Here is a 288358-nt window from a genome sequence, read left to right on the forward strand (position 1 = left end):
TTCCTCTGAATATGCCACCCAATAATACGCCCCTCTGGCATAGTGATTATTTCGAATTAAAGGTACTTGACAAACAGCCAGTGCGAAAAGGACACTGTGACCCTCCTTTGTCCCCCTGGAAGCAGAAAATAAATTTCCCATGTGAAAGGCACCCTCCCTGTACCGGGAGGGTAGAAGGCATCCTTGTCACCAGAGACAGGGAATTTAGGGCCAAGAGAGCTGTGTAAACAAACCTTGTTACTTTTTCACCAATTTATTACCCCAAGCCCCTTTGTCTTGTCAATGCTTCACAAATGTATTGTTTGCCTAAAAGGTATAAAAGCTTCCTGTATTGGTCACTTCTTTGAGTCTCATGTTTTTATGGGGCTCCCATATGCAGGAAATTAGTTTTTTTCCTGTTACTCTCTTATGTCAATTTAATTATTAGAACCAGCCAAAGAACATAAAAGAGAAGACGGGAACATTTTTCTGCCCCCACACCTTCAAAAGGTCATCACCATTTTCTAAGGCTAGCAATCCCGCCCCCTTTCCAAGTGCTGACCCCATTGATCGGAGGACTCAGTGCTTAAAAGATAAAAACATCTCAATCTAGATGTCATCGGAACTTCAAACATAGACATAGCTAAACTCAGACGTGGCTTGTCTCCAACAGACACACAGGAGGTCCCACCAGCTCGCCAGGCTCACGGAAGCTCAGACAAATGTGCCACGGGGGTGCAGGTGGGCACTGATGCTGATGTTCAACGCCCAGGCGAAAGATGGAGTAGATCAGGTAAGCTGGGTCAGGGGGTCAGAGGTAAGGCTCATTCACACTTCCAGATTTTCCACAAAATCAAGGAAACAAGGCAATGCTTACTTAGGAAATTTGAAACAAAGAAAAAAGTCTGATCAGGCAGAATGGACAACCTCACTAACCAAAGAAAGAACACTGCTCTTGGTTTGGGCACTGTGAGATTTTGGGGTTCACAAGGTGTCTGTTTACCTGGTTCAATACCTTTTTTTTAAAGTTTAAACCCAGGGAGGAACTCCCCTGGTAGTACAGGGGTTAAGACTCCGTGCTCCCAATGCAGGGGGCCCGGGTTTGATCCCTGGTCAGGGAACTAGATCCCACATGCATGCCGCAACTAAGAGTTTGCATGCCCCAACTAAGGAGCTCCGTGCTGCAACTAAGACCTGGCGCAACCAAATAAACAAATATTAAAAACAAACAAACAGGGAATTCCCTGCCAGTCCAGTGGTTAGGACGCCACACTTTCACTGAGGGCGCGGGTTCAATCCCTGGTCGGGGAACTAAGACTCCCCACAAGCCATGTGTCACGGCCAAAAATAAAAAATAAAAAAATAAAGTTTAAACCCAAATTTTATCCCCACCCTTGCCACTGTCCACACCATCAATCTCAGCAGTGGCGTAAAGTGTCATCTTTGCTAAAGAGACTGTCCATTTCCCCCAAAGTCTTCTTTCTTGTAAAGATTTCTCATAACAAAGATTTCTTGGCCTTAAGAACCTCAGGCTACACTTCAAGGAAACTTATTACAAAAGCCAGGAGCCAAGGTCAGCTGTGTCACTGACTAGAAACCCAGAGGCAGGGCACTGATTTGTCAGCTCCACTTCTTCATCTGGAAAGGCAGAGGAGAGCTTGTTCCTCGAGGTCAATAAAAGCAATGCCAACACCATGACAATGACCAGAGGCCCACAGCCCAACCCCACTTCAGTTTTTAAAAACATCCTCAGGGTCACTTACCTTCCCCACCCAAACATGGGGCTTGCAAGCTTTACTTTGCCTGCTAACAGAATCTTCATCCCAAGAAGCAAAAATAAAATAATAAAAGGGTACACAGCATAGCCATGGGACTTTGGTAGCAAGTGCAGGAAAACAGGACTGGTCAGCAATGAGAAGTTTAAGAATTCCACAAAGACAAAGCCTCTTTTTGGTCTAACCCCAGATCTACTACTAATTAGCTATAATGACTACCAGGTGATGGGCCTCAGGCTCCTCATCTATAAAATATTCACAGCCCTGCTCCTGACCCTGCTGTGAAATTCTGCACAGAGACTTAAGAGTCCCCTTTCGAATTTATGAATCCAGAGCTCGTGGCAGCCTTTCAGCACTCTCCTTCCTTCTTCCTCCAAAAAAAAAAAAAAAGAAAAGAAAAAAGACATGATGGCAAGAAGCCATTACTCCCCTATCTCCCCAGCACTCACACCACTCACACAAGAACCCACTCACTGTGCTTATGGCAGGCGGCCAGCTTGGCGGGGCCAGACACATGGAGCCAGAGTAACCAGAAGTACCCTTCAGCCCACCTTTGCAGCCACAACCTATAATACTCTCCTTACTCAAGTATGAATTTCCTTACTCAAGTTTGAATCTCAGCCTTCTTCATGTCTCTTCATCAACCAGCTCATCCCTTCCAAAGTTAGTTCCGGGGAAATGCTGATGCTCTCTCCTCAGCCCCTCTGGGCATGCCCCAAAGAAAGCTTGCCACCTAGAATTGGTTAGTCAGTCACCAAATCAAGTTAAGGGATTATGACTAGCTTTCTTAAAAATCAGAAAATAGGATAGAAAATATCACTGTGTCTCTCCCTGTAGAGAGAATAAATATCCTGTGAAGCTCTTCTTGCGGTTTTGTACTTATAGATGTATGTGGGTGGGTGTGCTTCTCTACTGTGGATCTTGATCAGGAAAAGACTGAAAAGATCACAGGCCTGAAGCAGAGGGATCTGACCCTAGGGACGATTGCCACACACACCCATCCCACCTCCATGCCCTGTGGAGGATGCAAGGGCCAGCACAGGGTACTTAGAACTCAAGCATCCATCCTGCAATTCTACAAAACAGAGTTGACTACAAAACAGTTGAAACAAACTTCTGACTCTCCTACAAGGTAGTACTTCCTATAAAGCACAAAACAGTGTGAACTACAAAAGACCAAGCCATCCGGGTAACAGCCTTTCTTCAGAAAGGCGTCTTCCACCTTGGAGGCTCAGCACCAGACAGGGGGCAGAACCTGGGTGCTGGGAACAAAAGGCCCTTGGCTCCCTGCTTTCTTCCCGAGTATGGACTGATTGGACCACAAGCAACTGGGCTGGGGACTAGAGACCTCAGAGGCCCCCATTCTCTCTCCTCTTTAAATTTTTTTTTTTCAAATTGCACATCTCCCTAAGTATTTTCCCTGGGAAGCACCAAAGCTTGCAGCCTCACAGAAACGCCCCCAGCTGGGAGCGGGCCTGCAGAAAGGCACAATTTCATCCGGCTCGGGCTCCTAGTGGGCGCGCGGCGAGGGGGTGGACTGCGCCTCCCAGGCTCCGGGCTCCGAGTCCGCGTTTGCAAACGCTCAGAAGCAGAAGCCTGGGCTTCTGGGGACTCTGCTTCTGAGCCCCGGGCCCCTACTGCAATCCCCTCCTCCCACTCGTTTAGCCGAGGAGGGTGGGTCGTGAAGCCCCTTTCGGGCAAGCCCAGCTCAGGATCCAGCAGGCTGGGGGAGAGGCCTGCCTGGAGCTGGAATCGCCAACCTCCTCCGGCCGGGAAGTGGCCAGCACTCTCCCAAGTTCCCCACAAATCCCGCCCTGCGCCCAGGCGCCTGCCAGCCCGAGGCGTGCCCCGGGGGCGCGTTCCCTGGTCTTTTCATTCGCGGCCCCGGGGTCCCCGGAAGGAGGTGGGAGGTGGGCCCGGGAGCCTCATCTTCGGTGCCCGGGTGGGGACGAAGCAGGCCGCACGCCGCCGCAGTCCTGTCGCAGCGCGCGCCCCGTCCCGCTTCGCCTGGAAGGCCGTAGCCGCCCCCCGCGTCCGACCCCGCGCAACAGGCCCGAGTATGCACCTGGATGTGCGCGAGGGCAGCCCGCCCGACCGCAGCCTCGGGGGTAGCCGGCCCCAGCGCGGGTCCGCCTCCTTCCGGAAAGAGGCGCGGGGCCCGGAAGGCGGAGGCGCCCACCGCGCTTCCCGCGCCGCTACGCACCTGGTTGCCCGCGGGTCCCACATGGCCGGCGCCGCCGCCTCGGGAGCCGCTTCCCGGGGGACAGACGCGGCGGGGGGGGTCCCCGGGGGGGGGGGTCCCCTGCTCGCAGTGGCTCGGACCCCGGGCCCTGACGAGCGGGGTGTGGGTGCGGGGACCCCGGCGCCCGGCTGTGTGCAGCCGCAGACCTATTCCAAGTTCCCACGTAGTTGCGACGGCCCGAAAACTGTCACGTGCACGTCGCCGCTGTGTGGGAGGGGGTCTTTGTCACCGTGTGTTAAAAAGAGGCGTTTCGATGTATCCCATCTTGCGGGCGAGCGCTCCAGTGGGGTGGCTCTCGGCCGCCTTTGGAAAACGAGTGCTTCGAGCCGATCACCACGAGGGACCGGGCGAGCATACAGCCCCCCTCCAACAGGTTTCGGTCACCGTGACTTCTCGCCCTAGCTGGGTCGCCGCGATTGTCGGGGGTACTGAGGAAATGGTCAGCCCACGGCCTTGGCCCGCCTCTGCCCCTGGCCTCCCGTCCCCGACAACAAAGAAACTAGCGGGACAAGCCCGGGGTCGATGCCCCTCGTGCCCAGCAGCTCCCACTTCCTGTTTGCCTCCGTTGAGTGTTTCCTTGCATATGGAGTACTTACTGTGCGTTCGGCCCTCCATTGTAGGGGTCCTGGGGATTCGGGTGGGAAGAGGCCGGCGAGGCCGCCGACTTCTAGACCCTCACTGGCTTTTTCATGGCGCCGGCAGAGGAGTGAACCTCTCACCGCAGGCGGGAGTAGCAAGGAAGGGCAGTGACGACCTAAGGAGTTGGGGGGCAGTTAGGACGACCTCAGGCTGTCATTGCCCCTTCGGTTGTTGGCGCAAAAAGCTGCACAGCCTCCTTACCCACCGCCCCTGCTTGGTCCTCAACTTCTCCGGGACGGGGATCACTTTCCTCCACGCCGGGGATCTGGCCCAATCAGAGAGCAGAGTCCGCCGCCCTCTCTTGGGCCGGGCTTTGGCCGACACTGCCTCCTGGTGGTTTTCCCACCCATCTGGGGGACCACCACACCAGACGGGCCCCATGGAGCTTGAGAGAGAGGAACAGTAGTTTCCAATGAGGCAGGGAGGACTTGGTGACCCGTGGACACACCAAACGCACACAGCCTGCGTACTTCTCTGTGCTGCTTCCTCTGACTTTAAGAACTAGACTATCAGTCTAGCCAGTGTTCTCCGTGCTTCTGGAACTCACCTCCTCCCACTTCTTCTATGTATTAATCTCCCCATATACCACACTGCATCACTTCCAGTTCAAAAGCTTTCAGTGGCACCTCCATTGCCCTCTAGTAGCTGGGCATTTGAGACCCTTCACAATTTTACCCTATCCTTTCAGTCTTATCCTCCTCATACACACACTCTACCCCAATGGTTCCCAAACTTGACTGCACACAGGAATCACCTGAGGGTCTTTGAAAAAATACTGATGTCGGGGAATTCTCTGGTGGTCCAGTGATTAGGACTCCATGCTTTCACTGCTGAGGGCCCAGGTGGGGGAACTAAGATCCTGCAAGTCCCCCGGCATGGCCAAAAAAAAAAAGAAAAAAAATACTGATGTCTGGCCCCTACTCCTACTTAGTCTGATTTAATTGGTATGCGGTATGATATGGGCCTCAGGATTTTTAAAGGCTCCCCTGGTGATTATAACATGAAATAAATTTGGGAAACACTATTACTCTCCAAATCATTGGAGCTATTTGGCATTTCCCTGGCATCACTGGTCCTTTCACTTTTAAGAAAGTTGACATATCCTTTCTTCAATGTTTTTGCCAACATCTCCCAGTTCTGTATTTAGGAAAGGCCCAAGCCACCTCTTCCAGCATGTCTCTCTCTCTCGTGTTTTTTTTTTTTTTTTTTTTAACCAACTGAAAGGAGTCTCTTTTTCCAGAAGGCCTAGTCAGGTGCCAGGAGATTGGTGAGTGCAGAGGGTTTAAAAGGTGCCTCTAAACTTTGATGCTTTAGCCAGTTTCCATAAACATCTCAGAGTCATACTTCTTCCTCTGTATCTTTTATCATAGTCTTCAAAACAGTCACATCAACTTAAAACAGTTCTCAAAAGTCATCTTTTTTAAAAAAATTGTTTCTTCTCTCTCTGATATTTTTTATCTGCTATTTTTATCAAAATTACTCATTCTCACAGTTGAAAGAGAATTCCCCCCTCCCATATGATCTATTCCCAGGGGCAACCACTTTTACCTCTGTTAGCTGATTGTTTTGATGGCTGTGTTTGTGTCTGTAAATAACATTCTACTTCTTATTGGGTTTTTTTTTTTCCAGTTTTATGCATCATCGGGTTATTTATGTTTTTTTAGATTGTGCTTGTCTGAAAACCTTCACCCTCAATATAGTTTGGCTGGGTATAAAATTCTAGGTTGGAAATCATTTTTCTTCAGGACTTTGAAGCTATTACTCCAGTGACCACTAGCTTCCACTTCTGCTGTTGCAAATTCTGAAAACATCCAATTACTCATCTTATGTGACCTCTTTTTTTTTTTTTAATTTTAAGAAATCTAAAAAAATCTTCTTTTTCTCCCCAATGTTTTGAAGTTCTACAATGATATTCTGTGATGCAAGCCTATTCATCCATCCACTGTATACTGAGTGAGTTCTTTCAGTCTTGAAACTCAAGCTCTTTGGTTCTTGGAAGTTATCTTAAATAATTTTGTTATTTCTTCTCCTCCATTTTCCCTATTCTTTCTTTTAGGAATTCCTATTATTCAAATATTGGACTTCCAGGACTGATCTCTATGATGTAGTCCCCTGATTTTCAAATCACTTCTCTCCTATTTTCCATCTTTATGGGGTTTTGGTTTTTTGGTTTTTTGCTCTAATTTCTGAGAGCTTTCCTCAACTTTATCTTCTGATCCTTCTTAATGAAGTTTTTGGTTTTTTATTTTTTTAAATTTCTGATTCCACACTTTGATTTTTCCAAGAGCTCTTTCTTATTCTGTAAGCATTCCTTCATTGGAGTACCCTGTTCTCTTTTCCATGGTTACATAACTTTTCTAATTTCCCTGCAGATATAGTAGTTTTTGTTTTCTCTACATAGGCTCTGTTTTCCAGGTTCCTTTTTCTGTTTCTGTTTTTTGTTTTGTTTTCCTTGTTATGGATTTTCCTCAGATGGTTATCCGCTCAGGATTAAGAATGAGGGAACCAGATGTACATTAATAGAGAATGATTGAATAAACCATGATATATTCACACCATAGAGAACTGTGCACTGAGTCATGAGGAGGATCACTAGGATAAAACACTATGGGCTAGTGGGCAGAAAATACTATTAAGTGGGAAAAAGTGTTTATAGTATGCTACCTTTAGAGTAATAACAAGAAGTGGATATTTTTATGCATTTGCTTATATTTTCTGAAACAATGGAAGGAAAACCAAAAACTAAGACAAGTGGTTACTTATAAGGAGGAACAGAGTAGAGGGGAAAGATAGGGAAGCTAGGCTTCTTTAAATACACCTTGTTTTATAGTTTTGACTTTGAAACCATGGGAACCTTTAATATAATTGAAAAATTAAATCTAATTTCTGAAGAGTAGTTCCTAAAATTGAAACCATACTGAGACAAATGAACTTAACTGTATATCAAGTGGGTAGCACAACCAAACAAAAATTATTTCACGTGACTTTAAAACACAGTTTTGTTTACCAAAGGGATATACCCTAAGGGAAAGAAAGAACAGAGAAATCTTGAATTTCATAGTCTTATTGTTACTAAGTAATATTGGTATGTTTTACAAACATTCTTAAAAACATGTATTTAGAGATATTACTTGGAAATATTTTTATTACTCAGTAATGTGTATAAGTTAGAATAAGCAAATAATCAATTATAGTAAATTCATTCAGAATCAAGATTTTCAGTGTAAGAGAAAAGAAATATAAAATCAAAGAAGTTAGGGAAAATTCTACAATCTGAAAACTAAGTTGGAAATATCAGTATGAACTTGTAGTTTATTGTCTGGCTCTGTACATTCTCTTCATCCTTGATGTGATGCATTATTGCTGGGTTTAATAACAGCATACATCCCTGACACCCAGGAGGTGATCCCTAAACACCATTCCTTTCTATCTATACAAGGAGCCAGGACTCTTTAAAGAAAATCATTAATTCCATGTTGGGGGCAGAAATGTACAGGTTGATCCTGGGATACTTTGTTGTTCTAGAAAGCAAAGAAGCTATCACAGGGAATGAAAATGAAGAAAGTCTATGTGAATTATAGGATACCATCAGACAAAACAACATGTTATTGGAGTCCTCAAAGGAGAGGAAAGGGAGAAAGGAGCAGAAAGCTTATTTAAATAAATAATGGCTGAGAACTTCCCAAATCTAGGGAGAGATTTGGACATCCAAGTTTATGAAGCTCATAGGTCCCCAAACAGATTCAGCCCAAAGAGATCTTCTCCAAGACACATTGCAATATAACTTTCTAAAATCAAAGACAAAGAGAGAATTTTTAAAGCAGCAAGAGAAAAAAAAGAATCTCACATACAAAGGAACCCTCAACAGGCTATCAGCAGAAATTTTGCAGTCCATGAGAGAGTGGGGTGATACATAAAAGTGCTGAAAGAAAAAACTGCCAACCAAGAACACTTTACCCAGCAAAGCTGCCTGTCCTTTAGCAACAAAGGAAAGATAAACCCTTTGCCAGGCACACAAAAGCCAAGGGCATTCATTGCCAATAGACAATTCAGAAATGCTGAAAGGTATTCCTAAAGCTGAAATGAAAGGATGCTACTTAGGAATATGAGCATATAAAATAAAAGTAAGTATATAATCAAATTCAGAATACTTTAATACTGTAACATAGTGGTGTGTTAATCATTTAATTCTAGTATAAAGGTTAAAGAACGAAAGTATTAAAAATAACTACAGGGGACTTCGCTGGTGGTCCAGTGGTTAAGACTCTACACTTCCACTGCAGGGGGCGCAGGTTCAATCCCTGGTTGGGGAACTAAGATCCTGCGTGCCGCGCAGCACGGCCAAAATAAATAAATAAATAACTACAGTTGACCCTTGAACAATGCAGGTGTTAGGGGCACTGACCCTCCGCATAGTCGAAAATCCATGTATAACTTATAGTTGGCCCTCATATCCGAGGTTCCTGCATATCCGAGGTTCTGCCTCCACGTATTCAACCAACTGCAGATAGTGTAGTAGTATTTACTATTGAAAAAAGCCACGAACAAATGACCAATGGGTACGTGAAAAGGTGCTCAACGTCAGTAATCATCAGGGAAATGCAAATCAAAACTACAGTAAGATATCACCCCTCACCTGTTAGAATAGCTATCGTCAGAAAGACAAGAGATAACAAGTGTTGACAAGGATGTGGAGAAAAGGGAACCCTTGTGCAATGTTGGTGAGAATGTAAGCTGGTGCAGCCACCTTGGAAAACAGTATGGAGTTTCCTCAAAAAACTTAAAAAGAGAACTGTATGATCCAGCAATTTCACTTCTGGATATTTATCCAAAGGGAATGAAATCAGTCCGTTGTGGAGATATCTGTACTCTCATTTTCATTGCAGCATTATTCACAATAGCCAAGATAGGGAATGGATATAGAAAATGAGATAGATAGATACATACATACGTGGATAGAGTATAATGGAATAGTATTCAGCCATGAGAAAGAAGGAAATCTTACCATTTGCAAAAAACACGGATGAACCTAGAGGACATTATGCTAGGTGAAATAAGCTTCACAGAAAAAGACAAATACTGTATGATCTTAGTTATATGTGGAATCAAAAGTAAAAAAAGCCAATCCCATAGAAACAGAGAGTAGAATGGTGGTTACCAGGGGCTAGAGATGGGGGAAATGGTGAGATGCTGGTCAAGGGATATAAGCCTCAGTAAGATGAATAAGTTCTGGCGATACAATGTATAGCATGATGACTATAACTAACTATACTATACTGAACACTTGAGGAAATTCCCTTGTGGTCCAGTGGTTAGGACTCTGAGCTTTTGCCGCCAAGGGCGCGGGTTCAATCCCTGTTCAGGGAACTAAGATTCCGTAAGCCATGCAGTGTGGCCAAAAAAGAAAAGAAAAGAAAAGAAAGAAAACCCACAATGACCACTTGAAATTTGCTAACAGAATAGATCTTAAACATTTTCACCACACACACACACACACACACACACACACACACACACACACACACGGTGACTACATAAGGTGATGGATGTGTTCATTGTGGTAATCATTTCACAAAGTATGTGTATATTAAATCATCATGTTGTACACTTTAAATATAAACAATTTTATCTGTCAATTGTACCTCAATAGAGTTGGAGGGAAAAAAAATAGTATTAATTTAAAAGAGCAGGAAAGTCACCTGGCAAGAGCATCCATGGGTCTCTCTCCTCCAAGTCTGTGCCTTGTCCCTTACTACCGTGTTTTCAGGGCCAGAGTCTTGACCCACATATCTTTCTGCTTTTCACATGTGGTTGGTTGGTTGGTTGGTTGGTTGGTTGAAAGAATACAAGCTCTTCTCTCTTGAAAGTGTCCAAGAACTCATTTCAAATTGATTGATGATCTGGGGAATTAGGCAGGACAGAATCATCACTGTCAAAAACATCATGAACACGAATGACAATTGAGTCACTAGTGGCCACAATGGCCACTATACCAAATGAAGATACAGACCCAATCCACATAGCTAACCAAGAAAGAAAGACAAATATTTAGATAAAGTAGCAGGAACACAGAGTACATAAATAAACGTCAGCTGACTTTTTAAGGGAGGAGCTTATATAATGAGGAAGAACAATTTATTTTCACTCAACATTTATGTAGCACTATTTTTTTAAGTCTTTATGATAACGTAAGTTGTTCTCAAGAGAGTCCCCTAAGAAGCATATTAATTAACTCCACTTTACAAGAAGGGAAATTAAAGAAATGAAAGGTTAACTGGTTTGTTGTACAACCAGTTGGTCAAAGGGCTGAGACTCTAGTCTCTAGAACACAGATGAACTCAGAATGGACTTGGCTGTGCTTCTTGGACCCTGAGTTCAGTCCACCCTGGATTCTGGTGCTGAAGCATGATGTCATTGGAGACCATTGGGGTTAACACCCATTCATTACACATTACTTATGTCTAGAGATAGACAGGTCTACACAATAGGAAAAACCACTCCAAACCAAGTTTCATTTCAACTTCAGTAGAGCTGAATCTTAGCGTACTGAGAGTACCAATTAAGTCTCATATATGACACTAATTTATCTTGATAACACAGGAGGAGGGGCAGTGTGGACTATGTACAGTCCAACCTCAAAACACACAGATATCTATGTCCTCATGCATATATGTACACCCACACTGAGAACTGCACATTCTCAGAAATATGTACACAGAGTAAACCAAAGCACATGCTCTTTCAAATCCATGCAGCTACACACACACACACATACGCACACACACACACAATACTCTGTCTTGGTTTCCCCACTCTGAGCATAGCTGTTCACATCTGAACCCACCAATGCTCCATTCAGATCCCTGCCCACAGCAGGAGCTGCTCCTCTCAGCCTCTGAGCCAGCCCTGTAGAGGCAGGTATATATGCAGTAGACTTCATTCTCACAGTCCTGACCACTGACTACATCCACCTGAACGGACCAATCCTGAAGTCTCCTATCCCCTTAGAACAGTGGTTCTCAACCAGGGATGAGTTTTCTCCCAGGAGACATTTTTACTTATCATAACTCATTGAGAGGGGGAAGGGATGCAGCTAAACATCCTACAATGCATAGGTCAGTCCCCCACGACAAAGAATTACACAGCCCAAAATGTCAATAGTGCCAAGACTGGGAAACCTTGCCTTTGAAGAAGCAGGGGACAACTGTCCTGCCCTCAGCAACTTGCTAATAAACCAGTTGGGGCTGCTTCCTCTGGGACAACTGGCCATGGTTTGTACAACAAGATCCCAACCCTGGACACAGTTACTTGGACAAGGGTGGGCAGGCACCTATCCCAATGGCAGCCATGGCCATCTGGCCAGTTCCCACTGAGCCCAACTTGTGAGAAAGCTGTTCCGACAGGGACCACAGCGATTTTCCATACCAGACCATTTCTCAGTAATGTAAACTGGAGGCTAGAGTGGACGGCGGGGCAACTGGTAGTGCGCAAGAGATGAAAACTACTGAGAGAGAGCAGCAATACGGGCCAGATAGATCAGCCACACTTATCATCACTAATAAAACTGAGCACCCCTGCCAGATCCAGTTGGCAAGCCGAGGCAACCAGGGAGCTCCCCACACGTGGTTTGCCCTGACCTCTTGATCTCCAGACAGGCATGAGGAAATAATGTTGTTTTCAGGGGCTATTTTTGCAGCCTGATATGGCCTTGCTGCCCTCTTCCATCTGGTAAACTCCCAAAGTCTCTGGATGACTCATCTCCATCCTCGCTTCCCATGGAAGCCTAAGCTGACCATCCATCAGCCCCACCTCCCCGTCTTCAGCACTTCCTGCTCACTGCTGCTTATTCTCTCTTACAGCCCTTACCACATTGTTTTATAACAGTTTACTTGTTATTTACCCCTGGACAGCACATACCTTGAACCCTAGGATTTTATCTTGTTGGTTCTGTGCTGCTAGCTCCCTGGCACTTAGTGACACAATGCTTGTGGAATGAATGAGTAAACAATACACGTCAGTAATGAGCCCCTCGTCTCAAAGCTGCTGACTATAGTTCCAAGTTGGTATTTGTGACAACGAGTGTCTCATCTTAAGAGCTTAGGAGTGGAGCAAACAAAAAAAGTTCAGCAGGATTTTGCCAAGAAATTTGCAATTCAATGTGGAAACTGATTCTCATATGGCAGAGGGAGGAGCAAAAGAAGAACAATCCAGAAATGAAACTGAGGGCTCAAAGGACAGCCCTGGTGGGCTGTGACGGTGAGGATGGCAGGGGGAAATGTTAAGACAGCAGGTGAAAGGCAGTGACTGTGTAAAGGGGGACTGTGGGGTGAGGGTTGTGTAGGGACAACGGAGGTGGCGTCATGAGAAGAAGAAAGGTCTTGCAGCACCCCGATCACGGCCACCACACTTGGGAAGGGGTTTGTTTCCTCCCCTGGTAGGAGCACCCTTGCTGCTTTGGAAATGCGCCACCGTGAGGCCGGAGCAAGCAACTACACCTGGGCAGTGGACTCGGGATTTACCTCCATCAAGCGAAAACAGCTCTGGCCCCGCACGCTTAGGGATGCAACTTCAGTGGCATCTAAATGTCATACACAGACTTCTCTTTACAGCAGCTGAGGTCAAGCAAGAGGAAGACCACACGCCACTCATCTCACAATCCATCATGCCCTCCGCTGTAGGGACAGTGGTTTATTTATCTTTGCTTTACCACAGGGCCTTACGCTCAGTGGGTGTTTTGTTTTGTTTTGTTTTAAATCTCTGCTTAGTGCATTTATATGAAGATGATGTCTTATAGCAAGTTTGTTTAAAGCTCCAAAAACAAGTGAAATAAGCCAGGCACCAAAGGACAAAGGTTGTATGATTCCACTTGTGTGAGGTACCTAGAACACTCAAATTCATAAAGACAAGGTAGAATAGTGGTTACCAGGGGCCGAGGGGAAAGGGGGAGGGGCAGTTGTTGTTTAATGGGTATAGAGTTTCTGTTTGGAAGATTGAAAAAGTTCTGAAATGAGATAGTGGTGATTGTGAATGTACTTTATGCCACTGAGCTGTACATTTTAAAATGGCTAAAGTGCAAATTTTACATTATGTGTATTTTACCACAATTTAAAAAATGAAAGAGGGGAATTCCCTGGCAGTGCAGTGGTTGAGACTCAGTGCTTTCACTGCAATGGGCCCGGGTTTGATCCCTGGTTGGAGAAGTAGGATCCCACAAGCCGTATGGCATGGCCGAAAGAAAAAAGAAAGGAAGAAAGAAAGAAAGCTGGTCTCGCTTTAGTAACATCATACAGAACAGAATTTAGGGGCTTCCCTAGTGGAGCAGTGGTTGAGAATCTGCCTGCCAGTACAGGGGACATGAGTTCGAGCCCTTGTCCAGGAAGATCCCACATGCAGCGGAGCAACTAAGCCCATGTGCCACAACTACTGAGCCTGCACTCTATAGCCCGCGAGCCACAACTACTGAGCCTGCGCACCTAGAACCCGTGCTCCGCAAAAAGAGAAGCCACTGCAATGAGAAGCCCGTGCACCGCAATGAAGAGTAGCCCCTGCTCACTGCAACTAGAGAAAACCCGGGTGCAGCAATGAAGACCCAATGCAGCCAAAACAAAAAACAAAAAACCAGAATTTAGGTCAAAAAGCATTAGAGACAGCCACTTCATGCTGACAAAATGTTCAAGTCATCAGGATGAATGAACAATTCTAAATGTGTACGTACCAAAAAACTACCTCCATATGTCTAAAGCAAAAGTTGTCAGACTTTTTCTTCAAAGAGAAATTTGCAACACTGGTGGGAGATTTTAACAATGCTATACTAGTAACCCATAAAAAATTCTTCTACAAATCTCCAAGACAAGGATATTTTATAGCAGCATATTCACAGTAGCAAAAACTGGAAATAACGTAAATATGCATCAGCAGTAGAGGGCTAAATACATTGTATTAGATTCATCTGATGGAATACAGCAATGAAAATGAATGAGCTGCAGCCTCATGCAACAACATGAATTTCAAAATATAATATTGAGCAAATGAGGTCAGATATAATATATACTATATTCTTCTATTTATATGAAGCTTAAAATAAGCAAAACTAGACTGTGTTTTGGGATGCATACTTAAATGATAACTTTTTTTTTTTTTTTTTTTTTTTTGCCACACGTCTTCTGGGCTCTTAGTTCCCCGACCAGGAATTGAACCTGGGCCCAAGGCAGTGAAAGCACTGGGTCCTAACCACTGAACTGCTAGGGAGTTCCCGATAACATTATTTTTTGAAAGAAAGCAAGTTATGTACACAGAACTCAGAATTATGGATCTCTCTAGGAGGGAAAGGCAGCATTGTGATCAGGAAGGGGAGTATAATCTGGGGGGTGAGAATGTTGGTATAGACTTCTAGGGTATTGGCAAAATTTTATTTTATGGCCTGAATGGTGGTTATATGGGTATTTACTTTATAACGATTCATTAAGATAGGGGCTTCCCTGGTGGCGCAGTGGTTAAGAATCCTCCTGCCAATGCAGGGGACATGGGTTTTAGCCCTGGTCCAGGAAGATCCCACATGCCGCAGAGCAACTGAGCCTGTGAGCCACAACTACTGAGCCTGCACTCTACAGCCCATGCACCACAACTATTGAAGCCCGCACACCTAGAGCCCGTGCTCCGCAACAAGAGAAGCCACCCCAATGAGAAGCCCACACACTGCAACGAAGAGTAGCCCCCACTCACCGCAACTAGAGAAAGCCTGCACGCAGTAATGAAGACCCAATGCAGGCAAAATAAAATAAATAAATGTATAAAAAAATTCATTAAGATATACATTTTTCAGAACAACAGTCAGCTCTACCCACCACCAGTCGCTCCCATCAAACCTCTTAGATAGCCTCATCCATGAGAGCGCACACAGCAGAAGTAAGAAGAACTACAATCCTGCAGCCTGTGGGGAAAAAACCACATTCACAGAAAGATAGACAAGATGAAAAGGCAGAGGGCTATGTACCAGATGAAGGAACAAGATAAAACCCCAGAAAAACAACTAAATGAAGTGGAGATAGGCAACATTCCAGAAAAATAATTCAGAATAATGATAGTAAAGATGATCCAGGACCTTGGAAAAACAATGGAGGCAAAGATCGAGAAGATGCAAGAAATGTTTAACAAAGACCTAGAAGAATTAAAGAACAAACAAACAGAGATGAACAATACAATAACTGAAATGAAAACTACACTAGAAGGAATCAATAGCAGAATAACTGAGGCAGAAGAACGGATAAGTGACCTGGAAGACAGAATAGTGGAATTCACTGCTGTGGAACAGAATAAAGAAAAAAGAATGAAAAGAAATGAAGACAGCCTAGGAGACCTCTGGGAGAACATTAAATGCAACAACATTCACATTATAGGGGTCCCAGAAGGAGAAGAGAGAGAGAAAGGACAAGAGAAAATATTTGAAGAGATTATAGTCAAAAACTTCCCTAACATGGGAAAGGAAATAGCCACTCAAGTCCAGGAAGCGCAGAGAGTCCCATACAGGATAAACCCAAGGAGAAACACACCGAGACACATAGTAATCAAATTGGCAAGAATTAAAGACAAAGAAAAATTATTGAAAGTAGCAAGAGAAAAATGACAAATAACATACAAGGGAACTCCCATAAGGTTAACAGCTGATCTCTCAGCAGAAACTCTACAAGCCAGAAGGGAGTGGCACGATATACTTAAAGTGATGAAAGGGAAGAGCCTACAACCAAGATTACTCTACCTGGCAAGGATCTCATTCAGTTCGATGGAGAAATCAAAAGCTTTACAGACAAGGAAAAGCTAAGAGAATTCAGCACCACCAAACCAGCTCTACAACAAATGCTGAAGGAACTTCTCTAAGTGGGAAACACAAGAGAAGAAAAGAACCTACAAAAACAAACCCAAAACAATGAAGCAAATGGTAATAGGAACATATATATTGATAATTACCTTAAACGTGAATGGATTAAAAGCTCCAACCAAAAGACACAGGCTTGCTGAATGGAAACAAAAACAAGACCCATATATATGCTGTCTACAAGAGACCCACTTCAGACCTAGGGACACATATAGACTGAAAGTGAGGAATGGAAAAAGATATTCCATGCAAATGGAAATCAAAAGAAAGCTGGAATAGCTATACTCATATCAGATAAAATAGACTTTAAAATAAAGAATTTTACAAGAGACAAGGAAGGACACTACATAATGATCAAGGGATCAATCCAAGAAGAAGATATAACAATTATAAATATATATGCACCCAACATAGGAGCACCTCAATACATAAGGCAACTGCTAACAATGATAAAAGAGGAAATCGACAGTAACACAATAATAGTGGGGGACTTTAACACCTCACTTACACCAATGGACAGATCATCCAAACAGAAAATTAATAAGGAAACACAAGCTTTAAGTGACACAATAGACCAGATAGATTTAATTGATATATATAGGACATTCCATCCAAAAAATGCAGATTACACTTTCTTCTCAAGTGTGCACGGAACATTCTCCGGATAGATCACATCTTGGGTCACAGATCAAGCCTCAGTAAATTTAAGAAAATTGAAATCATATCAAGCATCTTTTCTGAGCACAATGCTATGAGATTAGAAATCAATTACAGGGAAAAAAAAGTAAAAAACACAAACACATGGAGGCTAAACAATACGTTACTAAATAACCAAGAGATCACTGAAGAAATCAAAGAGGAAATCAAAAAATACCTAGAGACAAATGATAATGAAAACGCGACGATCCAAAACCTATGGGATGCAGCAAAAGCAGTTCTAAGAGGGAAGTTTATAGCTACACAAGCCTACCTCAAGAAACAAGAAAAATCTCAAGTAAACAATCTAACCTTACACCTAAAGGAACTAGAGAAAGAAGAACAAACAAAACCCAAAGTTAGCAGAAGGAAAGAAATCATAAAGATCAGAGCAGACATAAATGAAATAGAAACAAAGAAAACAATTGCAAAGATCAATAAAACTAAAAGCTGGTTCTTTGAGAAGATAAACAAAATTGACAAACCATTAGCCAGACTCATCAAGAAAAAGAGGGAGAGGACTTAAATCAATAAAGTTAGAAATGGAAAAGGAGAAGTTACAACAGACACCGCAGAAATACAAAGCATCCTAAGAGACTACTACAAGCAACTCTATGCCAATAAAATGGACAACCTGGAAGAAATGGACAAATTCTTAGAAAGGTATAACCTTCCCAGACTGAAGCAGGAAGAAACAGAAAATATGAACAGACCAATCACAAGTAATGAAATTGAAACTGTGATTAAAAATCTTCCAACAAACCAAAGCCCAGGACCAGATGGCTTCACAGGCGGATTCTATCAAACATTTAGAGAAGAGCTAACACCGATCCTTCTCAAACTCTTCCAAAATATAGCAGAGGGAGGAACACTCTCACACTCATTCTACAAGGCCACCATCACCCTGATACCAAAACCAGAAAAAGATGTCACAAAGGAAGAAAATTACAGGCCAATATCACTGACGAACATAGATGCAGAAATCCTCAACAAAATACTAGCAAACAGAATCCAACAGCACAGTAAAAGGATCATACACCATGATCAAGTGGGGTTTATCCCAGGAATGCAAGGATTCTTCAATATACACAAATAAATCAATGTGATACACCATACTAACAAAGTGAAGGAGAAAAACCATATGATCATCTCAATAGATGCAGAAAAAGCTTTCGACAAAATTCAACACCCATTTATGATAAAAACTCTCCAGAAAGTAGGCATAGAGGGAACTTACCTCAACATGATAAAGGCTACATATGACAAAACCACAGCCAACATCATTCTCAATGGTGAAAAACTGAAACCGTTTCCACTAAGATTAGGAACAGGATAAGGTTGCCCACTCTCACCACTATTATTCAACATAGTTTTGGAAGTTTTAGCCACAGCAATCAGAAAAGAAAAAGAAATAAAAGGAATCCAAACTGGAAAGGAAGAAGTATAGCTGTCACTGTTTGCAGATGACATGATACTATACATAGAGAATCCTAAAGATGCTACCAGAAAACTACTAGAGCTAATCAATGAATTTGGTAAAGTAGCAGGATACAAAATTAATGCACAGAAATCACTTGCATTCCGATACACTAATGATGCAAATCTGAAAGGGAAATTAAGGAAACACTCCCATTTACCATTGCAACAAAAAGAATAAAATACCTAGGAATAAACCTACCTAAGGAGACAAAAGACCTGTATGCAGAAAACTATAAGACACTGATGAAAGAAATTAAAGATGATACAAACAGATGGAGAGATATGCCATATTCTTGGATTGGAAGAATGAACATTGTGAAAATGACTCTACTACCCAAAGCTATCTACAGATTCAATGCAATCCCTATCAAACTACCAATGGCATTTTTTCACAGAACTAGAACAAAAAATTGCACAACTTGTATGGAAACACAAAAGACCCCGAATAGCCAAAGCAATCTTGAGAAAGAAAAATGGAGCTGGAGGAATCAGGCTCCTGGACTTCAGACTATACTACAAAGCTACATTAATCAAGACAGTATGGTACTGGCACAAAAAAAGACATATAGATCAATGGAACAAGATAGAAAGCCCAGAGATAAACCCACACACATATGGTCACCTAATTTTTGATAAAGGAGGCAAGAACATACAATGGAGAAAAGGCAGCCTCTTCAATAAGTGGTGCTGGGAAAACTGGACAGCTACATGTTAAAAGAGTGAAATTAGAACACTCCCTAACACCATACACAAAAATAAACTCAAAATGGATTAAAGAGCTAAATGTAAGGCCAGAAACTATAAAACCCTTAGAAGAAAACATAGGCAGAACACTATGACATAAATCACAGCAAAATCCTTTTTGCCCCACCTCCTAGAGAAATGGAAGTAAAAACAAGAATAAACAAATGGGACCTCATGAAACTTAAAAGCTTTTGCACAGCAAAGGAAACCATAAACAAGACGAAAAGACAACCCTCAGAATGGGAGAAAATATTTACAAATGAAGCAACTGACAAAGGATTAATCTCCAAAATTTACAAGTAGCTCATGCAGCTCAATATCAAAAAAACAAACAAACCAATCCAAAAATGCACAGAAGACCTAAATAGACAGTTCTCCAAAGAAGATATACAGATTGCTAACAAACACATGAAAGAATGCTCAACATCACTAATCATTAGAGAAATGCAAATCAAAACTACAATGAGGTATCACCTCACACCAGTCAGAATGGCCATAATCAAAAAATCTACACACAATAAATGCTGGAGAGGTTGTGGAGAAAAGGGAACCCTCTTGCACTGTTGGTGGGAACGTAAACTGATATAGCCACTATGGAGAACAGTATGTAGGTTCCTTAAAAAACTAAAAAGAGAACTACCATATGACGCAGCAATCCCACTACTGGGCATATACCCTGAGAAAACCATAATTCAAAAAGTGTCATGTACCACAATGTTCATTGCAGCTCTATTTACAATAGCCAGGATATGGAAGTAACCTAAATGTCCATCAACAGATGAATAGGTAAAGAAGATGTGGCACATATATACAATGGAATATTACTCAGCCATAGAAAGAAACGAAATTGAGTTATTTGTAGTGAGGTGGATGGAGCTATAGACTGTCATACAGAGTGAAGTAAGTCAGAAAGAGAAAAATAAATATTGTATGCTAACACATATACATGGAATCTCAAAAAAAAAAAAGGTTCTGAAGAACCTAGGGGCAGGACAGGAATAATCATGCAAATGTAGAGAATGGGCTTGAGGATATGGGGAGGGGGAAGGGTAAGCTGGGACAAAGTGAGAGAGTGGCATGGACATATATACACTACCAAATGTAAAATAGCTAGCTAGTGGGAAGCAGCCGCATAGCACAGGGAGATCAGCTTGGTGCTTTGTGACCACCTAGAGGGGTGGGATAGGGAAGGTGGGAGGGAGATGCAAGAGGGAGGAGAATGGAGATATATGTATATGTATAGCTGATTCACTTTGTAATACAGCAGAAACTAACACACCATTGTAAAGCAATTATACTCCAATAAAGATGTTTAAAAAAAAAGTAATTTTTAGAAACAAATGGGAACATGTGAATATGGACTAGGCATTAGTTTTTGTCGAAGAATTATTATTAGGTGTGACAGTAGCATTGTAATTATAGAAGAAAATGTTCTTGTTTTTTTAAAGATGAAATAAAAACTTCAGGGCTAAAAGAGGTATTGTGGCATGTCAAAGTATCCATACCAGTCAAATAATTCAGGGCAATGAAAGGCATAATATAGGTCTTAAAATTTTATTTTATATTGATAATAGGTTTGAGGTACAATGAGGATAGGTTAGTTAGTAAACAAAGTGTAAAAATATTCATCTCAAGGATGAGGGAAAAATACATTAACAGAAAAAATGAATAAGAAAATAGGAAGAATGAATTAAAGAAAATAAAAGCAGAAATCAATGAATTAGAAAATAATGGTACTGATATATTAACACGGAAACAAATTCTTTGAAAAGGGAAAAAAAAAAATTCTGCAATGAGGCTAATTAAGAAAAAGAAAGCTCAAACATTGGGAATGAGAGAGAGAGAGTATAACCAGGGATACCAAGGAGATAAAATAAAAATGCTATGAACAACTTGATAAATTTGGAAACCTTCATTTAATGGAAAATTTCCTGGGAAAATTCCAAAAATTGGAATTAATTCAATATACAAGAGACATAAGAGGAAATGCAAAAACTGTCGGAGAACTCCCTAAAGTGGCTGCAGTCTCATTCTTTTCAGATAACTTTTTTCAAACCCTCCAGAAACAGGTAATATATACAGTATTTAAACTGTTTCAGAATACACATCAAAATATGAAAATTTTATATTTTTATTATATACCTCATGTAGCAATATCTCAAAGAATTCTAGATTCCTAAAGGCTTTCTGTGTAAGCCCTGTTGAAACCACACCTCAGATGGGAGTCGAACCCACAATCTTCCAACTGAAACCACACACCTGGTCTCAGGATTTAATGAAGCTCAGGTTCTTTGTGTCTTGCTGCAGAAGGAAATCAGCGAGAGGCAAAGTGATAGGTAAGAAGTAGATTAATAATAAATGGGGGGCTTCCCTGGTGGTGCAGTGGTTAAGAGTCCGCCTGCTAATGCAGGGGACACGGGTTCGAGCCCTTGTCCGGGAAGATCCCACATGCCGTGGAGTGACTAAGCCCGTGCGCCACAACTACTGAGCCTGCGCTCTAGAGCCTGTGAGCCACAACTACTGAGCCCATGTGCCACAACTACTGAAGCCTGTGCGCCTATAGCCCATGCTCTGCAACAAGAGAAGCCACTGCAATGCACACCACAACGAAGAGTGGCCCCCGCTTGCCGCAACTAGAGAAAGCCTGCACGCAGCAATGCAACCAACGCAACCAAAAATAAATAAATAAAATAAATCAATTTATTAAAAGAAAAGGGATCTAATTAAATTTAAAAGCTGTCGCATTGCAAAGGAAGCCATAAACAAGATGAAAAGACAACCCTCCGAATGGGAGAAAATACTTGCAAATGAAGCAGCTGACAAAGGATTAATCTCCAAAATATACAAGCAGCTCGTGCAGCTCAATATCAAAAAAAAACAAACAACCCAATCAAAAAATGGGCAGAAGATCTAAATAGACATTTCTCCAAAGAAGGCATACAGATGGCCAGTAAACACATGAAAAGATGCTCAACATCACTAATTATTAGAGAAATGCAAATCAAAACCACAATGAGGTATCACCTCATACCAGTCAGAATGGCCATCATCAAAAAATTTACAAATGGGACTTCCCTGGTGGCTCAGTGGTTAAGAATCCACCTGCCAACAGGGGACACGGGTTCGAGCCCTTGTCCGGGAAGATCCCACACGCCGCCGAGCAATTAATCCCGTGTGCCACAACTACTGAGCTTGCACTCTAGAGCCCACGATCCACAACTACTGAGCCTGTGAGCCACAACTACTGAAGACTGCACGCTTAGAGTCCGTGCTCTGCAACAAGAGAAGCCACTGCAATGAGAAGCCCGCGCACCGCAATGAAGAGCAGCCCCCACTTGCCACAACTAGAGAAAGCCCACGCGCAGCAGCAAAGACCCAACGCAGCCAAAAAATAATAAATAAATAAAAATAAATAATAAGAAAAATCTACAAACAATAAGTGCTGGAGAGGGTGTGGAGAAAAGGTGACCCTTTTGCACTGTTGGTGGGAATGTAAATTGATACAGCCACTATGGAGAACAGTATGGAGGTTCCTTAAAAGACTGAAAATAGAACTACCATATGACCCAGCAATCCCACTACTGGGCATGTATCCTGAGAAGAACATAATTCAAAAAGATACATGTACCCCAATGTTCATTGCAGCACTATTTACCATAGCCAGGACTTGGAAGCAACCTAAATGTCCACCGACAGATGAATAGATAAAGAAGATGTGGTACATATATACAATGGAATATTACTCAGCCGTACAAGGGACGAAGTAGGGTTATTTGTAGTGATGTGGATGAACCTAGAGTCTGTCATACAGAGTGAAGTCAGAAAGAGAAAAACAAATGGTACTGATGAACCTATTTGCAGGGCATGAAAAGAGACACAGACATAGAGAACTGACTTGTGGACATGGGGGACGGGGAAAGGGAGGGTGGGACAAACTGAGAGAGTAGCACTGACATAAATACACTGCCAGTGTAAAATAGTTAGTGGGAAGTTGCTGTATAGCACAGGGAACTCAGCTCGGTGCTTTGTGATGACCTAGAAGGGTAGGATCGGGGGGTGGGAGGGAGGCTCAAGAGGGAGGGGATGTATGTATACATATAGCTGATTCACTTTGTTTTACAGCAGAAACTAACCCAACATTGTCAAGCAATTATACTCCAATAAAGAAAAAAGTGATAGTACATCTTAGCAAGATCAGACCCCCATTTAGATAGACATTGAGGTTGCTGGCCTCAAAACCATGCTCAAGTTGTACAAGCTTGATAATATTAAATATTTAGCAGGGTCTATATTTATGTGCCTAACGGTGAGTCTGGGATTTTATCACCTGTGTATATAATAAAGTGTCTATTTTTAAAAAACATCCTTTGTAAAGAGGTTGCAGGAAAATGGGGTGCGAGAGGATGGTCATGACCCAGGTCTCAGGTGAGTTCCTGGGACGGGCCACCAAGTGGGGCTTTGCGTAGTAAAGTGAAAGCAGGTTTATTGAGATACTCCATAGAGTGTAGGTCGTCTCAGAAGGCGAGAGCGGCCCCAGAATATGGGATAGTTTGTTTTTAGGGGCTGGGTAATTTCATAGGCTAATGAGTGGGAGAATTATTCCAACTAGCTTGGGGAAGGGGCAGGGATTTCCAGGAATTGGGCCACCATCCACTTTTGAGCCTTTTATGGGAGGCTCGGAACTGTCATGGTGCCTGTGGGTGTGTTCTTTAGCATATGCTAATATGCTGCAATGAGCGCATAATGAGGCTCAAGGTCTACTGGAAGTTGAATTTTTGACCATCTTGGACCTAGTTGGTTTTAACCAGTTTTGTTGTATCCTCAACGGCTCTGTCATTCTTTTAAAGGCTGTGCCCTGCTCCCCACCAAAGCCCTCCGGAAACTGGTAATATGTACAGTATTTAAACTGTTTCAGAATGAAGCTGAATTCAGCCTCTGGCCCCCGACACTGAATTAAATCTCAGAGACAGAGTTTGGGGTGAAGTAGAAAAGAATAGCTTTATTGCTTTGCCAGGCAAAGGGGGCCACAGAGGGCTAATGTCCTCAAAACTCTGTGTCCCAACCTAGAGGGGTAGTGAGAAGTTTTATAGTAATCGTTCAAAGAGGGGATGATCAGCTTGTGGACAGTCTTCTGATTGGTTGGTGGTGAGGTAAGTGGGAGTCAGCATCATCAACCTTCTGGTTCCAACTAGCCTGGGGTCTACATGCTTGTGGGTGGCATACTGTCCTTAACTTCTCCCACCTGGTGGGCGGTTCAGTATCTGCTAAACAGCTCAAAGATATTGTTATGTGTATCCCTTGAGGGGGAACCGGTTCTGCTGCGTAATTCAGAATAAACTTAGCCCCCAATCTGGGACCCAATTTCTTTACCTGTAAAGGAGTTGGGATAAATGAGCTTTCTATGGATTCTTTAACATTCAGTTCTATAAATTCTGACTCAGAAGGATCAATGAGAACTCTGATAACAGGAGACAATAAATCCATCGGAATGGTTTTGAATATCAATGGTTGCTTAACCACCAGAGATGTGATAGACAACTTTTGGTGTGTCTGCCCAGCCCAAACTCTTTTGTAGAGTCTTCCTCTTCAACCCACGCCAACCGCAGGACTGGAGTGTATGTTATGGACCCCTTTTAAGAAAAATATCTTTCCAGTCATAACAGTGTTCTCCCATTAAAAATATATATATGAGCAGTGGAGGCTGGTGTTCAGAGAGAAGAATGAAGCAGACGTGCAGAGGGAACACACAAGATCCATGAGGGTAGGAAATTTATTTGGCTTCAAAATCTGAATCTCCAGTGTCCAGACCAGTGCCTGGCTCTAGCGGGCCTTCATTAAATAATTGCTGAATGACCACTGAATTCAATTCCCCCACATGGCTTCTGTAAAATACTTCTGTATTTCTCTAAGCATTCCCTTCTTTCCCTTTAAGCTAGTGCTTGTTGGTTCTCACAATCAGAAATCCCTATCAAATACGTTATGGGACCGTTCCCTTCACAACCATCACTCTGGCCTCAGGGAAGACATCAAAGACTGAACTGCCACAAGTTAATGCCCGGAAATGTGGAACTGGCATATGAGACTGGGTTAGTTGGTCAATGGCCCTGGAGTGGGGTAGTGATGGAGAGCCACGGAGGTGTACGAAGCTGGCTGGCAAATGGAGGGAAGTTGACAGTGGTGGTTCTGAGAGACATCCTCCCCCTTAAATTGGAGTAAAATTTCCTTCCCATTAGTCAAAACCAAATGGCAAACTTTTGCAGGTGAGGAAATATTTTGATTGTGGTGAGTTTCATGCATTTATGTCAAAACAAATCAAATTTTATACTTTAAATATGTGCAGTTTATTGTTACTTCATTGTATCGATACATCAGTAAAGTTATAAAAAATGTGGTAAGTGCTTAAGTCGAATTCTTTCAGTTATTTTATAATAACCAATAATGTACCAATAATTTAAGGAGGCCTTTGTTATGACTGCTATTTTGGACTGTGCTTAATATCAGCACTTATTTATTCCAATGCCTTCTCACCCCTGTTCACCCCTCTCAGCCCCCACCTACCCCTCATGGAAGTGAACATGTAATAGTAAATTGTAATAATGTAACCAAGTTGGTGAACTCTAATTCATAATCTGTGGAACTAAAATGCAAGAACTTACACATTTCTTGAATTTATCAACAGGGTTTTACATTTTAATCTTACTTCTCTAAATCCCTTCCAGGAGTTAAATATTATTGTAAATTATGTTATACTAATTATTTTAATCATAGGGTGTATTTGCCTCTTATTCCCTACAGAACTAGTAATTGACTTAACGTAAATCAGTGTCATGGCTTGTTAAAATTATCTATGTAGAGTACAACCACTTTAAGGACAGGGTCAAGCCATTTATCTTCAATCCCCAACTTACCAGCAGTGTCTAGTACACAGCAGAGCAAGTTGGGGGAAGGGAAGGGATAAAGGTTATGATATAAGATGGGGTAGGAAGAAAAAGGGTGTGTGTGGGTAGAGATCTTGCAGACCATGATAGACCTTGGATCTTATTCTAATTGTGATAGTAAGCCACTGGAGGATTCTGAACAGAGGACTAGCATGCTGATTTATATTTTAAAATTAAGCATCAGTTTAGTTGCTGTGCGAATAATTATGAGGGAAGTATGGAAGCAGGGTATATACCAAGGAGAATACCAAGAAAAATGGGTGCTCACGTTCACTGAAAGACAGACACAAAAATGTTCATAGCAACTTTATTCATAATAACCACAAACTGGAAACAACTAAAATTTCCATCAACAGTAGAATGGATTCATAAATTGTGGTGTAAGTCATACAATGGTATACTACACAGAAGTAAAAAACGAATTGCTGCTACACGCAACATGGATGACTCACAGACACAATGTTGAACAAGAGTACATATAATTATTACATTTACATGAAGCTTTAAAACAGACAAAAGTAATCCATGGTGATAAAGGTCAGAATAGCGGTTATTTGTGTGTGTGGGGAGCACAGGGCACTGATCGGGGTACGAGAAATGTTCAATATCTTGATTTGGGTGATGGGTCCACTGAGGTGTACATGAAATATTTGCATTTTACTGAATGTAATTTCACCTCAATTAAAAAGAAAAAATATTTTCAAAGAAATTTTATAAATAGGGAGATATAACTATATGTGTAGTCGGTAGTTTTGTCTTCCAAGTATTTCGGGTTCTCTTCCAAGGCACGAGGAAGGATTACACTCCTCCTTGAACTCTGGAGTGGCCATGTGATTTCCTTTGGCCAGTGAAAGTGCTTTAAGGGCCGGCCTATAAGTGATTTGTCAGACTTTTTCATTTCCCAAAATGAGCAGCCACACCATACATGAGATCTGCTTGGTCAGCCTGAGTCCTAGAATGAGGACCACTTAGAGCAGGGATCAGTGAACGTTTTCTGTAAAGGGTCACACAGTAAATATTTTAGCCTTTGTGGGCCAGACACTTTCTTCCACAACCACGCGACTCTGCCACCGTAGAGCAAAAGCAGCCAGACAATACATAAACAAACGGGCAAGGCTATTTTCCAATAAAACTTTATTTACAGTAACAGGCAGCAGGACAGATTTTGCCCATGGCCATAGTTCTTCAATTCCTGACTTAGAGCAAAGCCCCTAGCCAAACTACAAGAGAAAAGCTGGGATTTTGGGGTTACCGCACAGCAACCTAGGCCATTCTGATACAGAAACTGGTTCTGTTTTTGAAAAACCTAGCATACTGAACATTGGCTTAGTTGGCAGGCATTCAGGAAATTGCTAGTGGAAGATGGAAGAAATAACTTATGCAGGGGCGATGCATGTTAATGGAGTGATGAAACTGTCCGGAGAGAACCTGGAAGGCAGAGAATCTATACTTTACTCAAGGAAAAAAAAAAAAAAAAAGACAAGAAAACAAAATATGTTATGGTTGCTGTTGGCCCCATTTGACAAAATAGACAGGAAAGAGATGAACTCAGAAAAGAATTAATCAGTTTGCAAGCAAAAAAGCAAGGGAATAAAGAGAGTTCACAAACTCAAGTACTTACTGGGTAGGAAGAAGCTACTTCTCAATTACAAAGAGATAAAAGCGAGAAATCCTATACGCCAAAGGTTGACTAAAACCCACTTTTGCAGCAAGGATCAAATCACTGGATGACTATCACACCTACTGTTAAAACCTCTGAATTAGTTAATGGGCCTCAGATTAAAAGTCCAACTAAGAGTGTAACACTGGTTAATCCCTTAAACTGGAAAAAAATGGCTCAGGGAAAAAGAGACTAAGGGTATGGCTCTCCCACAAAGCCTGAAAGCCCAAGTTACCCAGAAAGTAAGTTCAGAGAGGCATGCGAACAAGAAAGCAAAGAAACGTAGCAAATCTAAGAAGTACATATTGACCAGATGTCACTTTCGGATTACCTTCCTTGGGGAGGTGATGAGGACATTCTGCAGGTAGGAAAGCAAGTGAACTGAATATCTAGTGACCAGAAGGGCTGACTGAGTCATTCTTCTAACATTTTGTTAAATTTACTTACTTTAAAATCCCAGAAGAGCCAGAAATTATCTGTAAAGGAAAAGAGCAAGTAAATAAGATGCCATTTTCTCCTAGGGTTGATGCTTACAGAAGGAAAATGGATATTAACTCTTAAGCAGCATTATCTTTTTCCAATACTGAATGCAACTTTTTAATTACTGAGGTATTGTTTTAGTCCACTAAATAGTTGTCCAATCTTTCTCATCCAGGTTCCTTTGCAAGCCTCCCTTTAGGAATTTAAAAAAAAAAAAATTAAGACTTCTACATCAAGGAGGTAAAGACAATATTACATGGTGGATTTATGTGAGTATACTCAGCTTTACTACTTGCGTTTACTAGGGCAAACTGCAATCTAAGTTTGTTTCCTCAACAACATTCACATAGTAAATATTTGAGCCACATGCCAAGCACTGAACTATATTCTAGGAATACAATTCCCTAGTCACAAAGAACTTAGTTTCATTTCTTGATTTGTAATATGTGGATAACAATTACCCAGCAAGCAGGTACAGCAGGACCACTGTGAAGGTCAAAGGAGACTATGAAAGGGCTGCAAAGATCGTAAAGCACTATACAAGTATTTATTCATCCAAACATTTATTGAAATGTCAGGCATTGTGCTAAGCACTAGATACAGCAGTGTGCAGGCATATATATGGTCCCAGCCCTTGTGAAGCTTACAGTCTAGCACTGATCAATAAGAAGAAACAACAAAGTGTGCTAAGTATATGGCTGGTGAAGAACAGGGTATTTAGGGAGTGCACAGTAGGGGAACCTAGTCTAGAGGGTATTGATGAAGGCTTCCTAGAGGAAGTGGCATATAAACTGAAACTTGAACAGCCGTATCCTAAGAGCACTGGTGAAAGCAGAGGAGTGATATGACCAGATACGTCTTTTGGAAAAATCTGGCTGCATTGTGAAAGGGATCACAACCAGAGAAATGGAGCCTGAGAAGGCCCGTGCTATAATATAGGTAGGTTGATGGCCTTGATCAGGATAGCATTGTAGAATCAAGGAAAGTTTAGGCAACAGGCTTAACAGAAAGGTGTGTGTGAGTGGATGTGATGAAGAGGGAAAAGTCATGGCTAACTGGTTTTGGGGCTCGGGTCAGGGCAACTGAATGGTTGGCAGTGGTGGTGCCATTTACTGAGAGAGGGACCAGGAAAGGACGAGCAGGTTTGGGGGGCAAGGTCAAGGACATGTTGTGGTGCCTATGAGACAGCAAAGTGGACTTAAGTTAGCAATTAGATATAGGAATCAGGAAAGGTCTAGAAAGGAGATATGAATTTGGGAGTCATTTGCATAAAGTTGGTAAGTGAAGCCATGAAAGAAAAAAGAGATCAGCTACGGAGATGATGTAGAATAAGACAGCTTAAAACCAAATTTAAAAATCCCAAGGACACAGATGTTTAAGGGAAAGAGGTACCTGCAAAGAAGACTGAGAAAGCATACTTGGAGATGGTATCTCCCTGAAGCCAAACTAAACAAGTATTTAATGAAGCGTGGCCAGTGGGGTAAAGAGGGTAGGAATATTGACAAGGACTTAGTAAGCTTGGTAGAGCAGTCTGAGCAGCAATACGGGACAGTGGAAACACAGACAAATCTTTTAAGAAAACTAGTAGGAATGGGAGATATGGGGACACAGAGTTTTTTAAAAATAGTACTTATTTTAACTATATTCACTGATACAACAGGACTAGTTAACAACTATTTTATAAAAAGAAATTTTTAAAGACTGCCATGCAGTTACAGAATTACTTAGTACAGAAAACAGTAAAATACACACTTTTTTTTTTCTGTTTTACAAAGACTAGTTTATGGCAATTCTCTATTGTTCAGGGTGAATTTAAAATTCTTAGCTTATGCCTCCCCCACATTCACTGACTATATAACTAATCTTATTATTACCTTAAGCAAAATATATAGTGGAACTTCACAAAATGTACAAGAGTTCAATATTTAAGGAACTGGGGTTAGAAAGCAGAAGCAGCTTTCAGGTCTTCCAATTATCCTTTCAATAAAGCACCTGCATGAAAGAGAATACACCAAACTATTGGGAAACTACCGGTAGATTTTTGTTGTTGTTGTTTGGTTTTTCACTATGTTGTTTTTCCAGATATTTAAGTTTACTTCCTGTTAACCCAAATCTTAACTTGACCCTTCTTGCTAAGTATCTTAGTAATACATTACACGTTCTTTTCTGCCCTATACCAATTATGTATAATAGAACAGAGCCCTTTAATCTGGTTCAATACCAATTACTGAGTTATAAATGCTATTGTGAGCTACCAGAACCTAGCAAGGCCTTGACTGCATCTTACCAGCCAAACTTGGAATGTTGGAATTAGTGTCCCTTATCAAGTATTATCAGTCTTCCCAACTTGCCCTTCTAATTCTGCTTCTACCGGTAATTTGCCCTGTCCCTCGAAATATAAGAGAATCTACACAGGGGGTCTACTGGCACTTTGGGAGGAATAAGTCTTCATTGTGCTGTGCTGTCCTATGCACTGTGGGGGATGGGGTGTCGTTCATGCTGACATGCCAGCAGAACTTCCCTCAATAAGTGTGACAATTAAAACAGTCCCCTTTATGTCTCCCAACATCCTCTGGAAAGAGGGCATACCGTCTCTGGTTGAGAACCACTGGCAGAATTTTGGTTCTTGGGCTCTTTATGGCATCTATTTTGATAGCTCAGGCTTCAGTTCCTTCTAAATTCTTGTTTGTATTCTGGTTCCTTGAATTTGCTGAATTAGTGGCCACAGAAAAATGCATTACAATAGTTAAGACAGGACTTGAACACAAGTTTTCAAATTGTACTTGAGAGGATCTCTAAGTTGGGTCCTCTTCTTAAATCATTTCACATATTTGGCTTTACTGTAAGATTTCCTTTTCATGGTTAACGTAAGTTTGAAAATTACTGTTTTGGCACAAAGCAGATGTCTCACTTAGAAATACGGAAGTGCTACAATCTGTAAATAAAGCTGCTTCTTGAGAGTTAAATATTTCCACTTGTGCACTGTCTTAAATACACAATGTGTGGGATAGTGTCAAATTTATAATAAATCCATTTCCAGCAACAAACAACATTTGATATTATATCACTTTAAAATAAAGGGTTTCCTCTAAGCAGGATTTCTTTATAAAGCTGCAACACTCATGCAGATAGGACAAATTAGCTAAAATATCTCACACCTCCTGATCCTGGGATGCAAACATCTTTTCTTCCTCATCCTTTTTTGACAGGGCCAAACTGTCTAGAGTAGAAAAAAGAATTACTAGCGGGCAACCCCTAAGAGTCTATACTTACCGTAGTCCTTTAGTAGGCAAGCTCATAAAACAGCACCCAATTGTGAAAAATTCAGGGGAAACTTCCAAAAATTGGTTAGTCTGATCTCCAGACTGCAGGAAGCCTCCTAAACTAGCAATTAAAAAAAAATTCTTGCTCCTCTGACTAAAATTTTACGTGCTTATTTTCTGTATTAGTAATATCATTATCGCTAGGGCGGGTGGGAGGGAGGTGAGAGGGAGGAAATATGTCAATATTTACTTCAGACTCAGAAATATGTCTAAAAAAATAGTCTCAAACATTCTGACAGTTTGACAAAATACCTCCACTGTATGTACGTTCCTCCTTTTCAGAAACTTCTGCACTTGCTATGTGAGTTTCTGCAAATTGGCTCAAACATATATTTAAGCAGTTGATAATTTAAGACTATATGCATCAGAATTTTAACACTTTGTTAAAATAAGAGCTAAAGTTTCTTCGAAACACCTTAAAAACAGACTTCTAATTCAACTCACATTATTAGTACTAAATGTCTTTAAAAACAGTTGTATCATAAAAGCAAAAGATAATGACTTTGCCATCAAATTAAGTTTTAAAAAAAGGTGTCTGCATGTTTCAGTCCCATGCTGCCTCTTGATATGGAAAAAAAAATATGTCTGAAGAATTTGAATTGTGATCAATTTGGATGAATAATGTGGTGCTTTCCCACAATCCAAATTAGTAAACTTGAAAATCAAACAGATGTTTGCTTTTAGAATTGGACTCTTGTTGAGTGTTTCAATGTTGTACTACAAAAGTTTATGGATTTGATTCATTTCTTCGTCTCACAAGATCATCCCAATGCGGCTCTATTTCAGTGGTGGCAATCCGAAACAGGGCATGGAGGTGTTCGTCTGTCAATGGCTGGCTTAAAGTGTGTTGGTTCCGAGTCAAATATGAAAAAGCCTTTTCACAGATTTTGCTACTATCAAACAAGGATGCCACCTTACAGGCAACCCCTTTGATAATCGGGTAAGATTCAGCAGACAATCCGGCATAGAACTGCCCTAAGTCTTTGGTTCTGTATTCGTTCCAAAGGTTAGTATTTGCCTGAAGTTTTGTTAGCTCCACCCTTACTGAAATAGGTGCATATTCAGGTTTAAAGCTAAATGGATTTGCAAAAAGTTCTAAGTCCTTTTTAATGAACTTGAGGTCCTTGAAATGTCTCTCAAACTCTTTTTGTAGGCGACAGATCACCACTCGATACCTATCAGGATCGAGTATTTTTTCGTCTTCTTGAAGATGCCCTTTAAGCTCATCAACAACTTGGCTCAAGGCGGCAAAGTGTGTTAGATTTTTTTCCTCAATATGTCTCTGAAGTAAATTCAGCTTCACTTCAAACGCACAAATATGGTCAAAGGCAGCAGCAGCAAAGACTTTACTCACTCTCAATAGTTCGCTGAGTTCTCGAAGGTGGTCCATAATATCCACCAAGAAGCCAAAGTCACAAAGCCATTCGTGGTCTGTGAAATGGACCGTTGTTGCCCCTATCGAAACCAAGAATGTTTTTATCTCTTTTCTTAAGGAAAATATTAGTTTTAAGGTCTTCCCTTTTCTAAGCCAATTGTTCAGACAGCGTCCATTAACCCTTTCACCGTGCTCTGATTCAGATTCAGTTAGTAAAGCCTGAAATTCCGGCCGCCTAACGCCTCTGGTCTTAATTAAAACTATCCATTCAGATATGGCATTTACGATTTGATTAACATCTACATCGTAGGAGCTCAACAGTTCCAAGTGAAGAAATCCTGAATAATGGATCACATTCCAACAGTTGGGGCTTACAGCCTTTTCTCTCATGTATGACACCAGTCCTGAGTTCTCACCAATCATCCTCAGAGTGTGGGTCGTGGTCAGTCCAACCATCCGCTGCAGGCTAAGCCCTGCCGTCTGTAGGGCCTCAAGGATTGCCGCCATGAGGGCACCAACACTGAAGTGATGAGTCAGGTTGATTATGGTCAGAAGCTCTTCTTGCACCTCCAAATCGTGGCCTACGCCGCGGACAAAGACCAGGAGGTAGTTCTCATAGGCCACAAAAGCCTGGTCATCCAAGGCAAGGGAATAGGCTTTAAAGTCCTTGGCTCGGTTAAAAAGCTGACTGCGTAGATTTTGGTTAATGTCTAGGACCCTCTGCCGCGTGATCTCCGGAGATAAATCAATGCCATCCAGAACGCTTACGTGATCGGGCAGCACATCTCTCAGCATCACCTCCATGCACCGGTGCACAAAGTCCCCCTCGCCCCAGCCGCAACCCTTCAAGGCCAAGAGGCGGGCGAGCCCGAGACCTGCACGAGCAGCTCTCTCCTCCGGAGTGAGCGCGGCGGCCTCGGGCAAGTCGCCCTGACGCAGACGCTCCACCAGGGCCGCGCGCTCGCCCTCCGCCACATACCGCTCGTAATAGTCGTGCTCGGCCTCGTAGTGGTGCCTGACGTCGGGTTCGCCGGTGGCTACGACCAGGCGGCGACACACCAGGCACAGGGCGCCCTCGCCCTCCGGAGCCTCCACCACTAGGTACCGCTGTGTCCACTCGGCCCGGAACCCCCGAGACTCGTCGATTTCCATTTTGCTCCTCTTGGGCGTCATCCACATTTCACGGGAGGCCACTGGAGCTGGGCAGACCTCCGGGAGGCCGCAAGGAGAGGGGAGGAGCAGGAGCGAGCCGCAAGCGCCTCCTCCACTCTGCGCCAGATCACCCCAGCTGGGGACACCAACCTGCGGCTCCGACACCTCTGTTCCTATTGGCTGGAGATTTCGTATTCCTCTGCCCCAGACATGAGCCAATAGGAAGAGTGGACAGCGGTTTTTAGTGCGCAGGCGCACATCCTTCTAGCTGCAAAGTGGACTGAAGGCGCTTTAGGGCGGGACTAAGAGAACCGGAACTCACGTATTTGACTGGCATTCACGCTGCCCAATCAATAGCTCACTATCCCGGAAGCGGCGCTGCCGCTAGAGGGTGGGGCAGGACGGCGTCAGCAGAGTTGATGGAAAGATGTGGGCACGAAGCTCTAAGGGGATTGGCTGAAGGCACTTGCAGTTAGCTTCTCTCCGTGACTCGGGCTCCTCTGGCGCCAAAATGTCGCTGGTAGCGGGGGTTATCCGGCGGCTGGACGAGACAGTGGTGAACCGCATCGCGGCAGGGGAAGTTATCCAGCGCCCGGCTAATGCCATCAAGGAGATGATAGAGAACTGGTACGAAGGGAGTCAAGGCTTCCTTAGAGGCTACGACTTAACGGGCCGATGCTCAGGATAGGGCGGACACGCCTCCCTGCCCGGAGCCAAGGCGTGTGCGGCGCAGGGCCGCGGCGGCGGAGGCCGGGGGTCTTGCCTTCGCCCCTCACGGGTCCTCGAGCGTCCTCGCGAGACTTTAGGGTTGTTGCGGGGCAAGGAGAGGGTTACACAATATTTTCATGTTGTCATTAAGAGAAGTCCTTTAAAAATTATATATGCGGAAGGTGCAAATTTTTAAATGTATAAAAATTTTATAATTTAAAAGGAAAAAAACTTCCTTCATCCTTCAGAGGTTACTATGTGTTATCAGTTTCTTGCTTATTCCGGAAGTCATCCATCTACATTCAGAAGTACGATTCATTTTGAGTTTTATTCTAAATAAATTGCTGAGATTTTAGGAGAGTTCGATGGACTTGGGGTTTAACTTGTGATTTCCCTATTGCCAAGTGATTGACCCCACTTAGGATTTTCCTGCCCTTTACTTTTTGCGGGGTCACTCTGAAGATATCTGATTTTATGGATTCTGAAGTTTAGAACTGTCACACAAACCTTGTGGAAGGAGGAGATTAAAAACGTGGAAAGAAAGTTGGGTGTAAACTGTAAACTTTAAAAAGGACAGAGGCTTATAGTGTACCTAAACGTTATGTCAGATCCTTTGTGTTAAAATGCATTGATGTTAATAAAATCTATACGTTAAAAGGAAAAAAATGTCCCAGCGAAGATTGGTAGGTTTGTAAAGGGATTGTTGTGAAAACACAAACAACCATCGTGGGTAATGGGACTGAAAGAACAGTGGGTCTGAAAGGACCACTGAGAGAAAGGAAGAGAATTAGAAGGTAGACAAAAGAAGGAGCAGGGAGACTGGGGATGGTTTCTCCTTTTGACTTTAAATTCACAAAGGCTGGCTTTTGTTTCTGCAGTGTTAGAATTAACTGACAGAACGATTTAGGCCTGTTACTGTACTGTGCCAGAAGACTACGGCAACACTACACATGTTAGATCAGTGGATTAGAATTCTCTAAGCAGAGATTTTGTATGGAGTCCAGTTATGCTCTTTTTAATACGTAAGTCAAGACGGTTAAGTACAACTTCAATTTAGGGGCTCCTGAGAAAGATCTTTAATATTTAAGTAACTTAATATCTTATTTCTGAATAAAGAATTTTCTGTGTGAGGAGGAGGAAACTTTTCTTTCTCATGCAGCCTCAGTCTGGATTTATTTTCTGTAGCTCTGTAGGTGCTCTATGCTTGTAGGTTACTCTTTGAAGGAATAAAAAGATGTATTGACTTCTTAAAGAGCTTTCTGCACTGCCATTTTTTCTTTCCCCCAACATAAATATATTTGCATAAAGAAAATAGTAGAGAAAAACATTTAGAATTTTTTTAATGACATTTTATAAGGGTCATTTAGGAGCGTGAGGCTGAATAAAGTTTGAGTAACAGATGGTAGAATTAGTTGAAAAGTAGGTAAGAAAGAGGCATGTACTAAAAGGTCCCACTTCTAACTTCCCTTTCTTTTTTTCCTAGAGGAACAGAAAAGTTGCTGAATGTCCTATTGGAAATGATGGTTCCTCACTCCGTCCCTCTCTTCCTTCCCTCTCTCTCACACAGCATGTAAACTGATAACAATGTAGTCACAGAGCCTGTGAGACAAAGGAAAACACACTGAGTCTTATATTTGTCTGGAATTTGTTCTTATCCCCTGACTCGTATTAAAATATGTGCATTAGAGTAGTTGCAGACTAATAAATTATTATTTTTTTGTTTGATTTGCCAGTTTAGATGCAAAATCCACAAGTATTCAAGTGGTTATTAAAGAGGGAGGCCTGAAGTTGATTCAGATCCAAGACAATGGCACCGGCATCAGGGTAAGGAAAACCTCAGAGCGGCAGGATGTTTGTGTGCTTCGTGTGCTACATCTGCAGGAAGTGGTGGGACTTCTCCCTGTTCTGGAAACTTTAGGCTTTTATGGATGGGATTGTTTGAAAAATAAATATTTATTGAGTACCTACTCCATGCTGGGTACTGTTCAGGAGAATAAGGAGGTCAAGGAGCGAGTCATGAAACTTTAAAGGTTGAGTGTCCTGAGCAAAGAGAACAATACACACAAAAACCACGAAATGGAAGCTTGCATGACACGCTTAAGGACTAGCAAGGGGGTTGGTATGTCTAGAATGGGTGGTGGAGGGAGTGGAAGCCTAAAAGGAAATGAGGTCTGAAGGATAACCAGGCTGAGCATGTAGGACCTTGTAGGATGTTGTAAAATATTTGGCTTTTACTCTGGATGAGGTGGGATATTCTTTAGAGGGTTTTGAGCAAAGAGGTGACATGCTTTGGCAAGTTTTATAAGAACTCTTTTGTCTGCAATGCAGAAAATAGACTGTAGCAGGACAGGATAGAAGGACCGGACAGGACCAGTTTGGTTGTGACAGAGATGTAAGAAGCAGTGAGATTCTGGGTTGATGATGAGGACCAAAGCTCTCAGAATTTGCTTGTCCAGGGAGTAAGAAAAAGAGGAGTCAAGAATGACTTCAAGGTTTTGGCCTGTGCAAATAGAAAAAAAAGAGTTGCCATTTACTCTTGAGAAGGCTATGGAACAAGCAGGTTTGGGGGAAGATCAGAAATTCATTTTGGGGTATGTTCAACTTAAGATGCCTGTTAGTTGGATACATGTATGAGTCTGGAGATAAAAATTTGGTGTATTCCATTTTGATGGTATTAAAAGCCATGAGACTCACATAAAGAGAAGCTCAACATGACTGGTAACTAGGGAACTACAAATAAAAATTGCAGTGAGATACCACTTGACATTCACTAGGATGGCTGTTATAATTAATTAAGTAATTAATAAAAACCAAATATTTCAACTACAATAAAAATTAAAAATATTGACAAGGATGTTGAGAAATTGGAACTCTTGTATGTTGCTGGTGGGAATATAAAATAGTACAGCCATTGTGGAAAATGGTATGGTGGTTCCTTAAAACAATTAAACAATTGCCATATGACCCAGCAATTCCACTTCTGGGTATATACCCAAAAGAGTTGAAAGCAGGGCCTTGAAGAGATTTGCACACTCATGTTCATAGCAACATATTCATGATAACCAAAAGGTGGAGGCAACCCAAGTATCAACAGATGAATGGATAAACAAAATGTGATACATACAATGAAATGTTATTCAGCCTTACAAAGGAGTGAGATTTTGACAAGTGCTACTACGTGGATGAACCTTGAAGACAGTATGCTAAGTGAAATTAGCCAGTCACAAAAGGACAAATACTATATGATTCCACTTGTATGAGGTACCTAGGGTAGCTAAATGCATAGAATCAGAAAGTAGAATGGTGGTTTCCAGGGGGTTGGGGGCCTGCGCCACATGGCCTGCGGGATCATCTTAGTTCCCCGACCAGGGATTGAACCCTTGCCCCCTGCAATGGAAGCATGAAACCCTAACCACTGGACCACCAGGGAAGTCCTGAGAGGTTTTGTTTAATGGGTACAGTTTGTGGAGATGAAAGAGTTCTGGACATGGATGTTGGTGATGGTTGCACAACAATGTGAATGTATTTCATGCCACAGAACTGTACACTTAAAGAGGGTTAAAATGGTAAATCTTGTCATGTATATTTTACTACAATTAAATGTACCTATAGATTTTTAATAAAGAAGTTTTCTAATACAGTAATGATTTTTGTAAAATCTGTGAGCCTGGGTGATATCATCAAGACAGTGAGTGTAGACAGAGCAGAGGTCCAGGGATGGAACTGTGAATTATCCACTCTCAGGGGAGATGAGACAGAAGCAGCAAATGAGGCTGAGGAATGAGGCGAGAGAGGAAGAAGGAGCAGCAGGACCGAGTGGAGTTCTGGACGTCCAGAGAGGAGGCTCCTGCTGATTTAGAACTCTTCTCCCAAGAGGAATGTCTTCCTGGATTCAATCAAGAAGAGGGAAATTAAAAAAGATTTGGAAAAATGAGTAACATAATTATTCACTGATTTTTTTGCACCTTCTAGAAAGAAGATCTGGAGATTGTGTGTGAGAGGTTCACCACAAGTAAACTGCAGTCCTTTGAGGATTTAGCTCATATTTCTACCTATGGCTTTCGGGGTGAGGTAAGCTGAGGATTGAAGAAATGTGTAAAACATCCTCCTGTGATGATATTTCTGCCATTTGTCAGCATATGTTTCTCAGCAGGTCAATAAGACATGATACTTTTTACTTGTTAAAATATATGCGAATCTAAACAAACTTAGATTCAATTTTCCAAAACTGAGAATTGTTCATAAATACTTTTTAAAAATAATTAATTAATTATTTTATTTTATTTAATTATTTTTTAACATCTTTATTGGAGTATAACTGCCTTACAATGGTGTGTTAATTTCTGCTTTATAACAGAGTGAATCAGCTATACATATACATTTATCCCCATATCTTGTCCCTCTTGCATCTCCCTCCCTCCCACCCTCCCTATCCATAAATACTTAATACACCATAAACTGTATCTACAGAGACCCCCCAGGTCTCTTGATGGAAGAAGATAGCACTATCTACCAAGGTTTCTTGTCCAAAATCAAATGTGAATCTTACCAATACTTAGATCCAAGTACCCATATACAGAAAAATACAAGGAGCAAGGGAGCATGGTAAATGGTACTGAGACTGGAAATCACATGATAAAAGACTTGTTTCCTGTAAAGTAAACTGTATGGGGGAAAAAAGGTAAAGAAAGGAGGAAGAAGCATAGATTAGAAGGGATTTAAGAGGCATGTGAACCAGCTCCAATGTATTGATCTTACTTGGATCCTGATTTGCACAAACTAAAATCTTTTTGAGACAGATATTTGAACACAGATTGGTTATTTGATGGTATTAAGGAGAAATTACTGTTAATTTTCTTGGTATAAAAATAGTTTCATCGGTTTTTTTTTTTTGAGTCCTTTTAAGTTATATTCTGAAATAGCTGTGAATGAAATTATATGATGTATCATAGGGATATATTAAATAGAAAATGGATAAAAATAGTATCATATTTTTATGACAATACTCTGGATATAAAGATATTATTCAATATATGTAGGGCAACATAAATTGTAATGGCTACATACTGTTCTTTTTTTTAATAAACTTATTTATTTTTGGCTGCATTGGGTCTTTGTTGCGGCGAGTGGGGGCTGCTCTTCGTTGCAGTGCGCAGGCTTCTCATTGCAGTGGCTTCTCTTGTTGTGGAGCATGGGCTGTAGACGCATGGGCTTCAGTAGTTGTGGCACGTGGGCTCAGTAGTTGTGGCTTACAGGCTCTAGAGCACAGGCTCAGTAGTTGTGGTACACGGGCTTAGTTGCTCCACGGCATGTGGAATCTTCCTGGACCAGGGATCGAACCCGTGTCCCCTGCATTGGCAGGCGGATTCTTAACCACTGCGCCACCAGGGAAGTCCCTGTTCTATTACTTGTACATACTGCAGTCTATTTATATAATTTCCTGTTGAACATTTATGCTCTTTGTCATTTTTTTCGTGTTTAATGCTCTGGTGAATATTCATGTACATACAATGTGTTTTGTTCAGTTATTTCCTTAGGATAAATTTATAGAAATAGCATTCGTGAGTAAAAATATGTATCCTTTTCAAGTAGTTTGTATTAGTTTCTTATTGCTGCCCCCCAAAATGACCACAACCTTCGTGGTTTAAAGCAACACAAATTTGTAATCTTACAGTTCTGGAGGTTAGGGGAAATAGGTGTCACTGGGACCCACTGTGCTAAAATCCGGGTGTTGGCAGGGCTGTATTCCTTTCCGCACGTTCTGAGGTACCAGAGAAACTGTTTGGAGTAGTTATTTGGGGGAAATGAGAGCCAGTGTCGGGGAGGGGAATGGGGCAAATTACTTTTCGTTTTAGGCCTTTCTGTAGTTTTTGGATTTTTTATCATGTGAATGTAGTTTACTTTTATTTGACTTATCTGTTTATTTTATTCTCTTTTATTTTTTGGCCTCTCTGAGCGCCTTGCGGGATCTTAGTTCCCCAACCGGGATCAAACCTGGGTCCCGGCAGTGAAAGCGTCTGAGTCCTAACCACTGGACCACCAGGGAATTCCCTATTTGATTTTTTTAAATTAAAAGGCAGCTGTGACCCAGTCACTGCAATTTAGATCAAATCCGGGTAGTCTCAAGCACCCTCTGGCTCACAGTGAGCCCCAGGTTGTTCCAGGTAGGGGCAACATCAGACTGTGTACCCTGAGGCCCCCTTGACTTTAAGTAGGCCTCAGGTCAACCCTAGCAAAGCAGTTTCATTCTGGCTTTGCAACTTCCTGAGTCAGTTCCTAAGCTCATGGCCTCCTGGAGCCTTAGCCCAGCTGTAGGGTATCTTTGGGGTTGTAATTAAATAGGGAAGATTTATTGAAGGATTGCTGTGTGCCATCCATGGTTCTCAGCCCTTTGTGTGTATTAACCCTTTCACTCTTAACAACTCCATAGAGTAGGTTCTATTATTATTATTACCATGTTTTACATATATACGAGGAAACTGACAGACTTTAAGAAACATGACCAGGGCACACAGCTAGGAAGTGGCAGAATGGGGAATTGAGCCCTGGCAGTTTGACTCCAGAGTCTGTGTTCCTGTCCTCTTGCTCCGGTGCCGGTACAAAGGCCCCTGAAGAAGCAGGACCATCTGCCAGTGGCCCTTTCTTTTCCTGGTGTTGGGTAGCATTGTAGTTTTTGATGTATTTAATGTCCTTCCTTACCACAGGTTGCAAAATCATTTACATTTTTAATGATGAAAATTAGCTCAATTACATACACCAGGGAAATCCAGCTAGGACCTGGTAATCTCTGAGCCTGAGCCATGGTCCTTGTTAATGAACTGAGTCTGCCACAGCTGTATTCACTGTCTCCTGAGATGCTGTCACACAGACCCCATCACAGTGCCTGGGTTGCATTTTTTTATGCTATGGTGTCCTTGGGAAAGGAGATACAGATTCCAAAGGGCTAGCAAACCAATCCTGATTTTAAGGGGGAAAAAATGGTCTTTTGTTTTCTTTTAATTTGTTTAGTCTTAATTTCATAATTAAAAAAATATTTATTTATTTATTTGGCTGGGCTGGGTATTAGTTGCGTTGCCCGGTGTGAGATCTCAGTTGCAGCATGTGGAATCTAGTTCCCTGACCAGGGGTCGAACCCGGGCCCCTTGCATTGGGAGCACGGAGTCTTAACCACTGGACCACCAGGGAAGTCCCTGCATAATTTTAAATTTATATTTCGTTTTTTTTTAACTTTATTTATTTTTGGCTATGTTGGGTCCTCGTTGCTGAGCGCAGGCTTTCTCTAGTTGCAGCAAGCGGAGGCTGCTCTTCGTTGTGGTGCTTCGGCTTCCCGTTGCGGGGGCTTCTCTTGTTGCAGAGCACGGGGTCCAGGCATGCGGGCTTCAGTAGTTGTGGCTCACGGGCTCAGTAGTTGTGGCGCACGGGTTTAGTTGCTTGGCGGCACGTGGAATCCTGCCTGACCAGGGCTCGAAACCATGTCCCCTGCACTGGCAGGCGGATTCTTAACCACCACGCTACCAGGGAAGTCCCTAAATTTATATTTCTAAACATAAAATTGCTTATAGAAAACAGTTTTGAATAATAGTATACAGCACTATCTATTTGCAGTGTTTCCATTATCCATTTCTGAAGGCAGGCTTTAAACTTGTTAGAAGACAAATCATTGAGACTATTAAATACACCTATAACTCTACACCTGAACACAGTTGCTATTAAGGTTAACGTTAATGCTTGGGGGTGGGGAATTCCCTGGTAGTCCGGTGGTTAGGACTCAGTGCTCTCACTGCCGAGGGCCCAGGTTCAATCCCTGGTTGGGGAATTAAAATCCTACTAGCTGTGCGGTGTGGCCAAAAAAAAAAAAAAAAAAAAAAATGCTTGGGTGTGTTTCCTTTTGGACTTATATATATATATTTTTCCCTTGTTCTAGTAATTATGCTACAGATTCAACTCAATAGCTTTCTTTTTTTTTTTAAAAAAAAGCATCATCAAAGCGAGTGAGCAGAGTGTTCATTGTTGCCATTTGTTAATACAAAACAGAAGAGGCAATTGAGATAACTTCTCCATTAATGATGAGATGGGGTGACCCAGCAGTGGGTTTTTCTTTCATTTCATTTCCTTTTTTTACTTAGGCTTTGGCCAGCATAAGCCATGTGGCTCACGTCAGCATTACAACCAAAACAGCTGACGGGAAGTGTGCATACAGGTATAGTGCTGTCCTCTGCTATGTGTATAAATTCATCCTGAAATGTGCTTTTTGTCTGCATCTCAAAGTAATCCTATCTGAACACCAGTGTTATCTTTTTTGGCCTAGATCTTGGGTAACTTTTCTTTCCTGCCTTTGGATTAGTTGATAATCCACAGGGATCATCATAGGTAATAATCTTACTTTATGGACTCGTGAAAGCTACGAGTTAACAGATTACAAGTGCCTAGCAAGGTGTCTGTTACACAGAGGAATTCTGAGTCCGTGGGAGCTGTGATGTCATTCTGCCCCTTTGCCCTTTGGCAGGATGTCCCTTTGGCCTGATTATGGGGCCATGGCTGGGGTGCTGAAGGATCCTGGTTCCTTAGCTGCTCTGAGCCCCCTGCTGCACCTTCCCACAGGTGGCCACTTTTATGTTGGCACAGTTTTCAGAGGCTGTTGAATGACCTTGGAACAGAACAGAAAGGGGATTCAGGGAATCAAAATCACACCTTTGTTTTCATAAGCACTGGCCATTCCCTAGTGAAAGATGGGTATTGAGTGTCTAATTCACGCCAAAAAACAGAATTTTTTTTTTATCATACAGATTGTTAGTTTATATAGAAAATAGCTTCAACAAAGGGCAGTTCTGCCTGTTTCTCAGCCCTCTTTAACAGTTGAGTGTGTGCAGTAATGGAAGATGGAACATTTCAGAGTCTGCAGCACTGGTGCTAGAGCGGGTTTACTCGATGCAAATTGTAACAGCCCTAGGACCTAGCTGGGCTGATATGATTAGAATCCCTTCTGACAAACTGGGGAGCCACTTGTGAGTGAATATCTTCTGAAATAGTCTGGGACACAGGTTCCATTTCTTTGCCTCTGGGGTGTTATGCCCCTGCTTGGGACCTCTAGTAGCCCTCCTTCTGTGGGAGGATGAAATCGAGTCATTGTCATAGCAACTAGCATCCTCCCAATGCACTCAGTCCATCTTTCCAGCCTCTCCCCTCCACACATCCTCAGCTGCTGCATATTCTAAAGCTTCTTTGCTTTTGTTTATGTTTTCCCCCTCCTGGATGGTCTTCCCTGTTCTCTCCACCTGAGATTATACTGCTTCAGAGTCCAGGTGAATTGTCATCTCTTCTGTGACACTTCCCCCACTCCCACCCCAGGCTAAATGTTTTCCTACTCTGGATCACTTAGCACCTTGTTCTACACTTAAGGGAAAAGTCTGTCCCCTCACTAAATCAAGAACCTCCAAAGGCCTGCCTTTATTACAGGGCGTTTACAGGCCTGATAACATGGTAGCCCCTCAAATAAATGATTGCAGAATCATTGGAAAAAATTTTACAGTCATCTTAGGCAATGGCAAAACTATTGTTTGTAGCCCAGAACTCAGGAGCTAAAAAGCAATATTTGCCAAAAAAACCAAACAAACCAAAAAATGGATTTTTCCCCCCTCCTTTGGTATCAAATTAGAATGGTTATGGAAGTGGAAAAAGAGAGGGAACAGGTAACTAAGACAATTTATAACATGGCTATATTTTAATCTATTGTTGTGTAATTTACCTTTTTACTCTTTGGGTAAGTGTCTGTTCTTTTTTTTGTTAGCTCTCAGTAATCTCTTACATTTTCTGCTAGAGCACATTACTCAGATGGAAAGCTGAAAGCTCCACCTAAACCATGTGCAGGCAATCAAGGGACCCAGATCACGGTAAGAATGGTGCACGGGAGGGGAAAGTTTTGAAAGGGAGCTTTATATAAATATTGAAGTAAAAAACAAAATTGTCTTTGAGTTCTCAAAGGATTAAAAAAAATGAATATTTACTAGTTAATGGGAGCCCCAAGATACCACACTCTAAGAAAGAGAAATAATTATTGACTTTTGTGGCATGGCAGCCTGCCCACCGCCTCCTTTTTTTTTTTAAGAGGCTGGGAGTTTCTTTTGTTGAGACCACAGAACTCTGTGGCAGGGTAGCTGGCATTGAAAGAACCTTAAGCTTGGCTCCAGTTGAGGAGTCAGAGTCTTAGCCTTGCCACTCAGTGGTTGTGTGTCCAGAGGCAAGTCGTTTAATGTCCCTTAACGTCACTTTGCTCATCTATCAAGGAAGGATGTAACGAAGAATATCTGCCACTCACTCAAAGGGCTCTGAGTAACAGATTGTATCATTAATTAGGAGAAAGTGTTACACTGCCTTATTTCTGTGGTGCCACATTTGGTCTCTTCCCGTTCCGAGATCCCATAAAGCACCCCACTGTCATGTTACACATCCCACCCTACCACCCTCAGCCCCAGCCAGAGCACATCTCCTCGAAGGTTCCAAGCCCTGGGCTTGATGAGGCAGGTTGAGTGGGGGGTGGGGGCTGAAATGAACGTGTACTTCGTAGTGCGTGTTAAGGGGGAATCCTGTAACTGGGACCACAGTGTAATTTCCAATAACCCCTAAAAGATCTGATAATTATTCTTAGTCTGCAAAATAGGTTTGAATGCCATGTGGTATTGTAATTGTTTATAAGTTTATGTTTGCCCCACTAAATCTTGTGCTACTCTGGGCAGTACTGTGCTTCATTTGTCTTCTTATTCCCAGCACAAGGCAAAGAGCCTGACATGGAGGTAGCCCCCAGTACCTATCTGAGAAATCAGTGAGTAAAGTGGGAGGCAGGTGAAATATCCCTTCTTTCTTTTGTTAAGACTGCCCCATCTCTTGCCGCCTCTCCTAATGCTTAGAACTGTGCTGGTGATAAATGTAGTTGGATTCTCTGCCTTAAGACCCAGCTTTATTTCCATCTATTTCTGTGAGTTTACAAGAAAAATCAATCTTCTATTCAGGTAGAGGACCTTTTCTACAACATATCCACGAGGAGGAAAGCTTTAAAAAATCCAAGTGAAGAGTATGGGAAAATTCTGGAAGTTGTCGGCAGGTACAGTCCAAAATCTGGGCGGGTGTCTCTGAACCACTCTCTCACCAAAGGAATGTGTTCTGCTGCTTAGAAATTGAGAACAGTTGCTGAGCTAGATGGTAAGCAGCAGTACTAGCCTACAGATTGTTTCTGGTCAAGGTTTAGTCACCAATTCTGGGTTGTCTTTCATGTCCCCAGGAGAGAGCAGGAGTTGGTCTCTGTATCAGTGAGGGTCCTTTGGTGGCAGGCAAAACAAACTGACTGTACTAACCTGAGCCCAAAAGACGTTTATTGAAAGGCGAGGAGTGACTCAGCAAGTGGAAAGAAGTGTGTGGACGGCTGCTCCTTGGGGAGAACAAGAAGCAGGGTGGCTTCAGGGATTTAATATAGTGGCCCTGCTCCAATTGTTTTCATTCCTTTCCTGACTCTGCTCAAGAGCCTGTCTCCCAGGAGAGTGCATCTTATTGGCATAGCCTGGGTCCCCCCATCGTGTGCCCACATTTGTGGGGAGCAGATTTCTTGACTGGCAGTCTAAGGATATATCAAGTGAAATGGGGAAGAGGTAGTGTCCCAAAGGAAGACTAGGGCCTGTTAACAGAGTGAGAAGGGACTCAGGGCAGGTGAAAACAACGTTATGTCCAGGATTGACTTAACCCGCTAGTACAGTGGCCCCAGCATGGCTCTCTGAGCCTGCGTGTCCTTGAATTGTAACAGAGGTGTGTTAACTATTTCTCAGTATTGCTACAAAAATTAAAATCAGTAAAACATTTACCTCTATTAAAGTGGAACAGACACATGAAGTTTTTTTGCTTTTTCTCCCCTGGAATCGTATGAATCAGTATCACAATATCAATTAGCTCCTGGAAATAGAGGAGTTCTGGTTGGCTGTTTTAGTTCTAGGTGTGATAAGTGAACTAATTGTTACTGAATAAGTGCGTTTGGCTAGACACAATCCTCCAGGTCCTGGGGCCCATGGTGGGAGGAGTAGTAAATGATAGCCAACCGAGAAAAGGCTGGGAGATACTAGGACAGGACCTCAGGGGGAAGAAGCGGGTGGGCAGGGCGTGTGTTGGGGACTCTGAGACAGAACAACAGAGTGCAGGGGGTGTTCAGGCTACATTCTCAAGATGTCTGTGAGGCAACCCAGATCTTTTGAGTTTGTGAAAATAAAACTGTAGGCAAGGAGGAGATTGTATTGAAATATCCTTGAGTCTAGTCAGCAACGTATAGAAGCAAAGTTTTTTGTTTTTTATTCGATTCTGCCACATTTAGCATTGATATCTTCATGTCGTCTCTGTTGGCTTATTCTCCTGTGGGTAAAATATGACATTTAAAGATATTTTTGTTTGTATATATCTTTGTTTAGATTACTTAACTCCACCAGTTTGTTTAACTGAAAGGGGGCATGTACTCTGCATTTGGCCACTCTTTTTTTACTGTTTTGTTTTTTTCTCTGCCAGGTATTCCGTACACAATTCAGGCATTAGTTTCTCGGTTAAAAAAGTAAGTTCTTGATTTATAGGGGATGGTTATGTATTGTAAAAGAAGAAAGGATTTTTTTATAGTTGCCCGTGGAGACGAGGTTATGGTGTTTCAGTCAGCCCTGTGAGACAGTAAGTTGGATCTTCTGTTCTGTTTATCAGCAAGGTGAGACGGTAGCCGACGTCAGGACACTGCCCAATGCCACAACTGTGGACAACATTCGCTCCATTTTTGGAAATGCTGTTAGCCGGTACGTTGATAATTTATATTTTTAAAAATCTGCGTTCCGTCACATTATTTTGGAATCTGTTAACACCTGCCTTAAGAGTTTGCTTTAACCAAATATGCAGGCTTGTTTTCATGCTTCAGGCTTAGTGTCATGTTTCAGATTATTTCATGGAATCAACCCTTCTTGGGTACATGACATCTCCTAGATGCTCTGGCTATGAATCAGTGTGTTCTCTCTAGGTCTCTGTCTTCAAAATATCTCCAGTATAGGAGAATTCTGTCATCTTCCAGTGCTCCCTCTTGTCCTTGTATTTTCATTATCATCACTTTAGGATTGCATTTATTATCATTCAGCATTTATTAATTGCCTCCCATATTCCAAGTCTTTGTGTCAGAAGTTAAGGATATAAAGACAAATAACATGTTTCTGCCCTTAAACACTTGCCTGTCTGGGGGCAAGCAGTTTTGTGTCACCAAATCTTGTCACGGAAAGCCTAAGCAGGAAAATTGCTTGTATTATTATAGATTTTCCACGGCACTCCCTTCTGTGGGTGAAAACCACTGTTTCCATCACAGATCCATAGCTAAATCTCAGGACTTTGCAAAGCCCAAAGTGCCTGTGTCATAATCTGAGGGGAAAAATACTAAGAGCCTTCTATATGCCAGGTGTGCACCAGATGCTGGGGGTACACAGATGAACTAGATAGCCCCTGACTTCACTTTTTCCAATAATCTTAAAAGCAGGAGCAATAGTCCTAGAACTCAGTTTTCTACTTTGAAGGACAAATTACTCACTCTTGGAATAAAACCACGTTCCTAGCTACGGAACAGTCAATTTGCTTTTAACTACCCTTTTCTTACTAATTAAGTATTAAGGAATTGTTTTTTCAGCTGTGCTCCCAGAGCAAAAAGAGAGCTGTGTTGTACAGTGAAACTTTTAAGAGCTCATTGACCAAATTTTAAGACTCAGAATTAGTTGTTATGAAATTCCTAGGGGCTGTAAGAGAGCAGCAGTTCCCAAAATATGTTTCCAGAGCACCAGCCTCTTTTTTGGGGAAGAGAGGATTTGATGGTTCACCGTGTGGTGGAAGAAAGGCGAGCTGTGCCCTCTATTCAGATTGGGAGCACACACCACTGCCTGCAAAGCATCCTCCATCCATCCAGCAAGTGCTTAATGAGCAAGTGCTCCTTGCTGGGTGCTGTGCTGTGTGGTAGAGATATTCAGTAGGGAATAAAGCAGAAAGGATTCTTGCCCTCAGAGGACTCATATTCTAGTTGGAAAGACACAGGAAATAATTATTCCATTCATTAGTGACTGTGCTATATGCCTCAAAGGAAAAGTATAAGGTGGGGGAATCTCCTGTGGTTGGGGAGAGGGATTGTCATAGAAGGCTCTTTGAGGAAGTGGTCCCCGAGTTACAGGGGATAAGGAGGAATTAATTAGCTAGCAGTGGGAGCTTTCCAGGCAGAGGGACCAGCACTTGCGAGGCCCTCAGGCAGAAATGAGTGTGGCTTGTGGGAGAACCTCTTTTCACCTATTAGCCTCCCCTCCCCATAAACACACTCTGGGGAGCACCACACAGGAGCCCCGTCGTGGTGCCCATCAGCAGAGTGAGGGATTCAGCAGAGATGAGTTCTTTGGAATCTCATCTTTGGGGCTTAGTTACTAAGATACATAAAAGTTTCGGCAAAATAAGTTCTCAGAGCCTGGACTTGCTGTGTCCTAGCAGTGACGGTGACGCTTGGCACGTAACATATTATAAGTGCTTGAAAACACTAGCTAGGTGGGTAGGTGGGTGGATGGGTGGACAGATGGATGAATGGGCGGGCCCCGGGGATCTCAATGAACCAAGTCACAGGGGTCCACATTTGGCAGTCAATTTATGGGAAGGGGCCCTGATTTTTCCAACTCTGATTCTTTAGAAAGTTTGAATTTTCCATTTTTTTTCCAAAGCCTCAAAATTTCTCTTTTCCAATCAGAGAATTGATAGAAGTTGGGTGTGAGGATAAAACCCTCGCCTTCAAAATGAATGGCTACATATCCAATGCAAACTACTCGGTGAAGAAGTGCATCTTCTTACTCTTCATCAATCGTAAGTGAGAAAGAGCCACGTGGGGAAATCTATCCACAGGGAACCTTAGGGGGCCATGGAAAAATTCCTCGTGGACAGGTTTGATTACACCCAGGAAAACCTCATGCCGAAATGTGGTTTAATTTCTGCCCTTAGTCTGCTCAGCCCTCTCACATGTGCTCATTGTTGGCTGACAGTTGGGGAGTCTGGTTCTTGCCTGTGAGAGGGCGCCCAGGAGACGGCATCCTAGGCCCCTGGGAGCCAGTTCAGCCTGCTCGCCTGCTGGCCTCAGAGCCTTTACCAGCAGGCCCTGGGCAGATCTTTGTTCTCTCCTTATATCAAGGCCCACCACTGGAAATTGCACAGCAGGATACAGGGAGGGGGTATCTCAGGTGCAGGCAGTATTTGTTTTTTTTAATTGAACTATAGTTGATTGGGAGTTCCCTGGCAGTCTAGTGGTTAGGACTCAGCGCTTTCACTGCCATGGCCTGGGTTCAGTCCCTGGTTGGGGAACTAAGATCCTGCAAGCTGCGTGTAGCTGCCCCCCAAAAAAAGAAGTAGTATAGTTGGTTTACAGTATTGTATTAGTTTTAGGTACACAGCAAAGTGAATCAGTTACACGTCTATATATATATTTTCAGATTCTTTTTCATTATAGGTTATTACAAGATACTGAATATAGTTCCCTGTGCTATACAGTAAATCCTTGTTGTTTATTTTATATATAGTGGTGTGTATTGGTTAATCCCATGCTCCTATTCTTCTTCCCACTTTCCCCATTGGTAACCATAAGTTTGTTTTCTGTCTGTGAGTCTTTCTGTTTTGTAAATAAGTGCATTTGTATTATTTTTTAGATTCCACATGTAAGTGATATCATATAATATTTGTCTTTCTCTGACTTCACTTAGTACGGTAATTTCTAGGTCCATCTGTGTTGCTGCGAATGGCAGTATTTCATTCTTTTTTATGATTGAGTAATATTGTGTATATACATATATACACCACATTTTCTTTTTTTTAAAAAAAAATATTTATTTATTTGGCTGTGCTGGGTCTTAGTTGCAGCATGTGGGATCTAGTTCCCTGACCAGGGATTGAACCTGGGCCCCCTGCATTGGGAGTGCAGAGTCTTAGCCGCTGGACCACCAGGGAAGTCCCTAAACCACATTTTCTTAATTCACTCATCTGTTGATGGACATTTAGGTTGCTTCCATGTCTTTGCTGTTATAAATAGTGCTGCTGTGAATGTTGGGGTGCATATACCTTTTTGAGTTAGAGTTTTCTTCTTTTCCGGATATATACCCAGGAGTGGGATTGTTGGATCATATGGTAATTCTATTTTTAGTTTTTTAAGGAACCTCCATACTGTTCTCCATAGTGGCTGTATCAATTTACATTCTCACCAACAGTGTAGGAGGGTTCCCTTTTCGCCACACCCTCTCCAGCATTTGTTATTTGTAGACTTTTTAGAGGTTAGTTCAGACTCTTATGTGTGTCATTCACTTATCTACACACTGGACAGGCTCGCTCAGATGGCAGGGACAAAGAACACGCCTTAGGCATATCTCAAGATCAGAAATCTCAGCTGAGGGGCTCCAGCTGTCCTTTTGTCAGATTACACAGTACAGCAGCATTATTGAGGCAGCTGTGGGTGATGTAGTGAGCACTCAGAATAATAGTCTCCTCATTGCTAAGATCACGGCCGGTCTTCTCATTGGAAATAAAAAGATGTGGCATATCCTTGGCTCCACCAACGCAGGACAGCAGGTCATCAGCAGGTCATTGGTCTGAGGAGAAAAGAGAGCTGTGTTGTATGAAGATCTTCCTCTGATTTTAGTCTTTTTTTTGAAAGCAGCTCCTTTTTAAAAAAAATTTATTCTATCTTTGGCTGCACTGGGCCTTTGTTGTTGCACATGGGCTTTCTGTAGTTGCGGCATGCAGGCTTCTCATTGTGGTGGCTTCTCTTGTTGTGGAGCACGGACTCTAGGTGCATGGGCTTCAGTTGTTGTGGCATGTGGGCTCAGTTATTTGTGGCGCACGGGCTCTAGAGCGCAGGCTCAGTAGTTTTGGAGCACTGGCTTAGTTGCTCCATGGCATGTGGGATCTTCCGGGACCAGGGCTCGAACGTGTGTCCCCTGGTGGTGCAGTGGTTAAGAATCCACCTGCCAATGCCCTGATTTTAGTCTTATCTCTCCTGATTTTAGTCTTATCTCTCCCAGCTTTTATTGTTTTCCACCCCCTCAAGCCTGCCTCATTTCCTAAATTACCTCCAACGTGCATTCAGATATTTCTACCACCTGAAATGCCTGGAAAACACAGTCTTAACCTTAAGTACTCCTTTTGGCTCCCCCACTGTTGGAGGTCCCTGAGCAGAGGTAGCCACTCCCTCCCCTGTGGCCCTTACCGCTGGGAGTTGGAATTAGGTTTATTTACCAGAGTTTGTTTCCCAACTTGTGGCACGTGTGGTAGGTCCCCACGATGTATTTGCAGAATGAAATTCTGAGCAAGGGCATGTGGTCCACCTGGACTGGCAGGGGGAAGGGAGTGGGGAGGCAGAATTGACTGCCCCGTCGTATTCCTGCTACTCGGGTGAGAGGAGAGCCCCAATCCCACAGTGAGATGCTGAGGAGTCATAATGGTAAAGGGGGCTGATGTGGATGTCACCCCAGAGGTGTTCTTCCTGAGCTGATGTCATGGCATAGTATAGGTGTGCACCTGTCACCTCACCCCTTGGGACAGATTTGAGCTAATTACTTTTATTTTCTAGATCGTCTGGTAGAGTCAACTTCCTTAAGAAAAGCCATAGAAACGGTGTATGCAGCATATTTGCCCAAAAACACACACCCGTTCCTGTACCTCAGGTAATGCAGCTCTGAACTCCTTACCCAAGACTCACAAGGAAGAGTAATTCTGTCCAGCGGTCCTCTTTGAAAGAGGTGGACTTGCTAATTAGCCTGGTCAGAGTGAATCCCATACCCCAGTGGCACAGGTTGTTCTTTCCCTTTTCACAGGTAAAGGGCACAGTTTTCCTTTATTCACTCCTGCAGAATCCCACTGAGAGGCTCCCTTGTGCCAGGCAGTGTGTTAGTGAAACAAAGGTGAATAAGGTCTTGCCCCTGCCCCAGGAGGAACCTGCCCGAACCTGGCAGAGAAACGCTTCCTTCTCCAGGGTCTGTCCAGTGCCCTCTACCTACAAAGATCCACACTACAACGCCCCATTATCAGAGCCAGCAGTTAGTGGTGAATTTGGCCTGAGGCAATAAGGTGATAGCTGGTACAGCCTCTAAACTGACTTTTGTATTACATTTTAATGTTAGAAAGTTCTCTCACATATACTGTTTTGATCTCCATGTAATACTGAGCACTAAATAGGGACAGGTTCATGGTTACAGATGGGGGAACCAGTCCAGAGAAGTTAAGTGCCTTGGCCCTGGGTTATGTAATGAGAAATTCCACTAGTTCTGGAGAGGTGATAATAACAGCTGACGTATGATAAACATGCCATGTACATGCCAAGTGCTTTACACGAGTTTAATCCCCACCATGTGTTATGTCCAGTTCACAAGTGAGGAAACAGGCATAGAAAGATGCTGTAACTTACCCACAGCCACTCAGCTCTCAAGTAGCAGAGTCAGCATTTGAACCCAGGTCACTCAGACTTGACCTTGAAGTCTTAACTGCTGTGTCATTCGGCCTCAAGTCTTCCACCCACCACATACACCGTGAGTAAACTGCCCGCCCCCATTCTTCACCATGTGAGGCAACTGTTCTCTTTTTTCCTGCCAGTTTAGAAATCAGCCCCCAGAATGTGGATGTCAACGTGCACCCCACGAAGCACGAAGTTCACTTCCTGCACGAGGACAGCATCCTGGAGCGGGTGCAGCAGCACGTTGAGAGCAGGCTCCTGGGCTCCAACGCCTCCAGGACCTATTTCACCCAGGTGGGGGCGCTTCACCCAGCTCTTTCTCTGGTGCTTTTGCCACCTTAAATGTGCCCTGTCACACGAGAGCCCAGGTTTTTGACGGTTGCTTTAGGACTTTCCTTCAGCAGCATTTCCTTCTTTGAACCCAACTGTAAAGGTTTTGTGGTGTTATTCCTGGGCCTGGAGTCAAGCCCTGAGTTCTTCTCTCTGCCTCCTTCTGACCTTAGACTGCCTTCCTAGGAAAATGAGCTGTCTGAAACAGAGTAGGGCGCCGCTCCCCTGCGTTCTCCACTGGAGACGTTCAGAGGAGGCTGATTCCACATACCTAGGGCAGAGTGCAGGGGCCAGGCTCTGGAGAGGCAGGGGAAGGACGGGGCCTCTCGTGTCAGACCTGGGTTACTGCTGTGTGACTAACCTTCCCTGGCCTCCATGTCCCCCTCAGTAAAGGTGGAAGTGGTCACCCCCACTTTCAAGGAAGTTTACAAGTGGTTGGTGAACAGCAGATGGAAAATGTCCAGCCGTTCATCTTATTACAATTATCCAGGTTCTAAGTGCTTTGATTATAAACTGCTCGCCCTCTCTGGGGCCTTAGTTTTCCCATCTGTAAAATAGTGGGTTGGTAATATGATCTCTAGTGTCCTGTCCCAGTTCTGAGATGACATCATTTCTGGGCAGTCCTGTACTGTATTCATAGTGAGGATGGGTTCTGATGGGTTCATCAGAAGCACAGCAGACACCAAAACTACAGAAATGGAAACGTTTTCCCTGTTAAATTACACTGGGTCCTGCAAGCAGAGAGCAGGCTTCTGTGAGCCCTGCTTCTCAGAAAACTTTCAGAGTGACCAAGCAGATGAGTGCTTCCCATAAGAGTATTCACAGTTACCACCTGGAAAGAACCTAGGTGGGAGACCAGCAGTGAAATGAACACACTTGGGGCAGCCCTGGGGCCCGCACGCCTAGAGGTTGCTGGAGCTGAGGGTGGGGTGTGTGTGAGCCGTTGGAACAGGAGCTGCACGGGGGGGCTCCATAACTGGCAGGTGGTTTTCATCCGTCGTTGTTGCTCAGCACCCTTTACTGCTCCCTCCCCAAATATGTGCTGAGGCTCCCCCATGGGCAAGGTGCTGCTGGGTACCGTCTCCTCTCCTCGAGTCCCCATCCCACAAGAGAGAAAAACAGACTTGGGAGGAGGGAGGAGGGGGCTCCTGTCCTGGGCTTGGGCCTCAGAGATGTGAAAGAAGGGATGTGGAGCCTGGGCCCCCAAGGCTGAGAAGGAATTAGGTGGGCAGAAGGGGACGAGGAGTGCACAGGGCGTTTCTGGCCGAGGAAAGGATGAGGATAACAGGCCTCGGGGAGGGGTGGGGTGCGGTGCAAGAGAACAGGTGTTAAGGATCTGAATGCTCAGCGTGCTGAGTCAGTGTTCTCTATGCTGGCTGCCATTAGAATCACCTGGGAACCGTTTAGATAATACCTGGGCCCTCCCCAAACCAATAAATCAATCTCAGGGGGTGGGGACTGGGCATCAGTAGTTTTTAAAAGCTTTGCTGGGTGCTGGCATGTGCAGCCGGGGTTAAGCAACGCGGAGTCTACGTGTTGAAGGCCTACGCTCACCGCAGAATTCAGGCCAGATCGAGAGGTTTTTATCAGTAAGTTAAGGAGTTTAGACCTTGACTTGATGGGAATTGACGGGATCTGGTTTGCATTTTATGAAGAGCTCTCTGGCTGTGGCCTGGAGAGTGGATGGAAATCCACAGCGACTTGGGACAAGTGGGGAGGGGGTCTGAGCAGAGGACGTGGCTCCATTCACTAATAGTTAAAAATCTGGAATTGCCAGCACCTGGACATAGGTTGGCTGGTGGGGAGTTGGGGGAGAGACCCAGAGGAAGGGGTTCACCAGAGATCCAGGAGGAGTCTGTCGCTCCACTGGGAAAAGAACCTCTCAGTTTCCCTCTTTGTCTCATCTTGCATGAGGCAGATTCATTTAGTTAGATTACATTTTATTTCCCAAAAGAACTCTGCATGGTCCTGACCAGTGTGTCTTTAGAAGGAAGGTGGGTTTCTGGATCAGAGGGCCTCCCTCTGTTGGTGCATTGCTCTGCGTGGAGGGCTCCAAACTCAGATTGCCCCTGCTCCTGTGGGGTCATCAGAACACCTTCTTGCCCTGCCAACAGCAGGTTGCCCTGGCTCCTGACCTTCTGGCTGTGGGTCGCCTTTGTCCTGCTCCCCAGCTTGTGCCTTGCACTCTACTCCAGGGGCCAGTACAGCAAGAACCCTGGTTTGCTGTGAGGCCATTTGGTATGGAAATCGGGAACCCTGGCGGCTCTTGCAGTTTGTTCCGACTCTGTCATATTGGACAAGGTATTTCACTTTTCAGGACTTTAAAATTACTGAGTAGTTATGTTACTTTCTGCCTCCCAAAATCCACCTGTGGAAATTGCACAGGCAGATGAAGTAAGTGCATCGCAAGGCCTTTTTAAACTGTGCCAGGAGACTTTTTCCTTTTTGAGCAGAGTTGCTACTGTAACTTTTTATTATTTAACTCTTTATTACTGAATCTTTCTAAACACACAGAAAAGCAGGTAATACAGCAAATCTCCATGTACCTATCACCCAGTTTCAACAGATCATCAACACTTGGCCATCTTGTTTTCTCTCTCCCTCTCCCACTTGAGGGTGGGGGATGGGGAGGAGTGTTTTTTAATTAATTCTTAATTTTTATTATTTATTTATTTGGCTGCGTTGGGTCTTAGTTGCGACACCCGGGATCTTCATTGCAGTACTCGGGCTTCTCTCTAGTTGTGGCATGTGGGTTTTCTCTCTCTAGTTGAAGTGCACGGGCTCAGTAGTTGTGGCGCGTGGGCTTAGTTGCCCATGGCATGTGGGATCTTAGTTCCCCGAGTGGGGATCAAACCCGAGTCCCCTGCATTGGAAGGCGGATTCTTTACCACCGGACCACTGGGGAAGTCCCTGGGGAGGAGTATTTTAAAGCAGATTCCAGGCACTTATTTTTCCCCTAGTACTGCATTATGCATCTAAAAACATTTTTTTTCCTTATACAATCACAATGTCCTTTTACACCTAATATAATTAATAGTAATAATACCATTTCACATCCAGTCTGTGTTCAAATACCCTAATTGCTCAAAAAAAGATCTTTTTATAAAAGTAGCTTTGTTCCGGAATTCCCTGGTGCTCCAGTGGTTAGGACTCGGTGCTTTCACTGCCATGGGCCCAGGTTCGATCCCTGGTCACAGAACTAAGATCCTGCAAGCCATGTGGCACGGCTAAAAAAAAAAAAAAAGCTTTGTTCAAATCTGTATCCAGTCAAGTTCCACTCATTATATTTGGTTATGTCTCTTTGAAACTAGAAAGATCACCCTACCTTTTTTGGTTATAGTTCTTTTTAGCTTATTTTGAAGGTGTCCTGTAGAAAAATGCACATTTTGGGTTAGCCGATTGCTTCTTCTTAGTGTCCTTTAATTTGTTTCAATCCTCCATATTTCCTATAAACTGAAAATTAGATCTAGAGGTATGATTATATTCAGATTAAAAAAATGTTTGCAAGAATTTGTGATAGATGATGCCATGTACTTTTAAAAAAATATTTATTATGGCTGCATTGAGTCTTCGTTGCTGCACATGGGCTTTCTCTAGTTGCAGCGAGCGGGGGCTACTCTGTTGCAGCGCGCAGCCTTCTCATCGTGGTGGCTTCTCTTGTTGTGGAGCACGGCCTCTAGGTGCGCAGGCTCAGTAGTTGTGGCACGCAGGCTCAGTAGTTGTGGCACACAGGCTCAGTAGTTGTGGCATGTGGGCTCAGTTGTGGCTTGCGGGCTCTAGAGCACAGGCTCAGTCGTTGTGGTGCACGGGCTTAGTTGCTCCGTGGCATGTGGGATCTTCCCGGACTAGGGCTCGAACCCGTGTCCCCTGCATTGGCAGGCAGATTCTTAACCACTGCGCCACCAGGGAAGCCCCTGCCATGTACTTTCTATCGAATCCCAGCAGGAGGCGTGTGATGGCTTGTTCTATCATCCTGGTGTTAGGATTTCTCAGCAGGCTTAGCTGGTGACAGCCTGATTCCTTCACCATGAAGTTCACTATTAGTGATTAGCTTAAAGGTTTCACCATTCATTGATGACCATTGCCTGCATCAGTTATTTCATTAGGATTGCAAGATTATGATTTTCTGATTTTATCATTTCTTCTTTATTAATAAGCTATAATTTTCTGTACAGAATAATTTTCACTCATTTGTTAGAGCTAACAGGTTATCCTGAAATACAGTTCATACCAGAAAGTAAGGATAAATGCTGAGTTCTATGCCTTTGATGATCAATTTGCAGGGAAATGGGTTGGTGTCCTAGCAATGTCCAGTAACATTTAATGACTTTTTTCTGTCTCTCCCTCTCTCCCTCCCTCTTTCGCTTCTCCATTTTTCTCTCTTTCTCTTTTAGTATTTTGTCATAGTTGTTAACAAGCATCATAATTCAATCAGTTGTAGTCAAATTATTCCATCTTTGGCCAGCAGAAGCCCATTCAGGCTGGGGCTCTTGTCCTTTTGACCCAATTCCATGAGTTTTTGATAGTTTCCTTGTGTCTGGTGAGACAGGATGTTTGTAGGCTCAATCTGTACTTTCCCAGCCCATGCCCTGGAATTGGCCACTTTTCCAAGGAACTCTGGTTTATTTTAGTGGGGAATGGCGTCTAGACACTATAATCTGGGATTGGGGGACCTCATTGCTACTGGGTGGTCATTGCTTTCAGGCCTTTCCAGTGGACAGACCTAGGAAATATGTATATTTAAAAATAGTCAGTAGGAAGGTAGTTGCCAGAGCTAGAGGGGAGGGGAGAATGGGGAGTTACTGTTTAATGGGTAGAGAGTTTCCGTTTGGGAGGGTGGATGTTGGTGATGGTTGCACGACAGTGTGAATGTACTTAATGCCACAGGACTGTACACTTGAAAATGGTTAAATGATAAATTTTATGTTATGTATACTTTACCACAATAAAAAAAATCTCTTATGGCAGCAAAAAAATAAAAAGTAGACAAAAATGAGAGTTTTACACTAGTATTTTTATATCAAACCAGTTTTTATTTTATTTTTTAAGGGTTATTTTGATAAATTTATTTTATTTTTGGCTGCATTGGGTCTTCATTGCTGCGTGCGGGCTTTCTCTAGTTGCGGTGAGCGGGGGCTATTCTTTGTTGCGGTGCGCAGGCTTCTCATTGCAGTGGCTTCTCTTGTGGAGCATGGGCTCTAGGCACGCGGACTTCAGTAGTTGTGGCACGTGGGCTCAATACTTGTGGCTAATGGGCTCTAGAGCACAGGCTTAGTAGTTGCAGTGCATGGGCTTAGTTGCTCCGTTGCTTGTGGGATCTTCCCGGACCAGGACCCAAACCCGTGTCCCCTGCATTGGCAGGTGGATTCTTAACCACTCCGTCACCAGGAAAGCCCTCAAACCAGTTTTTAAATTATAAGGATTTAGCTGAATTTTATATTTGTGTATTTTTAATTTCATACTTCAAATTTTGGTCAGAATTGCTTCTATAATAATTCTGTAATGATATACCTGGTTCTAGCTTTTACTCCATTTTGGGACCTGTGCTTCTGTCCTTCATACACTGACTCTTCCCACTGTCATCTTTTTTGACACAGACTTTACTACCAGGTCTTACTGGCCCCTCTGGGGAAGTGGTTAAATCCACAACAGGTGTGACCCTCTCATCTACTGCTGGAAGTGGCGACAAGGTGTATGCCCACCAGATGGTCCGCACAGATTGCCGGGAACAGAAACTCGATGCCTTCGTGCAGCCTGTGAGCAAGGCCCTATCCAGTCAGCCCCAGGCTGTTGTCGTAGAGGACAGGACAGCTGCTTCTAGTAGCGGGACCAGGCAGCAGGATGAGGAAATGCTTGAACTCTCAGCTCCTGCTGAAGTGGCTGCCAAGAATCAGGGCTTGGAGGAGGATGCAGCAAAGAGGACTGCAGACTCGTCAGAGAAGAGAGGGCCCTCTTCCAGCCCTGAGAACCCCAGGTATGGCCTTGTGGGAAAGCACAGCTTGCCTCCTTCGTTATTATCATTATTATTTTAAACTATTTTTAAAAATTTATTTTATTTACTTTATTTTTGGCTGCATTGGGTCTTTGTTGCTGCGCGCAGGCTTTCTCTAGTTACTGTGAGCAGGGGCTACTCTTTGTTGTGGTGCGCGGGCTTCTTATTGCGGTGGCTTCTCTTGTTGTGGAGCACGGGCTCTAGGCATGCAGGCTTCAGTAGTTGTGGCACGCGGGCTCTAGAGCACAGGCTCAGTAGTTGAGGCGCAAGGGCTTAGTTGCTCCGTGGCATGTGGGATCTTCCCAGACCAGGGCTCGAACCCGTGTCCCCTGTGTTGGCAGGTGGATTCTTAACCACTGCGCCACCAGGGAAGTCCTCCTTCGTTCTTTAATGAAACTACCTTCTAACTTGGACTGTCACAAACCCCTTGCATCTTCTCTCCCTGATTTGCCCTCTCCCTCCAATGGGTTGGTGCTTTGGCCTGGTCTACTGTTGGCTTTTGACCATGGCTTTAGAGTCACCCATCACAGTGGCCTTTGAAATATCTTAAATGTCCGTGATTCCAAACATTATTTGAAAACACATCAGAAAAAAAAAAATCAGAAGATCTATCCTTTAATTTTAGTGTTGAATTTTGATAAAGCCTCAACAGCAGAGGTGGCTGGAAAGTGGGGCCTAAAATATCTGGAGGATTCTTCCATCCTACTGCAAGCTGCTTTCACTCCTTTCAGAAGAACAGTTTCTCAGTTCAAATTATGAAACTCCCTGAAGTGCATGAGCTAGTGGTGAACGAGAGCTACAGAGAGGGGGCAGGAACAGCCGTACTAATGACTGTCAGTTAATTTTGAGCATCTTCAGTGTACACTCTGTGGGTGCTTCAAGGACATCTCACTGACATCTGTAAGGTGGATGTTCCTTATTCAGTGTGTGCGGGTACTGACCCTGGAGCTCAGGGTGAAGTCCTTTGCCTGAGGCCGCACATCCCCCTGGTGTCTGACCACTGAAACCCTGGCTCTGATTGCCCAGTGGAACTTGGGTGAGTTTTTTAACTCTGGTTTGCTCACTTCCAAGTCAGTCTAGGGAGATGGCTTCTAAGGATTTGTTTTCAGAGAATAATAAAGGATGCTAACGTTCACTGAGCATCCACTGTGTGCCAGATACTTAATATGCATTATCTCAGTTAATGCTCTTAACAGCCCTGCTGGGAAGTGTGACATTTCTGTTTATCACTTGGGGACTTAATGCTGCGAGCCATTTACCACACAGCAGAGGAATCTTTCTGAACCAGGAACCAGGGTGTCTCACTCCTTGCTGAAAACCAGTGCTTCCTGCGGCACTTGGGGTGAAACCAGCCTGCCCGCCCCCAGCTCATCACTCTCCTCCCCTTCGTGGCGCTTTGGCCACGCTGCTCCAGTGCCGACCCGACCTCCCTGAGCTCTCACCCCTTTGCTCTTGCTGGTGCCTCGGTGCAGGAACTCTCCGGCTTCTTGTCACCCAGGTCTCAACTCGGATGTCGCCTCTTACCAGAGACCTTCTTTGTCCATTTAATCTAAAGTTCTCTTGCTTCCCCTTCATTCTGTTACCTTGTTTTATTTTCCTCACAGTATTTGTTGCTACTTAAAATGATCTTTCTTCGGTTGCTGTTTGACTCTCCCACTAGAAAGGTAGCATGGTGAGGGCAGGCAGTTTGTCATGGCTGTGTGAGGTTGGTACTATAACAGTGCCCGATGGACGGATGGATGGAGGGCTGAATGAATGAGATGTGGTGAGGTCAGCGCACTTGATCGAGACCCTGCACGTCTCCGGGCTGAGCCAGACTCCAAAACCCTGCTGCCTGCAGTGGCCACTAATAAGGCTTGAGGGGTGTCAGAGAAGCAGTATCTGGGAGGACATCCTGATCTGGCTGGCCGCCTCCAGCACAGGGAGCCCTCCCCAGATGTGGAGAGCTGGCACAGAGAAGCTGCTCCCTTCTCCAAAATGCAAGGCACAAAATTTGACTGAGTTTGAAACAGTTTTTTTAAGATAGTTATGAGCTGCCAGTTCCTCGTTTACTTTGCAGAAAGAGACATCGGGAAGGCTCTGATTTGGAAATGGTGGAGGATGCATCCCAAAAGGAAATGACAGCAGCTTGTACCCCCCGGAGAAGGATCATTAACCTTACCAGCATTCTGAGTCTCCAGGAAGAAATCAGTGAGCGGGGACATGAGAGTACGTAAGTGCTGAGGGCTGCCTGTGACTCCCAGGGCCAGAACTGCTAATGTGAAGGTTTGGGAAGTTCAGGAAGCGTTTGTGTTGGGACAGCCTCTGCAGTGTGCTGAACAAACCTCGCTTCCTTTAGTAACCCACAGCAGCAGCAGCTGAAAAATAATTTTCAACTGGGAGAGAAGGGAAAAAGTAGTCTCTGGTTTTAGTTAGAATTAATTGGTACTCTCGTTAAACCAGAGGAGTCAGAGTAAAGTGGTCATTTAAATAATCTTCAGTTTGATTTCTGTCTTAGCTAAAAGCAGCACGGCCTGCCCTGGGTGTGCTGTTGCTGAAAGTGCACAGGCTCTGGGGGGCCCTAGTTTGTATCTGGGCACTACTGCTTCTGTTGTGTGACCTTAGACTCATGACCTAACTTTTCTGTGACTCAGTTTTTCCTCATCTGTAAAATGAGATTAATTTCACGCTTGAAGATTATTTTGCTGGTTAGAGAGAAAATGTAAGTAAAACACTTGGTACAGAGTAAGGAGTCAATAGATATTTTTATATCCTAAAGATAAAGTGAAAAATCCCTCAAAAATAGCTTTCAGAACACCTGAGTATAAAACTCCATTTGAGTCCCCATTACTCCAAAACTAACTTTATGGTTTTAGTAATGGAAGGGGGCTCGTCACCTCTCAGGGATGAACTGACACAGGGACTGAGGTGTGTGATAGTGACTTGGCCCTAATAGCAGTCCTGACCCCACGTTATGAGTTACAGTCATGCTCCAGGTGGAGCCATCATTGCTGGGCTCCACTGGGTGGCTCTGCACTTGAGTCTACACAGTTTAGCCCTGGCCTGGCCATTTTTCATCTACTACACATTTCTTTCTTTTTTTTTTTTTTTTTTTTTTTGTGCAGTACACGGGCCTCTCACTGCTGTGGCCTCTCCCGTTGCGGAGCACAGGCTCTGGACGTGCAGGCTCAGCGGCCATGGCTCACGGGCCCAGCCGCTCCGCGGCATGTGGGATCCTCCCGGACCGGGGCACGAACCTGTGTCCCCTGCATCGGCAGGCGGACTCTTAACCACTGCGCCACCAGGGAAGCCCTACTACCCATTTCTAGATTAAACAAGTTAACATTTTATAGCAGTGTTGAAAGTTATCTTAAAATATGACAACCTGGACTTCTAAAAGAAATGAGTGAGGAATCCCCTGTCAGTCCAGTGGTTAGGACTCTGCGCTTTCACTGCTGAGGGCCCAGGTTTGATCCCTGGTCAGGGACCTGAGATCTCACAAGCTGTGCAGCGTGGCCAAGGAGCAATTTAGTGCGTTTCCCACTGACTGTTAGCCTCCTAAACAGCTGCTCTGACTCAGAGGCCCCTTACATCTTCTCTCTCAGGTACTGCTTGTTTGAATGAATGCAGGAAGGCCTCAATTTGCCTTTCCTTGCCCGTTCTTTCTTTTCTTCGCACTCTGGGCCTTTGTGTGTCTGCATGTGGGGAAAGGCATAGGGGGCCTGTTCCCTTGGAAGGCTATATGCTTCCTGTGACTAAGGCCTTGCAACTTGCAGACGGCGCTGCCAGTTGGCTTCTGATTTCTGTTTCCGTTAAGATTTTCTCCCATTGCTCTTTCCCTCTGTTATTGGCCTTCAAGCTGGGAGCTTTTAAAACCATTTTAAATAATTAAGAGGAGGTTGGGCCATGACTTGATTTATTTAGCAGCCTTCCTCACAGTTGCTTAATTGACAGACTCCCTCAGATTTGGAATTTACTGAGTTTTCTTTAAGGATTTGTATTCCTTATGCAAAGCAGGCTATTTAAAGTTATAATTTCAATAAATTTCTGAATAGTTGCAAACTGTTTTCAGTGCAGTACAAAGCTAACCTGCACCAGGTTTGGTCAGGTTTGGAGTTCATTGATGAAGTGCTGATGAATCTAAATGTTCTGAAATTGTATGTTCATGAGTGTTACCTCATTTAATTCTAGAATAGTCTTGTGAGGGAGGCAGAGCAGATGCTGTTATCTCTGTTTTAAAGATAAGGAAATGGAAGATGGAGAGGACAGATTAGTTGGAACATCCCTACAAGGCAAAACTGGCCTGGGTGCCTGCCCTGTGGAGGGTGGGTCGTTACTGGTGTGGCTTGCATCAGAGATGCTAGCCCAGTATTTAGGTGCAAAACTAGATCAGCTGCTCTAGATCACATGTTGGGATGAGCACAGCATGTGATCCCTGATCCCTCAGACTTGAGGCTATTTTCAGACATGCAGGGTAGGGTCTACAGAGGGAGTCCCAGTCCTGGTGTGGGGAGTGGGGTGAGCACTTTGGAGCCAGGAGGACTCTGCTGAAGCCCCTGCCAGCTACACCATTCCGTAGCCACTCAGAAGTCTGTTCACCTTTGTGGGGCCTTTCCCTGCTCTGTGAAATGGTGTTCCTGCTACAGCCCTTACCGGGCTGTTGTGGTGAACACCTGAGACGCCATGTGCAAAGGTGGGGGTGGGGTGCCGCTGCCTCGGGCCCTGCTCACTGCGTCTGTTGATGCGGCCCCAGGCCGGGGTGCTGCTTGTCTCTGAGTTGAATGCCTATGGGGATTTCTCTGAAGCTCAGATCTGGGGAGGCAGGCCAGAGCCTGGCTGTGCCCCCACAGAGCTGTGACCCTGGCCCAGGAAGGAAGTAAGATGCTTTCCTTTAACGATGTTCTTAGTTGCACTTATTTGTGTGATTATTTCATCGCGGTACCTGGCAGAGTGCCTGGCTCGGGGACTCAGGAGATCTTTGCTGAAGGAGGGATTGGGAGGAGCTGCCTCAGAGGGGAAGCCCTGGAATCTATTTTTGAGGGACGTCAGAGTTGAATGCTCCATCAGACAACTCTGGAGTCTTTGGATTTACCCAGTCCTCCTGGGTACACTTTCGAGCAACCAACGAGGATAATTTCTGGCCTGGTATCCCGTCACGTGTTCCATGGAATTAGGCTTATCCTGGATTAATAATGACTAAGTTACTTATTGCCAGTCACATAATTTTGATCTGTTAAGGAGGATGAGGAATGTCATAAGTTACTTGCTATCGCTTGAATCTGAAAATGTGCTTAGCCTTTCATCCACAACTTTATTTTCTTGATGTTTGGTGAACAGTCCTGGGTTTAAGTGTACACACTCTTCTATGGTTTGTCACCATGTAACAGCTTCTTTTTGTTCAAGAAGTCAGTTCAGGGGGCTTCCCTGGTGGCACATTGGTTCAGAATCCGCCTGCCAATTCAGGGGACACAGGTTTGAGCCCTGGTCCAGGAAGATCCCACATGCCGCGGAGCAACTAAGCCCGTGCGCACAACTACTGAGCGCGCGCTCTAGAGCCTGTGCGCCGCAACTACTGAAGCCCCCGTGCCACAACTACTGAAGCCCGCACGCCTAGAGCCTGTGCTCTGCAACAAGAGAAGCCACTGCGATGAGAAGCCCATGCACCGCAACGAAGAGTAGCCCCCGCTCACTGCAACTAGAGAAAGCCCATGTGCAGCAACGAAGACCCAACGCAGCCAAAAATAAATGATAATTAATAAAAATAAATATTAAAAAAATTTTACGCCCCCCCCCAGAAGTCAGTTCAGCAGATATTGCACCGCGCTGAGCCCTGAGGCAGAAAATGCATTGAATGCACTCAAACCCCTGTCTTAAAGGAGTCTACGCTGTTGGGGGGTGGGTGTTTGGTAAATCGCCGGCTGTGACATAAGGTAGAATGAGGGACGTTCTGGAACAGAGACAGAGGCCGTGTCACCAGGGTGACAGGGTGACATCTGCCTGGAAGGGCTGCTTGATAAGCTCAGGCAGCAGCCAGAGACCCTGGCGCCCGGGGGCTGCCAGGAAGCAAGTTCCACATGTGACCCTTAGGAACCAGAGGACAGCTCACCCTTCCTTCAGGTGGCTTTACTTGCTTCTCAGAGAACGTGCTGAGACCCTAGGCTGCCGTTGTGAACTCGGATGTGTGGTTTGGCTTTGAAGCACAGAGCATTTGGTCCTATTTTGCTGCTGGCAGAATGGTAGGGAAACGCCCGCAGACCTCCAGTGCTGTGGGCGTAACTAGGAGAGGAATAAAGCACAGGTTCTAGAGGTCCTGATAGGAGGCCGGAATGGGTGCAAGCAGCCTCATGGAGCCCAGGGAGGAGAAGCCCTGCCTGTCCTCCTTGTCGACCTCCTGCCTGGCTTGAGCCCCCTGCAGGGAGCCAACGCCCCCCTCGCGGCCCCCTGCCCAGGCTGGGCCTTTGGTGGTTTGTGGATGCGTCAGAGCATTGATGAAAAGTCTGTATGGAAAAATCTCTGACCCTTTTTTAGTGAATTACACTGCTTCTCTTTCCTCCAGTGCCTCATTATTCAGGATTATTTGATGTTCTCCAGCTTTTAAAATAATCATTTTCCACCTACGCAGAACATCCTGTAGAGACATTGAGTTTCCAGTGGGAACAGAGGGGAACACTTATTCTAAAAATGAGGAAAATAAGCCTCTTTCTGCGGGGGGAGCAGAGAGTGTTGCAGAACTTATGTAACAATGTGAGAACTCATGTGTGGTGTCCAAGCTTAAAAAAAAAGTACAGTAAAAATGTGATGTACAGGCTTATGGCTGTCCTCAGACCCTTGCCCTGCTGTCTCCACCCCCTTCCCTGTCCCCCTTTGTGGTGGTATGTTTACTTCTTCCATTAAATATATATATATGTATACATACACACACACTCAGATAAATTAGTAGATGCAAAATCATGCTTATGAAACATAAGTAGGATCTACAGGAGAAAACAAATGAACGCTAACTTAAAGGAACAGCTCGTTGCCATCACCTGTGCAGCCCTGTGTGCTCTTTCCCTGTCTAGCCCCTTCCCTCCTCCCTTAGGGTAACTGTGACCCTACATTTTGTGATTATTATTTCCTTTCTTTTATTATAGTTTTACCACCCATATTTGTAGCCCTACAAAATTTATTGTTTACTTGTACAAATTTTAAACTTTGTATAAAGGGAATTATATTGTTTTTCTGCAGTGTATATAAGTGTACACATATTCCTAAAATTCATCCATCTTGCTACGTTCTGGTTTACTTTTTCTGCTTGTAATAGATTCCACTTCCTGACTTTGCCACATGTTTAGTCATTCATTCTGCTATGGAAGGACATGTGGAGGACTCCAGGGGTGTCACCCCTGCCTCTCAGCCCCCAGCCCCTTTCCTGGACCTGAGCAGATCAGGAGCTTGGTACACTGGCCGGGAAGCTCTGTGCAGAGTAGACACACACTTAGAGTTACTGCTGGCTTGTAAAGTGACAGCTTGTTTTCCAAACGGGTCGCTAAGTGTGTGGTCCCACCAGCAGTGTGAAGAGTTGCTTTGCTCCACTGTTTCTCCGGTATTTGATATTGTCAGACTTTACCAGTTTGGTGTTAGTGAAAAGGTGTCTAATGGTGGTTTTCATTCGTGTTTCCCTGATCACTGATAAAGCTGAGTCGGTGTATTTCCTCTTAAGTGCCTGTTCTAGTTTTCTGCTCATGTTTCTGTTGGGTGCTTGGTCTTTTCTAACTGATTTTAGAAGTTCTTTATATGTTTATTCTAGACAGTAATCAGTTACGTGAAAATATCTTCCCTCAGTTTGGGGCTCATGTGGTATTTTTTTATGAATGCTCCCCCCCATATATATTTTTTAAACTTTTTAATATTATTTTTTAACATTTTATTTTATATTGGAGTATAGTTGATTAACAATGTTATGTTAGTTTCAGGTGTACAGCAAAGTGATTCAGTTATATATATCTATCTAAAGAATAGATATATTTATCTAGTCTTTTTCAAAATTTTTTCCCATTTAGGTTATTACAGAGTATTCAGCAGAGTTCCCTGTGCTATACAGTAGGTCCTTATTAGTTATTTATTTTAAATATAGCAGTGTGGGCATGTCAATCCCAAACTCCCAGTCTATCCCTCCCTGCCAAGTTTGTTCTCTAAGCCTGTGAGTCTGTTTCTATTTTGTAAATAAGTTCATTTTTATCATGTTTTTTAGATTCTGTATATAAGTGATATGATATTTGTTTTTCTCTAACTTCCTTCACTTAGTATGATAATCTCTAGTTGCATCCATGTTGCTGCAAATGGCATTATTTCATTCTTTATAATGGCTGAGTAATATTCCTCTGTATGTATGTGCCACATCTTCTTTATGCATTCATCTCTCAATGGACATTTAGGTTGCTTGCATGTTTTGACTATTGTGAATAGTGATGCTATAAACATTGGGGTGCATGTATCCTTTTGAACTATGTTTTTTTCCAGATATATGCCCAGGAGTAGGATAGCTAGATCATATGGTAGCTCTGTTTTTGGTTTCTTAACGAATCTCCATACTGTTCTCCATAGTGGCTGTACCAATTTACATTCCCACCAGCAGTATAGGAGGGTTCCTTTTTCTCCACACCCTCTCCAGCATTTGGTATTTGTAGACTTTTTGATGATGGCTATTCTGACTGGTGTGAGGTGATATCTCATTGTAGTTTTGATTTGCATTTCTTTAATAATTAGTGATGTTGAGCATCTTTTCATGTGCCTGTTGCCCATCTGTATGTCTTCTTTGAAGAAATGTCTATTTCGGTCTTCTGCCCATTTTTTGATTGGGTTGTTTGTGTTTTTTTTGATATTGAGCCGCATGAGCTGTTTGTAAACTTTGGAGATTAATCCCTTGTCAGTCGCATTGTTTGCAGATATTTTCTCCCATTCTGTGGGTTGTCTTCTCGTTTTGTTTATAGTTTTCTTTGCTGTGCAAAAGCCTTTGAGTTTATTTTTGTTTTTATTTACATTATTCTAGAAGATGTATCAAAAAAGATATTGCTGTGATTTATGTCAGAGTGTTCTGCCTATGTTTTCCTTTAAGAGTTTTATAGTATCTGGTCTTACTCAAAATGGGTTAAAGACCTAAATATATGTCTTCTTTGGCGAAATGTCTATTTAGGTTTTCTGCCCCCTTTTTTTTTTCGGTATGCAGGCCTCTCACTGTTGTGGCCTCTCCCGTTGCAGAGCACAGGCTCCAGACGCGCAGGCTCAGCGGCCATGGCTCACGGGCCCAGCCACTCTGTGTCATGTGGGATCCTCCCGGACTGGGGCACGAACCTGTGTCCCCTGCATTGGCAGGCGGACTCTCAACCACTGCGCCACCAGGGAAGCCCTTCTGCCCATTTTTTGATTGGGTTGTTTAGTTTTTTTGTTATTGAACTGTATGAGCTGTTTGTATATTTTGGATACTAGGCCTGTTGGTTGCATTGTTTGCAAATATTTTCTCCCTGTTTGTAGCTTACCTTTCTTCTGTTTATGGTTTCCTTTGCTGTGCAAAAACTTCTAAGTTTGATTAGGTCCCATTTGTTTATTTTTGTTTTTATCTCTATTGCCTTGGGACACTGACCTAAGAAAACATTGGTACAATTTATGTCAGAGTGTTTTGCCTTTGAGCTCTTCTAGGAGTTTTATGGTGTCATGTCTTAATGTTTAAGCCTTTAAGCCATTTTGAGTTTATTTTTGTGTATGGTGAGAGGGAGTGTTCTAACTTCATCGATTTACATGCAGCTGTCCAGTTTTCCCAGCATCACTTGCTGAAGAGACTGTCTTTTCCCCATAGTATATGCTTGCTTTTTTGGTCAAAGATTAATTGGCCATAGGTGTATGGGTTTATTTCTGGGCTCTCTATTCTGATCCATTGATCCATATGTCTGTTTTTGTCCCAATACCACGCTGTTTTTTTTTGTTGCTGTTGTTCTGTGTTTATTTATTTATTTATTTATTTATTTATTTGGCTGCACTGGGTGTTTGTTGCAGCATGTGGGATCTTCATTGCGACATGTGGGATCTTTAGTTGTGGCATGTGGGCTCTTGGTTGCGGCATGCAGGATCTAATTCCCTGACCAGGGATCGAACCTGGGCCCCCTGCATTGGAAGTGCAGAGTCTTAACCACTGGACCACCAGGGAAGTCCCATACCACGCTCTTTTGATTCCTGTCACTTTGTAGTATGTCTGAAGTCTGGGAGGGCATGGCTCCTGCTTTGTTCTTTTTCTTCAGGATTGCTTTGGCAATTCTGGGTCTTTTATGGTTCCATATGAACTTTACGATTTTTTTTTTTAGTTCTGTGAAAAATATGGGTAATTTGATAGGGATTGCATTAAATTTGTAGATTGTTGTGGGAAGTATGGCTATTTTAACAATATTAATTCTTCCAATCCAAGAGCATGGGATATGTTTCCACTTCTTTGAATCTTCAGTTTCCTTTATTAATGTTTTATAGTTCTCAGTGTATAGGTTTTTCACCTCCTTGGTCAGGTTTATTCCTAAATATTTTATTTTGGGGGGTGCGATTTTGAAAGGTATTGTTTTTTTACATTCTCTTTCTGATATTTCATTGTTAGTGTAAAGAAATGCAACCAATTTCTGTGTGTTAATCTTGTATCCTGCTACCTTGTTGAATTCATTTATCAGTTTTAGTAGTTTTTGTGTGGAGTCTTTAGGGTTTTCTGTATATAGAATCATGTTATCTGCATATAATGACAATTTTACCTCTTCCCTTCCAATTTGGATACCTTTTATTTCTTTTTCTTTTCTGATTGCAGTGACTAGGTCTTGCAATAGTATGTTGAATAGAAGAGGCGAGAGTGGGCATCCTTGTCTTTTTCCAGATTTTAGTGGGAAGGCTTTCAGCTTTTCACTGTTTTTAGTATTATATGGGCTGTGGATTTGTCATAAATAGCTTTTATTATGTTGAGATATGTTTCCTCTATGCCCACTTTTGTAAGAGTTATTTTTATCATGAATGGATGTAGAATTTTGTCAAATGCTTTCTTTGCATCTATTGAAATGATCATGTGGTTTTTGTCTTTTCTTTTGTTTCTGTGGTGTATCACATTGATTGATTTGCAAGTGTTGAACCATTCTTGTGAACTTGGGATGAATCCCACTTGACTGTGGTGTATGATCTTTTTTATGTGTTGTTGGATTTGGTTTGCTAATATTTTTTTGAGAACTTTAACATCTATATTCATCAAAGATATTGGCCTCTAATTTTCTTTTTTGGTGGTGTCTTTGGTTTTAGTGTCATGGGTGATGGTGGCTTCATAAGAATGTCTTTGGGAGTGTTCTCATCAATGTTTTGGAAGAGTTTGAGAAGGATCAGTATAAATTCTTCTTTGTAGGTTTGGTAGAATTTGCCTGTGAAGCCATCTGGTCGTGGACTTTCATTAGTAGTGATTGGTCTGTTCAAATTATTTGTTTCTTCTTGATTCAGTTTTGGTGGGCTGTATGTTTCTAGAAACTTGTCTATTTCTTCTAGGTTGTTGAATTTGTTGGCATGTTCATAGTATTCCCTTATGGTTTTTTGTACTTCTGTGGTGTTGGTTGTTATGTCTCCTTTTTCATTTCTTATCTTGTTTATTTGGGTTCTCTCTCTTTTCTTCTTGGTGAGCCTGGCCAGAGGTTTGTCGATATTGTTTAACCTTTTAAAGAACCAGCTCTTGGTTTATTGATTTTTTTCTATTTTTTTTTAATCTCTATTTTATTTATTTCCTCTCTGATCTTGAGTATTTCTTTCCTTCTGCTGACTAGGTTTTGTTCTTCTTTTTCTAATTCTTTTAAGTGGTATATTATGTTGTTTGAGATTTTTCTTGTTTTTTGAGGAAGGTCTATATGGCTGTGAACTTCCCTCTAAGAAAGGGTTTTGCTGCATCCCATAGATTCTGTATGGTTGTATTTTTATTGTCATTCATATCAAGGTATTTTTAAATTTTCTTTGATTTCATTATTGACCTGCTGGGTTTTTTTAGTAGCATGTTGTTTAGTCTTCATGTAATTGTTTTTTTTTTTCTCTCACTGTTGTGGCCTCTCCCGTTGCGGAGCACAGGCTCCGGACGCACAGCCTCAGTGGTCATGGCTCACAGGCCTAGCCGCTCCACGGCATGTGGGATCTTCCTGGACTGGGGCACGAACCCGTGTCCCCTGCATCGGCAGGTGAACTCTCAACCACTGTGCCACCAGGGAAGCCCTACATGTAATCATTTTTTCCACATATTTCTGTGGTTGATTTCTAGTTTCATGCTGTTGTGGTCAGAAAAGATGCTCGAGACAATTTCTATATCCTTAAATTTGTTGAGGCTTGTTTTGTGCCCTAGTATGTGGTCAATCCTAGAAAATGTTCCATATGCACTTGGAAAGAATTTCTTTTTTTTGGGATGTAATGTCCTGAAAATATCAATTAAGTCTAATTAACTGTTCTATTGTATTATTTAGGATCTCTGTTGCCTCACTGATTTTCTGTCCAGAATATCTGTCCATTGATGTGAGTGGGACGTTAAAGTTTCCTACTGTTATTGTTTTTTTGTCAATTTCTCCCTTTATGTCTTTTAGTATTTATCTTATGTATTTGGGTGCTCCTGTATTAGTTGCATATATGTTGACCTGTATTAGGTGCATATATGAATGTAATAATCCTCTTCTTGTATTAATTCTTTTATTATTACATAGTGTCCTTAGATTTTTCTTCGTGGCTTTTGTTTTAAAGTCTATCTTGTCTGATACGAATATTACAACCCCTGCTTTCTTTTCATTTCAGTTTGCATGAAATACCTATTTCCATCTCCTCACTTTCAATCTATGTGTGTCCTTTCCTCTAAAGTGGGTCTTTTGTAGGCAGCATATTATAGGCTCTTGCTTTTTTATCCAATCTCCCACTCTGTCTTTTGATTGGAGTGTTTAGTCCATTGACATTTAAGGTAATTATTGATAGATATGTATTTATTGCCATTTTAAACTTTGTTTTCCCTTTGATTTTATATTTCTTCTTTGTCCCTTTTTTGTTTTTCCTTTTGTGGTTTGATGATTTTCTTTTGTATTATGCTTATGTTCTCTTCTTTTTGGTTTTTGTGAATCTATTGTATGTTTTTGATTTGTGGTTACCATTTTTCAAGTATATTAACCCCTTCCTATATCTACTTGTCTTAGACTGGTAGTCATTTAGGCTCAAACACATTCTAGGGAATGAAAAAAAAAATCTACATTTTCTTCTCTCCTCCACATTTTATGATTTTGATCTCCTTATTTACATCTTCATGTTCATCCTTTTGCTGTTTCATTGTGGTTATTATTAGTTTCACAGAATTTTTTTTTTTTAATCTGTGTACTGGCTTATTTAGGTGACTTGCTTTCTGATGGTGATTTTCTCTTTCCTATGGATTCTTTTCTATTTAGAGAAAACCTTTCAATATTTCCTTTAGGATAGGTTTAGTATTGCTGTATTCTTTTAGTTTTTGCTTGTCTGAGAAATTCTTTATCCCTCCTTCTATTCTAAATGATAATCTTGCTGGGTAGAGTATCCTAGGTTGCAGATGTTTCCCTTTTAGGACTTTGGATGTATCTTTCCACTCCCTTCTGTCCTGCAGTGTTTCTGTAGAGAAATCAGCTGATAGCCTTATGGGGGTTCCCTTGCCTCCTTTGTTTTTCTCTTGCTGCCTTTAGAATCCTCTCTTTAACTTTTCCATTTTTATTATAATATATCTTGGTGTAGGTCTGTTTGGGTTTACCTTGTTTGGTATCCTCTGTGCTTCCTGTACCTGGATATCTGTTTCCTTCTTTAGGTTTGGGAAGTTTTCAGCCATAATTTCTTCAAATACATTTTTGATCCCCTTTTCTCTTTCTTCCCCTTCTGGAATCCTTATTACGCATACATTGGCACAATTTATATTATCCCATAGGTCTCTTATGTTGCTTTCATTTTTTTTTTTTTTTTTCATTTGGCTTTCTGTCTGCTGTTCTGATTGGGTCATTTCCATTATTCTATCTTCCTGGTTACTTATTCATTCTTCTGCATTATTTATTCTGCTATTCATTGTCTTTGGTTCAGTTTTCATCTCAGCAAATGAGTTTTCTAATTTTTCTTGGTCCCTCTTTATAGCTTCTAGTTCCTTTTTACAGTACTCTGCATTTCTGTCAATAGCCTTTCTAAATTCCTTCAGTATTTTCATTATCTCCTTTTTGAACTCAGTGTCTCTTAGACTGAAGAGGTCTGTTTCATTGTTTGTTATTTCAGGGGAATTCTCTTGGTTTTTTAATTGGGAGTGGTTCCTCTGCTTCTTCATTTTACTTATAGTTCTCTTGCTCTATGAGTTTAGGAGAAACAATTATCTGCTGTGGTCTTGGAGGGCTATTTATATGTGGAAGCCTCCCTGTGTAGCTTGTGTGGGTTTAAGAGTTTTTGGTGTGAGGGCTGTTTTTAGTCTGGATGTCTGCTACCTCTTTCCTTAGTGTGTGCTGGCTGTTACCTCTTGATAGTGGATGTGCAGATATTGTGGCTGGTGCCTGGTCGTGGAGTTCTCAGTGGCAGTGGCAGCTCACGTGTGCCCCCAGAGCGCATGATTAGAATGGAGGTGGCTCGGGACTGCTCCTGGAGTCTAGGAGGGCAAGGTGCGCAGCTCGAGACTGCTCCTGAAGTCCCGGGAACAGCAGCGACTCGTGACTGCTCCTGGAGCTCGTGTAGGCAGTGTCTTGCTGCCTTAGAGCTCTCGCGGGTAGAAAGGCTGTAGTGGTGGTTCCCGCCCCTCCCCTCACGCACTACTGACACAATGGCACCTGGCCTCTAAGGCAGCCCAGGCTTCCTCTGCATACACCATCAGGTGTGGTTGCACCAGGCTCCAGCCCCTTCAGGCTGTTTCCGTGCAGTCCATCCCAGTCCTCTCTCTGGGTCTGATCTCTGAAGCTCAAGCTTCCGCACCCAGCCCCCGCCTGTATCGGCAGATAGGTGTCTCAGGCTCAGAAGTGCAGAGCTGTGGTACTGACTGTCTGTGCATGTCTTTTTCTGTTCTAACTGCTGCAAACTGGTTGCTGTGTTCTCTGAGGTTCTGAACCTCCCCCTCTGTCCTGGTTGATTCCCCACTGGTGACGGGACTTCCCAGGGTACAGGAACCTTTCCTCTTCTACAGCTTCATCCCAGGGATGCAGGTCCTGTCCCGATTCCTTTCTCGCTTTCTTATTTATTTATTTATTTTTTGCCCCACTTGGTTACTTGGAGATTTTCTTGCCCTTTCAGAGGTCTAAGGTCTTCTGCCAGTGTTCAGTAGGTATCCTGTGAGAATTGTTCACATGTAGATGTATTTTTGTTGTATTTGTGGGAGGAGGTGAGCTTCATGTCCTAGTACTCTGCCATCTTGATCACTCCTCTACCACACATTGGCCTTTTAATCTTATTTAGGAAATTCTTTCTATCTCTGGGATAATTAAATCTATATTCTTATATTGTCTCCTAAAATGCTTATACTTAAATCTCTAGTCCACCTGGAATTAATTTTTGGTATATGGTGTTATAGTCACAGTTTCCATGTGTATATCTCATTGTTCCATATTATGTTGTTACTGTCAGCTTGTTTGGGTTTAGCCAATATTTTCTGCTCATAATTCTTTTCCTCAGACCTTTCATGGTCTGCCCTAAGCACCTCCTTCTGTGGGGCCTGAGATGGCAAGCTGAGTTTTGCTTTGTCTAACCCATCTTTATTTTGATAAGTTTCTTTGCTGGGTTTAAAATTCCAGATTGGCAATTATTTTTTTCTCAATGCATTGAAGGTGTTATTTTATCAGTCGTTGGCTTCTATTGTTGCTGTTGAAAATTCAGCTGTCAGTCTTATATTTTAATACTTTGTGGGTATTCTCTCTTTTCTCTCTGAGAGCTTTTAAGATCTCTTTAGTGTCCTGCTTATCTCAGGTGTGGATTTTGTTGGGCTTCCTGGAGCTGAGGTTTGGTGTCTTTCATCACTTCTGGGATATTCTCTGATCTTTTGTCTTGAGAGTCTCCAGTTACTGTCTCTCCCTGTCCCCTGCCCCTTCCGGGACTTACTTACATATTTATTCTTCTCCATATTGCATAAGCTGTCTTTCATATTTTCCATTTCTTTGTCTCTCTGTGCTGCACTTCGGATAATTTTTTTAGATCTACCTTACCATTAATTACCTTGCCAACTTTGTCCACTCTGTTCGGTCTATCTTGATTTTTTTTTTAAAGAGTATTTTCCCCCTTTATTGTGGTAATGTTCATGCCATTTTTTTTTTTTAGACAATTTATTTAATTTTGGCTGTGTTGGGTCTTCGTTTCTGTGCGAGGGCTTTCTCTAGTTGTGGCAAGCGGGGGCCACTCTTCACTGCGGTGCGCGGGCCTCTCACTATCGCGGCCTCTCTTGTTGCGGAGCACAGGCTCCAGACACACAGGCTCAGTAGTTGTGGCTCACGGGCCTAGTTGCTCCGCGGCATGTGGGATTCTCCCAGACCAGGGCTCGAACCCGTGTCCCCTGCATTAGCAGGCAGATTCTCAACCACTGCGCCACCAGGGAAGCCCCAGTCTATCTTGATTTTTAATTTCAGTTATTATATTTTTTATTTTTAGAAATTTTGTTTTTTTTGAAATCTCCTTGATCATTTTTAATATAAACTTATTTTTATTAACTTTGGTTTAAATTTTTAAGATTGAGTCAGAATAAAATCATTTTCCCCATTGTTTACCATGGTATTTTGACCCCCACCTGTTAGCGTATTAAAATACAAAAGATGTTGTATCACGTGACCTTGCCAAAGGTGCAGATAGAGACAGTTCTACTTTTTTCCTTTCATATTTTTATACTGTTTCCTTGCCTCACTACAGTGGTTAGGACCCCCAGTACAACATCAAATAGGATGAGTGAGCATGGGTGTTAATTATCTTGTTCTCCATTGTGGAAAGAACACATTCAGTATTTAACCATTAAACATGATGTTAGCTGGAGGTTTTTCATACATGCCCTTTTCAGATTAAGGAAGTTATTTTCTGTTCCTAGTTTGTTGAGAGTTTTTAATTATAAATTGTTGTTGTCTAATACTCTTTCTATATCTAAAATGATCATGTGTTTCTCATTTATTCTGTTAATATGGTGAGATTTTCCAGACGCTAAATCACCTTGCTTTCCTGGGCTTATCTCTTCTTGATTGTATTATTCTTTTTTTTTTTTTAATATATTGCTGGATTTAATTTGCTGATGTTTTGTTTAGGATTTTTGCACCTATGACTGTAAAGGATATTGGTCTAAAATTTTCCTTTTTTCAATGTCTTCTCAGGTTTGGTATTAGGGTTATGCTAACCTTGTGAGGTAGGAATTATTCTTCCTTTATTTTTTGAAAGAGTTTATGTAAGATTGGTGTTATTTCTGTTTCCTTTTTCTATTTATTTTTTAAATTGCACTATAGTTGATCTACAATATTAGTTTCAGATGTACAGCAGTCATTCAGTTACACACACACACACACACATTCTTTTTCAGATTCTTTTCCATTCTAGGTTATTACAAGATGTTGAATATAATTCGCTGTGGTATGCAGTAGGTCCTTGTTTTATATATAGTAGTGTATATCTGTTAATCCCATAATCCTAATTAATCCCCACCTGCTTTCCTCTTTGGTAACCATAAATTTGTTTTCTTTGTGTGTGAGTCTGTTTCTGTTTTGTAAATAAGTTTATTTGTATTATTTTTTAGATTCCACATGTAAGTGATATCATATTTGTTTTTCCTTGATCAGTTTTGATAGTCTCCTGTCACTTATTCAATGTTTTAATACCTCTTAAGCATACTGAACATGCTTATTATTTTATCATCTTTGCCAATATTTCCAGTCTCTAAAACTTGGCAGATGTGATTCTGTGATTTCTTCTGGATTCTAATTCTTGGTGCCTAGTTTCTTTGTGTATTTTGTAACTTTTTGACCACTAAGTCCTGGTACTTTATCTGTGAGGAATTATTTGAAGTCTGGGTTGAAGATGAATTTCTCCAGAGAGAATTTGCATTTGATTCTATCAGGAACCTGGAGGAACAGTCAGCCCTGGAATCAGTTTAAACTAAAATCTCCACTTTAAGTTGTCAAGCAACCTGCTTAGTGTGAATCCTGGCTGCAAAAGGGGAAGTGGCCTCCTGTTACAGTCCACATTTCGCAACATTCCTAGGCTTCTGTTTTTCTTTCTCTATACCTCAGAGCCTGCAAAAACTGAAGTTCTTGATACCTGCAGTTCCTCCAGTGTCTTTGGATAAAGCTGGTTTCAGAGCTCTTGTTACTTCTCTGGCTTCCTGCTTTGTCTTGGATGGTGATCTTTGAGTATTCCTAAATCTTTTGGCAATTCCTTGTTGCATTTTGAAAGATTAGTTCTATCTTATTCCTTCTTTGTGTGTACTTTCAGCAAGAGGTTCCATTCAGGTACCTGTTCGTTGTCTCTAGTTCTGGTGCTTTGGGCTGCAGAGAAGTGTTGGTGGGGTGCAGTTACTGACCTGTGTCTTGTTTTCCAGCTCTCCGGGAGGTGCTGCGTAACCACTCATTTGTGGGCTGTGTGAATCCTCAGTGGGCCTTGGCACAGCATCAGACCAAGTTATACCTTCTCAACACCACCAAACTTAGGTAAATCGGTGCGGATGTGAAAAAAGCAGAGCTGCTAGAAGAGTAGTCCTGGAGGCAGAGGCAGGAAAAGCCGGGGAGAGCAGGATGACATAGTTGGAAAGGGCCCTGGCTTTAGAGTCACATGTTTCACATCTGGGCTCAACCATTTACCATTTATGTGACCATGGACAAGTCACTTTCCTAATCTGTGTCTCGGATTTCTCATCTGTAAGATGAGAAATTTGGGTTATTACTACTTAACTTGCAGGGTTTTGTGAAGGTAAAATTACATGAGATGCCTGGGTTTGCTAGATGCCCAGTGCTCAATAAAAGTTGGCTGCTGTGAACTGGGTGCTAAGGGCTTAGTGCTGGTGGAGCATTGCAGCGTGTGCTGTGTACAGCAGGGTACTGTGGGAGATGCTCTGGCGGACGTCTGCTGCACCGCCCACTCTCAGCCCTTTAAATCCAACTGATTGGATTTAAAACCGGGGTCACGTCCCTGCCCTCCCTATACAGCCCATATTTTTTAAATGGTGAGTTGTAAAAGAAGTGATTTATAGGATTCTTTGCAAGTGGGGAAAAGGTGCGCAAACAAAAACTCCTTCTTAACTTTATCACTACTGAGTGTTAGAACCTTTTACAGCACCAGAGGGGTGGGGACGGAGCACGGGTGATGACAAGGCAGATGGTCTTAGTGGTCTGACCTGTGTGCAGAGGCCGGCCACCAAAGCCCTGGTGGAGCAGGAGATCCCAGGACTGTTAGAAAGGCCACCGCGAAGCAGCACATCTCTGTCCTACCCGTCTCGGGTTATCTCTCCCATTTTGTCCCTACTGCTTGGCTCTGAAGCATGGATTCAGCTTTTCCTTAATGTCACTTCATTTTTATTTTCAGTGAAGAACTGTTCTACCAGATTCTCATTTATGATTTTGCCAATTTTGGTGTTCTGAGGTTATCGGTAAGTTTATTTCCTGGTTCTCATTTCTGAAACTTCAACAACTGGTCATTTCTGAAAATAGCTCTGCCTTATTATCTTATTTGTAGTATATTAAATTTTTCTAAATATGCTTAGAATAGTTTATTGTATGATTTGCATATGGAGGTATCTTCATATAGTTTTATACAAAGCAGAACAGTCATTTGGTAGCCAACTTAAATGTTTATTATTATTATTATAGAAATTAATACATATCTACTTAAGAAAACTTGGAAAGAGATAAAAATAGAAGTAAACATTCTTTAAAGCCCATGACCCAAACACAACTCCAGCTAACAAGTTTAGTCCATTTCTTTCAAGACCTTGTCATTGCCTAATTTTAATTTAGAGTTAAAAATCATACTATGTAGTTTCATGTCTTCTTTTTACATCTGACATACTCTACAAAAAACCCTCTGGAATTTTTATTGGGATTGTGTTGAATCTATGGATCAATTTGGGGAGAAAATCTTTTGTTAATTTATCCCTTAATATTTCATATTTTTTGGATACTATTGTGACATTTTTATAAATTGTCAATCATTTGTTGCTACTATCTAGAAATACAAGTGTTTTGGTACATTAATCTTATATCTTGTGACCTAGTTAAACTCACTTAGTAGTTCTAGTAGCTTTTTTATTGACTCCAGTAGATTTTCTCCGTAGATGATCATAGCATCTGTGAGTAAAGACAGTTTTATTCCTTCCTTTCCAATCTGGATGCCTTTTCTTACTTTCTCTTGCTTGATTACACTGGCAAGAAGCTTAGTACAAGGTTGAACAGTAGTGGTGAGAATGGAAATCCTTCTCTTATTCCTGATCTTGGGGGAAGCATTCAGTTTTTGACTATGAAGTATGCTTTCTGCCATCGGTAGGCTTTTTGTAGATGACCCTTAGGCGGTTGAGGAAGTTCCCTTCTATTCCTTGTTTGCTCAGAGTTTTTCTTCAGGAATGGATGCTGAATTTTTTCAGATGCTTCCTCTGTATCTGTTCAGATAATTGTATGGTTTTCCTTTTTTTAGTTTGTTACTATAGTGAATTACATTGATTGATTTTCATATTTTAAACCAGTCTTGCATTCCTGGGGTGAACCCTGCTTGTACATGATGTATTATCCTTTTTATATATTACTGGAATTGATTTGTCAAAATTTCGCTTACAACTTTTTTTTTTGGCTGGGCTGTGCGTCTTGTGGGATCTTAGTTCCCTGATCAGGGATTAAACCCGGGCCCTGGCAGTGAAAGTGTGGCGTCCTAACCACTGGACCACCAGGGAAGTCCCTTGTTTACAACTCGTAACATCTGCATTCACGAATGATATTGGTGTGTAGTTTTCTTGTATTGTCTTTGTCTGGTTTTGGTATGGGGTAATGCTGGCCTCATAGAATGAGTTGGGAAATACTTTTTCCTTTTCCATCTTCCAAAAGAGTTTGTGTAGAATTCTTTATTCCTTAAATGTTTGGTAAAATTCATCAGTGAAGCCATTTGGGCCTGGAGATTTCCTCACAGGAAGATTTTTAACTAAAAATTCAATTTCTTTCATAGATATAGAGCTATTCATGTTAGCTTTTTCTTGAGTGAGCCTTGGTATTTGGTTTCTTTCAAGGAATTTGTCCGTTTTTCAAATTTATTGCCATAAAGTTCAGAATATTTTTTATTCTTTTAATGTCTGTAGATCTGTACTGATGTACTGTACTCTGTCATTCCTAATATTGGTAATTTATATCTTTTTAACTTGATCAGTCTGGCTGAGGGTTTGATCTCAACTGATTTTTTGTTTCATTGATTTTTCTGTTAATTTTCTGATTTCTATTTCATTGCTACCTGCTCTGATCTTTATATTTCCTTTCCTCTACTTACTTTAGTTTGTTTTTCTGTTTCAGAAGCCGAGGTCACTGATTTGAGATCTCTCTTTTCTAGTATAGGTGTTAAGTACTATAAATTTCTCCCAAGTGCTGCTTTAGCAGCTTCCCACACATTTTGATAAGTTGTTTTCATTTTCATTCAGTTCAGAATACTTTCTAAATTCCCTTTTGATGTTTTCTTTGACCCTCGCATTATTTAGAAGTATATTACTTAGTTTCTAATTACTTGGGGATTTTCCAGAGATCTGGTATTGATTTCTAATTTAATTCCATTTAAAAAAAGTTAGTTCATTTTATTTTTTGGCTGCATTGAGACTTCGTTGCTGAACGTGGGCTTTCTGTAGTTGCTGCAAGCAGGGGCCACTCTTCGTTATGGTGTGTGGGCTTCTCATTGCGGTTGCTTTTCTTGTTGCGGAGCACGGGCTCTAGGTGCACAGGCTTCAGTAGTTGTGGCTTGCGGGCCCTAGAGCACAGGCTCAGTAGTTGTGGCGCACAGTCTTAGTTGCTCCTTGGCATGTGGGATCTTCCTGGACCAGGACTCGAACCCATGTCCCCTGTGTTGGTAGGCGGATTCTCAACCACTGCGCCACCAGGGAACCCCTCAATTCCATTTTTGCAGAGAACATATTGGAATCCTTTACACTTATTGAGACTTGTTTTGTGGCCCAGAATATAGTCTATGTTGGTAAATACTTTATGTGCACTTGAAAATGGGCTTGTTGAGTAGAATATTCTATAAATGGCAGGTGTATCAAGTTGATAGTGATGCTCAAATCTTCTGTATCCTGATTTTCTGTCTACTTGTTCTGTCAGTTATTGGGGAAAGGATATTGAAGCCTCCATGTAGTTGTGTCTATTTCTCTTCACAGTTCTGTTTTATCCTTCATATATTTTAAAGCTCTGTTATTGAGTGCATAAACATTTAGGATTGTTAGGTCTTTTTGTTAATTGACTCCTCGGTTATGAAAAAGTAAGAACAGTGTATTGTGGGTTTATAATATGTAAAATGTATGACAACAGTTACAATGTCTGAAGGAGAGCAATGGAAGAAAATTTAGGCATCTTATTTTTCACAATAGATTACAGTCTTCTTCCTAATCAGATGATTTACCTGAAATGTCATTCGATTTAACTCACTCTCCCTCCCCCTTGCTTTAGTTATGGGTAAGGCAGTAGGAAGAAATGAATGATCTGCTTCCTGTCTGCCTTGTGATTTTCTAGAAATACGAAATTGGGGTCCTTAAAGCTACACAGAAGGAAAGTGCCGCCTCACGGCCTCGCCTTTCCCACCTGTTCAGCAGGTCTTTTTGTTGGTCACACCTTCTCTGTTGCAATGGCCATTGGTGAGGAGGAGGAGGATGAGCTTCTGTTGTGGATTTTCAGGTGTTTTCTTTGGGGGAACTGCAGAATGAGTGTTAGATTTGTCGCTTCTCACCTGCTGTTGTGAAGATGGTTTTGTGGGAATTCAGGCTGCGTTGGATGCCCTGTTATGCTCATCCCTAATGTTTTTGATCCGTCCTAGGAGCCAGCACCACTCTTTGACCTCGCCATGCTTGCCTTAGATAGTCCTGAGAGTGGCTGGACAGAGGAAGATGGTCCCAAAGAAGGACTTGCCGAATACATTGTTGAGTTTCTGAAAAAGAAGGCTGAGATGCTTGCAGACTACTTCTCTTTGGAGATTGATGAGGTGGGCGACGGTCATTTTTATACCTCCATTGTATTCTTCAGATAAGAGTCAAGTTCTGTAGTTGGTCCAGGATCAGGACAAGAAGGCTGGGCCCCCTCTCAGAAGCAGCCTGTGACCTCTGTGACATCTTCACTCCCTATTTGCATTTCTAGGTTTCACAACTTTTATCATCCATTCGTGCCCATTCCTGTCCCCAGGGTGCAGGACCCAGGCAGGAGGGAGAGCTGAATCCCACGGTCCCTGCAGGCCCCAGTGAAGGAAATGATGCTTTGCCACTTGCTCTCCTAAGAGGTTTCTTCCTCTTACCCCTTGATTTCTGGGGCTTTCCTTGATGTGTTCTTTGGTTGGTGAGCAGATCCAAAGAGAAGGTGGCTCTGCTACATGTCAGGACAGAAAGCTCTAAGTGCTTAGTTCTGCTGCCCCCAGTGCCCAGCCTGGTCAAGCACCTGGTTGCCCAGAACGGCTGGTCTGAGGACAAGACCCGGAGGAAGCACCAGGGAGAATTTGTTTAAACTGTAACGGCATGATTTCTTATCCCGTCCTGGCCTTTTTTCCACAAGCAGGAAGGGAACCTGGTTGGATTACCCCTTCTGATCGACAACTACGTGCCCCCCTTGGAGGGTCTGCCTATCTTCATTCTCCGACTGGCCACTGAGGCAAGTGATGGAGCCAATCCTGATGACAGTCCTGTGGGTGTGTGAGTGTGTGTGTGGGGGGGCGGGGAGGGCACATGGCCCTACCGTCATCTGTAATGATGAAGAGGAAAAGGGTAGCATGGCTAAGGTCCCTCTCATCCCTGCCCACCCCAGCAATACTCAGTAGTTCCAACTTACAGCTTTAATGCCTAAAAAGTCACGTTTAGTTTTTAAGTTGTCTGTTATCTCCATTTAGAAATGAAATGTGTTTAAAGCACGTACCTATGTTGAGGTATTGAATTCTCTCTTTGGAGCAGGTGAACTGGGATGACGAAAAGGAATGTTTTGAAAGCCTTGGTAAAGAATGTGCAATGTTTTACTCCATCCGGAAGCAGTATGTGTCTGAGGAGTCGACGCTCTCAGGCCAGCAGGTATGAGGGTGTGCACTGGTGCCCGGGACTGGGGGCACAATCTTGCCCTCTCTAAATTCCTAGGATCCGCTGCATATAAGCTTCAAACACAGTGGTCAGCTCTTACGAGTTTTATTTCCTTTTGAAATATAGAAGGTGCCTCCAGAGTGACCTCACTGTCAGAGGTACAAACACAAGCCATCGCAGTGAGAAATGGGAAGTTTCAGGGCTAGTGGGTGGACTGTATCTCCCATTGTGAGCCCGGAAGCGTGTAGCCTTAGCCTTCAGGTTCTGGGTCAGTCTCCCCAGTCTCTTTCGGCTTGTGCCTCACTCTGCCTCTGACCACTGCTGTGCCAGGAGGACACGGCTGTACTTGGGTCAGGGCCCCAGCTCTTACGGAAGGTCAGCCTGGGTTCCTCATGTTTCTGTGTCAGATGACAGTGCTCTTTCAATCCACAACTATTTCGGAGGGTTTGGCTGGGTGGGGGAGAGGGGGCTTTGAAATACAGGAGTACCTCAGAGGTTTTATTGGTTCCGTTTCAGACCACTGCAGTAAAGCTAGTTGCGCAAATTTTTTTGTTTCCCAGTGCATATAAAAGTTATGTTTATACTATATACTGTAGTCTGTTAAGTGTACAGTATATAGCACTGTCTCTAATAAAAAGCCAGTGTATATACCTAAATTAAAAAATGCTGTTAGAAAAATGGAGCCAGTAGGCTTGCTCAATGCAGGGTTGCCACAAACGTTCAATTTGTGTTTAAAAAGAAAAGAAAAAAAAAAACCCGCAACAGTCTGCAAAGTGCAGTAAACTGAGGCCTGCCTGCAGTGTAAGAATGGAAGGGTGGGTACTTGATACACGTAACTGGCTCGGTGATTGCTCCTAGTCCTCCTCTGAGCTGACATGCTGTTTCTCCAGCTTCATGGGTGAGGAAGCTAAGGGACAGTTTCAGTGGGTGCTCAAGGGTTCCCAGAGCCTGTGGGTGGTGGAGCGGAGATCCAGTCCCAGGTCATGTTGGCCAGAGCCCCTGGAACCATCTCATTCCAATGGAGGTGGCAAGAAAGCACACTTACCAAACTGTGCTGAGAGTATCCCGTTTGATTGGAAACACTGACTTCAAGGTGAGGAAGGATGGATGGGAAAGAACATCTTCTTTTACATGAGGCAGCCTAAGGCTTAGATGTAGGAGGGGAAGGGTGGAGTAAAATAATCCTCATTTATTTTTTCATTTCTTACCTGTGGAGCTTTTTGGGAAATAGAACTACATTGAGACTCCAAATTTAGTGGTAATTACAGAATGTACTTCCTACTACTGCCATCCAAACATTATGTTAGATCCTGCTACAGTAAACACACTCTCCCTGATTGGTAACAGTTTCTATGGGAGGAAGCGTCACGAAAGCCACGACTGATTCTTTTCTTCCATCTCGTCTCTCTGCTCAGGCCTGTAGGATCCCTGAGAGGCTGGCCTAGAAAAGATACTTCACAAGCATTAGGTCACACAGCCTATTATAAGCCACCAAGACTCTCCAGGCCCAGTGCACATCAGCCAGGAAACCAGTGTAGACTGGGATGTGAACATCTAACATGTCTCTTTCAGAGTGAAGTGCCCAGCTCTACTCCAAACCCCTGGAAGTGGACTGTGGAGCATGTCGTCTATAAAGCCTTCCGCTCACACCTTCTGCCTCCGAAACATTTCACAGAAGATGGAAACATCCTGCAGCTTGCTAACCTGCCCGATCTATATAAAGTCTTCGAGAGGTGTTAACTATGGTCGTCTATGGCCTCTGGGATGGGTCGTTCTTCCTCTGTATCCCGACATTGGTAGGTTGAACTCACACTTGCATTTTAACTAGTAGCACTCCTTCATGCATGGTGGATTGACTATAAATAAATAGTCAAATTTGTCCTAACATGGTTTTTTATTTAATTTCATTACACTTGAAATTTTCCTAGATCCATTTTCACCTAGTGTATACTGATTGTGTTGAAGAATCCCAAAAGTAGTTTGAAAGCCTCCTGGACGTCTGATAAGAATTCTAAAAGGGCCTTAAAGACTTTATAGATCATGCATTGATTCGATTCTTTCTGTATTCTGGTGAATTTCTAATATCAGGTGATAAATATTATGTTGGTTCAGGTGCCTTTTTAAAAAAGAGGTCCTGAACCTATAAGAGGTGCTGATGACATTGTCAGTTCAGCTTTCTGCGTAGTCACTCTATTAGTACCTTCAGTAACCAAAGCTAATTAATTTATTCTTAATTTAAAAATTTGAAGAAAATAGTTCTTGTCCAGTCCAAAACAGGCATGAGTTTTTAAGTTAGCTCACTTTGTTAATGGCTATCAATACTACCAGCTTAAGATAAAGGAATTTCTAGGTATTCTTGTTTGAAGGGTGTTGTAAAAATACAAACTGAAACTGTAAGTACCATTAAAATAAGCTACCTTAATATTAGCCTGCATTAATAGAAATGTGCAGTCAGCACAGGGAGGAAGAATGCCTATAGTTTTGAGGTAAAGTCCAGATTACAAGGCTCAGTGAAGAAAGTTCTGTGGAAAAGAAGAGAAGAGTCTATTTTACGAGAAGTGGAACCATTCCATTCGGAAAAGACTGACAACAAAACAGCTCCAGGAGGAGCACAGGCTGAGTGACCGTGGGTGGAGAGGAAGAGGGATTTCCAAGGCCTCAAGAGGTGGACTACACGATGTTTCAGTTCCAGGTATGTATGGGATTCTAGGATAAATCTGCATTTCAGAACATGCCTCGTCACTGCCCACTCCCACACATCAACTGAAAGAAAACTTATAGGAAATCATCTTAAAATATGGAAACCAATTTCCTGAATTATTTTATTTTTTAAAATTTATTTATTTTTGGCTGTGTTGGGTCTTCGTTGCTGCTTGTGGGCTTTCGCTAGTTGCAGCAAGCGGGGGCTACTCTTCGTTGCAGTGCGTGGGCTTCTCCTTGCGGTGGCTTCTCTTGTTGCGGAGCATGGGCTCTAGGTGCGTGGGCTTCAGTAGTTCTGGCGCATGGGCTTAGGTGCTCTGCGGTATGTGGGATCTTCCTGGACCAGGGCTCGAACCTGTGTCCCCTGCATTGGCAGGTGGATTCTTAAGCACTGCACCACCAGGGAAGCCCCTGGTTTCCATGTTTTAAACACAAAGAGCTAATTATTCTAAAGAAGGGAATAATTATTAGAGATTTTATTCATATTTAAGTTAACTTTATTACCTAGTTTCAAGTCTAATTTTATCTTATGTGGCCTTAATTCATTAGACTTTCCCCCATATTTTTTCCGTGTAAACACATTGAAGATACAATAATCATTTCCATAAAACCACCTCAATTCTGAGCGCAAAAGAGAATCACAAATACTGTAACATGGCTACGACTCGATGATAAAATCCTCAAACTGGGTGCCTTTAAAGATGAAACTGAAGTTCTTAAAAGAAATTCTATATTCCAGATTATTTTTCCTTAAGGAGAGAAAAGAGGGGTGAGCTAGGCGGGCATGACTGCCAATGACTAGTTTTAAAGGCTCCTCTAAGAAAATGAATGTGTCAGTAGCCAACTGTAGTCAGCAAAAGGGTATATTTAATAGAATCTTCAGGCTGACTTCCCACCTGCCTGGCCTGGCCTGCCCTCCCTCCCTCCCTCATCGGGCTGGTCTGAGGTTTCATTCCACAGATGAGCAGCAGATGAAATACTTTTCAAGATACAGCACAGTTGATGTGAAGACTAAGGACCCTACTCTTACTTTAAGAGTACAGGCCTTGGACTTCCCCTGCCCCATGCAATAAAGCAAGTTTTATATACACTCCCCATATCTTTTTCTAACATTTTCTTATATAAATTTAAATATCTTACAAAAAAAGGCTTTTTCCTCCAAACATATAAATTTGAGTGAAACATATATTCCCCACCTGTGAACTTGTGTCTTCACTAAAATATAAATGCTACCTGATATTAAGGGTAAATGTCTTTTGACCACTGGAGATCACTGAAGTCTGAATTGCACTGTGGAGAAGGCACTTGTGTTTTCTGAGGTCTCCAGGAAGTACCTCGGTGAGCGCTGAATCGCTGTCCTCCAGAACCCGTGCCAAAGCCTCCGAGTGCCCAGTCACTGAGGCAGCTGGGGAAAAATGGTGAGTAAACTTGATTCTAAAATTATGGAAATAAAAAATAATAACGGCATGGACCAATTCTTAGTCTAGAATCAAACTACCAACAAAATCCAAAGTGTTCATTCATGAAGATTCAAACCTGTTTCATTCTCTCATAAATTATAAAATACAAAGGTGGCTATTTTAATGACAAAGCTCAAACAGTCCTGAAAGGGGTTTGAGTGGACGAAAGATCAGTCCTTCCAGGCGGGGCCCGGGCAGTAGGGCGGCCTCCCTATTGCTGGGCCAGCAGTGCTGTCCTGTTGGCCTTCATCTTCTCCAGCCGCTTGGCCAGATGGCTGTTGGTCATCTCCATCTCCTCGATCTTGTCCAGTGCTGTTCGTAACTGGAGACAGGAAGACCTTGGTCACTTCACATGGTCAAAAACGAAACCCAGCGCTACTTTCCTCTCCAGTTTCTGGGAAGTGGAAGCACTGCATGCGATCCTGCAGTTGCGTTGTTTTTCAGGCAGCCAGAGGTGTTAACCAACGGTGCTGAACATTAATCAGAGAGGACATAGAGAAGCTGGAGAAACAGACCTCATCTAAACAAAAATAAAAACTCTCCTTTTTCTTATTATCTAACTGACCAAAACATAAAAGTAAATGGCAGTCACTGTGTAGGTCAGAAACCAACACAGAACAATGATTCCACTGCTGTTTGACTAAGATTGGAGCCAGGATTAAATTCCTTATGTAGCAAAGAATTTATCTCCAAAGGATTTTTTCTTTTTAGGAAAGTATTCCAAGAAGCATAATAAAAGCAAGTACCTCTCGTTGTAGCTTCCTCTTTTCTGCTTTCAGTTCATCCTCGACTTTCTCCGCATTCTCAGCAGCGGTTTTATATCTCAGCACCTGCCCCTCCAGGCGGCTAATCTGTAAATATGAGAACACAGGCCTCTGGTGCTGGCACTAGGAACCACCACTTTTTTGCAGCCAAGATGGAAATACAATGTCATGACAGATTCCAAGAATCTAACACTAACAAGTCCCCTCAGGGGGAGTCAGAGGTCCTCTCAGAACTCGACTGCTATTTATACATCTAGAACTGTCCCTAGAGAGGATGACAGCTGTAGTGTCATAATAGGGCCAATTTCCCACGTTAAGTTTTACGACAACCATATTGTTTAAAAGCCATAGTAACATCGCAGGAGGAGACTCCCCGATAGACTTTCTGAAATATACAATAAGGGATTATGTTATAAACTACAATCTTCTTGAAGGCTCTTGAAATAGCTACAAGAAACAGAATTATAGCTTCAGTCTCATTCATTCATAGAAAAGGCTGAAATGCCCTATCAGGTGTTCTCCGCTGGCTTTTCCACTTTAGAGCTTTTATAGAGATTCAACTGCAAAGGCAGCTCAAAAAACCTAGGCATTCATGGGGTTAATCACTGAGATGCAGGAAGCAGATGTGTTGGTACCGTACACAAGAAGGACTTACACTTTGCTCCAAGGTGGTTATATCCTGTTCTGCTTTTGAAAGCTTAAACTTGTACTCACTAATTTGTCTGTTGGCATCTCCTAGAACAGAAGAGAATAATAAACCATCTCACAGAGGTGAAGGTGTGAACGTGAGGCAGTGAGGCCCCCTGCAGTACAGGAGAGGACTGTGCAGAGGAAGAAGACAAAGCACACATGCACACAGGCAACTGCGGTATCTCCTGCAGCACAGGTTCTGGCGCATCTATGCTATGAGAAGCTCTAGCACTTGTGTTGCAACAGCATTTTAGAAGAAAATTCTCTCTTCACACCATGATGTGTGCAGGTAGAGGTTGAAGCAAGGAGCCCTGTCAGCGCAGCAGGGCCCCTGCCAACCTTACCTGCAGCCCCAGGGCCCAGGGAGCCTCTGTGCCCACGGGACCAGGCCCCCCCCGCCCCGCTCCAGTTTCCCTGCCCCCAGCCCTACACCTTCCCATCTCCCCAGGTATCCTGCTCCCCACAGCCCAAGTGCCCTTTTCTCCCCACCTCTGATCTAAGTCTAACCAACTTTAAGGTCCTGCTCAAGGTCCTGCTGAATTTTCACCTCCTTCATGACTCTCCTTAGTTAACTAGAGCTTCTCCTTCCTTTGTTGCATTTTTTTGGACTCTCTTTTATGACATCATGCTTTCCTAACATTATATAGATATGTAAGGACGGGGCCGAGTTTTGGCTTCTTGAATCTACCTCTGTTTCTAGCCAAGTGCTTTGCACGTAATGTACGCTTAATATTTACTGAAAATAAATACTTTTCAGTAATATGTTGTGATAATGTGTTAAGGATAGAGCTATAAATCATTAGCTGTATATCTGACCTAAGAAGCAAACCATTTAAAATGAGAAGCTTAGAAATGCTGGGGGAGAAAAATTCCAGCAATCCAAATTTAACAAAAATCACTCTGAACTAATTACATTGTAATAGGAATCATAAGGTTTGCAGGAGATAAACCAAATCTACCCTACTTAAGAACTTTTCTACTTTTCCATAAAACTAAGGTTAAAACTACCTACATAATCTTTAATGCAAAAGGTTTTTCTAATTGGATAATTACTGTCACCCTAAAATTAATGTGGTTATAAAAGCCTCTCCCCAAAAGCCATCTCTGGTAGCGAAAGAGAACTACTCCCATTTCTGGGCCTAAAACTGAAGCTTTAGGATACTGTTTTTTAATTCTTAACTCCAGCAACTTATTATCAAAATGTGCTGCTTCCTTCTCACCAAACCACTCATTCCTTCCTGTTTTCAAAAGTATAAATCCCTGGTCTCGGCCATTTATTTCATGCGTGTTCTGAAATTCCATCCCCAAACACCATGCTTACAGACAAGGCAGCTGTCCAGAACTGAGAGTCACCAGGTTCCTGTCCCGGCCTCCGGTGCAGGGGAGCTGCCTGCTTCTGTCGCTACATGCCAGGCCCGGCCCAGCCCAGCCCTGCCCGGCCCTGCTCTGCTCACCTGGGTCACAGCCCCACCCCGGTCACTTGCCCTGCTTGCCACAGACGCCAGCTCTGTCGTGGTGCCTGCTCTGGGAAGATGTCACACATCAATGCACACCCATTCCTCCTCAATATGATTCCTTTTGAATTTGCTGTTTTAGGTCCAACTCTTACAAATCTGTGCACTGCCCTCTTTCTAAGACTGTTGGCGGCCACTGGACTGTTTTGGTCACTATCACAACCTCCTAACTAGTCAACCTACCTTTTGTTATGCCCCTCTTTTCATCTACCCTCCACTCCAAATCGGTATTTCTAGAACAAAATATTTGAACTATATCACAAGGGTTCCAACTGATATCCAATAGAGGAAATGATACTAACCTCAAAAGTTAATAGTAATAAGTTAGTTTTAATAAGCCTGGTTCAAAAAGCTTGTCTATTTGCCCTAACTCAGAATATTTAGATAAAAGGGCCATGGAATAACCACTATTTTAAAATAAGTTATCAGAAAAGCCTTATTCAAATTGGAAAAATAAGTGTCTCCCCTGTGTGATTATACATTATCTAACTGTATATGAATGGCTGCTAAAATCTCCCCGCTGTGGGGATTACTGTGACTACCGTAGGCACTTTAAAATAATATGGGGTCAAAAGTAAAAAGGCAGAACAACTGAAATAATTTGGGTAAACTGAGTAGGCTTACTTTGTGGCCTTGGTTTAAATTCCATCTAATAAAGATTAATTTGGGTTAACAAGACTACTTCTGGGAAAATTCTGAAACTACTCCAGAGTAGTGTGAGTTAGTTCCAAATATATTCCCCTCCAGTTATCTAAGATAAATTCCATAGAAAAACATGTCATTAGGAAGGGTGCTTACAGATGACCCGGGGATGTGGAGAAGGATAGTGTCATGATGTCACTATTTGCAAAATGTTCTAGAAATCACTTTGCCAGGAAGCGGGGAGAGCATTACCTCTCAGGCCTTGTCACCCCAGGAAGCACACAGCCTAGTAGAAACCTCTTCAGTTCCATGACTGACCAGGATGGCTTTTCTAGTCCAGCTGAGAACTAACCAGTCTTCAGAACTGCAGGCTCTAACAGCCTGCTCACAACCACGTCCCGGACACAGCCCCACGCAGGTCAGTGGCGGCCCGGCCCCAGCCTTACTCTGCATTTCGATGAGCTGCAGGTCCGAGCCATTCTGCAGTCCCGCCAGGTCACCTGCTGTGCCATCGTTCCTGGAGCACTTCTGCTGTTCCTCCTCCAACTGCAGCTTCAGTTTTCTAATCTGAAGAGGAAGTAAAGGCTTATGCGTGAGATCCAGTCTCTCAAATGAAACAGATGCTTGGCCTGGTGTCCACATCTTAGAATAAGGCCACAAATCATTCATTCAGAAACTGTTTCCTGGAGTGCCTGCCATGGGGCACGCTGTGCTCAGGTGCTGGAGATCAGCTACGAGCTAATTATCAAAAGGAGCAAGCTCCAGGACCAGGTGTCCCAGTTAAAACAGCCATATTTTATTATTTGTGCAGGTCTGTGGAAAAGTACATCTTAGGAGTTCCTTTTTGTTATTTTTTATTAAAAATGGAAAATTCATGGGCAGTTAGAGGTTTCTTGTTTAGAGTTAGGTTAAATATTCTTATTTAGAAAAACTGTATAAAGAAATAATTGGAAATATATTTTTGAGTTCAGCTACGTAATCTACCTTATTTTACCCAAAATAAAGGACATTCATAGCAGCTTATTCATTAATAGCCCCAAACAAGAAACAACTGAAATGTCCATCAAGAGAAGGATAAGTAAATTGCAGTCGATTTATACAATGGAATTACTACTCAGCCAAAGAAGGGAACATACTACTAATACGTGCAGCAACAAGGTGAATCTCAAACTGAGTATATGCTGCGTGAAAAACTCCAGAAAATGCAAACTGAAGGGACAAAAAGCAGGTCAGTGGTTGCCTGGAGAGAGGGAGGGAGGTGGGAGGGGAAGGAAGGTTTACAAAGGGACACAGGAACTTTGGCGAAGTTATGGATATTTTCACCATCTTGATGGTGGTGATGGTTTCACAGGTATTGCTGTGAGTTAAACTGTCCCCCCAAATTCGTATTTTGCAGTCCTAAGCCCCAGTACCTCAGAATGTGACCTTATTTGGAAACAGTCACGGCAGAGGCACTTAGTTGAGATGAAGTTACACTGGAATAGGGTGGGCCCCTAGTCCAATATGACTGGTGTCCTTATAAGAAGAATGCCACATGAAGAGACAGACAGGCACAGAGGGAATATGTGCTAAGACAGAGAATGTCATCTACAAGCCAAGGGACCCCAAAGATGGGCAGCAAAATGCCAGAAGCTAGAAGAGAGGCCTGGAACTGACTTCCCGTCACAGGCCTCAGAAGGAACCCACACTGTTGACACAGAGCTTCTCACCTCCAGACTGTGAGGTGAGAGGACATTCTGTTATTCTACGCCACCCGGTTTGTGGTGTTTTGTTATGGCGGCCCTTGGAAACTGATATAGGTATGTACATCTGTACACTTTAAGTATGTGCAGCTTACTTTATGCCAGTTATAACCTAATAAAGGTTTTTTTTTAATTTACAAAATAAACTAAAAAATAAAATTAGGAGGGACTTTGGGTTGGGAGAAAAGAAGGCCCAGGTGGAGACAAGAGTCTCACATGTGAAAAATAAGATTAGACGGACAGAAATGAACTGCATGCTGAGGCCTCTGGTCCACCCTCAGTTCCCAAACTGCACACCCAGCTAGGATTGTAGCTCAGGCACAGGACGGGATCTCTCTCTTTACAGGACGGGGATCTCTCTCTTTAGAACTCTCTGACTAGCCTAAAATAAAAGACCAACATAACCACACCTAAGGTTCCCAATAAGACACCCAGCCACACCAGGCTTCACAGAAACTTGGACGAGCCCTACCCACAGGCTCAGAGCTGCCCACCAGCTTTTTAGTCCTCTACTTTAAACTGAAGACCAACTAAATGTACATAAAAGAACATCTGGAAGGAAACAAACTATGCAGATAGAAAAAAAGAATCAGGAAGCAAACCAACCAGCCTATCAATACCCTCTGAGATAAGGGAAAATATCTACATCCTTGAAATGACTGCAGAAATAGAAACTCAATAAAAATGAGAAGATAACGGTGAGAATATCTTTTAGAAAGCAGAACAAATGAGACGAAAAGGGATGGAAAAACAGGAGAGAAACATTATCTGTCCCGAGGTCTGATCCCCCTCGCCACCCCCAAATCAAATCAAAGTCGTGTTTCTCCAAATGCCTACAACTCTTATCATCAGAGATCCAGGAAGGAGCACAAATCAGAGCAAGTCTGCCCTCTCCTACAGCGGGCCACCTCCGGACCAAGACCAAGCGTCCCCACGCCTCCTGCGTCCTTCATCATCAGGGGTCAAAGGTGAGTCTGCGTGCTCAGAGTTCCAGGTGGCTTCCCCAGCTGTCCTCGGCTCCATCCACAGGGGTCAAAGGGAAAGCTCAGCACTCGGACCAGGTCTGCCCCTCCCCTGATGGAGAAAGGGTGAGCTCGGCACTGGGACTAAATCTGTGCTTCCCAGACAACTCTGCCCTTTCAACCATGACATCACTATCTGCCTCGGGTCAACCGGGACTAATCTCATCATCCCCATCATTCCTGTTCAATCATTCCTATTCAATGTCCATCTCGAAAAGGCTTGTCGTCCCTTTTCCTGCACTCCTTCCCAAAAGGCCCGGTACAAGCCCTACTCTGTCTTCATCTCCTAACCTTTCCCAAAGCCTGACACTCTTGCACTGCACCCTCTGGACTATCCTCCACCCTCTCTGTGCATCCCCATTACCCCATCGGTGCTCTAATAGAGACCTGCCCTCCCCTGAGGGGCCTGCTTCCTCTGCAGCCTGGCTGTCCTTTCAGCTCACCTCTCCCTGAGCCTGAGAATGGATCAGGTGTCTTCTTGCGTTCCTTGCTGTCACAAACTCTTCTCCCTCTAGCCTCCCTGAATTCCTAATGCAGTTCCTAATCGCATCGCTTCAGATTATAAGTACTAACCCCACCTCATCATTGCCATCTCCCCACTCCTTCGTCACCATTTTAGCTCCTAACTCACATGATCTCCAGGCTACTCCTGCCTTAATTGTTGGCAAATTCAAAATACATCTAAGTGTGATCTCTCCTACAACGGATCTCTAGTTTCTGGAGCAAGGATCTTGCCACGTATCCCACCTTGCCCTCAGCCTCTCACTCCCACCCTCATATACTAGATCTCACCACTAGACAACAGCAGTCCCTACTGAATTCAGTTCCATGTATCTTCTCTCTAACCACTACTCTTGATCTTTCCAGCTCATTCCCTCTGGACCCAACTCCAAAAATCCTTCAACCCCACTGGCACCTATAGTCCACTGTTTCCATCTTCTCTCTGCTGTGCCTTGATATCTTCCTGGATTTCCCTCAAACCTCCTTACCCAGTTTAATCTCCAGGTCCGTCATCATCACTCTCTCGCACAAGCCCTCACCTCCTTTGCCCTATTATGCTCACCTGGTAAAATCTCTCTACCCACTCCATGCCTATATATCTATGCAGCTACATGTGCCTGGAGGAGCACACACAATAAATGCATTCACGCAAAACTCCAAACCACATCACTGAAATCTGAGAACCCTAGGGAGAAAGGAGAGTATGGTACAAGCTGCCAGAGAGGGAAAAACGGGTCATAGACAAAAGATCAAAAATCAAAATGTCCTTGAAATTCTCAATAGCCGTGCAGGAGGCCAGAAGACAACGAAGCAATTTATTAAAAAAAAAAAAAAAAAGTTCTGAAGAACCTAGGGCCAGGATAGGAATAAAGATGCAGATGTAGAGAATGGACTTGAGGACATGGGGAGGGGGAAGGGTAAGCTGGGACGAAGTGAGAGAGTGGCATGGACATATATACACTACCAAATGTAAAACAGATAGCTAGTGGGAAGCAGCCGCATAGCACAGGGAGATCAGCTCAGTGCTTTGTGACCACCTAGAGGGGTGGGATAGGGAGGGTGGGAGGGAGATACAAGAGGGAGGGGATATGGGGACATATGTATATGTATAGCTGATTCACTTTGTTATAAAGCAGAAACTAACACACCATTGTAAAGCAATTACACTCCAATAAAGAAGTTAAAAAAAAAAGAATGAAAATGATTACAATGAGGAATTCTATACCCCCATCAAACTGTTAATCAAGTAAGAGGACCAAATGAAGACATTTCAGTCCTGCAAAGTTAAGAAAAATTTACAGCCCCAAAACTCTTTCCTCAGGAAGCTACTGGGGGATGTACCAGAATAAGAGAATGGACACAGAAGGAGGGAGGCATAAGATGCTGCTCCAGCCTGAAGCACAGGCAAAGGAAACTCTAGATGATGGTGAAAGGTGGTCACGTCTCTGTCCCGGGGGAGCGAGCCTCTAAGTTCACAAGGGGCGAGTCAGATGCACCAAGAACCAAAAGAGATGGAACTGAGGGAATACCTGATGCATCTGAAAACACCAAGAGTGGACTGAAACGACTATTGGAGAGTCTGCAGCTAGATCAGTAACAAATACATAGGAAACCAAGAAAATGACAAGAAAAACCACAATACTAACTTCAGGAGAACTAAGGAGTTGTGAAGGAGATGAATCCTAGAATGTTCCATGGCTCCACTGTGAGCAGTGTTTACAGAGTCCTGATAACGTAAACAGACTGGAATCTCACTGCTCCTTTATTAGGAGGATGTGGGAATGGAAAGTATACATGCGTGTGGTAGGGAGAGGGGATGAAGGAAAGATAAATCCTTACGTCCCATAGAGGGATGTCAACAGAGTAGCCTTAAACAGAACAATCAAGAAGCAACATAAGCATGTTATATAGAAGCATACAAGGGCGGTACACACCACAAGAATCAGCTAAAGGAAGCAAAAGGGATGGTCGGGTCTGGAGGTGGGGAGAGGGCAGGGCAGGGCACTTCTGTCTTCAGAACAGGCTTTTAAAACTATTTGACTCCTTAAACTTCGTGTCCTTTAATTTTTTTTTTAAAGAACAGGAGACAACAAAGATGAATTATCTTTTTATCCTTCAACTCTTACTTGAGTAATGATGTTTGAAACAAGCACATTTCTTTCCTAGTGTACATTTTAGTTGGCTAACATTTTACCATATGATTTAGTCAGTTACAATTAACATCCCCTTCCAATGAGAAGAATACCTTTACCTGTGATAGTAGCTCTTCCTTTTCTCCAGCAAGTTTTCGTAGCCTTACATCTAAAACAAATGAAAAATTTGTAATGTTGTAGTACATAAACAATTTAAAATAATTCTTCAAATTCACAAACGGCAAACATCTGATAAACAGTTCATAGCTCTGAATATCAAGACATGAAGGCTTTAATGGTGAAAGGAAAAGTACTTAATTATTCAACACATATTTCCACACAACTGATATTTATCAGGGCACTAAATACAACATTTGCTCCCAAGAGCAGTGATTTTCCATCTGAAGACAAAATGAAGTACAAAGATCATTTCCTTGTTTCAAGAATTTGCAAGTTTTACCAGTAGATAGACAACTCAAAGCCAAGGGTACTCCCACAGGCTCTTAAGCCCTTAGCAGGAGAAAGCAAACTATGGGAGAAAAGGCAGGGACTAAGAATGGGCCTGAGAGGGGTGCTAGAGCAAAGAAAACAGAGGAACACAATGATGGAAGAAGCAGAGGCCCACAAAGCTAGTTGGGGGAGGGAAGGGGACCAACTCTAAGATGTGTGCCGTCAAGAGCCATCTGAGGGGCTTCCCTGGTGGCGCAGTGGTTGAGAGTCTGCCTGCTAATGCTGGGGACATGGGTTCGAGCCCTGGTCTGGGAGGATACCACATGCCACGGAGCAACTAGGCCCGTGCGCCACAACTACTGAGCCGGCGCGTCTGGAGCCTGTGCTCCGTGGCAGGAGGGGCCGCAATAGTGAGAGGCCCGCACATCGCGATGAAGAGTGGCCCCCGCTTGCCGCAACTAGAGAAAGCCCTCGCACAGAAACGAAGACCCAACAGAGCAAAGATAAATTAACTAATTAATAAACTCCTACCCCCAACATCTTAAAAAGACAAACAAACCAAAAAAAAACCCCAAAAGAGCCATTTGAGGCTTGGTAGCAGGACTGCTAGGGCTTGCTCCTGGCCTGAGGGGAGGGCTGCTTCTTCCCAACATGCATTAAAATAGGCCCCTTGGGGCTTCCCTGGTGGCGCAGTGGTTGAGAGTCCGCCTGCCGATGCAGGGGACACGGGTTCGTGCCCCGGTCCGGGAGGATCCCACATGCCGCGGAGCGCCTGGGCCCGTGAGCCATGGCTGCTGAGCCTGCGTGTCCGGAGCCTGTGCTCCGCAACAGGAGGGGCCACAGCGGTGAGGGGCCCGCGTACCGCCAAAAAAAAAAAAAAAAAAAAAAAGGCCCCTTGGACTGAGGGGACACCTACAGATGAGTTTTTTACAAAAGCACCTGACACCCAGCCAGCACTCCCCACAATCCACCAAGGTCATGGCCAAATGTTTCGGCACCTCCCATCAGGCAGAGAAAACCATCTGAGCTGCCCGTGGCTGTACACTCAGTCTATTCCCCACGGCAGCTCTCACTCACCTCGCCGGCATCCTCTGCTTTATCAAAGTTCTCGACAGTTACACTTCCAGAATTCTGTACGTTAGAGAATGTGCCCTTTAAAACGTTTTTTGGCTGCCCGCCCCCCTTTATATTATATCTATTCTTCTAGGAAACCTACATATATATGAAAATAAGACAAAGAAGAAAAAACGATCATTTTTTAATATAAAAGTGAGCTGATGATACAGTATCTACTTGTGCCATTCTTCTTCTCTAGAATAGGAATCTTAGTGGAGGCAATAGATGGGCATCTGAGTGGTTTCCTGAGACAGGTGTCATTAGGTTCTCAAGGGGTCAAATTTAAGAGGCTTAGCCCTTAAGAGGCTCAGAAGCCCTGCTCTGGAATAACGCTCCTCTGATATCTTCTTGGTCGTCTGTTTGTTGCCTTAAGAAATGCAGTGGCAAAGAGCTACAGAATCCTGGCATGAGTAGCAGGACAGAAAACCAGATGCTCCAGGAAGAAGAAACTTACACGTACTCTGGAAGCTGCCGACCAGCCCACTGGTTCCCCCGGACGGATGTGCTGGATTATCTCTTTGCAGAAGGTTGTATTTAAGTGAAAAAGCAACATGTATACACCCACAGTGCTTCCAACCAGGGGCCTTACAGTTACACTTACTGCCTGTCAATGACCCCAATGCTGGTTTCCCAAGGTCAAGGATGTCTGAAGACAGCGTGCCCAGATTTCTTCCCATTAGGGATCTAGATAAGGCTCAGACAGACCTGGTGTGTTTTTGTTTTCCAAGAGAGGATGTGAACCAGCTGGAAGTCCAAGAGGACAGCATTAATCCAAGTCAATACAGTGGCGGTGTCTTACCCAGTGGCCCTTCTCCTGCCGACTCCAAGACCTGAGCGGCTTCCTGAGACACAACAGTGATGGCTCCGACCACTGGCTCCTGGTGGACGTCGCCGTTGGGAGTGCCGTCGGGGATGATGACTAAGCCATGTTTCTGCAGAGAGGAAGAAACCCACCATCACAAAAAACAGGCACCAGGGAAGGAGGACATGGCAGTGAGGCGACTGACCCTGCGACAACACATGCCTGCCACGGGAACACCTGGTCAGCACTAGCTACACGGAATCTAGCTCTGCAGAGACAGGACTCACACCTACCGAATCTGGGCTGAGGAGTGAACACTGTACTTTGTATTCAGGCTGGAAAGAGGACAGGACGGAAGGAAGGAGGAACAAAGCAGTGAGGGCCTGGCGCGCGGGGGAGCTCACGTACCTCTCCCGTCTCCACTGCTGCCTTCAGCTCGGCCAGCTCCTCTCTGAGCGAGTCCCGCTCACTCCTAAGGCAGCCAATGTATTCTTTCTGTTTCTCTAGGGCCTGGTTTAGACAGGGTAGCAAGAGAAAGAACGGCACAGAAAAAGAGCAAGTGAAAGGTAGCAGAGAAGTACCTAATTCAAATTCAAAAAAGATAAAGGCATAGGAGACAAGGAAGCATTAAAAGCTTTGGAAACAAGCAGTTAGATATGGGAGGAAATACACAGTTATACGGGTATCTATCTCCAGAAGAAAGTTTTAATAGTAAGTGGTTAATCGTGCATAAATTTGGCAAAACATGCTTATCACATCAGGCAAGAAAACAAATCTTTCTTTTTCAGTCATTTAGTAATACTAAAATAAAGTCTTCCTTACAAACCTCCTAAGTACGTTTGTTTGGTAGACCAAAAAACCCACGTTTCATGTTAAACTAAAGTATATTCAAGAATATACCTGATTATTTAAAAAATAAAAATTAGTTCTGGAGGAAAACAACCAGTATACATACAAGGTATTTTAATTAAATACTGGCCGTAGTAATAGTTCTCCAGGAGTATGGTAAAATATTCCTCAGATACCGCTTAATTAAAAATAGCTAATCTCAGGCTTCCCTGGTGGCACAGTGGTTGAGAGTCCGCCTGCCGATGCAGGGGACATGGGTTCGTGCCCCGGTCTGGGAGGATCCCACATGCCGTGGAGCGGCTGGGCCCGTGAGCCATGGCCGCTGAGCCTGCGTGTCCGGAGCCTGTGCTCCGCAACGGGAGAGGCCACAACAGTGAGAGGCCCGTGTACCGCAAAAAAAAAAAAAAAAAAAAAAAAAAAAAGCTAATCTCCCCCCCCCCCCCAAAATTCTCAAGGATCTGTTTTTGTTAATTTAATTAACAAAATAATAACTAAGGGTTATTTGGTTTTCTGATATACCTTCAAAATGTGAAAAACCAAAAAAAAATACTGACAAAATAAATACAGTCCACCTATGGCAGGTAGCAGAATATGGGTTTGGAAACAGGACGTTGAGTCCTGGCACCTATTAACTGACCTATGCCTCAGTTTCCTCACTGGAAAAGGGAATAAATAATAGCAGCATCCTATGGGCACAGGCTGAAAGGAGTACTCAGTGTCAAGCACCCTGCCTGCAGTGTGTAAGATGCAAGCAAGGCTCAGGAAAAGCCAGACTGGGTTCCATTTTTCCCACCATTGCCTACATCTCACACTGTCAGAGCTCAGGACAGTGGTGCAGAAGCAGGAACACACGTTTGGTCAACAATGACATACTGTTACTCTGTGTAATAAAATACCCCATACTTCAGAACCCACCCAGGATAAGCAGTCTGTGCAGGTATCTGACAGCTGCGCTATTTGAAAAAGCCTTTCTCTGCACATTTGTTCCTATATTTAATGTTTTCTACCAGCATTCCCATTAATCTAAGAAGTTAAACTACAACAGGTAACTTTCCTCTTGGTTTACAGAGTTTAGAAGTGGGCTAACTGCTTAGTTACTGACTGCTGAATAGCTGGACAACTTTTTAAATCATTATAATCCTATTTTCCAACCAATAAGTAAATAATGGATGATAGCAACTGTCATTTGTGTAGCTCCAGGTGTTAAATATACATATAATTTCTCTCATATATTTTTAACTTAATTTCTCCCTTATATACCCTGTACTTTCCTTATGCCCATTTCACAGATCAGAAAACTGAGGTTCAGAGAGGCTACGTTTTCACCCAAAGTCACAGTAACTGGTAAAGCCAGAAAATGAATCCAGTTCTTTTTGGTTCCAAAGCCCTTGCGTACTCTTTATCTATCGTCGCCCCATGAAGGCCACAATTATGTTCCCTTATTGTCATCCCAGATAGTACTGGAAAAGTAGTTCACAGGGCAAGTCCTATTCCTTACCTGCCCAAACTGCAACATGAACATCTAACTTCCTTTCAACAATTTACATTCATACTGTGTGTCTACAGTCTATGTGTAAGTTAACAATCTGCGTTTCTAGCACCATAAGGCATTTACTCTACCACTCCAAGCTAATATTAACACTCCATTACATTACTAGCAAGTGTAACATTAGGACAGCAAAGCCCAAGCAATACTCTCCCATCTACTGACAGCCACTCTCATCTCTGCTGCGTTGGCTATTTTGGGTTATGGTATCTGTGTGCATAGTCGTGCCATGCATCACCACACGTAACTGGGTCAGCAACCACTGTCACAACATGCTCTGTAGAAACACCACTGGAGATAAAAGACCCGTTAGGAACAGACCAATTTGAAACCCAGAATTCTAGCAAATGCTAGTACATGCCATTTGTTCCTCTTCCCAATCTAATAGCAGATTTTATCTTTACTTTTGGACTTTTAAATTTCATCTTCCCATAATTATGGATGGGAAAATAAAATACATCCTGCAAATCCTTCCATTTCACCACAAAGTTTGAGGACTACTGAAGTACCTTATAATTGGACCAAATGTATTCACACTGGATCTGAAATCCTCTGTATTACCTGACCATATAATCACTACCCTTGTGTTTGTATTCCATAATTGTTCCTAGAGATTTTTTTTTTTAGGGTAAAAAGTACATGCTTGTGGAGATCTAAGTAATTCTTTACCCCTGACCTAACCTCAAATTCTAGTGTCAAGAAGCCTAAAGGCTGAACTTTTGGACAACAGGTTATAATTACATACAGGCACAAATATCTTTAGTCAGAATGGGAGTGAGCCTTGTTCTGGGCTATAGGGATATACAAGCCCTTCATATGTACTGATTATACGCATGACCACTGGGTGCTCAGAACTACACTGGTGCTAGAGGTACGACCACTAGGATCAATGAAAGAACTAAAGAAAACTGAACTTTAATATGAGAATAATGGCCATGTTCCTTCATGGAGTTACTAAATTTAAATCTTGATAATGAAGCTACTAGAGACAAGTGATATATTAGGTAGTCACAGATCATATTTAAAAATGTGTCTTTTAAAAGTCAAGGGAGGACCACCTCACACACATTAGGATGGCTACTATCAAAAAAAAAAAGAAAGAAAAAAAGAGGAAACAAGCGTTGTCAAGGATGTAGAGAAACTTGAACCCTTGTACAGTGCTGGTGGAAAGATAAAATGGTGCAGCTGCTATGGAACACGGTATGGCTGTTCTTCAAAAAATTAAACATAGAATTACCATATAATATAGCAATTCCCCTCCTGGGTACATACCCAAAAGAAATCACCAAGAGAGTTTTGCAAACTCATGTTCACGGCAGCATTACTCACAACAGTAAAAAGGTGGAAGCAACCAAGCATCCAGATGAACGGATAAACAAAATGTGGTACAAGCATATACTGGAATATTATTCATTCTTAAAAAGGAGGGACTTCTGACACAGGCTACAACATGTCTGAACCCTGAGGATATATGCTAAGTGAAATAAGCTAGTCACAAAAAGACAAATACTGTGTGATTCCACTTTATGAGGTACCAAGAGTGGTCAACTTCATAGAAACGGAAGTGGAAGGGTGGCTGCCAGGGGCTGGAGGAGGGGAAATTGGGGAGTTGTTATTTAATGGGCAGTTTCAGTTCTGCAAGATGCAAAGGTTTCTATGGATGGATGATGGTGAGGTAGCACAATGATGTCAATGGACTTAATACCACCAAACTCTACATTTAAATTTAAATGGTCAATTTTCTGTTATTTTTTTGGACTTTACCACAATTAAAAAAATTTCTTTTAAGTCAAAGGAGGGACAAACTACTGATGCATGAAACAACTTGGATGAATCTTAAGGGGAATTATTCTGAGTGAAAAAAATGTAACTCCAAAGGGCTGCATACTGTATGATCCCATATACAACATTCTTAAGATGACAAAATTATAGCAATGGAGAACAGATTAGCAGTTGCCAGCACCTGGGATGGTGAAGGGGAGGCAGTAGATATGGCTGTAAAAGGGCAACAGGAGGGACCCCTTATGGTGATGAAAAGGTTCTGCATCTTGATTACATCAAGGTCAATACACTTGTTGTACTATAGTTTTACAAGATGTTACATTTTGGGAAAACTGGATAAAGGGCATACAAGATCTCTGTATTATTTCTTACAATTGCATGTGAACCTACAATGACCTCAAACATTTTTAAAAAGTTTAATTTAAAAAAAAAGCCTAGGGCTTCCCTGGTGGCGCAGTGGTTGAGAGTCTGCCTGCCGATGCAGGGGACACGGGTTTGTGCTCTGGTCCGGGAAGATCCCACATGCCGTGGAGCAGCTAGGCCCGTGAGCTGTCGCTGCTGAGCCTGCGTGTCTGGAGAGACACGGGAGAGGCTCCACAACGGGAGAGGCCACAACAGTGAGAGGCCCGCGTACCGCCAAAAAAAAAAAAAAAAAAAAAAAAAAACCAAGTAGATAGCCTCATCCACCAAGGGCAGACAGCAGAAGAGAGAAGAACTACAATCCTGCAGCCTGTGGAACAAAAACCACATTCACAGAAAGGTAGACAAGATGAAAAGGCAGAGGACTATGTATCAGATGAAGGAGCAAGATAAACTCCCAGAAAAACAACTAAATGAAGTGGAGATAGGCAACCTTCCAGAAAAAGAATTCAGAATAATGATAGTGAAGGTGATCCAGGACCTTGGAAAAACAATGGAGGCAAAGATCGAGAAGAGGCAAAAAATGTTTAACAAAGACCTAGAAGAATTAAAGAACAAACAGAGATGAGCAATACAATAACTGAAATGAAAACTACACTAGAAGGAATCAATAGCAGAATAACTGAGGGAGAAGAACGGATAAGTGACCTGGAAGACAGAATGGTGGAATTCACTGCTGCGGAACAGAATAAAGAAAAAAGAATGAAAAGAAATGAAGACAGCCAAAGAGACCTCTGGGACAACATTAAATGCAACAACATTCACATTATAGGGGTCCCAGAAGGAGAAGAGAGAGAGAAAGGACAAGAGAAAATATTTGAGGGGATTATAGTTGAAAACTTCCCTAACATGGGAAAGGAAATAGCCACCCAAGTCCAGGAAGCGCAGAGAGTCCCATACAGGATAAACCCAAGGAGAAACACGCCGAGACACATAGTAATCAAATTGGCAAGAATTAAAGACAAAGAAAAATTATTGAAAGCAGCAAGGGAAAAACGACAAATAACATACAAGGGAACTCCCATAAGGTTAACAGCTGATTTCTCAGCAGAAACTCTACAAGCCAAAAGGGAGTGGCACGATATACTTAAAGTGATCAAAGGGAAGAATCTACAACCAAGATTACTCTACCCAGCAAGGATCTCATTCAGATTCGATGGAGAAATCAAAAGCTTTACAGACAAGCAAAAGCTAAGAGAATTCAGCACCACCAAACCAGCTCTACAACAAATGCTAAAGGAACTTCTCTAAGTGGGAAACACAAGAGAAGAAAAGGACCTACAAAAACAGACCCAAAACAATTAAGGAAATGGTCATAGGAACATACATATTGATAACAACCTTAAATGTGAATGGATTAAATGCTCCAACCAAAAGACACAGGCTTGCTGAATGGATACAAAAACAAGACCCATATATATGCTGTCTACAAGAGACCCATTTCAGACCTAGGGACACATACAGAATGAAAGTGAGGGGATGGAAAAAGATATTCCATGCAAATGGAAATCAAAAGAAAGCTGGAGTAGCAATACTCATATCAGATAAAATAGGCTTTAAAATGAAGAAACAAGGAAGGACACTACCTAATGATCAAGGAATCAATCCAAGAAGAAGATATAACAATTATAAATATATATGCACCCAACATAGGAGCACCTCAATACATAAGGCAACTGCTAACAGCTATAAAAGAGAAAATCAACAGTAACACAATAACAGTGGGGGACTTTAACACCTCACTTACACCAATGGACAGATCATCCAAAATGAAAATAAATAAGGAAACACAAGCTTTAAATGACACAATAGACCAGACAGATTTAATTAATATTTATAAGAATTCCATCCAAAAACAGATTACACATTCTTCTCAAGTGCGCACGGAACATTCTCTAGGATAGATCACATCTTGGGTCACAAATCAAGCCTCAGTAAATTTAAGAAAACTGAAATCATATCAAGCATCTTTTCTGACCACAACGCTATGAGATTAGAAATGAATTACAGGGAAAAAAATGTAAAAAACACAAACACATGGAGGCTAAACAATACGTTACTAAATAACCAAGAGATCACTGAAGAAATCAAAGAGGAAATCAAAAAATACCTAGAGACAAATGACAATGAAAACATGACGATCCAAAACCTATGGGATGCAGCAAAAGCAGTTCTAAGAGGGAAGTTTATAGCTATACAATCCTACCTCAAGAAACAAGAAACATCTCAAATAAACGACCTAACCTTACACCTAAAGCAATTAGAGAAAGAAGAAAAAAACAAAACCCAAAGTTAGCGGAAGGAAAGAAATCATAAAGATCAGAGCAGAAATAAATGAGATAGAAACAAAGAAAACAATAGCAAAGATCAATAAAACTAAAAGCTGGTTCTTTGAGAAGATAAACAAAATTGATAAGCCATTAGCCAGACTCATCAAGAAAAAGAGGGAGAGGACTGAAATTCATAAAATTAGAAATGAAAACGGAGAAGTTACGACACCACAGAAATACGAAGCATCCTAAGAGACTACTACAAGCAACTCTATGCCAATAAAATGGACAACCTGGAAGAAATGGACAAATTCTTAGAAAGGTATAACCTTCCAAGACTGAACCAGGAAGAAATAGAAAATATGAACAGACCAATCACAAGTAATGAAATTGAAACTGTGATTAAAAATCTTCCAACAAACAAAAGTCCAGGACCAGATGGCTTCACAGGTGAATTCTATCAAACATTTAGAGAAGAGCTAACACCCATCCTTCTCAAACTCTTCCAAAAAATCGCAGAGGAAGGAAAACTCCCAAACTCATTCTATGAGGCCACCATCACCGTGATACCAAAACCAGACAAAGATACTACAAAAAAAGAAAATTACAGACCAATATCACTGATGAATATAGATGCAAAAATCCTCAACAAAATACTAGCAAACAGAATCCAACAACACATTAAAAGGATCATACACCATGATCAAGTGGGATTTATCCCAGGGATGCAAGGATTCTTCAATATACACAAATCAATCAATGTGATACATCATATTAACAAACTGAAGAATAAAAACCATATGACCATCTCAATACATGCAGAAAACGTTTTTCACAAAATTCAACACCCATTTATGATAAAAACTCTCCAGAAAGTAGGCATAGAGGGAACCTACCTCAACATAATAAAGGCCATATATGACAAACCCACAGCAAACATCATTCTCAATGGTTAAAAACTGAAACCATTTCCTCTAAGATCAGGAACAAGACAAGGATGTCCACCCTCGCCATCATTATTCAACATAGTTTTGGAAGTCCTAGCCATGGCAATCAGAGAAGATAAAGAAATAAAAGGAATACAAATTGGAAAAGAAGTAAAACTGACACTGTTTGCAGATGATATGAAACACTACATAGAGAATCCTAAAGATGCCACCAGAAAACTATTAGAGCTAATCAATGAATTGGGTAAAGTTGCAGGATACAAAATTAATGCACAGAAATCTCTTGCATTCCTATATACTAATGACGAAAAACCTGAAAGAAATTAAGGAAACACTCCCATTTACCATTGCAACAAAAAGAATAAAATATCTAGGAATAAACCTACCTAGGGAGACAAAAGACCTGTATGCAGAAAACTTTAAGACACTGATGAAAGAAATTAAAGATGATACCAACAGATGGAGAGATAGACCATGTTCTTGGATTGGAAGAATCAATATTGTGAAAATGACTATACTACCCAAAGCAATCTAGAGATTTAATGCAATCCCTATCAAATTATCAATGGCATGTTTTACGGAACTAGAACAAAAAATCTTAAAATTTGTATGGAGACACAAAATAGTGTGTGTCAAATAGTCAAAGCAGTCTTGAGGGAAAAAAATGGAGCTGGAGGAATCAGACTCCCTGACTTCAGACTATACTATAAGCTACAGTAATCAAGACAATATGGTACTGGCACAAACACAGAAATATAGATCAATGGAACAGAAGAGAAAGCCCAGAGATAAACCCACGCACCTATGGTCAACTAATCTATGACAAAGGAGTCAAGGATATACAGTGGAGAAAAGACAGCTTCTTCAATAAGTGGTGCTGGGAAAACTGGACAGATACATGTAAAAGAATGAAATTAGGACACTCCCTAACACCATACACAAAAATAAACTCCAAATGGATTTGAGACCTAAATGTAAGACGAGACACTATAAAACTCTTAGAGGAAAACATAGGAAGAACACTCTTTGACATAAATCACAGCAAGGTCTTTTTTGACCCACCTCCTAGAGTAATGGAAATAAAAACAAACAAATGGGACCTAATGAAACTTCAAAGCTTTTGCACAGCAAAGGAAACCATAAACAAGACAAAAAGACAACCCTCAGAATGGTAGAAAATATTTGCAAACGAATCAACGGACAAAGGATTAATCTCCAAAATATATAAACAGCTCATGAAGCTCAATATTTAAAAAACAAACAACCCAATCCAGAAATGGGCAGAAGACCTAAATAGACATTTCTCCAAAGAAGACATACAGATGGCTAAGAAGCACATGAAAAGCAGCTCAACATCACTAATTATTAGAGAAATGCAAATCAAAACTACAATGAGGTGAGACCTCACACCAGTTAGAATGGGCATCAACAGAAAATCTACAAACAATAAATGCTGGAGAGGGTGTGGAGAAAATGGAAGCCTCTTACACTGCTGGTGGCAATGTAAACTGATACAGCCACTATGGAGAACAGTATGGAGGTTCCTTAAAAAGCTAAAAATAGAATTACCATATGATCCAGCAATCCCACTACTGGGCATATACCCAGAGAAAACCATAATTCAAAAAGACACATGCACCCCAATGTTCAGTGCAGCACTATTGACAATAGCCAGGTCACGGAAGCAACGTAAATGCCCATCAACAGACGAATGAATAAAGATGTGGTACATATATACAATGGAATATTACTCAGCCATAAAAAGGAACAAAATTGGGTCATTTGTAGAGACGTGGATGGATCTAGAGACTGTCATATAGAGTGAAGTAAGTCAGAAAGAGAAAAACAAATATAGTATATTAACACATATATGTGGAACCTAGAAAAATGGTACAGATGAACCAGTTTGCAGGGCAGAATTGAGACACAGATGTAGAAAAGAAACGTATGGACACCAATCGGGGAAAGCAGGGTGGTGGTGGTGGTGGTGTGATGAATTGGGCGATTGGGATTGACATGTATACACTGATGTGTATCAAATTCATGAGTAATAAGAACCTGCTGTATAAAAAAATAAAAAAAATTAAAATAAATGTGACACAGACACTAAGTAATAAGCAAATGCTGTTGGAAAAATGGTGCCAACAACAACAACAAAAGCCAAAAGAACATGTTATTATATGCTACACAGAAAGAAGATACCCACTCATTCACTCAATAATAGCAGGAAAATTTAAAAGTCAAATTATTTATACTGTAACCATCAGTACATCTTTTGGGTAGAAAATAATTTTTGTTTTATTTTGAATAGCTATTGGACTGAGAGATTTGGGGGTTTTCTATGGCTGGTCCAAAATAATCAGTTTAATATGCTAAGATAATTATACAAAATAGAAATCATGGAGCTGCAGATCTGTGCTAAAGAAAATTATGTAAAATCCTAAAAGAAGCCCATTCTAAATAGTGACCAGATTTCACCTTAACTTTACAAACTACCTGCTTTTGCTATACAGTTTTCACATCTCATTTTAAATTTCCCAAGTAAAAAATTTAAATAAAATCAGTAGTTCACAGTCACAATTCAAAACTCTTAACCGAGTTGTTAATTAATACCTCAGAAGGTTTTTCCAGCTTTAGACAGAATTACAGGAACTTGGTATTTTAGCAGCAGAAACTCTAAAAGGTAGCTTTCTTTCTTTAAAACTGCTTGGTCTACCACACTTTAACAAGTAATTTTGTTTCCCAAGTGTCTATTGAGAGGATAGGGTCCTTGGAGGTGTGAAATGACCTGGATACCAGAATGCCCCTAACTATGGAGGGTGTGATCCGGAGGGCTTCACATCCACGCCTGTCCACCACAGGTGCTCTCGGGGATTTTGGCCAGCTTTTCCCTACCCCACCTAACCTCTGGTAGAACGGAGGCTTCCTAACTATGTCTTCAGGCCAAGGGTTTCCTTCTCTCTTTTCCCTCCACGCTGCCCTTCCCTGACAAGTTAAGCCTCTGTGGAACAGAGAGCTCATATGCCATGAGGTGTACGTGGCTGCCAGTCAAAAGGCCACATGGGATGAACTGGCAGGGATTTTTTCAGCTCCAGTGTCCTTGGAATCTACCTGAAGGGCTTAGCAAAAAGGCCCTGAAGACTTTTTCCTTATCTGGGCCCCTGCTTTAGGGAGTTGCAAGGATATGATTAGAGGTGACATCATAGTCTGGCAGCTCCAGCAAATCTTACGTTCCTATCCACTTCCGTAATTAAAATGATTTTAATCTCTTCCTATTTTATTCACCAAAGATTTATGGGATGCTAATAACTTTTCCCCCACCCCCTATCCTTTTGCTTCTTATCCAAATTCTTACAATGTAAGGATATCAAATTACCCACAGAGTTTGAATTAAATGCCTGTGGCTGTTTCTGCATAAAAATCCTGGGGAAATAAAGAACAACTTCCTTAGAAAGTTCCTACTTGTAGGTTTTACAAGCCCAGAGTCAGCTGGAGAGAAGAGTTCTTTCCAGGCATAGGATTAGGTTTTCCCATGGAAGTTTCTGTCTTCTGCTTATTCATATTTCACTCTGTATAAATGCTCTAAAAATAGTCAAAGGACAGAATTTTAGGAATCTCTACGTTAAATTTACATTGGTCTATTCCTCATCAATGAGCTTTGGGCCAATGCCCAATTTGATCTCATACCCTAATGTTTTTATCTTTCCAAAGCAGTGTCTCCTGGAGTTCAAACACCTCTTTTGTCATGGTGTCTACTCTCTGCTGCATACGCTGATTCTCCTGCAGAGGAAGAGGGGAAGAGAAGTAATAAAAGAGCACAAAGAAAAAGGGGACGGGGTTAGAGGGAGGAAAACAGAACAAAAATAAAGCTGATAAAGAAACTTAACAAAAGCAGAAAGTCTGTGATCAACAGGAAAGATGGCATCCAGTGTCTTAGAAGGAAAGATGACATCCAGCGTCTTGGCGCTGTGTCGGTATGACAGCAAGCGAGAGGACTGGGGGCAGCTGCTCCAGCCACAGCTATGAGGCAGCAAGCCAGCTGGGGCTTCTGTGTATACCCAGCTCCACACATGTACTCTTCCTCTCATAAGTGCCTTTCCCCCAAACATGGGACAACTTACACTTTTAGAGAGGGAAATTCAGATTTTCTTATGAACAAATGATCCTTATCACAGACAACAAGCAGTAGTTTTGAACCCTATTTTTTTAAGAAGAACTAAAAAACTACAAGAGGGACATAGCTCAATCATTTTGAATTCCTGTTAGCAGAATCTATGATAGCAAGAACATCATAAATTACACATTTCACATCAGTTTTTAGAAAAACTAGATTTCTAGCATTTAGCAATTCTTAACTCTTCTGACTAGGCTCAATTTATACTCTCTTATATTTAGCAGGTTCTTTTATGCATTATTGGTAAATTATCATCTTCCACTTTCCCTACTCATACATTTCTCATCTACTTTACCACGTGGTTCTCCATTCTAAAGACCAAAAAACATTATTTTGGCAAAGTCAGGATTCTTCAGTTATAAGTAAATGTGCATATTAACATCTGAAGGATGTTAATTCTAAACATAAAAAGTACTTAAGGGCTTCCCTGGTGGCGCAGTGGTTGAGAGTCCGCCTGCCGATGCAGGGGACACGGGTTCGTGCCCCGGTCCGGGAAGATCCCACATGCCGTGGACCGGCTGGGCCTGTGAGCCATGGCCGCTGAGCCTGTGCGTCCGGAGCCTGTGCTCCGCAACGGGAGAGGCCACAACAGTGAGAAGCACGCGTACCGCAAAAAAAAAAAAACAAAAAAACCCTTAAAACTAAGGTTTTTAAAGTTTGTATACCCAGCACCCTGGGCTTTTAAATTGGAAACCATACTGACAAATTGTAAAAATCAAGCATTAAAATAGCTCTTAAATGCAATCAACAAACTAAAAACTAGAACACTTAACCAATTCTAACATAAGTTACTGAATTTGAGAAGCAGCTCCCAAAGTAGTTTTATTATTCTTTGGAAACCATATGGGGAAAAGTACATATTTTAATTAGAAAAAGGAATAACAAGTGGCTGGCATATTGACACACATAAAAAAGAGGACAAAAAGGGAGAAGAATTCACGTCATTTTTAACTGCCAGCAGGATACAGAGTTTGGATAATATGCTTCTTGCCATATATGGAAAAACTAAGGCAATTAACTTCACATGTAATCTGATATTTTCAAAGGGTTCTGTGTTTGCATTTAGAATTCACAAATTCTATCTGCTTTCAGCAGGCTATGTTCAATTCAATTATTCTCAAGAATGACAAAAAAAGTAACACAAATCCACAAAAAGAGTCACTTCTTTTCTTCTATTAAATGGTTTTTAAAGTCATTTATAGGGGGAGAGATTAAGTGAGGCAGGCCCATGGGGGAAGAGAAAAAGAGGGAGGGAAGGGGGGGTGGTTCTGAAGGACGAGGGACAGGGCTGAGTTGACTGTGATGCATGTGGCATCTCCGGGGTTGTCAAGAGCTGGCCTTTCTGGGACTTCCCTGGTGGTCCAGTGGTAAAGAATCCGCCTTCCAATGCAGGGGACATGGGTTCGATCCCTGGTCGGGATACTAAGATCCCACATGCCTGGGGCAACTAAGCCCACGTGCCACAACTACTGAGCCCATGCACCCTGGAGCCCGCGTGCCACACTAGAGAGAGAAAACCTGCGTGCCACAACTAGAGAGAAGCCCACGCGCCATAACAAAGAGCCTGTGTGCCGCAGTGAAGACCTGATGCAGCCAAAAAATAAAAAATAATTAAAAAAATGAAACAAATAGATTATTTTTTTTTTAAAAAAAAGCTGCCTTCCTGATATCACCACGGGATCAACACTAAGTTAACATTAGACGTGCTTGATAACCTCACCAAGAAAGTCAGCATGACCCCTTCCCAACAAACCTCACCCCATATTTATAAAAAATGACAACCTCAAGAGGAAAACCACATTTAAAGAAAAACAGAGATGCATGCAAGCTGGCAGGCACAAAAGGATGATACATGCTTTCAAAGATTTCTTGGAGGCCCACACTCCTCCTTCCCTCCTAGGATATTGCTGTGGCCCTCAGAGCTCCTCCACCCCAGGAACCTGAGTCACAGCCCCGGGCAACCTTCACCTCTTGTCTACTACCAGGCGTCTTGACACAATTTCTTCTTTTCATTTAGCCATCTCAGAAATGCACCTACCTGAGTGACGATCAAACTTCTTATTCCCCAAGAATCATGTCCCCAAATACAGCACTCACTACATTCCAAAGAATCATGGTACTTTTGCCCATTTCCTAAGATATCTTTAGGAAACAATGTGCTTAGGAATAAAAGACAATTATAAAAGCTTCTGCTATTAAAAGGCAAAATATTTATAGGGTTCACAGTATTAATTTTTTAAGCCTGCCTTCATGTTTCACGTTTGTAAGATTTTAGGGTACAGCCAAACGTGAAGAGACAAGTTTGTGGCATTTTAACTCCCTTCCCTCCCAACACACATGCCCTCATCCAATTCAGTGCATTTTTTTCCAAAATTAAGTATTTCCACAGTTCATGTACATACCTCAATAAGCTCATCCCTTTGTCGGAGGCCTTCTTTAAGTTCATCCATCTTATGCTGTAGCACACTACACATATGTTTCTGCCTTTCTAACTCCTGTTATTAAACAAATGATACAGTTAACACAGATCATGGCACATGACAGACTGGAACATCTACAATATACCATTAAGCAGCTAAGTGTTATCTCCAGAAACACACCTGCACTGCCCATGTATTGTTAACTTAGAAAAATTCTGTATTCTTTGGAAAGGCTCAGAAAATTCTCAATTTTCATCTCATACGATTATACATCTAGACAACCCAAACTAATCAATGGCAAAATTACTATGAACAATGAAATGATTTGGTAAAGTAACAGGTTATAAAATTAACATACAAAATTCAATAATCATCACAGATCAAAATAAAACCTAGAGAGAAGATATAATAAACACAATATCAAAAAAATAAAGTAAATACATACATGTAAAATTACAAGATATACCCAAAATCAATATGAGGAAAATTATATAAAACATTCCTGGAAGACAGGGAAGTAGGACTGAACAAAAGGAAAGGCATCTTCTTGGATGAAAAGACTCAGCATCACAAAAATACATGTTATGCCCTAAATTAATCTATACATTTAATGCAGTCCAAATAAAAATACCATCAGGTTTTTTTCTCATCAGAGTAAGACAAGTTGATTATAAAGTTTATTTGGAAGAAAAACAAGAAAAAAAAAGGTAGAAAAACACAAAACGAAAACGAAGAAAGCTAATCTTACTAGATATTAAAACATAAGGCTTATACAATTAAAACAATGTTGTAATGGCTCATGAATACAGACCAATGGAGTAGAATAGAAAATCCATAAATAGACCCAATTACATATACAAGTACATTAAACAACAAAAAAAAAACAAAAAGAGCAGCTAAAATCAATGAGAAAAGATAGACTTTTAAATGAAATGTTGGCATAACTGGATATACACATGGAAAAAGAAAATTGGAACCAAATTTTGTACCATACACCAGAACAAATGCACAGAAGGAAAAGAGAGAGAGAAAGACAGGCAGAGAGAGAGACAGAGAAAGAAGAAAGGAAGTAAGAACATACAGTTACTAGAGAAAAGATGAGTGAACTGCTATAACCAAGGAGCAGGTAAAAATTACCCAAAAATGACTCAAAAATCCACAAGCAAGAAGGGGAAAGGGGTAACAAATAAGACTACATAGAAATGAAAACTTTTGAATGGCAAAAAACACGATAAGCAAGGCAAAAAGACAAATGACTATAAAAAATTTTTACAATTTATATTTACTTTCTTTCCATATAGAGAGCCTCTAAAATTAGAAATAAAAGAGGAAAAAACCCACTATTATGTAGAACAGTAGGCTAAAAAAATGGACAGTTCACAGAGAAACAAATTGCTTTGAATATGAAAAGATGCCCATACTAAGGGAAATGTAAATTAAAACTGTATTTCTCACTGAAACACCAGTAAGAGTCCAAAAACTTGACAATATACTCAGGGAAAAGTAGTGTGGAGAAGGAAACAGACCCTCTCATTTGTGGGAATGCAAAATTGTATAATCCCTACAAAGGAGAATTTGTTACATATAGCAGGATTACCACACCTTTTGACCCGGCAAACTTACTTTTCTGACTCCCATAGACACCAGCAAAAACACAGAAAGACCTATGCAGTACATTCGTCTTTGTAGGACTATTTTTTTTTTTTTTTTTTTTTTTTTTTTTTTTTTGCGGTACGCGGGCCTCTCACTGTTGTGGCCTCTCCCATCGCGGAGCACAGGCTCCGGACGCGCAGGCTCAGCGGCCATGGCTCACGGGCCCAGCCGCTCCGCAGCATGTGGGATCCTCCCGGACCGGGGCACGAACCCCTGTCCCCTGCATCGGCAGGCGGACTCCCAACCACTGCACCACCAGGGAAGCCCTGTAGGACTATTTTTAACAGCAAGAGACTGCAAACAACTCCAACGTCCATTAACAGGGAACTGGTGGAATAAACTATAGTACAATGGAATAAGTGTACAGTTATAAGAAAAGAACGAGGAAGAGCTCTCTATACTACAATCATCAGGTGATGAAACCCAGATGCAGAACAATATAATATGCTAAGAATGGAGGGATACAAATATGTGTGTGTGTGTGTGTGTATATACACACACATATATATACACACACACATACATATTTTTGAATGGCAAAAAAATGTCTTCTTAAGATTCAAAAAAAATGGAAGGATAAACCATTTAATTAAAAAAATTTCCTTAGGCAGTCTACCTGAAAAAGTATTCAGAGTAATGATAGTAAAGATGATCCAAAATCTTGGAAACAGAATGGAGAAAATACAAGAAACGTTTCACAAGGACCTAGAAGAACTAAAGAGCAAACAAACAATGATGAACAACACAATAAGTGAAATTAAAAATTCTCTAGAAGGAATCAATCACAGAATAACTGAGGCAGAAGAACAAATAAGTGACCTGGAAGATAAAACAGTGGAAATAACTACTGCAGAGTGAATAAAGGAAAAAGAATGAAAAGAATTCAGACAGTCTCAGAGACCTCTGGGACAACATTAAATGCACCAACATTTGAATTATAGGGGTCCCAGAAGAAGAAGAGAAAAAGAAAGGGACTGAGAAAATATTTGAACAGATTACAGTTGAAAACTTCCCTAACATGGGAAAGGAAATAGTCAAGTCCAGGAAGCACAGAGAGTCCCATACAGGATAAATCCAAGGAGAAACATGCCAAGACACATATTAATCAAACTATCAAAAATTAAATACAAAGAAAAAATATTGAAAGCAGTAAGGGAAAAGCAACAAATAACATACAAGGGAATCCCCATAAGGCTATCAGCTGATCTTTCAGCAGAAACTGCAAGCCAGAAGGGAGTGGCGGGACATATTTAAAGTGATGAAAGGGAAAAAGCTACAACCAAGATTACTCTACCCAGCAAGGATCTCATTCAGATTTGATGGAGAAATTAAAACCTTTACAGACAAGCAAAAGCTGAGAGAGTTCAGCACCACCAAACCAGCTTTACAACAACTGCTAAAGGAACTTCTCTAGGCAGGAAACACAAGAGGAGTAAAAGACCTACAATAACGAACCCAAAACAATTAAGAAAATGGTAATAGGAACATACATGTCGATAACTACCTTAAATGTAAATGGATTAAATGCTCCAACCAAAAGACATAGACTGGCTGAATGGATACAAAAACAAGACCCATATATATGCTGTCTACAAGAGACCCACTTCAGACCCAGGGACACATACACACTGAAAGTGAGGGGATGGAAAAAGATATTCCATGCAAATGGAAATCAAAAGAAAGCTGGAGTAGCAATTCTCATATTAGACAAAATAGACTTTAAAATAGACTATTACAAGAGACAGAGAAGGACACTACATAATGATCAAGGGATCAATCCAAGAAGAAAATACAATAATTGTAAATATTTATGTACCCAACATAGGAACACCTCAATACATAAGGCAAATGCTAACAGCCATAAAAGGGGAAATCGAGAGTAACACAATCATAGTAGGGGACGTTAACACCCCACTTACACCATTGGACAGATCATCCAAAATGAAAATAAATAAGGAAACACAAGCTTTAAATGATACATTAAACAAGATGGACTTGATATTTATAGACATTCCATCCAAAAACAACAGAATACGCTTTCTTCTCAAGTGCTCATGGAACATTCTCCAGGATAGATCGTATCTTGGGTCATAAATCAAGCCTTGGTAAATTTAAGAAAATTGAAATCATATCAAGTATCTTTTCTGACCACAACGTTATGAGACTAGATATCAATTACAAAAAAAAATATGTAAAAAATACAAACACATGGAGGTTAAACAATACACTACTAAATAACCAAGAGACACTGAAGAAATCAAAAAGGGAATCGAAAAATACCTAGAAACAAATGACAATGAAAACACGATGACCCAAAACCTATGGGATGCAGCAAAAGCAGTTCTAAGAGGGAAGTTTATAGCTATACAAGCCTAGCTCAAGAAACAAGAAACATCTCAAATAAACGACCTAACCTTACACCTAAAGCAATTAGAGAAAGAAGAAAAAACAAAACCCAAAGTTAGTGGAAGGAAAGAGATCATAAAGATCAGAGCAGAAATAAATGAAATAGAAACAAAGAAAACAATAGCAAAGATCAATAAAACTAAAAGCTGGTTCTTTGAGAAGATAAACAAAATTGATAAACCATTAGCCATACTCATCAAGAAAAAGAGGGAGAGGACTCAAATCCATAAAATTAGAAATGAAAAAGGAGAAGTTACGACACCGCAGAAATACAAAGCATCCTAAGAGACTACTACAAGCAATTCAATGCCTATAAAATGGACAACCTGGAAGAAACGGACAAATTCTTAGAAAGGTATAACCTTCCAAGACTGAACCAGGAAGAAATAGAAAATATGAACAGACCAATCACAAGAAATGAAATTGAAACTGTGATTTAAAATCTTCCAACAAACAAAAGTCCAGGACCAGATGGCTTCACAGGTGGATTCTATCAAACATTTAAGAAGAGCTAACACCCATCCTTCTCAAACTCTTCCAAAAAATTGCAGAGGAAGGAAAACTCCCTAACTCATTCTATGAGGCCACCATCACCCTGATACCAAAACCAAATAAAGATACTACTAAAGAAGAAAATTACAGACCAATATCACTGATGAATATAGATGCAAAAATTCTCAACAAAATACTAGCAAACAGAATCCAACAACACATTAAAAGGATCATACACCATGATCAAGTGGGATTTATTCCAGGATGCAAGGATTCTTCAATATACGCAAATCAATCAATGTGATACACCATATTAACAAACTGAAGAATAAAAACCATATGACCATCTCAATAGATGCAGAAAAAGCTTTTGACAAAATTCAACACCCATTTATGATAAAAACTCTCCAGAAAGTGGGCATAGAGGGAACCTACCTCAACATAATAAAGGCCATATATGACAAACCCACAGCAAACATCATTCTCAATGGTGAAAAACTGAAAGCATTTCCTCTAAGATCAGGAACAAAACAAGGATGTCTACTCTCACCACTATTATTCAACATAGTTTTGGAGTCCTAGCCATGGCAATCAGAGAAGATAAAGAAATAAAAGGAATACAAATTGGAAAAAAAGAAGTAAAACTGTCACTGTTTGCAGATGACATGATACTATACATAGAGAATCCTAAAAATGCCACCAGAAAACTATTAGAGCTAATCAATGAATTGGGTAAAGTTGCAGGATACAAAATTAATGCACAGAAATCTCTTGCATTCCTATATACTAATGACGAAAAACCTGAAAGAGAAATTAAGGAAACACTCCCATTTACCACTGCAACAAAAAGAATAAAATACCTAGGAATAAACCTACCTAGGGAGACAAAAGACCTGTATGCAGAAAACTATAAGACACTGATGAAAGAAATTAAAGATGATACCAACAGATGGAGAGATAGACCATGTTCTTGGATTGGAAGAATCAATATTGTGAAAATGACTATACTACCCAAAGCAATCTAGAGATTCAATGCAATCCCTATCAAATTACCAATGGCAGTTTTTTACAGAACTAGAACAAAAAATCTTAAAATTTTTATGGAGACACAAAAGACCCCGAATAGCCAAAGCAGTCTTGAGGGAAAAAAACGGAGCTGGAGGAATCAGACCCCCTGACTTCAGACTATACTACGAAGCTACAGTAATCAAGACAATAAGGTACTGGCACAAAAACAGAAATACAGATCAATGGAACAGGAGAGAAAGCCCAGAGATAAACCCACGCACCTATGGTTAACTAATCTATGACAAAGGAGGCAAGGATATACAATGGAGAAAAGACAGTGTCTTCAATTAGTGGTGCTGGGAAAACTGGACAGATACATGTAAAAGAATGAAATTAGAACACTCCCTAAAACCATACACAAAAATAAACTCCAAATGGATTAGAGACCTAAATGTAAGACGAGACACTATAAAACTCTTAGAGGAAAACATAGGAAGAACACTCTTTGACATAAATCACAGCAAGATCTTTTTTGACCCACCTCCTAGAGTAATGGAAATAAAAACAAAAATAAACAAATGGGACCTAATGAAATTTCAAAGCTTTTGCACAGCAAAGGAAACCATAAACAAGACAAAAAGACAACTCTCAGAATGGTAGAAAATATTTGCAAACGAATCAACGGACAAAGGATTAATCTCCAAAATACATAAACAGCTCATGCGGCTCAATATTAAAAAAACAAACAACCCAATCCAAAATTGGGCAGGAGACCTAAATAGACATTTCTCCAAAGACATACAGATGGCCAAGAGGCACATGAAAAGCTGCTGAACATCACTAATTATTAGAGAAATGTAAATCAAAACAACAATGAGGTATCACCTCACACCAGTTAGAATGGGCATCATCAGAAAATCTACAAACAACAAATGCTCGAGAGAGTGTGGAGAAAAGGGAACCCTCTTGCACTGTTGGTGGGAATGTAAACTGATATAGCCACTATGGAGAACAGTATGGACGTTCCTTAAAAAACTAAAAATAGAATTACCATATGATCCAGCAATCCCACTACTGGGCATATACCCAGAGAAAACCATAATTCAAAAAGACACATGCACCCCAATGTTCACTGCAGCACTATTTACAATAGCCAGGTCATGGAAGCAACGTAAATGCCCATCGACAGACGAATGGAAAATGACGTGGTACATATATACAATGGAATATCACTCAGCCACAAAAAGGAACGAAATTGGGTCATCTGTAGAGACGTGGATGGATCTAGAGACTGTCATACAGAGTGAAGTAAGTCAGAAAGAGAAAAACAAATATAGTATATTAACACATATATATGGAACCTAGAAAAATGGTACAGATGAACCAGTTTGCAGGGCAGAAATTGACACAGATGTAGAGAAGAAACGTATGGACACCAAGCAGGGAAAGCGGGGGGGGAGGGTGGGTAGGGGTGGTGGTGTGATGAATTGGGAGATTGGATTGACATGTATACACTGATGTGTATAAAAGTGATGACTAGTAAGAACCTGCTGTATAAAAAATAAATAAAATAAAATTCCAAAAAAAAAAAAAACCAACTACAATGAGGTATCACCTCACACCAGTCAGAATGGCCATCATCAAAAAATCTACAAACAATAAATGCTGGAGAGGGTGTGGAAAAAAGGGAACCCTCTTGTACTGTTGGTGGGAATGTAAATTGATACAGCCACTATGGAGACCAGTTAAAAAACTAAAAATAGAACTACTATACGACCCAGCAATCCCACTACTGGGCATATACCCTAAGAAAACCATAATTCAAAAAGAGTCATGTACCACAGTGTTCATTGCAGCTCTATTTACAATAGCCAGGACATGGAAGCAACCTAAGTGTCCATCGACAGAGGAATGCATAAAGATGTGGCACATATATACAATGGAATATTACTCAGCCACAAAAAGAAATGAAATTGAGTTATTTGTAGTGAGGTGCATAGACCTAGAGACTTTCATACAGAGTGAAGTCAGTCAGAAAGAGAAAAACAAATACTGTATGCTAACACATATATATGGAATCTAAAGAAAAAAAAAATCAGTTCTGAAGAACCTAAGGGCAGGACAGGAATAAAGACACAGACATAGAGCATGGACTTGAGGACACGGGGAGGGGGAAGGGTAAGCTGGGACAAAGTGAGAGAGTGGCATGGACATATATACACTACCAAATGTAAAACAGATAGCTAGTGGGAAGCAGCCACATAGCACAGGGAGATCAGCTCGGTGCTTTGTGACCACCTAGAGGGGTGGGATAGGGAGGGTGGGAGGGAGATGCAAGAGAGAGGGGATATGGGGATATATGTATACGTATAGCTGATTCACTTTGTTATAAAGCAGAAACTACCACACCATTGTAAAGCAATTATATTCCAATAAATATGTTAAAAAAATTTCCTTAAGGAAGGAAGAAATCGGGATGAAGAGAAAGAGACAAAAGACTGACTTCTTTGAATATATTTTCTTTATTGATTTGATTCAGATCTGTGTAAATAATTCACAAAATTGTAAAACAAAAGTAAATTTAAAAGCAATTCATTGTGGAAGCAACCCAAGTTTCCATCAACAGATGAATGGATAAACAAAATGTGGTACATAAATACAGTGGAATAGTATTCAGGAAGGAAATTCTGACACATGCTACAACATGAATGAACGCTGAGGACATTATGCTAAGTTACATAAACCAGTAACAAAAAGACAAATATTATATGATTCTGCTTATATTAGGTACCTATAAGAGTCAAACTCACAGAGCCAGAGAGTAGAATGGTGGTTGTGAGGAGCTGGAGGAGGAGGAATGGGGAGGTGTGTAATGGGGACAGAGTTTCAGTTTTGCAAGATGAAAAGTTCTGGAGATCTCTTAGACAACGATGTGAATAAACTTTACTGAAATGTGCACTTTAAAATGGTTAAGGTGGTAGATTTTGTTATATGCTTTTACCAGAATTAAAAGTAATTTCGTAATAAAAATTTAAAAAGCAATTCCTAAGTATTGAAAATAAAACGTAGCGAACCTAGCTATATACGTCCAGTTAGTAGTATAAGCACAGAGAAACTACTTAAAGTAACTTTTAAAAACAATGGTTGTACTATACATAACCTAGAAGCAAAATAACAACCAAAAAGAAAAAAAACAAAAAAACTTTTAACTATTTTCAGTAATTATACTGTTGGTGGTAATGTTGGTATTGCTATTCTAGGTATTGTGGGATAAAGCAATGAAAATAGACTATAACATAATTACTAGCGTCCCTAGTGACTCTGAGACCTGGGAGTGGTAGTGTGGGAAGAAGGAGATACACATATATAAGAGAAAGGAGGTCAAGTAAAAGCCCTACATCCTGAGTATAAACTAGAAGTATAAGCATAACATATTTTGACTTTAAAAACAAAAAAAAATACCCCATATACATATTTCCCTGATATAACCACTAAAAAGGTCTATAAACAGTTACCATCTTGGTGGCAAGTACACCCTTAGCACCCACACTGCTCCACTAAAAGAGAACCAGGGGTCCTTGTACTAACAGCTGATTTCAGGTCTGGAGCAGGAAATGTACCAGACAAGTCCAGAACACTTTCTTGTGCTAGACAGCAAAGAAGCTATCACAACCAATTAGACTCAGATCAAAATTACTTGGGAATCAACCTGAAGATGTTCACATTAGTTAAAGGTGGGACAACCTGAAAATCAATAAGAATAAAAGCTACAATGGATTGAAATCATCAAATGCTTGAATTCTTGCCTTCATCATGATTTTTTAAAAAATAATTGGGCACTATGAGAAGATGCCAAACAACCAATTCCTTATTTTGAAAACTTGTAAACAAAGGAAAAGAATCAAGTTTTAATCCTGCCTTTCCTATGTAAACTGTCTCATTGAGTAATAAGAGATGAGGGGAAATTTCTCTTTAAAGATGGACTTACACTAATAAATAAAGCATAGGAAAGTGAAAAGACAACCCATGGAATGGCAGAAAATATTTGCCAACCATGTATCTGATAAGGAACTTGTATCTAGAATATACAAACTCTAACAATGCAGTAACACAAAGATAATACAATTTAAAAATGCGCAAAGGATCTGAACAGACATTTCTCCAAAGAAGATGTACAAAGAATCAGTAAGCATATCAAAACATACTTGAAATCATTAGTCATCAGGGAGATGCAAAGCAAAACCGCACCTGCTAGAATGGCTAGGAAAAAACTCAGATAAAAACAAGTGTTGGTGAGGATGTGGAGAAATCAGAACCTGCTTACACTTGCACACACTTGCTGGAGGGAATGGTGCAGCTGCTTTGGAAAAGGGTCTGGTTATTCCTCAAATGGTTAAACATAGAGTTGTCATATGACCCAGCAATTCCACTCCTAGGTGTATATTTAAAAGAAAGAAAGACTTATGTCCACACAACAACTTGTACACAAATGTTTACAGCAGCATTATTCATCATAGACAAAAAGTGAAAAAACACCAGATGTCCATCAACACATGAATGGATAAACAAAATGTGGTATACCTATACAATGGACTATTATTAGGTCATAAATAGGAATGAAGTACTGATGCATGCATCACACAGGTGAACTTGAAAATATTAACCAAAGTGAAAGAAGCCAATTATAACAGACTACAAATTATATGATTCCATTAATATGAAAGTCTAGAAAAGGGAAACCTATAGAGACAGAAAGTAGAATAGTGGTTACTCAGGGCTGAGGGGAGTGAGAGACAGCCAAAGGGTACAGGATTGCTTTCTGACGTGATGAAATATTCTAAAATTGTGGTGATGGTTGAATTTGTCTGTGAAGATACCAAAAAGCCACTGAACTGTACAGTGAAGATGGATGAAGTGTATGGTATGTGAATTATATCTCAATAAAGCTGTTTTAAAACAATAAAAGAAAATGAAAGAAAACAGTAATGATAAAATTAGAATATCTCATTTTGCAACCCCTAATCAACTAATGGATATAAGTATCCAGCTATAGCATCACAGAGAGAGGAGCCATACATCTGGGCCTCCTGAAGGGTTTAGTCTACTTCTCTATGAAGTAGACTAAACCTGTATTTGATTAAACCTCTAAACCTAACTAACTATTTACAGGAAATACAGAGGAAAAAGGAGCATGGTAAAGAACGACAGTAATGAAACAGCAAAATCCCCAAGACTGTCAGAAACTGTTAAAAGAAAAGCAATCCAGTTTCTTCAACACATAAATTGCAAGGGAAAAAAAGAGATGATAGGAAACCTATAAATAAAAACAGACTTATAAGACATGACAACTAATTCCAATGTGTGGAACTTATCTAGATCCTGATTGTTTTTTTAAGTGCGAAAAAGAACAATCATTTATGACATTGAGACAACTGAAATTTTAACAATGACAGGATATGTAATATGAAAGAATTATTATTAATTTTTCAGATGTGAAATGGTCTTGTTATATTTAAAAAAAAGAAAGTCCATATCATTTAAATTCATATTAAATTCATATTAAAATATGGGGTATTTAGGACTTGCTTCAAATAATGTGAGTGGGGGAAGTAGACAGGGCAAAATTGGCCATACACTGATGGTTTGTTAGGGGTAGGTAATGGGTTCAGGAGAGTTTGTTATACTCTTCTTTTTTTTTTTTTTTTGTATGTTTAAAATCTGCCATAAAAGATTTTATTAAATCTCAGATAAGCTTAAAAAAAAAAAGGAAAAAAATTCCCTACTATAATGAATAGCTATTAAGAAAAGAATAATACACCTGAGACATTCCTAATCAGGCATTCTGTCCCTGAAGTAGGTATAGAGACAATATTTAAGATGCAGTTACCATAATTCCAGCAGGAAACACTAAAGACATTTTGAAAAATGGTATGAATATCATTCTCTACCCTCACAATCTGCTGCTATAATGAAACATACCAGAGTGCCTGACCTCTTTGTATGACTCTGAACAGGAACATCTACTGCACGAGGCAATATCTGTTTAGGAGAAGAGAGCTCAGGGTGAAGGTACAGCAGAGAGAGACACAACCACAAAGTCTTCTGCATCACAGTACCTGAAGCAGATCCCCAGGGTATTAAAAAAAGCATACAGATTTTTCAAAATCACAAAGCACATGATTTAAAAACAAAAACAAACTGAAAAGCCACAACTCTCTGTATACTAAGACATCTCTGCATCTTAGAAAATTATAGGAGTGAAAAATGAAGTTGGTTAAAATAGCTTATCATAAGGACTTTTTTTTTATTTTTAAAATGCTCAAGGACATTTGAGGAGATGGAAAGATAAGAACTCGTTTTAGGACTCATCATTAAATACTTAGCATGATCTCCCTTCGCCGCCGCCGGAAGGCCGGCATGTGTGATGAGGGCTTGTGGCCGATATGAGGCGTGGGTGCCGGTGAACGGCAGTGAGCGATGACCAGGCTTCTGGGCCTGGCGCACAGAGTGGCTTTGGCTGCCTTGCGTTGCGGTGGCCGCAGCTGCCGCGGGCTCGCCATGTTTTATGCCGTGAGGAGGGGCCGCAAGGCCGGGGTCTTCCTGACCTGGGATGAATGCAGAGCCCAGGTGGACCGGTTTCCTGCAGCCAGGTTTAAGAAGTTTGCCACAGAAGAGGAAGCCTGGGCCTTCGTGAGAAGCTCCGCAAACCCTGATGGTTCAGAAGGACAGAAAAATAAACATGTACAGGAATCACAAGTGAAGGCAAACAAGCGACTTCATGAGCCCTTGGACGAAGGTGAAGGTGAAACCACAGAGCCGTGTGCAAAGCACATGAAACAGAGCACAGAACCGCTGCCTTCAGTGAGCAAAGACACGTTTTCTTATATGGGGCACTCTGTCATCGTCTACACGGACGGCTGCTGCTCCAGTAATGGGCGGAGGAGGGCTCGAGCAGGAATCGGTGTTTACTGGGGGCCAGGCCATCCTTTAAATGTAGGAATTAGACTTCCTGGGCGACAAACAAACCAAAGAGCAGAGATTCATGCAGCCTGCAAAGCCATCGAACAGGCAAAGGCTCAGAACATCAATAAGTTGGTTCTCTACACAGACAGCATGTTTACTATCAATGGCATCACTAATTGGGTGCACAGCTGGAAGAAGAGTGGATGGAGGACCAGCACAGGGAAGGAGGTGATCAACAAAGAGGACTTCATGGTGCTGGACAGGCTTGTCCAAGGCATGGACATTCAGTGGATGCATGTTCCTGGCCATTCGGGATTTATAGGCAACGAAGAAGCTGACAGATTAGCAAGACAAGGCGCGAAGCAACCTGAAGACTGACCAGGTCCTTTAATCCTTGGAACAACCTGAGCCAGTGGCTGTTTGTCACCTTTACTTACTGGTGTGAAAAATAAAACTATAGGCTGGACCACTGCAGTCGATGGGCAGACACAGCTTTCAGACTAAATCGGAAAAGCAGGGTAGTGGTCCGTGGCATGTGCCTTAAAGGTGGTTAGATGTGTCATAAACTGAACATCCTTTGAGATTTATTTGAGGTTTTGTTAGAAGTATGTTTTATTGGGCTTGATACTGTTCTCATTAGTTTTACTGCAGTCTAGACAAAAGTGTTAGGGCTTTGATTTAATAAGGATGAGTAAAACATTGGTTTAAAAATGCAGGCAAGAAGCCTAGAAGTATTCTAAGAGTTCATTTACCCTACAGTTGGCAACACTGAGTCATGATTTTTAGGTGGGCTTGTGCCTACGGGCGGATTGGAGGAAGGCACGGCTCCCTTGCTGGGAACAGTCCTGCCAGGGCCCACGCCTTGGCAGAGGGAAGGTGGGCTGGTCTTACTTGGCGGGGCACTGTGATAGGGCCGCCTGCACACGGGCAGCCCTGGCTACCCGACCGTTAGGTAGCAACAGTCATAACTTCTAAAGACCAAGATTGTAAATAAATGTTTTAAAATTGGCGGGGTGGGGGTGGCTATTTTTGTTAAAAGCACTATGCAAGTTAAAAAAAAAAAGTTTGACGTGATTATTTTTACCTTTTATTACCTTTTTGTCATAAAAACATGCAGAAAACGAAAAAATAAATAAATAAATAAATACTTAGCATGAGATTTTCTTCTAATCTGTTAGAAGCAAAGAGCCAGAAATAGCTAAGAAAAATGTGTGGGAAGGCAGAAAAGGAGTCCAAGGACTAAGAAAAGTATGACAGCTCAGACACTCCACAATTGGCCTATGAGATACAGGAAGAATCAAAGAGGAAACATCTATTGTCACCAAATCTTCAATGAGCCACTGTCATCAATATGAAAATACCCAGAGGCCTCTTTGTCACTTTATCTAGACACAAGTTTTCTTACTTTAACATTTTTGTTAATAGACACTATTTTTTTCCGAGGAGTTTTAGATTTACAGCAAAATGGAGCAGAAAGTTGTGTTTCCATATACTCCCACTCCTCTCCCCGCCCCTCAGGAACAGCCTTCCCCCACTATTAACATCCCAAACCAGAGTGGTACATTTGTTACAATCAATGAACCTACATTGACACATCATTGTCACCTAAAGCCCACCGTTTACATTAGGGTTCACTCTCAGTGCTGTACATTCTATGAGTTTTGATAAATGTATAATGTATCTACCATTACACTATGATACAGAATAGTACTGCTGCCCTAAAAATCTCCTGCACTCTGCCTCTTTATCCCTCCTTTCCCCAAACCCACTACAAATACTTCCTAATACTTTAAAAGTGACCAAAACAGGCTGGAATGAGCATTTTTGGTCCTCAAGGAAAGAAATTCCTACAGTGTCTACAGTAATAATGCTGGTCCCTCAGAAGTTATATTAACAGCTTTTCTCCCTTTATTATGTACAGATACAGATTGTTGTTGTTTCTAACAATTCACCAAAGCTTATTTCCTAAATTATTATTATTATTTTTAAAACTTTTGCAATGTACTGGCAACGCATTTCTTGACAGTAATATCCACTTGTCCTCTGCTTGGACTGACTAAAACGCTTTTAAAAATCCAGTAAGCTTTTAAGAGAACCCAACTTGTTTTCTGCAGTTGTCAAAAGGCAAATCCAGGCCTTGGGCAGTGGCTTTTATTTTCCATCTGCACATTTTAACAATATAGCTTACAAACCTCTAAAGAAAACATCTGTTGATTTTTGACCCACATCTCCACACTGCAGTTTTTAAATAACTGGTTAAAGACGTCTCTCCAACCATTTAGGAAACAGGTTCTCTTGAAAAATGAGAGAAGAAACGAAAAGAGAAGAGAAGAAAAGAGAAGAAAAGAAAAGAAAAGAAAAGAGAATAAAATGAACCACCTCACTGAAAGCCTCTGGAGCTTTGGGCAGTTCCAGCCAGTTATAGCAGGAAGAAGTAATTCACTGTAATTGTCCCAATTAAGAGATAGAAAATAAAGATAAAATTTGAGCTGTATTCTATTTTCAGAAACTAAAGGAGGTCATAAGCTTCCCCTTATGAAAATAAGTTAAATCTTATAAAAATTAAGAAAGGAAAACATTTCAGGACCTGCAATCTTACGTTCTGTCAATTTCCTTGCACCAATCAGTTGTGATGGAAATATCATTCCTGGGGATGCTGTGCTCTCCCATCAAACCCAGTACTTCTTAAATGGCAGGTTTTAATTTTCTGACCCCAGAGAAAGGCATGATGTAAGATGAGCAATTACCTTTGATTTTTCTTCATTTTCTCTATAAAATTCTGCCATCTGTTCCTCCTGCTCTTCAATAACATCCTTGAGGGTATCTACTTGGTATATCAAATTGTTCTTCTCATTGTCTAACTGTGCATTGGAAACCATGGCTTTCTTGTATTTTTCTTCCACTTCAGACAAAGACTCCTAAATGAAAGTCAAAGTCATCAGCCTAATATCTAAAATATGTTCATTGCCTATATGCCATATAACAGGAAACTATAGCACTGGCACAAACACATGAAGATGCATTTTTGCAAAATAAAAGCAGTTTGGGGAACCCTTTGTTTAGTAACATGCACATAAAACAGGAGGATGACAAGAAGCCAAGGACGCATCATTATAAGCACTTTATGGGCTCTCTGCTATCCAAAATAAATTCAAGCAGCAGTGCAGCCTCTGAACGATGAAAAGGTGTGCAGACAACATATAAGAGTCATAGTGTAAAAATCATAAAATACAGAATCATTAATGGTTTCAGAAATGTTACTCCTGTAGTTTTTAACAACAGCTATTTGCAACAGAATACAGATACAACAGAAGACAGCCTCTCTTTACTCAAGTAAATTTCATACTTATTTGAATTGCACCACTTCCTGGACCTGTGTTTTCAGTACTTTCTTGGTCTGCATAACATTAATGTAAATGTATAAACATTTTGTCTAGCAACTTCAAATATTAGCCATTTTTAAATAAGTAAGCAATATAAAAACTATTATTTAAGCAAAAAGAGCTACCACTCAATGCCTAAATTTTTATATACTTCAAAGTTTTCTGCCTAAAATAGCTTACAGCCTGTTTCTTAATAACTACATCTATTTTGGTAGATTACTACTACCTAGCAGTATTTTTAAAAGTAAAAAGAAAAACATTTCACATAGAAAAAGTCATCACTTCTGGAAGTAAATTTTTATTTTATTTAAAAAAAATTTTTGGCCATGCGGCATGCAGGATCTCAGTTCCCCAACCAGGAATTGAACCCACACCCCTGCAGTAGAAGTGCAGAGTCTTAACCACTGGACAGCCAGGGAAATCCCTGGAAATAAAATTTTAAAATATTAATGCAAATGTTTAACAAAAGATCAGTGATATAGAACTGAGAGTCCAGAATCCTACATTTATGATCAACTGATATTTGACAAGGGTGCCCAGACAACTCAGTGGGGAAAGAGTAGTTTTTTCAATAAATGGTGTTGGGACAACTGAGATCCACATGCAAGCGAATAAAGTTGGACTCCTACTTCACACCAAACACAAAAATTAACTCAAAATGGATCAGAGACCTAAATTAAAAGCTAAAACTATAAAACGCTTCCCAGAAAACACAGAGTAAATCTTCATTACTTTGGAGTGGGCAATGGTTTCTCAGATACGATACCAAACTATCAATGAAAGAAAAAGTAGACTTTATCAAAATCTTTCATGCTACAAACAATACCACCAAGAAAGTAAAAAGACGACCCACAAAATGGGAGAAAATATCTGTAAATCTTATATCTGATAAGGAACTTGTATCCAGAATATATAAAGAACACTTGGAAATCAATAATTAAAAGACACATCATTCGATTTTAAAATGGGTAAGGATATGACCAGATATTCCTCCAAAGATGGTGTACAAATGGACAATAAGAATACAGAAACTTTCTTAATATAATTAGTGATTAGGGAAATGCATATCAAAACCATAATGAGATACTACTTCAGATCTACTAGGATGGTTATTATCTATAATCAAAAAATGAGAAACAAGATAAGTGTTGGTGAGGATATGAAAAAACTAGACTCCTCATACATTGCTGGGAAGAAGGTAAAATACTGCAGCTACTTTGGAAAACAGGTTGGCAGTACTTCAAAATGTTAAACATAGAGTTACCATATGACCCAACAATTCTATTGCTAGGTAATCTACCCAAGAGAAATGAAAAGATATGTCTATACAAAAAGCTGTACACAAATGTTTACAGCAGCATTATTCATAATAGCCCCAAACTGGAAACAATCCAAATGCCTATCAACTCACAGATGGATAAACAAAATGTAGTAAATCCATATAGTGGAATACTACTCAGCCATTTTATACACACACACACACACACACACGTGTGTGTATGTGTATATATGTACATATATGTATACACACATATGTATACATATGTGTGTATACGTGTATATACACACACACTGATGTGTTTTATAACACGGATGAATCTTGAAAACATTATGTTAAGTAAAAAGCCAATCACGGGCTTCCCTGGTGGCACAGTGGTTGAGAGTCCACCTGCCGATACAGGGGACATGGGTTTGTGCCCCGGTCTGGGAAGATCCCACATGCCGCGGAGCGGCTGGGTCCATGGCCTGTGCTGCTCTGCAACGGGAGAGGCCACAACAGTGAGAGGCCTGCGTACAGCAAAAAAAAAAAAAAAAAAAAAAAAGCCAATCACGAAAGACAACATAGACTAGTGGTTACCCAGGGCTAGGTGCAGGAGTGGGAGTGCAGGAGTGGGGAACATCTGCTGATTAGTATGGGGTTTCTTCTTGGGGTAGTGAAAATGTTCTAAAATTGGTGATGGTTGCACAATTCTGTGACTATGCAAAAAAACCCCACTGAATTGTACACTTTAAATGGGTAAATTTTATGGTATGTGATTTAAATCTCAATAAAGATACACACAAACACATATGCATACACTTAATAATTCTTCACAACCCAGGACTGTATTAACAGGTAAGATTTATATTATGATTGAGAACAAATGTACCCAAAATAAAGAATATAAGCCCAGTTAACTGTATAATGGTTCAAATATAGTAGGTATCTTAACACAATGCAGAATTTAGAATGATTCTCATCCATCTCACAGACTAATAGCAAAAAAAAAAGTCCTCCTCACAACTCAGTCCCATACAAAATGGGGCATGACTGCATGAACACCAGAATCTAAGACAGTTCAAGCAGTAGCTGCAAGGACACAATATATAACATAATAAAACTGACATAAAATGTATGGAGTGTACTTTTTCCTTTAAACAAAAGACCACAGAAGACTATTTTAAACTTAAGTGTCAAGGTAGTTTGTTGTTGTTGTTTTGGCCACGCGGCTTGCAGGGTCTTAGCTCCCCAACCAGGGACTGAACCCTCAGCAGTGAAAGATCGGAGTCCTACCACTGGACCGCCAGCGAATTCCCTCAAGGTAGTTTTAATGATTTTAATTTAGCTCACACAGTGATACCCATAAGGAATGAGTTTTACTTAAACGTGTCTAAGGCCGCGATGTTCAGTGTAGGTGCTGGACTAGAAGCAACAGCATTATCTGGGACCTGGTTAAAAACGCAAATTTTCAACCACTCCGTCCTAGACCTACTGAATGAGAAAATCTGGGAGTAGAGTCCAGCAATCTGTGATAACAAGACCCAGGTGACTGTGGAGGGAGGGTAGAGGGGGGAAAAAACACCTCAAAGGCAGACATACTTAAGAATAATGTCATAAGCAGTGACTGAGCATCCTTTTTTAATAGAATATAGATATATCACACCACCATGCTTTGACCACCAACCAGGTAATTTTTTAAAAGATTTTTTTCCATTTAAAAGAGTCATTTCAAGGATAAACATAATTTGAAGTCAAGTTCAATTATACACTAACCATGAATTAAGGAAAGGGGACTTATCTGTTCAGAGTCTCAAATAAGGTTAATCTGTTTTTTTGTATCTTTCAAAAAATGAAATAAATGGTAGATCTAAAAGGTAAGGGGAAAATGTTTAAGATAAAATAAAAAACGAGTAAGAATGCCTTTGAATCACTTGCTTTCCTGATACATTATGTTACGTACGAGACTTTAAAATGAATGTATTTATTGAATGTACTGGATTTGTTCCATTGATCTAAGATATTTCCAAGTCATATCTCTAAAACCTTAAAAGGGGGATTAAATCCTGAAGATGAGAGCAGTAAGACTAACTGAGCACATCAGCTCACTAACTCTGGGATCTTCCTGATGTTTACCGACAACCACACACTGCTGTCAGCAGTGTCCAGGCTTCCTGGGGGCGCTCTCCATAGGCCTTCCCACCCTTTCTGGACCATAATCCCCTGCATGAAGTTTCTGGCTGGTAGCTGGGCTAAGTCCAATCATGCTTGGTGGCTGAGCAAAGCCTTGACCATCAGGTCTACACTCTGTCCTTTGAGCATATCCTGAGTCACCTTTCTGAATGCCCTGCTTACGTATTTTTAGAGGCCTGGTGTGTATTTCTATTTCAAATAGGGACCTACATGTATTCAGAGAAACTTAAGAGTAATTCATAATACTAGGTTTGAACTTCATAAGAAAACATAGGGAAGAGCATGAAAATCAAGTGCCATTTACAAGTAAAATGTCTGCCTCACATGGACACTTCTACTGAAAACTGGTAGCCATCCTTGACTGGAAGAAATAAGGCCCATTTAAATTTACCTCCAAATGCTTCAAGGCACCGAATCTGTGTAACCCTTTTTGATCTATGTGAAAAACAATCAAAACAAAAAGAAAACACAGTCCTCATGCTTCAGGGTCCTTCCTCCAGAAGGAATATTTATAGTAATGCTCTTTCTCTTAGATGCTTCTTCCTTCTACTCCTAATACTGACTGAATTTGGTGGCAGAAACAGGCAATGCTCTTTCATTTAGCTTGGAAGAATTTTAAGGTCTAATTCTCAATAAAAAATATTCTTAGAACACTTTTTAGGGTTTTGCCCAACTCAATTTTGTAAGGCTAAGACACAAGGGATACGTAAGTATTTTATAAGGTTTAAAAACTGTAAGGCATAATATCTTTTCCTGAATATTCCAAAAACTACAGTACACATTTAAACATAAGCAGAGATTGGAAGTTCGCCTTTCCTATGCATTGCAGGTTAAGCACATGCTTGAAAGACAAACACTGTTAGTAAAGCTATGTGCAGTGGGGTTAATAGAATTTGTGAAACCACCATTACCAACACTTCTGCGTACAGACAACATGCTTGGGCTGCAAAATGGGCCCTGATACCTTTAGTTCCTTAAGCCCCTGCATGTATCTCCCTTCTACATCCTGTATCTGGTCCTTAAGGTCATAGATATCCTGCAGGACATAGGAATGAACCATTGCATAAAACCACACACAAAGTCTCAAAGGATTCAGATGAAAATGTGAATTACTCTTGCATATTCCAGACTAAAAGCAGAGAAACTGAGGTATACAAACGTAACTGCCACTGCAAACTGCTAAAAGGGGCAAACAGACAAGTGATGGTGGGGCTGGGGAAGGCCTGGAGTAATCATTCTAACATATCAAATACTTCCTTGACATTAACTCCTGTGGAAAAAACATTAGCAAATGGGGCTGGCGCTGTGTACAAAAGCTATATAAGTTATAACATTTTTTAAAATACAATTTAAAAAACTGTATCAATCATTCAAATAATTTTTAGCATAACACTCTACCGATAGCTACTAAAATATGTAGTAAATTAATTATAAGCTGAAGATTCTACTGAGTCATGCAGAAGTTTTAAAAAATGTAAAACTAGAGATGAACAAAGTTGTCTTTCAATGACTTGGTTACTGACCACAATTAATTTGGGGGAAAGACAGGTAAAGGGAGGGGTATTAAACAAATATTTTAAACACAGTGTCAAATGAGAGAGTCTATCCTGAGGACATCATTTAAATGATGAGAAAAGCCTTTGCTCCAAATGTTACCATAATCCTTATAAGAAAAGTGAAGCAGGCCAAATTTTAAATGGAAAATATTGTTTCCCTTGTACCTGACCTTGCTACATGAGGTCTATTCTGGATGGTTGATTTAGGGGGGAAATAATTGATACAGGGCCCTGAACATAACTGTACAATTACAGGCAGGATCAATTATCAAAGGCCCATTACACAGAGTTTCTATATTATATTTCCCCTGCCCCCTTCATTCCCTCCTTGGTAGTTTTGTCTTTTATTCATTCGTTCATTCGACAGACATTTATCAAGTGCCTATTAGGAGCCAAATGCTAGGATACAAAAATCTCATTTCCTTCAAGGAGGTTGTTCTCTCAAAGAAGAAATACAAGTAAACAGCGAGCACAAGCTCAGTCTGAGGCTGGAATGCCCCATCCTTTTGTCCCACTAGAAAATAGCACCTAAAGGCAAGAGTTAAGCTTATTCAACGTTGCACCCTTGTGCTTATGCCTGGTACTTAGGAAGAGTTCAATAACACTGACCCCTTCAAAGTCAGAACCAGGCTGACCTGGGCCTCCTTCTGCAGTGCCGCTGCCGCTGTTCCAATCCTCACCCTCTCCTAACCTTCAGCCCACTTTTACGAGCTGCCCATTTCACAAGCCAGACTCCTGCTCCTACCCCGCCCACAATCTTACTCAGTCCCCACCGGTCCCTCCCTCCTCCTCTACTGTGTCAGTGGGAAGGGGCGGCCACCTTCCATCCATCTGATCCCTGGACACTCCTCTCACCCACTCAGGCACTTTCTCAGTCAGCTACCCCTTCTCCTTCCTTAACCTTCATAGTCTCTCTCTACTGGCTCAATCCAACCAATGAAAACAACAACTAATGCTGCCTTTAAAAGAACACAAAAACCTCTTAACTTCCTCTCTCTCTGTACTGACCAAACAACTTCCATTCTCCAATACTCTCTTCAGAGCAAGTTGCCTACATTTTCTCCCATCACAGTTTTGACTTGCTCATCTCATCCCCATTGTTCAACCACAGGGTAACTCTTCTCCTTGCCTCCAATGCTTCTTCCAGTCTGTGGTCAATCTTTAGGAATGCAAATCAGATAGTACTGCTCCGCTATTTAATATCCCCTAGTTGTCAGGGTAAACCTGAATTCCTGCCACACAAGGTGCTTTGTGATATGGCCCATCACTACTTCTCCAGCCTTCTCTCTCACCCACTACGAATCCTCACTTCTCATCCTACCCTCTGGCAACTTTGCTATACACATAATCTTGTGGGTCTCTGAATTTAACTATCTGAGAAAGCCTTCACCCTTCAGCTTCTTTGCCTGGTTAATTTTTATTCTTCCTTCACCCCCTCTCTCCACCGAAAAACCTTTTTTAAAATCTTTTCTTCTAGTCTAATTTAGATGATGCTTCTCTGAATTCCCTTAACAGCCCTATTCTTACTACTGCCATGGCATCACACCACCTGGTTTTACTGGTTTATATCCATTTGTCTTCCCTATGAAACAGCGAACTCTTTAAGTCCAAAGTGTGCTTTACTGCCTGACTCTGTGGGGCCAAGTGCTCAACAACATTGAACAAATGAATAAATGCAATTTTTATTACTGCCCTTCCCTCGTTCCTCAAAAAGAGCATGTCCAGCAAACAGACATTCAAATACATTTTGAAAGTGTTATTAATAAGAATGGAGACTCAACTAATGGTTTAAATGAGCTTACATTACTCAGGTATTTCTGTCATCCCAAATATTATTATACTTGTCTTATCATGAAACACTGAGAGATAACTGTATTCAGACAGCCAAATAACACCATAACGGCTCAAAAGACTAATAATTCCCCAAATCTGGTTCCTTGTACATCCACATATTTTCCATTTAAAATATGGCCAATTATTTGAGAGAATTACTTTTATATACATTAGAAAGATTTTTTGGCATTTGTAAATTAGCAGAAGTCATTCCAATATCATCAAATGTTCAGGAAAGAGAATGGAAGAATTAACTAATCTCCTTCCCTTCAGACCCTAGTCACATTCTTGAACTGCACTAACAATTTTTTTTAAAGAACTCATACCATACTTTTTTCTTCCTACCAAGACACATTAAATGTTAAATAGTTCCACTAGACTACAAAGAAGCCAAAAAATTGTTTATAAAAAGCAAACCAAAAATCGCGGTTTACCCGCAATTCACTTAATGAGGTGTCTGGATCTATTAAGCTGCTCGTGTCCCCGCTTCCTCGTCTGGATGAGTTTCCACTTAGAGGGGTTGTTGCTGAGGCAGAATTTCGAGATGAAGGCTAGAGAAAAAGAAATATGGCACTTTTAAGTCTTGTTTCTTTAAAAATATATTTGCTGTGGAAACTAAAAGTGGGCCAGGGTGGTGGGGAGAGATCTAACACAGTGTGACAAGAAGTTACCGAATGCAATCCACAGGCAATTTAGATTGGCTCTGGGGCGAGGGTACCCAGAGACGGGCCCAGGCATACTAAGCTCAACTGTGTTCGCTCGCTTTACTGGAATCTAGAATTCATAATAACTAAGAAGGAAATGGTTCGTGTGAGAGTTGTCTGTTTTCTAAGTTTATCTTTGCTGTATTGTAAACAGCACTGGGGTGAGTACATCTGCTTGATTTTAAACAGTTTTAGAATGTTATACTTGGTATGCTAGTTAGCAGTCCTCCTGTTTAGTTCCTGAAGCTGCTTCTTTAGAATCTTTTCTCTTCCTAATACTTTGCTGATAAAGCTGGAGATACTATTTGCAGCTGACAGCAACAATACCGTGTATCACTATGAATTTAGACTGCTCTTCCCACAATGAGTTTAAATGCGACATCATGCTACTGGAGTAATAAATGGCAGGGATTTGTGCTATTCAATACAGCAGCCAACTAGCCACATGCAGTGATTGAGCACTTGGAATGTGGTTAGTCCAAACTGAGAATTTTTTTTTTAGGTGTAAAATACACACCAGATTTTGAAGGCTTAGTGTAGAAAAAAGAATGTAAAATATTTCATTAATAAGTTTTCATATTGATTATGTTTAAATATTTTGGACATTTGGGTTAAATAAAATATATTATTTGTATTAATTTTATCAGTTTCTTTTTACTATTTTAGCGTGGCTGCTAGAAAATTTAAACTTACATATGTGGTTTACATTTGTGGCTTGCACTGTATTTCTGCTGGATAGAACTGGTACACCTTTTGGGGGCACAGCACAAAATTAATCCTGATAATTTCCCTAAGATGACTTTCTAAAAATATTTCTGGAAGAAAATTAGAGATTTTTTAAACACAAAGCAACTCCTAGAAAGGAGTTATTTTATTGTACTTCGAAGAATAATTTATCTATAATAGGAAAAAACAAAACCCTCAGAGTTTGTCACCACCATTCCTAAAGACACTTCTTCATTTTCAGTGTTTAATGGCTTCTTCTAAGGATTAAATTCTAGAGGAATGAAAATCAAAAGAGCAGCCAAAAGTTTAAGAGGTGACATTGAAGGAAATAAAATGCAGTGTCTTTTCTCTTCCCAGTGCTTCACATGATTCAACCACAGAGGAATCCGGGGGTCAAGGACAGGAAGTAGATGAAGAGAGGAAGAGTAGCTCCATCAGTTAAACTGTTGTAAAATCAAGAATAAAATAGTAGTAGACAGTAAGTTATTGACCTTGAGAACTTAATTTCCTTAGAAATTTAGATACTCACCCTTGTGTAATTTTCAGCATATTGTTTGTCAGATTTTTCATCCAACTAGAAAAGAACAGAGATAAAAATCAGAAAAGATGCTTAGCATTTTGATTTTTTTATGGGGAAAAAAAAGAAGTGACCTCATTTCAGTTCTCCAAGTTCAATTGATATTTGGAACCTAAAAGCAAACATACTAAAACTGAAATAAAAGTTGGGACACATAAAACAAGATGTTAAGAACTTTAGTTCTTATCTAAGGAAGACATGGAGTAAGCAAGCTGTCCTTATGAAAAAATTTAGAACTTTTACACAGATTTTCTTTTCATGGTATTTGAAACATATTAAAGAAAACTATATGTTAAACTTAAATTTTATCATTGTAAAAGTTAACGCACACACAAAAAAGTGTATACATCAAAAAGAAAATTCTGATAAAACCAAAAGCCAAAAAACTTTATTATCTTAGCATTACTGACACAGGACACACAGATTAAGACTAGCATACTTAGACAAAAACGTTCAGATTGGGCTAGAGCATGTAAAATATATCATCAAAAAAATTTCCCCACAGCACTAAGGAAATTGGTTGCCCGGTTTTTGTTTTTGCTTTTTAAGTAACACACGCTCACGTATCCAAAAAAAGAGAAAAAAACAGCACAAAGGGTATGCAAAGTAAGCCTCTCTCTAGAGGTACACCGTACCCAGATCTTCAAGGGCAACCTACACCCAGTCTTTAAAAAATTCTAACACATTAAAAAACAAAACAAAAAAAACAACAAAAAAAATTCTAACAGTAGTGTCCCAAATACATTCCATATCTTCTTTTTCCTCTTACCATGTTTCAGAGATCAGAGAAAGTACTTTATTTTTCTTCATGGCATTTATCACTCCCTGACCCCATGATATTTATTAACTTATTTATTAATTGTCTGATCTCTCTCTCTTAATGTAAGCTCTATGTCTGTATGTTCTTTTCTGTATTCCTAACACCAAGAATAGCACCTGGGGCTTCCCTGGTGGTACAGTGGTTAAGAATCCGCCTGCCAATGCAGGGGACAGGGGTTCGAGCTCTGGTCCGGGAAGATCCCACATGCCACGGAGCAACTAAGCCGGTGTGCCACAACTACTGAGCCTGCGCTCTAGAGCCTGCGAGCCAAAACTACTGAAAGCTGTGTGCCTAGAGCCTGTGTTCCGCAACAAGAGAAGCCACCGCAATGAGAAGCACGTGCACTGCAACGAAGAGTAGTCCCCGCTCACCGCAAATAAAGAAAGCCTGCGCGCAGCAATAAAGACCCAACACAGCCAAAAATAAATAAATTAAAAAAAAAAAAGAATAGCACCTGGCATACAGGACTCAAAATTTCTTGGATGAACGAATAAATGAATTATATCCCATATGTACTTATAGACTTACCTCATTTATTTTAACAGCTGCATAGTACCCTATTATCTGGACATACCATAATTGAGTTATCCTATCTTCTGCAGATAGGCCTTACGGTTGTTTTAGTTGGCGTTTCAAGAAGGGAAGTACCTTAAAGGTTTAGTCTAAAACCCTGATTTTATAGCTGAGGAAAGAGAAATTCAGAGGTGAAAGATCTTGCTGAAGCATGCATAACTGCTAAATGTCAGAGCTGAATCCAGACCTCAGTTTTGTGAATTTTTCGTATTATTTACCTGTATATACTGTCCAAATTACCACTGGGGGAAAAAAGTCACAGAAAAATTTAACTAAATGAAAATACACCCAGACTCCAACTCCTAGACCAACCCTCCCAGCCCAATCTAGAGAAGAGATTTGAAAACCTTCCTTAGTTAATTATTAAAACACAAAATGTCATTATTTCTGGCTCAGTTCAGATCACTTCACTCTAACTTCCTCATATTTGACAGTTTTTTCTGTTTTTTTATTACCCACATTTATTTGTGTTCATTTTCTGTCTCAGTAAACACCTTTTATTATAAGTACCAAATCAGAATATAAATACTATCTCAGACTTCAAATTCTTTTTGCTACTTCTTACTGTAATACTCTTAAAAAAAAGGAACTGATTTTAGTTCATTTTGACTTCTTTAAACCACATATGAAATGTTTTAAAACAGGCGATGACAATAGTTTTTAATATTGGCAGTTATTGCCATAGAAAGGAATTATCTTCCTCACATCTATACTAGTAAGATATATTGCCTAATATTTAATGTGTTATTCCTCAGAGTGAAAGAAATATCATATCTAAATAAACTGACTTATTTTCCTTAGAGTATCTTCCAACTCTCTTCTACTAATGAGTTAAAGAGAAAAACAAGCAGCATTCAGAAACATTCTTCCAGGTCCATTTGAAACCCTGTCTCTTATCCCACTCTCACACAAATGACCCCCAAACCCACCCAGTTTTTAATAGACAGTCACCTGAGAATAATCTTACATTTCAGAGGCTGCATCGCTGACCCAGTCCACTGCAGGACTGATTCTGTTGCTTTCGCTATCTCCTGACAGATCCCAACTGCAGCACCTGCCCAAGCTGATCGTGTGCCAAACTTCAGGGACTGTGGAGGTAGCAAAAATGCCTAGAGCCGCCCCGCTGCAGGGACTTGGCCAGAGACTCTTCAGTGGTCACTTTGCAGGCTTGTGCTGCATTATACACAGCCTTCCGTTTAGACGAAAAGCTAGTGGAAACCTGGTATTCTAAAAGCCCTGGGAGGTCTACATAGCTGCATTGCAACGACAAGCTAGTGTTCAAAATGATGACCAAAAGAGTCTGCCAGATCCTCAAAAGGCTCTTAAGTGGAATAAGATATAATCATGTTTAATATACTAAGGTATAAAAGAGGGAAATGTTGGTAAAAGGGTACAAACTTTCAGCTAGAAGATCAATAAGGTCTGAGGATCTAATGTAAAACATGGTGACTACAGCTGATTTTAAAAAATTGTTATATATGAATAACATGGAAAAAATAAATATGCAATAATATGAAAAACCAGAAAACAAAGGCTATATGTACTATATAGTCACACTTTTGTAAAACAAGCAAAGTAAACTGAGATAGAGAAAAATACGGAAAATAAGTCATCAGATTGCTTTAAAAAAAAGTGGCTAAACAAAATGGTAGACTAAAATATAAAACAACAACAACAAAACAGAAAGCAAGGCTTTTTTCCTTAGTAAAGCCCTCAGGACTTGCTCATGAATACTGACTACAGCCTACTATTCTCAAAAACTTTCAAGTAAATATTATGCCATTACACTCCTACATAATTAAATTGGTAATTTTCCAATCAAGAAAAGGGTCCCCTTGATAGCTAGAAATGGAAAGTTAGCTGATAGGCTTGTATCAATAATATTTCATATTCGTATTAATGCACAAAGAAGAGCACATGATAGCAAACTTTATTGCTTCTTTTAAGAATTTCAAATTATCAACTCGTAAACAAAGTCTCAAATATCATCTTTTCCATATTTCAGTGATAAATGCCTTTGCCTTATTTATGTCTGGGAAATCTGAAAATGCTTTGCTCTTGACATCAGAGTATAGATTGTTTCTCTTTAAATCTACACTCCTTATTTGTTGAAATTAGTACATGAGAAATATTTCTTAGAATACATATCTTGTCAAATCTTTGAAACCCTTGGTTTCTTCTTAAAAGAAAGATATTTCTTATTCTCTGATTAAGAGGCCCTTTGACCTTCATTTCAGCAAATGACTACTTTGACAGATAATTTTATCCTACTAGAATGGTAAAATACAATTTGAACCTTTTTGAGTGGAAACAGAATTCTAGTTGTGAACACATTTTTTTTTTTTTGGCTGTGTTGGGTCTTCGTTGCTACGCACGGGCTTTCCCTAGCTGTGGTGGGTGGGGGCTACTCTTTGTTGCGGTGCGCGGGCTTCTCATTGCGGTGGCTTCTCTTGATGCACAGCATGGGCTCTAGGTGCGCGGGCTTCAGTAGCTGTGGCTCGCGGGCTCTAGAGCGCAGGCTCAGTAGTTGTGGCGCACGGGCTTAGTTGCTCCGTGGCATGTGGGATCTTCCCGGACCAGGGCTCAAACCCGTGTCCCCTGCACTGGCAGGCAGACTCTTAACCACTGTGCCACCAGGGAAGCCCCGTGAACACATTTTAATATCATCATTTGAAAGAGTTGTTTAGAAACAAAGATGTATTTTATTCCAAATTTTTTTTGCTCTAGAGAGGGGTCCAACATATATTTTAGGCTTTGCCAAGAGGTAAAATTAAGGATATTATATAGGTACTTAGATAACCATTAAAAAACAAAGAAAACTTTGGCTGGTAGGCTATAAAATAACGGGGCTGGCCAGATTTGCCAACCACTGCTCTAGAGAAGCTTGTGCTTATGTTACAAGGTATACAGCATGACTCGATACACATATACACAGCCTATATACATGTATATCAAATCATCATGCTATATACCTTAAATATGTATACTTTTTATTTAAATATGTAGACAGATCAAAATAACTACCTGGCAAAAGAAAAGAGTTTTATTTAATTAGTAGAGGCAGTGGAAGACTAAAAAAAAACTGTCAACCTTTTCACTCCTGTGTAGTTACTAAAATAAATTGCCAAGAAGTAAACGTAAGGAGGACATAGCCAGTAATTCAGACATCACATTAGATGCTAAAAGAGTTCAAAGTTTTTAAGAGAAAAGGTGTATACAATAAATTAAATTGTTTATATCTATGAAAAAACAGGTTACTAAGCAAATTAATAAAATGGGCAATATTTCAAGGGAAGGACTTGGGAGCCAGTCTTCTAACTTTGTGTGCAGAGAGACTGTTGATGTGACCAAGGTCAAGATGGGACTGTTGCTCAGCCAGCCAGCTTCGAGCGCCAACAATCTGGAATACTTAAGGACAGCACTCAAAATTGTTTTCTAGGATTAGTCATTCAGAAATAGCTATTTAAATACAATTGGTGACATGCTAAATATAAATAATTCTCTCTTCATTAAAAAACTGTCTAATTTTTTGTTAAGAAACCCTGACTCATCTGCTTCAAAGCGCTTGATAATTAGGACAGCGTTGGTCCAAGGGCAAACAACACTAATGCCAGTTACGGAGAGACGTCACAGACAGAAAATCAGGCTGTTACATACATCAGGCAGGTAGACATCTGCTGGTCTAGGTTCCTTCATTAAGGTAAATGCCTCAAGGCATTTCTACTGGACAGTCTTTCCTAAATTCAGTTCCCAATGAATGTGAAAGCAATAGATAGGCATTTCTTCAAAACAATGCCATAATCCAAATGTTCAAAATCTATTCAGATTCTTCCCAGTTATTATAAGTTAGTGACTCTTTGCTAAGTAGGATATTTTATTGTTCAACCTTCAAAGTTTACCTAAAAATTTATAGATTCTCCAAAATGAAAAGGGAAAAAAAATTTTAAGACTGATCAGGAATATCTAAATATGGGCTAGGTATTAGATGGTTTTAAGGAGTTATTTTTCATTTCATTAGGTATGATAATGGCACAGTAAATAAAGAAAAAAGTTCTCAACTAGAGGCGCATACTGAACTATTTATTGGGAAATGGCACGATGTATGGGATTTGCTTTAAAGTACTTCAGGAAAAAAAGGAGGGAAAGGGGAAGAAATAGATGAAACAAAATTGGCAAAATATTGATAATTGTTGGAGCTGCTGATGGGTTCTATGGGGGAAAATTTCCACAGGAAAAATGTTGTAAAAAATTGGAACATATCAATATATACATTTCAAAACAAAACAAATAACTGTATTTTATGCTAGTGTGCTGAAATAAATATTTCCTAGGCAGTAAATTAAGTGCCTCATTTAAAAATAGCTATTTTGTTAGCTGTTAGTCACAAGCCTGAGACAGTGAATCCCCATGCGCTGCACTCACGCTGGTCAGATCTGGGATGCTGACATCATCCATGTCGGAGACCACGCTCCCCCTACGATTGGAGCGACTAAAATAATCAGCTGCAGAAACCTTTCAGTCAGGAAAAAAATGAGATGCTTTAAAAGTTAAGAAGAGAGAGAAGAAAAAGATAAGAACATTGGCATATGGGGGAAATTTTTTTTTTTGGTGTGTGATAAAGTATCATGAAATGAAATGAGGAAACTGCTGTGACTTACCTACTCAAGAAGGTGAGAAAGAAATGTAAAGGGTTCCTAAATGACATCACAGCTCCCTAAAATAAGCTCTTATTCATCTTAGCTAGAGTCCTATGCTATAGAGATCATCCATGTACTGCCTGAGAACCAGCGTCACCCTCACCATGAGGGATTCTAGGATAGCATTTACCTAAAGCCTCTACTATATTTCACAAATGTATAATGCATTATAGCTATCAGCTCTGTTAAGCACATATATCCTGAATGTGGAACTATCTGCAGAATATTTACTGTGCCTTTTACCAATTTCCACAGTTTCCTCTTTTTCATATTCCTCAGGACCGAGCACTGTAGAACAAAATAATGAACAAACTACATTGGCCTCTTTCTGGTTCCCCAAACATACCCAGTGTCTTCCCACCTTCGTCGTTGGCACTGGCCTAGGAAGCTCTCCTCCCAGCTCTTCAAGCAGCTCTTCAAGCAGTTCAACTCTCAGCTCAAAGGTCAACTCCCTTGGAGAAGCCTTCTCTGATCACCCCATCCAAGGGTGATCTCTCTCTCTCTCTCTCTCTGCCACACACACACGCGCACGCACGCGCACACACACGCACGCACGCGCACACACACACACACACACCACTCAATGTCTTCTATAATATCACCCGCTTTTTCTCTTCACAGTCCCCGGGTTTACTTTCTCTTTTTTGTTCCTATCTTTATCAGTTTATTTTCTATTTCTTTCACCAGGATATAAGCTCCATGAAGTCAGAAATCTGGTCTATGTGGCTTACCACATTATTCCCAGCACTTAACATGGTCCCTCACATATAACAGGTACTCCCTCCATACACATTTGTTGAATTAATAAATAATGAATATTTTTTACCTCACTCATCAGCTGTTCTTTACCTCAGCTCTGTCTGATTCCCTTGCTCAAAAACTCTTCTCTTCCAGAAAGGAATCTGGAAGCCCATCCACAGAGATGCCTTCCTTAAGGCTTACAAATATGAAGTTTTGCTAAGAGCTGAGATAATCAAGCAATAGTATTCTTGTTCACAATAATACAACTTAGATTTACATATAATAATATAACGGTACCCACTATCTCAGAATTTTGATAGCTATTTTCTATATAGTAATTCATTTAATCCATAAATATTAAGCCTACCTACAAAGATAGTCATTACATGCCCATTGTACAAATAAAGAAATTGCCATTAACACAACTAACAGGTTGGAGAAATGGTTCAAGCCCAGGCATCATCATTTCAGAGCCCCTGCCCTTTCCACTCCATCACTTTCTGGGGTACTTTCAGGTGTCATGGACTGTTGTTTCTCCTGCAGCTCTGAGTATGAGCATTAACTGGCTTGCCAATGGACCACAACTGTCTTAATTAGATCACTGGATTTCTGGCAACAAAGCTCACAAACTCTTGCTGTTCCCCTTTTCTATGAAAACTTTGTGTTTACAATCTTTCACAAAACATGACTTGTATTAAATGACCTTCTATTTTCTTAAAGGAATTATAGCCTCTTACTTATTGGGCTCTTTTGTTTTAGCTCTAAGCTGACACACCATCCTCACCAATGTAATTTTTGAATCAATTTTTAAGTATAGCAAAAATGTCATCAGCCCTCTGTAAAATTTCTTGCTTCATCAAAAGAATAACCTGAAATTATATAATTTGTATTCTAACATAGCTATTTGTTACCTCTATAATTGTAACTCTAGTTGAATTCTAAGACCAAAATTTTTAAATTTTGCCATCAGCAACTCAAAGTATTCATGGGCCTTAAAAGATGTATAAACTATGGTTAAATTTAAATACACAGAGAAGAAAACAACTAATTAATGGCAGCATGATTTCTAATCCATAGTAATGAGTTTTAAACAATGTGGAGGCATTAATTTTGCTTGAGAAATTTTTTGGTTTTGGTGAATTGTGCACGTACATGCACGTGCATAAAATAGCAACAAAAAATTAAAAGTGAAAATCTGTCAAGTACACAATGACTAGCACATAAGAGGTGTCACTACGAAAGCTTACATAGCCCACTAAGAAAATGTATTCTCAGGAATACATTTCTGAAGGCAAATTATTCATATAAACTGAATTTGAAGAAAACACTCATTTTGTCAAGTGCAAATTTCATTTTCCAACAGATTGCACATGATCACACAGTGTTGCAATTTTAAAACTCATCGTATGTGTTTGCATGCAAATCACTCTCACCACACTCTCCCTTCGCCCACGGCTGGCACGACCAGAAGAAGCAATGCTTGCAGTGTCATCGTCGATAAACTATAGATATTAAAAGCAGATAATGAAAAAGATGCAATTTCACTACAGGTCTTCCCTGACTGAAGGCACATGAGGTAAGGCTTTGGGAAGCACACAAACACTCTCCATGAGCATAATAATTAGCACCATCTATTGTGCACCATTAAACCAAAAAGCTGTTTCAAGGCATAATGAACGATCATTAAAAACCAAAAGATATTTCCAAAAAGCACAAAGAATAAAATAGTACTTCATCTTTTATTTAAGTTAAATGAACGAAAAGTGGGGGGCATGACTCTACTGGCCAAAACCAGCCAGGGACTTCATGCTTTTTAAACCTCTAGGCTCTTTGGGGTCCTATCAGGAGTCAATAAATACATTTAATGTTTTAGTTTGGGAGAGAAAATAAAAGAATCTTCTTAAGTGAAATAATATAAGTCAAAGACAGAATTTCCTACCGGCAAGGACACTGAAATGATGATTCTTACTGTCCTTTATTCATTCCTATGCAGCAGGTGGAGATATTTCTAATATCACCACACAGTTTTCTTCCTCTTTCACCAGCAGTGGAAGACTCATCTTCAATATATGTAGGTTGCCTCCATTCTGACATCACTAAGAAACCATTCTGGCATCACTGGGATAATACCTCTGAGCCCCCTTGCAAATGAAAGAGCATTTAGCCAGCACACACGGACAAGATTCTACACTTGACTGAAAATATTACCATAATTTTGTTTGCAAGGGACCATCACAGTTGGGACACTAAAAATGCTACCAGGCCCAAGAACTGCCAAGTGGAATTTTATTACCCAGTGGGTTAAAAGTAAACTTCCTCCTTATGTGAAAACATACCTGTAATAACTTTTATCTCCTTAAACATCCGTGTAATAACTTTTTGTTAGCTATTAGAGTAGAATTCTTGATAAGTGCCACTTGGAAATGGCAGAAGAAATGAGCCAAACATATATGTAGAAGAAAGTCCATATATCTCACCTATTCCACTCCACAAAGTAACCTATGTTGACCATTAAGAAACTGCTTAATAATTTCTCCAATTTTGACACTGTCAAGAATAACAAGGTAGTTCCTAAAGTCATCATTTGTTATTGAAAATGTTAATTATTAGAGTTTTTTGGTGGGTAATATGGCAATATATAGCATAATTTAAATGTAAATACTCTGATTCCCATCATTTCATAATTAGCAATTTACCATGCAGATCTACTCATACAAGTCCACAAAAATATACCTGCATAAGCATGTTCATTGTACAAGTGTCTGTAGTAGCAAAACTCTGACAACCTAAATGTCCATCAAAACAGGAGCAATTTTTCAAATTTACAGCCCAGGCACTAATGGAATGATCCATTGCCATTAAAAAAAAATGTGCTGACATAAACCTATCTCCAAGAGGCACTCAGTGGAAACAGTAACGGACATGGTTTACTTTTTTAAATCTTTTAAATGTCAAAAAAAGAATGAAAAAAAAAAAAAGACTGACAAAAAAAAGAAATAGATCTTTATATACTGATTTGAAAAGATACTTTGAGTAAAGAAAACAAGTTGAAGAGCAGTATGTATACAAGTCATTTACATACTGTTCAAATAAAGGACACTCATATATACATGAAATATCTCTGAAAGGATATACAAGAACAGAGGTTGCATTTGGGGAATGGATATAGGAGGAAAGGGTCAGAGAACTTTTATTTTGTACTTTCCTTAAGCTAATATTACATTTATAAATTTTTTAAAAAGTTTGCGGGCCTCTCACTGTTGTGGCCTCTCCCGTTGCGGAGCACAGGCTCCGGACGCGCAGGCTCAGCGGCCATAGCTCACGGGCCCAGCCGCTCCGCGGCATGTGGGATCTTCCCGGACTAGGGCACGAACCCGTGTCCCCTGCATCGGCAGGCGGACTCTCAACCACTGCGCCATCAGGGAAGCCCTAAAAGAAGTTTTAATACTCCAGAAAGACTGGGTGATTAGAAGTGTCCCAGTTTTCTGTAGCAATTTTTTTTTTTTTTTTTTCGGTACGCAGGCCTCTCACCGCTGCGGCCTCCCCCATTGCGGAGCACAGGCTCTGGACGCGCAGGCTCAGCGGCCATGGCTCACGGGCCCAACCGCTTCGTGGCATGCGGGATTCTCCCGGACCGGGGCACGAACCCGTGTCCCCTGCATCGGCAGGCGGACTCCCAACCACTGCGCCACCAGGGAAGCCCTGGAGCAATTTTTAAAAGCTGACTTATTTGCTTTCTTCTCCTCCCACTCCACTGATTGACAGGCTGGTAAGCAAGTGAAATGGTTCAATGTAGGAAGTAGACATGAAAAGGAGGAAGGAAAAGGATAGGGCAACCAACTCATAGTCTAAATTATCACCACTGAGAAGACAAGAATTTCCACACAAATGACAGTTATATATAAATTTTTTAAAAATTCTAATGGCACTGGTTCCAGACTCATTTAAGAAATTACGTGCTTAAGTCACGTTCATACAGAAACCACCCGTTAGGACAAATTAGTTCTTGAGTTTGTGTACTGAAGCAAAATGATAATCCATGCACAATAGAGTGAAACACACCACATCCTCAATATTCTGAATGGTGAGTACAGATTAATGAAACAATCAAAAGTGTCTATAAAGCATGCAAAGAGACTAGACAGCTCACCACAGGACTGCTTCGGGCTGAACTTGTTCTTGATGAGTGAAAACTGTATTCAGATGGCTATAAAGTTTCCAAGAAGAAAGGTTTTACAATTAACGATCAGCTCCTTTTCCTGCTGGGAATACATCAGTGCCCCTGGACCTAACTCGCCCCTGGCTCTCAGGTGAAGATAACTGTTCCTCCCCGGCCTGAACTCTTCTTCACTCCCACCACCCTCACCATCCAGCAGCCCATGGCAGGAGGGAGAAGAAAGGCCCTGAGAAGCGCTGTTCCCAGCCTCTTCCTAAGGAACTAATGAGCCAGAAAAGAGGTTTCTCTACTTGTATTGCCTTCATGCTTTAAGCCACAGTTTCCAGCAGGTGCCTTCTCGCAGCTTGGGTGAGAGCCACCACTGGCAAGCTGATGGATCACAGCTTGTAGAGTAATTATAGGTCAGATTAAATGACTCTGTAAATAAACTGTGCCCACCTACACACCACCCTCCTCACCACCTCCACCTGCTTAGACTTACAGTTCGAGAACCATAAGGGTTATATAATCCACCATCATACAACGACGCCTAAAGAACAAAGGAAATGCCATTTATCTATTCAGCATCAAAGTTATTTTGAAAATGACATAACTTCTTTGCAGTACCTAGTTCCAAAAGTTTTGAAGAATGGTGTTAACGTGTACAGCCTCCTGAGGTGGTAACACTCATTTATGTATGCATAAATTCCTGCGTTAGCCTCATTAAAACTTCAAACTCACACTTCATTTAAAAAGCACCACTGGTTACAGCACTGCCTTTCATCATCACGTTATGAAATTAGGAGAACATTTACGACTTTATTCTCTCAAAAGAGGAAATAGAACAGAAAAGAAAGTAAGGTACAGAAAAGAAAGTGAGGTACAGAAAGCATATTGCCCACTGTTACAATAAAATTAAGTACAAAGCCTCAGGTTCCCAGTCCACTAGAACAGGCCACAAGACAACAAACAACAGCTTGAAAGCAACCAATTCCAACTCGCACATTACACAGAGCTACTGTTTTGTATTTCTAGTCAGCTGGCTCCATTAGTCTAGTATTAACATGGCCAAGGCCACAGCTGTTCCCCCCCCAAAATATGACACCCCATGCATGGGCAGCCATCTCACAAAAGTATGCAAGTGTAGTGCAACCCATGCAAGTCTACCTCCTCCTCTACAGGAAGCCAATTCTAAGCAAGGGCCTACCAACAGCCAAGCAGTATCTACCGCTATGATATGCTCATTTTTGCTCCTCAAAAGTTTTGTATTTTAAGCACAGGCAGCACAGTCTGCAGTACACATAGCATTAAAGCCATGTGTCCTTGACTATTCTGGAGGAAAGATGGCAAGCCAGAGTCAGCACCGTGACAATGGCCCCACCAGGAGTACACACGTTGGAAGAGGAAAATACACACCAGACTGGCACTTCTCAGAAGACCAGAATTTGCAGTAGGGGAGGCCTATGGAGAAAGCACATGATTTAACCCAAAGAAAAGCAACTGATAGCTATGAAGGCACCATACTCCCCAGGAAGTACTAACCCTGTAGCTCTTAGATGTTGCCAGAGGGTCACTGTATAGGGAAGAAGACTGATAAGAAACAAAACAAAACAAGCAAAAAAAAAGGAAAAAAGAAAAGGAGAATCAGCCTCACCATCATGCAAGTAGAAGACAAATTTATTTTATACTCCATAATTCATTAGTAATTCTTGAGTGTTTAAGGCAGTTAAGTGACACACAATGTGAGAAAAACTTAATCATTAGAAATCTCTTTGAATACCAATTTTAAGGGATAAGAAAGAAAAACACTCGGAATAGTTTCCTATAAATGGGTAAGTCCTATTGGTCTTTGAACATTAGTGTTAGGAGATGGGATGGGCACCTAAGAAAACACTCAGGAAAAGAGGGCCATGGCACAGGGAGTGTGGCAAACAGTGTCCACATCCCAGTCCCCAGCAGCTCCTGTGACATCTAATGGGCTTATCCTGATTATTGGGGAACCAGGTAAATGAGCTCTGAGTTATTGCTATAAACACTCTCCCAAATAGATTAGAAAACGTGTATTTCACAACAAGCCATGGACCAAGTGCCTTACTTTAATTAGATAAATTGTACTGGTCACAATGAATCCACACACTAACAAGGCACAGCATTTTTAAAAAAGGAATTAAATCTTTTTCCTGATGTCATCTCAAGACACAATTTTCAGTTTTTTTCACCAAGCCCAATCAGACATGGAAAATAAGATACATAAATATCTAAGTTATGTTTTGACAACTGAATTATTTCAAATGCACTATGCGCTATATATTTAAACATGTGTTTTAAATGTATGATGTGCCAAATGCCTTGTAAAAACAAGAGATTCTAACATTAAATATAATTACATTCTTCTCATCCCACGTACAGTTTAAATTTTCACATGTATATTTTTAATAAAAGGGCATACACTGTGATATGTACTGATGCCTACAACTTATTTTGAAATGCATCCCCCCAAAAAGATGGACTGATGGATGGATAGAGGGACAGCTGGACAGATCATTACATGATAAAGGAAATATAGTAAAATATCAATTGTAGAATCTGAGTGGTAGGTACGCAGGTGGCTACTATAAAATTCTTTGAACTTTTTTTATATGTTAAATATTTTTCATTAAAAAAACTGGAAAAAAATGGTACTCATTTTAAATATGGTGATTCAATAGTTCCCATTATTTAAAGATACACTCACACAGACTATGTGAATTCAGTTACCACAAACTAGTATATACACAGCCATTCACAGATTAGTTCTAACTAGTCAAAATGCAACAGGGGATTAGAAATGTGTTAAAGTTGGATAAAACACACGAAGCCAAAAAACTTGTGACAAACCCGAGTACAGTAGGCAGAAGTGGGTTTGCTATGTCTAAGACTGCTATAGTTTCTCTGGTCAAAGTAGAGGCCACTCTGCAAAAAGCAAAATTAAACACATTTTTCTTAGGTTAAATGCTGTTAACCTAAAAACATAGAGGCAAAATCGGATATTGCCAAAACCCTTCTGCTCCAAAACAATGATTTTAAAGCACTGAATCATATTAGGTGAAAGTGAAAATAACAACTATTTCAGGTCTCTCAAAAAAGATTAATATTTAAAAAATATTAATATTAAAATATTAACTATTTTCAAACCAAGTCATTGCTAATTTTTTTTTTTTTACTTTAAAAACAAGAGTATAAACTCTCAGACAAAATGGAATGGAAATAATAAATGATTTATTCTCATGTCATACTTAGGAATGTCCTTGAAAAACCCAGGATGAATGAATAATTACCTTTTATAATCTATTTAGCAATGCCACAGAAATCATTAAAGTTATTTTTTCAAAACTCCTGGCCCTGCCCGAGGCACCAGGACTCACCTCTCCCCAGAGCTCCCAACACTGCCCCCACCAGGGCATCTCACTAATATCCTCTCCATTTCATTCTCTCCCCCTTCCTCACTGCTACCAGCCAAAGCCTCCCAACCCTCTCTCCACCCCACCAATGGTCAGAACCCTGCCCATGGGAACCTTGAGTTAGCAGGGAGCTTAGGACTGTACTTCCTCTGCCAGTGCTGTAGCAACCTGACAGGAAAGAGGTGTTCCTAGCACCCCAAATGGGCATTCTAGACATTTTTTCCTCCACAGAAATGTTTAGCAAGGTCTGCTGGAATGGAGAGCACTATTAGTTCCATAGTTTAATTACGTTATTGGTTGAAGAGTCTTCTGCAAGACAGCATGGGAACTCTGCCATTGTGTACTTTATTGTTTCTACCAGAAAATTAATTTCAAGTTCCCAAAATTATAAAATCTATAAAAACAATCATTCAGAATGAAACCTATATGTGACTTTGGTACTACTTATAATACCACAACTAAATCAATTCAAATTTCTAAAATAGGTATAAGAATCTCACTAAGCCTATTCTTAAGGTATAGTCCTCCAAAGGACAGTTCATACATGAAAATACATTGTTAATGAACTTCGTGGGACACTTTCCTAATGCTAGCCACTAGGGTTAGATATATTAACTTGATATTAAATCTTGTAAATGAAAACAAAATTATTTTTAAATAAGTTCTGATAAGTCATGTTTCAGTATATTATCAAGTTTCAATAATGCCTTAAGAGCACACCAGTGCAGTCATAATTCTTCAGTTCTGTAAAAGTAATCAGTGAATTTTACAGCCACACAAAATACTGTGATATGAGACACAACAGAACTAACCAGTGGGTCTTTATGAGAACCAGAAGATCTCTTCTTCATTCCATCAGAGTGACTGTCAGAATGATTCTGGAAGTAAATATTGAATACAAGGATCATATAGTGAAGTTTAAAAATAATTTAATAAAATTCATCTTAAAATCATACACAGAACGATCCACCTGAGACAGAGTAACCGACAGGCACTCTATTTCCCACCTGTTAGTAAATGATTCACTGCCCTTGACTGGCTAAGACACACAGCCTCTCTACACACCTGCATTCCCCCTCACCTCCCCTGTGCCATCCAGCTCAGTGTCTAGTCAACTAAAAACTTAATTAGGACTCAGAGCCAGGCAGGATATTTGTGGGGACCCTCATCCCACACCTCATTTGAGCCCCTGCCCATGGGACTATCTTCTTTAAAAAGGTATGAGTGACAAGAGAGTCTACTTCCTTCCACAGTCCTCCTTACCTAAAGGCCAAAAAGCAATCCCGTTCATCAATCAAAACAAGATTGAGAACAGAAAACATAACATTGTACTGCCCAAGACAGTCAGTCCTCTTAACCCAAGTTAGTGGTCCCACAGCATGTGCTGCTCAGAGGAAAGCAGCCAACATGGTATGTATGGATTTTCTCGAGTAGCAGCAGCATCATTAGACAATAATCTGACATCTGAGTCCTTTGAAGATAGCACCGTCTCAACACATAATTTCTCCTAGGAGTACAGAGCCAAGTGTATGTGAGGGGATAGAGGACAGCAATACTACTAAACTGGTCCATTGGTAGACAAGAAGTCCAATCTAGGTATGCACCGTTGGCCTGTAATGAGGAGGTGCAGCTAGAAGGGTCCTAGCTATTAACAGTCTGCTCTACGCAAATCATCTGAAACATGCACAGCTAGATCCTGAATCAGTAATTATACACTCATTTTTCTTTTTAGAATATGCATATCTTTCCTTTTATATATTACCCTGAACATTTAAGAGCTGCTGATATAGTCTAGCAACTCAGGCAATCTATTGACATATTAACCCAAGAAAAACATGCGATAACTAAACTTCCTTGGCCAAAATGACATACCATAAAAAAACCAAATCAAGCAAAAAATGAGTGGATGTAACTGATGCTTCAGTTGTCATCTGTCACTGCTGGATGCTTTCACACCTGCTGGCTTGTGACACAGAACATGAAACACAGTAGGGCCTGTGCTGCCTTAGTTCAGTATGTATAAAAACACTGCTGGAAACATGTCTTCCAGGTCAATGAGTATGTGTCAGCTGGGTGGCTCATTATTTTAAGAAAAGATACTACTGCCAATCTTAGTCCTGAATAGGGAAGCAAATAATTTTTATCTGATCCTGATATTCTAAAAGACAAAGTTATTCAAGTGCTAAATTATGCCACAATTGCACAACACTAGATTTTGCTTTGTTAGTCATACATTTCCCCCAAACATCATAACAAACCTATGAAAAAGTCATAATCTATGATTAGCATCATCAGGTGTTTATAAAGTAAAACTCTACATTTAACATGAAGTTATGCACTACATACTAATGATGAAAGTCTTGACGATGTATCCTTGAAAGCATCATACTGGATTTCAGGAAAAGGTGAAAGTTGGTTGTATTTCCAAAATCAGAAATAAAAGGAGGGGAAAAAGTAACATTCATAAAATTATTAAAAATCCAGCAGTATTTTAAAAGCCCAAAATTATTAAACACAAAGGCTGTGACATTTGAATTAAAGAATATTCTTCCCCCTCATTCTTTCCTAGTATAGGTTATTGCTAAACTATACGTACAGCAAAAACTGCATGTTCTCTTTCAGAAACAGAATTTATAATCAGTAATGGTGAGATGATTCATCCCAGTACACTATAGCACAAAACACCCAAGGAAGCCTTTAAATGCAGGAATTAAGCATTCTGAAGTCAAAAGATGTTTTACTTTTTCTTATTGTGTCTGTCACCATCGTTTTCCATTATTTGAAACATGGCAAAAGCAAGGCATGGAGAGGCAATGAAGCAGGATCACATAACTAGTATAATAAAGCTTACAAAAAAAACAAAAACAAAAAGCAAACAAGCAAAAAAACAATTGCGGCATCAAAAGGGGGAGAGTTCTCTTATATCTGCTTGTGCACACACCTGAAAAACTTCCTTCCTCAAGAACTTTCTCTGTGAAAAACAGTGAACAAAACTAGAAACTTGGCCAGAGTAAAGTGTGGATTACATACATTTATGACAAGACCAGAAAAACCACATTTCACGTAGGGTCTTTACAAAAATAATATGTGTAACACCACATTTCAAATCCAAGAAACTGAACTAAATAGTAACTAACTACTCAGATTTGTGGTTTCCTAACTTTATTTTTTAAGCATTCTAGCTCAGATTTTTTTAAGCAATCTGACCCAGAAGAGCAATGTACAAAACAATAAAACAATGCATAAAACAAAAGCAATAAACAAGTTCCTCAGGTAGTTTGGTAAAAATATCTTTCTTTGGCAACTTTTATACCCATTTAGGATTCTAGGGAACACTATTCAAGAACCTGATCTAAAGTAATGTTTTCCTAAGTGTGGACTGCAACTCATTAGTAGTTCATAAAATAAATTTATGGGTTCAACCAGCATTAAAAAAAAATAAAATAGAAGAGAAAATACTAGAGTTTATCATGTACAGTAAGAGTAAATATTATTTTGTGAAACTTCTGTTTCTATAATATATTTTATATACTTATATACATACAAACACACAGGCATATGTCTGCATATGTATACTGGATTTTGGTGTAAAATGCATTCCTTTTATAGAGGTCGCAATTTTAAAAAGCTTAAAATACACTAGAAGATCAAATTATATAGTGTAGTTCTAATAAAGCACTAAAATAATAGTTCAGATAGAACAAAGGCCTTCCCTTCATGCCCAATGAGATGGTCATGTACAAAAGATATTGCAGGACCCCCCGAAAATATACTTCATAAGTATAAGGCTAAGTGGTATAATTTTACCACCAGTGTAAATTCAGTGAAAATGATATTGCAATAAATACTAGAAAGTGCTGGAGCAAAATATCTGCATTTGCATGCTTTTCTTATATTATCTTGAAAACAGAATATAAAGAGTGTTATTACATGTGTAAAAAAAATCTTGTTTATCCAGAATTTTCTAAAATGCCTAAGGGTGTGCCTTTGGTGGTAAATGATGTGTAATGGTAAAATGTCACTGTGGTGAATAACATTTCACTGAAAATAAAGTTCCTTCTCTATGGAAGTTTCACTTAACGTCTTTTCTCAGTTAACAAAATATCTTTTTTGTTTAAAAAAAACCCCATGACCAAAACATGTATTTCTCAAGTCACACATTCTTGCATATAAACTATTCCATTCTCCCAACCAGATAAGTTCATTGACGGGATCAGTCATGTCTTATTAGTTCTTCTCATCCTCCCTGTAACACGAATGGCCTTTTGCAAAAGCTTAAGATTTAACAAGTTGAACTGAAATTGACCTATTTTGATTTTCCTTTTCCAAAATACAATGCAGAGCTCATATAGTTTAATTAATTAATTTATTTGGCCATGCTACACCGCTTGTGGGATCTTAATTCCCCAACCAGGGATTGAACCCAGGCCCTGGCATTGGAAGAGCGGAGTCCTAACCACTGGACCGCCAGGGAATTCCCTCAGGTAGTTTTAAAAATTGCTGAATCTGGTAGAAAAAATCCATAACTTGGACAACCCACTTGCTACTAGAACAACTGAGTAAACAAAAAGAATCCTCCAATATGTGCCAGTTGGTATTTATGTTATTTAAAAACAAATGATTCATCAAAGGAGGGAGAACTGAAAATATTAAGGGCTCTAGCTAAATAAAATGTTTCCAAACTTGCTATTATAATCTATCCAAAAATGTTTCTTTTAACACTCAGAAAAAGTTACCTCAAACTTTTCATTTGGAAATTAAATTTTTAAAAAGTACAGAAAACAGGTTGTAGAAACAAAGTTCAGCAGGTGTTCATTTCTGTTAGAATGGACCTATTTCTCAAGCCCCCAGGACTCTGTGAGTCAACAGTGAACGCACAATACTAACACGGCACATTTCTCTGGGCTACACACCATGATGCCTTTCCTTTTGGGTGTACTGGCTCTGCTCCAATGTGTCCCCATTACGTCCTTCGATGGGTTCTTCCATGGAATTAAACAGTGTAGGAGTGAGTGACAAAACACAAATTGCAAGCATATTAAAATTAACTTCATAAAAATTATACTAAGGCAACTGATATATAAATAGGAACTGATAAAAAAAACAGTACAAATCTCCACCAATTAAAACTGCAATGTATCTCTACCACTCTGATTCAAGATCACCTCATCTTCTAATTTTGGATCTTCCTTATAGTCTTCTTGTATTTCACTGTATAAAGCAGTGACCAAGCACTTTGTAAGATTTTTTTTTTTTAAGGTAGATGTTTTTTAAAGAAACAGATTGTTTCAGTTCTAGACTCAGGGCTTTGATTTAATCTTCCTTCCCCAAACCTACCATTCAGTCTTGAACTATCTTTGCTCTTTCTATTTTTATGGAGAATGTCTATAACACTGTTACCATCTCCAGCCCAAATAGCTTCTGGCAGGACACCTTTCAAGAAAGCAGTACCTGAAAGTTAACTGGACAAAAGGAAAGATCAAAGTCCTAAGAATGTGGCATAAAACCATAAATACATCTGCCTCATATCCAGGTACATATATCTAATGTTCATATATCAAATACAAGGTCCAAAAGTCTTAGACATTTTAATATACAGCTCATAAGTTAAAAAAAAAAAAAACTGGCGGAGAAATACCAACCCCCCCCCAAATAATATAGCAAATCCCAATAAAATTTAGGTCAGTGTTTTAAACCATCACAATTATTTTTACAGAGAACAAAAGTTGTCTACATATTTATTCAGTTTAATGTAGATGGTAAAGTTACTTTAAAAAGCAAATAATCTGATGCAAACTTAGAACTCCCAATATTATCTAGTTAAGAGAAAAAAGAAAAAAACTCTTATCTCAATTACATTTCTTTTAAACTATGTTATCAGTGAGCTTTCATTTCAAATCAGACATTTCCAGGAAAGTCTAAATATTTTAAATGTGCTAAATGTACACTCACACACAGTAAAGTTCCAAAGTCTCCTCTACAGGGTAAAATTTTTTGTTAATCTTTAAGTTTGCATACTGATTTTTTTAATTAGGAGCTTTACTCTTTTTCCCATAACAGCAAATTTTCATAATTACCATAATGAAATAAAATACTGTGAGAGTTCTAGTTATATCTTAAGTTTATTTAATGATATAATTTCCATGAAATGAAAATCAACCTCATTACTTTATAGACACCCTGGATAAACAATTCCTTATTTATTTAATCGCAGATTTCTTTTTTGTTTGTTTGCAGATGTTTTAAAGGCCCCTAAATTAGGTTGAACTTGGATGGTTTTACCATTAGGTTAAACTAATATATAATCAAGTTTTCCATACAAATTTACAGATAATTTGCTTGATAAAAACTGTGTGAAACTTCACACTATGAACATTACAATGAAAAGTACAGGGAAAACTCATACGTTTTTTTGAAAAGAGGAAAGATGGGATTATTTTCAAAGCCCTTAAGGCTCAACTTCTAAGCTTCTGTTGACTAACTCCCTGTGAGAAAAAAAACAATATCTCCAGGGAGGAGCATGACAAGTTTTTCTTAAAGTATTTCTCAGCAAGATCAGCTTGGTGCTTTGTAACCACCTAGAGGGGTGGGAGGGAGATGTAAGAGGGAGGAGATAAGGGGATATATGTTTATGTATAGCTGATTCACTTTGGGGTTTTTTTTTGTTTGTTTTGAGGTACACGGGCCTCTCACTGTTGTGGCCTCTCCTGCTGCGGAGCACAGGTTCCGGACGCGCAGGCTCAGCGGCCATGGCTCACAGGCTCAGCCGCTCCGCGGCATGTGGGATCTTCCTGGACTGGGGCATGAACCTGTGTCCCCTGCATCGGCAGGCGGACTCTCAACCACTGCGCCACCAGGGAAGCCCTGATTCACTTTGTTATAAAGCAGAAACTAACACACCACTGTAAAGCAATTACACTCCAATAAAGATGTTAAAAAAAAATAAAACAAAACAAAAACAAACAAACAAAAAAAAGTATTTCCCCTGCAAAATCATTCTTAAACTACTGATTAGATTTCTATAAAGGCTTTTTAATATTCTTATAAATCTAAATTTTTATAATTAACCAAAATACTTATGATTCAAGAATTAGTTTACTAACTTATTCTAAAAAGACAGTAGATTACATTCACCAATAAGAAATATAACCAGAGTAAAAGACTATTTAAGAATACAAACACATCAATAATTAGTATACCAGAACACACTCAGTTTAATATAGTGTATTTTTATACGTTATACAAGATAGGAAGAAAACTAGACCTGGGGAGAATTAACAAATATAGACCTTAGCAAGAAAGATAATTTTACTGATGAAAAATCTAGATGTAAGTACATATACAATATTATCGATGTGTAAATTAAAAAAGCATTGCTCTAAGGTTTAAAGCACAATTCTTTAAGAAGAGACTCAGTTTCCTGGCACAATATGCAAGCCTTTGATGAGCGATTTCTCATTTATCTTGATTTACAATGACGTACGCTAAAAACCTGAGACAAACTACAAAATGTTAATCAAAATGTTGAAGCATGATAATTTCTAAAAGTATGATAAGACAGGCATTTTTAAAATCAGGAGCGCAATTTTCCCACTGACTAAAACTATAATTAGTCACCCAAGCTCCAAAATAATAAATTTTATTTAATAAATTGTCATTTTAAAAAATATGAAAGTAGGAAAAATCTGAAAGCTAGAACCATGCCGATGTTATTCTATAAAATTAACCTTATTATGTTGTGATGGTTTTCCAAAATCAAAGGTCCTTTTATAGAAAGTGAATATATATGTTAATAGATGAAAATATTCATGATTTTAGAACTGATTTACTTACAGCAATAATTTGAAAGCATCATTTTCCAATGAAATAGCTTTGCCAATATTTCTGTGTTTTAAAGAAAGGCAGGGGCTTCCCTGGTGGCGCAGTGGTTGAGAGTCCGCCTGCCGATGCGGGGGACACGGGTTCGTGCCCTGGTCTGGGAAGATCCCACATGCCGCGGAGCGGCTGGGCCCGTGAGCCACGGCTGCTGAGCCTGCGCGTCTGGAGCCTGTGCTCCGCAACGGGAGAGGCCACAACAGTGAGAGGCCTGCGTACCACAAAAAAAAAAAAAAAAAGGCAAAGGGATAGCTTTGCTATGGGGGTGTAAACAACTTAAAATACCAACCCTGTGACTGCCAAGACTTCGAATGGACAACGCATCCTCAACTCCCTGATAAAAATAAAAACAAACATAGTAAAGGTGTGTGAGTGACTATGGCAAGTTGATGAGGAAAAGTATTAGAGGCAAGTTTGTAGGTTATTACAAACCAGAGAAGGACGATGATGACTGGACCGGTGGGAATACTTGGCCCTTTCCAACTCATCCTGGGAAAGGAGAAAGTACATGGAGAGTTAATCACTCAGCTGAGGGCTGTTGGTCAGAACAGCTGAGCACAGCAGCACCTTCCCCACAGCAGGCGGTAGGGACAGCTCAGCCTCAAAAGCTGGGTTTGGGGCTGCCATGTCCCTCAGTTGGAAAGAAAGTAGAAATAATCTTGGCAGTGTTTTTATTTGAACAAGTGTGTGTGTGTATCTATCATGTATCTGTCTGTCTGTCTGTCTATCTATATCTATCTATCTATCTATGGATAGATAGATAGATAGATCTGACCACTTGTAGAAGGTACTCTATATATGACCAAGGGAGTTCAATGTACCAAGATAAAAATAAGCAAGTATACTTAAACAGAAATTGAGGTCAGCATTAAAAGCAGACTGTGATCTATTTTTTCATTATGATGTTTACCCAAGGCAGGAAGAAATGTTTATTTTATTACAGATGTGGTTTAAGGTGACAATGTGTTGCTTTAAAAAGATTTGGGTTATAATTTTGTGCTCATCGCAAAAAAAGTTTTTTCTTTTTCTTTTACCACTCTAACTGGAAAAGAAGAGAACAACTAAATGAAATAGCCCCTGACTGTGTGTTGTTAATATGAAAAACTACTTAAAATTAGAAGAAAACGAATAAATATTTCAGAATTGATAAAGTTACTCAAAGTTATGCCTTATGAAGATTGTTAAAAAAAACAAAAAACCTCCAAACAGTTGACTAATTAAACGTAATTCTAAACTTTTCCATATTCAGCTATTAGCACTGGAGCATTAAGTAGAGTCGTGAAATTAAATGACTAGTCCCTAGAACCTAATCAAGTGTAAGAAACTTCTGATCAGAATTTCAAAGTCCCAAGTGTTAAAGTAATTTGCATTGACAAAGAATCTACACAAAACTGTCCAGCTGAGTTCATAGCTAATCAACACTGCTTTTTCCAAAATGCATCAATCCTTCAACACCCCATGACGATACGGCACTATCATCATGCAGGCAGAGCAGACGGCTATGCCTGACCATTCATCTCAAATCCAGAAACAGTAATTCAACTGAAACACCACAATTTAATGTTTTATTTTGGTCATGATCTTTGAATACAAGTCCAAAAAACTCTTGGTTGTCATGTGCTGTGTACATTGATGCATTTGATCAAATCTGTTCAGAAGTCGGTTTATAAGCACCAGTATGATTCAATAATTCAATATCCAATATGGTGTTCTGATTTTTAGGAATTCATCACCGATTCACATTTTTGTTATGTAATAGACACATGTAATCTGTAAGGAGCCAAGCAAATTTCTTCCCTTTCTTTGATTATCAGGTGATATACCACAAAAGTTTGGGGAGCATGTGTGTTAGCCCAGCAGAGTAGGTACAGCTTATTAAGTGGTAACCAGTTCTAGGCTAGTTAGCTTGGTTAGTATAAAGAGTCTTGTGCTACACAGGCAAGTTAATTCTACATGCCCCCTCCCAGTATTATTTGGGGTACTAGGGTGACATACATGGTTTAATGCTCAATCTTTATTCTACCCTTTCTTTTCATTCCACCTACTACACAAGAGCACTCTAAAAAACCCGCCTCTACACATGAAAAGATACTCAACATCATTAATTATTAGAGAAATGCAAATCAAAACTACAATGAGGTATCACCTCACATCAGTCAGAATGGCCATCATCAAAAAATCTACAAACAATAAATGCTGGAGAGGGTGTGGAGAAAAGGAAACCCTTTTGCACTATTGGTGCCAATGTAAATTGATACAGCCACTATGGAGAACAGTATGGAAGTTCCTTAAAAAACTAAAAATAGAACTACCACATTACCCAGCAATCCCACTACTGGGGATATACCCTGAGAAAACCATAATTCAAAAGGACACATGTACCACAGTGTTCACTGCTACAGTATTTACAACAGCCAGGACATGGAAGCAACCTAAATGTCCATTGACAGATGAATGGATAAAGATGTGGTACAATGGAATATTACTCAGCCATAAAAAGGAAAGAAACGGGGTCATTTGTAGAGATGTGGATGGACCTAGAGTCTGTCATGCAGAGTGAAGTAAGCCAGGAAGAGAAAAACAAATATCGTACATTAATGCATATATATGGAATCTAGAAAAATCGTACAGATGAACCTATTTGCAGGGCAGGAATAGAAATGCAGACGTAGAGAACGGACATGTGGACACAGTGGGGGAAGGGGAGGGTGGGACAAATTGGGAGATTAGGTTTGACATAAATACACTACCATGTGTAAAACAGATAGCTAGTGGGAACCTGCTGTATAGCTCAGGGAGCTCAGCTTGGTGCTCTGCAACGACCTAGATGGGTAGGATGGGTGGGGGAAGGGGGAGAGGGAGGTCCAAGAGGGAGGGGATATAGGTATACATATAACTGATTCACTTAATTGTACAGCAGAAACTAACACAACATTGTAAAGCAATTTTACTCCAATAAAAAATTAATTAAAAAGAAATTAAAAACCTGCCTCTAAAGAGCACAGCCCATTAAAGATGCAGCAGATGAATTCATATTTATTCTTAATTATACCTATTATAAAAATAATCCTAAATAACAATATCTTATTAAGTATTGATATACCCCTAGATTTACACAGCTTTCTTTTTAGCCCCATTTGAAAAAAATGGCCTAAAAGGAGTTCAGAAGAACTACAGAATAAAATGTAAACCCATACAGGCTGGTTAATTTAAACTGAGAGAATACAGTTTATTCCATAGTCATAAACGACCCCTTAAACAACCACTATCCAACAGAACTTTCTGTGACAATGGAAATGCTCTATGTTTGTGCTGTCTAGTATGGTAGCCACTAGCCACATGTGGCTACTGAGCACTTGAACTGCTAGAAGTACAACTGAGGAGAGAAATTTTTTACTTTAATCAATTTAAATCCAAATCTAATTATCCACATATGGCTAGTGGCAACCATACAAACAGTAAGGGAAGCTCAAAGCAAATTCTCATTACACCAAAAAAGACTCAAAGCACACATTTTACTAAGAGTCTGCCATGGAGCGCTACTCTTCTACAGAAAGGCAGGTATTCAGGTAGTCTTAAATTATTCCCTCTACCTGGAATACTTTTGCACAGTGGCAAATAGGAAGAAACAGAAGGAAACCCTTGTATAAAAGAAAAGACCCTAGCACCAACTCTAGAATTATTTTTAACAGCTAGAGGACTCTTAAAGATCATCTAGTCTGGGCTTCCCTGGTGGCGCAGTGGTTGAGAGTCCGCCTGCCAATGCAGGGGACACGGGTTCGTGCCCGGGTCCGGGAAGATCCCACATGCGGCAGAGCAGCTGGGCCTGTGAGCCACGGCCGCTGAGCCTGCGCGTCTGGAGCCTGTGCTCCGCAATGGGAGAGGCCACAACAGTGAGAGGCCCGCGTACCAAAAAAAAAAAAAAAAAAGATCATCTAGTCTGATCCCTTCATTTTACAGTACAAAAAACCCTGCAGCACAAAAAGATTAGGAATCAACAAAGTCAGAAAGCTGGGATCAGCATTCATATCTTCTAACTCACCAGACCATTGAACCTATACCGGCTAAATCCAGACTGATTACATAGAAAGAACATGAAGAAAATGGCAAGGTATCCCGGTTTTTACTCAGAGCTTTCTCCTCCTCTGGAATACAAAAAAAGAAAAAAAAAAAAAAAGCTTCCTTTTGCAGGTATTTCTGGGATAGTATTGAAACTGCCAATTGGCTTTTCTTGAATTACTAGCATCAGAAAGCCAATAGAAAAAAATTCAGCAAACTGTGTTCTTAGGTACCAATTACAAGGCAGAGTATCCCTCTCTTCCACGTCAGGAAAACAAAACATTTTCATTGTCCTGTGAGTCTCCTTATTAGTTTAAAGGATCCAAAGCTGAACGAACAGGACAATGACTTTAAAGATGGATATTTATCGTTAAAGCTTTCTGGAAAATTATGTTTTGATACATTCAAGTTAAATTAATGGAAATAAAACATATTCTGTTTTTTTTTTTTTTTTCGCGGTACGCGGGCATCTCACTGTCGTGGTCTCTCCCGTTGCGGAGCACAAGCTCCGGACGTGCAGGCCCAGCGGCCGTGGCTCACGGGCCCAGCCGCTCTGCGGCACGTGGGACCCTCCTGGACCGGGGCACGGACCCGTGTCCCCTGCATCGGCAGGAGGACTCCCAACCACTGCACCACCAGGGAAACCCCATATTCTGTTTTTAAAAGTTCACTTGGAATGAGGATGAAGTGGTTTTATTAAAAAAAAAAAAAAAAAAGCCCACAACCCTGTGAATACACCTGGCCATCTTCTCTGACAACAAATACTTAATTCAAGGCTGCAGCCATTCCCTCAGTTTTAAATTAGGAAACTTGAGAAACTGCATTTACTCTTTGAGGTCACCAACACGCCACTGCTTCAGACATCCAGTTTATAAACAGAAGCACTGGCTAACCTAAGACCAATTGGAAGCCCGGAGAGACATAGGCCCTTTTCTTCTTGGTCCTTCTACCTCCCGCTCCATTATTAGCACATGGGGCACCCTCTCATCCCTTAGAATTCTGTGTCTGTCACAACCAAGCAAGTTGTTTACTTCACCAATCCTTTATCACCTATCTATAAAATGGAGATAATGTACCTATCTTATAATGGGGAACGAGCACATATATAAAAAGCATGAGCACAGTGCTGGCACACAGATATGCACTCAACAATAGCTTCATTCCTGAGCCTCACGCCCTTGGGTTCCCTATTCACATCCCAACAGCCTACCCCCAGATGAAAAAGTAATAAAATTAGGAGAAATTATTAATATAGGAAGATTCTCCCTTCTAATAACTGACAATCCAATTGTTTGTATATACATTATTTCATTATAAATTTATTAGTAATTTATATTTTATATTGTGACTATCACATGCCAACTTATACTATAAGCTCATAGACAGAAAGCAGCCAGAGAGACAAGGATAAGGTAAGAAGTGAGAGGAAAAATCAGTTTTAAAGCAGTAAAAGCAAGTGTCAGAAGGTGTTAGAGTGTTAATTATTCCCATCCGAAACTAAACCCCACCTTCCCTGCATGTCCAAATCCTACCTATTACTGAAGACTTGGGTTAGTTGCCACCTGCATTTTAAGCCTCTAACCCCCTTCCATGAAAATCTAGCATGTTCACTGCCTGACCTGCACACCTTTCACAGAGATAAAAAATATGTTTATTTTCATGGCCTTTAAACATAGGAATCACATATTAAACTTCTAACTTAGACATTTCTTCTCATTTAATGTTTTGGTCTGCCCTAAGACATTAAACTCTTAGGCAATTTAATTTGAGAACTATTATACATAATTAAAAGAAGAAATTAATATTTCCATTTTTGTAAATAAAACCGATTTCTTATATTCACACCAAACATTTTTAAGACATCATCAGTAATATTAAGCCAGTTACATGCAGAAGACACTCTAAATAAAAATCATTAAGCTAGCTTTAGTAACAAGAAAGGACAGGTTCCACTCCAAAATAACAAACACATACATGAGGATTCGCTTAATTTTAAGCAACCAAACATCTTTTTTCTCTCTTTTCTAAAATATCACAATGAGAAGTATGATAAAGTTTTAAATGTGTACGTCAATACAGTCATAAATATTTTCATTCTGGGTATACCTTAGAATGCTATTCTAGAAGGGATTTGTTTATGAAAGTTGCTTGTTTAGCAACAATTAGATAGTGGTTCTTAACCTCTTAGGATCACAGACTCCTCTGAGAATCTGATGATAAAAATGCCTGTGGGCATTTCACATGAAAACATACATATACTCAAATCCTTGCCTGAGATTTTAAGGCTTCATGCCCCATCCCCCATGCCTATTCACATACCAAGCTAACAACCCCTGCAATAGGAGGCAGCTGGGAGACTTATCAACACTGAAAAAAGTTCAAATTTAAGAATGATTCACAGTAACTAACACTCTACTGGTTGCAGTTTGTTCTTGTAGCTAACAAATTTGGGAGTGATGGTAAAACAAAAAAAGTAATTTTCAGAGGAAATGAAAGAATGACTTGGGTCATCCCTCAATGAAAACCCTGCTGACTTAGTTTTTTTAAAAAAAGAGAGAAAGGAAGAAGGGAACAGGGAAGGAGAGGCGGGGTGGAGGGCGGTGGAAGGAATGAGAGGGGTAGAGGGACAAATCTGAGGGACAGAAGAACAAACCCATAGAAAGAAAACACATTCATCTACTCAATCTTTCTTGGTCAGGAGCATTCATGAGATGAGTGTGAGGCTGTAACTAGAACAGAAATGGCTGGACTCCAAGCACACACTTGGTCCACTACAGGCAGAAGAGACACTCTCTGACCTTTAGGTTCAAACATGACAAACACTCCTACTTGGCAAACGATTAGTCAATGTTTTACTTTGAGACTGCATATTTCAGCAACTGATCACAACATGCAGGGCAGGCAATCCTGGCCTACCAGCCACTTCTGAATCTGTCCCCATTTCCGATCAAAGGAATGATAAGAGTGCTACAAATGCAAAAGTTTCATAAACTAAAGCATCCAACATACTGCATTCTATGAAAAGTCTTAAATTAATCACATACATTTGCCCTGAACAGCAATGATTGTTAATTCAAAGTTGTTACACATTCAAAATACAGAACATACTAAGCTAAATATGCTCAATAATAGAGATATATGGTCCTCTGTAGTTTAGAGAACTATAAATAAAACTTATACTTAATAACTGTATCCTTATAATTTTAGGAGTATAAAAGACAATACATTGTCACATTTTCATTTCAAGCCAAGAATTGCATTCATATTTGAAGCTATGAGGTTAAAAAATTTAGCAATATATTAACTGCTTTTGGTTTTGTTTTTGAGCTGTGACAATATGGACTCTATGCACATCTCTTTAACACATTAACAGAAGATCCACCACCAACCTCTAAAGTGTTTAATACTGCCCTGCAGGTTTTACACCCCACTTCGTACTAATACAACATCAGAAATATTTTTTATGGGAATTTTCAGAGCTAGGTCAATGTCAGAAGGAAAGAGTAAAAAAGAGTATTTGTTTTATTTTAAAGCAACCCAATTTCTATATGCCTACTTAGAAAATTTTTTTGCTTTTCTTTCCGATAATTAAAACATATTGAAATGTATTAACTACAGAAAAGCATAAGAACATAAAACCAATCATAATTCCACCATAGATAAACCAAAGTACTGGTAGTAATCACTTCTTTCCAGTAGTTTTTGACCTATATACAGATACTAGTTTTTGTAACACAAAACTGGAGTTCCACCCGTCTTACAGTTGTGCTTTTTTTTTCATTTTCTTAGATGAATATTTTCTTCTATTATTAAATATGCTTACAAACTGTAAGGTTGTATGATTTAGTTTTACTATGCAGACATCATAACATAATTAGTCAAAATTCTAGGACATTTAGGACCACAGGAAATAACTTTGTCATCGCTAAGCCTACTTTAGCTGTTGCAAGCACTTATTACACAATAATAACTTATAATGAGTAAGAGCTATGTATGTGTTTGCTGTTATGATTTAAAACAAATATTGCATTTAACTTGCTGACATAAATGGCTTGTTAAAATATATACATCAGGTTATTCTATTCCCAGTGTTTCAGAAGAAACCAGTTTTACTTCAGACAGAAACTAGCCAAGTATTGATATTTTTGAGACCAACACTAAATCAGGGTTATCCACCCAAATTACCTCTTTTTGTTGCCGTTCCAGTTCTCTCATGCGGATATCTCTTGCTTCTGCTCGGGCAGCCCGTTTTGCTGCCAGTCTTGCCTCTGCCTGAAAAGTAATGTAAAGATTCAGCTTTATTTAAAAACCACCACCACCAGCACCACACCTGTACATCAGCTTGAAGGACAAGGAGCCAATGGGACATTACTTCCCAAAGAGGGTGGGGGGCAAGATGTCATCCACCAGCAGCCCGACTGACTTCCTCCATCAACATCCCGTCCGTACTCACTTCTTTTCCTAGTCCCAGAGTCTCTCCTGAAATCTGGGCCTTTACCGTCAACTGCTTGCCTTGATTACACATTCAAAACATTTCACACAATTCATTATATGTTTCTACACACTTGCTTTTTCCAGAATTTTCTTCCCCATCAATTCAATCATACAGATTAGAAACTGCAGGGCCAGCCTCTATTTCACTTTGAACCTTGCCAGTATTCCCTCTCCAAGTCCTGTCAATTCTGGACCACTGAGTTTCTCTCCAACCCATCTCAGGTTTCTTTATGCTCACTGTTCCTGCTTGTTTCAGGAACTCTTCCTCTCTCTCTCTCTTTCCATTGAGATATAATTCACACACCATCAAATCCACAACTTAAAAACATACAATTCAGTGGGTTTTCAAGTACATTCACAAAGTTGCACAATTATCACTACTATCTAATTCCAGGATACTTTTATCACCCCAAAAGGAAAACCTGTACCCATCAGTCATCACTCCCCGTTACCCAAACCCAGACCCTAGCAACCACTAATCTACTTTCTGTCTCTATGAATCTGCCTCTTCTGGACATAGCATATAAATGAAATCATACAATAGGAACTCTTTATCTCTTGTTTGGATACTGCAACAGTCTCCAAATCCATCTACCCAACTCCAGATTCTGCCCTTCAATTCATCCTCTATGTGGTTACATGATTGCCAGTCTGCCTTTGTTTCTGATCATGTCAATCATTCTGCTGTGTAAAATACTCCAGTGGCTCCCCATTACTCATGGTTAAAGCAAAAATTCCATAGACTAGCACAAAGAGAAGACAGGAGACGAAAAGCAAAAGCAGAGATTAAGGTTTCTCCCAGTCATCTCTCCACCTTATTTCCCATTATGTGCCCCACCTGCGCCAGCCGCATCCACCTTCCTCCACTCCTGGACTCTATCTACTGTGCTGGGAGGTTAATCCTCTCTTCACAGACTGCTGGCAGGAGGTATTCTCCCTTCTCTCTTCTTCAGCTACCGTGCTACCTTCTATGAAGGGTTCCCCCAGTCCCTCTTTCACAGAGTAATACCCTATGGACATGTGCCTACTGTGGCTTATTACACTGTATTAAATGTACTATATGGTATTATATGGTATTAAAATTACATACTTCTGTCACCCCACAAATTTCATGCCTCAGTGCCTGCTAAATAAACAAGAGATTTTCAGGTCATGGGCCAAAGTATCGAGGAAATGAGCCAACGAAACAGCTTGATGTACCACATGAAACAAAAAAATCTCTCTGGTTTCCCTTGCGGTGGTTTCCTCAGTTCTTGGCCACATCCCAACTCTGATTCAGATCCCCTCTCTTCTGATAATGACAGTAGCTGCTTCTTCTCATGCTATTATATTTGTGCCTAAGTCTCACACTAGGAAGAGACTCAGCCAATGTTTAAAGTGGTCTTCTGTGTGTAAGCAATTATACTGAGCACTGAAAATACAGAGTTAAGACATGCCACCTCTGCCCTGAAGATGTTCACAAACTAGCCAAGGGAGACAAACACAATGTTTAAAGGGAAGGAAGCATGCAGGGAGGAGCAATTAGTTTTGCCTGGCAAGGTCACAGCAGGCTTCTAAGAAGAGGAGACAGTTTAATGGTTACTACTTTTTCAACTACCCCAATTTTGGCAATTTCCTAGTCTGTTTAACTGACCTTTAAGTAGCAAAAACGCTGCAAAGTGAACGGAAATCTGCCAACCGAAAGCTCTCACACTGTCATCACCAGAGCAATTAGTGTTCTCACATGAATTTTACATTGGCCTCTATCATTAAAAACCCTACATTCCCCACCTTCTTTACCCCTCTATGAATGGTCACCATGTTCTTACCAGAGTTTATATTTTATAGAGAAAGACTTCAAGGCTAAGTTATGCTTCAGCAGATAACAAATACGTTTTAAAATTAGAAATTATCATTTTTCTGGGAAAAATTTTCAAATCTCTCTTTTTAATTTAAGAAAGCCACAGCAATGTGTAGGAATTTTCATTTACACTTATATTAGCTTTGCACTTGTAGCTTCCCTTAGAAATTTATTGAGAATGCCAATTTCATCCTCCTGAGATCTGTGGCCAATTCTGCACAATCTATTCTAAAACGGGACTTCTCTCACCAAACCTAAATTATAGGTAATTGAAATCTATTCTCTAATACAACTTCTTGCACAACAAAAGGACCTACTGTATAGCACAAAGAACTCTACTCAATATTCTGTAATAACCTATATGGGAAAAGAATCTGAAAAAGAATGGATATATGTATAATATATGTATAACTGAATCACTTAGCTGTACACCTGAAACTAACACAACACTGTAAATCAACTATACCCCAAAATAAAAAATTAAATTTAAAAATTAAAAGAAAAAAAAGGAAGGGACCTAACTGCTGTATAACAGAAAGAACATGGGCTTCAGAGCCAGAAAAACATCCTTCTCTTTGTTACTTAGCCAATTTTATGCAAAACTCAGATACTACCTCCCTTGGAGTTGGTATTAAATAAGGCAAGCTTTAAAAAGGTAAAGAGGATTTAAAATTACTTTATCTGTTTTTTTTCTGTACATTGCTTCCACGTGCCTGACAGGAGTAGCAAGGAGCTAACGGTGATTCCAATCTGGTAAGACAAGACGTGTACTCTATTCTTATACTGACATATTTTGAAATAGTCAAATTATAGGTACACAAAGCATACTTCTAAGTACCAACACTAGCACTTTCCCCTCAGAATACTATTGCGTAAAAGAGCTACTGCAAATTCGTTTTAACCCACCCTGACAGATATAAAATAAAAAAGATAAAAAACTAAAGGACCATGAGGATTTAACTGAGTTCAAAACAAAGTTGGTTAAAAAAAAATAAACATGGAATCACCACTTGATCCAATAATTCCACTTCTGGGTACATACAACAAAGAATTGAAAGTAGAGACCCAAACAGGTATTTGTATACCAATGGTCATAGCAGCATTATCCATAATAGCCAAAAGGTGGAAACAACCCAAATGTCCATCAGCAGATGAATGGATAAACAAAATGTGTTATGTACATACAATGGAATATTATGTAGCCTTTAAAAGGCTACATAATAGTAATAATTTAATAGTAAATTTTGACACAGGCTACAACATGGATGAATTCTGAAGACTTTTTTTTAAATTAAATTTTATTGGAGGACTTCCCTGGTGGCGCAGTGGTTAAGAATCTGCCTGCCAATACAGGGGACACAGATTCGAGCACTGGTCCAGGAAGATCCCACATGCCACGGAGCAACTAAGCCCGTGCACCACAACTTCTAAGCCTGGGCTCTAGAGTTTGTGAGCCACAACTACTGAGCCTGCATGCCACAACTACTGAAGCCCACACACCTAGAGCCCGTGCTCAGCCACAAGAGAAGCCCACCACAATGAGAAGCCGGTGCACCACAATGAAGAGTAGCCCCCGCTTGCCACAACTAGAGAAAGCCCGTGCAACAGCAATGAAGACCCAATGCAGCCATAAACAAACAAACAAACAAACAAATAAATAAAATATATGAGGAAGTTGAGTCTTAAAAAAAAAGTTTTACTGGAGTATAGTTGTTTTACAATGTTGTTGAAGACATTATTAAGTGAAATAAGCCAGACACAAAAGGACAAATATTAAATGATTCTGCTTATCTCAAGGATCTAAAGTAGTCAAATACCATGGAGATAGAAAGTAGAACAGTGGTTTCCAGCGGCTGGTGGGGACAAGGGAATGGGGAGTTATTATTTAATGGGTACAGAGTTTCAGTAAGGATGATGAAAAAGTTCTGAAGATGGATAGTTGTGATGACTGCACAGCATCTAAATGTACTTAGTGCCACTGAACTGTATACTTAAAGATGATTAAAATGATAAATTTTATGTTATGTTTATTTTACCTCAAAAAAAAAAGGTTAGTTAACTTAAAAGTTAGCGTAAGACATGAATGAAATCATAAGTATTCAGGAGCCTAAATCATTTAAGTATTTGTATGGTCTTTAGGCTGACATGACCCAAACTTTTAAATCAAGTTAACAGGAAAATTCAGGAACTGGAAATTCAGGTTCAGAAGTTACCTGTGAAATCCAGTAAGTACTGGACCAGGTTTCTAAACATTATTCTGATCATTATGCTTTCAAATATTAGGCACATAAAAGCTGATTAAAGGAAATATGTAATTGGATAGGTATAGGAATTTATTCTTCCTAGAGCAGTGAAAATGAAAACACAAAAAATAAAGATATGTTTGGATAGAACTAAATCTATTTCTCACTAAATGCTTGGGGCAAGTGGAAAAACAAAATGACAGCAAAAACCATGGGCCTTGATCACTCCTGGAATAAATGCTTTAGATTGTGTTAAATCATAAACCTTCTAAATTTGTTGAATGTTCACTTTATCACTCAACTAATAACTAGGAACCATACAATGGAAAAGATGAGGACTAAACATGTACTATGGTTTGAGTGCTTCTACATTAGGGACTTTTCCTCTACCATAAGAATCTTGTATTATGTTGTTTGGGGATGTAAAAAAAGAAAAATACATGAGATGCAATAAAAAGACAAATACGGTTGACCCTTGAACAACATGGGTTTGAATTGTATGGGTCCACTTACACACGGATTTTTTTCAATAGTAAATACTACAGAACTACATTATCCACAGATCAGAGGAACCCCAGATATGAAGGGCCAACTGTAAGTTACAGGGGGATTTTTGACTGCAGGGAGGGTCGGCATCCCTAACCTCCTCATTGTTCAACGGTCAACGGTAACTCCATTTTAGAATGGGCAAAGGATTTGAATAGACATTTCTCTATAGAAGATATACAAGTAGCCAATTAGCGCACAAAAAGATGCTCAACATCATTGGTCATTAGGGAAATGCAAATCAAAACCACACTGACATACCATTTCACACCCACGAAGATGGCTATAACAAAAAAATTTTTAAATGGAAAATAAATAGCGTTGGCAAGGATGTGGAGAAGTCAGAACACACTGCTGGTGGAGATGTTAAACGGTGTAGCTGCTACTGAAAATGGTTTAGCAGTTCCTCAAAACATTAAACATAGACCATAAGACCTGGCATCCACCTCTAGATATGTACCTAAGGGAAACGAACACATGTGTTCACACAAAAACTTGTACATTAAGTATTCATAGCAGTATTATTCATAATAGTCCCCCAAATGGAAACAACCCAGATATTCATCAACTGATGAATGGATAAACAAAATGTGGTATCATCCATAGAATGGAATATTATTCAGACATAAAAAGGAATGAAGTACTGATATAGGTTACAACATGGATGAACCCTAAGAACATTATGCTAAGTGAAGGAAGCCAGACACAAAAGTTCACATATTGTATAATTCCACTTATATGATATGTCCAGAATAGGAAAATCCAAAGACCGAATGTAGATTACTGATTGCCAGGGGCTGGAGTAAGGGGGAGATGGAGAGTGACTGCTAATTGGTATGGGGTTTCTTTCTGTGCTGATGAGATGTCTCTAATTTGTAATTAGGAAGTGGCAGTGGTTGTGCATCCTTCTGAATACACTAAACACCACTAAAAACTGCACACTTTAAAATGGTGAATTTTACAGTATATGAATTATATCTCAATTAAAAATTTTTAAATAAATGAGACACAGTGAATAAAAAATATGCTAAATTAAATAAATAGTAAAATATGTAAAACTCCAACACATAAAACTCAGTATATAAAATGGGAGAAAGGGACTCATGATCTAGTAAGTCTGGAAAATGCGAGGTTAAGTTTTTAAAAATCTTTAATAATACACATTATGAATTGCCAAGAAAAAGGTAAAATAAAAAAGCATTTCTCAGACTTAACCTAACCACATTACTAAATAAGCCCTAAGTAATTCTTCAAGGATTATGCTCCAAGGAACACATGTGGGAAATAATGATTAAGCTCTGGCAATATATCAGGACCCAATTCAAACTGTACTAATTCTGTTGGGGGGGGGGCTTACCCTTGCTCTCAATATTTATAAAATTAAACAATGTTTTGAGAGTGATCTTCATAGAATCAAAACTCAAACTTTCAAGATGACAGAAAAGATGAGACCTCATTAATATTACTACCATCATTTGAACACTTAGCAAAGCTAGGTGTTTATTTTCCTTTAATCCACAAAGTAACACCTTGAGGTACAGAAGGATTAAGTAATTTGCCCAATATCTCCTGGCCAGCAAGTATTGGAACTGAGATCCACATCCTTAGAATCTGACTCCAGTTAATGCTCTTAACAATGTTGCCACAACTTATATCTTTACACCCCAAGTGTAAGAACATATCCTTAGGCAAATAATAAAAGTTTAGTTTGGATGAATTAACCTGTGATTTTTCAATTTAGCATAGATTCTCTCTTTTCTGTGAAACTGTACCATTCTGGTTCCCTTTTTTCTTTGACCATGACTTTACCCCAAATGTAGTTAATCTCCTTTTGCTCTACACAGCCTTTCCTCTCATCTGTTTACTCCACATTTTCAACTATCAGCCAACGAGAATGATTCAAATCTAGCATCTCAAGCTCTGACCAGAATCAAAGCCTACATTTCTAACTGTCTAGTGGATCTCTTGTCATATACTAAGAGTGAATAAAAACAACCTCATCTTCCCTCAGTGAATACGCTTTTGCTTCCCTATTTTTCAATCTCCAGAAATGGAACCCTTGTTGAAAACTCAGTCTCAGGGACTCCTACTTCCTAACTAAACCTTCTTTACAATATCCCTTAAATGCAACCTTTAATATCCATTCCTACAGACTCCCCCTCTTACAAGCAGGCCCTTACACTTTCACCTAGGATACTTTATTTCCTAATTCTAACTTCACTTTCTCCATTCCAACTCTCCTCCTATCCGTGTTATTTCCACATTACACACTGTTAAATTAATCTGCACCAAGGAACAAGTGGTTGATTAGCCATAATATACTTTATGATGCCCAATACCCAAAAGCATCCTTACACTTTCAGAATTTTAAATTTAGATTCTGTTACTGCTTAGGTCAAATAAACACTGAACAGGCTAAAATAAACCAAATCAGCCCAAATCAATTTCCAAATCAGAAACTCAGCTAAGGCCAATCCTATTATAACTGTCCTGTGGGTCTACAAGTAAAGCAGGATCTATCCTATCCACTGGACAGTGCCCTCTGTTTCCTTGGAATATAACCCACATGTCAAACTTCATTTGGAACTATTCTGGGGGGGCTGAATATTCTGGGGGGAAACAAAGTTATATCCACTTAAAAAAAATAGTTTGAATCCATCATCCTAAGAGTCAAAGGCAAGAGAGTTCATTATAAAGCTACATGGCAATATAAATATAAAATATATGTATATACACATAAAACACAAATGTAAAGTTATATAAAATATACATATAAAACATATATGGACATGTCCATATATAAAGAGACACACACCCTCTGTGCTATGATGTGAACTCCACCCTCCCTAGGGACCTTGCCTCAACTATCTGATCTCTCTCCTCTGTCTACACTCTCTTCCTCTACTGGTTTGTTCTTTCTCATCATAAGTAGGTTCAAAGTCTGTCTTATCTTTAAACAAACAAACAAACAAACAGTCCCATCCTGGTTCAGTTCTGCCTCGTCTTCTCTTTACAGCCAACTTTTTCTAGCACCTCCCTCCTCACTCCCCACTCCCTTCAAATGACTGCTTTCTGGCTTCTGCCCAAATCATTTCAGTGAAATTGCTCATGCCAAAGTCACTTATGACCTCTGACTACCAAACCCAATAGAATTTTTCTCTTCTTATCTCACTTGTCCTTTCTGGCTTCCCATATCACTGCCACGCAACTTCTGAAAACTCTCCTCTCTTGGCTTTCTGCAATACTAGTCTCTCCTGGTTTTCCTCTTGACTCTCTGACCTCTCTTCCTCAGAATCCTTCATGGGCTCATTTTTCTCTGCTAGCTCCTTAAACTTTAATATAGCCAAAGCTTCCAGGCTTCATCTCACTCTCTTCACTCTATGTTCCCTCCCTGGTTGATACTGAGAGTCTGCAAAGCTTTGTGTCCAACCCAGACTTTTCTGTCACAGTCCTGATCCAACTGGCTATTAAACACTGGGGCTGTCCCACTGGAACCTCGGATTTGCTATATCACAAATGGAATTTATAATCTTTCCCTTAAATTTCCTCTTCCTCTTTATGTCCCCATCAGCTGTCCCATTACCCAGAACTGAAATGAAGGATCCCCGTAAGGCTCCTTCCTCCCTCGTTTATATCCCCCCGTCCATACCCTGTCACTAAATCTCAGCTATAGTTCTCATCAAGATTCTCTCTCTCTACTATTTCTTCAGTCCAAACTTCCCTCTCCATTCCCACTATCACTGCCTTAATTCAGGCTCTCATCAACTGTCACCAAGATGACAACAAAGCTTCTTAACTAGTTTTCTCCTTACCAGTCACTCTTTACATGGTGGCTAAATCTGAAGAAGGTTTTACCCTTCAAGGGCTCCCCCACAGATGCCGAAATCACACGTGAACTCCTTAGCACACAAATCCCTTCCTGATCGGCCCCTCTGGTCTCTCCAGCGTCATCTCCCATTCCCCCCACCATCTCTCCAGCCAAACTGAGCTGTTATTCTAGCAGCTTCCCACATGTTCTAGTTGTTTCACACCCCTGTGCCTGAGAACACTTAGAAAGTGACACACACAAACCCATAAAACAATACTGTTTATAGTGATATGTATTAGAACCTTTAGAACAGGAACAGAAAGGATACCTCATGATTTTATTATAGTGGTTCCCTGTTGGGGTGGGGAAAGGGAAAATAGGCCTGGGGGTAAAATAAAGGGCCCTAAACTTGGTTTATAATGTCTTCTCCCTTCCTTCTGATCTTTATAAGAAAAGGTCTGCAATAACTGTCCCAAAATGTTAGCATCATTTAATGTAGACTCATGGGTACTGACATCATCATCAAAACCTTTCTGCATTTAACATTTTTCAAAAAGAATAGAACATAACACACACTCAAATGCCTTTAAAGGAAGGGAAACCTCTAGCTTTTAAACTTTTGTCCTGCTGTGATCATGTGACAGTTTTAAAGGGAGGCAAATTAAAATTTCATGATTTGACAGAAATGCAGTGAACTGAGCCAAACATGGAATTGCCAGCCTGCATGTATATCCATAATATAAAATCCATGCAACTGGCATAAGAAAGAAAAATAAGGTATAATTTGGACCTTTACAGACCACACTTTAATATCAAGAAATTTGAAATACAAAATTCTAGAAAGTGAAACATTTAAGGCAAATGACTAATTCAGGTAGCTAAAGACTCAAGAGTTTACTGTGTTTAATTTTGTTTATTCTTCCGTGACATTCATGCCAAAAGAACACTGGAAGACAAATTAAGAGACATAATATTTATTGTGTTGCTATGGTTTCCAAATTAACAAATAAAAATCATTACTCAATTTCCTAGCAACTTCCCTTTAGTAGAAAATCTTAGGTACCATTTTTCTTAATTAGATTTTTTTTAACGATTATTCTTTTTTTTTAAAAGAGGTGCATTTCTTTTTTTTTTCTTTTTTTTTTTTTGCAGTACGCGGGCCTCTCACTGTTGTGGACTCTCCCGTTGCGGAGCACAGGCTCCGGACGCGCAGGCTCAGTGGCCATGGCTCACGGGCCCAGCGGCCATGGCTCACGGGCCCAGCCGCTCCGCAGCATGTGGGATCTTCCCAGACCAGGGCTCGAACCCATGTCCCCTGCATTGGCAGGTGGATTCTTAACCACTGCACCACCAGGGAAATCCCTTTAATTAGATCTTACAATATAATTGTGTTTAACCGTTTTTTTAAAGCTTTTGGTAGTTGAAAACCAACTATATAAATTTTTCTGAGCATAAACACCAACATGTATTAGATAAAATCTAGGGATTTTAACCCATTTTCTTCTGATGTCAAACAACTATATCTTCCTTTTATTTAGAAAACTTCTGACAGCCAAATATTCTTTTGGAATGAGAGAAGGAATTTAATATTACAGACTTTATTACTGAGGTTTGACTACAATCTAGTAAATAGATAGCCCAGGAAGACTGAAACTCTGGCTCAGCAATGACGCATCTAACCGAAGGGGAAATGTGACCCACAGTTGTGGTAGAGATACTCTGTGTGTGTGCTGGGGGTGGCGGTGGGGCTGCTAGTAGCGTCCTTACATTTAGGATAAGGGTACTGCGCTATCTAAATTTTTTCTCCAAATACCTGTAACTCATGGGAATGGTGAAGATTGTGACAATGAACTTTACACCAAGTATTTTTTAGTCACGCTGACACAAAACTAAGTAATAGGGCTCAATAATCCTCCCTTAATTCTGGTTAGAGGGATAAATCAAGGAACAGTGAGATACCGAGAGGAACGCTGGCCATCACAGAGCCCTGGATTTGCGGGGGCGGGGGGGGCGGGAGGGAGTGCCCAACCACATCGCCTACCCTCCTTCGCCTCAGTTCCAGTGGGTTTTGGGGGAAAAAACAGAGAGGTCTGCACTTGACAGGAATTGGCTGCATTCATGTACTAATGCCACTGGAAAGATTCCTAAATGACTAAAAACGACAACTTAGGTCTGCTCTTTCAAAGAATTTGTCTACTAAAAACAGTAAGTACAAAGGGGGAGAATTTTTAAAGAAAACTTTTAACTGGACAGAAATGGAAAGAAAAACATTCATTTTTCATAACCTTGAAAAATTAACTCATATTTCATAATCTTTTATAAATTTTTGTGTACCACCATTGAGTGTATTAAAGGCATTTGAAAGGTATTTTAAATAAGCGTAATTCTGCCTCCTGTGCAGTTAATTTTTCAGACAAATCCAATTTGCAAAGAACAACCTGAACCAAACACAAAAGGGTGATCAAAAAAGTGCCAAAATTAAGAAAGACTTAAGACATGACCTTGAAATCACAGAGTTCTTTAGGGCTCAGCCTGAGGAGTGATTATCCTCAACTCTACACTTTCTCCCTAGACAATCTCATCCACAACTCATGATTTCAATTACTTCCTACATGCGCACAAGTCTCAAATATGTATGTATAGCCCAGATTTCTCCTTTGACCTCTTGATCCAAATCCCCAAACTGCTTCTTCAAAATCTCCACTTAGATGCCTCACAGGCACGTTAAATACCACACGTCCTAACATAAATTCATGGTCTTCCCTCTCCAAACCTCCTCCTCGCACTAACGTTGCCTACCACCCCAAGGATGCACAACCCCAAACCTCCCCTCTCTGCCACCTAAGCACTGCCACTCGCTGGGCACCTCCTCCTACCTCTGCACTCCAACCGCCTCTCCCCATCCCTACTGTCATCATTCTAGGCCGGGCCACCAATGCCTCTGCAAGTCTCATGACTCATCTCTCCGCATCCACTAACGTCTCCTTGTGATATCATCTCCAACCCGCAGGAAAGTCATCCTCTGAAGGCACAAATCTGTTCACGTCATACCCCTACACAAAACCCTTCAATGTTTTTTCCTTTGCTCTTAGGACACAGACCAAAATCTTATATCAGGGTTCTCACCCTCAGCCCTACTGACATTTGCTGTGGGGACTGTCCTGTGCACTGTAGCATTTTTAGCAACATCCCTGGCCTCTCCCCACACATGCCACTAGCGCGCCCCTCCCCCTGTTATGACAGGCAAAAATATCTTCATACACTGCCAACTGCCCTCAGCTAGACAAAATCACTCTCAGTTGAGAACCACCGGCCTGTGTGACCTGGCTCCTGCCTACCTCTCTGGCTACTCTCCTCCTTGCTGTACGTGTCAGAGTTAACAGTGATATCACGGGAGGCAAATATTAAGAGTGTAGGAGCCAAAGTGCACATTTCAGCCCAACCCTTTTCTAGCTATGTGGCCTTGCGCAAGTTACCTCACTTCTCCATGTCTTGGATTCATCACGGATAAAATGAGAATAGTAGACCACCCCATAGAGTTATCAAGAGGATTAAATCTGTTTAAAGAACTTAGAATAGTGCCTGGTACATAATAAGAGCTCAGCAAATGTTAGCTGTGCTGTTGTTACTCCTTGAATTCTCCACACTCTTTCAGCCTCCAAGCTTGTCACACATTCTTCCCTCTGACTGTAAAGCTCCTCCCCGCATCTGACAACTGCTTCCCCTAAATCACTGCATTCCTCCTTCAAACTCAATTGAAAAGGCGCTTCCTCAGGGAAGCCTTCCCAAAGCCCCCAAAATGTCAAGTCCCCCATCACACACTCTTTAATGAAATCATTTACTGTTCACTCAAAGCATTTAGCACAGTTGTAAATAAATGTATTATTACATTTGCTCAATTCTAAGAATGCCACTGGTTGTGATATACACTGACAATCACAGCTTTCAAGACAGAAATTACAATATTAAATGTAGACATTAAATTTGAAGAAAAAAAAGAAGCTGAAAATCAAAGAACAGGTCCATTATGTAATGATTTTTTAGCGTCAATTTTCCCCTCTAGAACTTAAGCTCCAAAAAGGGAAATGACCATGTTAGACCTGTCCATTCCCTGTCCTCCTTACCTAACACAGCATCTACAGAGATTAAATGCTCAATAAACATTTACTAAATGAATGACATTCAAAATTCACGTTTAAAAAAGGAACCCACTTTATTCTTTTCTTTTAATCTTTTTTTTAAGTTTTTAATTTTTTTTCTTTATTTTTTTGGCTGCTTTGGGTCTTAGTTGCAGCACACGGTATCTTCATAGAGGTATGCGGGATCTTTTCCCTGTGGTGCGCGGGCTTCTCTCTAGTTGTGGAGTTCGGGTTTCCTCTCTCTAGCTGTGGCACACAGGCTCCAAGGCATATGGGCTCTGTAGTTTGTGGCATGCAGGCTCTCTAGTTGAGGCGTGTGGGCTTAGTTGCACCGCGGCATGTGGGATCTTAGTTCCTCCACCAGGGATCGAACCCATGTCCCCTGCATTGGAAGGCAGATTCCTTACCACTGGACCACCGGGGAAGCCCCCAAGACTACTTTATTCTTAAATGAAAGATGGTATTACCCATAATTATTATTGATTATGGTAATTCTTTGCATTTTAAAAAACTGCTATCCTTGCCAAGAGTTTTTTATCCTTAGTTCGACATGGCCTAAAAATGAATACTCAAATAAAATAGCTAAATAACTATGAGAAAATCATTAGCTCTATCAAGCTATTATGATTATTATTCCATAAAACAATAACACTGGACAGTATCTTTTTTATTTATTTATTTTTTTACGGTACACGGGCCTCTCACTGTTGTGGCCTCTCCCGTTGCGGAGCACAGGCTCCGGACGCGCAGGCTCAGTGGCCATGGCTCACGGGCCCAGCCGCTCCGTGGCATGTGGGATCTTCCCAGACCAGGGCACGAACCCGTGTCCCCTGCATTGGCAGGCGGACTCTCAACCACTGCGCCACCAGGGAAGCCCTCTGGACAGTATCTTTTAAACTAAGCACAATTCTTCCCTTTGTATCCTTCTCAGGCTGCTAATCTATAATCAAAACCACAAACTTCTGGTTCTCACTACTCATCATTCCAGATGCCTGGAATTTACCTCTTTAAGCAGCAAAATAATAAAATCCAACCAAGGGTCCATCAATAGATAAATGGATAAACAAAGTATAATATATACATACAATGGTACATCATTCAGCTATAAAAGAAGGAATTAAGTTATTTACAAGGAAAAAAAAAAGAGGAATGAAGTTCTGACACATGCTACAACACGGATGAATCTTGAAGACATTATGCTAAGTGAAAAAAACCAGACACAAAAAGGACAAATATTGTAAAATTCCAGTTATATGAAGTATCTAGAATTAGACAAATTCATAGGGACATAAAGTAGATTAGAGGTTACCAGGGGCTAAAAGAGGGGGCAATGGAGTTACTACTTAATGGTTACAGAATTTCTGTCTGGGGTGATGAAAGATTTTTGAAATAGACAGTGGTGCTGGTTATAAAACACTGTTAATGTAATTAATGCCAATGAATTGTAGACTTAAAAATGGTTAAAATGGCAAATTTTCTTATATATATTTTAACCACAAATTAAAAGTGAATCATGTAAAAACCATTGAATGGTATGCTTCAAATGAGTGAACTATATGTTATGTGAATTATATCTCAATAAAGTTATTTTAAAAAATGAAATCCAAGTTCTAGCAGCTACAAATGTTAAACAGCCATAGTTTCTTTTTCTTCCTTATTATTACAAGTAGGTTTGCACACCAAATATGTATACACGTAAATTCTGCTCAATGTAAAAGTCTCCAAACATTCCACTTACTAGACCCTAACTCCTATAAAAGACGATCGCTTTCTATGCCTGTCATTGATTCTTTAGATTCAAGAGAGTTGTGTGTTATGAGTATGAATTTTCTTTGGGTCCTGAATCTCAAAAGAGATCACAGAATTTTAGAACTGCAAGGGCTTTCAAATCATCAGCTTCAAAAATAAGCAACATTCTGATGACTTCCATTTGAAGAGATGTGCAGAAAACATGTTTTCTTCATAATTTCAGCTCTACAACAAGGAAAGGAGGAATATTCCAGGCTTCAGTGAGGCCATAGTAAGACTGCTTGCAAACCCTCCAAGAAGCTTCTACTTCTCATAGGAACACTCTTCATAACACTCACCAAACTGACCGTGGTAAGGCGGCATAACTGGCTTTCATCCATCCCTATCTTTCTCCTTTTGCGAGGCTAGCTGCCTAAGGGTCTCCATTTGATACACTCTGTGCTTTCGGGTAATTTTCACTGAAAGTCAACTCTCCAACTGCATTTCCCCCCAAACCTGTGGGACAATCAAAGTCAAACAAGCGAGAAAGGTAAGCATCCAGATTGGCCTTCTGATACCCTAGAGAACCTGCTGCTGACCTCCTCCAACACCTGCTCTTATGACATCTTCACAGAGTTGTGACACACATGCTCACCCAGCAAAGCAGCAACATGCCTATTACAGACACGGCGGGAGTTCTAGATCCATCCACATTCCTGCCTTCATGGAGCAATCTTCAAACATTTCAACATCTTTTAAAAATGCCAACAGGTTTTACAAGATAAGAAGAATTCTGGAGATGGATGGTGATGATGGTTGCACAACAATGTGACTGTACTTAAGTCCACAGAACTGTACACTTAAAAATGGCTAAAGTGGTAAATTTTATGAGTATTTTACAACAATTTTTAAAGTGCACTCGGTTCCACATTTTAGCATGCAAATTATCCAGTTTGCAGAACATATTCATGCCTTTTGTTTCTTTTGCTCTTCATTCCCTCTAGTTGCCTCATTTGGGGCCAACTGAGAAGCATGGATACTTTAGCAGACGGTAAGCAGGAGGAAAAAGAGGCTAGTTTTCTTTATTTATGGTATACCCTGTCTACCTCAAAAAACAATTTGAACTGAGGAAAAGACAAATTAAACTCTTAGATTTAACTTAAAAAAAAAGAAAGATTAAGCTATTTGTCCTTTTTAATTGTTATGGGGGTTCTGTTAGCTTTTATTCCTAATTGTGTATGTGTGTGTGTGTGTGTGTGTGTGTGTGTGTGTATTTAAATACAGATTTAGAAGCTCAACCTCATAGATTCAGATTTAGCAAGTATAGGGTAACACCTGGGAATCTGTACATTGAAAAAGCAACCTGGGAGATTCAGATGATCAACCACGTTTTAGAACACCTATCTTAATAAATATATTGTAAAAGAAGAATATTTTACTTCTATTCTTACTTTCTATTTCAACTTATTAATAAGCAACAAAATAGCCTACTGGAAGCCTAACACTATGGTAAAGTTTACATGCACTATTTACTTTAATTGTCACAGCAGCCCTATAATACAGGAGGCCCATAGTATTCCCATTTTACAGATGAGGAAAATGAAGTCCAGAGTAGTTACTTAACAAGATTACTCAACCAGCAACTAGTACAGCCAGAATTCAAAGCCACGCTTATAACTCTCCAAAAGTCCAGCTCTTCTGGAAGTAGTATGATACAGAAAAATAAACAATGGCTTTAAAAGCTGAATGTGAGTCCCAGTTCTGATACCTTCCAGACATTAATCTCTCAGCTTCATCTGTTTCCTCATCTGTAAATAAGGCTAATAACAATGCCTATCCTACCTAACTCATAAGGTTATTGTGAGAATCAAGATGTGAAAGTGCTTTTAAAATCATGAAAAGCTACAGAAAAACAAAATATTAATGGAGGAGACGGAGAAGACTGAAAACAGCCCAGCACAGTGAGACTATGTGCTTGAATCCAAGCTCAGCTATTTCTTAGCTGTGTGACCTTAGGGAAGTTACTTATCTTTTCTATGCAATGATTCTTCATCTGTAAAATGGAGAATATAATAGAACCCATTTCACAATTTTGTGGAGAGTAAATAAACTAATTCATTTAAAATGCTTAAATAGTATTTGTCACATAGTAAGCACTCAAGTGTTGGATGCTAGAATGCTACCCAGTTTTGTAAATGAAGCATCACATCCAAAAAAAGAGTTCAAGTACCCAGTGACGGTACAGAAAGAGGCTAAAACATACTGGCATTTTCCCCCCTTACGGAAATCTGGGTATGTAAATCCCTCCAATTTTGGAAGCAAACATTTTGAGTAGTTTCAATTTTCAACTAAAACTACGTGGCTTCCAAAATACTTCATTCGGGTAAATACTTAAGACCATTGTAAAGTGTCATCCACTACTTCATTTTAAAATATCTTTTACCTTTTTATCTAAAAATATCTCAGATTTTTTAAAAGTAATTTTGTTAAAGTATTATCACAGTTTTGTCATCAGTTTTTAGATAACTTTCCTCTGCTTCAAATATCCTCCTACAAAATTTGACTTCTAATTCAAAAGCTGAGTAGCTTATAAAAGGAAAAACGTAACAGTGAGCTGGATCCAAAAAAAGACTGTGTAATATGTCAAAAGGAAACAGCACTAGTCCTAAATGAGTTATTTACTAAGAATAACAAAGAGGAAGTGATGAGGGAATAATTCTCACCCAAAGAATACAATTTTAAAATGCTCTAAGCAATTCTTGTACCAGGTTAGTATATGGTCAGGTCTGCAGCTGCAGATAAGAGGCTGAAACAAAGTTGGCTCCTCACTAAGAAATCACAGCTGGGAGTTATCTTAAATTTTCAATATGCAACAGGAAATGCTGCCAGAGATTCGATAGGTGACACCCCTTTCCTTTTTTCTGAGTTGTCAACAAACCAAAACAAAAATGCTCCAGAAGCTCTATTACTAGCTAAAAGTTAGACATAAAAATTCCACTGCAATTATTCAAAAAACAGCTAAGACACTGAATCTGAGCAGACACCAAATAAGGATTATTTCTGTTAACACTTATACAGTGCTTCCTGGAATATATTAACTGTAGAGCCCAATGAGCATTTTTGTAATATAGTTATCATATCTTCAACATTCTAATTACCTTAAGTTTCAATAATGAAGATTAATTATAAATTTCAAAACATCAGGACAAATACCTGGAAGTCAACTAATCCACAAAAATAAAATGAAAAATTAATTTTAAATGAGTTAAATAAATATTCAAGTAAAGAGACAGTAACTGTATTTTACTCTAATACAGTATTTTAGAGGGCATATTTAACATCTTATTTATAGTAAACATTCTGAAACTAGCTTAATGAATGAATGTCTGTATATATCTCCAACCCTCCACCCAGAATTTCTATAGCATTCTCAGCTGTATAACTCAGTGTTGAGAGGGGTCTTCCAGACATTACCTCTCTGGCAATGCTACTCAAAGCTTCATCTTCTGCAGAAAATCGGTCTTTCACAGGTGTCCTTTTCCTTCCAGAACCAGGAGTCCCCATCTTGTCTTCTTAATAGTCTTTTAACTGTGAAAAGTGACTTCACTGTTTTCAGCCTTGAAATAAAAAGAAACAATAATTTAGGATGCTTCTCTTTATGCACTTTTAATGCTCATTTACACTTTTAACAAAGAGAAATAATATTTATATATTTATGTATAAATTGAAGAAATTAGTCACCAAACACTTTGTCCTCCACTATCAATTTATTTCAATAAATTTTAGAATATTTAAATTTATACTAATTACTAAACCTCCTAACTCTTTTTACCATGCTAAACACAGAATGTATTACCATATTAGCCTCAGAAAACTGCAAAGAGCAGTAATTCTACTTAACAGGTTAAAGTTACTACAGCTATTTCTAAAATCTATTTCCATTTGAAAGCCAAAAACATTTCAGAAAAGTCATTCAGCCTAAAACTTTGAGAGCACATATTCAAGAAATTTTAATATAGAGCCTTAAAGCTACAAGGGTAAGTTGGCTTTTAATGTAATTCAAGAAACAATTCCACTTAAACCATTACCACATCAAAAAAAAAACACAATAAAAAACAAATGAAGGTTTATTACTCTGCAATTAGCAATAACCAACACCCTCTATGCAACAAATTCTGAGTGCCTGCTATTGCCAGGTAGGTACTATGGGAGGTGCCAAAGATACTCTGATGAACAAAACAGTGATGACACAGGCCAACAACTAAGAATATATCTATGGGTCTATTTTTATTGTTATTATTATAAGATAGATGTATTTTTACAAAAGAGAAGAAAAATTCATCTGCCAGGATTAAATAACAAGGAAGAGAAAGATCATCTAAGCTTTCTAACACATGGTATATGAAATTAAAAATACTCCTGAGAGGGGCTTCCCTGGTGGCACAGTGGTTGAGAATCTGCCTGCCGATGCGGGGGACACGGGTTCGTGCCCCGGTCTGGGAAGATCCCACATGCCGTGGAGCGGCTGGGCCCGTGAGCCATGGCCGCTGAGCCTGCGCGTCCAGAGCCTGTGCTCCGCAACGGGAGAGGCCACAACAGTGAGAGGCCCGCGTACAGCAAAAAAAAAAAAAAAATACTCCTGAGAATGCATCCCAATTTATACGACCTCCTTCTCATTTAGTGAAATATCCATTAACTTAATTTTTTTCCCTAGCTTTATCAAAATAGACTGGCGAAATTTCATTACACAGTGAGTCACAAAGAAAATCTCAAGTAAGTTTATCCTAATAGTATGAACTATATGAAAAGTACAAGTGACTTTAATGTATTGTAATTTACTTGATTCAAGCAAAATGAAACAGAACCACTTCATTCTTCCAAAAAAGTTCTCTCCAATGAAAATTCAGGCCATTCCCATCTTAGCTGACACCATTTTTATTCCCACATAGCTGACTTGTATATCTGTCAATCAGAATGAAGACTGAAGACAGTTTATTATTCTGCCATAGAAAATATATCTGATACAAGAAAAGGATTCATTTAAGTGGAAATGGAAGAAAAAAAATAATGTATATGTGAAAGCAGCAGTGGATAACTTCTAGCCAGAAATCAAGACAATTTCTGGAAACCACAGAGGAGTTTTTTCAGAAGTCTCCCATCATCCTCATCGTCAGCATCATTTTAAAAATCATTCACTTGTTTAATAGTAATGCTCTACAAATATTAGTCACCCACTGAGAAAAATGCAGCACGCAACACAAAGTTCCTTTTCAGACTGGAGTGACAATTTAGCTGATGTGCTGTGATATCATCCAGTATTTGTCCTTCAGCCAACTTTCCAAGGACTGACTAAAAGACATTTCACAGAAGCAGGCATTTCACAAAAACAGCCATTTTCTAATTCCAGACACACAAAAATAATTACAGAAGAAAGATTTGGCTGGAAGTGTAGCAAAAGCTTAATAGCAGTTTTGTTACGAGGACGAGATTATGGACGCATTTTTTTCTTCTTGATTCTTTAAAAGTTCAATAGCATTTTAAAGAAAAAGGAAAAAAGAGATGCATTTAAAAATAAAAACATTCATATCAAAGAATAAACTGGCCCCAAAGTAGATCACACCCAAATTAGGCTCAATATACTACACAGCTGAGACATGCAATGTGAAGCCACTGCTGGTGGTGCTCTTTTGAATGTAGGATTTCTTTCTCCTCTTTCCCTGTAATCCAATTTCCATCTTTCTCAACCAACACTGTCTTAGACCTTAGAGCTGCCAGGATATTCCTAGCACGCAGATTTATATAAAGAATTATCTTTTCTTAAAAACGCCTAAAAAACAAAACTGTTTCAACAAGCTCCAGACTAACCCACCCTGAGAGAAAGATAACAGTGAAAGGGACAGAGGCACAGGCTAATGAGCAGGAAATGGGAACTTCCCTGTCTTCCTTATCCTTCGTGTCCTATCTACAAGGGTACCCAGGTGTTTACGTGCATGACTGGCCAGGTCCTGTCACCTTTTTCATTTGCACATGAGGCAAATCGACCATTACCTATTTCAATCTAGTGCTTTTGAAAAAAATTATATTATTTGTATTCTGTAAGCAGACACACTTACTAATACCAGAAAAATCTGGTTTTCAGCTCCTATGCAACTATCTTCTAACAACTCCAGAACATTCTACACCAGCGATGGAGGAAACCTTAAAAGAAATAAGATTTCTGGCACAGTCGATAGAAAACTACTTTTCAACAAAATACCAAAATTAAAGGTACAGACTCAAAGGTGATCGCGAATAAATTAGTTCCGGTTTCTGATTCTAAAGGACTTTCAGTAAGTTTCTATTCCAAGGAGGTTTTCTCAAGAACACTTTTCATCGGGAGCCATGTTAATTTCTCCCAGCTCTTCCTTAGTGCTATCAACTAAACCAAGAGCTAAACCTTTACATTCACTGACAAGAACAAAGCTGACTGGTTTTTGTTAAGTCCTTTACCCAACATCAAGCTGATTTTCTCCAGATGGTTTTGTCATTAAGTATTTGTCTACCTAAAGGAAAGAAAGGATGTTGTGGAATATAAACCTTCCAAAACAGGTATATCAATTAGGCTTTCTCTTCTCCAATAAGCTTCTCATGTAATACATTTCTGAAAAATAGGCATTTTGCCACATTAAGTGGCATTCCAATCATGATATTGTTCACTCTCGTGAGAACAGAATATCAGTGTTGCCATACTCTAAATATAGCACACTTAGATAGTTCTGTCTGGATCCTGATGGTTGCGGTTGCCTTATATCTAAATATTTCATCATAGAGAATTCAAAATATTGGCATAAGTCTTCGCGTCAGCATTGGTATTACAGTTGACCCTAGTTTGTACAATAAGACATTTGTTAGTTATTCATAAGCAAATCCAAGGATCCAGAATAGCACCTGAACTAAAGAATTAGTGTGATTGTAGTTGTTGCCGTTGGACAAGATTTAAAGTGAGAGGATCTGAGTTCAATTGGTTGTATGACCAACTGCTGCTTTGTCCTTCCCACTGCCTATGCCTTGCTTTCTTCATCCAGAGAGCAGAAATAACAACTGTCCCAACTACCTAACACGGCTAATGTGAAGCTCAAATGAGTTAAGATAAATGCAAGCACTTAAAAGACCACAAAGCACTCCAGAAATGTTCAAAGTGTCTTGAATTAACTAGCTCTTTTACATATTTAGCTTATGAAGCTGACAAAAGGGCCATCCTAGCCTTTCTTTAAAATTTCGTATTTTTAACTAAATAAAAGTATCCTCAAGTTATTTATTCCAGCATGCATCATGTGATATCATTGGCCATACTAAGAATTCTTGGTGAAGCATGGAACAATATGGAAAAAATAAAAACACTTTTAACTATAATCATTATACTGTAGCACATTTACATAATAAAAACAAAAATAAGAAGAAAGTTTTAAGGTACTCTGTGGTATTCATAGTCTTTTCTGGAAAATCCAAATGAATACACAAGTTTTGCTAGTATGGCCTCATAGTGCTCTTAGTTAGTGTTAGTCCTCTTATTAGAATACAATTGACTTAGAAGGAAAGACAGAGGTCATTAAATGGTACACTTAAGATCTGTGCACATCATTCTATATAAATTCCACCTCAAAAGAAAAAGTCCTCTAAACAAATACTGAACTCTAGTCAATGATGCACATGTTGAAATATTTAGGGTTGAAGTGTACTTATAACTGCTACTTATTTTGAAATGCATACAAAAACAAAAAAAGATAGAATAATGGATAGATAGAAGAATGGATAAAGGAATATATAGGTGACAAAGTATAATAAAACATTAATAGTAGAATCTAGGTGGTAGGTACGTGAGTGTTCACAGACCTCTGTCAACCTTTTTTTTTTTTTTTTTGGCCATGCTGTGAGGCTTGCAAGATCTTAGTTCCCGGACCAGGATCGAACCTGGACCCCTGCAGTAAAAGTGCAGATTCCTAACCCACTGGACAGCAAGGGAGTTCCCTTAACTTCTTTGTATGTTTGAAATTTTCTATAATAAAGTATTAGGAAAAAAGTAACCGGTGAGAGCTTCCCTGGTGGTGCAGTGGTTATGAATCTGCCTGCCAATGCAGGGGACACGGAATCAAGCCTGGGTCCGGGAAGATCCTACATGCCACAGAGCAACTAAGCCCGTGTGCCACAACTACTGAGCCTGCACTCTAGAGAGCCCGCGAGCCACAACAACTGAGCCTGCATGCTGCAACTACTGAAGCCCGCGCGCCTGGAGCCCGTGCTCCACAACAAGAGAAGCCATCGCAATGAGATGCCCGCACACCGCAACTGGAGAAAGCCTGCACACAGCAACGAAAGCCCAACACAGCCAAAATTAAAAACAAATAAATAAATAAATTTATATATAAAAAAAGTAACCGGTGAGAAAGGTAAATGACTAAATGAACAATAGGCCTGGGAACTGGGAATTGCCAATTAAAAAATCTTGATTTGAAACAAAAATGGAAGGCAGAGGTAACCAGAGGATAGAAGAATACGAATAGCTATGTATACCTTAGAAAGATTAGGAAAAGGAGAGAACAGGAATTCCTGGACTGAAAGAAGAAAATGGAGGAGGGGGAAGGGCAAAGGGTTGGGTGGGGAGAAAGGAAAAAAGGAAAAAGAAAGGAAGGAAGGGAGGGAGGAAAAGGGAGGTAGGGATTATAATGAAAAATACCAATTCTGCAAATATCTAGATGAGACCATTACACAAAATGAATAAATCATTACCAGGACCTACAAAATCGACCAAAAAAACCAAACGTCTAGAACTTGAGGCAAAGTAAAAAAATATATATATATATATGAGGCAAAAAATACATGAGTCAACACTGGATGGCCTGGCAGAACAAGGAAAGGTAGATGCTAAGCACAAACTAAATCTCAGGAAAGTATCAGAACCTATAATGGTTAATTTAAACTCATCTTTTATAAAATATAATGCCTGTAAAGGGTCGAAGCGAACTCGTATAATCACATCTCCTACTTCCACATTCAGAAGTCCTAAGAATTACCAAAAATGTTTTTTAAAGTTTCATATTTTGAATACATAGTATTCTCATATACACAACACAACTGACAATCTTTCCAATTCTTCTTTTCATAAGATGACATGCCAATGATGCACTTCCTTCCTTGCCAACAATGTTATTCAATAAATGAACTCTAATGGGCTGTATGTTCAACATGATTTATAATACTACTTCATCAACTGTGCAGAACCTAAATTAGGAAGATGTCTCTTACCAACAATTGCATTCTCACTTTGCCCTACGAAGTAAACCATGTTCTAGTACCACTCAAATGGCCTCCTTTCCCTACGCCTTTTAAAGTATCTCAGAAATACACGGTCGTATGTTCAGAGAATGAAAGGAAGGGAGAGAGAAAATTACATATTGTTGAAGATAGGTCACACTTAAAAGTGTGAAATAAAGCAGAAAACAAGAAAACAGCAGAAGTACTAGGGTTAACAGAAGCTCAGGTGACGAAAACAAAGATAAAACCAAAAACGAGGGAGAAATATGAAAGCATGCAATAAGGATATGATTTTTTAATGTAATTAATATGGAGATTGTAAAATTAGGAAATTTTAATAAAATAAATCATATACCTTTAATTTTTCCCTTTTCAACAAATATCTACTGAGAATTTGCAAGGTACTATGTACATACTAATCACTGCCTTATAAGTAGGCAAAAGACTACAATGGGAAAATTAAAATGGTAAAGAGGTCAGATAATGTACTTATACTATTTCTGCATATCCTTTCTTAATAGTGTTCTCTGAAGCACAAAAGTTTTTACTTTGAGGAAGTCAAGTCACCTAATTTTTTTTCTTTTGTTGTAAGGCCTTGGTGGTGCATAGCTAAGAAAGCACTGCCTACCCCAAGGTGACAAAGATTTACTCCTGTGTTTTCTTCTAAGAGTTTTACAGTTTTAGGTTTTATATGATCCATTCTGAGTTAGCTTTTTATATGCTGTGATGCAGGGATCCAACTTCATTCTTTTGCATGTGGATATCTACTTTTCCAAGTACCATTTGTTAAAAAGACAATTTTTTTCTCTCATTGAATTGTCTTGGCACCCTTGTTAAAAATCAACTGACCATAAAAGTAAGGGTTTATTTCTAGACCCTCAATTCCATTCCATTGATTGATATGTATATCTTTATGCCAGCATTACACTGTCTGGATTATTGTAGCTTTACAGTAAGTTTTAAAATTAGGAAGAATGAGCCCTCCAACTTTGTTGTTCTTCTTTAAGATTGTATTGCCTATTCTGGGTCCCTTATCTTTCCATACAAATTTTAAGATGGGCATGACTATTTCTGCACCAAAAACTGGTGCAGGGGAAAAAAAAGGGGGTGGGGCAGCATGGATTTTGATAGGGATTATATTGAATCATAGATCAACTTGGGGAGTACTGCCATCTTAACAACATTAAGATTCCAAACCATGAACATGGGGTGTCTTGCCATTTATTTAGATCTTCTTTAATTTCTTTCTACAATGTTTTGTGATTTTCAATGAACAAGTCTTGAACTTCTCTTATTAAATTTCTTCTCACATCACAAGGGTCGTTTTAAAGATCAAATGGATATAAACGTTTCTATAAGCTGTAAAATGCTTCAGAAACATAAGGTATAACTGACACCAAAAAAAAAAAAAAAAAAACCCCACAAAAGATCTGAAATCAAAATAGCAACAGAGGTGGCAAAGCAAAACTCAGAAGTAAATCCCCTGGCTAAAGTTAATTTTAGTTGAGCCACAGGTGGGTGGGTAGGTGGGTGGGAAACTGTACATTTTCAAACACAAATCTAATCCAACATCAGACCTACATACTTTGTGGGAAGGCACTTTTCACTATTTCCAATTAACTAGATATGTAGCAACATCTCTTACTGAACTGTACAAGGGTGTGTTTTCTTTCTGAGGTATGTGGAATTATTACTGAAATACTTCTTCCATGAAAAGGAATGAAAATCAGAATATGATAGAAGCATGTAACTAACCTCTGCCACTAATAATAAAATAGAAGGGACCAGAATTAAATCCCAAAGGGGGAAAAAGAATTAGCCTTAGAACTTAGGTTCTCCTTCTGATTGGGAATGAATTCTACTGACGATACTCATAATAACTCTATTCTAATAGTAACAAAAATAAAACTTGGAACATAATACAACAGAAGAAAAAAATTACATGAATAAAGATAATCATTTTAATTTCTTTTTAATCTACAGTAAAACAAAACACTAAGCTGAAAATGACCCAAACTGACAACAGCTTTAAGTCAAGGCCAGTCAACATGATGCAATAAACTGTGGCATTAGAAAACTCACGGGAAGCAAGCAAAGAGAGGGACAAGTTTGATATCATGCCTATAAGGTATAAAAAGATGACAAAATGGCATGTAATGTTTGATTGAAAATATGTAAAATTTTGTACATATGAATAATAAATGGCAAAGGCAATCATGTAAAAAAGAAAAAAAAAGAATTTTCTTTTTTCTTAAGCTTTATATACTGTTGATAATCACCTTACCAAAAACTGATTTAAGCTAAAAGCTACAATTCTGTGGCTATTTCATAGTATGAAAACTTGTAAGGATAACCAACTTTGACACTATATTAATAAGCTTTTAAGGGGGAAAGATTCATTTAGCCTCTCAGACCAACTGCAAAGTATGACTATAAAAATTTATGTTGGTCATCTCTGGTAAAACCATAATTTTCTAACAGATTTCACATCAACCAATACACTTATGGACATAATCAAATTCTAAGTAAATGAAAAACACATGGCTAATTTTAAAAAGAATGAACACCATTATATTAACCTTAAAAATGTAATAAATTTAATACTCTGACACAAATCAACAGGTCAAAGTTAGAACGAAGAAGCAACCATTAATGTCCTCTAAAGTCTTGGGGAAAACATCAATGTTTAAGTCCACACGTTTTTATTATCAGAGCAAAATTCTCGAAAATTTTTGGGTTTCCCTGAAGACCTGTATGATTCCTTCCACCATGTAGCTCACCCACTAGGGAAAAAAAAATAGTGGTGACATGAGGTACTTTTATAGCAGAAAGGAAGATGCCAGCATTTTCCCTCTCTTGAGCTGCGTTGGTCAGGTTTGTGTAGCTTAAACCTGTCTTACATAGAAAGACAAAATAATGCCCTGAAATGGTAGGCAAGATACTGATTAGGCTCATAAAAGGAAGAAGTCAACAAGATACAATGCGATATAAGTACAATGTTCATGAGGGAATGATTAGAGAGCAGAGCTGACAGCACAGCTGTGACAGTAGGTAATCCAAGTGCTACTCCAATCTAAAGACACAGGCAATGAGGTCCACTCTAGACACATCACTTCTGCTCAGAAAAGACTCAATACCAACAGTTGGTGGCCCCTTTTTATAAAAATAAAGAGAAACTGACCCTCCCATACCTGTTCACCCACTACCTCCATCCCCCCAACACACACACACACATACACAGAAACAAAGAGAAAGAAATCATTAATAAAATAACTTCCCAGAAATTCAGGACATGAGTCACCAGATTCAAAGGGCCTACAGAATGTGTAACACAAGTCCTGAGTCCACAGGTATTTCATAGTGAATTATTATATTTAATTTCAAACATGGGGGCAAGGATGATTTTACAAGCTTCCAGGGGTGGAAAAACCAGGTCACATATAAAGGATTAACAATTAGAATTTTCAGTCTTCTGGAAACAAAAAGTAATTCTGGCAACAAGAAGACAATAGAGTGATGCCTTCAAATTCCTGAAAGAAAATTACAGACAACCTATGCCCAGCCACACTGTTCTATTCTCATACTTGATTATTAAAAACACTTCAGACACACAAGTTCTCAAAAATTTACCTCTTTTACACCCTTTGTTAATAAGTTACTAGAAGATACATCTCTAATAAAAGAGAAAATCAAAAGGGAGGAAATTTAGCGTACAGGAAATAAATCCAACACAGAAAAGGCAAAGGGAATTGATACCCAGCGAGGGTGAGACATCCCAGGAAGAAAGCTACAGATTGAAGCAATGAGATTCAAGAGACATAGTAGAGGGCTGTCACCACCCAAATTCCCACAGCCTTTAAGACTTCTTTTTAATATGAGCTGATCTGGCCCAGGTTTGTATCTGAATTTACTTTGTCTTGACCCCATGTTGATGAAATTCCCGCTGTCCTACCCCCAGGTGCCTAGATTGGCTGAGGCCTTATTTCACACCACGGACACATTTTGCTTTTACCTATTCTTAACGGCTAGAGCAGGAACTGCTTAGAAATAGCACTGTACTTCCCCAACCATATTTCTTCTAGATATTTAGTACCTTGTAAAAACTTCAGCTCTGCCAGGTGCCCTGATTGTGATGAGTCTTATGGTTTCCCAAGACTCATAAGCCAACTTTCCCAAGGACTTACAGAAAGGACTCAAGGAAGACTCTGTTCAGCTTATCTTCTCCTGTAAGCCTTCATTTAATAGTGGCAATATGGACCTTTCTGTTCATAGCTAGGTTTATATTTGCCATTCAGGTTTTCAAAACTGTCCAAAAAAAGATACTGCTTAGGGATACATACTATGGTAGAAACTGGCCTATTGTTCACCAAGGTCACTTCCCTTTTCTGCCCACAGCTATGCTACATTTCACAACCTTCCTTGCATTAAGTACAGCCATTTGACTGAATTCTGGCCAATGGAATGTGGACAAAAGTGACGTATGTATTAGTTCAGGCCCATCAAACTTCCCATGGAATCTACCACTCTCCCTCTCTGCCCTCAAATCTGCCAGCCAGATGCAGACAGCTCAGTGAAACTGTGAAAGTCTTTGAGCCCCAGGGAATGGCAGAGTCACTACATGAAAGGGGCTCGAGTCCCTGGGTGGCTCTGTGGAACCAACTACTCCTTTGCCAGTGCTTCCCAACTCACAGCAGAGATGTGAGTGAGAAATAAGCTTTAACATGTTAAACCACTGAAACTTGGGGGTTTGTTTGTTACAGTAGGTTAGCCTAACTTGACTAACAGACACAAAAAGGTGGTCAAACTATTCAGTTTCTCAAAATTAAACCATGTATTGATTAGGAATACATATTTGGAGGGAGGGATGGGACTGCAGGGCTAGGCAGGGAATGGTCCCAAAAGAGTGATTAACGTGTAAAATGGGATTATGACTACCTGGAGGGGGAAAAGGTGACATTTAAGGATATTTACAGGAAACTTCTAGGATACTGTAATGTTCAATTTCTTGGCCTAGGTAGTAAGACTGCAGCTGCTCATTTTATTATTCTTCCTGAAGCTGTATTTTTGCTTTCTATTTCTCTACAGGTATTTCACAAATAAACCACTAATTATTTTGCTCAAAATAAATCAGAAAGAGTAGACACTTGAAAAATCTGTTGGAGCATTTGGGAAAAATAAGGTGAATAGAAAACTAAGCTAAAAAAAAAAAAAAAAAAAAGGCCTTAACCCCCAGGGAAAAAAAGAAAGTTAAACAAGAAAGGAAACAATCATCATATAATTCTTGGCTTAAGTAGTAAATAATACATATTTAGTTATAATGAAAACACAGATTTAAAATTCCAAAACTGGAATGTTGCAGGGAGAGGAAGTAGGAAGAAACAATGAAGCAATACCACAAAATAACAATAAAAAACAACAGTTTTCCACCATTTGAAGATATTTTAAGTGCACATATATGTTTTTTACACAAAATGGGTTTATAAAATATGTGCTATTTTGTAACCAGCTATGGCAGACAGACACTAAGGTGGCCACCCCACCATGACCCCCAACTCTTGCTGTTCACATCTTTGTGTAAACACCTCCCCAAGAATGTGGGCAGAACTTATGACTTGCTTCTACCAACAGAATATGACAAAGGTTATGAGATGTCATTCCCATGATTATGTCACATTACATAAGACTGTCTAGCCTGCAGACTTGCTCTGGGCTCTCCCTGATGGTCTGATGAAGTGGTGAGACTGGGAAACACCAGAGGGTCAAGAACTTCAGGTTGCCCCTATAAGCTGAGAGCAGCTGGGATTTCCCTGGTGGCACAGTGGTTAAGAACCCGCCTGCCAATGCAGGGGACACGGGTTCGATCCCTGGTTTGGGAAGATCCCACATGCCATGGAGCAACTAAGCCTGTGTGCCACAACTACTAAGCCTGCGTTCTAGAGCCCTCAGGACACAACTACTGAGCCTGCACGCCACAACTACTGAGCCCATGTGCTGCAACTACTGAAGCCCGTGCGCCTAGAGCCCATGCTTCGCAACAAGAGAAGCCACCGCAATGAGAAGCCTGCGCACCACAACAAAGAGTAGCCCCCACTCACAACTAGAGAAAGCCCACGCACAGCAATGAAGACCCAACGCAGTCCCCGCCCCAGAAAAAAAAAAAATTAAAAAAGCTGAGAAAAGCCTTTAGGAGCTTGAAGATAGCCTCTAGATGACGAAGTAACTTCTAGTAAGCAAGAAGCCTCAGTCATAAAACCACAAGAAAATTAATTCTGCCAAAAATCTAAGTGAGCTTAGAAGCAAATTTTCCCCCAGTTGAGTTTTCAGGTGAGAATTCAGCCCAGCCAACATCTGATTGCAGCCTCACCAGACCCTAAGCAGAGGACTCAGTTCAACCTCGCTCAGGCTCCTGCCCCAGAGAAACTGTAGGATAATAAATATGTGTTGTTTTAAGTTGCTAAATTTGTGTACTTTGTTATACAACACAGAAAACAAATACAACTGCTTTTAAAACTGTGGATGAATGAATTCAGCAAAGTTGTAGGGATACAAAATCAACACAAAAAAAATCAGTTGCATTTCTATACACTAACAATGAACAAACCAAAAAGGAAATTAAGAAAACAATACCATTTACAATAAGAAAAAAGAACAAAATAATAGGAATAAACCTAACCAAGAAGGCAAAAGATGTTCACTGAAAACTACAAAACATTGCTGAAAGAAATTAAAGGACTCATAAATAAATGGAAAGCCACCTCAGGTTCATGGATTGGAAAACTTAATATTGTTAAAATGTCAAATACCCAAAGAAATCTACAGATTCAATGCAATCTCTATCAAATCCCAATGACAGTTTTTGCAAAAATAGAAAAACCCATCCCAACATTAAAACTCCTGTGGAATCTAAAGGGACCCCGAATAGCCAAAACAATCTTGAAAAAGAAGAACGAAGTTGAAGATATCACACTTCCTGATTTCAAAACTTACTAGAAAGCTACAGTAACCAAAACAGTGTGGTACTGGCATAAAGAGAGACATATAGACCAACAGAATATAATAGATAGCACTAAAATAAACCCGGCACATGTGGTCAAATGATTTTCAACAAGGGTGTCAAGATCAGTCAATGGGGAATGGACAGTCTTTTCAACAAATGGTGCTGGTAAAACTGGATATCCATATGAAGAAGAATAAAGTTGGACCCTTAGTGTATGCCATATACAAAAATTAACCCTTAGTAGGTCAAAGAAATAAATGTAAGAGCTTAAACTGTCCATACACAAAAAGCTTCCTGACATTGGATATAGCAATAATTTCTTAGATAGGACACCAAAAGCACAGTCAACAAGAGAAAAGTCAGATGAAGTGGATTTCAAAATTAAAACTTTTGTGCATCAAAGTACACTATCAACAGAGTAAAAAAAAAAGTCAACCCATGGAATGGGAGAAAATATTTGCAAATCATATATCTGATAAGGGATTAATAACTGGAATATATAAAGAACCCCTAAAACTCAACAACAACAACAAAAACAACCCATTCAAAGATGGGCAAAGGACTTGAATAGATATTTCTCCAAAGAAGATATACAAATGGCCAAAAAGCATGTGAAAAGATGCTCAACATCACTAATCATTAGGGAAATGCAAGTCAAAACGCAATGAGATAGCACCTCATACCCATTAGAATGGCTATTATTTTTAAAAAGAAAGAAAGATAGAAAGAAAGAGAGAGAATAATTAAGTGTGTCAAGGATGCAGAGATATTACAACCCTGTACACTGTAAAATGGCGCAGCTGCTGTGGAAAATGGTACGGCAATTCTTCAAAAAATTAAACACAGAATTACTATATGATCCAGCACTTCCATTTATGGATATATACCCAAAAGAAATGAAAGGATGGACTCAAACAGATATACACTTGTGTTCGTAGCAGCATTATTCACAATAGTCAAAAGGTGGAAGCAACCCAAATGTCCATTAACAGGTGAATGGATAAACAAAATATGCTATATATCTATATCTATATGATGAAATATTATTCAGCCTCAAAAAGGAGTGAAATTTTCATACATGCTACAACATGGATGAAGCTTGAGGACATTATGCTAAGGGAAATAAACTAGTTTTTAAAAGACAAATACCACATGAGTCCACTTATATGAGGTACCTACAGTAGTCAAATTCATAGGGACAGAAGGTAGAATAGTGGTTACCAGAGGCTGGGGGGAATGAGGATTATTGTTTAATGAGCACAGAGTTTTCATTTGGGAGGATGAAAAATTTCTGGGGATGGATGTTGGTGATGGCTGCACAACAATGTGAATGTACTTAATGCCAATGAATTGTATACTTTAAAATGCTGAAAATGGTAAATTTTATGTTATGTGTATTTTACAACTAAAAAACCACTTTGGATAGAGAGCAAAAGATGAGTGTAGTAAGACAGGAGGACAGCGACCCTCTTATTTCCTTGACTATCTACTTAGACATAGTGATAACCATGATAGGGGAAAAACATCTAATCTAAACCTACAATGAATTTTTCCCCCTATTTTTAGTCCTATAATCTATGCATCACTTAACTGGAATACTTCTCTTTTTTTTTTAATAGAAACAACATGTATGCTTACTAATTATATTGTAATTATACAATAAATATTACAATAAATACAATAATTATATTGTTTGTTATCATAAATGATTAAACCATTTAACAGAGAAATAAACATTTTAACATCCTAATCCTCTGCACACAGCATACTCTACTTAAGGCAGAAATCAGACAGCCAAAAAACTGCTCCTAGCTGTTAAAATGTTTCTATTGAGGAAAGTGGGAGATGTAGAAAGAATAACAAAGTGATCAGAATAAGCAACTTAAAAGTTAAATTTGTTTCCTAAAGCAGTAAAGATATTTTGTATCAAAAGTAGTTAAAATTTTGGTGTTCATAATGAAAGAAAACTAAGATATAGAGGGTTCAAATTGAAAGCACTGGAAAAAGATGACTATGATTTTAAAGTAATAATCTACTTCTGAGAAAATAAAAACACTCTGATAAGCCGCTGCACTCCAAGGTTTTCCCAACCTCTTTTCCGCTCTCTCCCCTCTGCTCTGTTCTAATCCCACTCTTTTAGGAGGAGGACGGGAAGGCCGAAACAGGGAAGGGATATAACAAGATAATAGGAATAAACCCGATAATAGGAATAGAGAAGAGAGAAAAATATTCCTATTATTTTTTCTCCTCACACTGAATACTAAATACATCATCATCATCAAATGCTAACAATCCAAATTTCTGAGGGCAAGAAAAACTCAATTTCCTGGAGTGCCAACCTAACCTAAGGCAAAAGAAAGGAAACTATCTGCGGGCCTTGCATCTATAAATGAAGTCTGTATGCCAAATTCTTCAAACAACCTCCACTCTAATCCAAGGCTGCGGATAAATATGGTGACATGAACCTGGATCAAAAGACTGGCACACTAAGCCCTTTAACTGCTTTCTAGCCTAAGAAGTGAGATCAGTTAAAGAACTTCAAACCCAAGTACTTTATTCACTTAGTACAGAAAGACCAAGGTTTTCATGAGAAAGCACCTGGTACAGAAAGGCAGCTATGCTGGGACACAGCATCTGGTAATAAGCAAGAGTTTAAAGAGATAACTTCCTGATATTACACATGCTACTGTACAGTTCTATGGGAAGAAGAGAATGAGAATTTGGGAAGAAGCTGATTTCTCTGTATAAACTCAAAATAATTCTGTAAAACAGCCCATCATTCCCAGTGTCCTTTTGATCCCAGGGACAAGTGTGAAGGTCTCTGAATTGGACTACCATTTCAACTCGGGGCATGACCTCCCTGTGTGGGTAACAGTAATGTCTTTCCCCTGCTGTAAAACATTTGACTGATCCCCGCCAAACACTCTCAGAACCAGACATGACATCAATACTGGTACAATCCTGTGCTCCTCTTTGTGCACATTTTTCTAAAATGCTGGCCTCGTTAGTTCTCCTTAATCATGCTCATTCCCTAAAAAGGGAAGACCAAAAAAAACTGGATCCTAGGATACGCATGCTAAGCACATTTTCACCCCAAAACTTAGCCTTAATCTTCTGAAGGCAAATGTCCTTTATAAGCTCCCTCTTCTGTTGTTGCCACTTTTCCTAAACCGCAGGCCTTCCTGACTTGCAGTGGGGCCAGGAAAGATTGTGGTTATGTGGTGGGTTCTGTCAGACGAGCTTTGACAAGGCCTCAGAATAGACCCTGGGCACCAGCCAGCGAAACTGCCACTCACAAGTTCCAACTTCATCCTCATATGTTGGTCCCTCAGCACTTTTTTTTTCCACTAGTCTCTCTCATTTTAAAAGGGCAAAGATTCCTGAACCTCCTCCCGGTCATGAGTGAGCTGTATAACATTGAAATTAAAAATGTAAACCTCCCTTATTCTGTTCACAAACACTTTGAAGAATAAAGATTAAATCTGTACCTACCTTTTGCCTTGAGAAATTAATCCATCAATAGCACTTTGGTTTGCAAAAGGATTTTGGATGTCAAACCCCACAGAGGTTTATTTTATTAGGAATAGACTAGGCTATGGAAGATACAGGAAGAGAGAAGGTAGGCCATTTATTTCCCATGTGGCTAATAATATGGTAGCAGACTTCTTCAGGGCAAGAAGTAAAACTATATACAATGTTTTTAATTGATATTGGTCATCAAATCCTAAAACAATCAAGCTACTACAAAAGGCACTCATTTAACTAGTATTACCAAATATAAATGAAGTAGTTCGTCTGTAATAGCACAGTCTTCAAGGTACAGTACTTTTACCTTTACCTGTATAAATAAAATTACCCAGCTGTCACTCTAAAATGTTGAAAATTACCTTATAAAATACATTTACAGTATATTTTTAAGTTGTGAGGATAAAGAATACAAAGCAATTAAGCACTCTTTTCTCCTACAAGGTTAAGAAAAAGGTAACTTCTATTATAAAATAAATCCCAATATAAGCTTGAAATAAATTTTTAAAATTTCACAATTTAATTCCCAAACTTACATTCACACTTTCAGAAGTAAATTCCATATACACACTTACGCACTAGAGCAAAGACTTACATATGAGTTGTTCCTTACAGCAGTGTTAGTGGAAAGCTAAAAACAACCTAAATGTCTGTCAATAGGGAATGTTAAAATAAGTTATGGAAAATAAACAAGCTATGGTTCATCTACACTAGGCAGGACATCCATTCTTTTTAAAAATTAGATGGACATATGTGCTAATATACAATGATCTCTAAGACATATCAAAGGTAAGAATGAAAGGTATAGGACATTCCTCCTAAACATAGGTGATTATATATGCAAGAGAAAATTTGGAGAGAGATACACAGGAAACCATTAAGAGTGGTTGCTTGGATTATGTAGTCAGCGTAGGGGGTGGGGGAAGAAGGTTAGAAGTTTATTGTGGAAAGAAAACTTCCTTTTCACCATATAACATTTTCTTTTTAAATGTTTAGCAATTTTAAAAAGTCCCACAAACATCTGAACCCATGAAGTGAGCACTCCCCTTCTATGGACGCCATTTCTTCCCTCTTCTTTTTTTTAAAAAATAAATTAATTAATTAATTAATTTATGGCTTCATTGGGTTTGCGCATGGCCTTAGTTGCTCTGCAGCATGTGGGATCTTCCCGGACCAGGGATCGAACCCATGTCCCCTGCACTGGCAGGCAGATTCTTAACCACTGCACCACCAAGGAAGTCCCTTCCCTCTTCTTAACCACCTGTATTCTTATCTACTGCTCTCCCCACCACTAGACCAAAACAGAAGCATACATATGGAGCAAATCTCAGAGCTTCTACAAGAAACAGAATTCTCTCTCCATTCCCCAACCAAAATAAAGATATAATAGAATAAATGAAAAAGTATTAGCATATAATAAACCCAGTTTTTAGCCCAGTGTTTGATTCCTTTTAAGTGTGGCTTAATTTATTGTAGGCCAAAAAGTTTTTAAAGTGAAAGCACAATGTGCAACACACAAAAAATCATTTCTAATGGTATCCTATCTATTACCTTAAAGGAAAGAATGGAGAAAAAGCCAGTTATTTTACTCACAGGGTAAACTTTGCTCAATTCCTTCCTTCTGAAGTTTTAAAAGTTGAGTTTTGAATGATGGTCATAAAGTCTTTATTTGCAAACTGGATAAGGTGGTACAGTTTTCCTGTTAAAGGACCATCTCTCCGTTCAGATTCTCCAGAGAGAAAGCAACCACCTAAAAGGAAAAGGCTATGAAATGGTCTCTATGTAGGTGCAATGGAAAGTGCTTCTATGCTGAGGACAGAAGAACTGTATTTCCTCTAAAATGATCCTCATCGACATTCCCAACATGCTATAGGGAGTTTTTTTAAATATATATATTATCATCAATTCTGTTCCTCTTCCAACTAGGAGCAGGGTAAACAATTCACAAACAGCTTTGCAAGAAACTGCTCCCTCTCTCTCATTTCTAGTAAAGATCAGTTTTTGGTTTTGTTTTGAGAGAAAAAGACTCTACTTTGCCAAATATATTCCCCGTATCACTTTTTTCCTTCATTGTGGAGATGCTTAAATCCTGACCTAAGAAGGCTTCTCTTGCATATCTACCTATCAGGACTGTCAGTTCAGGCGGTTTCCACAAGGGATTTTCCAAAAGGGAATAGCTGTTCACTGGAAACTGAAACTCTTAAGTCCACTATTAGCTGGACACAAATCAAAAGCAACATCAGGGAACGCTCTGAATATAAGAATGGATATCCAAGGAAATAAGATGCGGAAATTTAGTCAAAGAATTAAAGGAATTTAGTAAGCAAGACCAACAGGGTAAACTTACCATTACTTTACAACTGATAACTAACTAATGTTCCTTATAAATCAAAATCAAGGTAAAATAAGCTGACTTCCAAAAAGAAGAAAAAGAAAAGAAGGCTAAGAGTATCAAGAACGCTGTGATTCAGTCATTTTGCTTAGCAACACGTTAAAAGCCAAAATGATCAAATTACATTTCTGCAATAAAAAGTTATTTCTAGTTTAAAATGAATTCATTCCAATAATGAATCACCACTTCAATACACACTTTCTTCTCCATCAGAACTTAAATATGAGCTCAGTATAGTCTCATTGCACATCTTTAAGGGCAGATTCCCCCAAATGGGTAAGGCCTTTCACTCAAGACTCTTCTGTGTACCGCAGGTTCTTTCAGTGAAGTTTTTCCTGCCTTAAAGATGTAGCTCTCCTTTTCACCGATATTTATTTTGTTTCTGGACACTTACCTTCCTTTATTTATCTTCCCACATTTGGCAAAAAAAGAAAGTGGGTAAAATCACAACAATCCACTTAGGAACTAACAAACTATTCTAAATCCAAAGCTTCTGCAAAAGTTCACTTTTTATTTCCTTACCATACTTCATGACAATAAATATGCAGCAACAAACCTAACAAAGCATCAATACAACACTTCCTATGAGCAAGGGCATCTAATTAAACAGGCAGTAACAAACCTCTAGCTTTCCTCTATTCCAAGTTTAATATGCATATCAATGATTCACAAAGGGAGTGACCTAACTTCCTAAATGAATCACACTTTCCGAAATTCTTAGTCTACATGAGTATAATACTGGGTCATCATCTCTACATGTGTTAAACAGAGCATGATGTTTGTTAAACGGTTAATTCTGCAAGACCTTCAAACCACAGCAAACGCCAAGTCCCTGCCAACTAACCCTTACCTGCAACACTTTGCCTTTTCCAACAATTGCACCTCTTCATACAGAAGCATCCCCCAAATAAACATTTTACCTTGAAACAATGTTATTTTAAACACTAATTAAGAACTGATCCATCCACACCCTGCTCTCCATCTCTGTGGTTCCATTACTGTATCCACATTCTCTTCCCATTGTGATGCCATAAAAAAGTAACGGGCACTGTTATCCTTACATATTATCTTTTAATCAATGAACCTACGCTGCAGCTTTTCTTTTTAGGGCAGAAATGCTGAGTCATTAAGTGGAAACTCAAAGAAAATACGCTACAAAGAGTTACAGTTTAGGATGCAACATTTCCCTGGCCAGGTCTCCGCAGCCTTATATTTGTATCTCCCACGGTGGAAAAAGTAGAGCAAACACTTGCACTTTTCCGTCCCCTCGAAGAAAGAAAAAGACACGGGTTTCCTTAGGTCCTCCGGCTTCCTGCGGGATATCCACGAGCACGAGAAGCAGGCCTGGCTGGAGCTATATAGCTTAACAATCTGGGTGTGAATAACACCTCGCATTAGTCAAGCATTAACCCTGACACTCCTAACAAGCGCCTGTTATGCCCGCGCTTCAGCTCGGGTCAAGGAGGAAGAAAACAAATCCCACAAAAGCGCTACGCCCTCCACCGGCCTGACACCCTTCCCCGGGGTGGCCGGACGGGTACACAACCGAGGGAGTGCCGCGTCCGGGGTGCAGGAGAAGGAGCCCCGAGCACTCGAAGCGGAGAGACAGCGGCCCGAGTTCATTTCTCCCACAATGGGAGTAACGCCGTCCTCGCTCGCGGACCGAGGCTGCGCGTTCGAGACCCGGCGTGAAGCCCGAGGACGCCGCAGGCAGGGGGCAACCTCGACCCCGGGGTCCGCCTGGGGGCCCGGCCCCTAGCAGGAGTCCGCGGCGGCGCGGACCTCGCCAGGCTGCAGAGGCCGGGAAGGTGGCCCCGCTCCCCGCTCCCCTCCAGGCCGGCGGGAGGAGCGGCCCTTACCTGTCTCCGGGCGCGGGCTATGGCTGCGACGCCGCCCGGGAAGGGCCGGAGCGCAGCTCGCCGGCCGGGAGCTCGCCGGGGCGAAGGGCGAGGGACGCGGGGGACGGACTGAGTCCTGGGTCCCCGGCCAGGCGGGCCGGGCTGGATGCGGCGGCTCCCGGCGCGGCAGCCGGTCGGTCAGTCACGCCGATGTCCCTAGGCGCCGCGGCTGAGACAGCGGCAACCGGCCCCCAGGAGGAGCCGCAGCCCGAGCGGCGGGCGGCGGAGGCGGAGGAGGGGCGGAGCCACAGTGTCTACGACCCGCTCACCCGGAAGCAGTTGTGGTCGCGGTAGCGCGCGCTGCGGGACGGGCTTTTCCCCCAGCCACCGGCTGCGCACCGCTTGTGGGGAAGAGGTTTGGGACCGCGGGTAAGGTGGAGGCCCGGGTGGCCTCCCGAGGTGGCTCCTCCGGGCCCGCGGGGCCCACCCAACCCCTCCGACCCAGGACCGGGTCCGGGAATGTGAATTGATGCGCGTGCCCGTTCGAGGCAGCCCCGGCCCTGGTTACCTCCAAACTGGCCGGCCTAGTGGGCTTGGGTGAGTGGGCCCGGGTGGCAGTTCTAACGGTAGGAACGAAGGTGGGTGGGTGTGGTCGAAATGCTGAAAGCCTTATTTCCAAAATGAATGATTTTGAAATGATTTCCGTAGAAGAATGCTGGGGGCGAGGGGGGAAGAATATAGAGTCCGTTAAATATCTGATGGACACGGACCTGTCCTTCATTCCGGAAGTATCTCTCGAGATCCACCAGGTTCAAGGCCCTGGAGAAAGACCGGGTCCTGCGCTTTGGGAAGCTCATCTTCTAGTAGGGTAGACGGATTTAAGCAAACAAGGCAATGACAGATTGCGATGCGGCTCCGCAGGAAATACACAAAGGTGATGAGAGATTTTGTGGGCGAGACCTCTGGCAGGATGGGATAGTTGGAGAAGACCTCTAGAGGGAAGTGGTAGTTGAGCAACCTCCTGGGAAGAAGGCACGAAATACACTTCGACACCACTTTACATCCAGGGACTGTAGGTTCCAGAACCCCCTGAATAAGCCCACAATTCCATGTTAAGAACCTGGCTCTAATGCCTTCCAAGGGCTGTTTCTCTGCTGCCCACCCCTGCGATTTCAGAAGGCTTGCTCTCCCTTTAGAGTTCATGAGGGCTGGAGTATGGCACTGCGAGGGAGGCATGAATTAGGGAACTTTGGTGTCTAGGCAGTGAGACTTCAACAGGTGGCTTCACCACAGGAGAATTATCATACCATCAGCCTTGAAAGACAAAATCTCTAACCTCGCACTTTTTCTTTCCATGTCACTATTTTTCTCAGACCTGTGAGCAAACACTGAAACTATGGTTTTCACCTGGGATCAATAGGGGCTTAATATTCCCAAAAGATCATACTATGTTATGATCTGAATAAAAGGATTAATGACATATTTTTGCTAAATCAGTTAAAGATAAAATAAAAAGAGGACTTTCAAGAGAGAACCTATTCAGGTACCTGAATAATACCAATAAATCCAATAATGTTTATTAAATATTTAAGTTTATATAACTGCATAATTAATGGAAAGATTGGGTAATATTAGGATTAGATGCTCTTGCTTTTTAAAATTTTACTCCTTAGCCACTTGTTTTGGCTCATAGCAAACTAACAGAGAAAGAAAGGTTTTGCCATATCTTCTGGGAAAACTGGGAGGAAGCTCACACTTATTGACTACCTACTATTTGCACAGCATTGTACTAAGCTATTAAATATATTATCCCTTTCAGTACTAGGACCAGCCTTGAGATATGGAGATTATTATACCCATTTTAGTAACAAAGACACTGAGATTCAGAGCAATTATGACTTGCCTAAGGTAACAAAACTAGTAGCTGAGAGTCAGAATTTGAAACTCCAGTCTTTCTGGCCCTAATTCCCCTTTTACTTTATGCTATATTGCTGTACTTTAATATTTAAAAAGGAAATATAAATGAAGTGTACGGCCAAGCAAATTTCTATATTGCTCTTATAATTTTATTATAAGAGTATACTTTAAGGTAGAGTGGTATGAGGCAATTTTGGAACTTCTCTGTATTTTTACTTCTCCCACTATAGGATATTTGCCATCTGTTGCCAAAAAAACTATTCCACTTGTTTTAAAGTTCACAATGGGAACTTCCCTGGTGGTCCAGTGGCTAAGACTCCGCACTCCCAATGCAGGGGACCTGGGTTCGATCCCTGGTCAGGGAACTAGATCCCATATGCAGCAACTAAAGATCCTGCATGCCGCAACTAAGACCTGGCGCATCCAAATAAATAAATATTAAAAAGAAGTTCAGGGCTTCCCTGGTGGCGCAGTGGTTGAGAGTCCGCCTGCCGATGCAGGGGACACGGGTTCGTGCCCCGGTCCGGGAGGACCCCAAATGCCGCGGAGCGGCTGGGCCCGTGAGCCATGGCCGCTGAGCCTGCGTGTCCGGAGCCTGTGCTCCACAACGGGAGAGGCCACAACAGTGAGAGGCCCGCGTACCGAAAACAAAACAAAACAAAAGTTCATGATGGCATGTGTCTTTTAAAGGCTCCCAAGAATGTTATAAAGTATGACACTAACATTTTGTCATTGCAAGGGGATCCTGACTAAATGCATCACTCTGAACTGTTTCACAACAGTCTTTCCCTGCACATTCTTTCTGCCAAAAATATGGGTTCCCAAATCTTTATGGAATAATTCTGACATGTGAATGCCCCCAGGTCTGTGTGGGCTGTCCGCTCTAGGGACATATTAATAGATGAAGGAAAATTTTGAAAGTGTTTATATGGTTTTGAGCAATGAGGTGGTAGGATGTGTACATTTTTGTTCATTTCATATCAGATCCTTCACATTTTTCTTTGATGATGTCAAGAAATACAAATTTTCCTTTCTCAAGAGCAAACACTCATTTTTGTGGCTTTCACAAAATTGACTTTTGCAAACACAACACTATGTTTCACTCTACACACATCTCTGGAAAACATTAGTTCAAACATTAAAAATAGGATGCTACTTTTCAGAGCCCAGTATTTTTATTAGTAAAGTGTATATGTAGCATACTTTGAAAGAATTTTTAAAATTTTGGTTAACTCCTTACAAACCTATGGAAACCTAGCAAAGCAACAGTCTGTGACTGCTGACTATGTATATTTGCTTTAAGCTCTCTTTCCAAACATTATTTCTTATCTAGATTTCCTATTTTTTTCTTGCTTTCCTATTTTTGGGGGTGGGGAGGGGAATAACTATAGACTCACAAGAAGTTACAAAAATAGTACAGACAAGTCCTGTGTACTCTTTACCCAGTTTCCCCCATTGGCAGCATCTTACATAACCTATAATACATTATTAAAACTAAGAAACTGACATCTTGTTATCTTTAGACTTTTAGTTTCTTTTTGTGTTTCATCATATCAGAAAATTACCACTTTGCAACAATTCATTTCTGTTATATCTGGCGCTTCTCCCTTTCCTTAATTAGCAGACGACAATATCAATAAGCTTGCCACAATACTCGTCTGGAATTACAAGTTTACTAAAAAATTCTGTGGGTCAACACACTTAAAAGTGATTTATTTGTAAGATTTTTGTTTTTTCTGCTTATATTGTTCCATGTCTTCCTGCCCTAATAAACCTATAAATGTATACAACCTGCGTATGTCTGTGTTTTAATACATCCTCTGACCACTGAAATGTTCTCAAAGAGATTGCTATTAAAGTAAAAGAATGCAGGGCTTCCCTGGTGGCGCAGTGGTTGAGAGTCCGCTAGCCGATGCAGGGGACACGGGTTCGTGCCCCGGTCCAGGAAGATCCCACATGCCGTGGAGCGGCTGTGCCCGTTAGCCATGGCCGCTGAGCCTGCGCGTCCCGAGCCTGTGCTCCGCAACGGGAGGGGCCACAGCGGCGAGGGGCCCGCGTACCGCAAAAACAAACAAACAAACAAACAAAGAATGCAAAGGTCCTCATTTGACTGGGAAAAGAAAGAAGAAAGTTTGTAAACATCTAACTATCCGAATGAGAATGCTGTGGTCTGTTGGTTTGGAAGCCAGATCTCACTTATGGCTAATTCTAGCTCCATATGGATTCTCCTAGCCAGAGCAGCTCATCCTTTACTCCACCAGAGAGCAAACGAAGGAAAGAGAAGTGTAAGTTACTTTCTTCAGACTTAGTGATGAGGAAAGTTTGATGAGAAGGGAGAATTTGGAAATTCGTGTAGGTATCAGTTATGTATAAATGCCTAATCACAGATAATCAAGTGATGGCTCTTCTGCATTGTATATACATTGTAAATGAGTAATCAAACATTCTTCATATTACAGCTCATTTAGCAAACTTACTCATCTACTGTATACCAGGCCCCCAGTTAGGCACTAGTAACACAGGAACACAACAGGATCTTTTTTTTTTCCGGCACGCGGGCCTCTCACTGTTGTGGCCTTTCCCGTTGCGGAGCACGGGCTGCGGACGTGCAGGCTCAGCGGCCATGGCTCACAGGCCCAGCCGCTCCGTGGCATGTGGGATCTTCCTGGACCGGGGCACGAACCCGTGTCCCCTGCATCGGCAGGCGGACTCTCAACCACTGTGCCACCAGAAAAGCCCAACAGGATTTTTTTTTTTTCTGTACGCAGGCCTCTCACCGCTGCGGCCCCTCCCGCCGCGGAGCACAGGCTCCGGACGCACAGGCCCAGCAGCCACGGTCCACGGGCCCAGCCGCCCCGCGACATGCGGGACGCCCCCCCCCCCCCCGGGCCGGGGCACGAACCCGCGTCCCCTGCATCGGCAGGCAGACCCCCAACCACTGCACCACCAGGGAAGCCCAACAGGATCTATTTTTTAAGTATTAAGCTCTTACTATGTGTCAAGATACTTCCTAGATGCTAGGGATTCAAGGAGAAGTTAAAAAGCTGTGTTTCCTTCTCTCAGGAAACTTACTGTCTGGTAAGGGAGATAAACGATCACACAAAATTAACTTTATAATCCTAATAGGTATTACTAAGGGTAGGTATGTGGTGCATGAAGGTGAGGTAGGAGAGACAGGCTCCAGGCTGAGCAGCTGTAACTGGTCTCCTGCTGATGCTTTGAGATGGGAAACCAGCAGGAGCATTGGGCCCTGACTGGGTGCATTCTTGTGGATTTCCCGGCCCAGCACATGTGCAGAAGAGGCCCTCAGTCTAGGGGAAGGACAAAAGGAGGGAAAAGATGCCAGCTGGAGTCCATCTTGGCTGAGAGATGCGTGCGCACACCAGGACAAGCTATGGAGATGACTGGCCAGAGACAAGCTGGAAAACTGCCCCTAATAAGCAATCTAAGCTGCCCCTACTGGGGGCAACTCACTCTGAGCTCACTGCGTGTTCCACACATATTTTCTTTTTCACACATACTTTGTTCCTTCCACACGTACTTTGTTTCTAATAAATGCTTTTATCTTTTTCACAATCTTGGTCTCTTGGCTGAATTATTTCTTCAAAGAAAACACAAAGGTCCTTCTTCCAGCTTTTGACCACAGGAATCAAGGGCAGCAAAGTGGAACTCAACCTAATCAGAAGTATCAGAAATGACTTCTCCTAGCAAGAGATGCTCTGAGCCAAGATTTAAAACTGCTTCAGAGTGAACTCAGTGCAGAAGTTGGGGAAGAGAAAGGAAGAACATAAAGACCTCAGGATGGGACAAGCAGTCTCAGGGTCTATAAAGAAATGAGGGAGATAATGTGAGATGAGTCTAGAGAACCAAAGGCCCACCATGCAGGGCCTTACAGGCTTCCTAAGGATTCTTATCTTTGTTTTGAAAGCAATGCAAATGAATTGAAGAGGTTTTAGTAGGAATGACATGATCAGACTTTGTGGTTTTAAATGATCACTCTAGCTTCAGTGTAAAGAATTCATTCTTTAAATAAATGTGACCTGGGTGAGCACTATAGGCCAAGCACTGGTCTGCACACTGAGTACACAGTGGTGGACAAAATGCACAGACTCCCTGTCTTTGAGGATCTTACAGACAATACATAAATAGTACATAAGATGGTGGGAAGTGCTATCAAGAATATTGGAACCCAGGTAACAATAAGAGGGTAGGGTGCTGTTGCTATTTTATTAGCTTGAACTATATGAAAGTACTGATCTTTTTATATCTTTTTTCTTTTTAACCTCAGGATGATATTAAGTTTATATGGTACAGCCTGGTAGGATGACATTAGTGTTATACTGTTCAACCTAATATTTGGAAGAGTCAGAGAAGACCTAATGAGGTGATGCAAAGAAAGAGGCAAGCTGTGCAAATTTGTGGTGGGGAGAGCATCCCAAGCTAAGGGAAAGCAAGCGCAAAGGCCCTAAAGCGAGAATGTACTTACCACGTTTGAGGAGCAAAGAGGAGGCCAGTGTGGCTGAAGAGTAATGGACAAGAGGGAGGAATGGTAGTAGGGACCAGAGCGTGCTGGGTCTTGTAGACCACAGTAAGAAATTGGCTTTTCCTCTTTGAATGATGTAAGCTGTTGAGGAGTTTTGAGCAGAGAAGCTACACAATCTGTCATCTTGAAAAGGACTGCTCTGTTATTGGTATACAGAGGGATCACTGTAAAATTTTTCAACTTTGCTGTATCCTTTAAATTTTTCCTAATAAAATGAGAAGACTTTCCGCTGCTGGATTGTAAACAGACTTTAGTGGGGGGAAGGATGAGATCAGGAAGACCACTATTGCAATAATTCAGATAGTAGTGAAGATAGTAAGAAGTGGTTAGATTCCAAATATATTTTGAAGATAGAGCCAGTAAGCTTTGCTTATAGAATGGCTGCCAGATGTGAGAAAAAAGATAACACTTAACATTTAGACCTGAGCCACTGGAAGGATGGGGTTGTCATCTACTGAAATCTGAAAGGCAGTCTATTCAAACAGGTTTGGAGGAAAAGACTTTTTGGACAAGGTGAGTTTGTGATGCCTGTCTTAGATGCCATCTAAGTGGAGACATCAAATAGGCAATTGAATATACAAATCTAATTCACAGGAAACATCCAGGTAGGAAATACAAATGTATGAATCCACCTAAAGACTAAGATATAAAGATCAGTGCTTTGAGAATTAAATGGAGATACTCAGTTTAGCCTAAAGCCTGTCATGCTTTTTTCAGTCTTTTGCCCCTCACGCCCATATCACTTTGGATGAATAAGAGAGAGCCTTCTTGGGGAAAAGAAAAAAAAAAAAGGCTCAGCCCTCCTCCATATTAGCTTTATACTCAAACTTCACGTGATAGCAAGACAGTTCCCAACAACTTCAAAGTGTACCTCCACCCCAGTCCAAGTCCAGCAAGAAAGAGATCCTTCCCAGTAGTCCTGGATTCACTAATTGAACCAACCTGGTTAACTGCCCATCCCTTAACAAATTACTGAGCTAGGAAAATTCTGTGCTGTGATTGGCCAAATATGAGTCATATGCTTCACCTCTGGTTCACCCAAAGAGCATGGAATATAGAAGAGGAGTGGTTCCCTGGGGAAAAAAATGGATTGCTGTCACCAAAACAAGGAACTGGATAGTGATGTCAAAAAACAATGCATTCTACACCTGGTAACTCGAAAGGCCTAAACATTGTTCCTTCCTTAAGCTTTTAAAAGAAGTCAGTAATGCCATGCACTCATGTTGAATCTTTTCCGATTCTGTATGCAATACTTTATTTCCCCATGAATCACTAGGCTGTCATATATTCACTTGTTATTGCTGAGTGAACCTCACCAAAAGTAAATGCAGGAACCTCAAAGTTAACCAGCTGGAAGGGTCAATATTTCAGCACAACACTTTCCAGGATACTCCCACCTACGTATTGCAGGTAGTTTCTTGTCCTACAATTATTTCCTATTGTCAGTCTGCCTGAAACATATTTTTTTGCCCTCAACAGCCTGCAGGCAGGGCGGCTGCTAGCTAAGGTGCCTGGAAAACCACTGCAGAAGCAAGTGACAATGAATCAGCCTAAATTCATCTTCTAGAAGGACATTTACATAGTGTAGAATCTTGAAAGCAAAATGTATCTACAGATATGTCTTTTCAGCTTCTTTTCAGGTTCACCGTTTCCATTCCTTTCTATACTAACAGGTTACTTTCCCCACAAGATGTCTGACCTAATTTATGTGGCATTTTTAACATTTTAGTTTAAATTTTGCTGCAGTAAATGGATAACTTTGCTATAAAGAGAATGTTGACTCTATCTATTTGTCTGGAATTTGGGGTGGCTCCTCTACTTTGCTGCTTCCCTGGACACCAAACATAACATTCTCTGTCCTAGGACCTGCTTCAAGTTGGTCATGAGACTGGCCGAAAATCAAACCAAATCTAAATGAATGGTTGTTGAAGTTAATCTCACATCCTGGAGCTGTGTGTGCCACGGAATAGCCTGCTTTTATTAACAAGCACAATTCTGATCAGAATCACTGCTCTGTGGTCCTGTTCATCAGAATTTCATGTTTAGAAATTGGATTTGGGTCTGGTTACTTTTAAATTTATTTATTTAATTTATTTATTTTTGACTGCGTTGGGTCTTCGTTCTGTGTGCAGGCTTTCTCTGGTTGTGGTGAGCGGGGGCTACTCTTCGTTGCGGTGCGCGGGCTTCTCATTGCAGTGACTTCTCTTGTTGCGGAGCACGGGCTCTAGGTGCATGGGCTTCAGTAGTTGTAGCACATGGGCTCAGGAGTTGTGGCTTGCGGGCTCTAGAGTGCAGGCTCAATAGTTGTGGCGCACGGGCTTAGTTGCTCCGCGGCATGTGGGATCTTCCCGGACCAGGGCTCGAACCCGTGTCCCTGCCAATCCCCTGCATTGGCAGGCGATTCTTAACCACTGCGCCACCAGGGAAGCCCAGGTCTGGTTACTTTTAAATTTTCTATTGCAGGAAAAGGTAACATAGGATAGTGTTAAGCATGTATTTAAATGTTAAAAGTAGGTTACTGAACAACATGTTCTGGATGATTCCATTATTCTTAATATTATACATAGAGAATTACAGGATGAGATACCCAAATGTTAACCTTAAGAAATGAAATTATCAGTGATTTGACTTGATTGTTTACTTTTCAAAATATTCCTAGATGAAATGTACTACATCTGTCTCAAATAAATTAATTTTTAAAGATTTTTTCTTGATGTGGACCATTTTTAAAGTCTTTATTGAGTTTGTTACAATATTGCTCCTGTTTTATGTTTTTTTTGTTTTTTTGGCCCAGAGGCACGTGGGATCTTAGCTCCCTGACCAGGGATCAAACCCGCACCCCCTGCATTGGAAGGTAAAGTCTTAACTACTGGACCGCCAGGGAAGTCCCAGATAAATTAATTTTTAAAGAAAAGAGTTTATAATACCAATACCCCAGAGTCAAAAATATGCAACAGATACAACTGAAAAATAGATCTAATTATGATTCTCACTGCTCAAAACCATTGTAGATTTTTCTCTTGCTTGGCATACATCATTTATTCTTTCATTTAAAACAAAAAAGCATGTCCTGGATGCTTGGGAGTAAATGAACAATACAAGTGCGGCTCCTGCCCTCCTAGAACTAACTAACTAACTAACTAACTGACTGTCTAGTGGAGATATAATGAGTAAGCTGACAGCAAACCCAGTGTGTCATATTCAATAGCAGTTTCATGCACTCCCCACCAAAATACCCAACCCTCCTTTTACAGAATAAATTCTGGCCTTGGCACATCAGCTGACAAGCATGTTGAACTCTCCCATGGTGCCACTCACTGCTGGTCCATGCTTCAGTCTGAGCCTCATCCCCATTGCTGTCCGCACGCTAGTTTTCAATTATTAGAGCAACGTTCAATTATTTGAGTATTCACACACATAGATAACAAACTTGTGGTTACCAAAGGGAAAGGAGGGATAAATTAGGAGGCTGGGATTAACATATACACACTACTATGTATAAAATCGGTAACCAACAAGGACCTAGTGTATAGCACAGGGAACTATACTCAATATTTTGTATTAACCTATAAGGGAAAAGAATCTGAAAAAGAATATATATATATATAACTGAATCACTGTGCTGAAACTAATACAACATAGTAAATCAACTATACATCAATTAAAAAAAAAGAAAAAATTATTCGAGTATTTACTTGCTCTTATTTTATAAAAATGAAAGCACAAATACTAGTTATAGGAAATGTAGATCTTGTAAGTGTAGTGTGAATGATGTAAAGATGAAATCCTTAAGTGTGCCAGAAGCAGTGAGTGTCTAGCCTCAACCAGACGATGAGACATTCATGAAATGAAGGCCTGTAGACAGTGAAGGAAAGAAGAAAATCAGAGACCAAGCAGAATCTTGGAAATATTCATTGTTCAATGTCATAGCTAAAAGTTTAGCTATGTTTAGAGATTTCGATCTTACGTTTTAGCTCTGTAGGAAAGGATTCCTCCTAAACCAAGGAAGTTTATTGTTTGATTGTTAGATACATTTGCAGGTGTGCTTTACATTTGAAAGTTGGGAACTGCCTTTGGTGGTTCACCATTGCCTACAGAACTTTTCTAAATCATTTATCACATCAGTGATGTTAACATCCACAAGTTTATAGTGATATTAAGAAAAGAAAGAACTTACAAGTTACCTATAAGTTGTTACAGTAAGTTGCTAAATTATACATTAATGGTAATCGGTAAATAAAACATTTATTCTGCCTTTCTTGTACAAATTGTATTTTAGGGTAGCCAAAGAGTTGTTAAGGAAAAGTCCTTTTGTATGAAATATTTCCAACTAATAAATGTAAAAGGAATGATTTGAAAACTCATCATTTCGGAGACTCAAAAAAAAATATCAGATTTAAATGACAATCATCGATGGCTGCTAAACCCATTAAGTGAAAGATTGATGGATAGAGTTATATGGATGGATTGGGCTTATAACACCTGGACCCACTGATCAATTGTAACATCACTAAGAGTTGAACAACCATACACCTACACGTCCTAAGGTGGTGCAATCGAAAATATACTGAATCACCTATGAGGTATTTTTGCCACTCCCCAAAATATTTTGAGTTTGAATCCAGTCAAGCCTGTAAATGTAACTTTCAATTTATGGAGAGAAGGGAGAATGAACAATATAGGAAAGTGTCAAACAACACCAAGAAGATGCAATCAGTTAACCCCAGAATGTGGAAAGTTCTACTGGGCAAATGAGAGGATTTCTTCAACAAAGAAATTGCCTTAATAAATTAAAAGAGATTTAAGACACCTAACAACCAAATACAGTATGTGGATCCTGATTTGACCAATCAATTATAAACAGACGTTTTTGAGACAATGGGGAAATTTGACCAAAGACTGGATATTAGATGATATTAAGGAATTATTATTAATTTAAAGGTTAATAATTTTGTCAGTGTCATAATGATATTGTGTCACAGCATACAGTGGTTATGTTTTTGAAAACAGTCTTTTGTCTATTATAGACATATAATGAATAATTTAAGGGTGAAATTCTATGATCTCCAGGACTGCCATTAAGATACTCTAGAGGGAAGGGGGGAAATGGCAGGACAGATGAAACAAGATCAGGCGAGGGTTGATAGGTGTTAAAGCTGAGTGATGCGCATATGCTGGAGATGGGATATAATACTATATTCTCTATTTTATGTGTGTGTTTTAAATTTGCCATAATAGGAAGTCAAAATTTAAATCAATACATACATACATACATACATATATAAAGGCTTTAGGGCAGCTTACTTCTGCACCTGACTTGTTACCTGGGGAAGAGACTGAGTGAATGAATCCAAAAAACTATAATATTGGGATCCCTGAGCCAGTTAGTATGGGTGCACTTGTCTAAATGTATAATCCTGAGGAAAGGAGCATCTTCCTTTCTTTTTTGTGGAACCCCTGAGGGGAAATGCACCAGTAACGGCCACAGTGAGGACAAGAAGCTCAATCCAAATCATTTCTTTTGGACGGCCTGTGTATCCACAGGTGATCAAAGGAGTGGTAGCTGAAGCCCTCCCTGACACCTGGGGCTGGGGTCTGAGTTGTGGTGTGATTATCTTAGACTGGGGCATACGTAAGAGGTATAAGGACAGTGTACTCAAATCCTGTGGGCAGCAGTGGATGTTGACAAGATCATTGCTTTCCAAGGGCATAGCTATGGAATGTTCCAGAGCCAGCAGTGACGCCAGGCTCGCAGCTGCTACAGCACTAGGGTAACAACTTCCAGAGCAATCAGCCCTGGTTGTGATGGCTGTGATTCCTAGACACAGGGGAAGGAGTGGAGTGAGAAGGAGAGAAGGGGGGGTCTGGGTTTCCTAACTGATCTAGACGTATGGGGCTTGCATTGACAAACCAGAGACATCCCTATGGTGAGACACTGTGCATTTGTCAGCTGGTGAAGCAGGATTTACTCATTACCCAGTTCTCGAATTGCATGATTCTATCATTGTATTACATGGAAATGACTCTGACCATGATTTGGTGGCGTGACCAGAGTGCTCCTCCCACTTCCTTGTCTCTTGCATAATCTTGGGCAGGTCGCCCTTCTTTAAATTAGGATAATAATACCTTGCCTTTCTACCTCCAGGGCTGTTGTGAGGATCTTAAGAGATAATATATGGAAGTATAATTTTTGTGAACTATAAAATGCTATTCAAATATGTAATTTGATATAAAGGTCAAATATCATTCTGACCTTAAATGACTAGCTGATTTATATCTTTTTTTTTTTTTTTTTTCGGTACGCGGACCTCTCACTGCTGTGGCCTCTCCCGTTGCAGAGCACAGCCTCTGGACGCGCAGGCTCAGCGGCCATGGCTCACGGGCCCAGCCGCTCCCGTGGCATGTGGGATCTTCCCAGACCAGGGCATGAACCCGTGTCCCCTGCATCAGCAGGCAGACTCTCAACCACTGCGCCACCAGGGAAACCCCTAGCTGATTTATATCTTAAAGCTTATTTCTTTGATTCTATGCTAGTAATAAATATTTAATTAGTACATTATAAAACTAGATAGTCAAGAAACAACTACAGAGAAATTTAGTGTATAGTATGATCTTTCTGCATTCTCCTATGTTACATAGGAATTCCTGGAAATAAGAAAATCTTGCCCAGTTAATATTTTATAGTTATATCCTTGAATACATGCCCATCAATTTAGGAGACAAATAAGTTGCTACATATTCCATAAATCATGCTTATTATTTTATAATCTCAATTTCATAAATCAATATTTCTTCTATTCAATAATATATAATCAACTGGGGAACAAGAACAGGGTTGGCAAACTATGGCCCATGGCATAAATCTGGCCACCACCTATTTTTGTATGGCCTGCAAACTAAGAACTGTTTTGACATTTTGAAATTTAAAAAAAAAAAAATTCAAACAAGAATATTTTATGACACATGAAAATTACATGAAATTCAAATTTCAGTGTCCATTTATTTATTGGAACACAGCCACACCCATTCATTTACCTACTGTCTATGGCTACAATGGCAGTTGAGGAGCTGTGAGAGGGACCACATACATGGTCCACAAAGCCTAAAATATTTACTATCTGGCTCTTTACAGAAAAGTTTGCCTATTGCCAGAATAGAAGGTTCAAAGGGACAGAAATTTAAAAATTTTGTTATTTTTTTATCTCAGGATAAATAAACCTGGGATATATGGACTCAAATTATGTATATGCAACAAAAGAAACCCACAGTTATGGTTTTAATATACAATGACTGGTTTTGAGTCAATTAAGAAAAAGTTATATAATAAGTAAAATATAAATAAATGGAATGCAATTAAATCCTTAAAAATATGTTCTCATTTTGCTCAATGTTGGTAGCAAAGTAAAGAGAATTGGGAGTAGTATATTTATTCTCTAACATACAATAGAAACCGACTTTAGTAAGGGAAAGAGGAAGTTCGTTGGAAAGAGGATTCTTGAGCAGTTCCAAAATTGAGGGAAGAGCTAGAGATCATGACCTTTGGAAGGACAGCAGACTGGTAAGCTCCAGGTCACCAGCAGCAAGAGACCCTGGATCTACTCTCAGGGCATTTCCACAAGACTTCAGGAGGCTTCTATTTGAATTTTTGGGAGAAATAAATTGATGGGCCCAGTTTATGGCCCTGGAGCCCAGGGAATGGAGCGATGTGTGTGGGAACTCACTGGAATTCCATGGTTGGAATGAAGAAGGAAGAAAGAGGAGGTAAGAAGGAGGATGGGATGCCAGGCAAACAAAAACCAGCAGATGTGCTCACAGGGAGCTTCTCAGGAAACACAGGCTTTAATCCCAACTTCAGCACCAAATGGGTAAATGTGAATAAGTCATCTCATTGGGGGTCAGTTAGGGGTATTTCCATTTCATGTTAGTATAAAAGGAGGGGCATAATTAGGCCTACCTGCCATAAAACTCTTCCTTGGCCACAGTACCTAAAATTCTCACCCTCAGGACAAATTTTTTTAAGTTAAAGAACAATAACTTTTAGAGGATCAAATTAAAATATAATTGTGTAACCACTATCACCACTTCTATTCAACATTGCACTAAACTTTTCAGCCAGCACAGTAAGATAAGAAAGTGAAATAATAGGCATAAAGGTTGTAAAGAAAAAAGTTACCATTTTTTTACAGGTGTGATTATATACATATACTATTCAAAAAATCTATTAAATATTACAATTAATAGTGAATTCAGCAAAGTCACTGGATGAGGGTCAATATAAATTTCATCTTATTTCTGTATCAGCAACTCAATAACAACAAAAATAAAATGAAATTAAAAAAAGGTACTATTTACAATAGCATCAAAAAACATTAAATATGTAGGACAAAATATAACAAAAGATGTGAGCCAATTTCCTCAAATTGGCTATAAGTTAATGCAATCCCAACGAAAATCCCAGAAGACTTTTTATTTTGGTGGAAATTGATAAGCTGACTCTAAAATTTATAAAGAAATGCAAAAGGTGAAGAATAGCTGAGGCAATTTTGAAGAAGAAAAACAAAGCTGGAGCATCTAGGTCACCAGATATCACATCTACTAGGATGGCCAACTGTCCTACTTTGCCAGGGACTGAGGAGTTTTCTGAGATGCAATACTTTCAGTTTTAAAACCTAGAAAGTTAAATATATCAAATCACTATGTGGTACATCTTAAACTAATGCAATGTTATATGTCAGTTATATCTCAATAAAAATGTTGGGTGGGGACCAAAACGTACTGGGAAAACCAAGACACGTCAGTCACCCTAGGACTTAGTATAGAGCTATAGTTATTAACATGGTGTGATATTGGCTCAAGTATAAACATATAAACCAATGAAAGAGAAGAGAGAGACCAGAAATAGATTCATACATATTTTATCATCGGCTTTTGACATATGGCCCAACAGTAGTCCATTTGGGAAAGGATGGTCTTTTCCGTAAATAGTGCTGAATAACTGGCTATCCATAGGGAGAAAAAAACACCTCAATTTCTAACTCATAACACAAAAAATAAATTCCAGATGAATTATGTTTCTAAATTTAAAAGATAAAATAATAAAGCTTTTAGGAAAAAAATAGGAGAATATCTATTCGACCATGATATGGATAAAGATTTCCTAAGTAAGACACAGAAAATGCTAAATATAAAGGAAAAAAATTGATAAATTGAACTAGATTAAATTTAAGTGTTCGTACTCATTAAAAAATATCTTTATGAAAATGAACTGCAAGCAAGCCATAGAGTGGGAGAAGATATATGTGATTTATATATATAATTCATCAAACCTATGTAATATATAATTATATAAATACAAAAATATATTCGTATTATTTTATTAATATTTATTTAAATAAATATATTTAATATAAATATGTTGTTTATATTAAATGTAAAATTATAATATATAACAAATATATTTTTGTATATAAATCACATGTATCTCCTCCAACTCTATATATGTGTATGTTTGTATGTCTGTATATATGTGTGTATATCTATAAACCTATATTTATATCTATACCTATCTTATCTATTTATATATATTTTTATATATATATATATATATATATATATATACACACACATATACCATTTGTTAGGTATATATCTGACAAAGGACACATATACAGAATATATAAAGAGTTCCCATAAGTCAATAAGAAAAAGTCATATGAAATGGTGCTTGACTTCCTTAGTCATCAGAGAGATGCAAATTAAAACCACTATGAGAGAATACTACATGTCTACCAGAAGAGCTAAAATGAAAGACAGGGAATTCCCTGGCAGTGCAGTGGTTAGACTCCACGCTCTCACTGTTGAGGGCCCGTGTTCAATCCCTGATCGGGGAACTAAGATCCCGCAAGCCACACGGTGCAGCCAAAAAATTTTTAAAAATTTTAATAAAAGGAGAAAGAGACAGACAATATGAAGTTCTGGTAAGGATGTGGGGCACAAAGAAATTTCACACGTTGTTAAAAGCAGTATCAAATGTACAATCATTCTGGGAAGCTCTTTGGCAATGTCTACTAAAGCTGAACATATTCATACCCGATAACCTACAGATTCCACTTCTGGGTACATACCTAGGTACATACCTAGACACCTAACATAAATCTTCCTAAGGGGTTTAGACCTGGGGTCACAAATTCAAACAGCCCCATGACCACGTCTAGACCTCAAGGTTCCGCCTCTCTCTCTCTCAACGGCTGACTGCTCGTGGGTGGGCACCTTACCCATACTAGGCGCCGTGGACGCAGTCGAGGCTCTGCCCCGATCCCCTTGCCTGGGCAGTGCACCATCCCCCAGCTGCTGTGAATGCTGGCTGCTAGCAGCTCACAGCTGCCCTTTCTCTTGAATCGCCTTGCCCAGAAATGCTTGAGAAACTATGCCCTCCCCCACCAGAGGCAGCCACAGTCAATAACTGATGGGTATGGGGGTACAAAAGCAGGCTCCATGCTTCGAGATGGGGTAACTGCAGTGCTGTACACTCTCCAGATTCCAGGGTGGGAGCAGCCTGAGGCTAGAAGTGCAGCTCTGTCTCCTGCTCCATCCTGCTTCCCTCACTGCCTATCAGGTTTCTCCTGAGAGCGCTCCCCCAATAAATCACTTGCACCAGCATCCCTCCTCTTCTAGGGAAACCGAGGTAAGTCATAGGGCCCATAAGATCCTCTTTCCCCAAAGAGCCGAGCGCCTAGGCACACTGAGACGGCCCCATCAATGTCAACACAGCCATGCACTCCTGGAGCTCACGGTCTTCCCCTTGCTGAGCTGTGGTTGTTCAGCTTCCCTTTGGTTTCATAAAAGACCCCGGGAGCTTTCCGATAATCCCCCTTTCTGTTCAAGTCAGCCAAAGTCCACTTCTCTTCCCTGAAACCAATATAACCTTAACTAGTATGATGGGTAATCCAGGCCTGACCTAACATGGCTTTGGAGATAGGACTGAATCCTTTGTGGAAGAACATCAGTTGGAATCCTGAGGGAAAAACTGATTACCCTTCCTATTCCCTTGGCTTCAGTAACTGTACGTTTTGCTAGGAATGCTCCCCATCTTTTAATCCTCCAGGAATTTGCCTTGCTGAGGAGTTAATTTGTTACCCAGGGCTATGTTTCCCCGAGACCTTGATTCCCTGGAGGCAGAGAGCTGAATTCCTTCCACTGGTCGTCATTCTCTTGCATCTCTGTTTCCAGTCCTGTGCAGGAAGCCTCTAGCATTTCTCTGAGCCTTCTTATCCCTAACATGTACTTTTCTACATCCTCTTATTCTCTCTGTGTGTGCATACATATGCAGTGTGTTTGCATACATGTTAGGAAAGCAAAAAGAGGAGGTGGGGAAATCACAGGAGGGTGGTTGGATTTCAAATCACTCAACCATGGGTTATAAAGAAAGGGCGACACAACACCAACCTGATTAGTTCCACTCAGAATTGTTCACTGATTCATCAGAAAATTGATCCTTCTGACCCAGACTCTCCTCTCTCAATGGTCAAAGGCAGCTTTTGTTTGAGCCAGTAATTGTGCCTCTATAGCAATTTTATGTAGTCTAGCCCAAGACAAGTTTCTACCTGAGCCAAATGTGGATATAGCTGGATAATTTTTTTTGGGTGGATAATATTTGAAGATATTAACCTACATCCTGTTTTCCAGTGGACATCTCCTCCTCTCTCCTTCCTCCACTTAAGCAGACCATCATGTGGTCTCAGGGGAGCCATGCTGCAGGGTGAAGGGTGAAAATTTGACACATCTTTCTGGCTTGTTCCTAAAGTTGGTAGAGGCCATAAACTGATGGTCCACTGGTCTTAGAGCTCTCACAGATGAGGTTTGCTTGGCCCACATGGTACTTTTTAAAAGTCTGATTTGGGCCACACAGGGCTTGGCTCTCCAGTTTATCACAGTCCCCAACACTCCCTATTGTCTGCCACAATTGACATTTCCTGCTTGGCTTCTGTGTACACTTGAATCTGTGACCCCCCCAAAAACCACTGAGGAAGATTATGTTTGGTACCCTAGAAGCAAACATTCTGCTCTCTGAGGAAGAAACAGGAAGATTAAGAGAGGAAATTTCCCTCTCAGAGAGAGAAAGCCACAACGTAAGGCCCAATGATGGCTTATGACCATGATTTCATTGCACGCAGTTTAAATAACAACCCTAAGCAAGACGGATGGGTGAGTGGCCATCGTGAGGGAAGACAGAAATGTGGATCTAAGTTAGAGAGAAAGGAGGGGAGGCTGTGGTCTAGGGTCTCATCTGCTCAGCATCCCTTCCTTCTCCTTCCGGTTGGAGCACCTTGATTACCCTTGGGAAACTGCCCCAACGCATTGCATAGAATCTTGGAGTTTCAAGTGCCATGGCCAAGGGGTATGTGTGACCAAATGACCCAAACCAGGCCATTCACACTCTTTCTTCAAGGAATTTGGACCTTGAGCACAGGAAGATAAGGGTAGAAAACCTACCCTGATGGAGAATCCTTAAAGAACTGCCCACTAACTCCTGCTACCTGGACTCCTTAGGTACCCTAATTCCTCTTCTTTCTGGGGCCTATCAGGTCAGATTCTGTAAATTCTCTGAGCTTCCCCATATTATTCCAATAAGGTCTTTTAAGGGTCAGTTTCTGTTGCTGGCAGCCTGAGAACCCTGCCTTGTACAAGAGGGTTCCTGGAGGATGTGGGATGTGAGCCAGCAAGAATAGCTTCTTCCAGGTGAGGAACACATTCTCAGCAGAGCCTCTCATGAACTCCTCTCGGCCTGACTCAAGGGGAAACTTCAAGGGAGGAAGTGTGAGAAATCGGGGTGTGAGGAGATATGGGGAAGGGGCTAGAGTGGGAGAATCCTTTCTTGCTTGTCTGCAGAGTATGGCCTTTCTCCCAGAGGAGAGGTCCCCATGATGTTGTTGCAGTCACTCCTGAGGCGTAATCAGTGAGCAGCAGAGAACTGGGCAGGATGCATTAGAAATTGGAGATTCACCAAGGAAGTGAGTTCTGTAGGAAGCCTCATCCACCAGGTGAGTTGGGGCAGCAAAGAGTTGGTGACCATTATTTTTATTTTTAAAAAAGATATGTATTTATTTGGTTGTGTCGGGTCTTAGCTGCAGCAGGAAGGTTCCTTAGTTGTGGTTCATGGGCTCCTTAGTTGTGGCTCATGGGCTCCTTAGTTGCGGCTCACCAGCTTCTTAGTTGCAGCAGGCGGGCTCCTTAGTTGTGGCTCAAGGGCTCTTTAGTTGTGGCTCGCCAGCTCCTTAGTTGCCGCTCGCCGGCTCCTTAGTTGTGGGATGTGAACTCTTAGTTGCTGCATGCATGTGGGATCTAGTTCCTGGACCAGGGATCAAACCTGGGCCCCCTGCATTGGGAGCGTGGAGTCTCCCAACGGAGTCTCCAGGGAAGTTCTGGGAACCATTACTGAAGAGATGTAAGAGCAATGGCGGAGGGGAGAACATGAGAATGCAGTGATTGCTTGTAAAGAATAGAATGGACTCCTGAGTCAGTCTGCCTGCACTTGAATCCTGGCTCTGTCACTGACATTGTGTGATCAATTTTTTCACCTCTAAATACTGCCTACCTCAATTTAATTTAGTGGCTGGCAAAAACCAATCACTTAATAAAGGATGACTAGTGTTATTATTTTTATCACTAAAATGTTATTCTATTAATCCAAATTGTTAATTACCAATTATTATTATTACCAATTAAATTTCAGATTCAAAGCCACAGACCATGCCTGCACACCCACCCACATACAAAACACACAATTATATTTCAGAAATACCCCTGGGGCCCAGCCTGAAATTACAGACTAATAAACCCGAGACAAAGCCAATAAGATATCAAAAAATAGAAGATCCAACGGGCATAAACTTGTACCACTGTGTTAAGAGGGAAATGTGGTCTGAGACACAGAGCTATGGGACGGACAGGGACCCAGGTGAGTGGCAAAGTTGGGACAATAACCTGGGATTACTTCCTGTTCTGGTAAGATTCTTGGAAACTAGATACAGACACAGCCAATGCTGCTTAACAGGAGCACAACGATCTGTGATGTATCCTGTGAGCCCAAGGAACTGGACCTGAAAATGTAAACTGTATTACTAAAATAATTGCATTTATCACTCTTCAGGAAGATGGGAGTGATGGAGAAAGTGCTGGTCTGGGAGTTAGAAGTCCTGGAGTCACCAGAAGGTCTATGAGGACTTCTGGAAGGGACTCACTCTCTCAAAGCCTGGCTTTCCCATGTTAGTATCCCATGACCGTGGCATGCATGGCCCTCCTCCACCCTTGTGAATATGGCCCGCTCTGTCTGGAACACCCTAATCTCACTCCTCCTCCACCTCATCCAGATGCTCTCAGGATCTCTGAGTTGTCTTTTTTTTAAAAATTTATTTATTTTTGGATGTGTTGGGTCTTCATTGCTGCGCGTGGGCTTTCTCTAGTTGTGGTGAGCGAGGGCTACTCTTCGTTGCGGTGGCTTCTCTTGTTGTGGAGCACGGGCTCTAGGCGCATTGGCTTCAGTAGTTGTGGCTCGTGGTCTCTAGAGCGCAGGCTCAGCAGTTGTGGCTCACGGGCTTAGTTGCTCTGCAGCATGTAGGATCTTCCTGGACCAGGGCTCAAACCCGTGTCCCCTGCATTGGCAGGCAGATTCTTAACCACTGCGCCACCAGGGAAGCCCAGGACCTCTGAGTTTTAAACACAATGTGTCCTCCCCCAGAACCGATATTTTTTCCCAAAGGTCAGTTGGCACACATGGACATAGACCTTTGGTCATCACCTGCTAACATGTGGGCCATTTCCCTGGGTCACTTCCCACCACACTCCCGCATGGCAGGAGGGACAAGTATTAACCTCATTGTACAGATGAAGAAACTGAATCTTAGTGAGGTGAAGTGACTTGCTCCAGATCACAGAGCTGGGAAGGGGCCACTCAGCCCCACATCTACCTTGTCTGCTTCAAATCCAAGGTTATATCCTAGATAGCCTTATCATCTGCAGGGTATGTAGACTCTGAGGGACCTTCTGCACCCAGGGTCTGGGGAACAGTCCCCTTCAGGTAGAGGGGAGCCCTTAGGGAAAACCCCAGGATGTATCTAGAATCATCCAAAGATTATATCAGTGACTATATCAGTGAACAAAGCAGAAAGAACCCCATCTCTGTGGAATTTATGTTCTGGTGGAAGAAAGAGACAGTAAAGCAGTAAAGCATAAATGTAACAAGTAAGTAGATGATATAGTATTATTAAGAGGTAATAAGGGCTACTAAAAAAGAAAGAACGAAAAAAGGTAACAGGGTGGGGGAAGTGTTGCAATTTAAAATGAAGTGGTCAGCCATACTTTGCAATCAGGCTTACCTGTGGCATGCTTTTCTCATTCCATCTTTATAAATCAGCAAAAAATGTTTTTTTGTTTGCTTATTCCACCAGTTCTACTGTGACATACTCTGCATATAAAGACATGTAGCAATAATGGGGGGGAGGGTAATCTCACAGTGTCTTTGGAAGGGCCAGAACTTGCCTTAAATCTTTCTCAACCAAATAAGTATTTTGTCTATTAGTGCTTGCGAGAATTTGAATGTAGGATGGGTTCACCTGCACAAAAGGAAAAGATTTTTATCACATTTTTTTATATAGAAATAAAGTGAAGAGGTATGTAGTACATGAATGGTACAAAAATGGTATGTAGTACATGAATATGCCTTGTTTAATTACAGAAAATTCCAAAAGTTGTACTATATATATATTTTTTTTCTGTGTGGAAAGGCAGGAATGCTTTCCTGGACAGCAGATGAATGAGCAGTAGCTTTAGTTTGTTTGTATGTGGGTACAGTTGGAGCACTATGTATGTATGTATTCTGGACTACTGTGAGAGAAGTATTTAAATGTAACAAGGTTAAGTGAACTTGAGTTATAATATATTTGGGGAATCAGTTCAGTACAAATTGTGACTGTAAACATTGTACTGTAAATGTTTTGTAGTTTTCCCCCAATAAAACTTTTGGGGAAAAAAGTGGAAAAAAAAGTAAAAAAAAAAAGGAGTGGTCAGGGAAGGTCTCTCTGAAAGGTGACATCTGAGCAAAGACTTGAAGTTCAGAGACTGACTCCCGAGATATCTGGACAAAGAGGATTCCAGGCAGACAGAATTCTGAGCCAGTGCAAAGGCCCTGAGGCAGAAGCATTCTGAATGTGTGGGAGGAACAGCAAAGAGGACAGTGGCTGCAGCAGAGTCAGCTGGGGTCAAAGAGATTAGGGAAGGCAGGTCACAAAGGGCCTCAAGGGTGACTGTAAGAACTCTTACTCTGAGTGAAATAGTAAGCCATGGGAGGGTCCCAAGCAAAGGAGTAACATGATCTGACTCACATTTTAAGACTAACTCTGGCTGCTGTATTGGGAGTAGATTGCAGGGAGAAAGGGTGGAAGCATCTGGGCCCATTAATATCAGCGGGTCAGGGAGAGGACAAGAAACCAGCAGAAGAATGGATGGAGAGTTAGGAGATAAATCAGAGTCTGTTTTCCTAGAAGCTACAACAAGAAAGACTATTTTTTTTTTATTGAACTATGGTTGATTTAAATATAGTGTTAGTTTCAGGCATACAGCAAAGTGATTCAGATATATATATCAGATTCTTTTCCACTATAGATTATCACAAGATATTGAATATAGTTCCCTGTGCTATACAGTACGACCTTATTGTTTATTTTATATATATAGTGATATGTATCTGTTAATCCCCAACTTCTAATTTATCCCCCCACCCCTTTCCCTTTTGGTAACCATAACTTTGTTTTCTGTCTGTGAGTCTGTTTCTGTTTTGTAAGTAAGTTCATTTGTATTATTTTTTAGATTCCACATATAAATGATATCATGTATTTGTCTTTCTCTGTCTGATTTACTTCACTTAGTATGATACTCTCTCTCTAGGTCCATCCATGTTGCTGCAAATGGCAATATTGCTCTTTTTTTATGATGAATATTCCATTGTCTATGTGTATCACATCTTTATCTGTTCATCTGTCGATGGACACTAGGTTGCCTCTGTGTCTTGGCTACTGTGAATAGTGCTGCTATGATCACTGGGGTGCATGTATCTTCTCGAATTAAGAGTTTTTGTCTTTTCTGAATGTATGCCTAGGAGTGGGATTGCTGGATCCTATGGTAGTTCTATTTTTAGTTTTTTGAGGAACCTCCATACTGTTTTCCATAGTGGCTATACCAAGTTAACATTCCCACCAACAGTGTAAGAGGGTTCCCTTTTCTCCACATTTTCACCAACATTTGTAACCTGTAGTCTTTTTCATGACAGCCATTCTGAGAGGTGTGGTTTTGATTTGCATGTCTCTAATAATTAGTGATGCCGAGCATCTCTGGGGCCTTTACTGGCTGTTTTCTTTCTCTGGAATGACTTCCCTCCAGCATCCCTCCTCAGAGAAGCTGCCTCTCTGAGATGCTGTCCCATCCCCGTTTAATCTCTTTCTGTGCATGTCGCACTGTGTGGAGTGATCTTATTTCATTTGTCTACTTCTCTGTGTGCCCTGCCCCCTCCGCTTCCACTGCTAGAATCTAAGCTCCAGGAGGCCAGGGACCTTCTCTGTCTTGTTCCTTTAGGTATCATCAGTGTCTAGAACAGTGCCTGGAACATTTTAAGCTCATAATAAATATTTGTTGCATGAATGAAGAAGTCCCTGATTTCCCCTGACCAGGAGACCAAGGACCCATATTACACAGGTAGTGAATGGCAGAGCTGGGATCTGACCCCATAATTACCAAAGGCATGGCTCCTCTCTCCACGTCACTTTGCCTAGGGAACCTGGAAAAGCACATCCGTCCCGTTTTCTGTTTCTTGATCCCAAGTTTTATGACCTTGCCTTTGGTTCCCATGTGGGATCACAACGGCCATCCCTCTAGGTCAAGTACTAATGGTTGAGTTGCAATGAGATAGAATCTCCTTAGCTGTTTTTCTTCATTCTAAGATGGCTACTTTTTCCCATTTCAGCATTTCTCCAATTGTAATGCTTTTTCAAAAAAATTTTCTTAAATTTATTGATGCTTGATTTGTGACCCAAGATGTGATCTATCCTGGAGAATGTTCTGTGTGCACTTGAGAAGAAAGTGTAATCTGCTGTTTTTGGATGGAATGTCCTATAAATATCAATTAAATCTATCTGGTCTATTGTGTCATTTAAAGCTTGTGTTTCCTTATTAATTTTCTGTTTGGATGATCTGTCCATTGGTGTAAGTGAGGTGTTAAAGTCCCCCACTATTATTGTGTTACTGTCGATTTCCTCTTTTACAGCTGTTGGCAGTTGCCTTATGTATTGAGGTGCTCCTATGTTGGGTGCATATATATTTATAATTGTTATATCTTCTTCTTGGATCGATCCCTTGATCATTATGTAGTGTCCTTCCTTGTCTCTTGTAACATTCTTTATTTTAAAGTCTATTTTAACTGATATGAGTATTGCTACTCCAGCTTTCTTTTGATTTCCATTTGCATGGAATATCTTTTTCCATCCCCTCACTTCCAGTCTGTATGTGTCCCTAGGTCTGAAGTGGGTCTCTTGTAGACAGCATATATATGGGTCTTGTTTTTGTATCCATTCAGCAAGCCTGTGTCTTTTGACTGGAGCACTTAATCCATTCATGTTTAAGGTAATTATCGATATATATGTTCCTATTACCATTTTCTTAATTGTTTTGGGTTTGTTTTTGTAGGTCCTTTTCTTCTCTTGTGTTTCCTACTTAAAGAAGTTCCTTTAGCATTTGTTGTAGAGCTGGTTTGGTGGTGCTGAATTCTCTTAGCTTTCGCTTGTCTGTAAAGCTTTTGATTTCTCCGTTGAATCTGAATGAGATTCTTGCTGGGTAGAGTAATCTTGGTTGCAGGTTCTTCCCTTTCATCACTTTAAGTACAGCATGCCATTCCCTTCTGGCTTGTAGAGTTTCTGCTGAGAAATCAGCTGTTAACCTTATGGGAGTTCCCTTGTATGTTATTTGTCATTTTTCCCTTGCTGCTTTCAGTAATTTTTCTTTGTCTTTAATTTTTGCCAATTTGATTACTATGTGTCTCAGCATGTTTTTCCTTGGGTTTATCCTGTATGGGACTCTCTGTGCTTCCCGGACTTGGGTGGCTATTTCCTTTCCCATGTTGGGGAAGTTTTCGACTATAATCTCTTCAAATATTTTCTCGGGTCCTTTCTCTCTCTCTTCTCCTTCTGGGACCCCTATAATGAGAATGTTGCATTTAATGTTGTCCCAGAGGTCTCTTAGGCTGTCTTCATTTCTTTTCATTCTTTTTTCTTTATTCTGTTCCACAGCAGTGAATTCCGCCATTCTGTCTTCCAAGTCACTTATCTGTTCTTCTGCCTCAGTTATTCTGCTGTTGATTCCTCTGGTGTATTTTTCATTTCAGTTATTGTATTGCTCATCTCTGTTTGTTCTTTAATGCTTCTAGGTCTTTGTTAAACATTTCTTTTTTTTTTTTTTGCAGTACGCGGGCCTCTCACCGCTGTGGCCTCTCCCGCTGCGGAGCACAGGCTCTGGATGCGCAGGCTCAGCGGCCACGGCTCACAGGCCCAGCCGCTCCGTGGCATGTGGGATCCTCCCAGACCGGGGCGCGAACCCGCGTCCCCTGCATTGGCAGGTGGACTCTCAACCACTGCGCCACCAGGGAAGCCCATTTGTTAAACATTTCTTGCATCTTCTCGATCTTTGCCTCCATTCTTTTTCTGAGGTCCTGGATCATCTTCACTATCATTATTCTGAATTCTTTTTCTGGAAGGTTGCCTATCTCCACTTTGTTTGGTTGTTTTTCTGGGGTTTTATCTTGTTTCTTCATCTGGTACATAGCCCTATGCCTTTTCATCTTGTCTTTCTGTGAATGTGGTTTTTGTTCCACAGGCTGCAGGACTGTAGTTCGTCTTGATTCTTGTAATGCATTTTACAATTGATGAGTACTTAACATAGTTTCCTTTCCCTCTTGAAAGCTCTTATTAAACCTAGGGTGTATCCTGCAGTAATGATGTCCTAGAATTTGGAAGTAAATTGCAGTGGAAACTCTGTATTGGTTTCCAGAAAGCAGTGGTACTTGGAATAAATGGTGGAAATTTCTCTCTTTCCCTTGGGTTGTATTCTTTCTGTTTAACACAGATACTGTAAAGAGCAGCATCAGATATTTATTTTGGTGTTAATGGTATATTGTTTTTCTCCTTGTCTATCTTCCTGATAGGATCTGGGAATTGAATAACACAAGAACATAAAAATATATCTAGATTTGTTCTGACAAGTTTCATATCACTGAATATACTTGGAGGAGGAGAAAATTTGACCTTAAGAAAAATTACATTGAGAAATCCAGCTGCTATTATAAAATCCATGCAGCACAGAGAAAATGATGCTTCGTGTATTGTGGTACCCATGTAATTTATGTCAACAGAAAGCCAATAACTTCATCATGATCTGAAAGTAAATTTCAGTTGCGAGATCTTGGGCTCTCTCCTGATCTGATAGAAGGAAGCATGCTGTATAAACTTTCAGTTCCCAAAAGAACTTTTGGTGGGAGGTGGGGGGAGGGGAAGACAGATGGTTCTCAGATTGCTCTGATTTCTCATCAGCCATCACCAAAGGCTGCCAGGCATTTGACAGAGAGAGAAGATTTATGCAGGAGCATCACAGAGGTAACTGAAAACAGAAAATATGATTTTAATAAACATTCTTCCTAAAACTAAGGATGTCATTTTAAATTGACATGTTGAAATTGATGTTTCTCCAACAAATGTAGATTCATCCGGTCTTTTAAAAAAAAAAATCCAATCTTGATGCAAGTTGCTTAATTAACCTTTGGACTTTGGATTCCCAGTCTGGATCTGGCAGGTATTAATAACGTTTGTCTGGAACCACAGTTGTGCAACAATTATTGCATACTTTTATTTTCTGTCAGTTGAATTATGTTTTGAGTGTGTACCCCATCCTACTGGCTGGTGGGCAGTGACCTCAGCCATCTGCTCCACACTGGACCACCGTTCTAGGGTCTTGTGAAGTCAAGTCCCGGGGAGCGTCCTTTAGTGACCAGTTCCCATGGGGTCACTGCTGACACATCCACCATCCAAGCCCACTTCTCTGCTGCCCCCTTGCCACTCTAGGGCCTGGGAACCCTTTGTACAGCTGTCCATATTCTTATCTCCATGGTCAACTGATTATTCTTCTTTGGAGTCCTGACCTTTTACCATGTCTCTACTTGGAAGCCTGGGGCTCCCAAGGCCTATAGAATTCTGTTTCCTCAAGCCAGGAAGAATCTCTTTGTATGGCTTGAGGGAGCCCTTCCTTCCTCCTTCCCTCTCTGAAAACTCCTTTCTCCTTCCCTATAACCTCCGTAGATCCTCCAAATTCTCCCTCAGGCAGGGCTGGGATTAAGGTGAGGGGAATGAGGTATTCTCCTCAGCCATTAAATTTATGAGTACAACCTTAAAAACTGTGATTTTAGGGGGTATTTATTATTTATTTTATTTTTTTATTTTTTTTTGCGGTACGCAGGCCTCTCACTGTTGTGGCCTCTCCCTTTGCGGAGCACGGGCTCCAGACGCGCAGGCTCAGCGGCCATGGCTCACGGGCCCAGCCGCTCTGCGGCATGTGGGATCCTCCCGGACCGGGGCACGAACCTGTGTCCCCTGCATCGGCAGGCAGACTCTCAACCACTGAGCCACCAGGGAAGCCCTATTTTGATTTTTTAAAACTATTGCATTAAAATGTTATTTGATCTTGATTATTAAGTTTTGTGATGGCTCCTTAAATTTTGCAGCTGAAGAGACTGCCTCACCCTAATCCTGGCCATGGTTTTTGGAAACAAAAGCAGAAGAAGACCCTATGGCTTGCATCTCTTTTTGTCTTGCTGTGTACCCTGAAACCAGTTTGAATTGAGGGAAAGAGGGAGGGGACATGCAGGGCGGATGAATCATAAATTAATATCTCAGGATACTACCTGGCCACACACAACTAGAGGGCTGGGCTCTGTCTCAAAGGCTCCTTCCAGCTCTCACGCCTGGTGCCTCTAATACTGAGGAGAGGATGAGATGGCAGTTGGTGATTCATAGACGGATGTACAGAAAGGGAGATACCTGTTCCCTCACCCACCTTAGTCATCAGCAGCAATTAAAATTGCTTTTCAGCTCAGATTCTTCACCAATCAACAAAGGCTCGCTGGCTAGAAACATCCCAGCAGAGATGACAGTGGTCTCTGATCTGTTGGATGCCTCTTAGTTTCCATTTCCTCTTTTCTCTGAGGCTCATCTGTTGACTTTCTGCTTGTGGCCCTGGGCCGCTCTGCACTTTTGCACTCATTAAAAAACAAAAACAAAACTGCTTTTTCCTGAAGAGTCTCCATTCCCCAAAATGCCATCAGCGAAGTTTGATTCTATTTTTTTAAATTAATTTATTTCTTTTATATTTTGACTGTGTTGGGTCTTCGTTGCTGCATGTGGGCTTTCTCTAGTTGCGGCGAGCGGGGGCTACTCTTCATTGTGGTGCGTGGGCTTCTCATTGCGGTGGCTTCTCTTGTTGCGGAGCACGGGCTCTAGACACACAGGCTTCAGTAGTTGTGGCTCGCGGGCTCTAGAGCGCAGGCTAAGTAGTTGTGGTGCACGGGCTTAGTTGCTCCGCGGCATGTGGGATCTTCCTGGACCAGGGCTCGAACCCACGTCCTCTGCATTGGCAGGCAGATTCTTAACCACTGCACCAACAGGAAAGCCCAAGGCACTTTTCTTAACTCAAGTGTACAATTATCTATAGAAGCTGCATCTTTGACCAATGTCACGAAGTTGCAAGTAAGGTGAGCAGGTAGAAGGGGGTGCATTGCTAGGTCATGGGGGGCGTTCACAGAAGAGGTTTACCTGAGAAAACCCGGGGTCACGGTACGGACTCTCCAGCTTCGCTGACTCTCTGAGGCCCAGCAGCCTTGAACCGGGTGTCACCCCCCAGCCTCCCACGTACAGCTAGCTTCACCCCAGCTTCCTGGGGCTCCCTGCCTGGCATCTGTGGGTGTCAAGGTGCCCACTCTGGCTCCCGGGTCCCCGTTACCCTGTAGCTTGTCTCCTCAGAGCCATCAGGGCCAGTCTCTCAGGGGTCCATTTCCAAACTCCTGGGAAAGGACTTGGATCGGCCCAGTGTGGGTCAGGGGTTCACATCTAGCCCCCGCCACTGTGTCTGATGGTGGTGGAAGATCACAGGGTAAAGGGCTGCCCCTTTGGGAGGACAGTGGGGTTTCCTAAGAAGAGGAGGGTATGGGCTGGGCAGGAAATACTGGGTCTCTCTGTTGCCACCCCTAAATGCCACTTCCTGCTTTCTGTCCATGGCTCAGGGGCACACCCCTGGTAAGCTCCCCTTTCAAGGAAAAATGATCCTCTTCTGATGGTCCACCTCCCTGGTCTTCTCTGTTTTGGGTTCTGAGGCTGATGTATTGCTTAGAGAGACCTTTCCCACACCACGATTAAATATTAAAAATTTTTCCTATGTGTACCTTTATTAAACACTTAAACAGTAAATATTTCATCGATCCAGAATTAATTTTCATGCAAGGATTTAGGTAGGAAATTCAGATTTATTTTTCCCCCCAGGTGGCTAGCCAGCTGCCCTGACACACTTTTTTTGACTTATCCATTGTTTTTTCCTTTTAAAGAGTACCTCATTAGTTACATACTGAATTTCCTTATGCTTTAAGTCTGTAACTAGAGTACACAGATCTTCTTCAACTTATGATGGGGTTGTGTCCCAATAAACCCATTATAAGTTGAAAATATCTTAAGTTGAAAATGCATTTAATACCCCTACCCTACTGAACATCATAGCTTAACCAAGCCTAGCTTATATGTGCTCAGAACACTTATATTAGCCTACAGTTGGGCAAACTCACCTAAAACAAAGCCCATTTTATGATAAAGTGTCAAATATCTCATGGAATTTATGGAAAGTGTACTGTACTGAAAGTGAAACGTGGGATGCTTGTCTGGGTACAGAATGTCTATAAGTGTATCTACCTTCATGATCAGGTGGGTGACTGGGAGCTACCTCTGCTCAGCATCACGAGAGAGGATCTATCACACATCACACACATCACTAGCCCGGATAAAGATCACAATTCAAAATGTGAGGTAAAAAAATAAGTTTCTACTGAATGCATATGTCTATGCCCCACCATAAAGTCGAAAAATCATGTTGAAGCATTGTAAGCCAGGCACCATCTGTATTCTGTTTCATTAACCTGTTAACCCATGTGCCAGAGTCACCATGCTTTAATGACTACAGGCTGCTTCTTTTACACCGTGGAGTTGTTTTGTACATCCCATGGTTATTCTGATTGCTCATCCTCATAGACGAGACTGGACCCTGGGGCAGGTTCCCCTCTCCACAGAGTGAGGCCCTTTGCCATGGGAGTGCCTGCTTTGTGTTGGGCGTTTCCCCTCCATGCCCACTTCAGCTGACCAGAGCTGCCAGGCTCACGGTCCCCTCATCAACCAGCCCAGCTGCCCATGCGGGAGCCATTCTCAGCAGGGCCCGAGCACCTGAGCTTGCTCCCCACAGGTTCAGTGCACGGGTGAGCTGTGGGAGAGTGAGGTCACCCTGCCAAGGACCACATTCCATCTGGCCCTGACAGCAGGGTAAGGTGCCATTCTTCTAGGACTTGCTTTTGCTAGGACTGTACCCCTTCCCCATCTCTAGCCACGTTGGCTCAGAGTTGAAAGACAGGTGAAAAGATGGGTGAAAGCCAGGTTCCTGGGATCACGTTACTTAACTTCCAGTTGGACCCTTCTTAGAAGCCTGTTTAGCAGACAGTGAAAAGGCTGACACTACTTCTAGGGTCCCCTTTGTCTGTAATTTTCCAGTTTTTAAGTTTTAAGCATGTGTTTGCTCCCCTTCTGGTTTCCTGTTGCAATTTAGAATTTTTGACCCTAAGTTCATTTAGTTACTTTGATGGAGACTTCAGAAATGGGAGAAGAGAATTAAATGCACAGACTTGATTACCCCATGGATGGAAGATTCTATACTTTTTTAAAGGGAATAATGGGAATATAAATGATCCCTTTCCTTAAAGGCAGTATTTCTAAAATGTGGGTCTGTGATAGGTTGTATGATTTGTCCACAACTCTACTTTCCCTCCTGGCCCTTGTCCTGGCTTCCCTCACCCTCCGTGGGAGGTATATATATCCCTGCCCTGTTGATATTGGCCATGTGACTTGCTTTGGCCAATAGGATGTGAGCAAATATGATGTGAGCAGAGGCTTTAAATGTGCTTACCTGTTTAGCTTGGCCTCTTGTGCTTCTGCCATCTGCCACAAAAAGAGCATGAGCTGGCTCAAAGACGAGAGACACCAGGAGCAGACCGGAACCCGGCCTGCAGTCCACAGCAGAGTGGCTCCAACTGACCTGCAGACCGGTGGATGAGAAAAACAAATGATCATTGTAAGCCACTGGAAATTGGGGGTTGTTTGGTACACAGCACAGTACTATTGCAGCCAAAACCTGACTAATACTGAGTCATATATGGATCCGTTTTAGAGAAAGAAATTTCTAGCATACCCTCTGTATGCTTTACGTAAGTCCTTCAACAAATAATACTGTATATATGTGTATACTGGGGAGAGGGATAGTAACAGGAAGACCAGTTAGAAGAAGTAAATCATTTTATATAACGAAACTTAAATATTTCAAACAATACTAGGCATACATTTCTTATTCGTATAATTCATGCACGACCATAAAAGCAAAACAAAATTACAAGTTAACTTCAAATAAAGCTACATCAATAACCTTCATCAACTCAGTGGGAGGGACAATGCTTCCACTAAATTGTCTTTGCACTGCACCTATGCTCCTTGCTGTTCTGTCTCAGATTCTTCTGGGTCAGGTGTGTCAGAGCCTTGCGATGATGGAATTCCCACAGCCCTTCTCTACAGTCGCTACGGAGCTCGCAGCTGAGTCCTTTGGCTTTTACTTCTTAGTATAACTGCTTCCTTAGGAAGTCAGTCCACCTCTGTTCTGTTTCACTAACAGGCAACAATTAAAACAGTAGTACTGGACACAACCAAGCAATATCCTAACAAATGTGAAACAAAGGCCTGGAATGTGGTTTGATGATGTTCCCTTCATTTATCAGGCTGATGATCCGGCATATGTATGTATTAACTTTTTAAGGCTATCATAGAAACAAAAACACGTGCAAAGAGTTCAGAAATCCTGACGAGAATGTCAAATCCTCAGCCTACTCATCCAGTTTGGGACCCGCCGCATTAAAGCTTTCTGTTGATGTCGCTCAAGACAAAGAGACAAACCAGACTTTTCACAGTCTGGGCAGCAGGTGGCGCTCATGACATTTAGAACCACACGGGGGGCCTCAGTACTGCGTGCATCGGTCTGTTTCGGATACCGTTTGCTGGTGTTGCATTGCAGTGAGTTTGTCGTTTTAAAATCTTTTTAAAACACCCCCTCTGCACGACCTTATCTGGACTGAGTCAGCCAAATTTAGCCCAATGTAGCACAGGCTGGTGACTGGGCTGCTGTTTGGTCCTTGGGCTACGTTCTATTTTTTTTTTCTAGCAACGCGGGCTTCCTACCCTCCTTAGACACAGGCAGGCGGCTTCTCCAAGCTGGTCTCCTCCAGAGCCCTGCACCTGCAGGGGTGTCAGTCCTTTCTGCTCTGCTCTTCCATCAGTCTAAGGGGCATCTAAAAGGGCATCTGTGGCAATTTTACCCTTAGCAACATGCATTACCTTCAATCGTGTGGAGATCACAAGATATTTTATCTTCAACTTGTATGTGGCCTCAACCACTCTAAGCCTTGGTTTTCCGTTCGGTAACTTGCAATAGCAGCATGTTCGTAAAGAATGGCCACTTACAGGATGCCTCACTTATATAAGGAAAATCACCCTGAGTTCTTCAGGACGGATAAAATACAGAATCTATAGTAAAATTTAAGCAATCACCTTGTTCAGCTGAACGTTTAATGCCCAGGGAGGAGAAAGAAAATTGCTCAAGGGAGCACAATGGGTAGGTAGAGTGCTCAGGTCTTTTCTCTCCCAATGCAGTGTTTAAAAAAATCTGTAATGGATATTTTCCCCCATTGCTGCTGCAACGCTACGCACGCTGCTGGGCCAGCACTGTGTCGGGGCTTCTCACCTGGGTCTGTCCTGCCCAGGTAATTTCTAGTGTTGAGAACAATTGAGACCACACTCTAGAAAGAGAATATTATATATATTCAGTCTTCATTAACCTAACCCAAATCTGGGGTGTCCTAAAGTGTGGAAGTATAGCCAATAGGATATTACATTTTATAATTTGCAGATGTCTTTGATGACATATATATTTATCTATGCTTCCAGATTTTAGGGACACTCATAGCAAGTATTGTTTTTTTTTTTTTTTTAATGTCAAGGGCTATTTAACATACAACAAAACGCACTGATCTTAAGTGTTTAGTGTGATGAGTTTTGACAATCGAGTAATTGCTTTCTGAGAACACAAATGAAGTCTAAAGGGGGGTGGAGTAGCACAATTTGTATCTGAGGGAGAGAAAATTGCTCTCTTCAGGCCTGTCTGGGAAGGGAGAAACACTGACATCCCAGAGCCCCTGTCAGTTCTCCTGGGCTTCTCCCAGACCTCCCACAGCTTGTGGGAGAAGATGCGTAAGCCAATTTTATTGAGATCTCAAAAGACAAGGTGACCACACGCAAGAGCTGTAGCTGTGTGTGAATCACAGGCTCTGATTTGTACTCCCAGGGCCCTCACTAAGGATCTGGGAGTCACCTTTCACTAACGTAGCAAACACCAGGCCTGTCTAGGTCCACTGTGGGGACTCTGTGTGGCTCCGGGCTTTAAATGCTTGAATTTTAGTTCCTCATTTCTGAGTCTTTGTCATCAGTCTCCATCTTATGTTTCCTCCTGTGTCCCGCTTATTCTAGTGGCAGGTTTCTACAAAGTCTGTTTCTGCCAATATGTTTAGGGTGGTGTGAATCTGAATCTGTCATTGAGGGTGGGCAGGGAGGATCACCTTTCTTTACTTCCTGATGCTGGAGTCCCACTCTGCTGGATTGACAGGAAATTTTACCTTGGGTGTTACTGTGGGCACCTTTCTACCCTGAGGTCGTGCAAAGGTCCTGGGGTCATTTATAGAGATAAAGCAAAGGGGAGGCCTCTCCAGTCATGAGCCATGGGTCTATTGTACATTGGTTGATGCTGAGACCACCCATTGTCCCAGCCCATCAGGCCTATTCAAGTTCAGCTTGGAGCACCAAAATCTTTGGTGAGGCCGGGGGCTTTGGGTCATTTGTCTAGCCCCCCAACCACAGTGTCCCCTTGAGGTCTTGTGACCCCCTGGAGAGCTGTCCCCAAGACTCATGGACTCACCGATCTTCCCAACTCTGTCCTGCACTCTGTCCTTGCCAGCATAGCCACTCCTCTCTCGACTCCGCCTCTGGGACACCTACTATTTCCTCATCAGTGAGCCATCGCAGGGAACAGGAGAAGGCCAAGCTTCAGACTTCAAGTCGCTTCTGCATCTGCTTTGCAAAAAAAATACCCTGAGGCAAAGAATTACAAAGGCTACTTGCATGAAACCCAAGATGAATACAAACAGCATCTAGTAAAACACGGGTTAATATCTCCAAAAAAAAGAAAGTATTCTGCCCAATGTTTACAATACCCTAATGGCCTGTTTTGCTTATGATGTTTCAGAGTTCTCTGTCACTCACTTTCCAGAACATTCTGTGTCCCTCTTGTATGCTGTGATTTCTCTGGCATGATCAGGATGATCACAGCGGGGACTTCGTTAGTATTTTTACCTGGAAATAGTCACTTTCTGGACTAGTTTGAGCAGAAGACCACAACCTCACAACACCATCCATCGTATCTGGGGCAGCTGTCCTCAGAGGCATTGTTGCTTAGTTACCCACCCTTATTCTCATGCTAGCAGTAAGATTTTTGGGGAGAGCTGGAATATTGTCTCCCTACGTTTTTTTTTTTTAAATTAATTTATTTATTTTTGGCTGTGGTGGGTCTTCATTGCTGCGCACGGGCTATCTCTAGTTGCGGCGAGCGGGGGCTACTCTTCGTTACAGTGCGTGGGCTTCTCATTGCCGTGCCTTCTCTTGTTGCAAAGCAGGGGCTCTAGGTGTGCAGGCTTCAGTAGTTGTGGCATGCAGGCTCAGTAGCTGTGGCTCGCGGGGTCTACAGCCCAGGCTCAGTAGTTGTGGCGCATGCACTTACTTGCTCCGCGGCATGTGGGATCTTCCCGGACCAGGGCTCGAACCCGTGTCCCCTGCATTGGCAGGTGGATTCTTAACCACTGCGCCACCAGGGAAGGCCTCCCTATGGTGCTTAAACACTGAGATGAGCATTAATTATACGGAGAGGTTTGCTCTGATGTACTGGAAAGAGGATTGGAAAAGGCAAGAAGGGGCCTCTGGAATAATTTGGCAGTTGTAGATATTTGTTCTGGGCTGAGGACGGCCCTGAGAGATCACATTCGAAGGGTGAGGCAATGTTGTAGTCCCAGGGGCATCCAGGTAAGGCTCTCATTCCCCGTCCTCATTTCCTGTCCTTGCAAAGTCATCGGAGAGAGGAAAGATGGGGGCGATCACATACAGTGCTGCCTTCCATGATGAGCTGGCACATTCCGGCACTGGTTCTGGCTGGTTTGATGTCTTATGCACCCTGGCAATGGAAAGGAATAAATTGCTCTACTTCAAATTGAACTGAGGTTTGGTGGAGTTTTTCCTCATCATGCTCATTACCAGGAAGAGAAAAGTCTTAACAGTTAAACAAGAGTTAGCAGGTGGGAGAAAGAATTAAAGGCCGAGTGAAGCTTTGACTCTTTTGAACCTTTTTGGGCGAGATTTTGCTTGTGTCTTCAGGCTCCACAGCCCGGCACATCACCAAGGAGCCACCAGGTGGCGCTGCCAGCAACCTCACGTTTGAGACTCCCCCGGTGAGGCAGGATTACTGGGAAATCGGTTCTTGTCTCCAGGGCACTGCGGTCCGGCCGGGGAGCCAGCTTGGCTCTGATCAGGGAGTGACCTGAGTTTCACAAGATGCAGCAATGCCTGGGCCTGGCGCCTGCTTCCTGACCCCCGTACCCGAGGGATTAGAGTTGTATTGACTTCCGATAAATGCTTTCCTCCACAATCTGCGTTTGGTATCTTTCTCATTTTCTGCCCTGCTAGGTTTAGTCTCTCAAAATGGGATATTTCTGTCAGACAAGACAAAAATTATGTCACTGTAACAAGATGTTCTTGCTCACGGCCACGAAAAGCTTCACGGATAAGCTCTAAAGTGCGCAGCCCTGCCCCTGACCCTCATCTAGCTTCCTTGACTCGGCTTCGTCCCATCCCAGAGGTCAGGGTGGAGGGAGAGTGGATGGACCAGGCCCAGGGACGGGCTGGAGCTTAGACAGGGGCTGAGGAGAGGGACGAGCTGAGGCTGTTGGGTGGTCAGAGGACAGGGTTGAAGGATGGGGCGAGGCTGTGGGAGGGGCTTATGCGCACACTTTGCAAATTGTGAAAAGGTGTTTTGACACTTTGACAGGTGCATGTTGCTATAGATGCCATAAAAGACTGGATACAAATGTCCTAATGATTAGAAGAACCTTGTCAGATTGCTGCTTTGAGACGTCCTGATTCCTCCGATGGGCGGCTTCTGCCTATGGGAACATCTCTCCCAGGATGAACCAGGACGCGAGCTGAGTGGCATCTGCAGGAATGGAATCTCTGACGGATGGTGGGTGGGGCCTGGAGCCAGCTGGGGGCCTGTGGGCACACTTGAGGGTGCAAAGCAGTCTGGGTTCATTTCTGCCCAAATCTCAGTCTGTGAGAAAAAGAAAGTTTGTTAGGGTTTGAATGTCAGTCCTGGGGACAACTAACTCTCTTTCTCAACAGCTAACAGACCAAATTCCTGACTCAGAGAAGCAATAAATGCTTCGAGCTGCTTTGCCCAAGCTTGCCCTGAACCAGCTGTCAGGAAGAGGAGATAAGGTCTCAGACTGAAATGTTCAAATCGTACTTTTTTTTCTAATAACAGAGTTGCTGACAGTTGTGAGGCCTACACCATTTTACCCTACTAAAATAGTTAAGGTCAGCCAACATTTTAAAATCAAAGAGTTAAATTGTGTTCAATGTGCCCAAGACACACTGTTGGTTATAGCTTCACAAATTTGAGTTTTCATATATTGAAGACGGTCAATTTGTTATAAAAGAAATTCTCTTTATATAATGAAAACGTGTTTTTATCCCTGCATATTGCAAAGCCTGAGAAGTCTTTAGGTTTGGAAGGTATATGGGTATATGGGTATATGTGTGTGTGTGTGTGTGTGTGTGTGTGTGTGTGTGTGTGTATCTGTGTTTGTATAAGAGAGTCTAAATTTTTGGGACTTCTTTCAATGTGTAGTTTTCTAGAGCAGTGTGCTTGCCAGGATTAGCTGAAAGCCTCTTAGAACCTCTAGAATGCTGCTAACTTCCAGGAAAATGTATTGTTTCTTCTAGAAGGTTAGGGAGAGTTAGGCCAGGTCAAATACATAGGAGGAATGTGTGCATATTATCTTACCCAGAGCTCTGCCTTTTCCACAGTTGTTCCCAGCACTGTCCTGCCCTTCCTTCCATGAGAAGAGAGAAACATTCTCCAACTTTAGTTTCTTCAGTGTCCATGACTGTCCACGAATTGACCAGTCTCCTTGATGAAATTCCCTGAATTTTTTGGGGGGAAGAGAAACGTGCTGAGTGTATCGGTCAGCTGTTACTGTGTAACAAGCAAGCACACAAAAAAATCTCCATGGCATACAACAAAAAGCAGTTATTTAGTTCCTGCATGTGCAGGCTAGCTATACGCCTCTCGATCTCAGCTAGACTAGTTCATGCATCCTGAGTTGGCTGGGGGCTGACTGATCTAAGTGGGGTGTGGCTGAGCCCTTCTGCTTTGACTGCAGTGTTTGGGGAAGCTCCACTTCTCCCTGCAAGGCTGAGGGTTTCTTGGGTAGTGTGTCTCATCCAGCGACCCGCCCAGGGCGTGTCTTTATGATGGCAGTGGCAGAAGTACAAGAGGGAAGGTCCCACTGCAAACGCCAACTTTGTGTCACATCTGCTAAGATCCTGTTGGCCAAAGCACGTTTTATAGATGATCCTGAAGTCAAGGGACAGGGGAAGTACTCTCATTCACGCTTACATGGTTGACCTGCAAAGTCACTTGGGAAGGGAAATGGATAATAGTGAGGGGTAAAAAGTTGGCGCCCTGATGTAATCTACCACAGTGTATGAAACACTTCTCTGAAATGCTCAGAAAACATGGACGCTCTGTGTTACCTTTAGCCTGGCACTCAAGTCTAAAGGGACTCTTTCCTTCACCATCCTCTCTAACTTCTTACAGCCCTCCCCTACTGCCTCCCAGATAACACATCTTAAACATGTCCACAGGGACTTCCCTGGTGGCAGAGTGGTTAAGAATCCACCTGCCAATGCAGGGTTCGAGCCCTGCTCTGGGAAGATCCCACATGCCGCGGAGCAACTAGGCCCGTGTGCCACAACTACCGAGCCTGCGCTCTAGGGCCCGCGAGCCACAACTACTGAGCCTGTGTGCCACAACTACTGAAGCCTGCGTGCCCAGAGTCCGTGCTCCACAACGAGAAGCCACCGCAATGAGAAGCCCGCGCACTGCAACGAAGAGTAGCCCCCGCTCCCCACAACTGGAGAAAGCCCGCACACAGCAACGAAGACCCAATGCAGCCAAAAATAAATAAATAAATAAAACTGAAAGCAAGCAAACAAACAAAAAAACATGTCCACTGTTGCCTGGGGAACCCTCTCTAGTTTTTGTTTGCCTCTAAGCCCTAGCCAGTTTCACAGTGGAATTCAGGGTCTGCCTCTTCCACGCAGCTCCACCCCTGGCTGACTGCCTCTCCGAACTTACATTATCACTCGCCTTTCTTGGCTGCTGATCTGGGTTTGGAGATCTTGGAGGGTTGCACAGATCTACTGCACCTCTGAAGCTCCATCATCCAGCCTGCATGGTGCCCAGCATGCAGCAGGTGTGCTCAGTAAATATATTGTTTTTGGCCAGGAGCTGGGAATGAAAAAGCAAAGAAAAGTCAGTCTTCCAAACGCTAGGGGGTGGGGGAGGGCCAGGGCTTCCCCCTCAGGCAGCCATCAGGGCTCCCTGTCCCCTCGGTTCTCACACTGTAGTTAAGATGAGGCTGAGACAGGGCAAGTCACGGGCTCATTTCAAGTCCTCGCACCACCCTGGGTACCTCAGATCCATCCATCTTCTGATTCAGTGCCTGAGTCTCAGCCTCACTGAGCTCCCTCTGTTGGTTCACTCAGGGCTGATTAGGTGATGGGTAGTGAAATGTACATTATGAGTTGAAAAACCGTCTTCTCATAGTGTCGTTCCATCCCATGGGTCTCATCTCAGGAGGATTTTTTCCCTGTTGCTCCCTCCCCTGGAATACCTTTACCCTACAACCGTAGTTTACAATAAGGTTCCCTCTTTGTGCTATACAGTTCTATGGGGTGACAAATGCATAAAGACATTTGCCATCACGGTTTCATACAGAAAGACTTCACCAGCCTAAACATCTCCTTTGCTTCACCTGTTTATGCCTCCCACTCTCTCCTCCAAACTCCCTTGTTCTGTTTTGATAAATGGATTAGGAAAGGCAAGATACTATTCCACGACCCTGGAATATTAGAGTGGCTTTGGCTCTTGAGTTCTGTGTCATCAGGAAGGCCAGAGGGCTCCTCTTCTACAGTCATCCTGCAGGGTTAGATGGAGAGTCACTGTAAGTGAGGCAGAGGGTGCAGAGCGCCCAGCACATGGCTGGGGTTGCACATAGGTTGGCCCCCTCCCCCTTTGCCTCTGGTGTGGGTTAGCTGAGCCTTGGCAGTTGGAGAGAAGCATGAGGCCGCCCTGGAAATCCAGGTAATTGTATTTCCTTGAGAGAAGTCTTTTCCCTTCCTGCATCCTGAGGGGGATGAACATCAGGCTTCTCTGGCCCCAGGCGGGGAAGAGATCTAGTGGGAAATTTCATTTCTCTGTGAGTTTAAGGAAGTCAGAGGCCAAGACTTTCATTAATCACCATGAGGACCCTCTGTGGCTCCACTGCTTGTGGGCATCACCTGTCCTGAACTGTCTTCTTGGGATGGCCATTCAGAACAACCCGAACTGACTCTTTGCGATTGGTTCTGACCCACCCTGACACCAGGTGCTGAAAGGCTGGCTCCCTCCAGCAAGCCCCCCTACCCCTGCCCCCCAGTTCTCCTCTGACGTGGGGATACTTCTTCCTTGATGAAGATTCAGCCCTCTGTGGCAGAATTTCACAACACAGACATTTCTGTTTAGCACAAACTTTCATAATGCGGGTTGGAAATGATGCAGTTTAATTAGGAAGCCTGATTTACAGTGAGGAGAGAGATATTGATTCTGACACGGTGCTTGCTCCACGCACATAGGAAAAATTTGTTGCTCACAATTCAAAACGTTGTTGGAATGACTCTGTGCTTGGTTTAGCTTATCGGTAGTGAATTGATCAGGGCCGTGCAGGAAACCGATGGCACATGCAAATGCAGCTGAGGAGAGTTTAGTGAGGTGTTTGCAAAGGTGTGGATAGGGTGAAGAGCACCAACAAGGAATGGGAAGGCACCGCAGGACCAGAATCAGTGAGAAGCCATCGCCTCCCGTGATGGGCAAGAGGTGGGGACTTGGTAGCAGCTATAGGTGTCAGAGAGGGACTGTCTGATAGGAGCTGTGACGTTAGGTGGAATAATGCAGACACTGTCAACGTGCCGTCTAGCAGGGAGGAAACCAGGGACACCTAACTTCTCTCCCCTCCCCTTGCATGATGGTACCTCCACTGCCAAATCCAACCAGAAGCTAGAAGGCAAAAGAGCCCAGATGATGCATTCCACCAAGGTCAGTCTTCTGGGGTCCTGGGCAGGGTGGGGGAGTATGGATAAGAGCAGGGGAGCAGAAGGTGGGGAGTACCCAGCACACTCGGGTTATAAGCAGGATAAAGGTGATAAGAATGTGTGAGGATATCAGGGCTAACGAAGGTGCTGCTGGTGAAAGGGAAACACTGGCATTAGTTGCACATGAAATAAAATCCTACATGTGCTCAGTGATGTCTGATTTTGCAACTACTGGGTAGAGAGTTGACCCTTGAGCAAAGTGGGAGGTAGGGGTGCCAACACACATGCAGTCAGAAATCCAAGGATAATTTTACTGTCAGCCCTCCGTATCTGCAGTTCCTGCACCCTCAACCTCAATCAGCCATGGATAGTGTAGTACTGTAGCACGTATTCACTGAAAAGAATTGCGTACAAGTGGACCCATGCAGTTCAAACCAGTGTTGTTCAAGAGTGAAAGGCCACTAAAACAGTATGGAGGTTCCTCAGAAAACTAAAAATAGAATTGCCACATGATCCAGCAATCCCCCTCCTGGGCATATACCCAGACAAAACTCTAATTCAAAAAGATACACGCACCCCTGTGTTCATAGCAACACTATTTACAATAGCCAAGACACGGAAATCACCGAAATGTCCATTGACAGATGAATGGATAAAGAAGATGTGGTACATATATACAGTGGAATTCTAGTCAGCCATAAAAAAGAACTAAATAATGCCATTTGCAGCAACAAGGATGCAACTGGAGATGATCATACTCAGAAAGAGAAAGACAAATACCACACAATATCACTTCTATGTGGAATATAAAATACGACACAAACCTATTTACAAAACAGAAACAGACTCACAGACATAGAGAACAGACTTGTGGCTACCAAGGGGGAGGAGATGTAGGGGGGACAGACAGGGAGTTTGGGATTAGCAGATGCAATTATATATAGAAGGGATAAACAACAAGGTCCTACTGTATAGCCCAGGGAACTATATTCAATGTCCTGGGATAAACCATAATGGAAAAGAATATAAAAAGAGAATGTATATATGTGTATAACTGAGTCACTTTGCTGTACAGCAGAAATTAACACAACAGTGTAAATCAACTATACTTCAATTAAAAAAAAAAGTCAATGGCAACTATAAAGAAAACCTCATTTAAAATATCTACAGAAAAATAATTCATGAATCTAAAATTCTTGAAGCTCTGCCTCTTCACCACTGCATGCCTATTTCCACTGAAATAATAATTCTTTTATTGTGGTTTTAAAAAAAACATAGTGTAAATGTACCCTCAACAATTTACACTGGCTTATTGGCCATGTCTGTGTTCTCAGGCCCCAAATTTTGCACACAAAATTCAATCAGTTCAGCTTTTCATCAGAAATGCCACTGAGGTTTACAACATTTACCTTTAGATTTCTTTCTCCAAAAAAGTTTAGAATGGAGTCTTGGATGTCCAGAAACAGACACTTCAAGACAAGGATTCATGTGCAAATGATTTGTGAGGGAAACTCTCCGAGGAGAAGCTGGAGAGGGAGTGTGGGAAGCCAAGCAAAGGTGTGAGTTCAGGGCAAGTCGCTGCCTAATAAGCTTAATTGTGAGGGGGGCTCTGGAGTGTTAACCCCATGGCAGAGCTCGTCCAGCCTCCAAGGCAGGGAACTAGGCTCTTATACGCCTACACCTGTCAGTGACGGCCATGGGCGACATGGGGGATGTAAACTCCTGGGAGCCTCTGGTTGTCTACTTATGTGTGGCAGTGCAGCTCCAGTAGCCTAAGAGAAGCTCTCTGAAGAGATCTGCATGTGAAAACCACTAGGAGTGAGGGTGCAGAGGCTGGAGCAGGGCCTGCATAACCAACCAGGGCATCTGGGTGGAGCACTGACAGCAAATGTCCCCTTGGAGTCTCCTGTATTGACTGCACGGTACTGGAGGCAGCTAGAGCAGGGCTCACCACCGTGACAGTCCTTTCCATTTTCTTCTCTCTCTCCTGATCTGAGGTTATGTCCCTCTCCTCCCCATACTTGTTATAAGATAGACACATTTACTTTATTTATTTATTTTTTGCGGTACGCGGGCCTCTCACTGTTGTGGCCTCTCCCGTTGCGGAGCACAGGCTCCGGACGCTCAGGCTCAGCGGCCATGGCTCATGGGCCCAGCCGCTCCGCGGCACATGGGATCTTCCCGTACCGGAGCACGAACCCGCATCCCCTGCACCGGCAGGCGGACTCTCAACCACTGCGCCACCAGGGAAGCCCGACACATTTACCTTATATCTGCATGGTTCCTCAGGAGAGAGACCACCAGTCCAATGCTTCCTTTTATTTACAAGGAAATATAGGGCTGCCCATCTCACCTCTCACTGTGTCAGAACCCAAGATTGTAGCAGATGACCATATTTCTTGTGTCCAAATCTTTGTATTTATTGGAAATAGATACAAAATATATTTACAAAAAATATTTTTACTGGAAAGTGATGATTTAGTTTTTTGATTATCCATGCAGTTTGATACCACTTTACTTTTAATTATCACATCCTTCAGGGGACTGGGAGGTGAAAAGAGAGAGGCTAAAACTCAAATGGGCTAACATTCAAATGAACTTGGTTAGTAAGAGTTATTATTGTATGTTGACCCCTTCTACACGGTGTTTGCATTAACGTGACTCATTTAAACAGGACACATTTCCCTAAAAGTAGTCATAATTTGAAGTGATGTCATCAGTAAGTTTCTTACTGATTTTGAATGATGAGAGCAAAGGCACATTATCGATCGATTCTAGAAGCTAAAATTAGTAGCTGAAGCCAGTGGACATGGGACTCTTTCTTGTCTGGAGTGAGGGGGAGAGGGAGGGATGACCTCACACTTTCCAGCACAGTTAAGTCAGTGATGCATTTGTAGCCACTTCCTTTGTGGTATTCCAGCTTCCTGATCCCCCCCATTCTGGATGTATCAGGTGTCCAACAGTAGCTAAAGCAAACACAAGTTAACATATGTGTATGTTATCTTGCCACAATTCTAATGCAAAGAATGACTATTCTCTTAAGGATGTGTCTAGGACAAATGGGGCAGTTTAAGAGGTTTTTTTTTTTCGCTACTTTACGAAATCAGACCTCATGCCAAAACTCTGCCAGTAAGCAGTTCTCAAAAGGCAGTTTAAATGAGTGTCTGTTAAGATGTGGTAAGTGTCTCTGTTCGCTTGAAGATAAGGTTAGCAATGTCACATTATTAAAATCTGTGTTAAATGTCTAATCCAATTAAATTTCTCTGTCTTGCATTTACTACTGTACTTACTTGTAATGGGGTTAGTAGATGCAAACTACTACATATAAAATGGATAAACAACATGGTTCTACTGTATAGTATAGGAAACTGTATTCACCATCCTGTGACAATCCATAATGAACAAGAATATGAAAAAGAATATATATATATATGTATAACTGAATCACTTTGCTGTACACCAGAAATGAACACAACACTGTAAATCAACCATACTTCAATAAAATAAATTTTAAAAAAAAGGAAGGAGCCCTGTGCCAGCTTCCCAGATCCAGAAACGACAGAACAATACGGAGTTTGCTGGCTCGCAATGTAGGCAACCACAGCTGTGCCTAAGAGGTGGAGGAGAGGATATTTATCAGTGAAATTGAAGAATCTTCCAAAATCTTCATTCTAATCTTCATTGGTCTTAACTCTCTTCTACTAGAGCTACCCAGTTATAAACTACCAGCAGAGATCTGTGTCTGTATAACACAATGTTTCATGTTTGAATTTGGTTCATATAAAGAGCAAAAACATACCATGACACGTTGAATGAATAGAGCTAAACTTTTCTAAGTATTTCTGATTCATGTCCCTTTGCCCCTTAATTTCTAAAATATACACAGCTCATACAACTCAATAACAAAAAACAAACGACCCAATCGAAAAATGGGCAGAAGGCCTAAACAGTCATTTCTCCAAAGAAGACATACAGGTTGGCAACAGGCACATGAAAAGATGCTCAACATTGCTAGTTATTAGAGAACTGCAAATCAAAACTACAATGAGGTACTACCTCACATCAGTCAGAATGCCCATCGTTAAAAAGTCTACAAATAACAAATGCTGGAGAGGGTGTCGAGAAAAGGGAACCCTCCTACATTGTTGGTGGAATGTAAATTGGTGCAGCCACTATGGAAAACAGTATGGAAGTTCCTCAAAAAATTAGAAATAGAGTTGCCATATGATCCTGCAATCCCACTCCTGGGCATATATCCAAAGAAAGCTCTAATTCAAAAAGATACATGAACCTCAATGTTCACAGCAGCACTATTTACAGTAGCCAAGACATGGAAGCAACCTAAATGTCCATCCACAGAGAAATGGATAAAGCAGAAGTGGTATATATATACATATATATACACATACACACACACACACACAATGAAATATTACTCAGCCATAAAAAAGAATGAAATAATGCTATTTGCAGCAACATGGATGGACCTAGAGATTATCATACTAAATGAAGTAAGCCATATAGAGAAAGACAAATATATGATATTTCTCAAATGTGGAATCTAAAAGTATGATACAAGTGAACTTACTCACAAAACAGAAATCAATCCACAGACATAGAAAAGAAACCTATGGTTACCAAAGGGGAAAGGGGGAGGGATAAATTAGGAGTATGGGATTAACCTATACACAACACTATATATAAATTAGATAACCAACACGGACCAACTGTATAGCACAGGAAACTATACTCAACATTTTTTAATAACCTATAAGGGAAAAGAATCTGAGAAAGAATAGATATATACGTGTATGTATAATTGAATCACTTTGCTGTACACCTGAAACTAACACAACACTGTAAATCGACAAAAAAATTTATATAAAAAAAGGCATCAAAATACAAGAGCTTGTTCATGTATTTTTTAAAAGATGAAATGATAGTTGCTATCAAATCACGTGATACATAATTTCCTCTAGAACTATTTATTTTTTATTTTATTTTTTTATTAAAAAATTTTTTTAACATCTTTATTGGAGTATAATTGCTTTACAATGGTATGTTAGTTTCTGCTTTACAATGAAGTGAATCAGCTGTACGTATACATATATCCCCATATCCCCTCCCTCTTGCGTCACCCTTCCTCCCACCCTCCCTATCCCACCCCTCTAGGTGGTCACAAAGCACCGAGCTGATCTCCCTGTGCTATGCAGCTGCTTCCCACTAGCTATCTATTTTACATTTGGTAGTGTATATATGTCCATGCCACTCTCTCGCTTCGTCCCAGCTTACCCTTCCCCCTCGCCGTGTCCTCAAGTCCATTCTCTAGTAGGTCTGCGTCTTTATTTCCGTCCTGCCTCTAGGTCTAGAACTATTTAAAGTGGGACCTTCCCGGACCGGGGCATGAACCCGTGTCCCCTGCATCTGCAGGCAGACTCTCAACCACTGCGCCACCAGGGAAGCCCTCTAGAACTATTTAAATGAGTGATATAATGGTCTGATTTCAAAAATATCAATACTTATTACATGCTGAATACTATATCCTTTGCAATTCTTTAAATTTATGAAGAAAAGTGTGTGATTATGTACACTGTTTTCCAAATTTCTCTTAGGGTATATGTGAATAAGAAGGCTGAAGACTGTACCGTAGATAGATAGAACAGGAGGATATCTTAAAGACCCTTTAGTACAGACCCTTAAAGACCCTGAAGTCTGAAGTCCAAGCATTGTTCTACATGTGAGGGTCAGTGCATCTGATCTGCTTTCTGGGCTTGTTTCATGATGTCCACTCAACTTGTATATGTATCTTCCAATTATCTCTATCTTTGCCTCATGATCTACTAACAGTAACACAAAGGCAACATTTCTTATGAAATCTGGCACGAATAGAAGGGAATGGGCTTGATTCACCTAAGAAAGGAAACACTTAGAATATTCTGTAACTGCAAACTATGTTCCATCTTATCAATTTCCCCATATTCAACTGAGACTAGCTCATTTAGAAAACTCCCTAAGACTGGGACTTCCCTGGTGGCTCAGTGGTTAAGAATCCGCCTGTCAATGCAGGGGACACGAGTTTGAGCCCTGGTCTAGAAAGATCCCACATGCTGCGGAGAAACAACTACTGCTCCCGTGTGCCACAACTACTGAGCCCACGTGCCACAACTACTGAAGCCTGCGTACCTAGAGCCCATGCTCCACAAAAAGAGAAGCCACCGCAATGAGAAGCCCGCGAACTGTAACGAAGGGTAGCCCCTGCTCGCCGCAACTAGAGAAAGCCCACATGCAGCAAACAAAGACCCAAGGCAGCCAAAAAAGAAAGGAAGGAAGGAAGGAAGGAAGGGAGGGAGGGAGGGAGGGAGGAAGGGAGGAAGGAAGGAAGGAAGGGAGGGAGGGAGGGGGGGAGGAAGGAAGGAGGAAGGAAGGGAGGGAGGGAGGGAGGGAGGAAGGAAGGGAGGGAGGGAGGGAGGAAAGAAAGCTCCCTAAGACTGAGGATTAAGTGGGGCATGTGGATCCTTGGGGCTTTTGTGTGGGTAAAGGTCACAGCCTACTCAATGCCCAGGAGAGACATGGCTCTACTTCCTGAAATATCAGTTTCACTTAAAAAATGGATTGACATATATACACTAATATGTATAAAATGGAGAACTAATAAGAACCTGCTGTATAAAAAAATAAAGTTCAAAAAAATAAATAAATAAACTAAGCCTGTCCATGCCTCTTAATCGCTTTGTCACCGTTTACCCTTCCCCCTCCCCATAGCCTCAAGTCCAACGGTGACAAAGCGATTAAGAGGCATGGACATATATACACTACCAAACGTAAGGCAGATAGCTAGTGGGAAGCAGCCGCATAGCACAGGGAGATCAGCTCGGTGCTTTGTGACCGCCTGGAGGGGTGGGAGGGAGGGAGACGCAAGCGGGAAGAGATATGGGAACATATGTATATATATAACTGATTCATTTTGTTGTGAAGCTGAAACTAACATACCATTGTAAAGCAATTATACTCCAATAAAGATGTTTTAAAAAATAAATAAATAAAATAAACTAAGCCTGAACCTACTGTGAAATAGGATGCAAGATATACAATAAAAGTTTAAAGCTATCACACAAGACTTCCAGGAAGGTTTGAAATTGTGGTAGGAGCCGGCAGCTGTGCCTCCAGGACCCACTGGGCGTTGAGTTCAGCATTTTCTGCTATTAGGGAGTGTTCAGTGAATGTCTGAGAAACCTGCTCTAGGGTTTCCCCTGTTTCTGGCGGTCCTTGTTGCCATGGGAGAGAAAGGACCCCAGGCATCATTAATGCCTATGCTTCACATTGTACAGATGTGGCCCTTGTCATCTGGTCACGCTGCTGGCCCTGCCCCTGAGGCCATCCCAGATATGGTGTTTGAGAGGGGTTGGCAGAGTTTGCAGAAGTTCTACTGGATTTTCTTCTTGGCTGACATTCAAAGGGGAACTTTTCTTTGTTTGGGTTACAAGGAGGCCAAGATCTCATTAACAGTGATGACAGATTGTAGGAGCTCTGAGAGAGCCTCATGCCAAATGTGAAACAACCAATATGTTTATGAAATCATTTAATCCATAATCATGGCATATAATGAAAGGGGCTGGTGGCTTGGCATTGGCATTTACAAGGCCGACACCATGATATGTTTCTGTGAATTACGGATTCAGCAAACTGTGTAATTTATGAGTCATGAGAAAAAAAGGATCCATCTGGGCAGTTCCTGAAGCTTGTTGAAGAAAGGTGATGTCTTTAATCAACCTGAATATAAAAATCATGCTTTTGAGTTATTTTACTGTTCTGTGCAGTACTGTGTTCCTCTGATCCTTAGCATTTTCTGAGGGATTTGGGGAGCAGAGGGGGTAACATTCTTCTCAGTTTTGCTGATCATAAATTTTTTATTTTCCAAAGATGCTATGGATGTGGTGCGATTCTTTTCTGTTGCAATTCAAGGGACAACAGAGCTGTGACATTGAGTGTGCTGCTGGTATGGACCTTGAAAAATTACTTGAGTTCATCAGATAAATCGAGAGCCATAATTTGGCCCTAAATAAGGCTGCAGACAGAGCATCTGTGAGATTTCTGTGGACTTTGGGTTTCTCATCATTTTCCATAGTGCAGTGCAACCCCTCTCTAAACTCTGGCTGCACTGATCAATATTTCAATGGGTCATTAACTGTGCTCACAGCTATTTATTCCTTTATAACCACCTCAGAAAGGCCCCATATGTCAACCTCCTCAATCGTGTATCTGTGTTGGGTTTGGGACTGCAGGTCAAATTTAATATACATTTAGCAAATCCAGGCCTACCATGACCTTTGGTGTCTTCATCTGGAAGGTGATGATAGTACTGTTAACGTTTACGCAGGTCATGAGGATGAAATGGTCCCAGGTATGAAGCACCAGCACAATGATGCTCAATGTCAGTTTGAGTGCCTTGCTCCCACTAGTATTAAATATTCGGCAGGGTTCTCCCAGGGCAGGGAAAGAGTGCTGGGGTGTAAATACATGCTTTCTTAGCTTTAATGGGGGAAGGCGCGATGCCCAGAGCTGATCAAACCATGAGTGTCAGCTTGTAGGTGAACCTCAAGAGAACCTAAGTATTGGCTGCACATCATTGTTGCAGGGGTTATATACACATTTTTTCCCCCTTGTTATTCCATATTCTTTAAAACCCACATTTTGAACACAACACTGTAAGTCAATTATACTCCAATAAAGATGTTAAAAAAAAACCCCACATTTTGAAGAAGCAAGGTACAATTCTGCCTGTTAAATTTCAGCTACTCTTAAGGCTCTCAAGTGCACTGCTCTCTGCAGTCACATTTTATCTATACAATTCTGCTTGATTTTAGTATTAGAGCTAAGGTATATGTGCTAAAAATGCTTTCTGTGAGTAGCCAGAATCCATAGGGGGAGTGGCTTGGCACTGGAATGCAGTTCTAGATTTCCACTACGTCTGTCTCGTACCCACATTTTTTTTCTCATATATTTGGGATGCTTGAGTGATTTAGGCTGTGATCAGATGTGGCCAGGTGACCTGAAGATAACACTTTACAAACCTTAGTATGACCTCAGTATTCACAGATACACCTCCTTTGGGCACGAGAGAACTGTCTCATATTCACGACCTAGTCCTGGGGTTTATAAAAATAGAAATATTAGGCCAACTTATATTTTTAGAAAGCGCTACCTCCGTATCTTCAGAAAAATAATTTATGATATGTGCAGAAATATGTCTATAAGAATGTTCATTGCAGCTGTTTATAACAGCAGGAAAAAAAGAAAATTTTAATTATCCATAATTATTGAGACATCAGTTTGTTTGTAACCTTCACAAAAAATAATTCCACTTCAAATGTCAGTCGAGAAGAAAACCCTCTAAAGCCACTTCAGTCCTTTAAACTCTTCTCGAGCACATCTAGAAATGCCTCAGGAAAATGGTCAGTGGCAGGGCCAGAGGGGAAAGGGCCATATTTATAAAACATAAAATTTACTCCTGGGAATTCCCTGGCGGTCCAGTGCTTAGGACTCTGTGCTTTCACTGCTGAGGACCTGGGTTCGATCCCTGGTCAGGGAACTAAGATCCCGCAAGCTGCATGGCAAGGCCAAAAAAAAAAAAGCAAAACATTTTTTCAACTACACTTCAATAAAAAATAAATTTAAAACATTTACTCCTGTCAGAAACACTTTAAACAATGGGAAACGATCACACCGCCCTGTCTCTCCAATGTTCTTGGTAACAAGTGACAAGAGGGAACCGCCACACCTGGGAGGCGATGGGGTGGTGTGAGGGGTTGGGAATCATGTTGATATTTCCACCTGAATTTCAAATTGCCCTAGAAGTCTTGGGCTTCATCTTTAAAAGTTAACATACATTCTGTTTTTTATTCTACAATAACCCATACTTTATATTAATAGTTAGGAAGTTGGACACTATTGCTATTAAGTAAAATTGATGCCCCAAGAAGCTGTGCTGTTTATCCTGGGCTCTGAGAAGCCAAGGGTCAGTTACCCCAGTTTCAAGCCTGAAGCTGAGTATAATGTCACCTTTATTAGAAACAGTCTCTGACACTCTATCTCAGAAATATCTGCACTGATGGCCCCTGGGCCAGTTGTAACTCTTAGTGAGGTAGTAATGCTGGCTATGGAGCATGTCGGGGGCAAAGGGGAGAACCCAAGAGCAGATGAAGAGGGCAGGTGGCGGGGAGCCCTCAGGAGAAGCACGGCAACAACCTGGACATGGAGATGACCTTGGTCCTGGAGATGATCAGCCTATGCAGCTTTGTCTCAGCAGGAACACGGCCACTCTCCTTAGAGCTAGGCATGCACATAGGAAGAGCGTCTGATTCCGGGCAATGAGGCAGGTGTACCACAGATAAAACGTGAGGATCAGCTCATTGTTCTGGCTGTAGTCACAGCTGGAATGAGGAGGAGGAGGACCCAGTCTAGATACTGGGCTGTCTTAGAGGAGGTGGGAAAGCAGGGCTCAGTCTGTCAGGCACTTGGGGCCAGAGAATTTCTCTCTTGGTTTCTGACACTTACATAAGATAAAAAAACACAGGCACTTAGAGACCCTTGCGGGGGAGGGAGGGGGACAGATGAGTAGGCTGGCTTTTGAGGGGAGAGGGGATTCCGTTCAGCTCTGCCTAAAATCAGGGGCTTCCTGCTTTACAATGAAGACTGGAGAAGATGGTCTCCCACCTCCATTGGCAGCCCCTGGACCTGACTGGTTTTAGGAGGAGGCATCAAGGATGACACTAGGACTGAGACCACGGACTGCTGCTGGGTGCAAGGGCCAATGAGGACCAGCAGAAGGGGAGAAGAGCACAGGAGAACAAATATTAAAAAAAGAACACAATCTCAAAGGCAGAGGGGTTTGAGCATAATCACTAGCCAAGGAGTAAAAAAAGGATTACTCAGAATTGACTGTATTCCTGGCAGTGTGAATTGTCGAAGGAAAGCGAGAGGTTGGCTGAGCTTTCTGTGTAGTTTCAGCTTGGGGATAATGAGACAACATTTGGTTAAGGCTAAAAATGTTCGGGCATAGATTTACTGTGAATGAGTCACACACAGACGATCAGCTTGAGGTTGAAAACAGGTCCAGGATTTTTTTTAGAGCTTCATAATTCACTACAATGTCTTGGTCTCCCAAGGAGATAGACAATTCCTCATTTTTTTTTTATGAGAAGAGAAATATGGATTTGTTTTTGTACAGGAGGCCTGGTTCCCTTCTCTCACTGTCATTATTTTGAAAAATGAAACATAGGGACGTCCCTGGTGGCGCAGTGGTTAAGAACCCGCCTGCCAATGCAGGGGACAAGGGTTCGATCCCTGGCCCAGGAAGATCCCACATGCCACGGAGCAACTAAGCCTGTGCACCACAACTACTGAGCCTGAGCTCTAGAGCCTGCGAGTCACAACTACTGAGCCCACGCGCCACAACTACTGAAGCCCGCATGCCTAGGGCCCGTGATCTGCAACAAGACAAGCCACCGCAATGAGAATCCCACGCACTGCAACAAAGAGTAGCTCCTGCTCACCGCAACTAGAGAAAGCCCGCACACCGCAGTGAAGACCCAACACAGCCAGAAAATAAATAAATGTTCCTTAAAAAAATAAATAAATAAAATAAAAATGAAACATAGTTAGACAACTAAAATGGGTTGCATGAGATAGGTGGGCATAGGCTGAGGAATTTATGACTTTATGAAACTCCTTTGAAGTCACATAACTGCATCTGTCAATTTTACATAATAAAACTGACCATACAAGTAACTTTTAGGGGGTATAAAATACATATTCAAGAAATATGTATAATACTATATAAAAAGGACTATATTCCTCACCGAGACATCTTTTAAAGGATTCATTTAGTTAAAAATGGGATATTTTTGAGACAAGCATGAGAAAAATATTTGTATGTAACTAGGTTTCTTAATGCTCACTGAGAATGTCTAAATGAATAATTCTCTTCTTAATTCTCATTTTCCAGTCATTGGAAATCTAACAGCTAATTCCAGGATGAACACTGGAACCTTTATAGGACCTACTGAGTGGAAATATTTGATGGTCCTGAAGCACAGCTAGCCCTCTAGCCTCTGCAAGAGATGTCTACTGGCTATACAGACATCTCATCCCAGCTCTTCAGGGATGGCTTAAGTTTGGAGAATAGGAAGCATACTTCCTGAACTGTCCAGGAAAGTCCATATTGTAGAGTTTCCCATGTATGCTTTCTACAGGAAGCTGGTAAATAATTTGCTATACTCTGATGCTGTGGATAGAGGCTTCATCAGCACCATCATCATCATCATCATCAATCATCATAATTTTAAAGACTTGACAGATTCACGAATATAAATATATTCATTCTTATATGTTTATATATGGATGTAGTACTGTGTTAGGTATTGGACAGCCGCCAAGTCAGCTTTAAGTAGCTGCCATCACTGCAGGGAAGATGAAAGTCAGGCAAGTCTGCAAGTACACCAAGCAGAACATGACTGGTACAAGGTACAAGCCTTGAGCCAGCTCAAATGCTTTCTAAACATATGCTGACACTATAAACAAACAAACAAAAATCATAGTAGCAACAGATGTACCAAAAATCAGGGATTGTAAGACAAGTAGGAAAGATTACAGCATTATGGGGAAAAAACCAACTCTTAAAGTTTGTGCTAAGTAGTTGATTAATATTAGATTTTAGAAACCCAAGGGAGAACTCTGTGTGAGACTGTTGCTTGTACTGTCATCATGTCAACATCTTGCCATTTCTATATTCAAAGAAAAGCAATCTTTTAATAAACCAAGGACGTTTCTCACATTTCAACCTCCATTTTACCTGCTCTGTTATATATAAAATTGTGACTGATTTCAAAAGTATAGCTGATTAATGATTATAGCCATCTCTAAAGATGAGATGGATCAAATGAGATAATAATGAGATAATAGATGTAAATGCATTTGGAAAACTGTCAAACTGTATTTAAATGTGAGTTGTGATTTATGTCTGTCTACTCTTGTAGTTTTATAAATATTTTAACATCCTTCATTATTCTACTTTTTAAAAAGTTCTTGAATATTCTCCAGAATATTCCAAACTGGGAATTGTTTGGTTAATTTTTCCAAAATATTTTGTTGCAATTTTAATTTGATTGTATTAAGTTTATATATAATTTGGGGAGGATTGACATCTTGACCACAATAGGTGTTTTATTTTGATAGCATATGTTGATCTCTTGTTGATTTGTTTTAGTGTATTTTTTATTTCAGTTATTGTATTCTTCAGCTCTATTTGCTTCGTTTTAAAATTAATTAATTTGGCTGTGTTGGGTCTTAGTTGTGGCATGTGGGATCTTTGCTGAGGCACACGGACTTCTCTCTAGTTGTGGTGCGTGGGCTCTAGAGCACGTGGGCTCAGTAGTTGTGGCGCATGGGTTTAGTTGCCCTGCGGCATGTGGGATCTTAGTTCCCTCATCAGGGATCAAACCCGTGTCCCCTGCATTGGAAGGTGAATTTTTAACCACTGGACCACCAGGGAAGTCCCTTCAGCTCTATTTTCTAACCCAATGCTTCAAATTCTTACTGTGTTCATCCATTCTTCTTCCAAGTACACTGAGCATCTTTATGATCGTTACCTTGAACTCTTTATCGGGTAGTTTGCTTCTATAATTTGGCTTTAGTAACTCAGTGGAGATTGTGCCGTTAACCGAGAAGGGAGAGACTGGTCACTTCCTGTTTGTCCTCACATCCTTTCCCCATCATACCCATGTTATGCTCTATGCCATAAGACTCCTTATTGCCCAGGCTTCATTGTCAGATGGATTTTGGTTCGGCCAATGGAGGCAATGGCAGAAGACTGATTAGCAAGAGGAAGGGAGAAGCCAGGTGTATTCCCTCTCTGTCTGCATCAGGTATCTCTAGCCGAGGTTTTGTCTCTTCTGTGACTCCAGCTTCTGTCAGTCTTCATGGTCCCATCTCTCCCTGGACAGCACTGGCTTCCGGATTCTGATGACACCTCCACCTCTCCTTCCTTCCAGCCCTTCATCAGATGATGGTGACTTCCTGCTGTGGCTAATCTGTGGCTGCTCCACCATCTCCTGTCTCCATCACTTGTGTTGTCAACTCCTGGTATTAAACCCTCTCTGTTGGAAAGACCTAGAGAGACTCTGTTTTCCTGATTGAACTCTAACTAATACACCTGGGTTAGAACAGCACTGGTTGCAAGGAGAGGGGAAAATAGTTTCCTGAAATTTGAGAAGTCTTTTAGATATCAAAGTGGAGATGTCAAGGAGTGACTGCTTGATGGGAGAATTATAATACTGAGCATATTATATGCCATATTATAATATTGAGCAGTTCTACTCAGAATTGTCCAGGAAAATCAGGACATACAAGGGCCAACATGAGTCTTGGAAGCAGACAAACAGATTCATTTCCTGTTTTACCACTTACTGACTATATCAGTTAGAAATATACTATAGCAAAAAACCCGCCAAACCATATGTTCATGTTTATAGGTTGACACTACAGAAATGTAATGCAGCTAACCTTCACACACCCAAAAAAGTGGGTATGTCGAGAAGGAGATTGGACATGAACCCAGAATTCAGGGGAGAGGTGAAGAGATGCCAATTTGAGGCTCTTCAGCATATAGATGACAGTTAAAACTAGGGCTGGATTATGTAACCGAGGGAGAAAACACAAGAAAGAAGAGGAAGGGTCTAGGACTGCCCTGGGGAATTTTGACACTCAAAATTCAAATGGAAGAGGAGGAATCTGTGAAAGAAAATATGAAAGACTTGGGACTTCCCTGGCAGTCCAGTGGTTAAGACTCCACACTTCCAATGCAGGGGACACGGGTTTGATCCCTGGTTGTGGAACTAAGATTCCCACATGCAATGCGGCAAAACAGTAAAAAAATAAACAATAAAATAAAATAAATAAATAAAAAGGAAGAAAATATGAAAGACTCGTCCAGAGAGGTAAGAGGAAAATCAACAAATTTGGAGTTGCTGAAAGAAGAGAGGAGTTAATTGAGAATGCAAAGCTATTTCAAAGGATTACAAGATAGAGTGATTAATATGAGAAGAAAAAATCCACCAGATTTGTCAGCATAGAGCTCTCCCAAGGCCACAGCAAGAGCGGCTTTCTGGGAGGGGCGTGGATTGGAGTGAGGTGAAAGAAAACAAAAACACCTTTTGTGAATGTCTCCTACACAGGGACTCAGAGGCTTTACTTCCCTGGCTGCCAGTTACTTCTCTGGCTTGGCATCAGATCTCCTTGGACTTGTTATAACAGGACCTGAGGATACTTGCCTTTGGTGTGAGATGCTTCTAACCCTATAAGTGGTGGGGGCAGAGGGGGGGTGATGCATGTGACCTTCTCAGTTCAAAAAATGAATTTCTTGGGCTTCCCTGGTGGCGTAGTGGTTGAGAGTCCGCCTGCCGATGCAGGGGACACGGGTTCGTGCCCCGGTCTGGGAGGATCCCACATGCCGCGGAGCAGCTGGGCCCGTGAGCCATGGCAGCTGAGCCTGCGCTCCGCAACGGGAGAGACCACAACAGCGAGATGCCCGCGTAAAGCAAAAAAAAAAAAAAAAAAAAAAAAATGAATTTCTTGACTTTATTTTTTCATTATTATTTTTATTTTATTTTATTTTTGCGGTATATGGGCCTCTCACTGCTGGGGCCTCTCCCGCCGCGGAGCACACGCTCCAGACGCGCAGGCTCAGCGGCCATGGCTCACGGGCCCAGCCGCTCCACGGCATGTGGGATCTTCCCGGACCGGGGCACGAACCCGTGTCCCCTGCACCGGCAGGCGGACTCTCAACCACGGCGCCACCAGGGAAGCCCTATTTTTTTATTTTTAAAAAAATTATTTATTTTTGGCTGTGTTGGGTCTTCATTGCTGCACGTGGGCTTTCTCTAGTTGCAGCGAGTGGGGGCTGCTCTTCGTTGCGGTGCACGCAAGGGCTTCTCATTGCAGTGGCTTCTCTTGTTGTGGAGCACGGGCTCTAGGCACGTGGGCTTCAGTAGTTGTGGCATGCGGGCTCAGTAGTTGTGGCTTGCAGGCTCTAGAGCGCAGGCTCAGTAGTTGTGGCACACGGGCTTAGTTGCTCCGGGGCATGTGGGATCTTCCTAGAGCAGGGCTCGAACCCATGTCCCCTGCATTGGCAGGTCAATTCTTAACTACTGCGCCACCAGGGAAGTCCCCTTGACTTCATTTTTAATAATAGAAATGGCCCATGTGTGAGACACATGGGCTTCCCTGGCAGGGTTGGGGCAGTGATGTTGGAGTTCTGAATAGGTACATGTGCTAATGGTTGTGTCTGACCTTGGAGGAAAGCCTCTCCACTGGGCCATGAAGATGAAGGCTGAGAACACTGTGCATCTCACACACAAAGCCACGCCCTCTATACTCTTAGCTATTGTTTAGCCCAATGTTTCCCAGACTCCTCTTCATCATTGTCCCTTAAGGAAACTGTTTAGGCATCTCTTCCTAACTGTTTCTACTCCATGAAATTTCGAACCACAGATATGCTGTGTCTCTGTTTATGTACTATTTGTATATCTTTGTTTACACATAAATGAGTAAATGTTTTTTCACCCCCCTAAAAATCAAATTTATTGTGATGTCACTCGTGTTGAGAATGCATGGTCTTAGCATAATTATTTATATCATCTAGAGTGGGGCTCAGCAATTTTTTCCTATGAAGAGCTAGAGAGTACATATTTTAGGCTTTGCAGGCCATATACAGTCTCTGGTCTCTCACATACTCTTTCCTTCTGAACGACTCTTTAAAAATATAAAAATGATTTCTAGCTTGCTGGCTGTACAAAAACAATCTAGCTGTGGGCTAGATTTGACTCACATCTCAGTTTGCCAACTCCCTGATTTGTAACAATAAAAAGGGTCAAATTTCAGAGTTTAAATAATTTTGTGTGTGTGCAGATTTCTTGCATGGCAGTTTGAAATACGTGATTTTGTTTTAGGTTTAAAAGGCTACACAGAGTTCATTCATTTGCCAAGTAATCACTGACAATTTCTTGTGCAAAAAGTATAAATAATTTCTTTTTCTTTTTTTTCTTCTGCGTGATGCTGATTTGCATGCTTTCCCTCTAATGTGGGTGAGGCTCCCCTGTCTATAACTTGGCCTGAGCTCCTCGGGGGCATGGGAGGGGAAGCTGGTAGGAGCAGTTACGAACGCACTCCGTAATTTCTATATTATGGCAAAACAACCAAGTAACTAAGTGTTGAAATGAGCCAAAACAGCCAGCGATGTGCAGATCATGCCGTGGGTGATAATCAGGGGAAGGCTAGAGTGGTGTAGAGGGACTGGCTCAGGGACTGCGATTGGATAGAGTTGGGTTTGTATCTGCACTGCCCTTGCTCTAGCTGCATGACCTCGGACAAGTCACTTAACCTTTCAGACTCTCTGTGTCTTCCAACTGACAAGGCAGCTGATAATAAACCACCATTACAGAGGTGCTGGGAGGATGAGCTGTGGTCCTGATCCCTTATAACAGCTCTGTGTTTTATTGAAATGCATTCCCTGTGTTGCTGGGGGTGGGGCTCAGCAGAGCAGCTCTACGAGGCTGGGCTTCGGGATCCAGGCCAGCAGGGGTGGCCTGTCTCACTCGGGCCTGAGATTTCCTCCATATTCCAGCCAGACCATCCATTTTTGAGGGGGAGTCCCTCTTGGAGACTCTGACCTTTTGGATCGGGGTGCGAGTTGAGAATTTACATTTTAAAGCCTCTCCATGACCTCCCATCACCTCTGGTTCCCACCCTCAGAAACACTGTTCTGGAAGGTGGGAAGAGAAATGTAGCGAGCAGGGGTCTCAGCTTTTTGTGTGTGAAGCAGCCCTTTGAATTTGGGGCAGCACTGTATGAGGGATCATAGGAATTGATCTGCCATTAGCAAGCCAGCAGCCTCTCCAGCATGATCCCATGACTGTATAACAATGTCTCACGCTGCCTTCAAAAGTGTCCATCACCTCAGTGGCAACTGGTCTGCCCCTTAGAATGATGCTTCTGTTTGAGCAAAACAGTTACTGTTCTGACCACACTCCTCAATGTACCTGGGGGGCACAACTGTCACGTTCTTCCTTGGGGTCCTGTTTGACTTCTTGCTGAGCCCTCACCTTATTCCCAGCAAGTTGCGCTCCCCTCTACCTTGCTCTGCAGTGCAGAGTGTCAGCTGACACTGGCTTGGAATGTACCCCTGTTGAAGGAAGAGTAGATCTTAAGCACGGCCAACAGTTGGGGGTCTATTTGTGCAGCAACTATTTTCTGGGGCTCTGGGGTTGAGAGCCTTGGACATAGACACATAGACAGATGTGGAGGGAGAGAGATGTGCAGAGCCCTAACGTGGGAGTCGAACTAGAGACACGTGGGGCACCATTCAGTGAGGTGCAAGAGTGAAATATTTCCATGAAAGCCTTTTTCACAGGAGTCAGTGGTTGCAAACAATTCCCAGGCCAAGTTAAGGCCTCCACTTCTTGCTTCTCTGATGCCTTACGGGGTGGGAGGCTGTGTTGCATGTGTGGACTGAGTCCACACACACATGGATCAGCTGGGTCGTCACAACAATGCTGGAGCTTTCCAGCCGTGGGTCTGGCTTCAGCAGTTCGGGCGTAAATTGAGACGAGTCCTTAGAATTCACTCTGTTCCTCCTCTGGGGCATGTTCCTCCTCTGAGCCACAGGAGTTTGTCCTTGTGGTTTCTCTCTCTTTTCTTTGTTGGTGAAAGCACAGTGTGTTCATGTTAATTGGATTTGTCTGACTGAAGCTGCTTTCATTATGAATGTAAAATGACTATTATTATTTAAAAGAATTCCAAACAAAAACATACTCCTTATAAATGAATGTAAAGTTAATGTTGTATAGAAATGCCATAATTTTAAAATTGAAGACACAGACATCTGTCAGTGTTTTTGCCATCTGCATGGTTTTGGAGGCATTAGGTGGTTAAATGAATTGCCCCCAACATACCAACATTTCGCAGGCCCTGGAGTGAAACTCTGATGTTTAAAAAAGGTTTCCTTTGAGTTTTTGCAGAATGGAGTACCAACAGGCAGGGTTTTCAGTCCTGCACCCAGTGCTGCTCAACACATGGCCTGAGGACTGTGACAGTCAGACAACGCTTTGTGCCTGGCCCATGAGGACACCGAGTATGGAAATGGTTAGCACACGTTTAGAGTTCTGACAGCAGTTTGGCATTGCTGCTGCGTCTAAGTGCTGACCAGTGGCTTTGTCTTTGAATGGAATGTAGACCAGTCTGGTGGTGAACTTCGTGATGAGTTGCATGTGGTGTGAGCCACAAAGTTGTCATGCCCGGTAGGGCCACATGAAAAATTGGAGATGAGTATCCTGAGCTTGTGGAAACTGCTTTAAACCCTCTTCTTCCATTTCTGTCAACATACTTCCGGGGGATTCATTTTTCTACTATGAGTCTGTGAGTCTTATTAAGACAAAACACAGAAATCACTTAGATATACCTTATTTCCTGTGAATAGTGCTGTCAATCCAATTTCAGATGGCAAATGCCTAGGAGGTGAGCACAGATCTGGACACGAGAGAGGAAGCCAGCGAGTCAGGAGCCAGGACAGGTCTGGGCAGGGGTGGAGCTGGGGGCAGTGAAGTTTGAGGGTGAGGAGTGGGGCACCCAGTACTGCCTCCTTATTGGGGTGTGGGCGATGAATGGAGGAGAGCTGGGGAGAGGAAGCCGGGGATAAGAACCTGGTCTAGTTATACCTCCCATATTTTAATCTTGCAAACAGTCTAAGAATGTAGTTGTTCCAAGCTCAGGCTTCAAAATGGATAAAAACAAGCGCATACGAATCCCAGCATGCCCATTATCCATTGAACAGAACACCTGGAGGTTAGCTGTCTTCTCTAGGGAATGAAAATAAAGGTTTTCTGGTGAGGTGCTTATGCTAACTGCTACCCATGGTGCAGTTAGAGCTTGAAATAGCACAAGGAACTGCTGGGGGTAGGAGGGGGATTGTATCGAAGTTTGTTTGTCTTTGAATTATAGTTAGGGCCACAATAAAACACAAGGAGGGAATGTTCTGCAAAAACTAGCAAGTTAAAAAGTATTTTTATTTCAGAACGTTTCAGTTGGTGCTAAAATGTCAATTAAATCAGCAGATGGTTAGCTATTCTTTTTTACAAGTTCAAAGATACGACTTGAGAATTAAGAAGACTGACAAATCCTGTAGACTTCTATTGCATTTCTTCATTTAGAGATATGAGACATCTTTCAGTCAATTTTATAAACATTTGCCTTCTGCCCCCCAAGCCCCCTATGTGTTTGGCGATGAACCAGTTGTGGGATCTGGGGCACTGGGATAAATTCATATGGTTTCTTTTGGTTCGACTGGATTATTATCTCAGCTTTTCAAACCGATGGGTGATCCTTATTTTTTTTTTGGCTGCGTTGGGTCTTCGTTGCTGCGCACAGGCTTGCTCTAGTTACGGCGAGTGGGGGGCTACTCTTCGTTGTCGTGCGCGGGCTTCTTACTGCGGTGGCTTCTCTTGTTGCAGAGCATGGGCTCTAGGCACACGGGCTTCAGTAGTTGTGGCATGCGGGCTCAGCAGTTGTGGCACATGGGCTTATTTGCTCCACGGCATGTGGGATCTTCCCGAACCAGGGCTCGAACCCATGTCCCCTGCATTGGCAGGTGGATTTTTAACCACTGCGCCAGCAGGGAAGTCCAATGGGTAATGTATTTTTTAATTATGTTGCAAATGAATGAAGTGAAAACAGAAAACTTGTCCGAAGTCACCAGGTAGGTACTGGCAGAGTTGGAGCTGGAATTCAGGCTTGTTCACTGGATGGGGTTGACATGGGGTCTTGCTCAGATACTCTCGTTCACCGCTGAAAGCATCAAGTCACGGAAAATCATTTAACAGTCACCAGGCAAGTCAGATAGGAGCAGGACACACTAACAGAAGCCAGTGTGTCTTATTTACTGGTGTTTAGACCTAATCTGGAGATAGCAAGAAAGCAATAGAAGCCCTTATCTCTGACAGAGGCAGGGCGGGGCAGGCCAACAAATTATGATGAAGATAGAAACAGCAAGGGGGCACTGGCCTCGTCTGGTTCTCTTCTTATTTATTCTTGACAAATGTGACTTATGAATCCCAGTTCTTTTGTCCCATTAGAGAATGGAGCTATCAGCTTCCGGCCCTGACACCATAATTTTGTTCTAAGCCGTTCTGTCTATTCTTTTGCATTTCCTGGCCACACTTGTGCACCTGCTTGTCAGTTCCATAAATCATTATAGGTAAGCAAATCCTTCTCTTAATCTTTTGGAAAGATAATATGACCAATATTTTCTGAACATATTCTTGCCAGGCTTGCTCTGGGGAGATAAATGGGGCCCGTCTTGATGGTGCGTCACTAAACAATAGCGTGATTTATGAGAGAGGTGGGGTTTGCTCATTGTGGCTCTCCCAAAGACTTTTCAAATGTCTTGGAAGAATCACGGTAAGTTGAAAGAAGACATAGTAAAGATTTTTGACAAAGGCTTTGTATGTAGGATTTCTGCAGCTGTTTCTATACACCAAGATGAAGCAGAATGTAAAAGTTTTTTTTTCCCTTTTTTTTTTTTCTTTTGCGGTACGCGGGCCTCTCACTGTTGTGGCCTCTCCCATTGCGGAGCACAGGCTCCGGACGCGCAGGCTCAGCGGCCATGGCTCACGGGCCCAGCCGCTCTGCCGCATGTGGGATCTTCCCGGACCGGGGCATGAACCCCTGTCCCCTGCATCGGCAGGTGGACTCTCAACCACTGTGCCACCAGGGAAGCCCAGAATGTAAAAGTTTTAACACAGTCCCTTAAATTATCTAGATTTTTTTTTGAGAGATGAGTCTTATATTTTTTTCTGTAGTTTTACACAGACTCCACCAAAAATGTCTCAACCAGAAAGGCACCTTCTAGCTCCCAAAGACACATATTATGCAGTCTGCTTCTAGAATGAAGGGAATTTAACTAAGATACAGAAATGTATTCAGCCTGTGAGAAAGCCCGTTACTATAGCATAACCATGGTCTTGCACAACTAAAGCAAGGAAATATCAACAGAACACATTCCAGCATAAACGTCAGAGATAGAAAGTGTGTCGTGGTTGAGATATGGCTGTGGACTTAAACACGGGTGGGTTTCAATCCCTCTTGTCCACGGAGTGAACTTGACCTCTACTGGGTGCCTGGCTTAAGATTACCTGTCTTGCTCCCTTGTAAAATAAGGATAATGTGTGTGTATCTCAGAGTGCCGTAAGGATGACAAGAGATGTTATCCTGGCTTTCCATGAAGCATTTTTTTCCTCCTCGGTATAGAGACTTGGACTGAACAAACCTACTCCTCAGTTTATAGCACGTGATTATCTTGATTCCCTGCACAGTCTCTCTTTTATTAATTCATTTATTGTCTCTTTCATCTCTCATTTCCTATCCTGTATCCTGCTCCCAAGAGACACCCACTCCAGGGGAAAATTGGAGGGATCATATCATGGTGTTTAAATCATCTGACCCACTGCCTTTTGCTCATCAGAGTAAAGACAGCTGAGTTTCAGTTCCCAGGGCTGTCTTTTTAATTTAGTTCCATCCACAGAATCTTAAGAATACCAAGATGATAAGCTTCAGTGTTGGCAGAATGAGTCTGGGACCTAATTTTTTTCAGGATAAATAAACACACACAGAGACACATGCTTTTCTTTCTTTTTCCTTTTCAGGAGACATCATGGGATTTTGTTTTTGTTTTTGGTAAGCATTCATTTATGCCAGTTTTTAAAAACTGCCCCTTTTCTTTTTGCTGTTGGAATAAGGGGGGGTCTCTGATTTGGTCTTTACCACTAGTCAGGGGTGGGACTTGATGCCCTGGGTCCTGCTCTAAATCCATGCAGTTTCTGCCTGAATTCCCTTTGGAGGTGGAGGTGAATAATTCCTAGCCCAGTTCATTCTGGGTCTCTTGGCAGGGGAAATGGAATTTTTTTTTTTTTTTTTAATATCCACTGTCTTTTTTTTTGGCCACGCAGCGTGGCTTGTGGGATCTTAGTTCCCCAACCAGGGACTGAACCCATGGTTTTGGCAGTGAAAGTGCAGAGTCCTAACCACTGGACCACCACGGAATTCCCTCCACTGTCTTTTTCTTTCTTAAATAAATGGAGTTCGTGACAATCTCTAGTGCCCATTATCTACTGCTGTTAGAGCATGCAGGGATTTCCTTTTTGGGGACAGATTATTGGTGCCCCTCTATTCTTCCAGGATTGTTTTCTTGGGGTTGCAGGATGCAATCAGATGACAAAGAAAGATCCTGAGGAAGGTGAGAGTTATGTGGGTGGCTGGTACAGCACCCCGACTGCCATGCCACCAGAATGGCGGCATGGCAATTTACAAAACAAAACAAGTTTTTGTTTTGTAAATCTTGAGGCTATTACCAAATAACATTTCGCAATTGAAAAAAATTTCATTACAGACTGTACCCTATAAAAGGAGTCTTCATGCCTTTAATTCTGTTTAATTTGATATTTATATTACTGCCATGGGTTTTTTTCCTTTATTAAATTTTTTTTTCTGGCCCATAGTTTCACTTTTAAAATCTCTGTACCATTTTAAGTTAGGAGTCTGTCTATGCAGGATGCAGCTGGGTTTACATTTTGACCAAATCTGAGAATTCTCCCCTTTTGATAGGGGAATTTACCTCAGGTCATTTGTTTTCTAATAGAAATATTTAGCCTTTGACAACTTACTTTTCTGCTTGCTTGTCTACCTATTTCCTTTTTATTTTCTTAGTCACTTGCTAAGTGTATGTCAAGCTTTGTTTTGCTCTTATTGTTCAACTTTTCTGAAACATTAATCTCTTTCTCCAATTTTTAAATTCAATGACTCAAGGTCCTTATGTCATTCTTGGGATTAAGATTTGATTATATTTCCCCCCTCGCCATATCATTTCCTGATCTTTGATACTCTAATTTGGGATTATAAATCTGGACTATTATTACTGTTGAATACTTTTCCTTATGTTACATATCTGTAGCTTTGATTCTGGGTTTTTTTTTTTTATGAGCATCAAAACAGAATTCAATTCTGATTCCTGTGTTTTTAATTCCTTGCCATGATTTCTCAATGACTTCTTCATTTTTTCCAGTGAGTTGTTATCCTGAGTCCACACTTTAGCCTGTTGCTTTTCTCGTTTACTGTACATTTAAAAAATAGAGTTGATACGTTCTTGTACTTTAGTGAGATCATAAATTAGATTCGTTATAAAAATTTCTTTTGTATCTTATAGCAGTTTCTTTCAATGTTTGCTGAATCATGTACGAAGTAGCGGGCAGGGGAGGTGAATAAAAGGTGGGTCCCAGGTGTTTGGTGTGAGCAACCAGGCAGAAGACATGCCATTTGGATATTCCATTTTGGACAGGTGAAGTCTGAGATATCTCCTAGATCATCCTCTGGTGGTATATTAGGTTTAAAACTCAGTGGAGGTAAAGGTAGTTGTCACCTATGTAAGGGTCTTACTTAAAACTATAGGACTCTCGAGTTTATCAAATGAGGATAAAAGGAGAGAAGAAAAGACCCAGTCCTGAGGAATGCCAACATTTAGATTTTGGATAGAGGAGGAAGAGTCATAAAGAAGCAAAGAAGGAACCGATTATGTAGGAGAAAAACTAAGACATGATATGTTACAGAATCCAAGAAAGGAAAGTGCTTAAGGCCACTCGTTGGTTTTGGTGTAGCATGAAATTAGCCACTTAGACAATCTAGACTTGCCAGTCAAAATAAACTTCGGCCAGCCAAATATAAAGTTGAACATGAAGTGGATGGAATAAAGTGAATAACCATCTAGTTAACATTTGGAATATCAGAAAAAAATAACCTGCCTACTCTCTAGCATCCTTCATTCCTCCTGTGAGGATGGGTAGCATAATGGTTTTAGAGACTTAAAGTGTGTCTGAACGTCTGGTTCTGGAACCATGCATTGCTCACCCATTCTAGCTAGCTTAAATAGAAAAAGAAGTTATTGAATACTCAGGGAGTCAGGCGTGGAGGCTCTGAAGTCAGGAAGAAAACCAAACTTATATTCTCTAGGACTCCTCACATGTACAGTCCCATGATGACTGGACACCCACCCCACACTTCTCATCAAGGACAGTGACCTGCCTGTTGGTGGGAATGTAAATTAGTGCAGCCACTATGGAAAATAGTATGGAGGTTCCTTAAAAAACTGAAAATAGAGTTGCCATATGATCCAGCAATCCCTCTCCTGAGCATATACCCAGAGAAAACTATAATTCGAAAAGATACATGCACCCCTATGTTCATAGCAGCACTATTCACAATAGCCAAGACATGGAAGCAACGTAAATGTCCATCAACAGATGAATGGATGAAGAAGATGTGGTGCATATATACAATGGAATACTACTCAGCCATAAAAAGGAACAAAATAATGCCATTTGCAGCAACATGGATGCAACTACAGAGATTATCATACTAAGTGAAGTAAGTCAGAAAGAGAAAGACAAATACCATATCACCTATATGTGAAATCTAAAATATGATGCAAATGAACATCTCTATGAAACAGAAAGTGACTCAAAGACAAAGAGAACACACTTGTGGTTGCCAAGGGTGACGAGGGTGAGGAAGACTCCCTAAGAATTGGGAGTTTGGGATTAGCAGATGCAAACTACTATATATAGGATAAACAAGAAGGTCCTATGGCATAGCACAGGGAACTATATTCAATATCCTGTGATAAACCAGAATGGAAAAGAATGTATATATGTATAACTGAGTCACTTTGCTGTACAGCAGAAATTAACCCAACATTGTAAATCAACTATACTTCAATAAAATTAAAAAATAATAATTGAAATTAGCCTTAAAAAAAAAAAAGGACAGTGACCTGAGACACTGCTGTGAAATCCTCTGATGTTACAGTTTCTAAAGGATTGATATTTCTCTCCCAAGCTCCCTCTCCCTTTCCAATAAAATGGACTCTGTGCTGCATCCTTCCATGTCTTGTTTTCCTCATGGAAATCTGCGGGGCTGTCTGTTTTACTTCCTGTGTCCTAACTGCAAGGAAGGCCAGGAAAGCAAGTTCCCTGGTTTCCATCTTGCATTGGTGGGTCTCACAATGTGGAAAATCAACAAAGTATAGGAAGGGTGTTCAAAAGATGCTGGAAAGCTACAAATAAGATAAATACAGGAAATACAATGAATCCCAGTAAGATCACCTAAAGCCTCAGTTATGGGAAAACTGAGAAAATAGTCCTGATCTATTTTTGTAATCAGTCTATGTTGTTTATTCTCATAGCATTTTAAAAGTTAGTTATCTCGCTGAAAATTTTGACTTTTAAAGTACATGAAAATAATAAATGAGCATGATTCTTATTTTTTCTAACTTGCCTATACCTACCTTTTCTTCTTTTTATTTAATCCTTTCAAATGTCATTGTCTGAAACAGACTCTGAAGTGGTGATTTCAATGTAGGAGGTTTTCTGGGGGATTTTCTTGGGCACAACACCTGTAAAGATGGGAGAGTATTAGCACTGGGCAGAGGGAGAAATAATAGCACCACCTCCAAGATGTGAGAGCATTTCTTCTTTTTTTTAAATTAATTTTTATTGGAGTATAGTTGCTTTACAATGTTGTGTTAGTTTCTGCTGTGCAGCAAAGTGAATCAGCTATACGTATACATATATCCCCTCTTCTTTGGATTTCCTGAACCAAAAATAAGAATCACGTGTAAAAGAGCTCTGTGATGAAGTAAGACTGGAAAATGCTGGGTTACACGAAGTAAAATAGGTTTTCCTTTCTTTCTTTTCTTTGTTAACAGAATTTATGCATTGTGAATCTTTGAGAGAAGTAGACAGTTTTCTAATTCATTTTACCATGAGGCTCCTTTCTTTTTTTTAAGCAACACACTTTTGGGAAATGCTGGATTACACTAATTCCACTAGCGCCAGGGGACTTGCAGTCAATGTACATGGAATTAACTGTCCTCCATAGACCTGACCTTGATGTTCAGACAATCCTCCATTCTTCTTTACTATTTAAAAAATTAATATAACTCTTCTCTTATGAAAAAAGCAATGTATTGTTATTAGAAGATTTACATAAATGAAGGAGTGACCAAAAGCACCCACAACCTTACAATCTGCAGACCACTGATAAGACCTGGATGCATATTCTTTCAAAACTTAAAAAAATGCATATATATTTATAGTTACTAAATATGGGATTGTGCCTTAATTTATTTTGTGCCCTGATTTTTCAATGAATACACAATAAACAGATTTTCATTTCCAAACCATACACTTAGAGGATCATTTTTAATGTAGTATAGGTATATTGTAATTTATTTAATCCATTCCTTATTTATTTATTTAGCTAGCTCGGTGGCTGCACCGAGTCTTAGTTGCGGCACATGGGATCTTCATTGCCACGTGTGAGATCTTCATTACGGCATGCGGGCTCTTTTTAGTTACAGCATGTGGGTTCTTAGTTGCGGCATGTGGGATCTAGTTTTCTGACCAGGGATTGAACCCGGGCCCCCTGCACTGGGAGCGTGCAGTCTCAACCACTGGATAACCAGGGAAGTCCCAATCCATTCCTTAATGATCGACATTTAAATCTGTCTACAGTGTTACTATGCAAACATTTCCCTTATTAAAAATAGTGCTGTAAGAACATTCCTGTGTCTAAATCTTTACATACTCCCTTAACAAGTCTCCCTTAATTTAAATCTCCCTTAACAAATCTCCCTTAATCTTAGAGAAGTTAATTTAACTGCATCATGCTTCAGTTTTCTCATCTGTAAAATGGGACTTTTAATAACATCTATCTCTTGGGGATGTTATGAGGATAAAATATAGTGTCCTTTTTTATCTTTCTTTATAGCCATTGTTTTAAAGTCTATTTTGTCTGAGTATTGCAACCCCTGCTTTCTTTTCATTTCCGTTTCATGAAATCGTTTTCCATCCCCTCACTTTCAGTCTATGTGTGTCCTTTGCCCTAAAGCGGGTCTCTTGTAGGCAACATATTGTAGGCTCTTGTTTTTTTTTAATCCAATCTGCCACTTTATGTCTTTTGACTGGAGCATTTAGTCCATTGATTTTTAAGGTAATTACTGATTATATGTATTTACTGCCATTTAAAACCTTGTTTTCCCATTGATTTTGTATTTCTTCTGTCCCTTTTTTTTCCTGTTTTTCCTTTTGTGGTTTGATGATTTTCTTTTGTATTATTTATGTTCTCTTCTTTTTGTTTTTTGTGGATCTATTGTATGTTTTTGATTTGTGCTTACCCTGTTTTTCAAGTATATTAACCCCTTTCTACATTTACTTCTCTTAGACTGGTAGTCATATAGGCTCTAGGGGAAAAAAATCTACATCTTCTTATCCTCCTCCCCCACATTTTATGATTCTGATGCCCTCTTTTACATCATGTTTCGTGTTCATCCTTTTCCTGTCATTGTGATTATCAGTCTTTCACAGAAATTTTTTAATTTTATTTTTTAAAATCTGTACTGGCTTATTTAAATGATTTACTTTCCAATTGTGATTTTCTCTTTCCTATGGATTCTTACTTCTTTTCTATTTAGAGAAGACCTTTCAATATTTCTTTTAGGATAGGTTTAGTATTTCTGTATTCTTTTAGTTTTTGCTTGTCTGAGAAATTCTTTCTCTCTCCTCCTATTCTAAATGATAATCTTGCTGGGTAGAGTATCCTAGGTTGCAGATTTTTCCCTTTCAGGACTTTAAAAATATCTTGCCACTCCCTTCTGGCTTGCAACATTTTTGTAGAGAAATCAGCTAATAGCATTATGGGGGTTCCCTTGTAATTAACTCTTTGTTTTTCTCTTGCTGCCTATATAATTCTCTCTTTAACTTTTCCATTTTTATTATAATATATCTTGGTGTAGGTCTGTTTGGGTTCATCTTGTTTGGGACCCTCTGTGCTTCCTGTATCTGCATATCTGTTTCCTTCTTTAGGTTTGGGAAATTTTCAGCCATAATTTCTTCAAATAGATTTTCAATCCCCTTTTCTCTTTCTTCCCCTTCTGGAATCCCTATTATGTGTAGGTTGGCATGCTTTATATTATCCCATAGGTCTCTTATGTTGCTTTCATTTTTTTTTTTTTTCATTTGGCTTTCTGTCTGCTGTTCTGATTGGGTAATTTCCATTATTCTATCTTTCAGTTCACTTATTTGTTCTTCTGCATTATTTACTCTGCTATTCATTGCTTTTAGCTCAGCTCTTGTCTCTGCAAATGAACTTCCTAATTTTTCTTGGTTCCTTTTTATAGTTTCTAGTTCCTTTTCATAGTAATCTGCATTTCTAACAATAGTCCTTAATTTCTTCAGTGTTCTCATTATCTCCTTTTTGAACTTGGAGTCAATTAGACTGAAGAGGTCTGTTTCATTGCTTGTTCTTTCAGGGGAATTCTCTTGATCTTTTAATTGGAAGTGGTTCCTCTGCTTCTTCATTTTTACTTACATTTCTTTTGCTCTATGAGTTGAGGAGAAACAATTATCTACTGTGGTCTTGGAGGAATATTTATATGTGGGAGTGTTCCTGCATAGCCTGCATGGGTTTCAGATTTTTGGTGTGAGGCCCGTTTTTACTATGGATGCCTGCCGCCTCTTTCCTCAGTGTGTGCTGGCCGTTATCCGCTTGCTAGGTGGTGTGACTGGTTTTGTGGTGACCAAAGCCTGCCCTGGATGTTGAGCGGGGCCTCCTCCTTGCTCTGTGGTTGTCACGGCCCTGTCAGGGGCTGGGTCTGCTCCCTAGTTGTTGGAGTGGAAGCCCCCAGATCCACTTCTGAGCTGTGGCATGAGCTAGGTAGGATTGGTGTGCTCCCACTGGGAGAGGAGCCACTGAGTATTCCTCTGCTAGAGCTGTTCACTGGTGAGTGTGCTCTGTGGTGTCACCTGTCACCCGTTGTGCGGGCTCACAAAGTACACTGTCGTTGGCACTGCCCTCAGCCCTGCCTCAACCGTGGGGAGGCCGGAAATCGGCCCTGGTGTCCCTGAGGCATTGTTTTCACAAGGCCACCAGCACAGATCCACTAAAGTCAGGTCCCAGGACCGTGGTCCTCCTGCCCCTGGACCCACTGTGGGGGCTATGGAAGCAGCTCAGACCCTGGCCCGGCCCGGTCCCCATGTGCACGTGCTCACAAAACCCCACAGCTGCTAAGGCCAGACCCATCCCAGCTGTGGGAGCACTCGTTGTCCCTTTGGAAAGCCAAAGGCAGCAGAGGTATAAGTCTGCAGCTTGCGCAGCTGCGGGGAGAGATTTCGGCCCTGCTTCCTAAGTCGCGAGGCCCCAGGCTCAGCTGTTTTCAGCCCTACCTCTGCACGTGGGCAACCCCCTGGCATCTGCTCCCAGGGCCTCCAAGGCACCAGCACCCAGGCGCCCGCCCCCACCAGTGGACGGGCGTCTCAGGCTGGGGCACACAGGGTGGTGGCACGGCTGTCTGTGCAGGTCTCTCTCTGCATGCCACAGACCAGTTGTTTTACTCTCCTCTGAAGCTCCCTTTCTGTCCTGGCTTATCTCCCTGCCAGTGAGGGGGCCTCCCAGGGTGCAGGGACGTTTCCTCTTTTTCAGCTCCCTCCCAGGGGTGCAGGTCCCATCCTGCTTTTTTTTTTTTCTTTCATCCTACTGGGTTACATTGGAGATCTTGATTGTCCTTTCAGATGCCTGAGGTCTTTTGCTGGTGTTCAGTAGGTGTTTTGTGAAAATTGTTTCACTTGTAGATTTTTTTTTTTGGTCTCACCACGTCCTTGCAGGATCTTAGTCCCCGACCAGAAATTGAACCTGGGCCCTGGCAGTGAAAACGCTGAGTCCTAACCACTGGACTGCCAGGGAATTCCCTGTAGATGTATTTTTGATGTATTTGTGGGAGGAGTTGAGTTCCATGTCCTACTCCTCTGCCATCCTGATTCTCCAGGAGGATAAAATAAATCTTCTGTGTGCATGTTTAGATCACTGCCTAGCACTTAGCACCCAAGCGGTGTTGGCTATTATTATTTTATTGCCATACTTTATAATTTGTAACCTAACCAGCTGTACTCACCGTTGCCTTTATTCGCTGGCTCCTCAGATGCTGGTCAGGGTTCCCCACCCTCCCACCAGGTCATCCCTACATGACAAACATAGCCTGCCCTGTGCAAGTCCCAGTAAGCCCAGGTCTCTAGGAGCCTAAGGAGGTGATCTGGGGGTTGTAACCATCATGAGTGCCCCACATCCTCATATAAGTCTGCAGGGACCGAGCCAACAAGAGAACACCCCAGTCCTCAACCCCCAAACCCCACAGGTTTCTGGATGTGATATACTGGGAAGGGTATGCATTGGTGGGTACTCTGCCGGCTTTAACCTCTCTCTCTTTGTAAAAGGAGAAAGACGGTGTGTTTGTGGAGACCTTTTCTTCATTGGTGCAGACTGATCTTTCTTGCCACAATTAAAACACAGTTGGGGGACTTCCCTGGTGGCGCAGTGGTTAAGAATCCGCCTGCCAATGCAGGGGATACGGGTTCAAGCCCTGGTCTGGGAAGATCCCACATGCCATGGAGCAACTAAGCCTGTGCGCCACAACTAGTGAAGCCCGTGTGCCTAGAGCCCACGCTCTGCAACAAGAGAAGCCACCGCGATAAGAAGCCCACGCACCGCAACGAAGAGTAGCCCCCGCTCGCCGCAACTAGAGGAAGCCCGTGCGCAGCAACGAAGACCCAACACAGCCAAAATATAAATAAATTTTAAAAAAAGAAATAAAATTTTTAAATGCTTTAAACAAAAACAAACAAACAAAAAAACAATAATACACAGTTGGGGTGTGGGGTGAAGGGCTGTTTTACCCTTAAAGCCCAGAACACTCCTGTTTGTTGTGGAATCTCTTCCTGTGAGCTCCCAGAGTGGCGTCTGGGAGGTCACAGCACATCCGATTGTGATTAGACTTGCTATGCTGGAAAAAAATTGAAGGCTGAGCCACAGGCTGGCTCTAAGAAGCTGCCGTTGGGGGTGGAAAAGTCTCTTATTCACACTCTTGGGATGACTTGTCAGAAACCTGGTGTTCTGATCTCCCCTCCGAAGTCCCAGGTCTGCCTGACCACTGTCCCCCCACGCTGATCCTCCTCCCCATCTGCTTTACTCAGGCCCTTGAATTCTTCCTTTAGATTTAGCTTCATCGTACGAAGGAATCCAGATGGCCCCTCAAGTTTTTGATCAATACCATGCCTGAATGGAAAGTCTTGGCTCGAAACCACTACAACACTAACCTGTTCTGTCTGACTCTTGACCCTGCTGTCCACCTGCCTCCACAAGGCTCATGGTAAATCCCTCTTGTCTGAACAGAGGACCTTTCCAGCTTCCTGTCCGTGTGTGTAGTCCTCTTGGCCTCACCCCTTTAAGCCAGGAAGTCTTTCCTGGATGTGGACATTTAGCCATAGAAACAACAACTTTAACTGTTGGCTCAAGTCCCCTTGGAGGTTCCCTCTCATTCTGCTTCTGTGTGTATGGTCATTTCATGCTTTTCTCTCACTGCAGACTGGATCAGGTACCCACCTAGGAGACAATAATTGGTGGCCAGGGGAGCCAGCAGTTACAAACATGACAAACCCAGGAGACTCATGTATACAGAGCGGTGGGTGGAGGAAGTGGGGGAGTTTGATGAAGAAGGGGCAGATTATCCCTTACTGATCATTATAGTAGGGATGCTTAGGCCGGCAGGAGAGCAGATACTAGGCATTCGTCAGCTTTTGCCGTAGTAACAAAGAACCCAGGTCTCAACAGAATAGAACGTTTATTGCCTTCTGAAATGAAATGAAGCCTGCGAATGGGCTGCGATTCTGGAGGGCTTTCCTGGGCTCAAGGCATCTTCTCATTCTAGGACTCAGGCTAAAGCAGTAGCCTTTCTTTTCCATGCTGTTCTCATGGAAGAAGAACGCAAGAGGCCAAAGTAAAGGAAGCAAGCACATTCAAAATTTCTGCTCATAAATGGCAAATATCATGTTTGTCCACATTCTAGTGATCCACTCCAGTCCTGTGTCTAGCATGTCAGTGGGGGAGCCTGGGAAACACTCCAAGTCAGGTGTCAAGGGCTGTTGATGAATGATCTTCATCACTTATTGTGTGGGAGGGAGCAGGTGGAGAGCGTGAATGGGACTTAGGGCAGGACCACACGTGCAGACTCCTCTTTCAAGGAACTGGACATTTAAAGAAGTGGAGATGGTGGGACTTCCCCAGGAGTCCAGTGGTTAAGACTTCGCCTTCCAATGCAGTGGGGTGCGGGTTCAATCCCTGGCTGGGGAGATAAGATCCCACGTGCCTCGCGGCCAAACAAATCAAAACAGAAGCAATATTGTAACACATTCAATAAAGACTTTAAAAGTGGTCCACATCAAATAAATAAAGAAAGAAATAAAGAAGTGGGCACGTGGTCAGTTGTGAGGGTGAATCGTAGATCAAGTTTTAAGTTTTTTAATGGAGGAGACTTTTCTGCATAGAAGTTGGAGAAGATAGATGGCGGAAGAGTAAGACTCGGAGATCACCTTCCTCCCCACAGATACACCAGAAATACATCTACGCGTGGAACAACTCCTACGGAGCACCTACTGAACGCTGGCAGAAGACCTCAGACCTCCCAAAAGGCAAGGAACCCCCCACGTACCTGGTTACCGCAAAAGAAAAAAATAAACAGAGACAAAAGGATAGGGACGGGTCCTGCACCAGCGGGAGGGACCTGTGAAGGAGGAAAAGTGTCCACACACTAGGAAGCCCTTTCGTGGGCGGAGACTGTGGGTGGCGGAGTGGGGGAGCTTCGGAGCCGCGGAGGAGAGCATAGCAACAGGGGTGCGGAGGGCAAAGCGGGGAGATTCCAGCGCAGAGGATCGGGGCCAACCGGCACTCACCAGCCGAGAGGCTTGTCTGCTCGCCCGACGGGGCGGGCGGGGCTGGGAGCTGAGGCTCTGGCTTCTGTCGGAGGGCCGGGAGAGGACTGAGGTTGGCGGCGTGAACACAGCCTGCAGGGCGTTAGTGCACTGCGGCTAGCTGGGAGGGAGTCCGGGGAAAAGTCTGGACCTGCCGAAGAGGCAAGAGACTTTTTCTTCCCTCTTTGTTTCCCTCTTTGTGCACGAGGAGAGGGGATTGAGAACGCTGCTTAAGAGAGCTCCAGAGACGGGCGCGAGCCGCGGCTAAAAGTGTGGAGCCCAGAGACAGACATGAGACACTAAGTCCGCTGCTGCCGCCACCAAGAAGCCTGTGTGCGAACACAGGTCACTATCCACACCCGCTTCCGGGATCCTGTGCAGCCCGCCACTGCCGGGGTCCCGGGATCCAGGGACAACTTCCCCGGGAGAACGCACAGCGCGCCTCAGGCTGCAACGTCACGCCGGCCTCTCCCGCCGCAGGCCCGCCCCGCACTCCGTGACCCTCCCTACCCCCCCCCCCCCCCCCCCCCCCCCCCCGGCCTGAGTGAGCCAGAGCCTCCGAATCAGTGGCTCCTTTAACCCCGTCCTGTCTGAGCAAAGAACAGACGCCCTCCGGCAACCTACACGCACAGGCGGGGCCAAATCCAAAGCTGAGCCCCTGGGAGCTGTGAGAACAAAGAAGAGAAAGGGAAATCTCTCCCAGCAACCTCAGAAGCAGCGGATTAAAGCTCCACAATCAACCTGATGTACCCTGCATCTGTGGAATACATGAATCATCCAAATGAAGACATCCAAATGAAGACATCCAAATGAAGACAACGAATCATCCCAAATTAAGGAGCGGTGTAGATGAAAGGCTCTTGGTGCTGCAGCCAGAAGTTAGTGCTGTGCCTCTGAGGTGGGAGAGCCAACTTCAGGACACTGGTCCACAAGAGGCCTCCCAGCTGCACATAATATCAAACGGCAAAAATCTCCCAGAGATCTCCATCTCAACCCAGCACCCAGCTTCACTCAATGACCAACAAGCTACAGTGCTGGACATCCTATGCCAAACAACTAGCAAAACAGGAACACAACCCCACCCATTAGCAGAGAGGCTGCCCAAAATCATAGTAAGTCTACAGACACCCCAAAACACACCACCAGACGTGGATCTGCCCACCAGAAAGACAAGATCCAGCCTCATCCACCAGAACACAGGCACTAGTACCCTCCACCAGGAAGCCTACACAACCCACTGAACCAACTTTAGCCACTGGGGACAGACACAAAAAACAACAGGAACTACGAACCTTCAGCCTGCAAAAAGGAGACCCCAAACACAGTAAGATAAGCAAAATGAAAAGACAGAAAAACACACAGCAGATGAAGGAGCAAGATAAAAACCCACCAGACCTAACAAATGAAGAGGAAATAGGCAATCTACCTGAAAAAGAATTCAGAATAATGATAGTAAAGATGATCCAAAATCTTGGAAATAGAATAGACAAAATGCAAGAATCAGTTAACAAGGACCTAGAAGAACTAAAGATGAAACAAACAATGATGAACAACACAATAAATGAAATGAAAAATACTCTAGATGGGATCAATAGCAGAATAACTGAGGCAGAAGAACGGATAAGTGACCTGGAAGATAAAATAGTGGAAATAACTACTGCAGAGCAGAATAAGAAAAAAGAATGAAAAGAACTGAGGACAGTCTCAGAGACCTCTGGGACAACATTAAACGCACCAACATTCGAATTATAGGGGTTCCAGAAGAAGAAGAGAAAAAGAAAGGGACTGAGAAAATATTTGAAGAGATTATAGTTGAAAACTTCCCTAATATGGGAAAGGAAATAGTTAATCAAGTCCAGGAAGCACAGAGAGTCCCATACAGGAAGAATCCAAGGAGAAATACGCCAAGACACATATTAATCAAACTGTCAAAAATTAAATACAAAGAAAACATATTAAAAGCAGCAAGGGAAAAACAACAAATAACACACAAGGGAATTCCCATAAGGTTAACAGCTGATCTTTCATCAGAAACTCTGCAAGCCAGAAGGGAGTGGCAGGACATATTGAAAGTGTTGAAGGAGAAAAACCTGCAACCAAGATTACTCTACCCAGCAAGGATCTCATTCAGATTTGATGGAGAAATTAAAACCTTTACAGACAAGCAAAAGCTGAGAGAGTTCAGCACCACCAAACCAGCTCTACAACAACTGCTAAAGGAACTTCTCTAGGCAAGAAACACAAAAGAAGGAAAAGACCTACAATAACGAACCCAAAACAATTAAGAAAATGGGAATGGGAACACACATATCGATAATTACCTTAAATGTAAATGGACTAAATGCTCCCACCAAAAGACACAGATTGGCTGAATGGATGCAAAAACAAGACGCATACATTTGCTGTCTACAAGAGACCCACTTCAGACCTAGAGACACATACAGACTGAAAGTAAGGGGATGGAAAAAGGTATTTCATGCAAATGGAAACCAAAAGAAAGCTGGAGTAGCAATTCTCATATCAGACAAAATAGACTTTAAAACAAAAACTATTAGAAGAGACAAAGAAGGACACTACATAATGATCAAGGGATCGATCCAAGAAGAAGATATAACAATTGTAAATATTTATGCACCCAACATAGGAGCACCTCAATACATAAGGCAAATACTGACAGCCATAAAAGGGGAAATCGACAGTAACACATTCATAGTAGGGGACTTTAATACCCCACTTTCACCAATGGACAGATCATCCAAAATGAAAATAAATAAGGAAACACAAGCTTTAAATGATACGTTAAACGAGATGGACTTAATTGATATTTATAGGACATTCCATCCAAAAACAACAGAATACACATTTTTCTCAAGTGCTCATGGAACATTCTCCAGGATAGATCATATCTTGGGTCACATATCAAGCCTTGGTAAATTTAAGAAAATTGAAATTGTATCAAGTATCTTTTCCGACCACAATGCTATGAGACTAGATATCAATTACAGGAAAAGATCTGTAAAAAATACAAACACATGGAGGCTAAACAATACACTACTTAATAACGAAGTGATCACTGAAGAAATCAAAGAGGAAATCAAAAAATACCTAGAAACAAATGACAATGGAGACACGACGACTCAAAATCTATGGGATGCAGCAAAAGTAGTTCTAAGAGGGAAGTTTATAGCAATACAATCCTACCTTAAGAAACAGGAAACATCTCGAATAAACAACCTAACCTTGCACCTAAAGCATTAGAGAAAGAAGAACAAAAAAACCCCAAAGTTAGCAGAAGGAAAGAAATCATAAAAATCAGATCAGAAATAAATGAAAAAGAAATGAAGGAAACGATAGCAAAGATCAATAAAACTAAAAGCTGGTTCTTTGAAAGGATAAACAAAATTGATAAACCATTAGCCAGACTCATCAAGAAAAACAGGGAGAAGACTCAAATTAATAGAATTAGAAATGAAAAAGGAGAAGTAACAACTGACACTGCAGAAATACAAAAGATCATGAGAGATTACTACAAGCAACTCTATGCCAATAAAATGGACAACCTGGAAGAAATGGACAAATTCTTAGAAAGGCACAACCTGCCAAGACTGAATTAGGAAGAAATAGAAAATATGAACAGACCAATCACAAGCACTGAAATTGAAACTGTGAATAAAAATCTTCCAACAAACAAAAGCCCAGGACCAGATGGCTTCACAGGCGAATTCTATCAAACATTTAGAGAAGAGCTATCACCTATCCTTCTCAAACTCTTCCAAAATATAGCAGAGGGAGGAACACTCCCCAACTCATTCTACGAGGCCACCATCACCCTGATACCAAAACCAGACAAGGATGTCACAAAGAAAGAAAACTACAGGCCAATATCACTGATGAACATAGATGCAAAAATCCTCAACAAAATACTAGCAAACAGAATCCAACAGCACATTAAACGGATCATACACCATGATCAAGTGGGGTTTATTCCAGGAATGCAAGGATTCTTCAATATACGCAAATCAATCAACGTGATACACCATATTAACAAATTGAAGGAGAAAAACCATATGATCATCTCAATAGATGCAGAGAAAGCTTTTGACAAAATTCAACACCCATTTATGATAAAAACCCTGCAGAAAGTAGGCATAGAGGGAACTTTCCTCAACATAATAAAGGCCATATATGACAAACCCACAGCCAACATCGTCCTCAATGGTGAAAAACTGAAACCATTTCCACTAATATCAGGAACAAGACAAGGTTGCCCACTCTCACCACTCTTATTCAACATAGTTTTAGCCACAGCAATCAGAGAAGAAAAGGAAATAAAAGGAATCCAAATCGGAAAAGAAGAAGTAAAGCTGTCACTCTTTGCAGATGACATGATACTATACATAGAGAATCCTAAAGATGCTACCAGAAAACTACTAGAGCTAATCAATGAATTTGGTAAAGTAGCAGGATACAAAATTAATGCACAGAAATCTCTGCTATTCCTATACACTAAGGATGAAAAATCTGAAAGTGAAATCAAGAAAACACTCCCATTTACCATTGCAACAAAAAGAATAAAATATCTAGGAATAACCCTACCTAAGGAGACAAAAGACCTGTATGCAGAAAATTATAAGACACTGATGAAAGAAATTAAAGATGATACAAATAGATGGAGAGATATACCATGTTCTTGGATTGGAAGAATCAACATTGTGAAAATGACTCTACTACCCAAAGCAATCTACAGATTCAATGCAATCCCTATCAAACTACCACTGGCATTTTTCACAGAACTAGAACAAAAAATTTCACAATTTGTATGGAAACACAAAAGACCCCGAATAGCCAAAGCAATCTTGAGAACGAAAAACGGAGCTGGAGGAATCAGGCTTCCTGACTTCAGACTATACTACAAAGCTACAGTAATCAAGTCAGTATGGTACTGGCACAAAAACAGAAATATAGATCAATGGAACAGGATAGAAAGCCCAGAGATAAACCCACGCACATATGG

General features: G+C 41.1%; 4 protein-coding genes, 2 long non-coding RNA genes and 2 other non-coding genes across 28 annotated transcripts; 4 read left to right on the forward strand and 4 right to left on the reverse strand.

Annotated features, from left to right (window-relative positions):
• Positions 1 to 26655: 26655 nt before the first annotated feature.
• EPM2AIP1 (EPM2A interacting protein 1) lies at positions 26656 to 34534 on the reverse strand. 6 transcript variants are annotated; one of them, XM_049715926.1, is made up of 3 exons: positions 31778 to 34534; positions 31094 to 31214; positions 26656 to 28500 (listed from the first exon to the last, which is right to left on the reverse strand). In XM_049715926.1, exon 1 carries the CDS (start codon positions 34379 to 34381, stop codon positions 32555 to 32557), a length of 1827 nt encoding a protein of 608 aa, XP_049571883.1. In that variant the 5' UTR covers positions 34382 to 34534; the 3' UTR covers positions 26656 to 28500; positions 31094 to 31214; positions 31778 to 32554. The 6 variants fall into 6 exon arrangements, with proteins under 6 accessions (XP_049571883.1, XP_033258075.1, XP_004277963.1 ...); XM_033402184.2 differs by lacking the exon at positions 31094 to 31214 and having other exon boundaries at positions 32272 to 34534; XM_004277915.4 differs by having other exon boundaries at positions 26656 to 31214; positions 32272 to 34534.
• A 142-nt stretch (positions 34535 to 34676) lies between these two features.
• On the forward strand, positions 34677 to 85982 carry MLH1 (mutL homolog 1). 2 transcript variants are annotated; one of them, XM_004277916.4, is made up of 19 exons: positions 34677 to 34981; positions 36796 to 36886; positions 39035 to 39133; positions 43189 to 43262; positions 44880 to 44952; positions 46069 to 46160; positions 47600 to 47642; positions 47783 to 47871; positions 49830 to 49942; positions 52689 to 52782; positions 53708 to 53861; positions 59495 to 59871; positions 61949 to 62097; positions 78413 to 78521; positions 79393 to 79456; positions 82861 to 83025; positions 83589 to 83681; positions 83978 to 84091; positions 85670 to 85982. In XM_004277916.4, the coding sequence occupies exons 1-19, from the start codon at positions 34866 to 34868 to the stop codon at positions 85835 to 85837; spliced, it is 2277 nt and encodes a 758-aa protein (XP_004277964.2). In that variant the 5' UTR covers positions 34677 to 34865; the 3' UTR covers positions 85838 to 85982. The 2 variants fall into 2 exon arrangements, with proteins under 2 accessions (XP_004277964.2, XP_033258071.2); XM_033402180.2 differs by lacking the exons at positions 34677 to 34981; positions 36796 to 36886; positions 39035 to 39133; ... (3 more) ...; positions 47600 to 47642; positions 47783 to 47871 and having other exon boundaries at positions 53713 to 53861.
• TRNAG-CCC (transfer RNA glycine (anticodon CCC)) lies at positions 51001 to 51073 on the reverse strand. The gene has a single exon. It is a non-coding gene; the product is annotated as a tRNA-Gly (tRNA).
• On the reverse strand, positions 69979 to 70051 carry TRNAG-UCC (transfer RNA glycine (anticodon UCC)). The gene has a single exon. It is a non-coding gene; the product is annotated as a tRNA-Gly (tRNA).
• A 1289-nt stretch (positions 85983 to 87271) lies between the features above and the next one.
• LRRFIP2 (LRR binding FLII interacting protein 2) lies at positions 87272 to 208249 on the reverse strand. 15 transcript variants are annotated; one of them, XM_049715910.1, is made up of 30 exons: positions 208016 to 208249; positions 205358 to 205514; positions 187426 to 187568; positions 169339 to 169425; positions 168070 to 168120; positions 161527 to 161583; positions 161384 to 161428; positions 158133 to 158201; positions 155566 to 155607; positions 154032 to 154097; positions 152657 to 152731; positions 151322 to 151369; positions 151196 to 151240; positions 150282 to 150329; positions 149774 to 149830; positions 147057 to 147125; positions 144608 to 144697; positions 138745 to 138789; positions 137220 to 137336; positions 134361 to 134432; positions 129310 to 129480; positions 114023 to 114115; positions 111134 to 111226; positions 100041 to 100142; positions 99630 to 99762; positions 97384 to 97433; positions 92314 to 92434; positions 89677 to 89756; positions 89004 to 89108; positions 87272 to 88579 (listed from the first exon to the last, which is right to left on the reverse strand). In XM_049715910.1, exons 3-30 carry the CDS (start codon positions 187513 to 187515, stop codon positions 88469 to 88471), a joined length of 2232 nt encoding a protein of 743 aa, XP_049571867.1. In that variant the 5' UTR covers positions 187516 to 187568; positions 205358 to 205514; positions 208016 to 208249; the 3' UTR covers positions 87272 to 88468. The 15 variants fall into 15 exon arrangements, with proteins under 15 accessions (XP_049571867.1, XP_049571865.1, XP_049571870.1 ...); XM_049715908.1 differs by lacking the exon at positions 205358 to 205514; XM_049715913.1 differs by lacking the exons at positions 100041 to 100142; positions 205358 to 205514 and having other exon boundaries at positions 208016 to 208248.
• Positions 126077 to 126940, forward strand: LOC101276346 (ribonuclease H1). Its single transcript, NM_001285515.1, has one exon. It carries the CDS (start codon positions 126077 to 126079, stop codon positions 126938 to 126940), a length of 864 nt encoding a protein of 287 aa, NP_001272444.1.
• LOC125965616 (uncharacterized) lies at positions 184707 to 190406 on the forward strand. The gene is made up of 3 exons (XR_007479707.1): positions 184707 to 184829; positions 184956 to 185002; positions 190091 to 190406. It is a non-coding gene; the product is annotated as an uncharacterized LOC125965616 (long non-coding RNA).
• A 187-nt stretch (positions 208250 to 208436) lies between the features above and the next one.
• LOC125965605 (uncharacterized) lies at positions 208437 to 213487 on the forward strand. Its single transcript, XR_007479692.1, has 2 exons — positions 208437 to 211451; positions 213326 to 213487. It is a non-coding gene; the product is annotated as an uncharacterized LOC125965605 (long non-coding RNA).
• Positions 213488 to 288358: the final 74871 nt, after the last annotated feature.

This window comes from Orcinus orca, chromosome 10, assembly GCF_937001465.1.
Source record: "Orcinus orca chromosome 10, mOrcOrc1.1, whole genome shotgun sequence".
Lineage (NCBI taxonomy): Eukaryota > Metazoa > Chordata > Mammalia > Artiodactyla > Delphinidae > Orcinus > Orcinus orca.

What these genes read in the sequence shown, in the direction of transcription:
- EPM2AIP1 (XM_033402184.2), bottom strand. Translation starts at nt 34,381, where the DNA reads ATGTGGATGACGCCCAAGAGGAGCAAAATGGAAATCGACGAGTCTCGG.
- LRRFIP2 (XM_049715908.1), bottom strand. Translation starts at nt 187,515, where the DNA reads ATGGGGACTCCTGGTTCTGGAAGGAAAAGGACACCTGTGAAAGACCGA. An exon ending in AAAGGGATGAGCTTATTGAG is followed by an intron (nt 111,227 to 114,022) that starts GTATGTACATGA and finishes CTTCCTCTGCAG; the next exon opens with GAGAATCAGCGTATGCAGCA. An exon ending in AGAGGAAGCTACAACGAGAG is followed by an intron (nt 88,580 to 89,003) that starts GTACTTGCTTTT and finishes TCCTGTCTCCAG; the next exon opens with TTACGAACAGCACTGGACAA.
- LOC101276346 (NM_001285515.1), top strand. Translation starts at nt 126,077, where the DNA reads ATGACCAGGCTTCTGGGCCTGGCGCACAGAGTGGCTTTGGCTGCCTTG.
- MLH1 (XM_004277916.4), top strand. Translation starts at nt 34,866, where the DNA reads ATGTCGCTGGTAGCGGGGGTTATCCGGCGGCTGGACGAGACAGTGGTG. An exon ending in TTAGTTTCTCGGTTAAAAAA is followed by an intron (nt 47,643 to 47,782) that starts GTAAGTTCTTGA and finishes TCTGTTTATCAG; the next exon opens with CAAGGTGAGACGGTAGCCGA. An exon ending in TCTCTTTGGAGATTGATGAG is followed by an intron (nt 83,026 to 83,588) that starts GTGGGCGACGGT and finishes TTCCACAAGCAG; the next exon opens with GAAGGGAACCTGGTTGGATT.